Source organism: Mobula hypostoma, chromosome 6 (assembly GCF_963921235.1).
Source record: "Mobula hypostoma chromosome 6, sMobHyp1.1, whole genome shotgun sequence".
In the NCBI taxonomy this organism is placed as follows: Eukaryota; Metazoa; Chordata; class Chondrichthyes; order Myliobatiformes; family Myliobatidae; genus Mobula; species Mobula hypostoma.
Genome location: NC_086102.1, coordinates 159,994,013 through 160,282,370, shown reverse-complemented (window position 1 = coordinate 160,282,370; position 288,358 = coordinate 159,994,013). Strand labels below are relative to the sequence as shown.

Sequence of the window (288,358 nt, the reverse complement as noted above, 5' to 3'; positions counted from 1 at the left end):
ATGCTGTGAATGTGTCCTTTTACAAGATATGGTTGCCTGTTTGATTAGGAAGTTAAAACTTTTTTCAAAATTGGCTTTTGCTCTTGATGGTTTCATAGAGTCATACAGCATGGAAATGGGCCATATGACCCACCATATCTATGCCAATGTTATTTGATGATTTGAGACAAGAGAAAGCACCAGCTCCTGTCCCTTGAGGAACTCAGGCTTGAGACTTGTTAATGTCTAACCATTACAGTCCCAAGAAGGTGGAGCCTGAGCACAACTGTGGCTGATTCTTCTGTGATATAATGCATGGACATTCTTTTTTAATTACCAATTTTCAACCTCAATTTGAAATTGTGTTGTCATAGTAAGACTCCATTAGTAATCCCTGGTACAAACATAGTCCTAAGATTTTAGTTCACTCATCTCAGTCTAGGCAAGTCAGACAATCAACCTCAATAAACCTTAACTCGGAAAGGTTACCAAATAAATCAGTCAGAATTTCTGCAACACACATCAAATTTGCTGGTGAACGCAGCAGGCCAGGCAGCATCTCTAGGAAGAGGAAGAGTTGACGTTTCAGGCCGAGACCCTTTGTCAGGACTAACTGAAGGCAGAGTTGGTAAGAGATTTGAAAGTGGGAGGGGGAGGGGGAGATCCAAAATGATAGGAGAAGACAGGAGGGGGAGGGATGGAGCCAAGAGCTGGACAGGTGATTGGCAAAGGGGATATGAGAGGATCATGGGACAGGAGGCATAGGGAGAAAGACGGGGGGCGGGGAACCCAGAGGATGGGCAAGGGGTATAGTCAGAGGGACAGGGGGAGAAAAAGGAGAGAGAGAAAAAGAATGAATGTGTGTATATAAATAAATAACGGATGGGGTACGAGGGGGAGGTGGGGCATTAGCGGAAGTTAGAGCAGTCAATGTTCATGCCATCAGGTTGGAGGCTACCCAGACGGATTATAAGGTGTTGTTCCTCCAACCTGAGTGTGGCTTCATCTTTACAGTAGAGGAGGCCGTGGATAGCCATGTCAGAATGGGAATGGGACGTGGAATTAAAATGTGTGGCCACTGGGAGATCCTGCTTTCTCTGGCGGACAGAGCGTAGGTGTTCAGCAAAGCGGTCTACCAGTCTGTGTTGGGGCTCGCCAATATATAGAAGGCCACATCGGGAGCACCGGATGCAGTATATCACCCCAGAATTTCTGCTTGTGATCGGTATCCAATGCTGTACAGCTTGTCAGAGTTCATTATCTTTATTGACATATGAAACATGGCCATGACAGAAATATGTCAGAGTGCATAATGAATAAAATATTTGATTTACATATGTATTTCACTTCTTGACAAATTTAATTCAACAGTTTATGTTATCCAACAGTGATTCCTAATGTTAATGTTAGCTATGAGGTTATATAGAACAATAGTCAACAATCTTCACTGAATTTTCAAATGATGTCTTCCAGTTTTCCATCAAGTGCAGGTTGGCAGAGAGAAATACGTTGAAACTCTGATAATCTGCCGCACAATTATTCAAAAACCGCTGTGGTTTGACATCTGGCTTATTAGGTGATATCTGCTATGCTTTCCAACCACACAACAGGGTCCTTGTTCCCATGCTGCCTATCCACACTCTGGGTCCACAGTTCCAAGTTCCCTTTCTACTCACCAGGTCCCAGTTACTGCATTCCCCTAAACTCACCGGCACCTGATTCCCACACACTTTTAAACTGGCTGCACTCCTTTAAAACTTTTCTGCTTCTGTTTCCCAAACTTACTTTGAGTTCACTAGAAAAATAATCATTCTACTGTGTAATGTATCTTAAAAGTGAATTAAGTGTGTGTTGGAGCATTAATAGCATAATATCTATTAGTCCAGAAAATGTCCTAGTCCAGTATCATTAAAGCTTCGAGTGTGCTGGATTCATAATTTTTTTTTACATCTAATTACGTTGGAGCGTTGGCAGGGGTGAAATGGAAGAGCAAATTGTAACCCAAGGTTCCCCTGATGTGAAGTAACTTGCAAATGGCACAAGACAACTTGTAAATGTTGCTGTATCTAACAGAAGCAAAGCACTTTGTCGAAATGGGGTTATTGCTTCCCTGCCTCAGCAAAGTGCTTTCTTGGGGATGGAAATGCCGAAGAGCAGGGGGAGGAGAGGTCAGCAATGCCTGGTCTTGGTTGGGTCAGTGATCAGGAGTTCTGATTGCGGGGATGTTTCGGGAATGTGAGCTGTTACTTGGGCTGACTGTTGTTGGGTAGATGGATAGAAGTGGGATTGAGACAAATAGTGGACGGGGGTTGGGCAAGATCAGTGGATGGGAGTCAGTACTGGAAGGAGCAGGAAAAGTGCTAATCATATAAAGGTAGGTATGACGCTTATGGGGATCCCATTCGGGCATTGTACTCAAAAGAACTAACTTCCCAAAGAGAATCCAATGACTGTCACTCTTGGCATAATGTGGCCTAATTTTGCTCTGAAGTGCTCCAAAATGAGCACTGCATAGGGAATCATTACAAATTGACGCTTATCTGAAACAGAAATCAGGTAAACAAGCTGCCGCAACCACATTTTCAGTCAGGTAGTTTTGAAATAAACAATATTATATTGTCCAATTTATAGGTAACTGGGTACATTTGAAGCAGGAACTAGGCCGTTTCCAAGCGTTTATCCAAGTCCAGCACCAGCAATAGAACAATTTTTCAATGTTAGTTTAAGAGCCGTCTGTGACCTACTCCACAAGAAACCTAAAGCTTTTTGAGAGGTCTTTTGAGGGTACATAACAAGAAGAAAATTTTGCCATTGTAGAGATTGTCCACTGACATTATTGAGTAGAGCATTCTGGAAGCCCACAACAATGACTTATTTTAATGACTTTCTCCTCCATGGATGCCGTCCTAACTCTGGCTATCTATTAGCTTGGGGTCATGAACAATTAACGTTACAGTTTGGTAAATTGTTAAACTACATCTTGTGGTCAGTACATGGTGCACCAGTAGTGGAGGGAACACTACATTAACTCCCAACTTTGACCATGAAACGTAGTCAGATCTTTGAAATGTCCTTGGTTCCTTTACTGCTAGCTTCCATCTTGGACTGACCTGATACTTTCCTTCCCACTCGATAATGTTTCATGGAATGAAGGCAAAAGTGCATTGGGCATTCAATGCTTAATGATGCAAGACCTAGCAATGTTTGCATAGCAAACACCCAATGGATATAGGTATGCTATATATCAACTCTCCTGTGCACTTCAACTGGTGCCAATGAATTTCCAGGCCCTTATATTTTCATGACTTCAACATGGAAATGGTAATTCCATTCAAAATGCTTTCCCATTTCACCAGTGTTCCTCTCTCTAATTCATCTCCTGATCCAATGCTACCTCATTCATGAAGACTGAACCTGTCACTTCACTGATGCAGGGCAGGGTTATCTATTGAGAAGGTCTGCTATAGCAAAATAACCCAGAAGTATGAAGCCAAAAGCATCTCAACAAGTAATGTAGGGACCTGAGTGATCCATCTCTGCTGAAGCCACTGAGGATGTACAACGTTGAAGCATCAGGAAGTACGAGTTAAACGAATAAATAAAGAGCAAGCATATTTCATGTTAAGCTTTCTTATTATAATGTCATTTTGGGTGGAATAATGTGCATAGGCTGGGTTGTGCTACTACTGGAAGGAGACAGTAGAATCCATTTGTTATGCTTCACATAAGGAGAATCTTTATTATACTATGGCATTCTTCAGCAATCTATGTGGCTAATTTGGAGTTCGGATTCTCCTCTAAATCTGTTTACTGATCTATTATTCAAATACGAATAATGAGCCTTTGTCCTTTTGCATCAGCAGATCGCACCCCAGGGTACTATCTCTTGGTTCCTCCATTGAACACAGTTACTGCTGTGGTTGACGATGGCCTATCCCTCTTATAGGCGGCGCGGCGCAACTTGCAGCGGCCACTCCAGTTGTGATGTCTGTTATCTGTTAAGTAGGGTGCCGTGCACAATCCTGATTTGATGCAGACAGATGTGAGAGCACGGAGGAACATCTGGTGAAACTTCTGAAATGCCTGCTTTGCTACCACTGCTACTGTGTGATCCAGAATCTCTGGAGGGGAAGGCCCCGAGTCCTCGGCTTTGCTTGTTGTTCGGTGGCCGGGGTGGGGTCGAAGCACTCAGCAAAGGATGGTGCTCGGTGCTCGGTGCTCGGTGTCGGAGGGCTGGTCGGAGGCTTGACGTTTTCGGACGGACTTAGAGTCCGCTGCGGTTGGGTGCTTCCAATGGTGCTGCATCGACAAGTTTGTGGTGCTTGGAGGTTCATGGCTGGGAGAGTTTCTCCTCTCTACCAACTGCGTGAGATGATGAGGCTATCGGAACTTTGAGACTTTTTTTTACCGTGCCCGTGGTCTGCTCTTTATCAAATTACGGTATTGCTTTGCACTGTTGTAACTATATGTTATAATTATGTGGTTTTGTCAGTTTTAGTCTTGGTTTGTCTTGTGTTTCTTGTGATACCATTCTGGAGGAACATTGTATTATTTTTTAATGCATGCATTTCTAAATGACAATAAGCGAGGACTGAGTGTCCTCATAATCTAATCTATATGCTGTAAAATTTCAGAAGAAGATGGTGCTAGTGAACAACACGACCAAGGGTGACATCTTCTAGGCAGTTCACAAAACTACTTCTTTCACATTTTCTTTTCCTTTCAAATGTGGTTCTGCTACTATTGGAGCTTGTGGCGGACATTTTCATGATGCGTTCTTCAGGCTGTTTGAGCAATCTGGTGCTTTGATGTCTCTGAGGGTGTTTTGAGTGAAGCGTGCGGCCTCAAGGCCAAGAGACGGGCTGCAAGCCCATGATCGACTCCATTTCTCGCCGATTTTCCCAGTTGAAATGTCAAAGAAGATTGAAATCATTGAGGCAAGTGTGGAAGGTGCGCGGGTACCAGCCTCATGCTCGCTGCTGCCGGTGGAAGGTGTCTGTGTGTGATGGTCTCTCTCTCTCTCTCTCTCTCTCTCCCTTGATGTTGTCAGAGGATGGTGCTTAATCAGCGTGGTTTGTGGATTGGACTGTCATTCACATTATGATGTTTCTGGTTTCTGGTCACTCTTTTTTGTTAGCATTTTGGGCGATTTTGAGTCAGGGTGGCCTGCAGATAGCAAACACTGGGCTGAACTGAATATGTCTGGACTCTTTCGATTTTGTGCTTTATACTCTGTGTTTTTGCTCGTTTTTTCATTTCCATTTGCATGTTTTTTTTTGCAGGTGGGGCTGATGCTTGTTCTTTGAACAGGTTCCACGGTTTTCTTTGTTTTGTGGCTGTCTATGGGGAAGATGAATCTCAGAGTTGTGCACTGTCTACATACTTTGATAATAAATGTACTTTGAATCTTTGAAATACACCAAAAAACACCCCCAATCCTGATCTCGTCAGGGTGGAAGTCTGCAAGCTGTAAAACTGTAAGCCACACTGAATGTCAAGTATTCGTCAAAGGGAACAGAGACACCAGCTGCAATAAATGAGCCTTTACTGAGATGAGACAATGACAAGTTTAAATAGCCACCTGAACTGGGCTCAACTTGCCTGTTCCCTTGTCATTTTCCAGAGCCACGGGAAACACATGAACTATTCAGAGCCAAGTTAATAAACATTTAAAGATGCTTCATTTATATCTCCTAAGGGTTTTAACTGAGTCAATATATATCTACCTAGTGCTCAATAAGAAATTCCAAAGCTGGAAATTAAAAATCTCCTGGGAACAAAATATTGTATATGGCTTCCTTTATCCCGGAATAGGGGTGTCAAAACTTATAATAATAATGACTTTATTTACGGAACATTTTTCATACAGATGATATAACTCAAAGTGTTTACAATGGGAATAAAGTACAAAAATTAAAATAAAAAAATAAATATAAATATAAAACTCAAGACGAAAAGATTTTAGCTAAAAACAAGGTTAAATAAATAGGTGTTGAGCTGGCATTTAAAAGTGTTAACTGAGTCTGATTCTCTTACATAGCTTTTGGTGTTGAATTCCACAGTTTAGAAGCGTAGTTCACAAAAGCTGACCTGCTGATTATCTTTTGAGGGAGATTGTTTAAAGTTAAGAAATCAGCAGAAGAAAACTTGAGATCTCAAGCAGGATTATAAAATGAAAATGATATTGTGATGTACTTCAATCCCAGACCATTAAGATCTTTAAAAGCAAGAGAACTTTACAATAAATTCTAAAAGATACAGGAAGCTCTTAGATACACCCCTCCCCTCCTGTGTTCTCCTATCATTTCCAATCTCCCCCTCCCCCTCCCACTTTCAAATCTCTTACTATCTCTTCTTTCAGTTAGTCCTGACGAAGGGTCCCGGCCGAAACGTCGACTGTACCTCTTACTAGAGATGCTGCCTGGCCTGCTGCGTTCACCAGCAACTTTGATGTGTGTTGCTTGAATTTCCTGCATCTGCAGAATTCCTGTTGTTTCCCCTTCGAGTATTGCTGTCTCCCATCACCCCTCGATAGAACCGTGTTGTTGCAGGGAAACAAGCCCAGGGCTCCCACTGATTCAGAGATAATTGGTGTGTTGCAATGATTTTATATGTTCATACGAGGAAAATATGCACTGTGTGTTTATTATCCAAATGTTACTTAAAATGTTATGATGCTAATGACTTATAAGTGACTTATAATTCAGTGGTCCCCAACCTCCAGGCCGCGAAGAATACAGCGGTGGCCGGAACGCACCCAGCACATCTTTAAGAAAAAAGCCAAAATAAACAAGCTAATTGATTAGGTGCAGCCCGGCACATAAATGTCGGCTCAGATCAGAGGCGATTGCCGATTGTGTCGTCTCCGACCTGGGCCCACATTTACGTGCCGGGCGGCACCTAATCAATTAGCTTGTTTATTTCGGCTTTTTTCTTAAAGATGTGCTGGGTGCATTCTGGCTACCGCTGTACCGCTGCATTCTCGTGGCCCGAAGGTTTGGGACCACTGCTATAATTGACTTACCACTACATTCATGCAAGGAAAATATGTGTTGTGTGTTTAATATTAAATTTGTTAGATAATTCCCTTTAGAAACAAAATTCAGTGTATTAGCCACTTACAAGTGACTTCTAGTTGACTTATCACCTATATTCCGGTCGCGTTTAACACCCCACTCCCCCACCCCGGGGTCGGCCGGTCCGCAAGAATATTGTCAATATTAAAGCAGTCCGCAGTGCAAAAAGGGTTGGGGACCCCTGATTTAAACTAGTTGGCTAGCTGCCAAGGAGCTACGCTATTGATGTCCTACGTGATGAGGCCAAACTCCCTGTAGACTTGCTTAAAGTTGTAATAGAATAAACATGATCATATAATATAAGTACATATTTTAATGTCACATTTGCTGCATATACCCAACTTGGTTTACAGGTTAGACAAAATCACTAAACAAAGTATTACATACACCCGTGGAGGTCGACCGGGGGGCGGGGGGGGGGGGTTCTACCTCCCTGAAATGAGTTTTTGCAGGGTGGGATGACTGCCATAGATGCTGCTTGGCCTGCTGCGTTCACCAGCAATTTTTGTGTGTGTTGCAGTTAATCTTTGTTAATATTGACAAGCATGCCAAGCAAAGAAGCAGATAAGCAATTTGAGAACAATTTTTGAATATGTGGATGAGGAATACTGATAGTTTGATTGCTTAAGAGGAAGATGAAGCAATTTATTTACCATACACTGCATCTTAATGCATGTACACAGTTGCTCGACTCAGATTCCAAGATTCCTTTAGAAGTTTGGAATGACTCCACAGCATCAAACTTAAAGGCAATTATCACGTTCTTTTTGCTGCAAGAGCAGAGCAATGTTGAATTGCTCCAGAAATCCTGGTTGATCCTGAAACAGCTATAAGACAACTTAATTTGGAAGGCCAAAGTCTATTCCTGCTTGATCAAATAAAGATCAAGGAAATAAATGCTTGCATGAATCAGCTGATATAAATACCAAGAGGTGAGAACTTTCATCGTACTCCTCATTGAAGGTAGCTCTCATTTTGAAAGGCACTGTGAAAAAACATTGTAACAGGAGAAAGAAAAGTGCAGCCCCTCAGTAAAAGCTTGAAACAAAGTACTGCAGACACGAGGAAATCTGCAGATGCTGGAAATTCATGCAACACACACAAAATGCTGGTGAACACAGCAGGCCAGGCAGCATCTATAGGAAGAGGTACAGTCGACGTTTCGGGCCGGGAACCTTTGTCAGGACTAACTGAAAGAAGAGATAGTAAGAGATTTGAAAGTGGGAGAAGGAAGGGGAGATCCAAAATGATAGGAGAAGACAGGAGGGGAGGGGTGGATCTAAGAGCTGGAAAGTTGATTGGCAAAAGGGATACCAGGCTGGAGAAGGGAGAGAATCATGGGACGGGAAGCCTGGGGAGAAAGAAAAAGGGGAGGGGAGCCTGGAGGGTGGAGAGCAGGCAAGGAGCCATAGTGAGAGGCACAGAGGGAATAAAAGGAAAGAGAGAGAGAGAAAAAAAAGGGAAAAAAATAAAAAATATATAAATAAGGGATGGGATGTGAAGGGGAAGAGGGGCATTAACGGAAGTTAGAAAAGTCAATATTCATGCCATCAGGTTGGAGGCTACCGAGACGGAATATAAGGTGTTGTTCCTCCAACCTGGGTGTGGCTTCATCTTGACAATAGAGGAGGCCGTGGATAGACATATCAGAATGGGAATGGGACGTGGAATTAAAATGTGTGGCCACTGGGAGATCCTGCTTTCTCTGGCAGACAGAGCATAGGTGTTCAGCGAAACAGTCTCCCAGCCTATGCCGGGTCTCGCCAATATATAGAAGGCCAAACCGGGCCTGATGGCATGAATATTGACTTCTCTAACTTCCGTTAATGCCCCTCCACCCCTTCACACCCCATCCCTTATTTATTTTATATATTTTTATTTTCCCCCCCTTTTTTTTCCTCTCTCTCTTTCCTTTTACTCTCTCTGTGCCTCTCACTATAACTCCTTGCCTGATCTCCACCCTCCAGGCTCCCCTCCCCCCTTCTCTTTCTCCCCAGGTTTCCCGTTCCATGATCCTCTCCCTTCTCCAGCTCTTAGATTCACCCCTCCCCTCCTGTCTTCTCCTATCATTTCGGATCTCCCTCTCTCTTCCCACTTTCAAATCTCTTACTATCTCTTCTTTGAGTTAGTCCTGATGAAAGGTCCCGGCCCGAAACGTCGACTGTACCTCTTCCCATAGATGCTGCCTGGCCTGCTGCATTCACCAGCATTTTCTGTGTGTGTTGTTTGAATTTCCAGCATCTGCAGATTTCCTCGTGTCTGCGAAAGATTAACTGCACTGTCTTAATGGAGACTCGATGTAGAGGCAAAAAAAGAGTTTCACAGACACGGTACCAGCAAATTTAAATCAGTGGAAAGTTAATTGACATCAAGAAGTTGTTCCAAGAGAGTAATTCATGAACTGTTCATGAACCAATTAATGGAATGGAGGTCAAGTTGAAGTACTGGAGGGAAAAATTTTTGAATCATTTGTCAAACTGCAGGATGTCATGATGGGGTTAGTAGTATTTTTATAAGGATGTGATTAAAAAGGCTGAGTTTAAGAGCTGAGAGGTAATGTTACAGCTATATAGGACCCTGGTCAGACCCCACTTGGAGTACTGTGCTCAGTTCTGGTCAGCTCACTACAGGAAGGACATGGAAACCATAGAAAGGGTGCAGAGGAGATTTACAAGGATGTTGCCTGGATTGGGGAGCATGCATTATGAGAATAGGTTGAGTGAACTCAGCCTTTTCTCCTTGGAGCGACGGAGGATGAGAGGTGACCTGATGGAGGTGTACAAGATAATGAGAGGCATTGGCCGTGTGGACAGTCAGAGGCTTTTCCCCAGGGTTGAACTGGCTAGCACGAGAGGACACAGTTTTAAGGTGCTCGGAAGTAGGTACAGAGGAGATGTCAGGGGTAAGTTTTTACGCAGAGAGTGGTGAGTGCGTGGAATGGGCTGCTGGCGGCGGTGGTGGAGGCGAAAACGATAGGGTCTTTTAATAGACTCCTGGAGCTGAGAAAAACAGAGGGCTATGGGTAAGCCAAGTAGTTGTAAGGTAGGGACATGTTCGGCACAGCTTTGTGGGTCAAAGGGCTTGTATTGTGCTGTAGGTTTTCTCTGCTTCAATGCTTCTAGATCTTAACTGTTCATTGGTGTGGCAATATAAACCAGTAATTATACCATCAATATCAGGATATCTTAACTTAGTACTGGAAAATAAACCAAAGAGATAAGAAGGTCTAATTACTAAACCGATTATATGAAAGAGATTTAAAGTTATTATCTAGGGCTTATTGATTTCTGTTTTCACCCAATGTCTTTGAAGAAGAATTCAACCTGGATACAGTTCTGAATTTGGTCTCTTTTCTTTCTTCTTTAGCTACACCTTTTTGTTGTGAAACAGTTATCACCAGCAGAATTGTTATGAACCAAGTAATATTTGTCTGTCAATATGGGATTCAATATCATATCTTGCATAATCACATTAAAGATAATGTCAAGTTCTAGTCAGGGTGGTTTGTTTCTCTTTGGAATTAACTCTACACATATGTAGATACAAAGGAGCTAGTCTTTGCAGTCCTCTTTACAAGAAAAACACAAACACAGGATTTCAGTTCATTGTAATCAATTGCAAAAGTTTTTTAATCAGTTCTGTATGAACTCACTGACCCTTTGCCACTCCTTGACTAATCCAACTCAGCCCTTGTTCCTCTCTCATTCTACTATTGAGGTCACCCAAACCTCTGCAGTTATTTTCCTACGCTACCCCAGCAACACCTCCCAAACCAGCAACCTCAACCAAAATGGATAAACACTGCAGGACTGCAACATGAGAATGCTGCATCAACAGGCTTCCTATAATTTAGATGGCATCCTGACTGTAGGAAATTATCACCATTCCTTTAACACAGCTGGGCTTAAATGTTTGAAGCCTCAGCCCAACAGCCACAGAAGGATTGCAGGAGCCCAAGAAGGTTGTGCACTGTCATCTTCTCAAGGGCAATCACAGAGACACACTTTCCAGTGATGCCGCATCCAAAAATGAATACAAGTTCTTCTTTGCCCTTTGCCATCACCTGTGTGTTTGCTGATCTATACTGATTAGGAGTTAGGCCATGACAGCACTTTAAAATTCTCATCTTCAGTTTCAAATTCTTCCATGTTTTGTTTAACCATATTCTCCTCCAGTCATATACTTCACATACATTTGTCCTTGCCTGAGATTTTTGTGTTCCACAGATTCTAGCCCGTGGACCATTTCTGACTTTAATTTGACTATCAAAGCTTCAGTTCTCAACACACTAAGCTCCAGAATTTTAAATCCCCTCAATACCTGATCTCTCTTTCCTGATTTAAGATGCATCTTAATATCTACTTTCGAACAACTTTTGATTGATATCCTATTATATGCACCATTGTCAAATATTTGATAATGTTCCTGTCAAATGGCTTGGGCTGTTGTTGGTACACTGAAGGTACTATCAAAATGGAAGTAGTTGTTTCTATACCATTCTTAAGACCAGTAAATTGTCAGATGGCAACGAGAAGGAATGGTGATTTGAAAAGCAAAAACAAACCTAGAAATCCTGATAATCTGAAATGAAAGCAGACTAGAAAAACTCAGCAGATCAGGCAGCTCCTGTGGAGAGGGAAACAGAATTAATGTTTTGATTTATGACTTTAACCAGAATTTGCCAATGTAAGAAATCAAATATGTTTTAAGTTGCAAGGTATAGGACAGAATGGTGGTGGTGCTCTTTTGTTACATTTGGTAAAGACTGTAAAGAGTTAAAAATGCTATTCCCAGACCATTGTCAGTTAAGTCTGATGCCCTATTGTTTTACATGATTTTATGCCCATAATTTATATATAACTCTCTGCCACCCCACTGTCTCTTCATGACCTTATTAGTAGAATTCTGTAGTTGCCATCATATTCTGTCGTTTTCCTCCACTGTTAATACAAACTGATTTCTCAGTAAATTGGCTTTGTTTGTTGCACATCTGCTGTGAATCCAGTCAAATACACCATTTTGCCTCTGTGGGTTGAAACAAACTGTGGTCAGTGGACGTTTTGTTCAACGAAATGGAGCCTCATGTAGCCAATGCTGTTGAAGCGACTATATGATAAACTGAGCACCGTGTAGCTGAAGGTATTAAAATGCCTGAAGATGCCTTTCATGCATGAAGATGGGTTGTGAAACTAAACTCAGTCCCTCGTTCATTTTAAACATTGACTGTTTAGCTTTCAAAGTAACAGCAGAAAATGTTGGACGTGCTCAGCAGGATAGGCAGTATCTGTGGTAAGGGAAAAAGAGAGCATATTTCTGGTCAATTAGCTTTCATCAGAGCTGGGAAGAGTTAGAAATAATTCAAGTTTAAAATCTCAAAGGTAAAGGGCGGACTGTGTGAAATTAAAAGGGAAGATTCATGATAGGAGGAAGACCAGTCGAGCTTTTGTTATTTAATCTTTTCATTGACATTTGGCTGTTGCTGGCAACACTAATATTTGAGGTGCTGCACATGGAAATGAACATGATGATTGAAAATCCAGAAGATGTCGATGCTGAAAATCTGAAATAAAAGCAGAAAATGTAGGAAACACTCAGGAGGTCAGTCAGCATAAAGAGGAACCAGGTCAGAACCCTTTTATCAGACCTGAAACTGAACTGTTTCTCCCTCCATAGATGCTGTTCAACCTGCTGAATGTTAGCAGAATTTTCTGTGTTTTTTAATGAAATATTATGATGCAAATAAGTGGATTAGAAAAAATGTGGGGAAAGAAGAAAAATTAAAACAAAAATAATATTGGGGAGAGATGGAGAAAACTGAATGCAAGGAATGTAAGATAAAATGAATTAATTACTTGCAGTTGTTGAATTCAGTTCTAGTCTAGATGTTGTTTCATCTGTCCCACCATAGACATTTCTGTTAAATTTGTCATTCTGCTTGGTTCTCTGACTGATTTCAACTCTGAGTCACCAGCAAGATGTTTTCCTCCCAGCTAAGTTAATGACTTTAACATTTTTCAAATCATTCCTCAACAAAATTTCAGTTGGTCCTTGTGCAGACGCAACTGTTTCTGGAAATGAATAACAGTCCTGCTGGTCCTTGAGTCAATGAGAAAACACAGATTGTCCGACCCTTTTTACTAATGCTTGAATCTGCCTATACCAATGTTTGGGTGCAACTTTTATCAGATCATTCTTAGGCTATAGCTTATTAAGATTCTGGATAGGATGGTTTCCTCATCTCTACAAATATTATGTAAACTACTCCTGAATTTATTACCCATTTGACAAAATGCACTGTATGTATTCAGAATGTTACCATCTCTGTCAAGGTTTAATTGCTCATATCATAGATCAGATTAATGAAGAAACCATGGATATTTCAGAACAAAGAGATGACATAAATTGTTCAGCCCTGAAAACTTCATTCTAGTCATGGTGGTTTGCCCTCAGGAGCAATTCGAAATGTTAGAAACGTAGTAACCTGAACTCTCTTAGAATTTTAAAATAAATTGAATTTATCATAACTAATCCCAACAGAGTTATGATCTATGTCCTCTACTTCCCATCAGTGCAGGAATCCTTCTTGTTAGCTTTTAGTTCTTATTGTCTCTGTCTTCGCTCTGTTCTTCTCAAATGCAAAGCCATTTTTCTGAAATTCAAATCAGTTAAACTAATTTAAACTCCTGAGCCCAGAATTCTACTTAAACATATCTTAAACTAGCATAGTAGGCAGTTACATTCCTTGCAGTAAAATTTCTCACCAGTGTGTGGGCATGTAGAAAACAACAGCCAAAAGGGGGTTGATGATAAATGTTAAGAGCCAATGAGCACAGGGTCAGATCCCAAGGACCACAGGATTTGAAGCAGACTATTATCAGGATCAGTATCACAAACTGTAGATAATGGCAAGCATAAGTTATACATTATGATGCGAAAAAACACAACTTGGTCCAATAATTTGGAGTTAGAAAGGGCAATCCAAAATCAGATAAAGTTCTTCTCCATTTTTGGTATTGGTGATGCAATAATACAGGCTACCTCCATCTGTGGAAAGCAGTTGCTATACCCTGTTACAAGACTCTTACCAGTGCCCTTGATTTTAAGGCAGCTTTTATTTGTCCTCTCTCTGTAGATGGAATATAGCAAGGACATATAGAAGTACATACATTTTTACCATTTTTAGAACATATTAACATGACACATTTTGAATATTTCAAGAATATCATTAACATGCTTAATGATTATTGGCAGCTCCCAGGAGTTCTGTTGCCCTTCCCAACCAGTATACATTGGGTGGCTCACCTCAGGCAAGTAACACCTGTACACTTAATGTCTGCAATGTTTGTGAAATTGATAGGTTTAATATAAGTTGAAAATCTAGACAACTTTTCTTAAAAATGTAGTTATATTTAGTTTATTTTCAAACAATATTTATTGAAAATTTTAGCCTGGTACAGCTTTCATGTTTGCATTTTTCAGAGTTAATTATTTAGCATAAAAATTGATTTGGGGATCTGGAGTGTGGTTCAAGTACTTTTTCAGATTATAATGTCACCGGAATGCTTGGTCATGATTTTTTGTGGTATTTGCTGTAAATTATTTGGTGAATAAAGAATCAGATGCAAAGTTCACGCATATTCTAGGTTGTTATAAGGGCTTGCTTTTCATCTTTGAATGCACTTTCCATGAACACTACAGCACATGCTGAGTGTGGACATCAGTTCCTGCTTCCGTTTCTGTCACAATGGGGGGGCATTGGGGGCAAGGGTGGACCCAAATGCAAGACACATCTTGTGAGGTTGATTAAATTGAGTTTATTGTTTGATACCAGCAGAGCAAGGCAGGAGCAGGAATAGCAAACTGGACAAGGACTCAGGACTACGACCAGGCTGGGACCAAGGGTCTGGGCTTGGACTCGGAATCGGCTCCCAGAACTAGAGGAGACATGAAGAGGCTACGGTATGGACTCCGGGCCAGACACTGGGCAAGGACCCAGTACCTGGGTCTTGCCTCGGGCTCGGACCCCAGAACCAGGCATGGACATGACATGGGCTAGGGAGAGGAGGAACATGGGAACACAGAGCCTCGGTCTCGGGAGAGCAGGTACATGGAACCATGGACACATACACAAAACACAGAGTCGGGACCCCTCCTTGGGTACAGGACATAGGGCTGGGACTCACACACAGAACAGAGAGCCGGGACCCCTCCTTGGGTACAGGACATAGGGCCGGGATTCATGACCCCACATGGAGCAACGGCAAGACGGCTTGACTTACCCCATGGAGGCGAGGACAAGACAAGATATGACCCCCCGTGGGGCAACGGCAAGATGGCCTGACTTACCCCACAGAGGTGAGGACAAGACAAGACCAACACGAATGAACACCAGACAGTACCTATCTAGCTCCGGCGATAGAACTAGACCAAAGTGCAGGCGAGGCTTGCAGACGAGGGCTAGAGGCAAGAGGGGCAGAGAAGGGATTCAGACAGCGGGGTAGGACAGGAATCACAGACCGCCAGGGCCGGGACTTGACTCAGAACTTGGATGCCGCCAGGGACGGGACTTGACTTGGTACTTGGATGCCCCCGGAGCCAGGACTTGACTCGGAACTTCTGGGTAGTGGCGAGCTCTCGACTCGGCCCGGGAACAGCAGACAGCGGTTCTTGATTCCCTCCGGCGGGTTAACTGACGGACCCACCTTGATGAGGAACCTTTGCAGGCTCGCTTCGGCGAGGTAACTTGACTGGGTTGCTCCGGTGAGGAGATGCGAATTACCGGCACTCGCTTCGGGCGGAGACTAGGCTTGCTCCGGCCAGATGACATTGGCACGCCGTACCTTTGGTGACTTTGCAAACGCTCTCATGCCGAACAGCTGAAAGCCGGAGACTATAAACCACCGGTTCAGCCGAGAGTAAGTTGCCTCCAATCACCAAGGCCGAGGGATACGGGAAAACAGGGAACCAAAGGGAAACAGGGAGTCAACGGTCTGGATCGTAACATAAACAAAGTAAATTTAAAGGGACCCCGATCCGGACCATGACAGTTTTTGTTTCAGGCTTCTAGATATTCCAATATTCCTCTTGCTGACTTCATTGTGAATGTGTGTGAATCATGTAAACAGGAACTTGTCTTTAAACAACAACATAACCACAAGGGGTCTGCAGATGCTGGATATCCAGAGCAACACACAAAATGCTGGAGGAACTCAGTAGGTCTGGTAGCATCCATGGAGAGGAATAAACAGCCGATATTTTGGGCAGAGACCCTTCATCATGTCAACTGTTTATTCACACAATAGATGCTGCCTGTCGGGCTGAGTCCCTCCAGCATTTTGTGTGTTGCTTTATCTTCAAACAAGTTGCATCCTTTTTGATTCAGAGTTTTATAAACCCAAGTCAGTGTTTTAACATTGCAACATTACCCTGGCTGTATACTTCCCATGTCATAACTTCACAAGGTATATTAGTTGTTTAAAAGAGACAAGAGTCTATTAATCAGAAAAGAAAGAACTGCAAGAGGTGGAATTCTAAAAGAAAGGTGAAAGAAGAAGCTACAGGAGTGAGATAGACCAGCCAGTTGAGAGGTGTCGTAGCGACAACCTTGCACTCAATATCAGCAAAACCAAGGAATTGACTGTGGCCTTCAGAAAGGAAAAGTTGGGAAAGTACACACCAGACCTTACTGAGGGATCAGCTATAGGAAGGGTGAACAACTTCAAGTTCTTGAGTGTCAATATCTCGGAGGAACTGTCCTAGGCCCAACACACTGATGTATTCAAGCAGGTGTGTCAGTGGCTCGACTTCTTTCGGTTTCTGAGGTGATTTAGTATGTCACAAAAGGCCTTTGCAAATTTCTATTGCTGTACGGTATGGAGGATTTTGATTTGTTGCATCACAGCATGGCACGGAAGCTCCATTGCACAGGATCACAAGAGGCTACAAAGAGTAGTAAACTTGGCCATCTCCATTGTGGACATAATCTTTCCCACTATTACGGGCATCTTCAAGGGGTGGTGACTCAAGAGAGCAGTATCCATCATTAAGGACCCTCACCATCAGTCTCTGCTTCTCATTACCACAGAAGGCTGAAGACCCCTTACTGAATGACTGAGAAACAGCATTTTTCCTATGCGATCAGATTCTGAACAGTCCATAAACCCATGAACACGTCTACATTATTCCTTTCTTTCGCACCATTTACTTATTTTGTAATTTATAGTCATTTTATGTCGTTGTAATGTACTGCTACTACAAAACAACAAATTTTGTATCATAAAAGAGGGATAATAAAGCTGATTTTTTAAAAATATTAATAAGGTAAATAGCATTTGCAGTGAAGGTTAATGTTCCAGGTTGATCACCTTTCATCAGAACTAGAACAAGTAGGAACTCAAACATGCTTTAAGATGCAGAGAGTGGGAGGAGTGCAGAACAAAGCGAATGTCTGTGACATGCTGGTGGTGGCTGATGCGGGTCATGTTGGTGCTGGCCGAGACAGGATGGTTAAGGTTTGTGAGTTTCAGCCTGTTTGGCAGAGGTTAAAATGAACATACAACAGTACAGCTCAGAAACAGGCCCCAGCTGCCTGTGCTGACCATGCCAATCTAACTAATCCCATCCGCCTGCATACGGTTTACTTCCCACTGTCCCTGACTGTTCATGTGGGAGATGTGCTGGAACTGTGAATAACAGAACATTGCAATTGCTAGACATCGGAAATGAATGAGAATGTTGGAAATACCCAGTAGTTCATATTCATACCGTGGAAAGTGTTTGCAACTAAATCCAGATTATTGACAGTTTTATGGCAGATGGCATACTTGGTTATGTAGAATAATTTTACTGCAGAATTTTTAAAAAGCTGTATTATTTCTACAGCTACGTAAGTGTTGACTTCTAACAAATGCACCTTTTGTCCACCATAGAATGTACCTGCACATCAGCGACAGTGACTTCTCCCTTCCTGATAGGTTGAATATCTTTTACATTGGGGGGGGAGAATTTGTCCACCAGAAGGAGAAATCAAAACTCATCCCATCAGGTTGGAGGCTTGTGGTTGATGGTGCACAGGTGCTCAACAAAGTGGTCCACCAGTTTATGACGGGTCTCACCAATGCATAGGAGGCGGCCTCGGGAGCACCAGACACAGCAGATTTGCAGGCGAAGTGTTGCCTCACCTGGAGGGACTGTTTGGGGCCCTGAATGTCGGTAAGGGAGGCAACATTTGGGTATGTGCAGCACTTAGGCACCCTGAGTGTTAAATGCCTGGAGGGAGATTACAGGGGAGGGACAAATGGACAAGGGAATCGCCGAGGGAGCGACCTCAGTGGAAAGCTGAGGGGATAGGTAAAGATATGTGTAGTGGTAGGATCCCTTTAGAGATGGCGGATGTTGTGGAGGATAATGTGTTGGATGCGGATGCTGATGGGGTGGTATTTAAGATAAATTTGGGGTCTGTTTCGTTGAGCACCTCCGCACAACCAGCCACAAGTGGGACTTCCCGGTGGCCAAACATTTAAATTCTGATTCCCATTCCCGTTCTGATGTGTCAATCCATGGCCTCCTCTTGTGCCAAGATGAGGCCACCCTCAGGGTGGAGGAGCAACAGCTTATATTCCTTCTGGTTAGGTTCCAATTTGATGGCATGAATATAATTTTATCCTTCTGGTGAACAAATTTCACCCCTCCCACCTTCCCCTATTCCCTGCTCTGACCTTTCACTTCCTCTCACCTGTCTATCACTTCCCCCTGGGTCTCTTCCTTCTTCCCTTTCTCCTATTGTCCACTCTCCTCTCCAACAGATTCTTTCTTCTTCAGCCCTTGATCTTTCCCACTCACTTGGCTTTACCTACTACCTTCCAGCAAGCCACTTTTCCTCCCCCCATATTTTCATTCTGGCATCTTCTTCCTTTCTGCTCAGTCCTGAAGATGGGTCTCGGCCCAAAACATCCACTGTTTACTCTTTTCCACAGATGCTGCTCGACATGCAGAGTTCTTCCAGCATTCTGTGTGTGTTGCTTTGGACTTCTAGCATCTGCAAACCTTCTCATGCTTGTGATTGCTAGATCCGGTTCAACCAAATCATCAAGTTTGCGAATGACACAAGAGAGGTTGGCCTCATCAACAACGATGACGAGATGGCATAGAGAAGGGAGTTGGAGCATTTGGGAGAATGGCACAAGCATAACTTGAATCTCAGTATGGACAAGACTAAAGAGATGATTGTGGACTCCAGGAAGGTGCAGGCTGACCACTTCTCACTGCACAAACATGACTCCTCCATGGACAGAGTTAGGAGCACCAAGTTTCTGGGAGTGTCCTGACCAGCTGCACCATTATCTGGTACAGGAATTGCAAGGCATCTCACTGCAAGTCTCTACAAAGGATTGCGAGGACTGTTGAGAGGATCTTCCATTCATTTATCAGGAGCATTGCCTTAGCACTGTCAGTGATCCTTTCATCTGTCCAAAAACCTCTTTTGGGATGTACTGCAGCAATACTTACCTACATACTTATTACCTGTTATGCCACTGGCGTTTAGGGCAACCATGAAGATCCTCCATCTCTGACAGTGTTCTGGGCTTCCATTACTGTGCAAGTAGATTCCTCTCGGTTTTCATTACTGACAGCCATGCAAGTCCTGGGTGGAGACTCAGGAATACCGTCGCACTCAGATGTAGAAGGATTCTTCATTGCTGCTTCATTAGCAGTTTTATTTTACCAGTTAAGATTATTAGCCCTAAGCTAAAACCCCAAACCTGGAGGACTGGTGGACCACTCTTAGTCTGGCCTTTACTCTTTGACCTGACCGGCATGAGTAACCCGACCAACAACAAAAGCATAAGCCCTGACTCCAGCCAATATAGCTCTCTGGATCTTTGAGGCAAGCAAGCCTCCAAATCACAACATACAAGGGGCGATTGATAAGTTTGTGGCCTAAGGTAGGAGGAGTCTATTTTAGAAAACCTAGCACATTTATTTTTCCTACATTTACACACTTAGTCCAGCAGTCATGAAGCATACGGATCCCTTCTTTGTAGAAGTCGGCGTCTTGGACCTCCAGAAAGTGGTCCACAGCAAGGGTGATTGATAAGTTTGTGGCCTAAGGTAGAAGAAAATCAGCTATTAACTTCAAACTTTCTGCACAATCACTCGAAGAGTTGAACTGTGTGTGCATGTAACGAGAGCTGTATCACTCATCTCCTTCTACCCTAGGCCACAAACTTATCAATCACCACTGCTGTGGATCACCTGGAGGTCCAAGATGCTCTCGTTACATGCACATGCAGTTCAACTCTTTGAGTGATAATGCAGAAGGTTTGAAGTTAATAACTCATCTCCTTCTACTTTAGGCCACGAACCTATCAATCACCCCTGCTGTGGACCACTTCTACAAAGAAGGGATCCGTATGCTCCACGACCGCTGGACTAAGTGTGTAAATGTAGGAGGGGACTATGTTGAACAATAAATGTACTAGGTTCTTTAAAATTAACTTCTTCTACCTTAGGCCACAAACTAATCAATCACCACTCGTAGTTGTGGTCCTCTTGTGGACTGTAGCATTAGGCCAAGAACTTTTAGGATATGAAACAACTTCTTCTCCCAGGTTGTAAAACTACTGAACTCCCTGCCACCACCCAGCTCTCACTATGTATATGCATTATACTGTTAGGAAGTTTGTGAACCCTATAGGATTTTCTCTATTTCTGCATAAATACGACATAAAATATGATCAGATCTTCACGTAAGTCCTAAAACTAGATAAAGAGAACCCAATTAAATAAATACACAAAAAACATTATACTCATTTGTTTATTTATTGAGAAGAAAAGTTCCAATATTACATGTATTTGTTGGAAAAAGTATGTGAACCTTTCAGTAACTGGTACAAGTCCCTCGTACAGCAATAACTTTAACCAAACATTTCTGTTAACTGTTGATCAGTCCTGCACATTGACTTGGAGGAATTTTAGGACATTTCTCCTTATTCAACTCTGGGATGTTGGTGGGCTTTCTTTGCATGAACTGCTTGCTTCAAGTTTTTCCACAACATTTCCGTAGGATTAGAGTCAGGACTTTGACTCAGCCATTCCAAAACACAAATTTTCTTCTTTTAAACCATTTTTTTGCTGATTTATTCTTGTCTTTCAGATCATCGTCTTGTTGCATTATCCAACTTCTACTAAGCTTCAGGTGATGGACTGCCATCCTGACACTCTCCTGTAAATTGTCTTGATACAATTTTGAAATCATTGTTCCCTGCATGATTGCAAGCTGTCCAGGCCCTGAGGAAGGAAAGCAGACCCAAACCATGATGCTCCTTCCACCATGCTTCACAGTCGGAATGATGATTTGGTGTTGGTGTGAAGTGCCCTTTTCCCTCCAAACATAGCAGTGTGAATTTCTGCCTAAAGGTTCAACTTCTGCCTCATCTGTCTACAGAATCTCGTTCCAGAAGCATTGTAGAACATCCAGGTGATCTTTTGCAAACTTGAGATGTGCAGCAATGTTTTTTTTTGGAGAGCAATGGTTTCCTCCGTGTTGTCCTTCCATGAATATCATTTTTGTTCAGTGTTTTCCTTATAGTGGACATATAAACAGAGACTTTAACAAGTTCGAGAGATTTCTGCAGGTCTTTTGCAGTTAGGTTCCTTTTCACCTCCTTCAGCATTGCACGTTGTGCTCTTGGTGTGATCTTTGCAGGATGCCCACTCCTAAAGAGAGTAGCAACAGTACTGCACTTAATATAGATAATTTGTCTTATGGTGGACTGATGAACACTCAGGTGTTTAGAAATGCTTTGTGCATCTCTAGAATTCTTTTTAAGGTCCTCTGAAATTTGTTTTCATCGAAGCATGGTGCACATAAACAGATCTTTCTTGAGAAGAGCAGGCTCTGTCAGTAACCTGTCTTTGCATGTCTTTTCTTAATATAGGGCAGGGCACCTCAACAACCCATATCTCCAATCTCATCTCATTGATTGGAACACCTGACTGCAAACAGCTTTTGTGGAAGACATTAGTCTGGAGGTTCATATACTTGTTTCCAACAAATACATATAATATTGGATCATTTTCTCAATAAATAAATGATCAAGTATAATGCTTTTGTGTTATTTATTTAATTGGGTTCTCTTAATCTAGTTTTAGGATATGAAAAGATCTGATCCCATTTTAGGCAATATTTATGCAAAAATAGAGAAAATTCTACATGGGTTCACAAACTTTCTAGCACCACTGTAGAAGAGAAATTCTGAGATGCTGGAAATCCAAGCAACACACACAAATTGCTAGAGGAACGCAGCAGGCCTGCAGCATCTATGAAAAAGAATATAGTCGACATTTCAGGTCGAAATCCTTCATCAGGATGAAGGGTCTTGGCCTGAAAAGTCAACTATATTCTTTTCCATAGATGCTGTCTGGCCTGCTGATTTCCTCCAGCATTTTGTGTACACTTTTTAACTTGTATTGGATATGCATCTTCTTATTCAGGGCAATATTAGTTTATGTGGTATATGTGTGAGTTATATGTACTGTGTTATGCACCTTAGTCCAGAGTAATGTTGTTTCATTTGGTGGTATACATGTGTACGGTTGAAAGAAAATAATTTGAGCTTGAAATTTTCAAACTATATTGATGAGTGGGCACATTGTGCAATCTCTTCCTTAATTTTTCAGCCTCTCTTTAAAAATACATTTTACTAAGAGCAACATATTTGCATCTCAACAAAAAGAGCATTATTCATGAATGAATTTTAACAGTTATTGACAGCAGACTGTACAATTGCGCAGGGAATCACAACTGAGTCTTGCTTTGCTCACTGTATAAATTGCTCAGAATCCACATTCACACTTCCCACCAGTCATTAAAGTCAGGATTGAGAAACAAAATCAGAATCATGTTGAATGTAACTGGCAAATATTGTGAAATTTGTTAACTTACTGGCAGCAGTACAACACAATACATGATAAATATAGAAAAAATAAATGAATTATGATTATTAAATAGTTATATTAAAAATCGTGCAAAAACAGAAATAACAAAAAAAAACTGAGACAGTGTTCATGGGTTCAATGTCCACTTAGATATCGGATGGCAGAGGGGAAGAAGCTGCTCCTGAATGGCTGAGTGCGTGCCCTGAGGCTTCGGCACCTCCTTCCGGATGGTAACAATGCAAAGAGGGCATGTCCTGGGTGACGGGGGTCTTTAATAATGGACACCACCTTTCTGAGGCACCGCTCCTTGAAGATGTCCTGGAATCTACAGAGGCTAGTAACCATGATGGAGCCGACTAATTTCACAGCTTTCTGTAGCTTCTTTCGATTCTGTGCAGTGGCCTCCCCCACACACCTCCCACCCAACCAAATGGTGATACAGCCTGTCAGAATGCTCTCCAAGGTACATCTGTAGAAGTTTTTGAATATTTTAGTTGACAAACAAAATCGTCTCAAACTCCTGATGAAGCAGAGCCGCTGTCTTACCTTCTTTATAGCTGCATCAAAATATTGGGTCCAGGTTAGATCCTCAGAGATATTGATATCCAGCAACTTGAAATTGCTCACTCTCTCCACTTCTGATCCCGCTATGAGGATTGATGTGTGTTCCCTCGTCTTGCTCTTCTTGAAGTGCACAATCATCTCTTTTGTCTTACTGACATTGAATGCAAGGTTGTCGCTGTGAGACCACTCTATTAGCCCTTTTGACTCCGTCTGAGATTCTGCCAACAGCAGCTGTATCATCAGCAAATTTCTAGATGGTATTTGAGCCGTGCCTAGCCACATTGTCATGGATATAGAGAGAGGAGAGCGGTGGGCTAAGCACACATCCTTGAGGTGCACCAGTGTTGGCTGTCAGTGAGGAGGAGATGTTATTACCAATCTGAACAGACTGTGGTCTTCCAGTTAAGAAGTTGAGGATCCATTTGCAGAAGGAAACACAGAGGCTCTGGTTCTGTAGCTTTCAATCAGAACTATAGGAATGATGGTGTTAAATACTGTTATAGTCAATAAGCAGCATCCAGACATGGGTGTTTGTATTGTCAAGGTGATCTAAGGACGCACAAAGAGCCATTGAGATTGCATCTGCAATAGACCTGTTGCAGCGATAGTTTGGGAGCTCATATTTTTTGTTTGCCTTAATGCTAGGAAATTCTGCAGATTTTGAATATCCCTAACGTGTTCATCACAATACACAAGTCAAACCTACCAATGATCTAATGATTTTTTTAAGAGGTTACAATGAAATAGACCATAAGACATAGCAGCAGAATTAGGGCATTCACTACAGCGCGGCTGACTTATTATCCCTCTGAACTCCATTCCTTTGACTTCTCTCTGTGACCTTTGATGCCTTGAGTAATCAAGAACCTATTCACCTCCGCTTTAAATGTAATCATTTGGCCTCCACAGATGTTCAAGGCAATGAATTCCTCAGATTCACCAGCCTCCGGCTACAGAAATTCCTTGTCACCTCTGTTCTAAATGGACATCTCTCTATTCTGAGGGTGTGCCCTCTGATCCTAGACTCTCCTACTAGAGGAAACATCCTTTCCACATCCACTCTATGTAGGCATTTTAATATTTGACAGCCTACAATGAGATCGCCCCCTCATTCTTCTAAACTCCTGTGTGTACAGGCGCAGAACCATCAAAACACTCCTTGTATATTAACACTTTCATTCCTGGGTACCATTCTTGTAAATCTGCTCTGGACTTTCTCCAATGCCGGCTCATCTTATCTTAGATAAGGGGTCCAAAACTCTCTCAAATACTTATGATGTTATTTATATTTCCAGAAAGCACTTGATGAGGTCTGTCATAATAGATTGCTGACAAATATTGAAGGTCACAAAACTGAAATTAAGTTATTGATCTGGTCAGGAAATTAGTTGAGCAGCAGGAGATTAGAGGCCAGTTAATGGCCAATATCTCCAAATGGAAGTTGGATTTAATTGATGCCTAACTGGGATTGGTGCTCGGGCTTCAAGGACTCATATATTTATAAATAACTTGAGTGATAGGATAGAAAGCCACGTTTGCTGACAACACAAAGATGTACTCAATATTGTAAGGAGTGTTGATGGAAGTATAAGATTACAGAAAACCAAATAGTCAAATGAATGTGTGAATCCGCTACGATGAAAGCCATTGTCAGGAAATGTGGGGTCATCCAGTTTGGATCAGAAGAACAGAATACTTACTTTCTTTACAAAAGCTAGAAAAAACTGGAGATCCAAAAAATATTGGAGATTTATGATAAAAAATTATTGACATCTCATGGACTGGAAGAGGGAGTAAACATAAAGGTTAATGAAATGACGATTCTTTTTGTGTACCAAAATATGAGGGTTAGAAACTATGTCATAGCTATACTAAGTTAAGGTTAGGCCTTACCAGGACCACTTTGATTTTTTTCATTGGCAAAAGTGTAATGGAGATTTACTCCAGCAATTAGAGGACCAGGAAAGTGAACTACATTGGAGCATGCTTTCTTTAGTGTTAGGGAGGCTGATTTCATCAAAATTTCTCATGAATAGCATTTGCAGCATTATTCAAAGTCTGCGGCTGCATATGGGAGTTGTATTACACAGTCCTGTGAACACTGGACGTTAGTCTGAAACAAACACTTGGTCATGTCTGCTCTCATGTGATCCTAATTTGGCAATTGGATTTCTAAAGTGAGTCTTGTAAACACACCCAATGTCACACTTGAACTTCTTAAATGACGCTTGGTCTAAACAGCTGGATGCACTTCCCATCCTTAACAACCCAACCTCCTTGCATTTGTTAACAAGGTAATCAATTGCTTGCAAGAAATTTGAGAATCTGTATAAGAAAGGGAAACTTCTTGGGTACAATCGTGTTCATCTCAATCCAGAGATGTGAGTTAGAGATTAATGTGACAATTGCTATTCTCGTGCCACAAAAAATGAGAACTTTTGGATTCTGGAGCATGAATTGCTAGAGCAGGAAAAGTTGGTCCCAAGTAAAAGAATCACAAACGTCGACTGTACTCTTTTCCATAGATGCTGCTTTGCCTGCTGAGTTCCTCCATTATTTTGTGTGTGTTGTGTCCAAAGTAAAAGGTTCCTTTTAGGAAGAGACGAGAGGCAAAAGAGCCTGGTTTAAGCAAGCATGGTTTATCCACAAATAAATGTTCCATATACAACAGTTTTATATCCATCTCACAGAGACAAAATGCACTTGGACAATGATTGTAATACAACAAATTTCACAACATACGGCAGTGATATCATTGATATCAGTGATTTCATTTGGAGTTTGAGGAGATTCACTTTGTCAACTAAAACACTTGAAATCTTCTACGAGTGTATCATGGACAGCTTTATGACTGGCTGCATCACCGTCTGGTATGGGGGGGGGGAGGGCTACTGCAGAAGGTCGAAGAAAGTTGCAGAAAACTTTTACAATTAGTCAGCTCCAGCCTCCATAGTATCCAAGCCATCTTCAAGGAGCGGTACTTTAGAAAGATGGTGTTCATGATTAAGGATCCTCACCACCCAGGACATGCCCGCCTCTCATTGTCACTGTCGGGAAGGAGGTACAGAAGCCTAAAGGCACACACTCGGTTAAGTAAGGAACAGCTTCTTCCCCTCTGCCATCCGATTTCTAAATGGGCATTGAACCGGTGAACACTACCTCACTGCTTTTTTATTTCTGTTTTTTTTGCACTTCTTATTTCAATTTAACTATTTAATAGGTATATATACTTAATGTAATTCAGTTTTTTCCTCGATATTTATTGATCATGTATTTCATCGTACTGCTGCTGTAAAGTTAACTGATTTCACGACATACACTGAAGATATTAAACCTGATTCTGATTCTGAAAGTTGCAGACAGAAATTGTGTAACATTATTATACCTGGACTGTGCTTAGCTCTTGGTTGACGTTGACCTAAATTTATAAACTGCTGATTCCTCAGCTTCTTCAGTCACTTTGTTCCCTGGACAAGAGACGAGGGACGGTGCTTTTGCTGAGATGGAGGACGTCCCTGTAGTTTAGGAATGACACATTATATCATTGTTCCCACATTTTCTGAGCACTTTGACCAACATCCTTTCAAATACGTTTTATGCTTTCGAGGCAAACAAAAGTACACAAGGCAGATCCCAGTGCAAACATGGCTTATTTACACACACGTGGTTAATCATTCAATACTTAATTTAGGCTTAAATTATCTCATAGATTTAGGGCCAGTCACAGACATCTTTGTTGGGCTCCAAGAGTCCAGGCTTCCCTGGTCTTCATGAATGTTAGTCTCCTGCCTTGGGACAGGTTTGTTTGCTGGTGTCACTTTGCTCCCTTTGTAGGTCTTGGACCTTTCTGGCTTTGCTGGCTGCTGTCAAAGTTCTTTACTGCTGACCAATACAGCAGAGTTATTGCAGCGTTAGTATGCTGATGGGGGTAGTTATACCCCTGTTGTGACCTTCAGAAACTTCGCTTGGCTCAACCAGTTAGATGCTGAGATGCAAGGGCCACTACTAGTCACTTCAAAGGATAACAGATATGGGAGTAGCTTTGAATTCAAACCGTCCTAATATGGCAGGAGTAGGTAATCTAGGCCCCACTCAGCCTGCCTCTCTCTGATTTCTCTTTCCCTGGACTAATACTTATGTTCAGTTACTCCAGATCCAATGCAGAATTTAAAAAACACAACACGATAAAGAAAACAATAAAACAAAAAATCCGCAATAAATATAACTACATAAGATTAGATACAATAATTGATAGTATGTCCATAAAAAAAGGCCAAATATTCAATCACTGATCAATTGACCTGCACTGTGGTCACCAGAACTCACTATTACCACGGTACTACACCTGAGCCGAGGTATTTAAATTCCCTTACTACCCTCAGTGTTGTGCCTTCGATGGTGATGGAAGGCAGCACAGCAGCAGATCTGCGAGCAGGCTGATACAAGGCCTCTGTTTTGTCAGGAATGATGGCGAGGGCAAATACACACAAAGCTTCTGCAAACCTGTCAATAACCAGTTGCAGGTCGGACTCTGTGTGGGCCATTAGAGCACAGTCATCGACAAAGAGTGCGTTGAGGGTGACTCTTTTAACTGCCTTAGATTTGGATTTTAGGCAACGCAAATCAAATAATGATCCATCAGATCTGTACTGTAAGTATACCCTGTGTTCAAGGTCCCTGACTGCGTGGTTGATTATGTATGTGAAAAAGAGGTTGAACATCACTAAAACCAGCAAACACCCTTGCTTCATACCATTTGGGATATTGAATGGATCCAAGGCTTCCCCATATGAGAGGACGAGGCCAGTCATATCATCGTTGAAGTGGTGAGAAAGATTGATAAACCTGCATGAGCATCTCCAGTGATGATTCCTAGGATAAAAAATCAATGCCAGGGTTTGCAACTAGTCAGAGCCTGTGCACCGGAGACTACGTGTGCTAACCCAGCACGCTACACAGATGTCCACAAAGATCGACTTGTATAAGGCCTCACTGCCTCCTGTACGGTTGCAAAGTGTGGGCCATATTCAAAAGGCAACTCAACCTGCTGAAGTACTTCAACATGCGAACCCTGAGATCCACTTTGGGCATCCACTGGCAAGACCATATCATAAACCTGGAAGTCCTCAATAGGACAAAGAATATTGAGGCCATGATCCTGAAAGCACAATTTCATTGGACCGGATATGTTGAAGGCACGGAGGACTCCAGATTCCCTAAGCAGCTGCTCTATGGCCAGTTATCACAGGAAAGCAGAAACTGTGGTAGATCTTGCAAGAGGTATAAAGACCGTGTGAAAGCCATCATTGCTTACGGTGGGCTTGCTCCCTGGCATCTGGAACATAGGGCATGAGACAGAACTAGTTGGCTCACCTTGGTTAAACTTGCTCTCAGCGACTTAGAAGATAGGTATCACAGAGGTCTGGAGACCAGCGGAGAGAAGTGGAAGCAGTAGCAGACAGAGTAGGGACAGCTCCCTTGTCCCCACTGTGGATGTTTCTGCCGTTCAGGAATTGGCCTCTACAGTCACCTCCAAACACACATCAGATGAGCTGCACAAACACACTTGTCATCGTCGAAATTGATGGACAATCAACACACCCGCGAGCTCTGACTGAATTCCTGGCCGAGCTGGTTTTGTGCATTTGGATCTTACACTTCGACAAAGTCAGTTTGGCTAATTTTTCCGTGGTTCCAGCTCCCTTTTCTGAAGGGTCGCTTGACTACACTCCAAAGTTCAAAGTAAAATTTATTACTTACATACATATTACCACATACAACCCTGAGATACTCAGCGAATCTATAAAAAAGTGTCTGTAAATGGGATAAATGAAAGAGCAGAGCATATAAGACAACTATCTGTTGAATGCAACTATAAATAAACAGCAATAAATAACAAGAGCATGAAATAAGAAGATAAAGAGTCCTTAATGTGAGATCATTGGTTGAGGAAACATCTCAATAGAATGAGTGTAGTGATCCTCTTTTGTTCAAGAGCCTGATGGTTGAGGGGTAGTAACTGTTCTTGAACCCAGTGGTGTGAGTCGTGAGGCTCTTGTAACTTCTGCCTGATGGCAGCAGCGAGAAACGAGCACTATGCTTATGGTTCTAAAGATTCTAAGTACCTGTCCAAAAACAGAAAGGATAATGACTCCCTGAAGATGCAAATTATCAGCACTACTGCATGAAATATTGTTGGTAGATGCAATGGACCCAGGATGCTCAACAACTTACTTATTTTCTTACAGTCTGCTCACATTTCATGCACCATTCATCACTAACAGCTAACTCTGGGGAGAAGGACTGCCCTGAACTCCACTGTCCATGAGGTAAATTGCATGTCTCCTCCATATTATGGCAGGTTGTGTTCCTAGAAAATGGAATATATTGTGATTGCACATAAACTCTTCTCAGGCTTCCGGTCGGGTACACGTAATGGTTTTAACCATCGTTTCGATGACAAACTCTGCCATCTTCATCAGGGATTATATTGAGATTCTCTGGAATGCAGTATCATGTCAAGAAATGAAAGTTTAAAATGTGTTGAATTACTTACTATATTTTTTGATAAATTTTGTAAGAGCAAACTTTTATTCCATATGGCTGAATTGTTGGTAGTGATTTGTGAATCTTTTAAGGCTGAATTTTAGTTACTTGAAATGCTGTAGAGTGGTAGTCTTGTCATTTGGATTCAGTCTTCTAGCTTGGAAATATACATCACGGAATTTTGGTTGTTGTTTAGTCAAAATCCTGGAACTCAAAAATGGCCATTATTATTTTTTTATATTATGAGGACACACAGTCCTCTTTTATAGTCATTTAGTAATGCATCATTAAGAAATGATGCAATATTCCTCCGGTGTGATGTCACAAAACACAGGACAGACCAAGACTGAAAAAAACTAACAAAACCACGTAATTATAACATATAGTTACAACAGTGCAACAATACCATCACTTGATGAAGAACAGGCCACGGCACAGTAAAAAAGTTCAAAGTCTCTCGAATGTCCCACATCTCACGCAGACGGGAGAAGGAAGAAAACACTCCCTGCCATGCCCAACCACAGTCCGACTCTGAGTCGTCCGAAAATTTCGAGCCTCCGATCAGCCCTCCGACACCGGGTACCGAGCACCATCTTTATCCGAATGATCTGACCTCAGTCTCGGTTGCCAGCAGCAGGCAAAGCCGGGGATTTTGGGGCCTTCCCTCCGGAAGATTCTCGATTGCCCGGTAACAGCGGCAGCGAACCGGTGTTTCAGAAATTTCTCCAGATGTTCCTCTGTGCTTTCACGTCTGTCTCCATCAAATCAGAATTGTCCATGGCCCCTATTTAATGGATACGATATCATTTTCACCGGAGAGCTGCACATGCGCGGTGCGCTGCTACCTTCTCCTCCCGACAGAACATAGAAATATAGAAAACCTACAACACAATACAGGCCCTTCAGCCCATAAAGCTCTGCCGAACATATCCTTACCTTAGAACTACCTGGGCTTACCTGTAGCCCTCTATTTTTCTAAGCTCCATGTAGCCATCCAGGAGTCTCTTAAAAGACCCTATCGTTTCCGCTTCCAGCAGCCGCCGGCAGCCCATTCCACGCACTCACCACTCTCTGCGTAAAAAACTTACCCCTGACATCTCTTCTGTACCTACTTCCAAGCACCTTAAAACTGTGCCCTCTTGTGGCATCCATTTCAGCCCTGGGAAAAAGCCTCTGACTATCCACATGATCAATACCTCTCATTATCTTGTACACCTCTATCAGGTCACCTCTCATCCTCTGTCGCTCCAAGGAGAAAAGGCCAAGTTCACTCAACCTATTCTCATAAGGCATGCTTCCCAATCCAAGCAGCATCCTTGTAAATCTCCTCTGCACCCTTTCTATGGTCTCCACGTCCTTCCTGTAGTGAGGCGACCAGAATTGAGCACAGTACTCCAAGTAGGGTCTGACCAGGGTCCTATATAGCTGTAACATTACCTCTTGGCTCTTAAACTCAATCCCATGATTGATGAAAGCCAATACACCGTATGCCTTCTTAACTACAGAGCCAACCTGCGTAGCAGCTTTGAGTGTCCAGTGGACTCGGACCCTCCACACTGCCAACAGTCCAACCATCAATGCTATATTCTGCCATCATATTTAACCTACCAAAATGAACCACCTCACACTTATCTGGGTTGAACTCCATTTGCCACTTCTCAGCCCAGTTTTGTATTCTATCAATGTCCCGTTGTAACCTCTGACAGCCCTCCACACTGTCCACAACACCCCCAACCTTTGTGTCATTAGCAAATTTATTAATCCATCCCTCCACTTCCTCATCCAGGTCATTTATAAAAATCACAAAGAGTAGGGGTCCTAGAACAGATCCCTGAGACACACCACTGGTCACCGACCTCCATGCAGAATATGAGCTGTCTACAACCATTCTTTGCCTTCTGTGGACAAGCCAGTCTGGATCCACAAAGCAGTGTCCTCTTGGATCCCATGCTTCCTTACTTTCTCAATAAGCCTTGCATGGGGTACCTCCTCAAATACCTTGCTAAAATCCATATACACTACATCTACGGCTCTACCTTCATCCATGTGTTTAGTCACATCCTCAAAAAATTCAATCAGGCTCCTAAGGCATGACCTGCCTTTGACAAAGCCATGCTGGCTATTCCTAATCATATTATGCCTCTCCAAATGTTCATAAATCCTGCCTCTCAGAATCTTCTCCATTAACTTGCCAACCACTGAAGTAAGACTCACTGGTCTATATTTTCCTGGGCTATCCCTACTTCCTTTCTTGAATAAGGGAACAACATCTGCAACCCTCCAATCCTCTGGAACCTCTCCCATCCTCATTGATGATGCAAAGATCATTGCCAGAGGCTCAGCAATCTCCTCCCTCGCTTCCCACAGTAGCCTGGGGTACATCCCATCCGGTCCCAGTGACTTATCCAACTTGATGCTTTCCAAAAGCTCCAGCACATCCTCTTTCTTAATATCTACATGCTGAAACTTTTCAGTCCACTGCAAGTCATCCCTGCAATTGCCAAGATCCTTTTCCGTAGTGAATACTGAGGCAAAGTATTCATTAAGTACCTCTGCTATCTCCTCCGGTTCCATACATACTTTTTCACTGTCACACTTGATTGGTCCTATTCTCTCACGTCTTATCCTCTTGCTCTTCACATACTTGAAGAATGCCCTGGGGTTTTCCTTAATCCAGTCTGCCAAGGCCTTCTCATGACCCCTTCTAGCTCTCCTAGTTTCATTCTTAAGCTCCTTCCTCCTAGCCTTATAACCTTTTGGATCTCTATCATTACCTAGTTTTTTGAACCTTTCATAAGCTCTTTTCTTCTTGACTAGATTTACAACAGCCTTTGTACACCACAGTTCCTGTTCCCTACCATCCTTTCCCTGTCTCATTGGAACGTACCTATGCAGAACCCCACACAAATATCCCCTGAACATTTGTCACATTTCTTCTGCACTTTTCCCTGAAAACATGTTTCCAATTTATGCTTCCAAGTTCCTGCCTGATAGCCTCATATTTCCCCTTACTCCAATTAAACATTTCCCTAACTTGTCTGTTCCTTTCCCTCTCCAATGCTATGGTAAAGGAGATAGAATTGTGATCACTTTCTCCAAAATGCTCTCCCACTGAGAGACCTCTCATTTCCCAATACCAGATCAGGTACAGCCTCTCTTCTTGTAGGTTTATCTACATATTGTGTCAAGAAACCTTCCTGAACACATCTAAAAAACTCCACCCTATCTAAACCCCTCACTCTATGGAGATGCCAGTCAATATTTGGGAAATTAAAATCTCCCACCACAATAACCCTGTTATTATTATTCCTTTTCAGAATCTGTCTCCCTATCTGCTCCTCGATGTCTCTGTTACTATTGAGTGGTCTATAAAAAACACCCAGTAGAGTTGTTGACCCCCTTCTATTCCTAACTTTCACTCACAGAGACTCCATAGACAACCCCTCCATGGCTTCCTCCTTTTCTGCAGCTGTGACACTATCTCTGATCAATAGTGCCGTGGACGATAAGACCATAAGATATAGGAGCAGAGTTAGGCTATTTGGCTCATTGAGTCTCTCCCAAAGGCAAACTGTAAGTAAGTATGATGTATGGAGGCTAAACGCATCAGTTAGAGCTTTATGTATTAAAAAGTGAAGGACTAACACTTTTTAGATATGAATGGTTGAGAGAAATCCAACTAGGCTGGCACCCAATCAAAGCTCTCAGTGTGACATCAACAGGCAACAGCAGCTCAAATGGTAACACTGACCAGAGACTGGCACAGCTGCTTAATGCTAATGAGAAGAGGATTGATAAATTCAAAGGAATGAAGGCCAGAATTGAACTTGATGAAACAGCAACACCAAGATTCCATAAAATGCATCCAGTGCCTTATGCACTATGTCCAAAAGTAGATACTGAACTGCAGAGCTCAGAGGTGTCTGGAATTCTCTCCAAGTTGAGTGGAGTGATTGGGCCATGTCCATTGCCCTGGTGATCAAGAAGGGGAAGGCTGGAGCCATTCACATATGTGGGGATTTCAAGGTGAGCATCAACCCAGAGTTGTGTACTGTGCAGTATCCCCTGCCACGAATAGTAGAGATTTTTGCATCTTTGGTAGGTGGGGAGAGGGTTTCAAAGATTGACCTGTCACATATTGCCTTTCTGCAAATGGAGATTGAGGAGTCAAGCAGGAAGTTCCTCATAAACAACACTCACAAGGAACTGTTCCAATTTAATCGTATCATCTTTGCTGTCACATCAGCTCCAGCAATTTGGCAAAGAGCAATGGACCAGGTGCTCCAAGATATCCCAGGAACACAATGTTACCTTGATGACATCATCGTAACTGGCAAAAATTATGAAGAGCACCTCCAGAACCTGGTAAAGTGCTTACCAGGCTCAGGGAGTGTAGTCTGTGCACAAAGGGAGAGAAAAGTGTGTTTTTCAAGAATGAAATTTCATATTGTGGACATGTCATTGACAAGCATGGCTTACATAACTCACCCCAGAGAAAACTGAAGCAGGGCTACTGGCACCCAAACCGTAAAATGTACCACAACTCAGGTCATACTTGGGCCTTGTAAATCACTATCACTGGTTTCTCCCAAACATCGCTACAGTGCTGCATCCACTGAAAATGCACTGTTACAGGCAGGAGCAAAGTGGGAATGGTGAGAAAGATGTGAAAAAACATTCAAAGAAACAAAGGGATTAATAATGATGAACTGCTCACACATTATGACCCATCCCTGTCCATCAGACTGGCGTGTGATGAATCCCCATATGGCATTGGAGCCGTTTTGTCACACAAACCTGGAATCATTTTCGTGAACCCCCTTTGAACCCTCTCCAGTGTCAGCACATCCTTTTGAAGATAAGGGGCCCAAAACTGCTCACAATACTCCAAGTGAGGCCTCACCAGTGCTTTATAAAGACTCAACATTACATCCTTTCTTTTATATTCTAGTCATCTTGAAATGAATGCTAACTTCGCATTTGTCTTTCTCACCACAGACTCAACCTAAAAAATAACCTTTAGGGAATCCTGTACAAGGACTCTCAAGTCCCTTTGCACCTCATATTAAAAAAAAATTCTCTCTGTTTAGTCAACCCTATCATTTCTTCAACTAAAGTCCATGACTATACACTTCCTGACACAGATTAGAGACAGACTTTGTTGTTGCAAGGAAACACTTCAACACACAATGGCTAATATAAGTTTGAACCCCTCTCCTGAATAAGGAAAATGATGCTGGATCCATATTATCTGCACATTTAATATCTAAATATTTTTATTCCATTATACATAATATGGGGTAAAATCCCTTATTTCAGGAGTTATAATCACAGCTGATCTGTGAAGATTTGAACATATGGCAAAGTTTTATTCCTGTGTTGAATATTTAAAATATTTGGTTCATCTAAATTTGAATTAATTGAACAATACCAACATTATCAAGTTAAAATCTTCGACTCATGGATGAGTGTCATGAAAGGAACCATTTCATAAAGAACACATTGCAGTTTGCAATTTGGTTGACAGTAATTGAGAAGTCTCTGAAGCTGCAAAACTGTTACTTGTTTGTATTTCCACCCTTCCCCCATCTTTATGCGCTGAAAAGAAGTATTACTTTTTCTGGGGCAAATAGCTTACGCTATTGCTTTGGAATGTATCCCTGGTTATTCTCCTGGCCCCGGGCTCGAGGAAATGAGTGGTATGGTTGTAAATGCAACTTGCATATGGCATCATAATTTTTCCCATCTGACAGGAATAAGTGCTTTTGAGATTAATACACAGAAAAATAACACTGCGGTAGAGTTATAGTTTGAATGAGACAGTGAAAAGCACTATCCAAGTGGCTGTTCTGGTTTGACTTTCAATACAGTGTGATTAGTGCACATATATAAACTTCACCCAAGTGAAAATCTTGGCAATAAAATCTTATCTCACAAAGTAAATACAAGTCTAGGTAGAATTCCCCCTTTACAGAATTGATTTGAGAGAGTATTATTGTGGTATCTGTATCTTGCCTGACTTGGCTTGTATGAGGAGGACAGTGAGGGCAATTGACTTCAGGAAGAAAGGCATTGCACATGCTCCTGCTTACATCAATGGTGCTGCGGTGGAGATGATTGCCAGAACAAGCCCCTTGGTAAAAACATTACCAACAGCTTGTCCTAGTGTATACAACCAGATAGATCCACAGCCAAGAAAGCACACCAGCACCTTTACTTCCTCATGAGGCTTAAGAATTTCAGCATGTCTCCATTGATTCTCACCAATTGTTATTGATGCACCATATAAGGCATCCTATTTGAATGCACCACTGCTCGGTATGGCGACTGCTCTGCTCAAGACTGCATGAAACTGCAAAGAATTGTAAACACAGCTCAGAAATTAATGAAAATCAACTTTTTTTTCTCCATTGATTTTGTCTGTACTTCCTTTTGCCAGCATAATTAAAGACCCCTCCCATAACAAACATTCCCTCTTCCTCTCTCTTTCAATTGGGAATAAGATACAAAAACACATGCCACCAGATTAAGAATAGCTTTTAATTTATAAGACTATTATTATACAGTGCAGACGCTGTTATAAGACTATTGAATGGACTTCTTGTATGATAAAGTGGACTCACAAACTCACAATCTATTTTGTTATAGCCTTGCACCTTATTGCCTGCCTGCACTGCACTTTCTCTGTAACTGTAACACCATATTCTGAATTCTGTTATTGCTTTTCTCCTTGAATTACCTCGAAGTACTGATGTGGTGAAATGATCTACATGGATGGCATTCGAAACAAAGATTCCGCTATACATAACGTCAGTACGTGACAATAATTAACCAATTACCAACAAATGGCAAAATAATACAGTCTTTCATCATACATATTGGGATGGTACCACCCTCCTTTACTCAACTACACCGGAGATTCATATTTGGAATAAAAAGGCTGTCATTCTTGAAATATTATTCTTTGATCCAAGCTTGACAGGTCTATATTGCATTAACTCATTTTCAGTACTAGATCTCCACTGACTCTACAAGGTAGATTTAGGAAGTTGCTTCCAACTCTGACATGGCAGAACCACAAATCGCTGCCTTGGTACATTACTTTTAAATAAGCTGAAAAATTAGGAAGTATAAATTATACTATATATGGTAATTTTAAAAAATCTTACCAGTATTTATCGGATTAGATTCAGAGGCAGTGTTATTTTCAGAACCGGCCATAATTGACAGACATGCCAGGGTCAACCACGCCTTATAAAAATCAGTCCTAACATAAAGTACTGTCTGGTCATGATGATAATGTTCACATTTGTCAATTGTGCTGGAAGTTCTAAGTAATTGCTGAAATTGCCTGTGAGCTCACGTACATGCAGGGTTCAGTTCATGCATAAAAGAATAATTAGATGGAAGCTGGCCTCGTTGGGTTGTTTGTGTTTTCCTTCCTGCTGAATAAAGCTGATCACGTAGGTGTTTACTTTCAACTGTTTTGTGCTCCATGACTACAGGCTATGGTTTCCCTGACTTGCTGCAGTGCGTCCAAACGGAACCCTAACAGGGCAACATTATGCCATACTGACAACCACAACTGCAAACACCCGTTCCATCCTTCTCATCCTTCTATGGTACAAATGCAGTACATCACTGAAGTGATTAAAATATGTGATGATGTCAATGTAATTTACGTCTGGTGTCACTTATATGATATTTAATGTGGAGACATGAAAAAGATATGACAAGACATAAGGACCATGGTCATATACACTCAAAAATGACAAAAAGCCAGTGTTAATTAAATATATATTGTCTCAAGCAACATACATCAAAGTTGCTGGTGAACGCAGCAGGCCAAGCAGCATCTATAGGAAGAGGCGCAGTCGACGTTTCAGGCCGAGACCCTTCGTCAGGACGAAGGGTCTCGGCCTGAAACGTCGACTGCACCTCTTCCTATAGATGCTGCTTGGCCTGCTGCGTTCACCAGCAACTTTGATGTATGTTGCTTGAATTTCCAGCATCTGCAGAATTCCTGTTGATATATTGTCTCAAGCTTCTTTTGGTCCTCTCGAGTGACCAAGTTGGCAATGAAAGACACAAATTCACAAATAATTTGGTTAAGTAACTTTATTTAACTCTTAACTAAGCGAACAAAGAAATCAGTAAATCAAGTAATCTTGTTAACTCAACCCCAGCTACAAATCTGGTCGAATTCAACTAAAGAAACAAAACTCAAGACTTCTTTATTTGATTCTTCACGAATAAATCAAGCTCAAGGTTGCAAGCAATTCATCGTAATACTTATCATTAATTAACAATTAGCAATGCTGCTTGTATATTCTTAAACACTCAATCTTTAGCTCCCAGGGAGCCCTAACATTTCACCAAGAAAAGAAAGGTCATCAAGGTCAACAAGCACTGGTCGGGAGTCAGCCCATGGAGAAGATCCAAAAATCTCTTGAAACAATCTTACTTTTATGTTTCTCAGGGTCCCCCTTATCTCCCTTACAAATGAATAACAGCTCCATATAAGGCAAGACCCCTGATATGCAATTTACTGGAAAATACCACATGATTTCCAGTAAATTGCCATAGACGGGCCTAATCTTGTCACCAAAGCCTAAAGCTAAACTTAATCAGCAATGTTCTGGACATATTCAGCTATTTTATAGTTGTTGTTACAGGGAAATAACTAATTCTGTTAATCTACCACATAAGTCAAATTTGTTTCCTTGTTTTCTCTAAGATTATCCACTTTCTTCAAAACCTGCTAAATATCTAGCTGCAGTTAATAAACAAGTCTATGGAATGGGTGAATTGCTGTGTCCAGACTGCACATTGTTGTTGTATTTGAGGCTTGCAGCACTGGTGTCCCAGCAAATTTAGTGATGCATAATAACCTGACATGATAAGAAAAGACACACACAGTATGGAGATGGAAATAAGTGATACACATGGAAAGGTTCATTGGGAATAGAGTCTGTACTCAGCTGAAGTCTGACTACAGAGCTGATTGTGGACTTCAGGAAAGGTAAGACGAAGGAACACATACCAATCTTCATAGAGGGATCAGAAATGGAGAGAGTGAGCAGCTTCGAGTTGCAGGGTGTCAAGATCTCTGAGGATCTAACCTGGTCCCAACATATTGATGTAGTTATAAAGAAGGCAAGACAGTAGCTATACTTTATTAGGAGTTTGAGGTATTTGGCATGTCAACAAATACACTCAAAAACTTCTATAGTTGTACTGTGGAGAGCATTCTGACAGGCTGCATCACTGTCTGGTATGGAGGGACAACTGCACAGGACTGAAAGAAGCTGCAGCAGGTTGTAAATCTAGTCGGCTCCATCTTGGGTACAAGCCTACAAAGTACCCAGGACATCTTCAGGGAGCCGTGTCTCAGAAAGGCAGCGTCCATTATTAAGGACCTCCAGCACACAGGGCATGCCTTTTTCTCACGGTTACCATCAGGTAGGAGGTACAGAAGCCTGAAGGCACACACTCAAAGATTCAGGAACAGCTTCTTCCCTTCTGTCATCTGATTCCTAAATGGACATTGAATCATTGGACACTACCTGACTTTTTTTTAATATACGGTATTTCTGTTTTTCCATGTTCTTAATAATCTATTCAATATATGCAATCGATTTACTTGTTTATTTATTATTATTTATTATATTATATATATTTTCCCCCCTCCACTAGATTATATATTCCATTGAACTGCTGCTGCTAAGTTAACAAATTTCATGTCACATGTTGGTGATAATAAACTTCATTCTCATTCTGGCATTGATTCTGAAGACTTTCAACATACATCTCAGTAAATAGGCAGAATACTGAGCTTTCAAAATGAGACATTCCCATCCTTGCTTGCTACAGTAGTACCTATTTTGCTGGATTTGTGCAGTCAAAACCAAAATTAATATTACTTTTATTAAAAATCAGTAACCCAGTGCATAAAAATAAAAATTTGAAATAAAAGATTAACCTAAAGTGGCAACATTGAATGGAAAAATAGCAGATCTACAAAAGACTTTAATCCAAAGTTCAAGGTAAATTTATTATTCGAGTACATTTATGCCACCATATACAACCCAGAGATTCATTTTCTTGTGGGCATACTCAATAAATCTGTGATAGAATCATGGAAAGACTGCACTACTAGGGCGTTCAACCAGTATGCAAAAGACAGAAAACTGTGCAAATACAAAAGAAAGAAGTAATAATAATAAATAAATAAGCAATAAGTATCAAGAACATGAGATGAAGAGCCTTTGAAAATGAGTCCACAGGTTGTGGGAACATTTCAACGATGGGGCAAGTGAAGTTGAGTGAAGTTATCACCTTTGGTTCAAGAGCCTGATGGTTGAGGGGTAATAACTGTTCCTGAACCTGGTGGTGTGAGCCCTGATGTTCCTGTACCTTCCTGATTGCAGCAGCAAGAAAAGGGGATGTTCTAGGTGGTGGAGTTTCTTGATGATGGATGCTGCTTTCCTGCGACATCTTATGTAGATGTACTCAACAGTGGGGAGGGTTTTGCCTGCGATGGTCTGAGTCTTCGCAAACTCCAAAGGAGTAGAGGCACTGCCATGCCTTCTTCATAATTATACATACATGCCAGGTCCTCCAAAATAATAACACCATGGAATTTAAAGATGTTGAACCTTTCCACCTCTGATCCTCCAATGAGGACTGTCTGATGGACCTCTGGTTTCCTCCTCCGGAAGTTAATAATCACCTCCTTGGTCTTGCTGACATTTTGTAAAAGGTTGTTGTTATGGCACCCCTTCTTCAGATTTTCAATTTCCTATATGTTGATCTGTCACCACCTTTGATTTGGTCTGCGACAGTGGCGTTGTGATCAAACTTGAATACGGCATTGGAGCTGTGCTTAGCCACACATTCATAGGTGGCCGAACTGACTGGCAACTGCGAGTAAGGAAATCAAAGATCCAATTGCACAAGGAGGTATTGAGGCAAAGGTCTTGAAGCTTATCGATTAGTCTTGAGGGGATGATGGTATTGAATGCTGAGCTGTAGTCGATAAAGACCATCCTGATGTATGTACCTTTGGTGTCCAGATGTTCCAGGGTTGAGTTAAAACCAATGAGATGGCATCTACTGTGGCCCTTTTGCTCTGATAGGCAAATTGGAGCAAATCGATGTTGCTTGTCAGGCAAGAGTTGATACGTTTCATCACGAACCTCTCAAAACACTTCATCACTGTGGATTTAAATGCTACTGGACGATTGTCATTGAAGTAGATTACCAGGTTCTTCTTAGATTAGATTAGATTAGATTCAACTTTATTGTCATTGTGCCGAGTACAGATACAAAGCCAATGAAATGCAGTTAGCATCTAACCAGAAATGCAAGGAATAGTGTTATTTACAAAATAACTGCAAATAAAAAGTGTTACAGCACACAATGTAAAGGTACTGAGACAGTAAATTATGGGTGTAATACTACTTAGTGCTGTGATGTGAGGTTCAGCAGGGTTACAGCCTCAGAAAAGAAGCTCTTCCTGTGCCTGCTGGCGCGGGAGCGGAGGCTCCTGTAGCGCCTACCGGATAGGTTGAGAGTAAAAAGTCCATGGTTAGGGTGAGATGCATCTTTGATAATGCTTCTCGCCCTGCCCAGGCAGCGTTTATGGTAGATGTTCTCAATGGTGAGCAATTGGGTGCTGATAATCCGCTGGGCAGTTTCCACCACACATTGGACTGCTTTGTGGTCCGAAACGGGACAATTGCCATACCACACTGAGATGGAGTTGGTGAGTATGCTCTCAATGGTACAGCAGTAAAAGTCCGTCAGTATCCTGGGACAGAGGTGAGCTTCCTTGATGCTCCGCAGGAAATAAATAAATCCTGATAGAAGATTTGCAGAATGATATAAACACATAGTCTGCCAAATGCAAACAGATTACAAAAGAAATGTATTAAAGAAATTTATTTTAAATTAATTTTTGATTAATTAATTTTAAATAATATAAATTAAATCTAGTAATATAATATAATATTAATATAAATAAATTACTAGATTTAATGATGAAACAGCCAGCTGCTACACCCTTGGTATTTTAACAGAAAACCATCTCAGACTCTGAGGTGAAATGAGCAACAGAAACTGACATTCCTACTCCTAGAAAACTTTGGCAAAATGCTGGACCCAGCAGCAGAAAAGATGTCAGCGCAAATAGTATTTCCAGGAGTGAAGACATCAGTTAGGATTAAAGAAACAAATAAAAGTACAGAGGGATGGATGCTTCAGAAAGAGAAAATAATGGGGAACAAAAATATTTTTGTGAAGAAGCAGGTTATATCAATCCAGTTTATTGAAAACAGGTAAATTGTAATAATGTGATTGTAAACATAGCTAAAAGCGAAACATACAAAAAATCAAAAATGCCATCTTGAAAGGAAATGTTTTCAAGATGTTTTTGAAAACCGAAAAGATAAAGGGATTTCAAGAAGTGTATTTTGCAAGCAATTAGGAATGAAACAATGGTACATGGGAGACAAATTGCAGAAGTTGACAAAAAGGCAAACATTTTAACAGACCAAAAGTTATAACATCTGATGACCTGAGTTGAAAGTACGGAGGCAAATGGAAACAGGTTCCCAATAATTAAGAAGGATATGTACTCTCAGTAGCCACTTTATTAGATACTGTAGCTCCTTTAACTAATAGAGTCGCCACTACGTTAGATGTCTTATGCTGCTGTAGCCCATCCACTCTAAGGTTTAACACGTTGTGCATTCAGAGATGCTCTTCTGCACACCATTGCAATGTGTGATTATTTGAATTACTGTCACATTCCAGTCAGCTTGAATTCTTCCAGTCTGCCCATTCTCCTCTGACCTCTCTCATGAACAAGGCTTTTTTTGCCCACAGAACTGCCATTTACTCGATGATCTTTTGTTTCTCGTACCATTCCCCAAAACTCTAGTAACTGTTATGCATGAATATCCCATATCAGAGGTTTCTGAGATACTCAAATCACCCCATCTGGCACGACGTTATAGGCTGAAGGGCCTGTAATGTGCTGTAGCTTTCTATGTATGTTAACAATCATTCCACAGTCAAAGTCGCTTGGATCACATTTCTTCCCCATTCTGATGTTTTGTCTGAACAACAACTGATCCTTTGACCATGTCTGCATGCTTTTGTGCACTACGTTGCTCCTACTTGATTGGCTAATTAGATATTTGCATTGATGAAGTGTACTAATAAAGTGGTCACTGAGTGTATGTTTATATCAAAAACACAGACTCTTTATCATTAATTGGACATTTTGGAGGAACTTAGAAGTAAGAAAGGGATGGTCACCTTGGTAGGGCTATATTATACATGTGAGAATAGTAAGATGTATACTACTCAGATTTCAATTTTCATGGCATTGACCGCTGTCGTCAGCATCGTGGCTATCCCTCGAGGTCGAGGATGATGGTCTTTGTTCTGAAGAAGTGGCCCACAGAGCAAAGACGCCTGTGCGTGTATTTGTTTAACGTGTACTCGATGTTGTACTCCAAGAAGCACACGATACTTTACAGGTCAACCAACTGATTCCAATGGCATGGAAACCATGACGACTGGAGCTGATGGATTTGTTGCAGCCTTCATCCGCCTTCATAGCCGTTGAGTTCGAAGTAACTTCGTCCGCCTGCTCCACCGTTGAGGTCTAGGTTGGATTATTCTTTGTCAAGGACCTCACCCTTGACCTTACCGCCATGGGTGACCCTACCAGGAGCATAGCTCCAGATGGCATTGCTCTCGGGATCACAGGACCACACAAGCTTCTTCACCACGACAAGGTGACAATCTACGGAGAAGCTTGTGTGGTCCTGTGATCCCGAGAACAATGCTGTCTGGAGCTATCCACAGATGGCATTGACCATCCAGAGCACAAATGGCCTGGATGGGGCGGAATATGCACATTACCTTCCAGGTAGTTTCCTCATGCAATATATGGAGGAACCTACTCAGGAAGGAGCAAAACTGGACCACTTTTTAAAGAAGGAGGCAGTCCAGGTGGTAACAGAAATGCCAATAGGGAGCAGTTTGAGTCCAGTGATCACAATTCAATTTATTTTAAAGTAGATATGGAAAAAGATAGAAGAGTCTATGAGTTAAAGTCCTGAACTGGAGCAGGGCCAATTTTGAGGGCACTTGGTAGGATCTAGCTGAGGTCAACCAGGCGACTCTACTTTAATATAAAGAAACATTTAGAAAGCTTTTAAAAGATCATATCAATAGTCCAGAAGCATCATGTTCCTGTTCAGGTGAAGAGTATACATACCAAGTTCAGTGAACCCTTGCTGACATGAGACATCGAGGCTCTGGTCAGGAAAAATGAAACACATCACTTTTAGGCAGCAGGGTACAAGTGGATCCCTCGACAAATATAAAAAGTTTAAGAGCAGGCCAAAGATGTAAATCAGGAGGGCACAAGGAGGTGGATTTAGCAGACAATATTAAAGATAATCCCAAGGGATTCTTCAGTTATACTAACAGTGAAAGGGTGATGAGGGAAAGACCAGGTTCTCAAAGACCAACAGGGTCACCTATTTGTGGAGCCAGAGGAGATGGCTGAGAGTTTTTAATATCTAGTTCTTCTTGGTGCTTACTAAGGAGAAAATCATGGATGCCAAAGAATTTAGGGTAAGGGTAAGTAATGGGGTCTTAGGACATATGTATATTACAAGGTTGGAGGTGTTTGCAGCCTTGAAACACATGAAGCACCTCCAGACCTTATGGGCAGAAGAGTAGAAATCTCTGAGGCCTTTATAGAGATACTTACATTAAGTTTTAAAGGACTAGACGGTAGCTAATGATGTTCCATTGTTCAAGAAAGGTAGCGAAGACAGGTCAGGGAATTATAGGTTGGTGAGCCTGACTTCAGTTCTCGGGAAGTTACAGGAGGGAATTCTGAGGGACAAGATCCACCGTCATTTGAATAGTCAAGGCTTGATCAGGAAGAGTCACCATGATTTTGTGCTAGGGAGGTCACGTCTGACAAATGTTTCAGAGTTCTTCAAAGAAGTAACTAAAGGGATAGATGACGGTACGGCAGTGGATGTTGTCTTTATGGATTGTAATAAGGCATTTGGTAAGCTCCTACATAGCAGGCTGAGCTAGCAAGCTGGATTCAGAATTAGTTGGATAGGAAGAAGTGACTGATGGTTGAAGTTTGATTCTCTAACTGGAAGAGAATGATGAGCAGGGTGCACAAGGTGTCAGTGTTGGGACCTCTGTTATTTATTATATATGTAAATGTTTTGGATGTGAATGTGCATAGCAAGTTTGTAAATTAGCGTTGGTAGTGAAGCAGGTTACAATGTATTGTGGAAATCTTGATCAGTTCGGAAGATGGGCTGAGGATCGGCAAATGAATTCAACTTAGGTAAGTGTGTGAGGTGATGCATTTTAGACAGTCAGACCAGGGTAGGGTTTATACAGTGAATGTTGTGGAACAGACTGACCCAGGAGTATAAATGCTCAGCTTGGTGACAGTGGCTGCACAAATAATCAAATGGTGAACAAGGCAGGAAGCATCAAGTTTAGGAGTAGGGACATTATATTACAGTTATAGAAGTCATTGATGAGACCACACTTGAAGTATTGTGTACAGTTTTGGCCACGCTGTTATAGGAAAAATGTTATCAAGCCAGACAGGATGTTAAAGAGATTTGAGGATGTTTCTTGAACTGGAGAGCCTGAATTAGAAGGTGAAGTTTGCCACACTGAATCTTTATTCCTTGGAGCATAAGAGAGTGAGAGGTGATGTTATGAGTTTATAAAATTAAGAACAGAATGGACAAGGTGGATGCTCAGTCTTTCTTTCAGGGTTGGGGATTCCAAAACTAGAGGACACAGATACAGGACAAGAGATAAGAAAGGACCAGAGAGGTAACTTCTTTTCATGAAGCGTGTGGAATGAGCTACCAGAGGAAGTAGTCAAGGCAGGTATAACTACAACATTTAAGAGTATTTTGGATAGATACATGGAGTGGAGAGGATTTGAGGGTTATGGGATGAATGTGGGCAGCTGGGACTGGGAGGAAGGATGGTGTGGTCGGCAAAAGGCCAGTTGGGCCAAAGGACCTGTTTCCATGTTGTGTTACTCTCTAACTCTAGGTATTACGTCTGAAAACTCACCATCTACATATTACATCTGCATATTACCCATTAATACAGTAAAATATATTAAAAGCACAAAATATTATTAATAAGAGAGCTGATACCAAGCATAGAAGATACAGAAGATTCTGGTTAATCGGGCCATCAGTTAATTGAGGTAGCCACTTAATTGGGACAACTCTTAAAGAACAACAACTAATTGAGAAAACTGCCAGGATTCGCTTTGTTTATTTGGGACACCGTGCTGTTTAACAGGAAACTTGCCAACAGGTTCTAAGTAGCCTCAGTTGTCCGCACTTGTGTGGCCGTTAGATGCTACACTGTCCTTAGATAGAAGAGTTTTTAAATAGTGTCAGTTGCATGTGTTTGTGTTAAAAAAAAAACAATGATGTTTGTCACTGATAGTTGGCGAGAAATGAGCAGTAAGACAATTCCGAAATATTTTGCTCATTGCGGTTTCAACCATTTAGGCTTGGAGATGCCAGAAATTACTGGGAGTGAACATGAAACGATTTCACAACTTCAACAAATTGGGAACTATGAAGAATTTGAAGGTTTCAACAATCATCTTGATTGTTACAATAAAAATTAAGATTTTGAGGATGCAATCATTGACAGTCAGATGAAGGCAGTCCAATATCTATAGCGGGTGTCTGCACTGATTTCGTTCATTGTGTACATTAGATGAAATCCTCCTTCGATAACTACCAGGAACTAATACACAGTTTTATAGTACTGTAGTCTTATTAGTAGTGGTGTAATTTGTACTGTATTTAATTTAAAATCATAATTTGTTACTCAGTTTGTCTTTTTTTTTATACCTTTTTAACTATTTCCATGAAACTTCAGCTAATCAGGACAGCTGCATACTTGGGCCAAAATGTACTGGTCCTCATGTGTCCCAATTAATTGCAATCTACTGTACGAGAAAAGATTATCCAAAGCATTAGTGAAATAATTGCAAATAAAAATTTATCAATAAATAGAGGAATTCTCATTTAAGGCAGATGAAATAAAAATATTTCTCTCAAATGAACATGAATCTTTGGAACTTTATTTCTCAAAGGGTTGTAGAAATAGAGACTTGGAAATTGAAGAGCAGAGGAGAGAGATTCTTGATAATCAAGGGTTGGGAATAAAGTGCTAAACTGGTTTGCAGATGAGCCATTATCTTATTAAATGGCAGCAGGTTTCCTTCTGTTTCTAATTTGTATATGGGAGAGAGACTGGGAAGAGAGGGGAAGGGAAGGGAGAAAGAGGGGGAGGGGGAGAGAGAGGATGAGTGGGGGAAAAGAGGGGAAAGAGAGGGGGAGAGAATGGGAGGGGGAGAGGAAGTGGGATAGAGAGTGTTGGGAGGGGGAAGGGAGTGGGGAGAGGAAGAGAGGGGGACAGGAGGGGGAGAGGGGAGAGGAGGTGGAGGAGGAGGGGGAGGGGAAAAGAGGGGAGGGAGAGGGGGAAAGAGGTAAGGGAGGGGTATGAGAGAGGAGGGGGAGAGGGGCAGAGAGAGGGGAGCAAGTGGGTGGAGAGAGTGGGAGATTGGGGTAATAATGGAGGGGAGAGGAAGGGAAGGGGGAGTGGGGGGATGGGGAGAGAGGGGAGAAAGAGGGGATAGAAGGGGTTTGAGGGGAGAAAGGAAGGGAGGGAGGGAGGGGAGAGAAAGGGGTGAGATCGAGTGGGAAAGGGGAGGACAAGGGGAAGGGTGAGTGGGATGGGAGAGAGGGAGACTGGGAGCGAGTGTGATAGTGAGAGTGAATATTATAATTGAGAAGGTAATTGATTCAGAACAACAGTAAAGGAGGAGCCTAGTCTGCAATGGCTGGCCGTCAACAATACATTTACAAACGTTTGACAGCAACCACTGAAACTTTCGCTTTGTTACTTGGGCTCCTTTTCCCTCTGGCATTCATCTTGCATTCATGTCCAAATCACTAGTGTGATAAGATCTAGAGCTGAGCAGTTTTGGCAGAAAACAAACTGAGCATTAATCTTCTCTTCTTTGATTGTTTCCTTTTACTTAATGATGTTTTATGCTAAGATCACAAATGGATAAGCTTCTGGGTTATTCTTGATTTCATATAAATACTGTATGCACAACTGACAACTCTCTCCAGTCTTAGCATAATTTTTACTCTCATTGATTCTCTAAAACCTCTCATGATGCGACTCATTAATTTACCAGTTTGTTCAACTTGCTCTAGGGAAGTCTGGTAATGTTGAAGGTGAGATGCTTTGCTTATTATTCATGCCTTTATTCTAACTATGATTTTCTTTATGGGCAACTTTGATATTAATTTTCTTTAATTTCACCATTACATAAATGTGGTTTACATTTTGATATTGAGTTTTCAGGCCGATTGAGCAATCTGGTGCTTTGTTATCTCCAAGGGAGTTTGGTGAGGTTTCCAGTGGAGTGTGCATCCTGGATGCCAAGAAACCTGGAGATGGGAGGCGAGCCCAGGATTGACTCCATTTCTTACCAATTAAAGCATCGGGCAAGATTGAAATCATCGAGGACAAAGAGTGGAAGGCATGCAGGTGTTCAGAGCTGTCTGCCTGCACTTGATCAATCTCTCTCTCTTCCCCTCTCACTCGATGCTACCGGAGAAAGATGCCAGTATGTTGGACTTTGGGGAAGCTTTGATCAAAGCGGTTTGTGGATTGTACTCTGTAGTTCATGTTATGATGTCTTTCTGATTACTCCTTTTTTTATTGCTATTATGTGCGATTTTGATTGGGTTGGACTAGCTCTGTAGCCTGCAGTCGACAAACAGCACAGTGCTAAATTGAACTGAACTAAGCATTCCTATACTGTTTCAATGACTTTGTGGTTTGAGCATTTATATTCTGTATTTTTCACTTGTATTTTTTTGCTGTTTGCACAATTTGTTCTTTTTGCGCACTGGGTGTTTGATGTTTTCCTTAAAGGGGTTCCTTGGTGTTTCTTTCTTTTGTGGCTTTCTGGGAAGATGAATCTCAGGGTTGTATACTGCATACATACTTTGCTAATACATATATTTTGAATCTTTGAGGTATCCAATAGAGTGCTGACTACATTAACTAATACCAGGGATTCTTTTGATTAAAAAAAACATTTATGTTCTTCTAATAACTTCTGTAACAGATGTTTTACATATTATAGAAGTTGGGATCAATCATAGCAGTTTTAAACGTTTAAGGATTGTATCACTTAATTGAAACTCTGAAATTTAGGTGCAAGACCTGAATCAGAAAACACAATGCTAGGTGTGAGCTCTATCTATTAATATGTGGAAGGCTGCTAAGGGATAGCAGGTTGTGCTATTCATTTGAGGTTGCATACTGGGGTGCAAACAAAGCTGTCCAGTCTCTTGATTTCCAAGTCATTTGCCTAAAGAGTAGAGACAGTGGAGAGAAAATCCATACTGCATATTTAGCACAAGATGACATAGCACAGTGTAGACAAAAGTTTTATTATTATCTTATCTTATTACAGAGACAGACAAAATTTGCACCATAAATTAAAGTTCTCAGATGGAATGCAATGCAAGCCACCTTGAAACAGTGGACCATCATTACTCTTTACTCAGCCAAGAGCAAGGAGAAACATTTGATGCATAATAGAGCTGGAATTGTTTGCTGATAATTACAATTTTGGTGATTTGAAGTATAGCTCATTAGAGATAGAATTGTGTTGGCCACGAAGGAATTAAAATATGGAAGAAAACATTGAACTCGAATGAGGGCAGTGGAAGTAGAGAAACCAATTGTCTTTGTTCTTGCCATGTAGTTGAAGAAATGGAGGCTGCCATTTTGTGAAGCTGTTCTGTAACTTCCATTTTGTGAGTTGATTTTGCTCAGGAATAGTGTTTTAAAGTGGACACAATGATGCTCCTGATAATCCGCTGAACTTGCGATCATTTCCAAATAAGTTATTTGTGAGGTGTTCTTTAGTACAATGAAACATGCAGGTTTATGAATAGTGGAGTCTGTGTCTGACCTGAGTAATTCAAGCTTAGTAGCTGGCTGATTCAGAACAAAGATTCAGAGATTCAAAGTACATTTATTTTCAAAGAATGTATAAATTATACAACCTTAAGATTCATCTGCTTACAGGCCACCACAAAGCAAGAAACTCGAAAGAACCGAATTAAAAATAGAGAAAGAGGAAAAAAACACAAATCATGCAAACAGCATTCCAAACCAAAATGAGTCCATGGATCCAGAGACGGGAGCAGCCAGAGTATGCCCATAGTCTTAGTTTGTCACTCAGCAGGGCAAATCGCCACGAAGCTTACAGACATGAAGCATGTAGCAGCTGGAGAAGCTTCAGTGCCATGGAAAGAGGAGAAAAACAGACATTAATTACAAGTTGTCACTCATAGAAGGGCAATAAACTGGTGCTGGCTTGGAGCAGAGTCAATAGGAAGCTGACAAAACATCAGCCAGATAGGCCAAAGACAACAAGATTGGAACGTTTGAACTGGTGAGGAGAGTATAAAAGTGAGAGGCTTTGAATGCAAAGCAACAAGAACTTTGGAGACTAATGATCACAAGGAAGACTACCTATGCCAGGGGCTGGGAGAAGGATCAATCATTGGCCAATGGGAGATCCCTTATTTCAGTAGGAGAAGTGGTGTGAGTGAATATTGGTAACAAAGGAACAGTAGAATTCATGTTTTAAGTTGTTGGCCCGGGGTCAACAGAGTGAAATTGATGTTTGTGCAGAGACAATAAAGTGCAAGCTTTGATTAATTAAGAGATGTGTAGTGAATTGCCTCGCCTCGATCAGTTGATCATAGTGAATAATTGCTTGTGAAATTCTGGAGTCCAGCCTGACGAAATGGCTACTACGTAAATCAGAATTAGGATTGTTTCTTGGCATTGGCATAACTCGTGAAATTTGTTGTTTTGTGCCAGCATGCAGTGCAAGCATAACAAATTACTATGTTATAATAAAAAAATAAATAAGTAGTGCAACAGAGGAATTGCAAGGCAGTCTTCATGTGTCAATCAAGTTTACCATTGTACCTGACTGCACTTGTGCAGATGACAAAAAAGAAACAAATCGCTGCTTGACAATAGACCCTGTGAGAACAAGCATTTTTTTAATAACAGATTTGGAATGACAAGTTGTTGGCCCAAGAATCTGGAAACCTTAGTGACAGAACATGTACAGACTAAATGGTCAATTTGGATATTTGTTTATTTTTACTTTTTTTAAAAGTTTAAAACAAATGTAACATGTATGAAATACCGATTCAAAACAAATTATGGACTGTATCATAATTACAAGAGATTATGCAAGTGCTGGAAATACAGGGCAACACATACAAAATGGCAGAGAAACTCAGCAGGTCAGGCAGTATCTGTGAAAATGAATAAACAGTCAATTTTTCAGGCTGTGACCCTTCATCAGGACTGGAAAGGGGGAAGAAGCCAGAATATGAAAGTGGGGAAGTGGAAGAAGTACAAGTTGGGTGACAAGCAGGGCCAGGTGGGTGGGAGATGGGGATGAAGTAAGAAGCTGAGAGGTGATAGATGGAAAAAGTAAAGGCCTGGAGAAGAGGAGAGTGGATTATGGGAGAAAGGAAAGAGGTACCGGGGAAGGAGATGAGTAAATGAAGAGAACAAGAAGGGAGCCTGAGTGATGAATGGAAGAAAAGGGGAGGGAACTGGGAACAGATACTGGAAGTTAGAGAAATCATATTCATGTCATCAGGTTGAAGTCTACCTAGCTGGAATATGAGGTGGTGCTCCTCCAACCTGAGAGTGGCCTCATCATGGCAGTGGAGCAGGTCATGGACCAACATTTCAGAATGGGAATATGGTTTGGAATTAGAACAGTTAGCCACCGGGAAATCCTGCTTTTTTGGATGGAGCACTCAACAAAGCAGTCCCCCCAATCAACGTCAGTCTCACCAGTGTAGAGGAGGCCACATTGGGAGCACCAGACAACCCCATCAAATTTGCAGGTGAAGTGTTGCCACACCTGGAAGGACAAAACACTCAATGCCAATGCTGATTTATTTGTTCTTCAAGTGGCTGTGAAACACGAACAAGACCCCCAAGCAGTACTTCAGGGTGTTTATTCTCAGCCTGCACAAATGAGACAATCTGAACCAAGGACATATGCAACAGCTCAAAGTGCTCATGGGGACATTAACTTACAACATGGAAGCACACTTGTTTTTGATGATAGAAGTCAAAATAGTACCATTGATATTATGAGGAAACAAAATGAAATAACATTATTGGTACTACAGCAACAGATTTCATGTTTGCCTAAAAGAAAGATTCATATCTTCAATGACTATTCATTGCTGCATTATGCATCCATGAGGGCTTTTGAAAACTGTGTGGAAGGCAAGACTGACAACTATAGTGACTGCGTCTATTTTCTTGAACAGTACAATAGAAGTTGTCAGCATGTTAACCCTAAGAAAGGATATCTAAAAGCTAAGGCTTCACTTCAGGAATATTTTAGTTATGAACAGAAAATTGCATCTGCCTACACGCAAATGACTCTTTCTTGGGTATCTATCAAATCTGAAGATATGAAAGCTCTTCAAGACTACAGTCTTTTTCTTAAAGGCTGTTGCAATGCCATAGAAGTGCAGTACAGGTGTGAGGTGGATACACTTGCTAATATGTCATTAAGGAGGAGGTTTCTCACAGATCAGCTGCACTCATTTGGAAGGAGAGCTTCGTGGGTGTTCGATGTCACTCTGTCAGCCCGATCAGCTGCGGTAGCAGTGCACAGCGATGAGCTTTCTCACAGGTTGGCAGCGCTCATTTAAAATCATTCTTTGTCATTCCAGTGGCCTAATCAGCGGTGGGAGCAGTGCACAGTGAGGAGGTGTCTTGCGTTAGCTCTGGGTAAGTTTCTGTTAAGTTTCCCTTTTTTCTTATTGTGTCAGGGGTACTTAGTGTAGTTTAAATGGCTATTGTGTGTTCTTCATGCCAGATGTTGGAGTCCTGGGAGACCCAGAGGCTCCCAGGGAACTACATCTGTGTGAAGTGCATCCAGCTGCAGCTCCTTGAAGACCATGTTAGGCATCTGGAGCAGTAGCTGGATGACCTTCGGCTTATACAGGAGAGTGAAGAGATCATTGATTAGAGTTACAGCGAAGTAGTCATTCCTAATTTTCAGGAGGCAGGTGGCTGGGTGACTGTCAAGAGAAGCAGTGGGATGGTGAATAGGCAATCAGCGCAGAGCACTCCTGTGGTTATTCCCCTCAATAATAATTATACCATTATGGATATTGTTGTGGGGGGGGGGGATGACCACCCAAGGAAATGCCACGGAAACCAGGTTACTGCCACTGAGCATGGGTCTGTGGTGCAGAAGGGAAAAGAGAGAAGAGGAGAGCAGTAGTGATAAGAGACTCAATAGTCAGAGGAATAGACAGAAGATTTTGTGGACGTGAACAGTATAACCAGATGGCACGTTGCCTCTCAGGTGCCAGGGATGTCTTGGATTGTGCCCACAGCATTTTGGAAGCAGCTAAATATCTTGGTACATAATTGGTACCAATGACATAAGAAGGAAAACTAAAGAGGTCTTGAAAAGAGAATTTCAAAAGCTAGGCAGAAAGCTGAGAAGTAGGTCCTCCAAGGTAGTAATTTCTGGATTGCTGCCTGTGCCACATACCAGTGATGGTAGAAACAGGATGATTTGGTAGATTAATGCATAGCTGAGAGGTTGGTGCAAGGGGTAAGGTTTCAGGTCCTTGGATCATTGGGATCTCTTCTGGGGTGGTACGATCTGTACAAAAGAGACAGGTTGTACCTGATCTCAAGGGGGACCAATATTTTCACAGGCTGTTGGGGAGAGTTTAAACTAATTTGCAAAGGGATGGGAACCAGGGTGAAGGGACTCAGGATAGGACAAATAGTAAAAAGCAAAGAGAGCGTGCAGTCTGACTGTTAGGAAGGGCAGGCAGATGATAGGATAGAATTGCAGGCAGCAGTTTGCGTATCAGCGCCTAAGGGATGCAGAATCAAAAAGGGTAGCAAATACAGTACACAGTGTTATATCTCAATGCACAGAGTTTAAGAAATAAGATGGATGATCTTGTTGCACTTTTACAGATTGTCGGATATGATGTTGTGGCTATCATTGAACCGTGGCTGAAGGATGGTTATAGTTGGGAGCTGTGTGTCCAAGCTTACACTTTGCATTAGAGGGATAAGAAGGTGGGGGGGGGGCGGTTAGTGCGATTCTGTTGGTAAAGAATGGCATTAAATCATTAGAAAGATGTGGCATTGGATCAGAAGATACTGAATCCTTGTGGGTTGAGTTAAAAAACTGCAAAGGTAAAAAGACCCTGATGGCAGTTGTATACAGGCCTTCAAACAGTAGCTGGGATATGGATGACAGAATAAAACAGGAAATAGAACAGGTGTGTCAAAAGGGCAATGTTATGATAGTCATGGGAGATTTTAACTTGCAGGTAGATTGGGAAAATCAGGCTGGTAATGGATCTCAAGAGAGTGAGTTTGTTGAATGCCTATAAGATGGCTTTTTAGAGCAGTTTGTCATTGAGCCTACTAGGGGATCAGCTATACTGGATTGGGTGTTCTTGCAATGAACTGGAGAAGATTTGGAAGCTTAAGGAACCCTTAGGAGAAAGTGATCACAATATGATTGAGTTCAACTTGAAATTTCATAGGGAGAAAGTAAAGTCTCATATAGCAGTATTTCAGTGGTATGGGAGAGGAGTTGGCCAAAGTAAATTGGAAGGAAATGCTGGCAGGGATAACAGCAGAGTAACAATGGCTTGAGTTTCTGGGAAAAATGAGGAAGGTGCAGGATAGATGCACTCCAAAAACAAAGAAATACTCAAATGGCAAAATAGTAGAACCATGGCTGACAAGGAAAGTCAAGCTAATGTAAAAGCAAGGGAGAGGGCATACAACAAAGCAAAAAATAGTGGGAAGATAGAGGACTGAATAGGCTTTAAAAACCTACAGAAAGCAAATAAAACAATCACTTGGAGGGAAAAGATGAAATATGAAAGCAAGCTAGCAAACAATATCAAAGTGGATAGTAAAAGCTTTTTCAAGTATGCAAAAAAGAGTGAGGGGAGTGGATATAGGATCACTAGAAAATGAGGCCAGAGAAGTAATAATGGGGAACAAGGAGATGGCAGATGAACCAAATGAGTATTTTGCATCAGTCTTCACTGTAGAAGACACTGGCCGTGTGCCAGATGTTGAAGGATGTGATGGAAGAGAAGTGACTGCAGTTACTATTTATTACAAGGGAGAAGGTGCTCAAAAAACTGAAAGACCGAAAGGCGCATAAATCACCCGGATTAGATTAACTGCACCCTAGTGTTCTGAAAGGGGTAGCAATAGAGATTGTGGAGGCATTTGTAATGATCTTTCAAGAATCGTTATACTCTGGCATGGTGCCAGAGGACTGGAAAATTGCAAATGTTACTCCACTCTTTAAGAAAGGAGGAAGGCAGCAGAAAGGAAATTATAGACCTGTTAGCCTGACCTCAGTGTTTGGGAAGATGTTGGAGTCAATTGTTAAGGATGAGGTTAAGGAGTACTTGGTGACACAGGACAAGATTGGACAAAGCCAGCATAGTTTCCGTAAGGGAAAATCTTGACTGACGAACCTGTTGGAATTCTTTGAGGAGATTTCAAGTAGGATAGATAAAGGGGATGCAGTGGAAGTTGTATATTTGGATTTTTAGAAGGCCTTTGACAAGGTGCTACACATGAAGCTGCTTACCAAATTAAGGGCCCATGGTATTACAGGAAGATTACTAGCACGATTAAAGGATCGGCAGATTGGTAGGAGTCAACAAGTGGGAATAAGAGGGTCATTTTCCGGTTGGCTGTCAGTGACTAGTGGTGTTCCGCAGGGGTTGGTGTTGGAACCACTTCTTTTTGTGCTGTAGATGATTTAGATGACGGAATAGGTGGCTTTGTTGCTAAGTTTGCAGATGATATGAAGATTGGTGGAGGGGCAGGTAGTGTTGAGGAAACAGGTAGGCTGAGACAGATTAGGAGAATGGGCGAAAGAGTGGCAAATGAAATACAATGTTGCAAAATGCATAGTCCTGCACTTTGGTAGAACAAATAAATATGCAGTCTATTTTCTAAACGGGGAGAAAATATAAAAATCTGAGATGCAAAGGGACTTGGGATTCCTTGTGAAGAACAACCTAAAGGTTAACTTGCAGGTTGAGTCAGTGGTGAGGAAGGCAAATGCAATGTTAGCATTCATTTCAAGAAGTCTAGAATACAAGAGCAGGGATGTGATGCTGGGGCTTTATAAGACACTGATGAGGCCTCATCTTGTGTATTGTGAACAGTTTGAGCTCCTCATCTGAGAAAAGATGTGCTGGCATTGGAGAGGGTTCAGAGGAGGTTCACAGGGATGATTCAGGGAATGAAAGGGTTATCATATAAGGAACATTTGATGGCTCTGGGCCTTTTCTCACTGGTATTTAGAAGGATGGGGGGGGGCTCTTCATTGAAACATTTCAAATGTTGAAAGACCTAGAAAGAGTAGGTGTGGAAAAGGATGTTTCCCATGGTGGGGGAGTCTAGGACAAGATGGTACAGCCTTAGGATAGAGGGGCGTCTATTTAAAACAGAGATGTGGAGAAATCTCTTTAGCTGAAGAGCTGTAGAGGCCAGGTCGCTGTGTGTATTTAAGGTGGAGATTGATAGGTTCTTGATTGGTCACAGCATCAAAGGTTACAGGGAGAATGCTGGGGAGTGGGGCACAGGAGTAGGGAAAAAAGGATCAACCACGATTGAATGGCAGAGTAGACTCAATGGGACAAATAGCCTAATACTGCTCCAATGTGTTATGGTCTACAAAATTGTTCTATATGTTTAGGGATAAATAGAAAATGGTGGTCTGTAAACTGCAAGAAAGGCACAACCATAAGATTACCTTCATTGACATTGCTGATTTTATTAAAAGGCAAGTAAAGATTTCTACAGACTTGGTGTTTGGGAATACACAGGATGCTACATCACTGGCAATAAGCAAAGGTGTAAACAAAACTAAGCCACACTTTCATTCTAATGCTGAAGGAAGCTGCTTTGCCACCACTTTGGCCAGTGTGAGAAGTAAAGCTAAAACTGAATGTGAAACTAATGAAAGGGAAATGGCCTCGTCAGCCAAAAGGGTTTGTCAGTTCTGCGAAAATACATTGAATTCATGTCCTCAGCTGGAGAAAAGGGCTCATAGGAAGGCAATCTTTTCACTAAAAGAAAATGGTGCCAGCTTTGTCTGTTTGTGGACAGAATACATCAGCAAATATTGCTGGAACTGTCTTTCATGCAAGGTATGCAGTGGCAAGCACCCCAGCATACTTCATATTCATCTTAATGAAAAGGGTGCAGAATCAAACAAGCCATGAAAAAATTCAGACACAGCAGTAAGTAGTGCCCTGATATCTAATGGCCCGTTTGGGGCTAGCGATCATGATTGTAAATTTCCCAGAATTCCAGTACAAGTGAAGTCTAAGACAGTGTGTAATAAGACAGTGGTTACTCGTGCTTTCCAAGCTCAAGGAAGTACATTAGTGTTTTGCACAGTAAGACTCATAAACAAGCTCAACCTCACAGGAAAAAGGACATGCATTCTCAAAAGCACCACGGGTCAAGAGAAGATTGTGAGTAGCTACATTGTTTCAGGATTGGAAGTGGCTGGCTAAGATGGAGAAAACTATCGTGAACTACCTAACATCTATACGCAGGAAAGCGTGTCTGTCCACAAATGGAACTTTCCAGAACAGAGGGATTTCCAGGAATGGTCTCACCTGAAACATGTCCATTTGCCAGAGATTCATTCAGAAATCGAGCTGCTGATAGGGACAAATGTGCCTAAAGCACTGGGGCTGTTGCAAGTGATTTGCAAAGTTAATGGTGAACCCTATGCAATTCCAACAATGTTGGGTTGGACTGTGATTGGACAACTGAAAGGAGCCATGGTGATGGAAGAGACTGTGCATAGCCAGAGGGGACAGTTAACAGGATCTCATATTTCAATTTGGATGAGCTTTGGCAGTGGCAGTTCAAGGCAGACTTCCCTGCATGCAGTCAGGGTGAACAACCTGGTTTATCAAGAGGAGATATAAATCCATGGAGCTGATTAGGAATTTTGCAAAACTGGTGGATAGCCACAACCAGCTTAGTTTACCTTTGAGAAAGAAAGATGTTAACATGCCAAATAACAGGAAGATTGCTGAACAGTGTGCTCAATCTCAGGAAGAGATTTAAGGAGGATTTATCATTTCTCACTGACTACACAGCTTTCAAGAAGCATTTCATCTCCAGAGGTTTTGCCAAAAGAGTGTCAGCAGAAGATCGGGAATGTTGCGATTGGAAAGTTTAGTATATTCCACATCATGCTGTTTATCACCCCCAAAAAAGAGAAATTTTGTGTTGTGTTTGACTATGGAGCGACTTTTCAGGGAATATTATTTAACGCTCAGCTTTTACAGGGAGCAGATCCTACTAGCTCATTCATTGGAGTCATAACCAGTTTTCGAAAAGAACTAGTGGTGATCATAGTAGATACTTAGTCAATGTTTCATCAGGTTAAAGTACCAGTGAAAGATGCAGATCTGCTGAGGTTTCTCTGGTAGCCTGATGGTGACCTCAGCCAAGATATGGTGGGCAACGCACACAAAATGCTGGAGGAACTCAGCAAGCCAGAAAAAAGCAGAGTTGACATTTTGGCCAAAACCCTTTGGCATGACTAGTGAAAAAAGCTGAGGAGTAGATTTGAAAGGTGGGGGGAGGAGAGAGAGAAACACCAGGCGATAGGTGAAACTTGGAGGGGAAGGGGTGAAGCAAAGAGCTAGGAAGTTGACTTGGTGAAATAGACAGAAGGCCATGGAAGAAAGAAAAAAAAAGGTGGGGGGGTGGGGGTTGGAGCACCAGAGGGAGGCGATGGGTAGGCAAGGAGATAACATAAGAGAGGGAAAAGAGGATGGGGGGAGGGAGAGGCATTAGTGGAAGTTTGAGAAATCGATGTTCATGCCATCAGATTGGAGGCTACACAAACGGAATACAAAGTGTTGTTCCTCCAACCCCAGCGTGGCCTTATCACAACAGTGGAGGAGCCCATGGATGAACATATCAGAATGGGAATGGGAAGTGGAATTAAAATGAGTGACCACTGGGAGATCCTGCTGGTTCTGGTAGAAAGAGCGTAGATGTGGTTTGTCTCTTTCACAGATCAATTTCCTCGCTCTTTACTTCATTCCTCCCCCTTCAAGTTTCACCTATCATCTGGTGTTTCTCTCTCCCCTTCCGCCCCCCCACCCCCACCATTCAAATCTACTCCTCAGATTTTTTTCTCCAGTCTTGCCGAAGGGTTTCGGCCTGAGACGTCGACTATGCTTTTTTCCATAGATGCTGCACAGCCTGCTGAGTTCCTCCAGTATTTTGTGTGTATGTTGCTTGGATTTCCAGTATCTGTGGATTTTCTCTTGTTCAAGATATGGTGGGCTTTAGATTGGTGGTACATCTCTTCAGAGCAACTTTATCACTAAGCTGTGCCACTTCTGACCTCAGGAAATGCGCAGAAGACAATGAAGAACAGCTCAGCTGCGAGGCAGTGGATAAGGTTCTGAATTGCTTTTATGCTGATTACTGCCTTCTGTCAGTGTCCTCGGAGGAAGAGGAGTTGTCTTTCTACCATGACCTTGTATCCATCTGTGCTAAAGGCAGTTACTGACTCTCAGAGTGGACAAGCAACAGACATAGTGTGCTAGCTGTGATACCAGAAGAACAAAGAGTGAAAGACTTGAAGGATTTGGATTTGAATCAAGATATTGAATTGACTTTATTTTTACGTACATGAGGAGTAAAAGTCTTTCCGTAATGTCTCTGTCTAAATGTGCAACCAAAATAATTTATAATAAATAGAACAGTCAATGTAACATAGAAATACACTCAAATCAGCATGAGTTAATCATGGGTATACAGGGAGTAAAGGAGGGGACTTAGTACACAGTCCTAAGGGGCTCCTGTATTGAGTTCTTCAGTGGAGAGAGTACTGGGTGTGCAATGGTGCACTCAGTCTGATCATAATCCAAGATTGATTACTCACCAGAAGGGGGATCCTCTCCACAGTTAGTTCTATCTGTGATCCTTTAGGAATCTTAAGTCTGGTGGTGCTATCTGCTAAGAAGAGCCAACAAAATCTATGGAAGAAAGAGCTTGGGTGGGATGACACTACACTAACATCAGTTGCTCATAAGTGGACAAGCTGGCTGGAAGAACTCTGCCAAGTGGAAGACTTCAAGGTTGTTAGATGTTTGAAACACTGTGATTTAGGAGAAATAACTGCTGCACAGTTACAACACGTTACAGATGCAAGCAAAGATGGCTACGGAGCAGTGACCTACCTATTGTTGCACAACACAAACTCTCAAGGAGGAAATATTTAGGGTAGCTCCGTCGAAGTCAGCTTCCATCCCTTGTATGGTGCTTACTGCTGCTATGATGGCAAGCCGTATGGACTCATTGTAGGGGAAGGAGATGCAGATACAGCTTCCGGACTCAGTGTTTTGGACTTATGGTACTTCTGTACTGAAGAATGAATCTTCCAGGTTCAGAACCTTCGTTGCAAAGAGAATTTCAGAAATTCTTAAGGTCTCACAAGCACCTCAATGGAGGTACATAAACTCTGCAAGTAACCCAGATGTGGCCTCTGGAGGGTTGAAGGCAAAAGCATTCTTAAAGAATGAGACATGGGTGTTAAGGCCTCACTATCTTTTTCAGTCTGAAAGGAAATGGTCTGTGAATATGGACTGTTCCGGTGAACTTCTGCTGTATGATCTGGAAGTCAAGAGGAGTATTACGATGAATGCCATGCAATTTGAAGAGGAGGTGGACATGTTAACACATATAATCCATCACTCGTCTTGAACCCATTTGAGGAAGACAGTGGCCTAGATTCTTAGATCTAGGAACCTGCTCTTGTTTCTTGGTCGCAAGAGGAAGCAAGTGAACATCACTCTTGCTGAGTCTGACTTGGATGAAGAACAACAAAGATATGTTTTGGAGAGAGAGATTGAAAGGCCAAAGGTCAGATCATCTGATATTGTCTCAGTGGAGGAGCTCAGAAAGGCCGAAATGGAAATCATTGGGTTTGCCAAAGAAAAAGATTTCCAGATGAATTCTGAAGTTTGCAAAGTATGAAAGAAAAAGCCATATTTTCAAGCTCAATCCAGTACTTGAAGATAGTGTCTTGACAGTTTGTGGACAGCTTAGTAGGGCAGAAATGCCTGAAGAGTCTTAACATCCCGTTATACTGGCAAAGGATTTTTAGATCTCAGACCTCATTCTGAGGAATGCACATCGAGAGGTGGGACATGGTGGTCGTAACCACTTTATCCAGGTTGTGCCAAAAATTCTGGATTCCTGGTGCTTATAAGGAGGTAAGGAGGAATTTTTTTTAGCCAGAGAGCACTGAATCTGTGGAATATTCTTCCACAGACTGCGGTGGAGGCCAAGTCTGTGGGTATATTTAAGGTGAAAGTCATCAGAGCATCAAAGGATATGGTGTGAAGGCAGATGTATGAGGTTAAGTATGGTCTTATAAGAAGCATCCTAAGTGTGTTGTCAATGGTTGCACACAGCTCCAGGATGCCACCACCTCTGGACAGGGTCTCGCCAGATGAATCTCCATTTATACGTGTAGGAGTGGACTACTTTGGACCTTCTGAAGTGAAGAGCCCAGAAGGAGTACAGTGAAGAGAAATGGGGTCATATTTACTTGTTTAGCTATATGAGCTGTTTACAGTGAAGTGGGATCTTCTTTAGACAGAGAATCCTTTGTTAATGCGCTTCGACGCTTAATAGCAAGACAAGGACAGGCTCGTGAACTGTGCTCTGAATGCAATAAACTTTCCTGGAGCTGAGCGCAAGTTGCGAGAAGCCATTGAGAAGTGGCCTCATTCACGGATCAGCCACATCCTTCTTCAAAAAGGGATTAAGTGAACCTGGCTGGTTCACATCATGGTGGAACTTGGAAGAGATTGATCAGCTCTGTGTGAAAGATCCTCAGTTCCACCATGAAGGTACAGAATCTTGACAAACAGGGTTTTCACAGAGTCCTTTGTGAAGTGGAGGGTATTATCAATGGTCGTCCAATTACTAAAGCATCCTCTGGTCTCATTGATTTGGAAGCACTAGCACCCAACCACCTGTTGCTTCCGAAGACTTCAGAATTCCAAAAGGAAAACATTTATGCTCATTGTAGATGGAAGCAGGTCCAATGCATGTCAAATTTGTTTTGGAAACAGTGGGTCAAGGAGTATTTACTACAGTTACAGGAACGTCAGAAATGGTCAGGTACAAAACGCAATTTCCTCCCAGGAGACATTGTGTTATAGTTGGTGACAGTGCCTCGAAACTCATAGATTGTGGCAAGAGTCATTCGTGTCTTTCCAGACAGAGGAGACCAGCTGTGTTGACGGGCATATAACCAATACCTATCTTCTATAGAAGTGAGAGGTTTGAGGAAAACAGGTAGAGGATGGATGGAAGAATGGCTGGAGGCAGTGAATGGGAATAAAAGGGGCCTTTTTTGGTTGGCTGCCAGTGACTAGTGGTGTTCCTCAGTGGACAGTATTGGGACCGCTACTTTTTACATTGTTTGTCAATGATTTGGATAATAGAATTAATGGCTTTGTGGCAAAGTTTGTGAACGATACAAAGATATGTTGTCAGGTAGGTTGTGCTGAGGAAGCAATGTGATTGCAGCAGGACTTGGACAAATTGGAAGAATGGGCAAAACAAAAATGGCAGATAGAATACAGTGTTGAGAAATGTATGGCAATGCATTTTTTATAAAAGGAACAATAGTGCGGACTATTATCTAAATGGGAAGAAGGTTCACACATCAGAGGTGCAGGGGGACTTAGGAGTCCTCATGTAAGACTCCCAGAAGGTTAATTTATAGGTTGGGTCTGTGGTAAAGAAAGCAAATACAATGTTGGCATTTATTTCGAGGGAAATAGAATATAAAAGCAAAGAGATAATGCTGAGTCTTTATATGACACTAGTCAGGCCACACTTGAGTATCATCAACAGATTTGGGCCCCTTATCTCAGAAAGGATATGTTGTCATTGGAGAGTCGTGATTCTGGGAATGAAAGGGTTAACATATGAGCAGCATTTTGCAGCTTTGGGCCTGTGCTCACTGGAGTTTTGAAGAATGTGTGGAGATCTCATTGAAACCTACCGAATATTGAAAGGACTAGATAGGGTGGATGTGGAGAGAATCCAAAACTAGAGGGCACAGCCTCAAAATTGAGGAGAGACCTTTTAGAACATAGGTAAGAATGAATTTTTTTTAGCCAGAGTGTCATGAATCTGTGGAATGCTCTGCCACAGACTGCTGTGGAGGCCAAGTCCATGGGTATATTTGAGACAGAAGTTGATTGTTTCCTGATCAGTCAGGGCATCAAGAGATACGGCGTGAAGGCAGGTGTATGGGGTTAAGAAGGATCTGGAATCAGCCATGATGAAATATTGGATGAGACTCGATCGCTGATGGGACTAATTCTGCTTCCATGTCTTATGGACTTGAGTTATTGACTTAACAGAGACTGGTAAAGATCACGCTGTACTGATAAACTCTTGCCTAGATTTGACTGGAAGAAAGAAGACATCTGTACGAATGTTAAGATATTTGATCTTGAAAATTTCATGTCTATTTTTGTAGTATGTAGTTTTAGTTATTTCAGTGTAATAATTAAGGGGTTGGGACATTGGAGCCATGTGTCATATTTTGTAGTGTATTTATTATAACCTGTCACAAGGGTTGGGGGGTGTAGCAGAAGCAAATTAGTATAGTTACATTTTTATGTTTGTGGTTAATTAGTTGTTCAGTTTAGTCTCATGGAGAGAAGCTAAGCAATGGAGAATGATTTTTTTTTTGTTGATCTCTAATCGGGATGGTATTGGAATGCCAATTGGAACACTTAAATACATATAGAACGATAATTCTGATATTGCTACACTGATTTGCTGAGATTGCTATATTGTAAATTTAGTTTCATTAGTTAAAAAAAAAGTTGCTGCAAGATTGTCTTTACTGGTTTCCTTAATAAAGAATGGAAAGTACTGTTTCCATCACACAGTATTGATCCCCTGGCTTAGTACTGCAGCAGTTTTGGTTTGTTTTAAAGTAATTGCTACATTTTCAAACATAAGCAAGATTAATAAACTCTTTGGGCTTCCAGCTGGGTACAGAGAATGATTTTAAACTGGCATTTCAATGAGAAACTCTACAATCTTTATCAGCGATAATGCCTGATGAAAATGACAGAGTTTGTCATCAAAACATTGGTTAAAATTGATACCTGTACTTTGATGGAAGCCAGAGAAGAGTTTATTCTTCATACATGCTGGGAAAGCATCAGATCATTTTTCATAAGCATGGTTAATTTTAATGAATTCAACATTGAAAATGATCCAAGTGATACAAAAATAGTGGTAGAAAGGGGCAAAAAATTAAAATTAAATCCTTTTCAAAACAGAACTACTCAACAAAATATTCAAATAAGATGAAGGAAATACAGAAGAATTGTTTTGTATTTTGGGATAATTGCTAAAGAATCTCATAGCATTGGAGGTTATTTGGTTTGTCATATTCTCCAGCCTCTAAAAGAGCTTTCCAATTTAGACCACACCCAAGATTTAAATTCTAGTTATCCACTTGCCAAATATTTTTATTTTTACTGTCATATGTACCAAGATACAGTGAAAAGCTTTTGTTTTGTGTAGCACTAAACAGATTATGCTATGCAAAATTATACCAAATTAGTCTCGAGTCTGATGGTTTGAGTTTACAGGTTTTTGTGGTTTCTACCTGACAGAAGGAAGAGAAAATAACTATGGTGGAAGGGGTCTTATGTCTGCTGCTTTTCTGAGCAGCAGCAGCAACTGTAGACAGAATCAGTGGAGAGTAGATTGGTTTGAGTAAAGGACTTGGCTGCATTCAGATAACTTCTTGCATTCTTGAGAAAAGCAGCTGCCATACCAAGCTACGATGCATCTTGGTAGGATGCTTTCTACTGTGCAGCTATAAAAATTGCTCAGAGTTACAGAATGAGTACTGAATTCCCTTAGCCTTCTGAGGAAACAGGGGCATTAGTGCACTTTTTTTGGCTCATGTCCACATAGCTGGACGAGGAGAAGTTGTTAGTGATACTTACACGAAGGAACTTCAAGCTCTCAACCATTTCTATCTCACCACCACTGATACAAATAAAGGCATTTCCTTCACCCTGGTTCCTGAAGTCAAAGGCAGTTCCTTTCTTCTGCTGACATTGAGGAAAAGCTTGTTGTCTTGACACTACGCTACTGGACTCCCCATCTCCTTCCTGTACTGTTGAGATCTGCCAATTTATGGGAGTCAGAGCAGAATTTGGTCACACAGTTTTAAGTGCATGTTGTGCACACAACCTCATCCTCTTACTCCTGTTACAGTGCCCACTGCCAATATTTTAAGCCTATAACTCCTGTTCAGTCCCTTCTGTCAAGCATTCCTCAATGCAGCCAGTTAATTTTCCTCATTGTTTCTGTTTAGCTCTTCCATTCCTATTTGCAGGTATTCTCCAAACTTTAGGGAACAGCTTGTTTTAATTTGTTATCTTTTGCACCCCAATTCAGAACCCATTTCCAAGAGTCAAGGATTTCAACGCACAGAATTACAGAAATTATGGAAGTATTATTTCAACGAGAGATTAAAAAGAAATGTTTATGAATTTTAAGGAAGAAGAACATGACAAGCTAATTGTATTGCACTTCTACATTTTTATTTGCACCAATCAATCCACAGTATGATGATTATCGCATTCTAACAATATGCCATTCCTGTTGCACATCTGGTAACAATTCACCAAACAGGGTAATTGGGGTAGGGCTGAATATTCACCAGAGTCCTTCAGTAACTAGAGGGAGTGAGTGGGAGAAATATCATCTTTAGGAATTTTATTGAGCTGGCTCCTCTGGCTTCCTCCACGAGCTTTAAAAAAGTGCATAATTTTCTCAACCACATAATCATTCAGATGACCAAAAGTGAAACCATGAACAACTTTGGAGTCATATTGTATATAGCAAAATCCCCCAAAAATGTTTTGTTTCTCAGAAGTTCTTCATTCAGTATGAAGTAACTATTGCACTTGAGTGCATTCTCTCAAGAATTAGATTTTTCTGTCATTACATTCGGCTCAACAGCAGAATTTGACTCCCTTCGAGACAATACATTTGAAATTTGAAAAGATAAAGATCATAACAAGTTTTGCAGTGACTGCAGCTGCAGACTTCATGTGTAGTTTTCCCTACTTCCCCATTGCTGTCACTAAGCATGAGAAACTTAACCCTTTTCATAATGATAAAATACTTCTAGATCTTATTAATATCCATAACTCTGCCAAATGACTCATCCTCAGACTTGAGTTCATTTATTCCAACCTACATGTCTTCTTTCAATGATTTTGAGCATCTCTTTCTCCTTAAGAATACATGGTACAAAGGATAACTTCTCCAGTAAGTGATTTCCCATAGTTGAAGTGGCCTTTCTTTGCCTGTAAGTAGTTCAATAAAACAAATTAAAAAAAGTTTATACTTAAAATAACCCTATAAAATATATTCCCCACATGGAAATTCCCATGCTTTTATGCAGTTTATGCTGGTCATATTCATATGTACATGCACGAGAAGGAAGGATTCATTTGAGTTGTTGATCTTAATGTATGAATGAATAAGTTTCTGCCTGGAATTTTTCATGTTGATAACTTACCCAACATCATGGGTATTTACAGTGCAATTTGAATATTTTGAGGTGGAAGAGGAAGAGAAAAATTGTTTTTACACAGAAAGCTTCCCTTCCTTCAAAAGAACTTCTATGACTGATTTTCAGAACAGTGCTGACCTTACTTTCAGTAGAGATAGTTTTGACACAGAACATCTTTGCTGTATTCTATATTTTTTCAAAGTCTTCCCCTCCCCAAAGTTAATGAAACTCAACAGTTTCAGCAACTGATTACCCATCTACAAAATGTTAACAGTAAGATGGTTACTCTGGAAAACAGAATGCTCCTCGTACATGAAAGAGCAAAGATGCATGATGTTTTCACACAACTTCAGAACAGTATTTCAATAAAAGTCCCTTCTTCCCTTGAAGTTATCAAAGATAATAAATTTTGAGATCTGTTGAATTTTACTACTCCTCTGGATCACTCTCCTGCTTTGATTTTCCGTGATGTCATCTCCCTCAGTACTCTGATCATCCTTGCAGTATTTTTATTTCCTACCTCGAGTTTTGTCTTTTTGGTGCAAATGATCAGTCCATAGCAGAGGCACCCCTTTCCCATTGCAGTTAACTCTCAGCCTGCCATGATGATGAGCTCTTCTTTCAGCTTTGTTCTCATTTCTTTGGCTTAAAATTTTCATCCCAGTGGGCCATTTTTCCCATTGCCAGAAGTACTGATTCATTTGGGCCCTTTCTTCTGGACTTCTACCCTCTTTAAGTTGAATCATCACTAACGACCAAAGTAATAGGAACCATCTCAATTTTTCATCTTTTTTCCCCCCCTCTCAAACCTATCCTTTCTCTGAATTTGTAACATTCCACTCACTAAAAACCCAAACTGTGTCATAAAGTCTGCTAATAAGTGTGGGACTGCTGAGAGTTGGCAAACTTATTGTACCTTACAGAGGCAGAACATCAACGTCCTCCTCACATTGGACTATACCATCAAACATCAAGCCATTGTCTCTCTGACAAATACTGACTTCATTTCCTGGATCTTGAAGTCTCGATGCACCACTCAAAACCTCCTTCAAAACCTCATCAAGATCCACAAACAGCACTGTCCTTGTAGATTGTTTTAGTTTCTTCTTCACTCACTAAACTTACTTTTTCCTGGCTTGATTCCATTCCCTCCCCTTCCCAACCTACACAAATAACACTTCTAATGACTCCCATGATGTTGACAGTTTCCTGTTTCTTGGTTCACAGCATCTTATTTTCTCATCATGATTTTCACCTCCACTTTCCACAAGGACGAACGGTTCTTCCTCTGTGAACTGAGGCCCAATTAGTCATCCTCCAATACTGAACTCTCACACTGGCAAACCATTCCTTTTGCTTGACTTCACTCTCCCAGTCGTATGTGTAATTAAGGGAATACATATGAATCCCAAATATTTGCCCATCTCTTTGTGGGATACATGGAGCAATGCTTATTTCAGTTTTACACAGATCCCCCAATCTCATTTCTTTAACCTTGACTTAATGTTGCTTCCTGTTTTAACTTGAACATTTTATTAACCTTGCTGCCAATTTCTCTGCTCTCACTTTCCCATGGTCCATCAGTGATGTTTCTATCCTCTTCTTGGACTCTGCATTTCCATTCCAGAAAACAGATAAATATCCATCACATTAACAGATTCCTGATATCACCACCTTCTCCTCTTGCTCCCTTGTGAAGGCTCCATTTTATGTTTATGTATCTGTTCTGTTGATCAAACTTTCCATAGTAGTGCCGCAGAGATATTTCTCTCTTTTTCTTTAATTTTGGTTTGCCCTTGACTGTGGGACTCTAAACGCATTTCCCTCATTTCTTACAATTTTGCTCTTACCACTCTCCTCCCAGCCACAGCAAGGATAGTTTGGCTTGCCCTAGAGTCAGACAGCTTTACAGTACAGAAACAGGCCCTTTGGCCCATCTAGTCTGTGTTGAATTGTTATTCTGCCTTGTCCAATCGTCTCACACCTGGACCAAAGCCCTCCATACCCCTCCCATCCATGTACTTACTCAAAATCCTCTTAAAAATTCCAAATAACCCGCATCCATCACTTCCGCTGACAGCTTGATCGACACTCAAACCACCCTGAATGGAATGATCCCCCTTTGGTTTCCCTTAAGTATTTCATCTTTCAGCCTGCACCTACGATCACTAGTTCTCATCTCACTCAACCTCAGTGGAAAAAACCTGCCTGCATTTATCCCATCTATACCCTTTATAATTCTGCATACCTCTATCAGATCTCTCCTCATTCTCCTCCAGTTCAGGGAATAAAGTGTTAACTTCCATGCCCATTCAATACTTTAACTTAACAATTAATACATTTCTTTTTATCTGACTGAAGTGGACAACTTCACATTATTTTATGTTATCCTGTCCAATGCTCAATGTGTCTTGGTCATCATGAAACCCCTTTTGCAACTCTTTTCCCTTTCACAATTTGTATTTCACACCCAGTCAGTGTCTTCAGCAAAATTCAAAATTTCCTTATTGAAATCAGACATACATGACGGATACTGTGACTCCAGCACTGATATGCGGGGTACCCCACCGATTACTGTTTGCCATCGCGAAAAAGGCCCCTCAGTTTGACTTCAAATTTCCAGCAACTTCTGATACTTTTTCACTCTCTGCCCTCCTTCCCCACATTCATCTTCCATTTCTGACTGCTTCAGAAAAAACAGCCATGATAGTCAATTCCCTTTCAAATTTCACCAAACGCAATTATGTCACCTGGACAGAGTAATCACACATACTATACACACATGCATACTATATATTCCCTTTATTCTCTGCACCTTTCCCCCACTGCAAGTGAAAATAATTTCTCAGCTTACCACTTTTGATGAAGATTGATCTGAAATGTCCCTGTCACCACTTTGGCTACCTGACCTATCCTAAACATTTTTTGATTTTCTCATTTGACAAAATTTGATCAGAAGTCAAGATGAATATCTGAAGTTAATTGAATTTAAGCCAAGTGTACCATGTATAGAATTAATGTACAAATCAGCATACTTATTGTAGTATGAGATATTATTTGAGTTGGCATGGGAAAGGTAATCATCAAGATCTCCCATTGGAATTCCACTAGATTGAAAATTGTGTTGATATCAGTTCAAAATCCTGTTTCATGATAATTGTGTGTGCACTTGGCAGGCTGCTACATTATTTTAGAATATAATTAATAAAGACACGCTTTGTATTTATTTCTTAATACTGAAACAGAATCTTGCATGAAGTATTTTAAGAGAAAGAAAGAAATTAAAAGGTCAACTAATTATACAGCAGAAAAAAATTCCAGCTCCTTACTCCCCTGAAAATGCATGCAATAAATCTCCGCCATTGACACAGGAATTAAGACATGGTCTTAATAATTTACATTTGAGTGGATTTTTAGCATTTCCCTTAAAAATATTGGTTCACTTATGAGATACCAACAAGAGGCAAAGATAGGGTAAACAGAGTGGGATGCATTGATTTTCCCAGGGTGGAATGTCAAATACTAGATGATATAGTTTTAAGGTAAAAGAGGGGCAGTTAAATGTGGAGACTGGCAGTTGTTTGGAATATCTCATGTTGAAGAGCCACTCAGACAGGCACATGAACAGACAGTTGAATGGAGAGATATGGGTCACAGAGGCAGATGGGATAAATTTGACATCATGGCCATCACAGATGTTGTGGCCCAAAGGACCTGTTCTTGTGCTGCACTCTTCTATGATCTATGTAACTCTAGTAGACATACTCAAAGAGTTCCTTTCTACATGGCTGTTAATTGCTTTTTCAATAATCTCCACATAAACCTTTGCAGGTAAGTCCAACTTTCTAGATTTCATTAGTTCACGTGACAGGAGCAAAGATCAAGACTGAGGCTTGTCGGATACCACTTTCAAAGAACCAATGCAGGCCACAATGGTCTGAATGCCCTCTTCCAATATCAATCAAGACAAATGAATCTATTCATTTATTTTGAGATATAGCATGCAACAGGCTTTCTGGCACAACGAACTGCATCGCCCAACAACCCACCTATTTAGCACTTGCCTAATCAGAGGACAAGTGACAAGTACAGTGACCAATTAACCTATTAAGCGGTATGCTTCTGGACTGTGGGAGGAAACTGGAGCAGCCAGAGGAAAACCACGCACTCATAGGGAGAACATACAAACTCCTTACAGAGAGCACCAGAATTGAACTCTGTAACGCCCTGAGCTGTATTAGCATCACACTAATCACTACGCTACCGTGGCACCATAATGAATGATAGATAAATAATCTGAAAATTAAATGATGCTATTAAACCAAGATCAACAGCTAACAGTAAAGAAATAATTTAATACAAGTAGTTATTTAAAAAAGCCAACAGAAAGACAGAGTCCTGAATCTCAAATATCAACCTTTTTTTAAATACTTAATTGAAAATAAAATCTTCAAGATTCAATTAACAGGCACATGAACAATATGAATTAATATAAATCAGAGCGGACAAATCTTGCACATAAATTATTTAGCAAATCCACTTAAATTGTGAAAAAATATTTCAGAAGGAATCTAATAAATTTGAAATTGGAAACAAGCTATACGGAGGACAAATTATTTGAAGACAGATGACTGACTGCTTTAATAAAATGGAAATAAAATTTGGAAAACTTGGTGATAAAAGAAACTTCAAAAATAGTAGCAGGTCATTTGGCCCTTTGTGCTTGTTCTGACATTAAACATGATCATGGCTCATCACCTATAATACATAATATAATATATAACACATCTTGCTGAAACAATGTCAAGAAAAAAGTGATCTTTAATTTAAAGGTGAGATCATAAAACAGGTACAAATAAATCCGCTGTTTTGTTTAAAAAAAAATCACTGCTTGTAAGCACATCAGCATTTATTTTAAAAAATTATTTTGAGACTTATACCCAAATAAAACCAAATTTATGAGGACCACAAAATCTCTCTCAAGTTTAATGTTTGAACAAAATCTGGAACCTTTTGTTTTTCCTGACCTAAAATTTCCTCAAAGGGGCTTGTTACCCATGGACACCATTCACCTATCTGCTATTTCCTTAAATAGGTGTCCTGGTTAAGGCAGCTCTGATTTGGGTCGTCAGTCTCTGAGCAGTGCAAAATGAAAATACTAATATTTAAACATACTATTGTAAATAAAAACACAGATAACAGATTAAAAAACACAAGTGAACTCAGTAAAACAAACTACATGCCTTCCTCCTCTAGCAGCCATTCCACTATCACAGAAAGAGCTCAGAAAATGGTCCTTCAGTCCATCACATCCCCACAAACAATCCAGCCCCTATGTACAGTAATCCTGTCTCTCTTCTTACATCCTGATACCACCCTCTACTCCTTCACCTCTAATTCACTTCCCATTCACCCACACTATGGGGAGTTTCACTAACCAATTAACCAGCCAGCACACCTTTGGGAAATGGAGTTTCTGAATGGGTAAAATGTCTTATCTAATGCAGGCTCTGCATGTAGATTTCCCAATGTATCTGACAGGAAAATATGAAAATTTGTGCTCCACCACAATATCCTATGGAGAGTATAACAGCTGCATGGAAGTTGAAGCAGTCACTTTTAAAAGCAGCTAGCAGCTTTTTTTTGGGATGGTCCGGGCCAAAATTACCCATGGTGCTAATCTGCAAACTATAATATTTCATATTCTTGGCAAGATTATGAATCAAAATACAGAAACAGTATTCCAGAATTATAAAAGCATCACTATCATGTCAAACTTGGAGATTCAAATATTTATTTTAACTACATTTCTGAGGAGAGGTGAGTAATGTTTTCACAATAAAGCTAATAGGAGCAGGAGGAGGACGTGGACATTGACCCCTCAAGTCTGTACTAACATTCAATATCATCAAAGCTGATTTGATAACATCTCAATTTCTCAATCACCATGTTACAGAGAATTATGGAATCTTCTTTAAGGAAAAACAAAGAGGATAGAAAAATAAAACAATGTTACGATATTATTGCTTGAATGTTGCTTGAATTTCCAGCATCTGCAGAATTCCTGTTGTTTACGATATTATTGTTGGGGTCCTTTCTTACTATAGCTCTTAATTTATATGTTCCAGAGACAACATAGTCCAAAGTCTTAATGGGCAAATTATTGGAGAAGATTTTAAGAAACAGGATTTATGAGCATTTGAAGAAGCATAGTCTGATTAGGGATAATCAGCGTGACTTTGAGAGTGGCAGGTCATGCCTCCAGAGCTGACTGAATCCTTTGAGGATGTGACAAAGCACATTGATGAAACTAGAGCACTGGATTTAGCAGGATGCTGCCTGGATTAGACAGCATGTCTTATGGGGATAGATTGATCGAGCTAGGGCTTTTCTCTTTGGAGCAAAGGAAGAAGAGAGGAGACTTGATAGAGGTATATAAGATGATAAGAGGGTGGACAGCCAGATACCTTTTCCCAGGATGGAAATGGCTTATACAAGGGGGCATGATTTTAAGGTGACTGTATAGGTGGGGGGGGGGGTGGAGAAATGCTAGTGTAGGCTTCCCCCCCACTAAACACAAAGTAATGAGTGTACATTGAATGCCCTGCCAGGGGTGGTGGTAGAAATGAAGTGCAACATAGAAAGGAAGGGTTAAGCTGATCTTAGAGTAGGTTAAAAGGTCAGCACAACATCGTGAGCTAAAGGGCCTGGACTATGCTGAAATGTTCTATGCAGATGTTATCTTTTGTTTTCTATGACAGAGACTGTTTCTTTCCATGTATTACTTTTCTGAAAAGGATGGTTAAATTTTAATAGCAAACAAGGCATTTTACGTTAAACAGGAAGAACAGAATAATATGACAATTAAACACTGTCTCACTGCTTTCACTGGGGATGGAACCAGTGTGTGAGACTAAATGAGATAAAAGGAAGGAGGAAATAAAAAAATAATAGACTTTTCGGTATTGTGATGAAGTGGAACTGCGTAGGTGTAGTTGGAGGTTTTAAGATTAGGTTTGTGACAGAGTAAAGGAATGGGAGACCAAAGGATGTTAGTGGGCAATCAAAGGGGAAAGTGGTTGGACACATTTAGGGCATCATGGAAGAAAGAGCTAGTCTAGTGAAGTACATTTCACTTAACTGCTGACTGAGAAGAGAAACAAGAAAGCACCTTTAGTCTCTTTTTCCAGCAGTCTTTTCAACTTCAAAGATTTAAGTATTCAGAAGTAAATTAATTTCTGCCATACTATGCATTACAATCATCGCCCATCTGAGGGAGAAAAGAAAAAATGGGTACAAAAAAAAAGCAAGGAAACAGCTCTGATGACAGAAGAGAGGAGTCAGCAACACAAGACAATTAAGTGAACGATCGTATGCAGCAAAAGATGAGATAAACTAAGTTATATAATAAACCTGGCAAATGGATTCATTACATATTCCTAACTAACTGAAATAATAGTCAGTGCTGAAAACTTTTAGAAGGTCAACTAACATCTGCAGAGAGACAAAAAAAAAGAATATTTCAGGGCAACTGATTTCTCCATCGGAACATGTTTTTATGTCAGGATCCCAGAAACTGCAAAGTTTTTTTGATTTTCCTTAAAAACACGTGTGCAATTGTTACTCCTGGAGCAGGCAATCTAGTTTACCACCCACCAATCATTCCCAACCCCAGTTCTCTGGGTAAAAATTTATAATCAAATTACACTTCATTGATCCAAGAAGTTTCATTAAAGTATTCTCCAAAATATTTGAAATTAAACCAAAGGAAAATACATCAGGGCCAAGATTAGGGGCATTGTAGAGCTAAGTGAGTGCAGCAAAAGATATTTGGAAATAAATTAAAAATAAAAATGGATATATGAGAGATGAATTCACTAAAGGTCAGTGAGTGCAGCAGGTACCCTAATGTGGACAAACAACAGTGTGTTATTTATCATTTGACATTAACTAGGAAACAAAAACCTGGCCTGGAGTTTCCTCGTAATTTGTTTGCTCTCTTCACCAAACATGACTGGAAACCTAGCAGAAATGACTTATGGCAAAGTTACAACATCCAACAGGGATTAGTTACAAGGACCTTTTTAGCCTTAATAATAGCTTTGACATCCAAACTGCTGTATACAACAATTAAACATAAAAAAGACTGAATTTTTTATTTTCACCAAAAATAAAATTGAAAGTAATTAACTGCTTGAATGGAAATTACTTTGCTACCTGTTAGGTTAAAAATAAGGTTGTAGGAAAAAATGTCTAAACCGCTCATCAGTTGACCAAATTTCTAATTATGCTGTGGAATACACAATAAGTTAGAGATTACATAGGCTTGGAAGACAGCACTATCTCTAAATAATTGACCATGTGAACACAACTTGACCTTCACAGTCTTGGCAAAGGCAGCTAGTACAGGTTGAGTACCCCTTATTTGAAAACCTTAGATTTTTATGACAACATAAATGGAAAATTCCACAAGGTGCTGGGAACATTTACAGGTGATGTGCAGGTCTCTGCACCACAGACAGCTTTGAGAAGTGACCTCACAAATGTAATGAGCAGAAATTAATGAAAAATAGAAAAACACTGCATAAAGCAAATAATAAAGATCTTGATTCGGAATCGAAAAAATAAATATATCAGCAGAGCGAACATATGCCACTTAACAGTATGCTGATCGTGAATAAGCAAAGATTTACCACGATGAACTGAAAATTGAAGGTAATTCTGGCTGGTTCCAGAAATTTAAGGGACGGCATTAAAATTTTTAAGATTTTAATTTTTTTTAAGAATAAAGTGTCTGCTGATCACAAAGCAGCAAAGAAATTCATTGATAAGTTTGCAATGATTGCTGCTGAAGAAAATCTAACATCAGAACAAGTCTATGATGCTGTTTTTATACCATACATAAAACCTAAAAAATAGTAAAATACAAATATAATGTACTGTAACCTGTTGATCAAAACATGGCATTGTAGGTGGAGGCTGAAAGCCTACCGTTGTGTTGTTGTTGTTGTTCAACAGCTAATTCAGGCAATCTCCTGATGCTGCTGTGGTGCTGGTGTTATATTTATGGTATGTAATATTTACTGTTAAGTACAGATTATATACCATACTGACCTGCTGAACTGCATAAGGCACTCAGCAAGGAATCACTTGAGGCTTTCCACAGCACCCTGACTAGCATTTGGGAAGAAGAGGAGATGCCTCCTGACCTCAGAGACGCAACGATAATCGCCCTCTACAAAAATAAAGGTTCAAGGACCGACTGCGGGAACTACAGGGGCATCTCACTACTTCCCATTGCCGGAAAAATCCTAGCCCGCATCATCCTCAACAGACTGATTCTAACAGTGTCAGAAAAGAATCTTCCTGAGTCGCAATGCGGCTTTCATCTCGAACGTAGCACTGTTAACATGATCTTCGCAGTGAGACAGATACAGGAGAAGTGCCTGGAACAGAACATGACATTATACTCTGTCTTCATTGATCTGACGAAGGCATTTGACACGGTCAACAGAAATGCGCTGTGGATCCTCAGAAAGCTTGGCTGCCCGCAGAAATTCACTACGCTCATCTGCCTGCTCCACAATAGCATGACAGGAGAAGTGTTCTCAGATGGTTCCCCATCTGAGACATTCAACATCTCAAATGGTGTGAAGCAAAGGTGCGTTCTAGCACCAGTGCTCTTCAACCTCTTCTTCACCCAAATGCTGAAGCATGCTGTTAAGGACCTAAACCTGGGTATTTACATAAGATATCGCCTAGACAGATCAATTTTTGACCTGAGACACCTTGCTGCAAAGACCAAAAAGTTGAGGAGGCTCATCACTGAAGTCCTGTTTGCTGATGACTGTGCCCTTATGGCCCACCAGGAGAACCACCTGCAGACGATTGTCGACAAGTTCTCCGCAGCCTCAAAGCTGTTCGGCCTGACAAACAGCCTCGGTAAGATAGAAGTTCTCCTACAACCTGCACCAAACAGTCACCCTCCTCAGCCATGCATCACCATCGACGGTACTATCCTGATGAATGTGGAGAGCTTCAAGTATCTAGGAAGCACCATCTCCAGTGACGGATCCCTTGACAAAGAGATCATAGCAAGGATCCAGAAAGCCAGCCAGGCACTTGGGAAACTCCGTGCCAAAGTTCTGGAGCCCAAGGACATTCAGCTTTCAACCAAGCTCAAGGTGTACAAGGCTGTGGTCCTCACCTCTCTCCTGTACGGCTGTGAAACCTGGACCCTGTACCGCAGACACATCAAACAGCTGGAGCAGTTTCACATGCGCTCTCTGCGGTCGATCATGAGGATTCAATGGCAGGACTGAATCACCAACCAGGAAGTCCTTGACAGAGCCAACAGCACAAGCATTGAGGCAAGGATCCTCCAGGCCCAGCTACACTGGACTGACCATGTAATCCGCATGGGTGAAACAAGAATCCCCAGGCAGCTGCTCTACGGTGAGCTTGAGCATGGCAGTCGCAACCAGGGCCACCCCAAAAAAAATTCAAAGACAATCTGAAATCGTACATCAAATGGGCAGACTTCCAGCCTTGACAACTTGAGGTGTCCACAGCCGACAGGGCTGCATGACGCGCCGATGAGAAAAGCTGCATCTGACTTTGAGGATGACCAAAATCAGCGCCTTGCAGCAGCATGAGACCGACACCACAAAACTGTGTATGCACCTGTTCTAACAACCGTCATTCCATGTCCAACCTGCCACTGCATGTGCGCTTCAGCCTTCTAAGCCACATGCATATCCACAGATGACTGCATAATGTTTAGTCTTCCTCAGACCCCGAGAGACAAGCACTGAACATTTTTAGGATGAACAAGTGTAAGACAAAGACTGCTTACCAGCCGCAAACAAATTCAGAGTCGGGAATGATATTGATCCCAAGTTATCACATTATATATTCCAAATCCAAAACACTTCCAGCCCCAAGCATTTTGGATAAGGGGCACTCAACCTGTATCCGCTCAAGAGCTCATGATCCAAATGTGCCCAGTTTTGTTTCACTGCTTCCAGTCAGGCTTTAGAAGTGCTGGATGTCAAACTTCAATTCATTCATCCTTCAAAAAAGTAATTTTCACAACAGCCAGATTGCTACAAGAGTTAATACAAATCCTTTCCAGAGTCCAATAAATAAAAACTCTAAAAATAGCTTTTCAACTGAGCTTTAAGCTTTTATCACATAGTATATGAGTACAGCTTTAAATGAAATACATTTTACATTTTATAATTGAGTCAACCATTTCTTTGCTAAATGCAAAATTCTTTTTTGGAAATGCATTTTTCAATGTGCTTCATTTAAATAGAGTATATTTCTCAGAGCTATGGGTAGGAATGAATACATATTGACAATTGAAAAGCCAAACTGTATCAGTATTGAGTAAAAGAGAATTACGATTTCAACCTTGTCTCTAAACCAAAAAAAGCTAGTGACACAATTTTTACAATGCTAACAAAAAAGAGTTTGGAAAGGGCAAAGGGAGGAAATGTAAACAGGAAAATCATTATCCCCTTTCTATTGGTTTTCAATGACATAAACAGCTTGGCAGATAAACTCTGAAATGCCAACAGCAGCTGGTAATTTTTTCAATCCTACTACCCTCTAGTCCCTTACGGAAGCTTCCCAGGATTTACTATCAGACACATGCAAAGAAAAATATACACGGAGTGCTGTCACAGGAATGCAGCACCCATCATTACGGACCCACACCACCTAGGTCATGTGCTCTTCTCGCTTCTGCCATCAGGAAGCTGGTACAAGAGCCTCAGGATTCACATCACCAGGGAAGAAACAGTTATTTACCCCTCATCCACCAGGCCCTTGAACCAGAGGGGATAACTTTACTTGCCCCATCACTGATCTGTTCCCACATCCTATGGACTTACTTTCAAGGACTCTTCATCTCATGTTCTTGACATTTATTGTTTATTTATTTCTGTTTGTACTTGCACAGTTTATTGTCTTTTTGAACAATTGGTTGTCTGCCCCCTTGATGCAGTCTTTCATTGATTCTATTATGGTTGTTAGATTTATACATGGCTCTTCTGCAGAGACAGTTAAGTAAAACAAGTCGCCGGGAGTTCACATCATGGCTAACATCACCTGGTCCCTCAACATCACCGCCCTGAATAAGGCGGCACAGAAGTGCCTTCACTTCCTAAGGAGATTGAAGTGAGGCTCCCCCCCATCTTAACTGAATTTTACTGGAGCATCACTGAGAGAACCCAAACAAGCTGCATCTCCATCTGGTATGGAAACAACTGAGCATCAGACCAGATTAGCAATCACCTTCAAAAATTAAGAATTTTACAAATGAAGATGGTTGTACATTTGTCTATACACCATAACATTGTAACCTTGCACAAAATTATCCTTTTTCCCTCCTCCCACCCCCTCATGACTATCTTTGTTCTCAACTTAAGTGTCAAATTCTAAAAAACTTTGCCTTGTGTGTTAGCACACAATAAGCAGTGTATGCAACTGAAATTTATCTCCTTTGACAACAATGCAGTTTCATGTCAAGTTTTATGTGTAACTGTCAGCTGATCAAATACCACACACTGTGCAGCACTGTTTCAAATAGATTCTTGTCCTAAACATTTATTGAGTGATTACCCATTTCTTTTGCTGTCCCTCTCAATAAGATCGGGCCCATTGGCACTCCAACATGGATCAAATGTTTGACAGTTCTTGCCTCACCAGAAATCTTGAACACAATTCGGCAAACGGACCTTAAAACAGAAAACAATGGAAATACTGTTTTAAAAAAAGTTAAGTCTTGAATCAACCCCATAAACAGAGAGAAATGAAATAAAGCAATGGAAATGCAACAGCTTGAAGTTCACGTCTAAATCCTTTCAAACAGAATTCACTCTTAAAAATCTATTCATTCAACTTATCAAAATTCATGCATGTATATTATTATTACAAGGTAGGTAGGAAAACGCATTTCATATGTTAGTTTCTGTTCCCCAATAAATTGCAAATGCAGACCACTGAAGGTTTGTCTATTTTTTTGAAAGATAATGAACATATTGTAATTGCAGTCTTAATAAAATTAAGGAACTTTAAAACATTTTTTTAAACTTGTATTTTCAATGGTTTCTCAAATTAGAATGAGAAAACACCAAAAAGGAAGCAGCACTCAAAATACAAGTTGTGAGAGATGGTGATTTTTCCACTCAATTCAGAACCTAGTATCCAAAAGTACAGCAGTATTAAAACTCAGAATCCATTAATTTCAGATATACAACAACACCTTTCATGAGATTTATTTTCTATTACAATGAATTATGAAATAGATAAAAGATCTTTATATAATTTCCAAATCTTCATCAAAGGACATGGACCTATCTTACTTAAGTTACTGGAATAATAATCAAGGCACAAATTCAAATATCATTGCACATTTGAAGTCAAGGTAATTAATTTGGCAAATATTGTTTAAAATGACAACCTGGTTCATTTCTTTCCTTGAAAGAAAGAAATGTGCCATTTTAAACAGATTTGTCTATACATGAAATTCTCAGCTGCCCTCTTGACATGGAGTGAATTAAATACCATTAAATGAAGTGAACGAAACAGAAAAGAACACGAATAAAAATGGACAGTATAGTTTAAGATACAACAAAAAAAAATTCTACCTTGCAATGTTCTTCTCAAACGACCTAAGCAAAAGCACAATGCAAGTTTTACAGCTAAAATTCAAATCCAAGAACACATGCTACTCAGTTGGCAGGTCAGATCCACCCAAGGTGATAATACAGTATTGTCCTCCAAATTCCTGCAGTTCACCAGGACTCACAGGATTAGTTTAAATAAAGGTCAGCAAAAGTACTGCAGTCATTCTCCCCCCATTCTCAGCTGATAAAACAGTGCTCCTGCACTTTTAAAAAGAATTGTGGGGAGTTACAATAAACTCTAGTGGATCCTAGTCCTGATGAAGGGTTCCAGTCCGAAACATCGACTGATCGTTTCCACAGATGCTGCCCGACCTGTTGAGCTCCTCCAGCGTGTTGTGAGTGTTGCTTTGACCCCAGCATCTGCAAATTATTTTGTGTTTACGAAACTCCAGTGGATATTTCAGTGTTCATCACCAAATGTCTTGGTAGTACCACCACCAAGCTATGCAAATAAATCTGTCCATGATAGCAGGATTTTAACGAATTAGTAGAGGACATGATCATACATTCCATTTTGTTTACATCTTACTGAATGGCATACTACCTTTACAAATTCTGAGTTCCCACCATGGTGATTTTGAAACTATCAAATTATTCAAAAATATCCATTAGGTTTTTCACAGGAAATCTGTTCCCTTTCATTACTCTTTTACATATGATTGCTGCCTGAAGTAAACTAAATGGGATAAGCACAGAAAAGATCAAGTACTCAAAAATAAACACCCTCAAGGCAGTGTGAATGATCAACAGCACTGTATTTCACCACAATCACTTTTACTATAATTAAGATTGGGGAAAGAGCTGCTTCAAATCAGAGTACAGGACTCACCAAGAATTGCTCAATCTGCACTTAAATGTGAGCTGTCAATTTTGTAAAACCATGCAGGACAATGTGTTTTCTAAATAGCATAGATGCAGCTAAATGTGCAACTGATCTGATCAAAGATCTGTAATCCACATTCATCCATGAATTGTAGTGGTTTTAAGTAGCTAACAGGAGGATTAAAGAACATCTCCAGACCTAAAAATGCTTGTCCAGTTTGCATCCACCTTCGACCAGCCATGCCCAGTGAAACCTCTCACCTTCCTCTTGACCCCTGCCATCTCTTAAGCCAGTCTTCAACTAACTTGATTCACTCCATGTGAAATTAAGAGAACTGGTTACTCTTCATGCAATAGACTGAGACCAAGTACACTTCGTACCAACAAATACAGGCGGCAGAGATAGCTGTGCCCCACAAAAAGCGGGACATGTTCATTCTGGCTATTGCCCCATGAGAGAAATTCCAATGGTTAAAGTGACAGAGGATGTCATCAATAATGCTATCCAATAGAAATTACTGTTAACTTCATCATACCAATGCTCACATTGGGTTTTGCCAAGATCCCATGGCTCCAGAGTTTTCGTTCAAACATGAGCTAAGCAATCAAATTCCAAAAGGTGTTGTGTGCAACTGGCTAAACTTCCCTATTGCATTTCGTGGATATGACATCAGGAAGCATGGTAAAATTGAAATCAATTTTTGGTATAGATGTTCAACAATTTCTACTACCATATGTGCAGCAACCTCACAATTCTCCTACCCTGCTTCCTTTCAGAACTCCATTCCATTTCTGCAGTATGTCATTTATGTTATTTACATATTACCTACGATACAAATGGAGGCCATTATTCATCTATACCAGCAATCCCACTCCCCAGAAAGTTTCACTGAAATTTATTTCCCCTATATTCCTATCAATTCTCCCCCACACTAAAGGCAATTTACAGTGTCAATATGTACAATTTTTGGGACACAAAAGGAAACCATAGTATTCTGTACAAAACTACATGGTTACAGGGAAATGGGAAATCTTCCTATAGACAGCAATGGGTGCCAGTATTGAACCTGAGTTGTTGGAATTGAGAGGCAACAGCTGTGCCACTGTGCCACCCAATGACAATTTTGGCCGTGCTGCAGAAAACCAAACTTCTGCTTTCATATCCTCCCTCAGCAAGCACAAATAGAATACTTGTATAATTATCTCCACCTAGGCAGCCTCCACATTTATCACCATTTCCTGCATCTCTAAGTATATCACTTTCAAATGTTTAACCTTATTCTCTGCTTTCAGTATTCTTAATATTACTACTGTCCTGTCATGCCATCCTTAAGTCATCACCAATGTCCTTTCCCTTCCACAACAGCTTCCCCATATCACAGATGAAACAATACCTGATCTCCTTATCAGCATCTAGGGACCAATTTTTCAAGGGAATTCTATATTTATTCCACATTCTCTACAATAGGGAAAGGAAACACAGATTGCCAGTAGTTAATGGGGCCATCTCCATTTAGTGCACACACAACCTGGACCTTCTATTTGTTTATCAGTCTTCCTCAATTGTTCCATATGCATTTGTGGAACAATCTCAAAATTATTCTGCTTTTAACATTTATATCTCCACTGGCCCCCATCATATTTCTACATCCCATTCACTACTAACACCTTTTGCAATTTAATATTTTCTGCCTTTAATAGACTTTCACACTAATTTGTCTTATATTCATCTAGTCCCCTCATTCCAATGAAAGGTAGACAAAAAAACGATACATTAACTTTCTCAAGTTTTTAAACATTCCTAAAATTTGCAGGGTTTTAAACATACTTTATTTCTAACATTTGCAAATGTATATCACTCTTCACAATACAGGAAACAAAAATCAATTTGCCTTCATATTTTTGCAGTTATTGTCAAGAGGAGATCAATTTTTCATTTACATACATTCCATGAGTGAAAGTCCAGGGTTCTGGTCCCTCGTTGTACAGCAGCTACAAAACCTTTTCCGATGAAGCCACTGTGCTTCTCCGCGTCCCTCAATCTTGTAAGGTATTAGCCTGCAGCATTTGGCTGTGGACAGATCCTTAAACTACAAGAAAAGCAAGTTTTATATAGACCACATTTCACTGAGTTGATAGCATCTCAGCTGCAAGTAATACTTACTTCTTGCGTGGCTGGGAGCACCCTTAAGCACACACTGTCCCGTATTCTCTTGACATTTCAGCATGAAACTCCACAAGTACAAAATACACCTTTTCCAGATCTTATTAAGAGCACGTTCCAAATGGAGCCCTCACCCTCACTACAGCCGCCTCCGAGACGGTTGCGGTGATGAAATCTAGTTGTGCGTGATCGATCTGACAGAAAGGCCTTCTCATCAATCACTCTCTCCATAAAAACTGTCTGGCAGCGTGAACTTTAGCACTTTTTGTTCTCCTTCTGTTAGTGTCTGACACTTGGAATTAGTGCATTCCACTCTGCAAACCAAAAGCTTGGAAGAAAATGTAATAAAAATGCCCTCAATGTCTGCAAGAGACATCGAACTCACTTGCCCAAGGTTGTTTAATTGCGGGGTTTCCTTATGTTGAAGATTTATTTGGACGTGGGCCAGGGTAAAGGTGTTAACTCCGTTTATGCTTCGCCCAACAAGTTAGATTAAGAAAAACTTTCGTATAACTTTTCTTTACATACATGCATTTCAAACTCGTGGGTCAAAGTCAGTGACCACAGGCGTCGGAGAATTTTAACCCAGAAACCAGGTACTGCATTTATTACACACAATTAAAGGCTAAGAAAAGGCTCACCTCCGTTCTTTAATATCTCATATCTCCACCGAGTTAACTTAGGGAGAACAAGATTTGCTTGTAAAGGGACTGCAAAAGAGATCAATAATAATATTCTGGCATCGACCCCCTTCTGAATCATACTAAAGTCCACGACATGTTATAGCCCTGGCTGGTTCAGGAACGTCGCCCTTCTGTCTTGGAGGAAGATGGTCTCATTTTTTAAAAACAATATTTAAAATCGCAGGATGAGGCAGTAGACCAGATGAGTCTTCAAGTTGGTACGAATGCAGGCGTCACCTCCCGCTCCAGACCAGCTCACGTGCTCTCTCGGCCGTTACCGGTCGCCGCGCGCTCCCTTCTCTCCCGTGCCCGGGGCGCGCGCGGCACATCTCCCGCTACTGCTCAGCCCGCGCGTGCGCGGCAGCGTGCACTTAGTGCTGCTGACTCGGCGCGATCCTTGCGCCGGCGGCGGGAGGCGAATTAAACAGCCGAGCGTGTCTGAGGAGAAATTGAGCTCGGTTTCGGAATCAAATGATTCAGACCGTGGGCTCCTGACACTTTTTCTAAATTTCCTTTCTCCCTGTTTCCCTCCACTTGGATTATTCCCCCTCCCCTATACACAGATTTTTTTTTCGCTAAAGGAAGCCGTATTTGTTTTAAAAGCCCTCTCTTGAACATCGGCTGCCCACCCGTCATTTCGGCCACAGGCCTCGGGCTCGGATCACTCTCATAAAAGGTAAGGAGGAAGTTGGCCGTCAGTTTTTTGTTTCCCCCTCCTTCCAAAAGGTAGAGCATTCGGTCGGGAAACTTGATAAATTCCTCCTCATTGTTCCAGCGGTTGTTGAGTGAGCCGAGTTCATGCATCAGTGGCTGAGACCACGCTGATTGGAGCGCCCCTCGTTATTTTAAAATACATCCTTAAAGAAAAATAGTCACCCAAACCGGACGCACATCTCCCAACCTGACCTGCTTTAGACATTCCGCCCTTAACTGCTCCATTCTTAGTCCTGACTTCTCACCCCCGCCCCCTCCCCCTCCCCCTCCCTCTCCCTTTAAATGACCGTCAAGATCTTTGTAATGTTAAAATCCCGAGCAGTGCCACCTTACACAACAAAACCTCGTTATACAGCAGAGAGATTTCTCTCTCCACTTCTTCCCCATCCAAAAACAAAGACAACTTGATCTTTTTTTGCTGAGGATATACTTTATATTCCTTAAATTATGCTTCTAATTTCAGTCGATGGTATGTAAATTCAATGCAAAGTGTGTTTTTATATCCTTTGGTGGGAAGGGGGGCGGGGAGCGAAAGAGAGAAAAAGCCAACGTTGCTGTCTGGTTGTCCGATCTGTGACCACAAGCATTGCTTGTTGATGTCCATGCGACTAGATACTTCTAAATAGTATTTGGGCGACTTATTCCTTCTCTTTGGCAGGTGTGCTAATATCTGTGGGTTCTTTTGACGCTAAAGGTAAAATGTCCAGCGACAGACAGAGGTCTGATGACGAGAGTCCGAGTACGAGCAGTGGGAGCTCGGATGCCGACCAGCGTGACAACCCGCAGGAGGAGAGGAAAGAGCCATCCTCACAGCAACAGCCGAAAAAGAAAGACCCCAAGGTATCCAGCAAAACAACGGCAAAACTCTCCACCAGCGCTAAAAGGTAAGTACGGCCCTTTCTTCATTTTTTTAAAACTATTTTTCCGCTTGAGTACCGGCATCTTGCCAATTCTGGTTGCACTCCCATAAAGTCCTTATCGAATAGGTCAATATAAACACTTCTCTCATCATTTGCATATAAGCTCGAAAAGAGAATAATATGGGGTATTCCGGTCTTTACTGGTTTAGAACAGCCTTATTTGAATCGCTTATGTACTCTTCTACCTTTTTTAGTCAAAATTACATACATAGTCAAGCGACAAATAGTGGAAATTTATGAAAACTTGTCCTGTTATGGGATTTGAGTATAACGTTGCTGAGAACAAAGAGGAAGCAGCCATGTTTTCCACTTTGGTTGGGTGAGCTGCTGAGAAAAGGATGGTGATAGAGGGCACTGTAATCGTTCTTTTACATCTGAATGCAACACAGTATTTTGTACTGAATATCTCCATCAATTTTCAGAATTCAAAAGGAACTGGCTGAAATCACACTAGATCCGCCCCCGAACTGCAGGTAAGTGAGGCTGATCAGTTAGCAGGTTGCAATATGTGATTTTGGTTATATTACAGAGATACAATTAAAGTGAATGTCATGTGAGTGGATACATGTAGATTGTAGCTTTCTGGACAAACGCAGGCAATTGTATGCAATTTGTACTTTAAGGGTATGTGATAAAATGTAAACTGAGCAATTGTTATTGGCATTTGTCACAGTAAATGATGGATTTATTTGAAAACTTGAAAGCATGCCAACATTTCACACAAGATTTATTAAGTTTTTTGATAGGTACTTTGGTGTTGCTGTGTTAATGTTAGTTTTCTATCATTTGGAAAATAGTGTGAGAATAAGTTGCATTTGGGGCGAGTTGATAGCAAAGAATTAGCTGAGTATGATTTGTGATGTTGGAGTTTAGCATTTTTGATTCCTGTGGAACAGCACTTTTAATATTCTTAACATAAAGCTTGCTTTTAAATTGAAATGGTAAATCTTCAAGTTTTACTTGTTCAGTAACCAGGTTTTATTGATTAAATGCTGTCAGTAGTCAAATTAGTAATGTTTTACCAGAAAGCTTATTTCTTTGTGGAAGAGAAGATAACCATACTGGGATTCTAAAAGGAATTGAGATCTGTGCACATAAATTGAAATGTGTAAAAATAATACTTTACGCTTTATTGAAAATCTTATTTTTTAGAAGTTAGATTTTTTTATTTAATGATACACTGTGGTGTAGGTTCTTCTGGCCCTTCAAGCCACACCACCCCAGCAATCCCAAAACCCTGATTAAACCTAACCTTATCATGGGCAAATTTACAATGATGAATTTACACCTTCGGACTGTGGGAGGAAACTGGAGCACCTGGGAAAAACCCATGCATTCTACGGGGAGGACATACAGAGACTCCTTTTAGAATGGTGCCAGAATTGAACTCTGGAACACCCTGAGCTGTAAGATTATTGCGCTAACCACTACGCTACTGATTTTCTGAAAGTAGTATGCTTAAAACCCCATTTCTGTGCTGTATTACCCTGTAACTTAATCAATGTGTCTGGACAAGTAGTATGTATTTTATTTTAAAAGATGGTAAATCAGTCAGGAGTATGGAAATCAAGTTTACATGGAGTCTTTATCAAAGGAAATGGCTTTGATTTAAAAATTGAGTTGAAATATAACTTCTAGTCACAGTAAACTTTAAAGTTTGTAATTTGAAATTTGGTGACATTCGTATAAACAGACAACTCTACAGTATAATACATTTCATACTTTTAAGATGGAGAATTTTACTAAAGGTCTTGAGCATTTTGTTAATTGGCTTTTTATTCAGTTTACTTAATTTTAACTTGGAGTCTTTCAAGTCTTAAAATATAACTATAAATTTAAGGTGTTCTCATGTTTGTCAAATCTCATAGTTGAAATTGTACCTTTTGCGAAACTTGGGTTTTTGTATTACTTTAACAAAATCCAAGCAAATGGTACTCTTGTTCATTAATTATTGTCATGTTTGTTTCTTGATTTGGGCTGGTAAATGGCCATTGAAAAATGCATTACTTCTAATGATCACAACTATAATACACTCCAAAGCGTAAAAACTTAAAATGGAATTAAAATGTAAATGATATTAAATGACAAATGAGATGATAAGTTCTTTATATATTTTTCTAAAAACTTTAAAGTTTCCTCTGGCGTATAGTACATGATCTTTTCTGCATTTGTCTTGGAAAATTAGTTATTGATTTTGTGGTAAATTAAGTCTATTGTTAGCAGTGTGTTTCAAGGTGCCAGTTTTTAGTTGCTTAAATCAGGTTTGTTGTTATTTGTTGTTGTAATTTGGGATTATGTATCACTTCAATGTATAAAAATAACTTTAGTCACTGCTCAGGAGTGCATTTGGATAGATTGCCTAAACAAAACAACCAGAGAGGTGACCAAAAGCCAAGTTAGTATTTTAGAGGACAGTGACACAGAGCAAATTTGTGAGTGAATTCCAGTGCATGCAGCCAATTTTAGTTGAATCCAATATCACCAATGGGGTAGTAGAAGTAGATGATCGTGCAAAATGTGAATATTGGAATTGTTTGAGTAACCTGGGAAGAGACAAAACCATTTAGGAATTTGAATACATTGATAAGAATGTTGCAGGAGTTGGTGAAATAGAATGTAAGCGCAGTGGTTTTAGGGAATTCGAGCTGGGGGGTGGAGTAGGATTTGGGCAGCAAAAGCTATATTGGAGAGGTATAAATGTTATATATTTTGGAGTTGACAACTTGTTCAAAGAATTGAGAGAAGAATGAAATGTTGGCTGGAACAAGTGACTAGGTTACTTTCTGGAAGTAATACTGAGATCAACTGGTTTTATATTTAAAAAGAAGAAAAATACATAATTGTGGCAGCCTTTTTCAAGTAGGTCCCTTGCAAGTGTACTGAAGAAATGTATTTAATGAGGAAGAAAGCTCTATGGAAACAGTCATTTTTGTTTCAAGAATTTCTTTTGTGGGGAGAAAGGGTTTTATTGGGCTGCTAACATTCCTGGGCCATTCTAACTTTTCACCAAAATTTTCTATTGGAATGAAGTTGGTGTAAGCAAGTAGGGCAGTTTTGCATTTCACTCCAAGGTTAGTGCACATTTTCTATGTTTTCTGATACTTTGATCTGAGTACATAAAGAATATCTGCTTCACGGTATAATAAAAAGGTTTATAGCAATAATTTTCATGTCATGGTGTCATCATGTAGACTCCTGAAAAGTCTGTAATAACAGTCAAATATTGCTGACAGTATTCTTTGTAAAGTGTCACTCTTTTAAGGTTTATATGAAATCGAAAGGAACATGGTTGATCTGCATTTTCCCAATCCTGGTTAGCCTTATAAAAATTATAGAAATGCTATTCCTATATTGTGCACCATGCTTGCACCACTTTTCGAATAAATTCATATTAGTAGTCAAGGAACTACTTGCAAGTATCTGAGGTTTTCTTTTGTTGAAAAATGTATGATTTGATAAAATTAAGTAGTTTTAGTTTGCATTTGGGAAATTATTTCATGTAAATATTAAGAACATTGCAAACAGACTTTGTATTACAATATACAATTGCAAAAAGGATCTCTTGTTTAACCTGCAATTTTGTAATATGACTTTTATATTCATTCAAGGGATGTGGGCTTTGAAAGTCAAGCCAGCATTTAATTGTCCATTTCTAGTTGTCATTGAGAAGGTGGTTGTGGGTTGCCACCTTGAAATTGTGTAATCTTCTGTGTGTATTCCATAATGCTGTTAGGGAGATAGTTCCAGGATTTTGACCCAGTGATGGTGAAGGAATGGTGAAATATTTCCAAGAGAATGGTGTGTGGTTTGGAGGTTACCTCCCAGTTGGTGGTGTTCTGATGCTTTTGCTGCCCTTGCTCTTCATGGGTTGGGAACGTGCTTCTAAGGAGTCATGGTGAGTTGCTGCAGTGCAGTGGTAGTACAAAGTGATGCTACTGTGCATAAGTGGTGGAGTGAGTGGTTGTGAATGAGGTATCCCTCAAGCGACTGCGATGTCCTTAATGGTGTCGAGCTTTTTGAATGTTATTGAAGCTGTTATCCAGGCAATTGTTATTGAATGTTATCTAGGCAAGTGGATGTGCATGTGGCTATTCCATTTCAGTTTCTGATCAATAGTAATCACCAGAACATTGATAGTGTGAGATTCAACAATGGTAATGCCATTGAATGTCAGAAGCTGATGGATCTTATCTTGTTTATTGTCATACATCTTTTCCTCAACTATGTGAAAGGCCAGTGCAAATATGTTGTAGTTATGGTGGAGAGTTCTTTTTAAAGAAAATTGCTATGCATATGTCTCAATGGAACTGGTAATATTTGTAAACACTTGATATTACTAGAACTGGGTTGCAATACTGGTAATGCAATAGGCCGGTGTTAATGAATTGGTGAATTTTGGGGGTTTAGCATTTTGGATATGTTGTCAAAGACAGATAATTTTTAAGTCGTAGAACATTACAACTTACAATATAACTTTAAAATCTGGTATATAATTACATGCCAAACTATTTAAGATTTGAGAACTGCAGTCTCAAGGATCCCCCTGTACCTGTGCTTTATCAGCAGTAAGACATGTTCTCTAATCCAGGTAGCATATTAATAAATCTTCTCTGCACCCTCTATGGAGCTTCTGCATCCTCCGTGAGGCAACCAGAACTGAACATAATACTCCAGGTGTGGTGTTGCCAGAGTTTTGTAGAGCTGCAACATAACCTTGCAGGACCTGAATCAATTCCCCAGCTAATGAAGGCCAACAGCCATACTCCTCCTCAAACACCCTATCAACTTGCATGTCAACCTTGAGGGATCTATGGACTAGGCCCCCAAGGTTCCTCTGTTTCTCCACACTGCAAAGAATCCTGTCATTATCTTTGTTCTCTGCCTTCAGGTTCAGTCTTCCAAAGTGTATCACTTCACACTTAACCTGGTTTGAGCTCCATCTGTCACTTCTCAGCCCAGCTCGGCACCCTATCAATATTCATTGTAACCTACAACAACCTCCTACATTATCCACTTAACCACCAACCTCTGTGTCGTTTGCAAACTTAATAACCAATCTTTCCATTTGCTTATCTAAGCCATTTATGAAAATTACAAAGAGTAGAGGTCGGAGAACACTGCAAGTTCTGGACCTCCAGGCAGAATTGGCTCCATCTAATACCATCCTGTGCCATTTGTTGGCAAGCCAATTCCGAATCCACACAGCCAAGTTCCCTTGATCCCATGCCTCCTAACTTCCTCATGTAAAATTACCGTTGCTATTTGGTCAAGGGGTCCTTGCTAATGCAAATTCCTTTCAGATAAATATTCTTCACATTTTAATTGTTCAGTGAAACCCCATTATAATGCAATCGTTTGGGTCCATAAAATGTCATTGTGAAAAAAGCTAGGTTGCGCTAAATCAGGGTGGTTGTTACTGTAGATATCAAAACAAAATTTTAGTAAAGCTTTTTAATACACAAAACAACAAATAAAAAATTCAAGAATATTAGCAATCATTATTTACAGTTTATTTCTCAGCGAGTTCCGTGTTCGCCACGATGCGGAACTTTTCTTCCGCCGTCTCCGTCTCCGAGCCTACTTCTTCGGCAAGGACTCTTCCACCCCCACCGATGACCCCTTCTCCCGTCTTCAACCCTCCTCTTCTTCATGGACACCCCGCTCTGGTCTTCTGCCTGCTCTGGATCTCTTTATTGCCAACTGCCGACGGGACATCAACCGTCTCGACTTCACCGCACCTTGTCCCCATTCCAACCTCACTCCTTCGGAACGCTCTGCTCTCTACTCCCTCCGCACTAATCCTAACATTATTATTAAACCTGCTGATAAAGGGGGTGCTGTTGTCGTCTGGCGTACTAACCTCTACCTTGCCGAGGCACAGCGACAACTCGCGGATACCTCCTCTTATTTACCCCTCGATCGTGACCCCACTAAGGAGCACCAGGCCATTGTCTCCCACACTATCAACGACTTTATCCGTTCAGGGGATCTCCCATCCACTGCTACCAACCTTATAGTTCCCACACCCCGCACTTCCCGTTTCTACCTCCTACCCAAGATCCACAAACCTGCCTGTCCTGGCCGACCTATTGTCTCAGCTTGCTCCTGCCCCACCGAACTCGTTTCTGCATACCTCGACACTGTTTTATCACCCCTTGTTCAATCCCTTCCGACCTATGTTCGTGACACTTCTCACGCTCTTAAACTTTTTGATGATTTTAAGTTCCCTGGCCCCCACCGCTTTATTTTCACCATGGATGTCCAGTCCCTATATACTTCCATCCCCCATCAGGAAGGTCTCAAAGCTCTACGCTTCTTTTTGGATTCCAGACCTAATCAGTTCCCCTCTACCACCACTCTGCTCCGTCTAGCAGAATTAGTCCTTACTCTTAATAATTTCTCCTTTTGCTCCTCCCATTTCCTCCAAACTAAAGGTGTAGCTATGGGCACCCGTATGGGTCCTAGCTATGCCTGCCTTTTTGTTGGGTTTGTGGAACAATCTATGTTCCGTGCCTATTCTGGTATCTGTCCCCCACTTTTCCTTCGCTACATCGATGACTGCATTGGCGCTGCTTCCTGCACACATGCAGAACTCGTTGACTTTATTAACTTTGCCTCCAACTTTCACCCTGCCCTCAAGTTTACCTGGTCCATTTCCGACACCTCCCTCCCCTTTCTAGATCTTTCTGTCTCTGTCTCTGGAGACAGCTTATCCACTGATGTCTACTATAAGCCTACTGACTCTCACAGCTATCTGGACTATTCCTCTTCTCACCCTGTCTCTTGCAAAAACGCCATCCCCTTCTCGCAATTCCTCCGTCTCCGCCGCATCTGCTCTCAGGATGAGGCTTTTCATTCTAGGACGAGGGAGATGTCTTCATTTTTTAAAGAAAGGAGCTTCCCTTCCTCCACTATCAACTCTGCTCTTAAACGCATCTCCCCCATTTCACGTACATCTGCTCTCACTCCATCCTCCCACCACCCCACTAGGAATAGGGTTCCCCTGGTCCTCACCTACCACCCCACCAGCCTCCGGGTCCAACATATTATTCTCCGTAACTTTCGCCACCTCCAACGGGATCCCACCACTAAGCATATCTTTCCCTCCCCCCCCCTCTGCATTACACAGGGATCGCTCCCTACACAACTCCCTTGTCCATTCGTCCCCCCCATCCCTCCCCACTGATCTCCCTCCTTGCACTTATCCGTGTAAGCGGAACAAGTGCTACACATGCCCTTACACTTCCTCCCTTACCACCATTCAGGGCCCCAAACAGTCCTTCCAGGTGAGGCATCACTTCACCTGTGAGTCGACTGGGGTGATATACTGCGTCCGGTGCTCCCGATGTGGCCTTTTATATATTGGTGAGACCCGACGCAGACTGGGAGACGGCTTCGCTGAACATCTATGCTCTGTCCGCCATAGAAAGCAGGATCTCCCAGTGGCCACACATTTTAATTCCACATCCCATTTCCATTCTGACATGTCTATCCATGGCCTCCTCTACTGTAAAGATGAAGCCACACTCAGGTTGGAGGAACAACACCTTATATTCCGTATGGGTAGCCTCCAACCTGATGGCATGAACATTGACTTCTCTAACTTCCGCTAGGCCCCACCTCCCCCTCGTACCCCATCTGTTACTCTTTTTTATGCACACATTCTTTCTCTCACTCTCCTTTTTCTCCCTCTGTCCCTCTGAATATACCTCTTGCCCATCCTCTGGGTCACCCCCCCCCCCCGTCTTTCTTCCCGGACCTCCTGTCCCATGATCCTCTCGTATCCCCTTCTGCCTATCACCTGTCCAGCTCTCGGCTCCATCCCTCCCCCTCCTGTCTTCTCCTATCATTTTGCATCTCCCCCTCCCCCTCCAGCTTTCAAATCCCTTACTCACTCTTCCTTCAGTTAGTCCTGACGAAGGGTCTCGGCCTGAAACGTCGACTGCGCCTCTTCCTATAGATGCTGCCTGGCCTGCTGCGTTCACCAGCAACTTTGATGTGTGTTGATTGAGTGTTCCTTACTTGAACGTAGCATGTTGCTGGCTGCAAGCGAAATCTAGAATGCTTCTCAGTTAACAACAAATGTGGTCCACCTCCTGGGTCTCCAGCCAGTGGAGGCTAGCCTTGAGGTGTTCAATGACTTCAGACACTTTTGGGGGTGGGGGTGGAAGCTCTTCATTATCATCGTGTGGCTCGAGAACCGGTACACCTGCCTCCACCGGTGCTATAGTTAGGTTAAGGATGATTTCGGCGTCCGTCAGGTGATCATATGTTGGGCATTCGTCATCGGCAGAGTACCACTGGTGTAGCTCTTCTTTATTCCATTCAGACAGCTTCTCTGCCTCATGCACATCTTCCTCTGTGAAGCCGTACAAATCTGGCTCGTCGTCATCATCTTCCGTGGTGGATTGACGTGATGAAAAGGCTGGCCCCAGACTCTTCTCCCAGCATTTCTCTACACATGACGAGCTGACTGCTGCTCAGGCCTTCCCACCTAAGTGGCAAACTTTCTTCACGTTCAGGCTTTCCAGCTAGGCTTCTAGCGTTGTTGAGTTGTCTACAATTCTATGAATTAATTCCTGCCTGTAATTCTGCTTGAACATGGAGATGATTCCCTGATCTAGGGGCTGGATCTGGATGTAGTGTTCTTCGGGAGGTAAGAAACTCGGATCTTTCCGTCACGGCTTACTAGGTTGGCAGCTGGCAGATGAGCGGGACAGTTGTCAAGCAAAGGAAGAGCTATCGGTTCTAGCTTTTGCTTACGCAAATGAGCGTGGACGGCAGGGACAAAAGTTTCTCCTTTGATCTGTTTGTCAAACTTCTTAGCTTGAGCTTTGAGAATAGGACCGGAAATTGGAAGGCCTTCTGAGCGAGCTTGAGCGAACCACTCGTACAGGGAGTCATCGAGGCTGATATCTTTGCCTGTCTTCAGCGTTTGGCTTTTAGTCCTGCTTCTTCAACTTTGCGAAGCAATGCGCATAACTTTTCTTCGTGAGATTTCCATCCACGAAGTGTTGATTCCGGTGTCCCGAGGTCTCGTGCAACTTGAGTTTGACTTTCAGCCTTGATTCTGTCAAGTGTGTGAAGCTTATCTATCACAGAAAAAGATTTTCTTTTTCTCGCAGTTGGTTCCATTTTGAGCAAAAAATGGTCCAATGACTCTCACAAAATGCTGGTGGAATGCAGCAGGCCAGGCAGCATCTGGTCCAGACCCTTCCTCAGGACTAATGCAAAAAAAGAGATAGTAAGAAATTTGAAAGTGAGAGGGGGAGGGAGAGACCCGAAATGATAGGAGAAGACAGGAGGGGGAGGGATGAAGCCAAGAGCTGGGAAGTTGATTGGCAAAAGGGATACAAGGCTGGAGTAGGGGGAGTATGGATTGACATGGACATGGAGTCCTGAGTGGTGATAATTGGAGTTGAATATTGTGCATTCATCTGGGTTTCTATTAAGTTATGGAATGTTAGTGTTCATTTTTAAGTAAGTTTAATTTAGTTTGTGTTGTTGTATGTGGATAACTGGGGTACTGCTCAGTACAAAGATTGTTGTTTAGATCTACGAATTTGTCCAGAAATTGTATTGAAATTGGAGTAAATCATATTTGCGACCGTTCCTGATGTTAACCATTCTATTTGGGAATTTTGACTGTGCTGTCGTGGTTGGAAATCACCATGGACACCATAGTGCAAATTTGGCATCAGGGATATGTGTCATGGCTTGTTCGTTTGTATTATGAGGCTTTTGCAGGGGAATTTGAATCATGTTTTCCAGAGGGTGTCTGTTGTGAGTTGCTCTCAGGAAAACACAGTGGCAAATTACTGGTAAGTAAATGAGTTGGCTAAATTCTGGGTAGTGGCATACATTACAACATATTTGACCTCATGTTTTTGCTTTTGTCTTATTCTTTCCTCCTCTTCTCACCTCCACCCGCCACTTCTGATCATTCTTTTGCTGCTGCTGATTCTAGTCCCCTTCTCTGTTTACCCACACTGACAAACCATGCAATTAATGTTGGCCTCTCGAATCTTCCTTCCACCCCCTTGCCACAGTTGATGACAGTCTTCAGTGTTTTTCTCAACCATTTGTTTGCAATTAATGACCCACTGACAAAGCTGCTCCAGAAGAACCAAAGCTTGTTATCAGTGTGATCCAAAATGGCACTTGCTGCAAATTCTTGCTGATATCTCTACCACTGCCAACGAAGGATTTGAACAAAGCCAACTTGGAGAAGATGTTGAATATGAAAGCATACAACGTCAATGTTGTTTGCAGTTTTTTTTGCATTTAGGGTGCTTTGGATTTCTAAGCAATTATATCTTCCCCTTTCTTTACTGCTTTCCTTTTTGCCTGTGTTTTGCCAGCTTGCGTGCATAATTTTTATGTACAATTTTTTATCTATTCCTCTCCTCTTGGTCAGCCGTGAGTTTTCTCTTAGTTTCACTTGCAATCACTTAGTTTTCCCATTCTCATTTTTGATGGATTTGCTCTCTGCTTGCTTTTCTTCTGTGTAATCTCGTTGTGAATACTGAAAGATCCAAGTCATTGAACTAGGTCAGGCCATATTTAATTTGGCTACCTGAAGGAATCATTACCTTCTGAGCAATGAAATCTATTATCTCTACAGTGAATGAATATTCCTAGTTTAAGACAATGAAATGTGCTATTAGATATTACTATCGGAGGAAAATCTACTCCACATCTATGTTGTCAGACACCTTAAACTTCATACATCTCACTGTTTCAGCTCACATTAGAGTTTAACCATGTCCCCTCAAATGACACTAATGAAGTTCCAGCAACAAATCAGCTGAACAACTTGCTTCTTTGTCCCTCACAGCTATATCCTTGGGTAAAGAGACCAGACCATAGCAATGTATTTTGTATCTGGTTTCTTGTAGTTGGAGCAAGCTATTGTACTCAAATAATCTTTCAATAAAAGTCAAGTACAATTTGCCTTCCTAAACTCTTGTTGAACTATGAAACAATAATTTGTTTATAAGCAACATAAAGTAAATCTAACCAATGACTCTTGCAATCACTGTATATATTTTAAAATTCTCTGCCTTACTATTTTTACTTCAAAGTGTTTCCTACTTTGTATTCATTCTGCCTACTTTGTGTTCATGTCCTTTCACTTTACCTGTAGCCTTTTCAGAGAAGACTCAGAAAGGGTTACAATTCAAATGAATGAAGGCATGAATGCTTAAAGCAAAGCTGCTGGAATTGCAGAATCGAACATTTAGGTTAAAGGAGAACTGACGGGATATTTATAGGACTGAAATGGTGGAGTTGACCCCCACCCACGGAGAAATTTAAACACATGGGTGATAATTTTAAATTGAAGGACTGCGCAATTGTAGACTTGCAAGGTCAGAATGTTGAATGAATGGGTCAGAATAACATGGGTGCAATAAATTTTTCGGTAATTATTTGTCAACAGCAATAGAAGCAAACAGAATTGCTAACTAAAAGAATATTGGAAGAATCATTTCTGGAGATAAAGTGTGTGCCTAGAAATTTGAGCAGCAGATGAATTGAGCGAAGGTTGGGGGCAGTTAAAACCATATTTATATAAAGGAGGGTGGAGTTAGGTAACTCAGTAAGTGATGTAATTGGGTACGGATTGCCAGTGGTCTGATTTAGACTGACCTGCAGATAGGTGGTTGGATGACATTGTGGTTTGTTAACAAGATATTAGATAAGTGCCTTCAGTGGCCCAGACTTGAGGGAAGGGTCAAGAGAGTTAGAGCTATTATGTCATGTTGAACAAAAATAAATTCACCTTATTAATTCTTGGTGTAACATGCGTTCTTATTTGAAGATCATTTCACTTCATTTAAACCTTCATTATAGACATTGTAAATCTGTATCTGATGAACATTTTATTGGGAGTATACAAAAGCATTTGGAGTAATTTATGAGAATCAAGGCAGTCAGTGCAGTGAACTTGCTGTAAAATGGTTTATGGTAAATCACATTTAACAATGAAAAGTCTTAGTACAGTGCATCTATATGATTACAGTAGATCGGGTGCTTTCACAGAATTGTCTACCTAGTAAATAATAGAGCCATTTGTATAGTGCTGCATATTTTCCCAGATTCTGCATCAAGACTTCGGAATTTTCTTCAGTGTCAAATCTTAAATTGTAATTAATTATGACAGCATTGTGGTTTTAATTTTTACTGTTGAATAATGTTGAAAAATATGGGTGTTTTCTTAATGTATCAGAGAAAGCGTTTGGGGTGCATTAGAGGATAAAAAAGCAGTGGGTGATGGAGTGGTGGGTATGTTGAGGAGGGAAGTGGCTTGACTGAATTAACAAAACAAACTGAGACCCAGCCTCATCAAATTGTTTAAGTCTGGAATAAGCTGGTTTGTTTTTTTCACCAGTGTCTCTTTTGGAGGCAGAGGAAGGCAGGAAAAGAGAGGGGAGGGTGATGCAACCTGCTGTCTTCTTTCTTCCTTGTTTTTCACTCTTTTGGTCCCTTGATCCTTTCGACTTTTTTCCTTTCCTTGCCCTACACATACTTGCATGGGAACAAGAGAAATAGGAGCAGGAGGAGGATATCTGGGCCGTCCAGCCTACTCCACTATTCAATTATAAGTGACCATTCTGGCTGTGGATTCAGTTCCATCTACCTGCCTTTTGTCTTTAACCCTTAATTCTACTATGAAAAATTCTATCTAACTGTCTTAAATATGTGTATGAGGTACCCTCTACTGCTTCCCTGGAGAGAGAATTCTACAAAGTCATTATTGTCTGGGAAAAGCAGTGTGTCCTAAACATACTTCCCCAAATCTTGAAGCTAAATCTCCTAGTTCCTACCAGTGGAAACAGCTTTCCTGACCCCTTGTCATTCATCCCATTTATAATCCTGTGTGTTTCTATGAGATTCCTTCCTCATTTCCATGTGTTCCAGAGAGTATTGTCCATGACGACTCAATCTCTCTCCATCTGTCGAATCAACCTAGTGACCCTCATCTGTATCACCTCTAAAGCCAGTATATCCTTTCTCCTGTAAGGAGATCAGAACTGCACATTGTATTCTGTGTGTAGCCTCATCAGTACTCTGTACAGTTGCAACATAAACATCCTGCTCTTAAATTCGTCCCCTTAACAATGAAAGCAATTTACTTTCTTGATAACCTGTCACACCTGCAAAGCAGTATTTTGCAATTCATGCACAAGCACTCTCGTCCCTCTGCATAACAGCGTGTTGTAATCTTTCACCATTTAAGTAATAACATGCTCTTCTATTTTTACTTTCAAAGTGGATGACCTTGCATTTACCAACTTGTGGTTGTACGCCATCTGTAAGACCCTTTTCCACTCGCTATACCTATCCATATCTCTCTGCACTCCCCACATCCTCCGCAGAATTTGCTTTTCTATTCAATTTAGTGTCATTAACCTGCTTAGATACACTACACTTGGTCCCATTTTCCAAGTCATTAATATATGTTGTGAACTATTATGGGTCCAGTTCCAACCCCTGTGGCATTGCACTCACCGTTGGTTGCCAACCAGAGAAACACATTTATCCAACTCTCTGCCTTCTGTTGGTTAAGCAAATCCCTGTCTATCTGAAGTTCAAAGTAAATTTATTTTTATAAGTATGTCTATGTCATCATATACTACTGAGATTAATTTTCTTGCGGGCATTCACGGTTAACAGAAAATAGTACTGAGTCAAGACAACAGCCAGTGTGGTGAAGTCTGACAAGATGCGAAATGTGTGGATCAGGGAATATGAAGAATTGTACAAAATCATGGTGCAAGCTGTGATTATGTTCTTCACTGTGGAAGAACATTGCAGATTATTTTTAATAGATGCCTGTGCTAAGGATGGTGATGCAGGAAACATACTTGACATTTCAGCCACCTAGTTCCTGTGTAGTACTCTCGTATTGAGCATGGCTTTTACAGAGAGATGTGCAAATTTGGTGATTGGATGTGTAGCATGCTTTTATTCCATATCATCCATAATCATACTGTGAGTCTGATTGACCTGGCTAGTTAATGTATTATAGTACTTTTTTTTTGAATACAGATATCTACAAGACTTCGTAGTGTTATTAGAGAAAAAAGACAACCATTCCAAAAGTCTAGAATGGATTTTAACAAATACTGAAAGGCAATAATTAAGCCTTCCTTAACATTCAGTTAACTGTAATGTTTTTGGTATCATAAGAATGTATTTAATAATTTGATATGGGGTTTAATTGAATTGGTATGCCCGAGGAGTGATCAAGAAATTGCTTTATCTTAAAGATTTTTGTACTCTATTTGTTAAAATAAAATTAAATGTTTCAGTTAGCTTTAAACTCTTTCTCTTGGTGAATTTCTAAGCATTCGGGAAATTTTAAAAAAAGCAATTCACTGAATTTTAAATTTCATTAAATATTTTCTATTTTTCACATTACTGAGAATTGAAAACTTAATGGTTACTTCAGTGATACCTTGCTCAGTGCTCATGATGCATTCCCGGGATTGACTGTTCTGAAGGAATTGGAACTAAATGGGTTTATAAGCTAAAATGTATATTACATTTGTATGTGAGTCATTGACTCCATTCTTTGTGTTATGTATCCAGTGTACGAACTATTGACAGCACTGCTATGCTGGGATAAAACAGGAAATGATGGAAATACTTCGGAAGTCTGCCAGCCTCTATAGAAAAAGAAGTCTGGTTAACATTTCAAGTGCCAGATTCTTAGTTAGAAGTCAGAAAAAAAGTGGTTTTACAGGACCGGAGAAGGCAGGGGTAGGATGAGGGAATATCTCTAATCAGGTAAAACCAAATTAGTTAAAGTTGCAGCTAAAATGAGACCTTACTTCTTTTTGTTATATGCTGCTAATAACCTGACTGTGGAACATGCTCAGCAAGCCTGACCATCCTAAAGCCCTACAATTAGCAATACAGAACACAGAGCAGTATAATTCAGTTATTGCAGCCACAGGGGAGAGATGGACAGGCAAATAAGAGGAAAGTGGCTCTCTTTCTTTGAAGTCAATTATTTGGTGTTTATCCTGCCCTCTATCACTAGCCCATGCAGCTATCCTCTCCATACTGACTGACCCGATTTGTTGCTAGGGGAATACTTGTGGAGAGTAGTGATACACATAAGTTGTTGGTACAGCAGTGCGGAAAGCGTGAGTTCTCACCGTATCCCTGGCTGGCAGTACACAACGTGAAGCTTGATCATGTAAGTACAGTACTGTACAAAAGTCTTAGCCACATGTTAAAAAGAATCTGTAAAGTGACAATGCTTTAAAAATAATATTAAAAGTTTTTAAATATCAAAAAACTACTATAAAGAACAGCAAATAGTAAAAAAAAAACTAAATCAAATCAAGGTGACAACCCTTTGCCTTTAAAACTACATCAGTTCTCTTGGGTACACTGTCATGCAGTTTTGTAAGAAAGTTGGCTGGTAGATTGTTCCAAGCATCTTGCAGAAGTTACCACAGTTCTTCTGCAGACTCTGCCTGTCTTGCTTGCTCTGTCTGTCCAGGTAATTCCAGACAGCTGCTTTTTTTTTGTTGCGTGTGCTTACGTGCATGCGAGTCTGTGCGTCTGCGTGTCCGTGATGATGTATTTTTCATGGCTTTTACAAGGTGCGGAGCGAGAGAGAGACTGTGTGGCGCGCCACTTCTCACACAGACATTTTCTCAGTATTTTCCCTTTATTTTACGTGGTCGAGTTGCATTCTTGACACTCGACCCGGCATGGAAGGAAAGTGTACTCGGGGGCGGACCCGACTAGTTTCGAACCCGGGAACCTCTGCTCCCAGGTCTGGCGCCGATGTCGTCGCGCCACCAGCTGGCCCATCCCAGACAGCTTCAATGTAGAGGAGTGTACTTGGGTCCCAGTGGTTTCTGTGAATTCAGAGCTGACAGCATTGTTGGACTTTTTCTGATTTAGAAGGGATATCAATTTGACTTATCTCTCGTCTGCTTCATTCAGTTTCTGTGGCTGACCACTGTGTTTCTTGTCTTCAATGTTGCCCGTTTCTTTGTGCTTCTTCATAAGGTCTTGGACAGCACATGTTGAAACTCCTGTCTGCCATACTATTTCTGCTTGGGTGAGAAATTGCTGATGCAGGATGACCACCTTATGTCTTGTTACTATGCTCACTCTTACCATGATGTAAGAATTGAAGATTTGAAGGTTAAACTGTCAAATCTGCCACACCCTCATATTTAGTTTAGTTGTTCTTTGCCCAGTTTGATTCCTCCTACACTGGTTACCATTTCAGTTAATCAACTTTGTTCATTCAACTCATTATGTCATGATCATAAGCACCTGTTTGTTAACTTTGTTTAATCATGCAGTGGGCTACATATCTACAAATCAAGTTTCTAGTGAAAAGTGGTCTGTTAAGATGTTAGTTTCTTTAATGAAATACTAAAATTTCCCTAACATTAGATTTTCTGGAAATTTAGATTTAAATTTTCTCTTTTCTACTGACAAGCTAATGCAGATGAAAAAATATAAACACCTAAAGCAAAAATTGTACTGAAAAAAAAAACTAGGGTGCCTAAGACTTTTGCACCACACTGTATATTAAATATCAAATATATGGTGCCCTATATCAGAGTTCATATTGTCAGACCATGAGTGCTATAACAAATCACTATTCTGTGGAGGACAAGTGCAGTATTGTTTATTTGGGATATCGTCAAAATCTGTTGGGTCATTCAGGGAAAGAATTCTGGCATTTTTACCTGATCTGACTGCTGTGTGATGACTGAAAATCATTAACTCACTTGATTTTTTTAATTGTCCTCCAGGAAAATTGCACCCTGCAGTGGTTAGGGATTGAATTCTTAGCTGATAATATCCTCTTTATTTTTTTTGGTTACATTGGAGAGCAGTGTATCAGTTACAATGATTTGACTGAATTGCACTCAATTTGCATTTTTGCTTCTATTCCTATATTCTTGATTTGTTAAGAGGATGATAGTGAGGCTTAGTTCTCATGAGTATAATGAAGAAAATGTGAGAGCAACTTCTGGAGTATGCAGATCTGCAGATGCTGCAAATCCGAGCAACACACATGCTTGAGGAATTCGATAGGCTAGGCAGCATCAATAGAAAAAAGTGCAGTTGACGTTTCAGCCCGAAGCGTCGACAATACTTTCTTCCGTAGGTGCTGCCTGGCCTGCTGCATTTTGTCTGGAGTGTGCATGTGTGTTCAAATTCTGAATTTGTTTTTCTTTATTCAATAGGGAATAACTTTCGTTTTTCTTTTTGGAAGTGTTAGTGAATTGATGAACTTATAAGCTATCCTTTCTATATAAAAACAAGCCCTGAGGATGCTGCAGTGTGAATGAGATTTATTTGAATTTTGTGGCATGCCAAGCCATAAACACCTGCTTCACATTTTCCTTGGTTGAAGTAAAATAATTTTTTTGTTTGGTATTAAATTCTACATTAAGTTATTTCATGTCTCTTGGAGTTGTGTTTTGGGTTTTAAATCTTGTATATATTTAAATATTTTCTGTAATATCTTTGAAATGTTTGTTTAAAATTGTTCAGATGAGCTATTTTGAGAATATATCTGTGATTTGATAGTTTCATCTATTTGATGCTAGCTTTGCTGTTGGGTTATTAACATAAGAATATAAGAAAATTGGAGCAGTAGTAGGCTACTGAATTCATACAACCTGCCTGACTGTTCAGTATGATCATGGCTGAGCTACATCATTTTCTGTTTTGTGATTGTGGCCCTGGTTTCCCTGATCTTTCAAAGATGTATCTATTTCTTCTTTAAAAATGCCTTTTAAACCAAACCTCACAACTTCTGGAGCAGAAATTTCTCGAGATTCATCACCTTCTGCGAGAAATTCCAAAGTACCTCACTTTTAAATGACCTGCAGTTGGAAACTTCCAGACATTTACTTCCCTATGCCCATCTATGATCTAGTATGTTTTGATCACCCCTCAGTCTTTTAATATCTGAAGTGTGTAGTCTAATTTCTTCAGCCAGTCATGATGAGAAAACCCTCCCTTACCAGGACTTAGCCAGGTGAATATCTTGGACTGCACCTAATGCCATTATATTCTTTTTCAAAAATTGTGCGCAGTACTCTGATAGTTGCCTTACTAATCCGTATCCCCCACATAATTGTAACTTCCCTTTTTCTAAATTCCATATGCCATTTGCCTTCCAAACCACTTGGTGCATCTGCCTGATAACTGCTTATGATATGTGCATAAGCACACCCATATTCTGAAACATTTCACTAATCTGCCTTTGGATTCCTTTCAGCAGTGCATGATTTCACACTTTCCCCATGAAACTCCATTTGCCAAATTTTCATCCCCTTGATCAACTTGCCATCTATACAGCATAATTTTCCATCCATTTTATCATCAAAGGCAAACTGTCAAACTACCTTATTGTTGACAAATGCTCAGTGACACAATTAAAGGGGAAATCCATGCCAAGGTGATCACTCTGTGTTTTCCTGGGCAGTTTCTTTGCATTTCTAGCAGCGTGCAGTTATCTGTATCTTGGGAGGGATTGTTTTTTCACTTGAGCTTTGTAATGGTGATGAAACAAATATCTGGTAATTTTGACCCATGAAGAAGCTATGCCAGTTGGGCATAAGCTCTGATTTTCACCATGTAAGCGTTCATTATGTATCCACCCAGTTGTGGAGAATAGTCTGTCAGCAATTTACTCTTGTGTATGCTGTTTTATAGAGAATGGGTTCTTTGCCGATTCAGTTTAAAATAAATTACTGACTTGCTGCAAGGAGGTTGACCAGCTGAAGATGTGAAAAATCATTGTGCGCAGTATTCGTTGTATGATTCCTTGCATCAAACATTAAGCAGGTAAAGTGAATTTGGTTACAACTCAAACCTTAGGATGATATTGAAGTGGAAACAGGGTGACAGCTTTGGATCAAGAGCAATGCCGGGTCACTTTAGTATATTCACTGTAGCACAGTGGTTAGCACCCTGCTATTACGGCTTGGGAAATTTTGAAATTCAGTTCCAGCGCTGCCTGTAAGGGGTTTATACATTCTCATCGTTACTTTGGGGTTTCCTCCGGGTGCTTCGGTTTCCTTCCACAGTCCAAAGATATACTGGTTAATTTTCATTGTAAATTGTCCTGTGATTAGGGTAGTATTTTTTTTTAAAAATGTGGGTTGCTGGGCAGTGCAGCTCATTGGGCTGGAAGGGCGAGTTGCGCACTGTACCTCTATAAACTATTCATTTAAAACAAAATTTAAGCTTTGTTTTGCCTGAGCATCATTATGCACATAGGAACTTACATATATAAGACTTGAGAGAAAAATGCTTACATTTTTAATTTGACATGCCAAAAGTCTCAATAATATTAAAAAAAATACAGAACATAATAGAACATAATACAACATAGAAAAAAAAGAAAAATGAAACAGCTGTTGAAAATCAAAAAGTGGTCCTTCTTTATGTTCTCAGATCTTGTTATAATAACGAGAAAGATGACAATTGGATGATAACCTTTGTGTTTTAAGTACACCAGTAGAAGTCTGCTGGGCTGAGATTTGTTCAGAAGCACTATGAGCAGAGATCAATAATCAAGAAATCTTGGTGACATTGTATTTATTTGTCTACTTGTGTTTGCAAAAATAAATTATCTTTAAGCTGTGGAATTTGTACTGAAGTAACTGGTATTTGTCTGTGCAGACGAGTCAACTGGGCTCAGCAGTCATTTAGAATGTCAAGATGATGTACTTAATTTAACTTTATCCAATTTTATTGTGCCATTATTATTTATAGCATTTTTCAAAGGTATATTAATCTGCTGAGAATGACATCCAGCAGTTGCCACTTAAATGGGCTTGCGCTTTGAGTTAGCATTCTGCATTTTTCCAGTATGTGATAGCTTTGCCAGCGGGAGGGAAAAATTTGGACATATTTACTTATTTCTAAGCAAGCTGAATGCATCTCCTTTAATAGTTAACAAATAATTAAATGTTGGGTAACACTGTTGTATTACCAGAACAAAAGAGCAGCTGATTGTATCTGGTCACTAGTGACCTTTTCGTTTCTTCTACTGTTTTGATTAATGAAATGGTCAAATACAGTGATTTTGGTGCCCTGTCTGAATGACAATTTTATTTACGAAGTATTGTAGAAATTTTTTCATGGTCAACTTTTTATTAGTATACACTAGGAATTACTTGTCTTATTGGCACTTGCTGCATTTTAAAGAGTCGGGTTTAATATCACTGGCATATGTTGTGAAATTTGTTTTGTGGTCTTGGGTCTTAAACATAGGTTATCAGAACAACACTTAACAATGATTAAATTGCTGCAGGAAGTTGTACACTTTTTAATGTAGAAATTGGTGTCTGAATTGTAATAAGCAAAATACTTTGGTTCATGGAACAAGGTAAGATATCAGGATCTGGAAAAATTGTACACTGCAAATACCATTTAAATTGTGGTAGGGCATTTGTTCAGGATATGGCTTTGAGGTGAGATTTTCTTGATACTTTCTTGTACATGTGTTCATTGATCACACTGCCATATCAGTAATAATTCACCTAATGCTGTGAAAGGGGATAGGTTGTCACTGAGTAGTTTAATTAAAGGCTCTTTGTCACACTTAGCTAATTCTGTAAGCATTGAAAGTAAGAGGCTAAAATTGAAGTTCTCAAACTTGGGCAAGTGTGATAAAGTGAAAGGAAATAAACAGTGGCATTGCAGGAGAATAGGCAACACCAGGATATGCAGTAAAAATCAATGATAAGCAGCCAATTTTTATCTGACAAAAGGGTGGGCAGTGTTTCCTTTTGGCATTAATAAAATAAGGACCAACACTTGCTACAAATGAAAATCCATGCTGATTCTGCAAATGGGATGAAGTAGGATAGGTTATCTTTTTAAGAAGCTGATAGGATATTTCCAAAATTAGTGTAACCCTGGTTTTTTTACACAGACCGTGTGCTGCTCTTGGCTGAGCTTCGAAGTTTCAGTGGGCTCTATGATGTGGGTTTCCTGATAATCTTTTGGCATTGAGCACCTTCTGAAGGATTTACCATTGGTGTGTTGTTATTGTTAGACCATCATGTGAACAGTAAATTTTGACAGGAGTTGAAGATGTTTTAGTTTATGATCTTAACAATATTTAATATATTTACAGAAATTTAATTCAAGCCTGGGGCTTAACACATGGGGTTAAAGTAGAAGCCAAAATGGTGCAAGTTTGAAAATTTTTTTTATTGTAAATAGCTGGAATTTTTTTCATGACTTGCAGGAAATGATGGTTTTTGGGGTCAGAGATGTTCTGCAGTTGCTGTCTTTTTAAAAAAAAACCATTAAGCGTTATTCAGTTGGCCTTTTCTGTCCTTTGTGACATGAGTTGGGGTTGACCATTGATGTTGCGTCTCACCTGTCTACGTGATATACAAGGCAGTACTATATGGAGGACAAGCCTGTGCCCATGTGTCAAGCTGCCTCTCTCCATGATGCAGCTGATGAACCCAAAGGAACAGCAGAGACTGATACAGTTTGGTACCCCTGGTGTTGCAGGAGTTGCCTGTCAGTGTTGAACTCAATGCAAGACTACCTTAGGGACTCATCTCTAGGTTTTTTCCTCTGGTTTTAATCCCGAAGACTATTTTTCATGAGTGGGTATAACAGCAAGACAGTGGAGGTTTGAAATCAAGAGTTTTCCTTCTAGATGAGCTGCTGACCTTCGCTCATGAGCCCCATCTGTCGATACGACTGGATTTAAGGCACCAGTAACCTGCGTTCACCCCTTCTCCTGTCAGTGGAAATGGTTCCACTGGGCTTAATAGTTAAGCGACAAGCGAAGCCAGGAGATGGACTTGGTTGTCAGAGGCAACTTAAAACGCTCACCATTGGGAAGCAGATAATAGTGTGAGCTTATCCCAGTTATCACGTGGCTATAACTAAGGTTGTTATAAGCAAAGAGGTCCTGAAAAGAGAATTGAGAGAGCTAGGCTGAGAAGCTGGTGTAGGGGGCAGGGCTTCAGATTCTTCGATCATTGCGGTCTCGTCTGGGAGAGGTATGACCAGTTCAAAAGTGACGGGTTGCACCTAAACCTGAGCATGACCAATATTCTCACAGGCAGGTTTGTTTGAGCTGTTGGGGAAAGGTTTAAACTAATTTGGCGGGGTGGGGGGTGGTGGGAACCAAAGTGAAGGGACTCAGGATAGGACGGATGGTTTAAAAAAAAGCAAAGATATTGTGCAGTCAGACTGTCAGGAAGGGCAAGCAGATGATAGGACAAAATTGCAGCCAGCAGTGAATTAGAGATGCAGAATCGAAAAGGACAACAAATACAGTATTTAAAGTGTTATATCTCAGTGCATGGAGTATAAGAAATAAAGTGAATGATCTTGTTGCACTATTATAGATTGTCAGTTATGATGTTGTGACCATCACTGAATCGTGGCTGAAGGATGGTTGTAGTTGGGAGCTGAATGTCCAAGGTTACACTTTGCATTGGAGGAATAGGAAGGTAGACAGAGGGGGTGGCGTGGCTCTGCTGGTAAAGAATGGCATCAAATCAGTAGAAAGATGTGACATAGGATTGGAAAATTTGGAATCCTTATGGATTGAGTTTAAAAAAACTGTAAGGGTAAAAAAAACCCTTACAGTTGTATACAAGGCCTCCCAACAGTAGCTGGGATGTGGACCACAGATTATAATGGAAAATAGAAAAGGTGTATCAAAAGGGCAATGCTGTGATGGTTATGGGAGATTTCAACATAGTCATAGTCATACTTTATTGATCCTGGGGGAAATTGGTTTTCGTTACAGTTGCACCATAAATAATAAATAGTAATAGAACCATAAATAGTTAAATAGTAATATGTAAATTATGCCAGTAAATTATGAAATGTCCAGGACCAGCCTATTGGCTCAGGGTGTCTGACCCTCCAAGGGAGGAGTTGTAAAGTTTGATGGCCACAGGCAGGAATGACTTCCTATAACGCTCTGTGCTGCATCTCGGTGGAATGAGTCTTTGGCTGAATGTACTTCTGTGCCCACCCAGTACATTATGTAGTGGATGGGAGACATTGACCAAGATGGCATGCAAGTTAGACAGCATCCTCTTTTCAGACACCACCGTCAGAGAGTCCATTTCCATCCCTACAACATCACTGGCCTTACGAATGAGTTTGTTGATTCTGTTGGTGTCTGCTACCCTCAGCCTGCTGCCCCAGCACACAACAGCAAACATGATCGCACTGGCCACCACAGGCTCGTAGAACATCCTCAGCATCAGGTCAATTGGGGAAATTAGGTTGGTAATAGATCACAAGAGAGTGAATTTGAATGCCAATAAGCCTTGTTGAATGGCTTTTCAGAGCAGTTTGTCATTGATCCTACTTGGGGATCAGCTATACTGGATTGAGTGTTATGTGATTAGTGAGCTTAGGGTAAAAGAGCTCTCAGGAGATAGTGATCACAATGTGATTGACTTCAACTTGAAATTTGATGGGGAGAAAGTAAAGTCTGATATAGCAGTATTTCAGTGGAGTAAAGGAAATTACAGTTGAGGCTAGGTCATTGGGTGTATTGAAGGCAGAGCTCGATAGATTCTTGATTGGACGCAGCATCAAAGGTTAATGAGAGAAGGCCAGGGAGTGGGGGTGCGGAGGGGAAAAAAGGATCAGCCATAACTGAGTGGCGGAGCAGACTCGATGAACCAAATGGTCTTGTGGTCTTAAGGAAGTTGCAGCATTAATAGTTTATAAAATTGATGTTCATGTAAATTCATTGTTTTTCTGAATCACATTATTGAAAACTGTAACAGGGTACCTAATGGAAAAGCCTCGATTAACGGACAACAATTTAATCAGTGTGCAATGATTTTTGCACACTGTTGTCTTCGACAAACTTCTATAGATATGTGGTGGAGAGTATATTAACTAGGTGCATCACAGCCTATTATGGAAATACCAATGCCTTTGAACAGAAAAATTCTACAAAAGGTAGTGGATTAGCACATCTATATGAAGTGTTGCAGGAAAGCAGAATCCGTCATCAGGGACCCCCATCACCCACATCATGCTCTCTACTTGGCTGCTGCTATTGGGAAGAAGGTACAAGAGCTCAGCGTTTGCACCTCCAGGTTCATGAACAGTTATTATCCCTCAATCATCAGGCTCTTGAACCAAAGGGGATAACTTCATTCAACTTCACTTGCCCCACCATTGACATGTTCATGCAACCTGTGGATTTACTTACAAGGACTTTTCATCTTGTGTTGGTCAGAGTGCTGGCACATGACAGAGAATGACCTTGCTATGGTATCATCATTCCATAAGATTCTGGAAGATTCTCCATATTTTCTGGAGAAGAAAGTTCGCCAACCACTCCCTACTCCTTCAGTGTCACCAAGAGTCACAGTCATCATGAGGAAATCTTGGAGGTGGATTGGGCATGCGATGAAGAGAGAGGCCAACTCCGTCATCAAGACAGTGCTTCATTGGATCCCTGAAGGGTGGAGGAAATGCGGGAGACCAAAGACAACGTGACGCTGTACCATAGAGGCAGAAATGAGGACCCTGAACTATACCAGTGGCACAATAGAGAAGATGGCCACGAAGAGATAAAGAAGGAGGAGCTTCATTGCTGGCCTAAGCTCGACTGACGTAACAGGCAGTAACTATCTCATCTCATGTTCTTGATATTTATTAATTATTATTTAATTTTTTTGCTTTTGTGCAGTTTTGCCTTTTTCACAATTGTTGAATGCCAAGTTGATGCAGTCTTTCATTGATTCTATTATGGTTATTATTCTAGGGTTGTAAATGGCGACATATATGTATTTGAATAATAAATTTATTTTGAACTTTATTTGTGGAGTCATTTGTTTTTAAAGTTTATTGGTGAACGCAGACCTTTTCTGCTATGTTTACAGATAAAAATTGTGTGTGTTTGTGCTCTTTATACTAATCTGCTGAGCCTTACAGAATTTAGATTTTGTGAAAGGCTAGTGGGGCCAAAAATGTTTTGATGTTGAGCTATGTTTGTTTCTTACCAAATGTTTCATTTTTCAAGAGTGGCTCTTTTATAATTTTGAATGATAAGCATAAACAATTTCTGGCCACCTCAGGCAAGAATAGTGTTCTAAAAACATATTTCTTGCTGCTTGCTAGACTTTGTCATCTCATGTTGTTAAAATAGGTGAGAGTTTATTGATAGTGGGGTAATCATTGTATTTTTTGAGATGACTGGTATGGTCAGTCTTCAGTAGTTAAATAATTGGTTATTATTTTGCACATGAGCATGCTTCATGATGTGACATTGTGGCAGCAAAGTCGTCTGAATTGCATTGACTTTATTTCTCACATCATTCACATACATAAGGAATAAAAATCTTTCTGTTACATCTCCATTTAAATGTGCAATCCAAGTAATTTATAATAAATAGAAAAGTCAGTGTAACATAGAAATACACTCAAATCAGCGTGAGTTAATCAGTCTGATGGCCTGATGGAAGGAGCTGTCCCGGAGCCTGTTGGTCCTGGCTTTTATGCTGTGGTACCGTTTCCCAGATAGAAGCAGCTGGAGTAGATTGTGGTTGGGGTGATTCGGATCCCCGATGATCCTTTGGGCCCTTTTTTCACACCTGTCTTTGGAAATATCCTGAATCATGGGAAGTTCACAATTACAGATGTGCTGGGCTGTCCGCACTACCCTCTGCAGAATCCTGTGATTAAGGGAGGTACAGTTCCCATACCAGGTAATGATGCAGCCAGTTAGGATGCTCTCAATTGTGCCCCTGTATAAAGGTCTTAGGATTTGGGGGCCCTTACCAAACTTCCTCAGTTGTCTGAGGTGAAAGAGGTGGTGTTGTGCCTTTTTCACCACATAGCTAGGGGGTGTGTACAGACCATGTAAGGTCCTCGGTGATGTGGATGCCGGGGAACTTAAAGCTGTTTACCCTTTCAACCTCAGATCCATTGATGTCAATAGGGGGTTAGCCTGTCTCCATTCCTCCTTTAACCCACAAGCAGCTCCTTTGTTTTTGCGACTTTGAGGGAGAGGTTGTTTTCTTGACACCACTGTGTCAGAGAGATTACTTCTTCCCTGTAGGCCATCTCGTTATTGTTTGAGATGAGGCCAATCAATGCAGTCTCATTGGCAAATTTAATGAGCAGGTTGGAGTTGGGGGTGGTGACACAGTCATGAGTATACAGGGAGTTAAGGAGGGGACTTAGTACATAGCCCTGAGGGGCTGCTGTGTTGAGAGTCAGATGGGTGGAGGTGAGGGGGGCCCACTCAAGGTCTCTGAGCCTCCTGTCAAGCCTGGAGGAAATTATGGTGTTGAATGCTGAACTGTAGTCCAAGAACAGCATTCTCACATAAGCATCCTCCTTCTCCAGATGTGTAAAGACGCTATGTAGAGCAGTGGTTATTGTGTCATCTGTCAATTGGTTGTGTTGGTAGGCGAATTATAGGGGATCCAGTTTGGGTGGTAGCCTGCTGCAGATGTTAGGCAGATTTTGGGTGGTAGTTACTTGACAAGGATTACATATGGCAGTATATGCATTTGGCCTGAATTTTCTTTCCTATCTTTATAATAAATGTTTGCAGCACTATGTCCAGGTGGAGGTATCCAAGATCGCTGTTAAAACATTTCTTAATTTTATGCCACAACACTCAAAATGCTGGATGAGTACCTAAACATGACAGATAAAGTTTGAAAAAAGAATTGCAAAGTGGCACAATTTTGGAAGAGGAAAAGGAGGAAACAAACAGGACATTATTAGAGCTTAAATCTAGATGGAAGAATCTATTTGTGTATTATAATAGATCTAATGTAGATGCATACATTACGGTTTTAAAGCAGATGAAGAAACACAGAAATTATGTAGTAAAGTCGCTTGAAGGTGCTACACAAGTTAAGATGACTATTAAAACAAACGGGTATAATCCATAGCTTTACTTGTAACAGAATAGAGCACATCAATATACAAACATTTTGAAAGCTTGTCTTACAGCAACTGCCATAATGTGGCCATTTTTGGAAACTATACCTCAGGAAGGATGTGAGGAACTCAGCAGGTCGGGCAGCATCCGTGGAAAGGAAGGATGTCAGGACGCCAGTGGTGGAGGAGAGTAACTAGGATGTTAGGAGTAAGTGATATAGATTATGGTGTAGAGATTGGAAAACATAACTTTGCTGCTCAGAATGGGAAGCACATATTACAGAGCTTCATAATTTCTTTTGATGAATACAGTAGTCACTTTTTTACACTGGTCAGCTGCCAAAGGATACAGATTTAAATTGATGAGCTGATGAAACATTTCCTGATTCAATCAACACACATCAAAGTTGCTGGTGAACGCAGCAAGCCAGGCAGCATCTCTAGGAGCGTTTCGGGCCGAGACCCTTTGTCAGGACTAACTGAAGGAAGAGCTAGTAAGAGATTTGAAAGTGGGAGGGGGAGGAGATCCAAAATGATAGGAGAAGACAGGAGGGGGAGGGATGGAGCCAAGAGCTGGACAGGTGATTGGCAAAAGGGATATGAGAGGATCATGGGACAGGAGGCCCAGGGAGAAGGAAAAGTGGGGGGGGGGAACCCAGAGGATGGGCAAGGGGTATAGTCAGAGGGAGAAAAAGGAGGGAGAGAGAGAAAGAATGTGTGTGTGTATATAAATACATAATGGATGGGGTACGAGGAGGAGGTGGGGCATTAGCGGAAGTTAGAGAAGTCATTGTTCATGCCATCAGGTTGGAGGCTACCCACACGGAATATAAGGTGTTGTTCCTCCAACCTCAGTGTGGCTTCATCTTTATAGTAGAGGAGGCTGTGGATAGACATATCAGAATGGGAATGGGATGTGGAATTAAAATGTGTGGCCACTGGGAGATCCTGCTTTCTCTGGCGGACAGAGCATAGGTGTTCAGCAAGATGATCTCTCAGTCTGCGTCGGGTCTTGCCAATATATAGAAGGCTACATCGGGAGCACCAGACACAGTATATCACCCCAGCCGACTCACAGGTGAAGTGTCGCCTCACCTGGAAGGACTGTCTGGGGCCCTGAATGGTGGTAAGGGAGGAAGTGTAAGGGCATGTGTCGCACTTATTCTGCTTACAAGGATAAGTGCCAGGAGGGAGATCAGTAGGGAGGGATGGGGGGGGACGAATGGACAAAGGATTCGCGTAGGGAGCGATCCCTGCAGAAAGCGGGGGTGGGGGGGGGAGGGAAAGATGTGCTTAGTGGTGGGATCCCGTTGGAGGTGGCGGAAGTTACGGAGAATAATATGTTGGACCCGGAGGCTGGTGGGCTGGTAGGTTAGAACCAGGGGAACCGTATTCCTAGTGGGGTGGTGGGAGGATGGAGTGAGAGCAGATGTCCGTGAAATGGGGGAGTTGCGTTTGAGAGCAGAGTTGATAGTGGAGGAAGGGAAGCCCCTTTCTTTAAAAAAGGGGGACATCTCCCTTGTCCTGGAATGAAAAGCCTCATCCTGAGAGCAGATGTGGCGGAGATGGAGGAATTATGAGAAGGGGATGGCATTTTTGCAAGAGACAGGGTGAGAAGAGGAATAGTCCAGATAGCTATGAGAGTCAGTAGGCTTATAGTAGACATCAGTAGATAAGCTGTCTCCAGAGACAGAGACAGAAAGATCTAGAAAGGGGAAGGAGGTGTTGGAAATGGACCAGGTAAACTTGAGGGCAGGGTGAAAGTTGGAGGCAAAGGTAATAAAGTCAACAAGCTCAGCATGCGTGCAGGAAGCAGCGCCAATGCAATCGTCGATATAGCGAAGGAAAAGTGGGGGACAGATACCAGAATAGGTTTGGAACTTGGATTGTTCCACAAAGCCAATAAAAAGGCAGGCATAGCTAGGATCCATACGGGTGTCCACAGCTACACCTTTAGTTTGGAGGGAGTGGGAGGATCCAAAGGAGAAATTATTAAGAGTGGAGGAAGTAGGAGGAGCCTTAGTCGATCAGTTGTTTTGATCTGAAGTACACAGCCTGATGAAAATTCAGTTCAGGAGATAATTGAATAAATGTGAGAAGAGGATTTATTTGTAGGATAGTGAGTATGTGGGATTAATACGCTTCACGGTGGCAAGAATGGTTTCCTCTTCTGTTATTCTGCGCTGATTCTGTCCTTCAGTGCTCATTCTTAATTAATCTTATTTCACATTTTTAATATTATTACTTTGCAGTTGCCTTAAGCTTTTGCTGATATTTCAGATTATACTTTTCTTTGCATCTGGCTCTCTCGGTCTCTGTTGGAGGAACTCAGCACGCCAGGTAGCTTCTAGAGAAATGAATAAACAGTCTATGTTTCAGGCTGAGACCCTTCATCAGGACTGGAAAGGATTGCTACCAGTGAAACCAGAAGTAGGAAGATCATACAGGCGGGGTGTGGGAGGGGAGTGTGGCGTATGTGGCTAAGGAGTTGGTACAGGAGAGAAGGATTCAAATTTTTGGAACATTGGGCTCTCCTCCAGAGAAGGTGGAATCTGTACAGAAGAGAAAGTATGCACCTGAACTGGAGGTAGGCCAATATCTTAGTGGGAAGGTTTGATAATGCTGTGGGAGGCAGGGAGGTGGATGGGGTTTAAACTAGAGTTGCAGAGAGATGGGAACTGGGACACCAGGACAGATGTTGGAGTGGTTGTAAAGGAAGATGTTGTTAAGTCTCAATAGAAGGTTAGGAATCTGGTGGTTGAGTGTGATCGGACTAATGTTCTGAGTTGCATATATTTCAGTGCTAGGAGTGTTATAGGAAAGGTGGATTACCTTGGGGCATACATAGAATTATAACATTGTTGCTATTAGTGAGACTTGGTGCAGAGTGGGCAAGCCTGGCAGCTCAGTGCTCTGGGGTTCTGGTGTTTTGATGTGCTTGAGCAGGAGGGATTAAAAGGGGAGGGGTGGGATTACTGGTCAGGGAAAATGTCACAGTGTTCAGTCAGGACAGACTGGAGGGCTTGTCTAGTCAGGCTTTATGGGCAGAATTGAGGAATAAGAAAGGTGTGACTATTTTAATGGGATTATGTTATAGACCACCCAATAGTCCACAGGATTTAGAGGAGCAAATTTGTAGAGAGATTGCAGGCTGTTGCAAGAAACGTAAGGCTGTGATGGTAGGTGATTTTTAAACTCCACATATTGACTGGGACTCCCATACTGTAAAAGGGCAGGATGGGAAAGTATTTGTGAAATGTGTTCAAGAAAGTTTTCCTAATCAGTACATAGAAATCCCAACTGGAGCGAGTGTAATACTCTATCTCGTATTTGGGATTGAGACAGGGTGGGTGACAGCATTTTGAGTGGGGTCACTTTGGATCTGGTGATCATAATGCCATTAGTAATTATGGAAGAGGACAGGTCTGGTCCTTGGGTTAAGATTCTATATTGAAGAAAGGCCATTTTTGATGGTATCAGAAAGGATATGGCAGGTGTGGATTGGAAAGGGTAGTTTTCTGGCAAAGGTGTACTTGGTAAATGGGAAGCCTTAACATTGGAAATTTTGAGAGTACAGAACTTGTATGTTCCTGTCAGAAGAAAAGGCAAGCTTAGCAGGTTCGGATAACCTTGGTTTTCAAAAGATATTGAAGCCCTGGTTAAGAAAAAAGGAGGAGGTGCATTGTAGGTATAGTCGGGCAGGAATAAATGAGATACTTGATATATGAAATGCAAGAGACCTCTTATGAAAGAAATCAGGAGGGTGAAAAGAAGGCATGAGGTTGTTCTAGCAGACAAGGTGAAGGAGAATCCTAAGGGCTTCCATAGATATGTTATGAGAGGTGATTGATAAATTGTTGGCCTAAAGTAGAAGGAGTCAATTTTAGAAAACCTAGCACATTTATTTTTCAACGTAGACCCCTCCTACATTTACACACTTAGTCCAGCGGTTGTGGAGCATACGGATCCCTTCTTTGTAGAAGTCGACGTCTTGGGCCTCCAGAAAGTGGTCCACAGGGGTGATTGATAAGTTTTGTGGCTTAAGGTTGAAGAAAATGAGTTATTAACTTCAAACTTTCTGCACAGTCACTCAGAGTTGAACTGCATGTGCATGTAATGAGAGCTGTGTAACTCATCTCCTTCTACCTTAGGCCACAAACTTATTAATCACCCCTGCTGTGGACCACTTTCTGGAAGTCCAAGACACCGACCTCTACAAAGAAGGGATCCGTATGCTCCACAACTGGACTAAGCCTGTAAATGTAGGAAGGGACTATGTTGAAAAATGTGTGAGGTTTTTTAAAAATTGACTCCTTCTACCTTAGGCCATGAATTTATCAATCACCCCTCGTAAGAGCAAAAGGATAGCAAGGGACAAAATTGGTTCTTTAGAGGATGAGAGTTGTAACTATGTGTGGAGCCGGAAGAGGTGTGGGGGATCTTAAATGGATTTTTTTTGCATCTGTATTTACTCAGGAGAGTTTATAAATGTGACGCAATGCAACTGCAACATCATGGACCCTACACAGATTATAAAGGAGGAGGTGCTTGCTCTCTTGAAGCAAATTGGGATGGATAAATCCCCAGAGCCTGACAGGGTGTTCCCTTGGACCCTGTGGAGGCTAGTGCAGAAAATGCAGGTGCCCTGGCAGAGATATTTAAAATCTTCTTAGGCATGGGTGAGGTACTGGAGGATAGCTAATATTGTTCCCTTGCAAAGGAAATGCTCTTAAGAATAAGCCAGAAAGTTTTAGGCCAGTGTGCCTGATATCTGTAGTGGGGAAGTTATTGGAAGTTATTCTGAGGGAGTAGATGTATGAGTATTTGGATAGAAAGGAACTGATTGGGGATAGTCAGCATGGTAGGTCGTGTCCAACCAATCTTAGAGAGTTTTCCAAGGAAGTTACCAGGAAAGTTGATGAAGGCAAGACAGTGGATGTTTTCTACATGGACCTTGGCAAGGCCTTTAACAAGGTGCTGGATGGGAGGTTGCTCACGAAGGTTCAGCCACTTTAGTGTTCAAGTTGAGGTAATAAATTGGATTAGACATTGACTTCGAGGAAAGAGCCGGAGAATAGTTGTCTCTCTGACTGCAGGCCTCTGACTAGTGGTGTGCCGCAGGGATTGGTGCAAGGTCCATTGTTATTTGTCATCCGTACCAAAGATCTGAATGATAATGTCTTAAACTGGATCAGCAGCTTTGTAGATGACAAGATTAGGGGTATAGTGAACAGTGAGGTAGACTATCATAGCTTGCAGTGAAATCTGCACCAGCAAGAAAATGTGGCTGAAACATGGCAGATTGAATTTAATACAGACAAGTGTGAGGTAAGGCACTTTGGAATGGCCAACCAGGATAGGTTTTGTACAGTGAGTGGTAGGGCACTGAGTGCAGTAGAACGAAGGGATCTAGAAATACAGATTCGTAATTCCTTGAATTTGGCGTCACTGGTAGATAGGGTCAAAAGGAGAGCTTTTGGCACATTTATGGCCTCCGTTGGTCGTGGTCGACCATGGGTACTGCGCCTTTGGTAGTCACTGGTTTGTTGAACAGCGTCGACTGTGACTATTGAGGCCGATCCTGGAATGGCAGGCTCTGCCACAGTTGCTGCATGTATAGGGCATTGTGGAATTGTTGGTCGCTGTCCGCTGTGCTCGCCGTTTAGCTCTCCGCTCCTCAAACTGACTCAGGATCACACTTTTGCCTTGCTCTAAGTGTTGCTGAAGAGTAGCTGCTATTTGTTGCAGTCATCTGCTGTATCCTCCCAGCACTCTGTGTTGATTTTTAAGGCTTTAATGCTGCGCTTTGTGTGGGCACGTGGCCAAGTGGTTAAGTCATTTGACTAGCGATCTGAAGGTCATGAGTTCGAGCCCCAGCCAAGGCAATGTGTTGTGTCCTTGAGCAAGGCACTTAATCACACAGTGCTCTGCGACGACACCGGTGCCAAGCTGTATGGGTCCTAATGCCCTTCTCTTGGACAACATTGGTGTCGTGGAGAGGGGAGACTTGCAGCATGGGCAACTGCTGGTCCTCCATACAACCTTGCCCAGGCCTGCGCCTTGGAGAGTGAAGACTTTCCAGGCGCAGATCCATGGTCTCGCAAGACTAACGGATGCCTTTACTTTTTTACTTAATGTCACGCTTGCAGAGGTCCTTGAAGCGAAGCTGGGGTCCACCAGCATTCCTCTTGCCTGTTGCTAGTTCTCCATAGAGGATGTCTTTTCATCGGATGTTCATACGACGGATGTGGCCCAGCCAGAGCAGTCTGCGTTGTCTTAAAAGCGTGAACACTGTGGGAAGTCCAGCGCGGGAGAGGACCTCAGAGTTTGGAACTTTGTCTCTCCAGGTGATGCTGAGGATGCAGCAAATGCTGTGCAAGTAAAAACTATTGAGTTTCCTCTCCTGCTTGGAGTAGATGGTCCAAGACTCGCTACCATACAGGAGGGTGCTGATAATGCATGCATTGTACACAGCAGTCTTGGTCTTTGTTGCGAGTTTCGATTCTCCCAGACTCATAAGGATAGTCGAGCAAGGATCGATGCTGCTTTGCCGATACGCCTATTGATTTCAGGATCAAGGGAGAGAGTGTCGCTAATGGTCGACCCCATCTATGTGAACTCGTGGACCACTTCGAGATCATAATTGTCGATGATAATGACTGGTGCCTCCACTACGTTCTGGGCAAGGACATTTGTTTTCTTTAGGCTGATGGTAAGCCTGAAGTCCTTGCATGTCTTGGAGAAGTGGTCCATGAGAGTCTGTAGTTGCTGTTTGGTATGCCAGGTTATAGCAGCTTCATCAGCAAAGAGCATGTCACGTATTAAAATCTTTCGCACCTTTGTTCTTGCTCTCAGGTGCGCAGGGTTGAACAGCCACCCATCAGACCTGGTGTGCATGCAGATGCCTTCTGTCGACATCCCAAACGCGTGCTTCAATAGCAGCGAGAAGAAGATGCCAAATAATGTTGGGGCCAACACGCATCCTTGTTTGACTCCACTACGAATCGCAAAGGGTTCTGATGAGCTGCCATCGTACTGAACGGTAGCCCTCATGTTGTCATGGAATGACTTGATGATACTTTGGAGTTTCGGGGGACATCTGATCTTGAGGAGAATCTGAAAGAGCCCATTCCTGCTGACAAGGTCGAATGCCTTGGTCAGGTCGATGAAAGCGGCATAGATGGGTTTCTGTTGTTGCCTGCACTTCTGGAGTTGACGGAGTGAGAAAATTATGTCGACAGTTTGCGTGAAAACCACATTGGGACTCAGGGTAGATCTGTTCTGCCAGAGTTTGTAGATGTGCCAGAGTTTCATGAGCAAAGACTTTGCTGAGGGAGATACCCCTGTAGTTGTTGCTGTCGCTCCTATCATCCGTGTTCTTGTACAAAGTGACGATTTTGGAGTCGCACATGTCCTGTGGTACGGCTCCTTCCTTCCAGCACTGACCGAGGACCTCGTGTAAAGGTTGGAGGAGTGAGCTCTTGCAGTGTTTGATCAGGTCTGGAGGAATCCCATCATTGCCAGGAGCTTTCCCTGGGACCAGACTGTCAGTTGCCATGCTGAGGTCCTCAATGGTTGATTCGGAGTCGAGTTCATTCATAACTGGTAGACTATCGATGGCATCAGTGGCTGAGCTAACAACAACATTTTCCCTCGAGTAGAGCTCAGAGTAGTGTTCTACCCAGCGTTACATCTGCTTGCTTTTATTGGTGATTATTTCACCGCTGGATGACTTCGGGGTGTTGTCTTGATCTGCGATGGATCAAGGGCCTTCTTGATACCATTATACATTGACCTGATGTTGCCTGTCACAGCTGCTGTCTGAATGTCCTCACTGAGCTGGAGCCAGTACTCATTTGTGCACTGCCTTGCAGTCTGTTGCACTTTGCTTCTAGCAGCTCAAAGTGCCTGGAGTGTTTGGTCGGATGGTGAGCGCTTGTACTCTGTGAGAGCTGCACGCTTGACTTTGATGACAGGAGTCATGATGTTGGACTTTGCCTCAAACCAGTCACTGCTCTTAGTGGTCTTTCTTCCAAAGATAGAGAGTGCTAATTCGTGGATGGTGTTGTGAAGGTATGACCATTGTTCTTTTGCAGTATCTCCTTGCAAGGAGGTAGTCATAGCACCCTGTACTGACTTGGCAAACTGGCCAACCTTTTCTGATGTCTCATCTCTGTTGTGTTGATGTGGGGTTTTCCAGTTTGTTTGGAGTGGTGGATTTTCTTCGGACGTAGTTCGATCTTTCAGCATACTAAAGCATGATCCGTATCGCAGTCTGCACTATGGTGTGAATGGGTGATTAGTACAGACTTGATGAAAGAGCGCCTGGTGATGATCATGTCTAGTTGGTGCCAGTGTTTAGACCGTGGATGTCGCCATGAGACCTTGTACTGCGACTTCGTCTGAAAGTAAGAGTTAGTTACACACAGGCTGTGATAGGAGCAGAACTTCAGGAGACGTTGTCCATTGTCATTTATTTTGCCAATTCCAAAGTGGCCAAGACCAGACGGCCAGGAATCGTTACCGGCTCCCCCTCTGGCGTTGAAGTCACCAAGGAGAATGAAGTGCTCATCACTGGTAATATTCCTGACAACAGCTTCTAATTTGTTGTAGAACATGTCTTTTGTCTCAGAGGTGGAGTTTAAGGTAGGGGCATACACACTGACGAGAAATACTGGGCCATGACTGGTGTAGGCAGAGAGTCGTAAGTCGTTCTGATCCATTTTCTGGTGGCTCCACCATTTGCAGCAAGGAAGTCCTAATGGCAAAACCCACTCCATGCTTGCGGGGCTCATCTTGGTTCTTTCCCTGCCAGAAAAAAGTGTAGTCCCTTTCCTTCAGTGTACCTGAATCCGCCAAACGTGTTTCTTGTAGGGTAGCCATATCTACCTTGAGCCTTAGTAGCTCATTGTTAATGACCGGTGTTTTTGGTGCATCTTCGATAGCTTTGAGGTTTTGCTCAAGTCCATTCATCATTGTGCGGACATTCCAACATCCCAGCTTGTCTTATTCGATTTGTTTTCTTTCTTGTTTGGTGCAGTAGTTACAGTCAGCCCTTCGTGGTGTAACGCTCAGCTATATTGGCTGGTATTTATCTCGGGGAAACTCTGTCCGCTGCCTACATTGTCTCCCGGTTACGTCGGTTGCTGTACAAATCCCACCTGATTCAGCTTCAAACATCAATCATCAGCCAGCACACAGTGTACGTTTTACCAATTACACTTTATAAATATTACTAGGTCTATGAGATTAATAGAAGTACAATACAAAAAGGAATGGAAAAGGTGCCAAACTTATCAAAGTTCAATTTCTTTGTGCACACGTTGGAGCTCGGGACCTCCTTTCTTCTCTCTGCGACCCACTCGGACCCCTTCGACTTGCAGCTCGGGACCGCCCGAAGTGATCAACCAGAGCATTCCCCATACGTCCGTCGTCCTCATGGTCTCTCCTCCAACTCCCCGCCAAAAGCCCCAGGTTCCCAGCCATATGAGACAGCATATCACCCCAAGAAAGAATACCATGGACACCCATTGGTTCATTTACTCTGTTATCTATATTATAATCCAAGCAAAGTGCTAGCTGGAGACTTTATCAGCATTTAACATAACAAAAAAGCCATTTTAATTAACATATGCAGTAACGTAAAAGAAGAAACCCCTTACACTTTTCCCCCACCAAATAAAAGTCATGCCCTCATGACATTAACAGAGTTCACCATTGCTCCTTGCAAAACACAAAACCCAACCCAGGTGCATAAAGCAGTGACATAACTTCCCAGGGCAGTAGAAATCACACCCTGTTCTCGTGGTGCTGTATAGGTCAACCTCTCCGGGGGGGGGTGCCTACTTCTCTGAGACCTCTGTACCTCCTCTGCTGACTCTTCGAGCTCAGACACCACAGGTGACACCCCAGGCCTGTGAGCCCTCTGCCTCGGGTTCTGGTTCCACCCTCTCTTTCCCCCAATGCCGCCTGTATTTCAGGCGGCTCCTCAACACCCTCCCTCCTCTCACCTAACTCAGTGGGGGAAGGGCCAGGAGCCTCTGCTTCCAGTACCAGGGAATTAGCGAACGGAAAGAGGTGCCACACGTCCGAATCATCGTCTTCCGATGAAGTATCCCTTTCCAAGGTGGGGACCGGCCCCGTCTCTTTCACAGCAGGCTCTTTTCTTGCGAGAGTCCTTGTACTAGGCATAAACTCCCATTTCGGCTCTTGGGCTACCTGCACCTCTCGACCCAGGGGCAACAGGTGGTTCCAATGGAGTACCTTGACAGGCCCCTTCCCATCCTCTGGTCTCACACGGTAAACAGGTAGATTCGGCATCTGGCTCTCTACCACATAGGGGGTGGCTGCCCAGCAATCTGCCAGCTTGTGCTTACCAGGTAGCACTAAATTCCGGATAAGGACCCGGTCTCCCGGCAACAGTTGGGCGAACTTTACTTTCTGATCATACCTCCTCTTATTCCTCTGATTCTGCTTGGTGGCTGCCGCCTCAGCCAACTCGTACACCCTTTTCAACTCTCTCCTCATATCGGACACATACTTCAGATATGGCTTCTCAGGTAATTCACCCACTTCAGTCCCAAAACACAGGTCAGTGGGTAACCTTACTTCCCGCCCGAACATCAGATATTAAGGCGAGTACCCTGTAGCGTCATTGGGAGTACAATTGTAACAGTGAACCAAATGGCCGATGTGCTGACTCCACTTACTCTTCTGACCGATCTCCAGAGTGCCGAGCATGTCCAACAGGGTCCGGTTAAACCTCTCGGGCTAAGGATCACCCTGCGGGTGATAGGGTGTGGTCCTGGATTTCTTGACCCCAAGCATACCCAGTAGTTCATGGATAAGCCTGCTCTCGAAGTCCCGTCCCTGATCACTATGGATCCAATGGGGGAGGCCATAATGAACAAAGTACTTCTCCCATAAAACCTTTGCCACTGTAGTCGCTTTCTGGTTCTTCGTGGGAAATGCCTGCGCATATCTAGTGCAGTGATCCGTGATGACCAAGACATTCGTGGTGTTGCTGGTGTGGCTCAATAGACAGGAAATCCATACACACCAGGTCCAGGGGTCCCACACTCTGCGAGTGGGACAAAGGAGCCGCCTGCTCAGGCAGGGTCTTCCTCCTGATGCAACGACTGCATTTCTTACAGTATTCTTCAAACTCCCCCCTCATCTGGGGCCAGTAAAACTGGTCCTTGAGTAATCCATAGGTCTTTTCTACCCCCAAATGCCCGGAATCATCATGTAGTGCCTGGAGCACGGTCTTCCGATACCTTAGGCATGACCAGCTGCCAGTGCTGGGGGTGGTCTAGGGGCGATGTGACCCGGTACAAGACTTGGTTCTTCAGCTTCAACTGAGGCCACTCCTTCAGTAGTCGGGGCACTGAGGTGTGCTTCACCTTCTCCGCCTGAGCCATATTTCCCTTTCTAACCGTGTACCAGATAGTGCCAATGCTCGGGTCATCCCACTGAGCTGCCCCCACTTCCTTGGGGGTTCAACTCCGGCAACTGCCTGTTCCTCAGAGCAGTCAAATTACAGTACACAGTGGGTAGCGTGTCATCATCTGCCCCCAATTGATCCACTGCCCGATCCGGCCCCACCGGGGCTCCTGCTTCAGCGTCGCTCGCAAATTGACACATGGCCTTCACTCCCAGGGCAGGGACACTATCCCACTCCTTGTCCGTGCCCGACCCCTCATGCGCCTGACGAGATAAAGCATCTGCATCGATGTTCCGACTCCCCGGCCGGTACTTCAGGCTGAATTCATAGGCAGACAAGGCTGCCAACCACCAATGCCCAGTAGCGTCCAGTTTTGCCGAGTTCAGGATATGAGTGAGAGGGTTGTTGTCCGTTCTCACCTCAGACTTGGCCCCGTATAGATAGTCTCTCAACTTGTCCACCACTGCCCATTTCAGCGCCAGGAACTCCAACTTGTGAGTGGGATAGTTTCTCTCAGATGGTGACAAGCTTCGGCTGACAAACGCCACCAGCCTCAATCTGTTGCCCTGTTCCTGGTACAGGACAGCCCTCAGATCCTCTCGACTGGCATCAGTGTGCAACAAATACGGCTTCCAGGGATCGGCAGAAGCCAACACCGGGGCCTGTGTCAGCGCCTTTTCAGAGATTGGAACGCCTTCTCACATTGAGCATCCCACCTCGATCCAAAAGGCTCCGCCAAGTTCAAGTATCCTCCTGCCTCCAGCCCTTGGCCTCCCTTCCTTTTCCCCACAGTTGGATAGCCACACAACAGCTGGTTCTATGGGTGATTCATTTTAGCGTAGGGGTCGCCAACCTGTCGATCGCGATCGACCGGTCGATCTTTGAGACTTTCCCAGTAGATCCCGAAGAAAAATCAAAAATAAGTACACAAATACTGTTGTAATGTGAGCATTATAAAAGTAAGTAATACTAATTAGGTTAATGGTAATATAGCAATATTTTCACTAAAATGGTTGTAAAGAGAGATTGTTTCCGGGTTGCGGGGGTTTAGTTCCATTCTTTTTGCCCAGTGCGCATGTGTGTAGTTCCCCTGCCATGCACCGTGTTTTCAGCGTAGCCTGTGCTGCATCAAAGTGACCAATCAGATTAGGTAAGAGTACAGACTGTCGCAAACATCAATATATGGCAGTGTCCCCAACCTCCGGGCTGCGAAGCATGCAGGGGTGCAGCGGTAGTCAGGATGCACACAGCACATCTTCAAGAAAAAAAGCCGAAGTAAACAAACTAATTAATTATGTGCCGCCCGGCACGTAAATGCCAGCCCAGATCAGAGGCGACGCAATCGGCAATCGCTTGTGATATCCTGATAGCATAGCGGAGGGTCCATGAAAGAAGGCGAAAACACACAAATTCCATTCAGAATGGGAAGAGGAATTTCTGTTTACCTTGGTGAAAGACAAGTGTGTATGTATGTTGTGCCACCAAACACAAGCACTGATTAAAAGAGGGAATCTGGAGTGGCACCACAACACCAACCACCAGGAATTTAAAGACACCTACCCCACAAAGAGCGCAATTCGTGCCTGGAAAGTTGAGCTGAAATCGGGGTTGAAGGCCCAGCAATCGTTTTTCACAAAACATGCTGCTCAAAATAAGGCTGCTATTAAAACATCATTTCGTGTAAGTCACCTTTTGGCTAAACACAAGAAGCCTTTTACAGATGGCGATCTATTCAAGGAAGCAATGGTCATTACCGCAGTGACTGTTTTTAATGATTTTAAAAACAAGAACGGCATCACAACTGCAATAAATAATATACCGCTTGGCCCTGCAACAGTGACAAGGAGGGTAGAGTCACCGTCAGAAGACGTGAATATTTTATTTCACTACAGTTCGATGAATCTCTGGATGTAATGCAAATAGCTCAGCTTGTTATATTTGTCAGAATGGCTTTCCAGGATTTTACAACAAAGGAGGACTTCCTCACTCTTTTGCAATTACAGGAAAGAACGAGAGGTGAGGATATTTACAATGAGTTTAAAAAATATGTACGTGAAAATGACATCCCCATTCATAAATTGCTGGCAATTACTACTGATAGGGCCCCAGCAATGCACAGTGTGCGCGTTGGTTTTATAGCACTAAAAGTCAGTGCCTACTTTGGGTCAATTTATCTATGTGAAATTGCATTTTCACAGATGAAAATTAATAAATCTAAGTACAGGAGCTGGCTTACTGACAGACACCTCACTAGGGTTGCCAACTTTCTCACTCCCAAATAAGGGACAAAAGTAGCAGTCAAATCCCGGGACATTTATGTTTACCCCAAGAAAGACTACCATGACCATGAAGCCTTGCGCGGGCACCTGTGTGATTTTTTTTCACCCCACGAATCAGTTTGGGCTTAATTTTCATTATTTCTACTTTATATAGGCTGTGTATTTATAATATCATTCCTGCTTTTACTATATGTTAGTGTTATTTGAGGTTTTATGTGTTATTTGGTATGATTTGGTAGGTTTTTTTGGGTCTGGGAACGCTCAAAATTTTTTCCATATAAATTAATTGTAATTGCTTCTTCGGCATAAAGCATTTCAGCACGAAAGGTTTCATAGGAATGCTCTACCTTAGCGGGGGGAATACGGGACAGTTGGCAACCCTATACCTCACAGACTGTCTCAGACTGTCTGTCTGTAGACTGAGCCAAATTTCAGGGAACTAGCAGAAAGTATTCAACCCCAATCATCACACCGAGCACAACAGTCAATTTTTATTCATTTATTTTTTGTGTTGAATTAAAATTAAATAACGAAACTTAGAATTAAGGGTGTGAAGTATTGTAATATTCTTAAAGAAAGACAGCTATGGCCTGTTTGATATGCTAGTTACAGTGTTTTCATGTTTGAATTAATTTGAAGGTTTGACAAAAGTATTTTGTGTAATTCAAATACAATTCGCCCAAATAAAAGGCCTCATTGGAAGTACAATCTGAGCTGTTTTTTCTCTAAACGATTTAGTAGGTAGATCTTGCCGTTCACTGAGGTCGAGGTAGGGGATCTTGGGCTTAAAAAGGTTGGTGACCACTATTTTAGCGTATCCTTTCATGAATCAGCAGTAATACCCACAGAACCCCAAAAACAGGCGCAAGGTGCTCACCTTCTGGGGTCTCGACCAGGTGGTCACCGTGTCTACCTTTGCCACATCAGTAGCCACTCCATTTTGCTAAATTATGTGTCCAACATAGCTGACCGACGGCATATAGAAGTGGCATTTATCCAAGGAAAGTTTCAACCCTTCCTCCTTCAGCTGACTCAACACCTTCAGCAGCCGCTCCTCATGTTCCTCCAAAGTAGATCCAAACACTATCAGGTCATCCAGATACACCAACACCTTGAGCAGGTTCATATCCCCCACCGTCCTCTCCATGAACCTCTGGAAGGTGGCTGGGACCCCCGATATGCCTTGGGGCATTTGTTCGAACTGAAAAAATCCCAGGGGGCAGATAAAATCCATCTTCTCTTTATTGGCCTCACTCATCGGAATCTGGTAATACCCACTCCGGAAATCCAAGACACTAAACCACTGCGCATCACTCAGACAGGGCAACGTATCTTCAATCCTCGGGACTGTACACTGGTCGGGGACAGTGCACCGGTTCAGGGTCCTATAGTCCACGCACATGCGTACTTTCCCATTTTTTCTTAAAAAGCCACTACTATGGGGGACGCATAGGGGCTTTGGGACTCCTCGATAATCCCTGCATCCTTCAACTGCCACAAGTGCTGCTGCATGTCTTCCACGTGTGCTGGGGCCAAACGCCGCAACCTTTCTCGAAATGTGGTGTCATTTGTCACCCAGATAGTGTAACAAGTGCTCTTGGAACAGCCCGCATCAAACTCGCCCTGAGAAAAGACATCCCCTAGTTTCAGCATCTTCTCCACCAGCCTTCTCTTATACTCCGGTGGTACAGGTGAGTCTTTAAAATTAAAGGCCTCCTCGGTCAGCCGCCCCCCTTCTCCAATAATTTTCCACCAGTGGGCCTCGTGGGGGTGCTAGACATCACCGTCACCGGGAACAAGTGCGCGAGTGGCATCCTGCGCTTAAAGGTGATCTCCCTCTCCGTTGTGTTCCTTACAATCACCCCCATCTGGCGTGCCTGTACAATTGAGAGCCTCTGCAATTCAGATCTCACCAACACCCCAGCTGGGAACTGGGACTCAAAGTCTTCCGGGGCGTCTACTAACAGGGTCTTGCCTGCTGGTACTCCGGGGAATCTGGGGGTCCCCATCACTAGTGCCACCTCCCCTGGCTGTATCACTTTAGGCTTCAGCTGAATACACCACACCGTCCCTCGTTAGAACTTGGGATCCAGCCACTGGGGGGGGGGGGGGGTCACCCACTTCTTTGAACACCGCTCGAAACACTGGGTGTGCCGAGAGGGTCTCCAGAAAGTTCTCCCCCACCTTCTCCCTACAGGCTCCCAGGAGCCGTCGCACAAGAGGGGAGTTAGTCCCCACCAGAAGGGCAGTGCCACCTGTTTCCACCGGGTCCGGACAAACCAACACCAACGTCTCAAGGGCTTCCGTCACTTCCACATCGCCCTCCGAGAATTCCAATCTCACTGACGGGTACCCATTGTACAGGTAATCACCATCACTTATGCCCCAAATCTCCAGCGCATTAAACGGGGTTACTGGCAAATGCTTTAGATATTTGTTGTAGAGTGACTGGTACAATAAGGTAACCTGCGATCCTGTGTCAAGGATGGCTTTTTCAAAGATTCCCTCTATCTGTAGGGACACGCTGGAACGGGGTTCCACCAGTCCATCCGGAATAAGGGCTTGGGCTTTCGGGGGTCTCATGGCTGATTTCTGGGAACATGTTCCTCCTGAGACTCCAGTCTGTTCCCACACTGAGTCTCTCCAAAGTTTCCCGACACCTCTGCCTTCTTAGTGGCCCGGGGGCTTTCCCTCTGCTGGGCGCCTTGTCTCTCACAATCCCTCCGAAAGTGACCTGCTTCCCCACAGCTGTAGCACACCCCCGGCCACTCACATTCCCGCCAGAAATGCCCCTCTTTCCCACAGTTATAGCACACACTACCCGCCGCCCCTCTCCTCCCAGGACACCCCCCTCTCCTAGCCCACAGTGCAGGCCGTCCCCCGAAGTGGGTACTCTTCCTGTCCATCCCTCCAAGCGGGGGGGGCGGGGGGTTCCCTTCCCTCCTGGGACCCCTTGGATTTCTCGGTTCTCAACCCACACCACTTCCTGAACCGCTGAGGACTGACCCCAGTGGCCCGAGCCCCTTTTCCAGCCCAAAGTGCTCTCCTCCTCTCGCACCTCTCTAATCAGCGGCCCAAATGATGGCGGGGGGGGGGGCTCCTTTTATAGGACTGCCAGAGACTCCAAGCCACCTTGTCCTCCTCCAGGGAACCACTAAATATCTGACTCGTCCTCAACCTCGCCTCTTCGTCTACCTTCACTACCCCTCGGCGCCACAACCCAGTAAGCATTCTCTCCAGCTGAAAATGTATTCTGAGAGCTTTTCCCCCTACTCTACCCCATGTGGTGAAACTCCGCTAAAAGTTCCCAGGGATCTCCTGACATTCCAAATGCTCCCTCCAAAGCTTCCAGATACTCTGCCAGGGAAGCCGAGGGCTGTTCCACCTTCAGCTCCCGGACTACACCGGCCGCCCCTCCCCTCAAACCTTCCACCAATCGCTGTCTCTTTTCCTCATCCGAAGCTGGCCATGCCTCTAACAACTGGGACGTATTCTCAATCCATATTTCGTAGTCGTCCTCCCCTTCCAGGGTAGGCGTGGCTCCTGAGAAAATTCTCAGCTTTGGGCGGGGCCCCTCGGCTCTTCTCACTCGGGAGGTAATGGCAGCTACTAACTCGGAGGTCTCACCTCTAGCTGGGGGACGGGGCCTGGCCAAGCCTTCCCACTCTGACCCTCCACTACTGGCTACTGGCACCTCCCTAGGGCCTCATCTAGCTCCTCCTCCGGTATCTCCTCACTTTCTTCCTCCAGGAGGGTGTGGAGGCCCCACGGCTCCCCCTCTCCCTGGATGCCAACCGTCACTGGCAGTTCCAATGTCATGACGTCAGCACTTGTACGAACCAACACCCAGCTAGATTCCACTTCTTTACTGTACCTTCTAGCTACCAGTTCTACAATCAAACTCAACCCTCGCAGTAATACATCTCCCAAAATGTGGAAATCCACCCCACTTAACACGCAAGCATGATTCACCGGCATGTCCTCTAACTCACACCAGCTTACAATCTTATCTCGATCCATCTTCGCACTACTTAATGTGGCGACTTATACAGCTTTACGAAAAATCCAAACCAGGATGTCTGCCCCCACAATTGTAACGCTCAGTTATTTTGGCTCGAATTTATCTCGGGGAAACTCCGTCCGCTGCCTACATTGTCTCCCGGTTACGTTGGTTGCTGTACAAATGCCACCTGATTCGGCTTCAAACATTAATCATCAACCAGCACACAGTGTATGTTTTACCAATTACACTTTATAGATATTACTAGGTCTATGAGATTAATAGATGTACAATACAAAAAAGGAATGGAAAAAGCGCCAGACTTATCAAAGTTCAATTTCTTCGTGCACACGTTGGAGCTTGGGACCTCCTTTCTTCCCTCTGCAATCCACTCGGACCCCTTCGACTTGCAGCTCGGGACCGCCCGTAGTGATCAATCAGAGCATTCCCCGTACGTCCGTCATCCTCATGGTCTCTCCTCCAACTTCCTGCCAAAAGCCCCGGGTTCCCAGCCATATGAGACAGCATATCATCCCAAGAAAGAGTACCATGGACACCCATTGGTTCATTTACTCTGTTATCTATATTATAACCCAAGCAGAGTGCTAGCTAGAGACTTTATCAGCATTTAACATAACAAAAAAGCCATTTTAATTAACATATGCAGTAATGTAAAAGATTAACATAACAAAGAAGCCATTTTGATTAACATACGCAGTAACATAAAAGGAGAAACCCCTTACAGTGGAACAATCCATTATCCCCATGCACACAATGAGGAAGACTGACTGTACGGGATAGCACCTTATTGGCTGGCGGCTGCCCAGCTTGAGGCGGGCAGTAGCTGTCCAGTTAAACGTGATGGTCTCTCCCTCTGTCGGAAGCAACCCCTGGCGCCAATCAAGCATTATGACTTATAACCGGTACGTGCTGCTTCCCGTGTTTGTCCGATGCTGTAAAGCGAAGCTGGAGTGGCCCCTCCAGGGTGCAAGCCAGGGCAGAGTTGATATGGAGAGCCGTCTGTTGCCCATGCAATGGGACCATCCTCTCCATGCCGATGACAGGTCCAAAGGAGTGACGAAAGTCAATACAGTTTGGTGCCAGCAGCATTGCAGGAGTTGCCATGCCGGTGCTGGGTACAGCAGTCAGCGCCTTCGGGACTCTGACTCCGGATTTTTCCTCGGGGTTTACTCCCAAAGCCTTTCCCGTAAGTGGGTATAGCTGCAAGGCAGTGGAGGTTTGAAATCTGAGTTTTCCCTCTCCTAGGTGAGCTACCATCCATGGTTAACGAGCCCCATCTGCCCGGAGCAACTGGTTATAAGGCACCAGTGGCCCGCCTTTGCCCCTTGTCAGTGAGAACAGCTCCACCGGGCATAAGATCTATGCCACACGTGAAGGCCAGGAGTTGGACTTGGTTGTCAGAGGCTGTTTGAAACGTACGCCATGAAGAGCATTTGTTTAGCAGTGGGAGCTTGTCCCCACTACCACCCTTCGGCTATGACTACATTGGCCTTTGTAAATCAATATATTGAATACAAGAGTTGTGATATTATGTTGAAATTGTATGAGATGTTGATGAGGCCTGGTTTGGAATATGGTGTGCAGTTTTGGTGATCTACCTACAAGGAAGATGTAAATAAGATTGAAAGAATACAAAGAAAATTTACAGGGATGTTGCCGGGGCTTGAGAGCTTGAGTTATAGGGAAAAGGTTGAATAGGTTAAGACTTTATTCCCAAGAATGTAGAAGACTGAGGGGAGATTTGATAGAGATTTTCACAATTATGAGGGGTATAGATAGGGTAACTGCAGGCAGTCTTTTTCCACTGAGGTATGATGAGACTACAACTAGAGGTCATGGGTTAAGGTGAAAAGTGAAATGGTTAAGGGGAGCACGAGGAGGAACTTCTTCACTCAGCTTGGTGAGAGTACAGAACAAGCTGCCAGTGCAAGCGATGGATGTACTTTACACTTTATTGTCGCCAAACAATTGATACTAGAACGTACAATCATCTCAGCGATATTTAATTCTGCGCTTCGAGTTCCCTGGAGTACAAATCGATAGAAAATATTAAAAATTTAAATTGTAAATGATAAATAGAAAATAGAAAAGGGAAAGTAACATAGTGCAAAAAAACCAAGAGGCAGGACCGGATATTTGGAGGGTACGGCCCAGATCCAGGTCAGGATCCGTTCAGCAGTCTTATTACAGTTGGAAAGAAACTGTTCCCAAATCTGGCCATACGAGTCTTCAAGCTCCTGAGCCTTCTCCTGGAGGGAAGAGGGACGAAAAGTGTGTTGGCTGGGTGGGTCGTGTCCTTGATTATCCTGGCAGCACTGCTCCGACAGCATGCAGTGTAAAGTGAGTCCAAGGACGGAAGATTGGTTTGTGTGATGTGCTGGGCCGTGTTAATGATCTTCTGCAGCTTCTTCCGGTCTTGGGCAGGACAACTTCCATACCAGGTTGTGATGCACCTTAGAAGAATGCTTTCTACAGTGCATCTATAAAAATTAGTGAGGGTTTTAGGGGACAGGTCAAATTTCTTTAGCTTTCTCGGGAAGTAAAGGCGCTGATGGGCTTTCTTGGCAGTGGACTCTGCTTGGTTGGACCAAGTCAGGTCATTTGTGATATTGACCCCGGGGAACTTAAAGCTTTTGACCTGTTCCACTTGCGCACCACCGATGTAAATTGGGTCGTGCGGTCTGCTACTCCTGAAGTCAACAACCAATTCCTTCGTCTTGCTGACATTGAAGGATAGGTTATTGTCTTCACACCATGCCACCAGGTTCTTAATTTCCTCTCTGTAGTCAAACTCATTATTACCCGAGATATGGCCTACAATTGTGGTGTCATCAGCAAAGTTATATATTGAGTTCATATGAGCAAACTTATATATTGAGGATGTGGGGTTGATTTCAATATTTAAGCGAAATTGGTGTAGGTACTTAGATGAGAAGGGTATGGAGGGCTATGGTGCGGGTTGCAGGTCAATAGGACGAGGCAAATTAATGGTTCAGCACAGCAGGATGGGCTGAAGGGCCAGTTTCTGTTTTGAAGTGTTTTATGACAATATGACAAGAGGAATTCTATCCCTGTTGAGACGGTGGGAAAATGAGATGAGCACACATCTGGAAATGATGAGGTGCATATGAGGGTGCATCAATGGTAGAGACCCGACGTAGAATGGGGGACTGCTTTGTCAAGCACCTCCGCTTCATCCGCAAAAGACAATATTTTCTGATGGCCAACCATTTTAGTTTCTATTCCCACTTCCATTCTGACATGTTGGTCCATGGTCTTTCTCACTGCAATGAGACCACTCTTAGGTTGGAGGAGCAACATCTCATATTCTGTCTATGTAGCCTCCAATCCAATAGGATCATCGATTTCCTTAACTGCTGGTACTCGCCCCCCACCCCCGCCTCTTTAATTCTCCACTCTGGCTTTTTTAACTTTTCTCATCACCTGTCTGTCACCTTCCCTTGGGTCCCCTCCTTTTCTTTCTCCCATGCAGCGCTGTCCTCTTCTATCAGATTCCTTCATCTCCACCCCTTTGCCTTTTCTTCCTATCACCTCCCAGTTTCTTATTTCATTCCTCCCTCCCTCACCCAACTGGCTTCACCTATCTACCACCTTCCAGCTTATCCTCCTTCCCTTCCCCATTCCTTTTTTGTCCTGATGAAGGGTTGGGGCCTGAAACATCAACTGTTTATTCATTTCCATAGATGCTGCCTGACCTGAGTTCCTCTGGCATTTTGTGTGTGTTGCTCTGGATTTCTAGCATCTATAGAGTCTCTTTGAGTTTATAATATATAGTTTGCTGCACTGGTCCATACCATTTAGCTAGTTTTTAAATATTTAGACCTTCATAGATGCTAATCATCTGTAGTTAATGCTAGTTTAAGTCTACAAGCATCTTGGAATCACAAAGTGCTCAGCCTTGACACTGATTTCATGCTCCTCACAGCCAGTGTTTTTGGTTTGAAGCTATTTACAACGTTGAATTTATGGACTGCATTTGTTTGATCATGAAGACTATTGATGTTGCTTTTCAGGCCTTTACTCCCTAGTTATAGAAGTCCAACTCTGCAAATTCTGCTGCCCATTTTTAAAGTGCTTTTCAAATCAGTGGTAAAAAAATTTAGACTTGCAGAGAAATTGGCTGATGCTTCTCGGTGCAAAACCCTTGTGCAGCTTGGGTACTGCATATGTTATCCATAACTTTGTCTGACCTGCTAAGAGTTTTGCCTTGGACTTTGTCTATCACTCTGTTCTCCTGAATGTCTCTTTACATTCTCCTTAAAACTCTATGCAAATTCTGTATCTTATATCATTTAATGCTCAGTATCTTCTGTTGGCTCCCAATTACACAGCCCTCCTAATTAGAAACTTTTATTGGAGTATTTCAGATTATGTTGTTACTACGTGTTCATTATCTCTACAGATGTGTTTAGGTTTTCACTCCTTAAAAACCTGCAGGTTTCCTCACTCCCTTCTTTCAACTAGCCTTAGGTCTGTAGATCTTAACCATTAAGATGCTGTTTGATCCTCTCAGCCACTGTTGATTCACAACTCATCTTGGAGCAGTTTTGTTTATTTGTACTTAATAAAGCTATCTGGTACATATTTCTACATTATAAGTTGTTCAGTAAATACAAGTTGTTGTGGAGTCAAGCAACACACATCAAAGTTGCTGGTGAACGCAGCAGGCCAGGCAGCATCTATAGGAAGAGGCGCAGTCGACGTTTCAGGCCGAGACCCTTCGTCAGTACTAACTGAAGGAAGAGTGAGTAAGGGATTTGAAAGCTGGAGGGGGAGGGGGAGATGCAAAATGATAGGAGAAGACAAGAGGGGGAGGGATGGAGCCGAGAGCTGGACAGGTGATAGGCAGAAGGGGATACGAGAGGATCATGGGACAGGAGGTCTGGGAAGAAAGATGGGGGGGGGGGTGACCCAGAGGATGGGCAAGAGGTATATTCAGAGGGACAGAGGGAGACAAAGGAGAGTGAGAGAAAGAATGTGTGCATAAAAAAGAGTAACAGATGGGGTACGAGGGGGAGGTGGGGCCTAGCGGAAGTTAGAGAAGTCAATGTTCATGCCATCAGGTTGGAGGCTACCCATACGGAATATAAGGTGTTGTTCCTCCAACCTGAGTGTGGCTTCATCTTTACAGTAGAGGAGGCCGTGGATAGACATGTCAGAATGGGAATGGGATGTGGAATTAAAATGTGTGGCCACTGGGAGATCCTGCTTTCTCTGGCGGACAGAGCGTAGATGTTCAGCAAAGCGGTCTCCCAGTCTGCGTCGGGTCTCACCAATATATAAAAGGCCACATCGGGAGCACCGGACGCAGTATATCACCCCAGTCGACTCACAGGTGAAGTGATGCCTCACCTGGAAGGACTGTTTGGGGCCCTGAATGGTGGTAAGGGAGGAAGTGTAAGGGCATGTGTAGCACTTGTTCCGCTTACACGGATAAATGCCAGGAGGGAGATCAGTGGGGAGGGATGGGGGGGACGAATGGACAAGGGAGTTGTGTAGGGAGCGATCCCTGTGGAATGCAGAGAGAGGGGGGGAGGGAAAGATGTGCTTAGTGGTGGGATCCCGTTGGAGGTGGCGGAAGTTACGGAGAATAATATGTTGGACCCGGAGGCTGGTGGGGTGGTAGGTGAGGACCAGGGGAACCCTATTCCTAGTGGGGTGGTGGGAGGATGGAGTGAGAGCAGATGTACGTGAAATGGGGTAGATGCGTTTAAGAGCAGAGTTGATAGTGGAGGAAGGGAAGCCCCTTTCTTTAAAAAATGAAGACATCTCCCTCGTCCTAGAATGAAAAGCCTCATCCTGAGAGCAGATGCGGCGGAGACGGAGGAATTGTGAGAAGGGGATGGTGTTTTTGCAAGAGACAGGGTGAGAAGAGGAATAGTCCAGATAGCTGTGAGAGTCAGTAGGCTTATAGTAGACATCAGTGGATAAGCTGTCTCCAGAGACAGAGACAGAAAGATCTAGAAAGGGGAGGGAGGTGTTGGAAATGGACCAGGTAAACTTGAGGGCAGGGTGAAAGTTGGAGGCAAAGTTAATAAAGTCAACGAGTTCTGCATGCGTGCAGGAAGCAGCGCCAATGCAGTCGTCGATGCAGCGAAGGAAAAGTGGGGGACAGATACCAGAATAGGCACGGAACATAGATTGTTCCACAAACCCAACAAAAAGGCAGGCATAGCTAGGACCCATACGGGTGCCCATAGCTACACCTTTAGTTTGGAGGAAATGGGAGGAGCAAAAGGAGAAATTATTAAGAGTAAGGACTAATTCTGCTAGACGGAGCAGAGTGGTGGTAGAGGGGAACTGATTAGGTCTGGAATCCAAAAAGAAGCGTAGAGCTTTGAGACCTTCCTGATGAGGGATGGAAGTATATAGGGACTGGACATCCATGGTGAAAATAAAGCGGTGGGGGCCAGGGAACTTAAAATCATCAAAAAGTTTAAGAGCGTGAGAAGTGTCACGAACATAGGTCGGAAGGGATTGAACAAGGGGTGATAAAACAGTGTCGAGGTATGCAGAAACGAGTTCGGTGGGGCAGGAGCAAGCTGAGACAATAGGTCGGCCAGGACAGGCAGGTTTGTGGATCTTGGGTAGGAGGTAGAAATGGGAAGTGCGGGGTGTGGGAACTATAAGGTTGGTAGCAGTGGATGGGAGATCCCCTGAGCGGATAAAGTCGTTGATAGTGTGGGAGACAATGGCCTGGTGCTCCTTAGTGGGGTCACGATCGAGGGGTAAATAAGAGGAGGTATCCGCGAGTTGGCGCTGTGCCTCGGCAAGGTAGAGGTCAGTACGCCAGACTACGACAGCACCCCCTTTATCAGCGGGTTTAATAATAATGTTAGGATTAGTGCGGAGGGAGTGGAGAGCAGAGCGTTCCGAAGGAGTGAGGTTGGAATGGGGACAAGGTGCGGTGAAGTCGAGATGGTTGATGTCCCGTCGGCAGTTGGCAATAAAGAGATCCAGAGCAGGCAGAAGACCAGAGCGGGGTGTCCATGAAGAAGAGGAGGGTTGAAGACGGGAGAAGGGGTCATCGGTGGGGGTGGAAGAGTCCTTGCCGAAGAAGTAGGCTCGGAGACGGAGACGGCGGAAGAAAAGTTCCGCATCATGGCGAACACGGAACTCGCTGAGGTGTGGGCGAAGGGGGACAAACGTGAGGCCCTTACTGAGAACAGAGCGTTCTGCCTCCGACAGTTGAAGGTCGGAGGGGATGGTAAAGACCCGGCACGGATGAGAGCTGGGATCAGAGGGGGGAGGGGGGAGGCTGGGGGTGTCAGTGGAGAGGGGAGGGTTGGGGTGAGAGGAAGATGGAGCCTCTGAGGGCCCAGGAGTTGACGGTGGGATCTGAGGAAGACGGGGCTGCGGAGTGGTGGTGGGGGAAGGGGAGACGGGAGTCACAACAGCAGCACATAAAGACCCGGCCTGGAGTTCAAGGCTGGAGTCGCAGTTGGTGGTTGCGCGATCGCTTTGAATGTCTCCATGGTCGTTGCTGGAGTCTGTGTGAGTCCTTGTGACTTGAAGAATTTCTATTGCCAAAGTGTTACAAAGCAGCAGGCAGAAGATGCAAGTGTGTAGATGGTGATTTAAGTGCAAGTGGAAACATCAGTAGGATTGAAAATGATGGCCTGAGATCAAATAGAACATAGAACAGTATAGCACAGGACAGGCCACTTGGCCCACAATGTGGTGTTAAACCAGCTAAAAGGCAAATCAAAAACACCCAAACACTAATCCCTTCTACCTCCACCATGCACATATCTCTCCATCTTCCTTATATTCATGTGCCTATCCAAATGTCTCTTAAAAACCTCTAATATATTCATCTCTACCACCATCTCGGGCAGTGCACTCCAAGCATCTGCAACTCTCTTGCCCCTTACATTCTCCTTGAACCTACTTCTTCTCACTGAACCTACTCCTTCTCACCTTCGATGCATCCCCTATGGTGTTAGACATTTCAACCCTGGGAAACAGATGCTCTGTGTCCACTCAATTTATGCCTCTCGTAAACTTGTAAACTTCTATTACAGTCCCCTTCAGCCTCCGGCACTCCAGAGAAAACAAACCAAGTTTATCCAGCCTGTCATGTAGCACGTATTCTCTAAACCAGGTAACATCCTTTGCACACTCTCCAAAGCCTCAACATCCTTCCTAAAGTGGTGCGACCAGAGCTGTACACAATACTCCAGATGTGGCCTAACCAGAGTTTTATAAAACTGCATCATAACCTTTGAATTCTGTGCCTCAACTAATAAAAGCAAGCATTCCATAAGCTGCCTTAACCACCTTATCAACCTGTATAGCCACTTTCAAAGAGCTGTGAACTTGGATCCCAAGATTTCTCTGCTCAGCAACACTGTGAAAGATCTTGTCTCCCTGCATTTGCCCTGCCTAGGTGCAACACCTCACATTTATCTGTGTTAAACTCTTTGTCATTTCTCAGCCCGTATCTGAAACTGAACTCTATTGTGCTGTATTCTTTGCCAGACTTCCACAGTATCCACACTCCACCAATCTTAACATCATCAGCAAATTCACTAAATCATCCATCTACATTTTCATCGCAGTTGTTTATATACATCACGTACAGCAGAGGTCCCAGCACAGATCCCTGTGGAACACCACTAATTATAGACCTCCAGTTCAAATAAGTCCCTTCAACCATTGCTTTCTGTCTTTTATGCGCAAGCCAGTTCTAAATCCAAACAGCCAATTTGCCATGTTCCCTGGGCATCTTAATCTTCTGGATTAGCCTCCCATGAGGGACTTTGTCAAACGTATTACTAAAATCTATGTAGACAACATCCACAGGCTTACCCTCATCAATTTCTCTCATCACTTTGTCAAAAATATCAATCAAGTTGGTAAGGCATGACCTGCCATACACAAAGCCGTGCTGGCTCTCCCTAATTAGTCCATGGGTATCCAAATGTTCATGTATCCTACCCCAGGAATTTTCTCCAACAATTTCCCTTGGTCTGATGTGAGACTCACTGGTTTATAGGTCCCAGGATTTTCTCTTGTTCCCTTAAATAAGGATACGTTTCCCACTCGCCTGTAGCTAGAGAGGATGTGAAGATACTGGTGAAGGGTCCAGCATTCTCATCTCTTGCCTCCTTCAATAACCTGTGGTAAACTCCATCAGGACCTGGGAACACCCAACCTTAATACTCAATAGGAGTTCTAACATTTCCTCCTTCTTGACTTATAAATTCGCTAACATATTTATTAACTCAGTACTGGTGTCCTGGTCCTTCATATCCTCTTTCTTCGTCAATACTAAAGCAAAGTACTCATTATGTACCTCACACAAAATGCTGGAGTACAGTCGATGTCTCGAGACATCAACTGTGAATCCTGCTGAAGGGTCTCAGCCTGAAATGTCGATTGTACTCTTTTCCATAGATGCTGCCCAGCCTGCTGAGTTCCGCCAGCATTTTGGGTGTGTTACTTGGATTTCCAGCATGTGCAGATATTCTCTTGTTTGTCACTAAGTACACACATTCTCTGCATCCAAGCAAATGTTTCCCCCATTATTCTTGAGTGGTCCCTAATTATCTTCTTGCTCTTGATGTATGTATAGAATGCCTTGGGATTTGCTTTAACCTGACTTGCCAGGGACTTTTCATGGCCCCTCCTGGCTTTTCTAATTCCCTTCTTTTGTCCTGTTTTTGCTTCTTTAAACTTGTGAGCTTTATCTTGAGGTTTCCATTCTCCGTAAAAAGCCTAATGTAGTATCTGAACTACAATGGGAAGACTGGAGGTAGGGAAGTATTGTGTAAGTTGTATATTTATTTCACATAGGTTTCAAAATTGCATTAATGATTTCCTTACATTGGTTTTGACTTCCCTGTTCCTGGCCATCATGGCTGACTTCAGACTGCTTAGATAATTTGAAAGAATCAGAACTGTTTTCTAGACCAGGTTGGCTTAAAGAAGTGTGAGCTAGTGTTTTCAACTGAACAGAAAGGCTGAAAATATAATGAATAAAGGGCAGAAAGAGCCAAGCTGCTGCTTTGCCTCATGAGAAGGGAAGTATAATATGTTGGTGGGTGGCAGTATCTGAATAAGGAATTAAATGTGTTCGGGGGGGGGGGTTCAAATTGTAGACTTCACTGGATCCGCAGCTTTATGGGCCATCAAAAAGGCTTTTGGGTGCTATGTTATTTAATCAAGCAGGAGGTAGCATTTGGGTTTATGATCACCGTTTTTTGTTGTTGGAGGGAAGCAAATGATGGGAGTGTGCAAGATATTTGAGTAATTGGTGGTTTACAGATAGAGGAGGGGTTGGGTATAAATTAAAATAATTGGAATTGAGATAAAAATGAGCTTAGATGAGAGCAGCAAGAGTATGATGGGATAGATGGTGTGTATTGTGGAGTGAATTATAAGGAATTGAAGAGTGTATTGAACTTTTAATCAACTTTTTAAGATTTAACTATTTTATTTTTAACCACCTTAATGTTGAAACAAATTGAAATTGCTTTGTTGTGAAAAAAGTTGTCAAGGGTCTTGAATACCAACTTTGTAGTTTAATGTTATTTTGGTATCAAAAGTGCTCCTTTTGTATAAGAAATGTCTATCATGTGATAATGTCTTTCGAAGTCCTTGTGATATGGAATTAATCATTTGTCTATGGCAAAATATAGAAAGCAAAAAAAAGTACATTTGCCAGAAATCTGAAATCAAAACAAGTGCTGAAAATGCCCTGAAAGATGTTCTGAGGACCCGTTACTGTTCCATGAACAATGACTTTAACTAGTGCCATTTTAACACACTTGCCACACTAACGTGCTCTTAAACAAACACAAGGGAAGCATAGTATGTTGGTGGATTTTATATGGGCCCAAGCTGAATAATTATTCGTATTGCCCTCTGTAAACATAAAATTTGAATTTTGCTAATTTTGCTGGCAGTTTCTACCCTGTTTCCACATGCACATGGTTGCTTTCTGACTTACCCCATTAATTTCTCCATAAGAGCATTGACTGAAGAGCAATATCCATTAACAGTCTTCCACAGCTGAGTTGACAGCGTTTCTGACTTTCTCTATCTTCATTGTATTTGTTCTGATGATCAGTGATCCTTTTTTTCTGCTTATTGTGGTGTTCCTTCCATCCACGATGTTGACGAGGCTTTCAACAATATTCCTTTTTCCTGCCCTTCAGTTTACACTCGTTCTTCCAAATAGATTGAGAACAGTGTTTTCTTGTCCTCATCTTTCACTACACCAGCCTTCATTTTAACAAGCTTCTGTTGATCATTTCTGTAGCTTTTAACAAGAAGATTCTACCCAAAATAATCTGCAGATGCTGTGATCTAGGCAACACTTACAGTATGCTGGATGAACTCAGCAGGTCGGACCTGATGATTTTACCCATCTCCTTTTCAACATTCTGGAAGGACCAATCTTTTTGTCTTTCCAGTTTGTTCTTCCACCTCCATCAATCACCTATAGAGCAAAAAATGAGCTACTGGAGGATCTCGGCATGTCAAGCAGCATCTGTGAAGGGAATTGGACTGTTGATGGGACAGGACTGTCCTCCTAAACTATCTCGACCTGAAAATTCAACAGTCCATCTCCCTCTGCAATTGCTGCTTGGTCCATTGAGTTCCTCAAGTAGTTCAGTTTTTACTCCAGATTCCAGCATCTGTAGTCTCTTGCTTCCATCAATTTCTTGCCTTGTCACAGAACTACGTTTTGCCCTTAAGTCTCCCAAGTGCTCTCTGCCTTTACCTAACTTGACAACATAAAATGATAATAATACTTTATTGATCCTGAGTGGGAAATTCTTTCATTACAGCAGCAACATTTAAAAGCACACTTAGCTGTGTGTAGACTCAACTAATAAACATTCATTGACCTAAAATCTTAATTTTTTCTTTCCACAGATGCTATCTGATCTATTGAATATTTCTGATACCTTTTTGATTTTAAAATTGGAAGTTGTATAATCTGAAAGTTAGATTGAAGAGTTGAATTACACAATAACAGTTCTCCACTGTTATAGTCTAGATTGTCTGATAATGTCCATTCCACAAGCTTGATATATTTGTGTGACCTATATGTTACAAAGATATATAAAAAGTTTTGTAATTTAGGCTGCAAAAATAAATAGGATTCTTGTGAAATTTTTTTGGAGTTGTCATTGTTGGAGAGACAATCTTTTAAAATTTACTCTGCAATTTATTTAGGTGCTCAACATGATCAAGGTTTTTAATTTAGAACAAACGTAAATATATCCATCAAAGTTGAAACATTTCAAATGGAAAGCCAATGTAAAATCTTTATTAACAGCTGGAAGTTGATCAGACAAACAAACAAACTGAGTAACCACATATCTTGTGTTTATTCTTCATGCTTTTTAAGATAACTGCACAGAAAACTATATTTTTGAACAACAACATTAGCATGTGACATTTCATTTATGTAGTTCTTACTCATGGCATCTCAGATTTTCTGTGCCTTGGAATGCATTGACAATGTGAAGGCATTCTGTGCATTTCTCATCTTCACAGGTTTGGAAGCGTTCCATTAATGCCGAGTTGTAAAAGTTCTTCAGGGGTAACCTGGTATTCCGTGCATTTGTCTATCCCCGATATGGTGAGTTCCTGATTTAGCTTGGCTGTCTGCAAGTGTATTTTCTGGTGAAAGAAAAGTAGGAAGGCAAGTTAGCTAGTGATATTTGTGTGTCTCCTGACTGACAGCTTGAGAAAGTTCTTGGGTGGACGAAGAAAAGGGTGATATCAAGAAATTTGATGCTTGTTGTTTTGGGGTAAAGAGAATATTTAGTAAGTCATTAAATTCAAATCGTCTTTAATTTAGAAATTATTGTGGGTGTGGCCTGATTAAATTTCAATAAACATTAGCCTAATTGCTGTGGATTGAATCAAATATAGAAGTGACGGATATCAATTTTATTTTAAATGCATCCCACACTCCAGGCTCAGAAATCTGGATTCAATTTTGAGAGCATGATGTTGGAATTTAAAATTGCAGATAATGCTGGAAATGGATCTGATGGTTTACTGTAGACTCTATCTTTCTAAAAATGCATAATATGTTTGGTAGGATCTTAACTGGAAGTCAGATTTGATACCAAAATTACGAGATATCCAAAACTAAGTCACTATTTTGCATCTAGAAATCCAGATAGTTACAATTCATAGAATTTGCTTTTTGGGATCAGAAGCAATCTATGATGGTGTCTGAGCAGAGTACAAACATAAAATCAATATCTTGTTCTTAGTTCTTTATAAAATGTGTTAAGCACTTGCAAAGCATCATCAATTTTAATTTTAACCCATTGCTCTCAAAAATATAAATGCAATGACCAAATGTTACAGAAAATCCTCAAGGAATGCATTAAACTTGAGAAAAGGGGTAGGGGCGAAGAGTCAGACAGTGTTGAAAGGAGGGCTAGATTTATACAGAATGTTCTTGGTGATAAAAGATCTTGTTATTGATGGTAGCAATTCTAAAACTGATGTTTTGGTTCTTAATACCAAACTTTGCTTCTCCAATTTATCTAAGAAATTGTAGTGTTATTATGTTGGCCAACATGAGAGACAGAGCAAGGCTATGAAGGATTTAGAAAGTAACAACAGGAGTAAACAATTATGAAGTGGTTGATTAATTGAGAGCCAGTGTACATCAGTGCTGGTGGGTGAATAGGACCCAGTGCCAATTACGATACTGGCAGCGATATTGTTGGTACTGAATGTTCATGGATCGAAGATTACTGATAACAGGAGTGTGTAGATGAAGTTTTAGATGAGGATTTCAAAAGCCTGTGTGCTGTTGGTGGACAGTTGTATGATGCTCTTGAGTTGGTAACTGACTGGTATTGGATTAAATTGACAAAAGGTTGTGTCCCAGGTTTCAAAGATTGAGAGAAGTCAGTAAAGTGTTAATTTTTGGTGCCCTTTGACTTTCCCTTTCCTAATACATTAATTGGTTGTTTTTCGGTACCTTCATTAACTTAAAATTTTTCCTAAGCAAAATATTTGTTATACAGCATCAGCATATTTAAATAATTTTTGAAAAACTCCTAACTAATTTTCTTAAATCTATTCATAATGCATAAATATTTTGCATGCACATTTCCTGCCCATCTTGATGTATGTCAACAGCTCTAGATGTTTTGTGTAGATTCCCACAAGTTATAGAGCATGTTTTTGGAAATATTTTCTTATTCCTTTTTACATTGTTACGTACCCCGTAACTGGGTTGCCAAACCAGCAGAAATGGATCACTCAGTTGGAGTCTGGATTACCAGAACTAAGAAAGTTTTATTAAAGAAACAAGCAACACAGTAATCGAAAGGATAATAAATGCAACAGTTCAGCAATGATAAACACACATGTGCACAGAATTAAGATAACAGGATCAATCAAGCTCTATCGTTGTCCAGGGGTAAATGACCAATTTCAAAGTGACGCAAAGTTCAGTCCGATTTAGTTCAGTTCGCAGTAATCGTTGCCGTGGCGATGGACAATGTGGGGGGAAGGAGAGCGAGAACAAGAACGAATAATCATTCAAAACGGCTTCCACTCACAGACCTGCGATATTGCTCACAAGCAGCTTTCGGGCGAGTCCTTTGTGATGTCACCTGAGGTCACCGACTGTGACCCCTCCTCCAGATGCGGTCGATCCTCTGCAGTGAACCTGGCACCCAAGCAAGGGCGGACACACACCGGGTTCCCGCTGATCGTACCTTTCCACCCTGTGTGTCTACGGCTTGGTTCCGCAACCACCCTTCCAAACGACTCCCGCCGACTTGCCGGGGGGGGGGGGCACCGCTTCCAGGGTCTCGTAACCTCGTGGAGTCGTGTGTCTGTTGCCTTAGCGAACCTGTCCCTTTTTATCCCCCTGCTGGGGTATCGCCTGTCCGTCACACTTCAAGCAGTTCAGGGTTCAAAGGGGGAGCCGATCTTGACAATACCCAGACTGATGGCTCCTTCATTAACATCTCCAAATGCTGCTTCATCGTGTTCCTTATCTCTCCCTCCCCTGAGGTCAGGTGGCAGACCAACTGCTGATGCCACTGGTGCTAGCCCAGGCCAGCAAACATCTTAATTTATGTGTATTCTCGTCACACTTCCCCCCTTTAAGGATTTTTACCGGGGTAAAAATTACAAACATGAGTACATTATTTGATACACACAAATATACATCTTTATCAGCTATTTGGCTAATACAGAGAATTTGAAGTTGTCAACACCTGACAGTCAGCCATCACATTTTCTGTTCCTTTTGTATGTGTTATTAATAATCCCTTAGACCAGGCTCCAACTTAGCAAACTTCATAGTGGCCAAAAACACTGATGAATTGCGATCAATGTAACCTCTCATTTGGTTTTGTCCCGGACCACAATAACAAGGGTCGTCCCATTCCGACTAAGTTTTCTCTCGCAAGGGCTGAGTAGGAGGGGAGGGGTAGTGACCGCAGAGTTATTGCAAAACTTCCTACAGTACCCCACCATCTCCAAGCGCCTTCTGAGGGCCCTCTTGTCTGTTGGGGTTGGGAGGTCAGTGATAGCCTGCACTGTAGCTTGCATCGCTGCCAGCTGCCCCTGTGTCACCACAAGTCCCAGGTAAGTGACCTTCGTGTGGCCGAACTCATTTTTTTTCAAGGTTCACTATCAAACTGGCTTCAGACAGCCATATTAAATTGCCAATACACACCTCTGTGTTCGTCAGCCCTTTAGTCACTGAATTACTTATTGTATATGGATGTTGCTTACTAGGCTAACCTATTGTAACAGACACCACCCAACGTCCCAGTTCTTTGCATCGCCTCGGGACAGTCAAACACACGGGTGCGAGTCGTTTAATTACTTCTAAAGAGTCGCTTTGTTCGGGGATTAAGGGAGAGACCTTATCAGCAGACCTGGCCAAAACAATAGCCTTCTCCCATCTGATCGATACCATACTAATCTTTTCAAAATGGTTTTTTTCTCTTATCAGGGGGGCCCCTAGCTTCATTGATTTCCGCGCTAACCCCGACAAGGTTTGTTAGCATATCAAAAGCCTGTGACCGTCCCAGTTCGCGTCGACCATAATCAATAACATCCTTCCCCCTGGGCAGCCGGTAAATCTCTTTCATGATTCCACCAACTGTTTCCTCCAGCACCACAAAATGTCCACCGGGGGGTACCTTGTGGGCCAGGTTAAAAACCTCATCCCCATAACTCTTTTGCACCACCCCCCATTCCTCATCTGCGGGCACGGCACTTGGTCTCCCTTGCTTCCTTAGCACTTCCTCCTCCACACAATAGCCTACTAGTTCCCTTGTCAAGTCTGTGTCAGAGAGAGCTGTCTCTGCCAAAACCATCAAATCCTTGTCTCGCTCCCGTGCCTGCACAAATTCTTTCCTGGCTAATGCTACATCTGTCCCAGCTCCCTCACTACCTCTTGTCTCACTACACTCCTTCTTTTCATTTTCTACCCCCTTCTCGTACAAGGTTGGCAGAAACGTCTCAGCTAAATTTACTACCGCAGCCCTATGATGAACCTGTGAGTCCATGGGCGGGGCCTCAATGCTGGCAGGCTGACCTGTCAGTCTCACTGCTGGGAACACGATTCCCCCGGCGAGGTCATTACCGAACAAGACTTCCACGCCTTTCATCGGTAATTCGGACCTCACCCCGATCGTGACTAGTCCAGAGACCAGGTTGCTTTGTAAGTGTATCTGGTGCAAAGGGACTGACTCTGTCCCTTCCCCAACACCTTTGACCTTTACCTCCCCAGTCTGGGTCTCTGAGCTAAACTCTAATACACTCTTCAGTATTAGTGACTGACACGCTCCCGTGTCTCTCCAGATCCGCACTGGAACTGGTTTTAACCCCTCCTTCACTGACACCAATCCGGCCGAGATAAACCTCTCGCGCCCTTCCTGAACTTTGGCAGACCTGTCCTTCCCTAGCGGTTCGTTTACCAGCTCGATACAGCCAGTCAAAATCGCTGTCTTCCCTTTTCCCGTCTCCTTCTTTGGGGCAAAGCACCTGGATGCAAAGTGTCCGACTTTCCCGCAATTATAACAGACGACCCCAGGAGACTTCCTACCAGACTGCTCCCGGTCTACCTTATCCTTCTCACTAGTCCCCGGCTTACTTTCTGACTTTTCCGGCGGACTCTCCCCGCCGTCCTGACTACCCTTCTGGTAGTCTTTACTCGGGGCAAACTTCATTTTTTGCGTCAACGCATACTCATCTGCTAACTTAGCAGTTGCGGCTAATGTGGCTGCCTCTTTCTCATCGAGGTAGGGTCTCATACCCTCAGGGACACAACCTTTAAACTGCTCAATCAGGATCAGCTGCAGCAGTGTGTCATAATCCCCCTCTACCCCCTTCGAGGTGCACCAACGCTCACAATATGTCTGCATCTCACGGGCAAACTCCAAATACGTGCGGTCCCACTGCTTCCTCGCATTCCGGAACCTCTGCCGGTATGCCTCCGGGACCAACTCATAAATCCTGAGGATGGCCTCTTTCACCACCTCATACCTCTGGGCATCTTCCGCGGACAAAGCGGAGTAAGCTTGTTGGGCTTTCCCTTTCAGTACACTCTGAAGTAAAACAGCCCACTTATCCCTCGGCCAGTCCGGACTTGTAGCAACTTTTTCGAAATGGAGAAAGTACTGATCCATGTCGGTATCGTCAAATGGGGGAACCAGCCTAACCTCCTGGGTCGCCCGGAACCCTCCACCTTGGTTCGGCACGAGCCCCTGCTCTGCCCTCATCTTTAACTTCTCCAGCTAGAATTCCCTTTCCCTCTGTTTCTCCTCTCGCTCCAGCTGTCTCTCTGTCTCTCTGTCTCTCTGTCTCTCTGTCTCTCTCCCTCTCCCCCTCCCCCTCCCCCTCCCCCTCCCCCCTGCCTTTCTAACTCTCTCTCCTTCTCCCGCCTTTCTAACTCTCTCTCCTTCTCCCGCCTTTCTAACTGCTTCTCTTCGTGTTCTAACTGCCGTACCCGGAACTCGTGCTCGAGTCTCAGTTTTTCAAGCTGTACCTGTACCGCGTCTCCAGCAGGTTTTTAAATAGACACCACCCCCAGCTCGCCTTGGGGAAACACACTTTTAGATGCATAGTGCTCTACGATAGCTCTGTGTATCTCCTCTCTCCTCATTGTCGACTTCCCCTTAGCAAGATTCAACAGTTTGGCCACAGCTACCAATTCCGATTTCCTGGCATTCTCTAATACCTCCAAGGTCGGCGCCTTTATAAATTCCTCAGCCTCCATTTCTGCTGTTTGTCTTTTCTTTCTTTCAGGAATTTTGACCCAATCGATTTACTCCGTCCCAAATTTAGCGTTCAAAATCACGGACGAGAACCCCACCTATGTTACGTACCCCGTAACTGGGTTGCCAAACCAGCAGAAATGGATCACTCAGTTGGAGTCTGGATTACTAGAACTAAGAACGTTTTATTAAAGAAACAAGCAACACAGTAATCGGAAGGATAATAAATGCAACAGTTCAGCAATGATAAACACACATGTGCACAGAATTAAGATAACAGGATCAATCAAGCTCTATCGTTGTCTAAGGGTAAATGACCAATTTCAAAGTGACGCAAAGTTCAGTCCGATTTAGTTCAGTTCGCAGTAATCGTTGCCGTGGCGATGGACAATGTGGGGGGAAGGAGAGAGAGAACAAGAACGAATAATCATTCAAAACGGCTTCCACTCACAGACCTGCGATATTGCTCACAAGCAGCTTTCGGGCGAGTCCTTTGTGATGTCACCTGAGGTCACCGACTGTGACCCCTCCTCCAGATGCGGTCGATCCTCTGCAGTGAACCTGGCACCCAAGCAAGGGCGGACACACACCGGGTTCCCGCTGATCGTACCTTTCCACCCTGTGCGTCTAAGGCTTGGTTCCGCAACCAGCCTTCCAAACGACTCCCGCCGACTTGCGGGGGGGGGGGGGCACCGCTTCCAGGGTCTCGTAACCTCGTGGAGTCGTGTGTCTGTTGCCTTAGCGAACCTGTCCCTTTTTATCCCCCTGCTGGGGTATTGCCTGTCCATCACACTTCAAACAGTTCAGGGTTCAAAGGGGGAGCCAATCTTGACAATACCCAGACTGATGGCTCCTTCATTAACATCTCCAAATGCTGCCTCATTGTGTTCCTTATCTCTCCCTCCCCTGAGGTCAGGTGGCAGACCAACTGCTGATGCCACTGGTGCTAGCCCAGGCCAGCAAACATCTTAATTTATGTGTATTCTCGTCACAACATATAGTTAAATTCATCATGATGTACACAGAATAAATTCGAAAAACCTGCATTTCACTATGTCATGTAAACTTGCAATTATTTTTCTTGGTCAGGGTTATGGAGAGAAGGTGGGTAAATTGTTTTTGGAAAAAAAATTCAGCCACATTTGGATGGTAGAGCAGTCTCGGGCTGGATGCCCTACTTCTGCTCCAACATTGTATGGTCTTGGTGTGGTTTTTTTTGGTGATCTCAAACTCATCCAATGACCAGTGTTTGGAGTTATGTCTTTCCATCAGCAGCAGAAGTCTAAGTTGATTTTTGGAGTGCTGTTTGAAGCTGTGTAATCCATGTGTTTCATGAAGATGCATCATTGCTGTTCAGCCAACTGTGCTACAACTTGGTTTTCCTGAGTTCCCATTGCTTTCATTTTGATTGCTTTTCTGGGAAATTATTTAGAAAACCTAGCTTCTTAAATCCATTTTAGTAAAATGTATGCTTCAAAAATACTGTAATATTTGTAAGAGCCTTGGTTTTATGTTCCTTCACTCCAGAGAATTGAGGCCATGGTGAAGAAATGAGAGAGGAAGACATAGAAAAAGCTGTTGAGGATTTTTTATGTTAGAAAATCAAACATTTAAATTTTAAAAGCAAGCAAAGTTGACCCTATGCTTTGGATTTATTCACACTTGGGGAGCTTGCAAGATGCTTGTAAGTCCAGTGATGTGAAGTTTTCTAGAATCAATGTTTTGGAAATTGGAGAATGGGCAGTTCTTCAAGAAACTCCATGTGTATTTGATAATGTTGGCACGGTACCAATCCTATGGATGTCAATGCTGAAAGGAATGGAAATACAAGAGAAATGGGGATAAAGGTGGGGAGATATTTTGCAGGAGTGAGGATAAATGGACACGATTGGGAAGCATCAATGCAGATAAGACTTTTGGAAAGAAGTGGGAAAATGGATGTTTTGTGGGTAGCTATTTGGATGGGAGTAATCATAGTGTTGGATTCTTTTTAGAAGTAGAAAAGGGATGAGTCATTATTTATAATGAAGAGGCATAGACCTAAGCAACCCAGGTGATGAAGGGAAGCTGATTGGTAAGCAGTTCAGTGGTAATGAAATTGTAGGACCAGCATTTGGTTGTCAGATGAGAATAGCCAAAATAGGGTTTATGGGGTAAGAGACAAGAATAAGTGTTTAAGGATTTTGGTCTTGGAGACAATCTAGTGTGGAAACTGAGCTTGAGGAAAAGTTAGAGAATTCAATAGTGTATGCAGCTGATTTGTCTCAATTTTTGTGACAATAGCTGTAGTTTCTTGGTTTGTTGCAGGAGAGTGGAAAGGAAAGCAGCACAAGGAAATGGCGTGGAGATAAAAAGGTGAGCATTTTATGTTGTTCAGGTTCTTTCTGAAGTGGGTAATTTCAAAAGGAAATTAAATCAGGTCCTGAGATACTGAAGATGATCACAAATGCTGGGGTGAAATAAAGTGGGGCATCAAGAGGCTATGTTTTGTGGAATCATGAGTTTGTGGAAGGCAATAGCTTGGGATTTAATTGATGTCGAAAGAATTTAGTGTTTCTTTTGACGGAATAGGAGGCAATCTAGGTAGAAGTAAGGTTGCAAATTGCTAAAATTTGGAATAGTTTAATCAGGCAGTCATTTCAATTTGTATGTAGAGATGCATTGTATAAAATTTTCTTCTAATATTTTGAAAAAGATGGTGTTACTGAACCTGAGCAATCAATGAATTACTTTCTCAAAAATGTGATTTTATTTGTTTGTAAGCCCCAAGTTGACAGATTAAAAGTTTGAATACTTTCTTGTAGTTTTTCTGCTTATCTTGAGAATTTAAGAGTTAAGAATACAGTTTGTTTTTATCATATTTTGCAAGTGTCTTTATTGGTTTTGTTGCTGATATTGCCAAATGATCTGTGTGGTGCCTCTGTTGCTGGGCTAGACATTCAGAGGCCATGACTGATAGTGTCGAAATAATAATACATCCTGACACAGGGATATTAATTAAATAATCTGAACTAGAATATATTCCTGCCCATTCCATGTTAGTATAAAACTATCTGTCTCATAACTATGTTTGGGAAAGATGCAATCCTATACAATTCTTCCTATGTCTGATTTCAGACAGAGCATTATGACTCATTCTTAACCACCCTCAGAAGTAGCTGAGCAAGCCACACTGCTGAAAGGGCTGTTAAGGATGGACAGTAAATGCTGACCCTACCATTAATGTCTGTGTCTCATGCATGAATAATGTACAGGTGTATTTCTAATGATCAAAAATTGTTTTTGTTTTAACCATAATCAACTGCTTGCTGAAAATTGTGGTCATAAGCTAGACAGCCATACAATAAATTAGATTTTTTTTCATATAAATAGATACACAGATGAAGGCAGTAAATATCTGCAACTGACTGCAGAATTTCCATACCTGAACCACTGAACATAAAAAAGCATTGTTGTAGAAAGACCTTGCATTGTACTCTTGAGTCATGTAGATGTGTCAGTCTGAGGAAACCTTTGATAGGTTGTAAAGTCATAGCCTGCCTTGTCTATCAAAGCCTCTGATGTTTTATGAAAGCAATCAAACAATTACTTTTAATTATATTTTATTAAATCAACCAAAATTTTGAAAAAAAAACTGTTACTACAACGATACTTTTTTGCAGCTGCTCTCATCACACTGCAAGAGTGCTATCTAACTAATGAACCCAGCTTTGTGTTTGACAGGGTTGTTGAAAATCTTCTGTAAATGCTGTGTCATTGATTGACTATTGAAAGATTTAGTAACAGCCCTTAACAATAGATATAGTCTTAAACAGATAATAAGTAACACTTTACTTCCCTGAAACCCATTTGTGTTCTTGTAAGACTCGCTTTTTAAAACAGTTGAATCATTTGGTCATCTGGTAGTGTATGAATGAGTGACAGTTTTTTGAAATGTTGTTTGTTTCTAGCTTCAGGACAGCAACAGTTCTGACAGTGTCATCACTGATAATAGAATAACTAAAATAACTGGATGCAGAACACATACACTTTTACAACTCAGACTTATTTTGTTTGTGCACAAGAAGAACAGCGTGGCCTTTGTCACCCACGCTGTTCTGGACTGAATAGAAAACTGTTATTTTTATACATAATTGGAAGCCAGTTATGGATATTGACAATTTGATAAATTTATATAATATTATTAAATATATAATATATAAGATTATTAAATTTATTAAGTATATATTTAATTTTCTTACTTGCAGGATCAATTGCCATTCATGATAGAAATGTTAAAAGTCAATAGAAACTACAAGATGGTAACCTATGGCACTTTGAAGTTAGTAAAGTATTTGTCCTTAAGTTCGCAAACACAAGGAAATCTGTAGATGCTAGAATTTCATGCAACACTCATAAAAATTGCTGGTGAACGCAACAGGCCAGGCAGCATCTATAGAAGATGTACAGTTGACGTTTCGGGCCAAGACCCTTCGTCAGGATTAACTGAAAGAAGAACTAGTAAGAGATTTGAAGGTGGGAGGGGGAGGGGTGATCCAAAATGATAGGAGAAGACGGAGGGGAGGGATGGAGCCAAGAGCTGGACAGTTGATTGGCAAAAAGGATATGAGAGGATCATGGGACGGGAGACTTGGGGAGAAAGAAAGGAGGAGGGGGGAAGCCAGAGGATGGGCAATAACGGATGGGGTACGAGGGGGAGGTGGGGCATTAATGGAAGTTAGAGAAGTCAATGTTCATGCCATCAGGTTGGAGGCTACTCAGACGGAATATAAGGTGTTGTTCCTCCAACCTGAGTGTGGCTTCATCTTTACAGTAGAGGAGGCCGTGGAATTGAAATGTGTGGCCACTGGGAGATCCTGCTTTCTCTGGCGGACAGTGCGTAGGTGTTCAGCGAAACTGTCTCCCAGTCTGCGTCGGGTCTCGCCAATATATAGAAGGCCGCATCGGGACCACCGGACGCAGTTTCTCACCCCAGCCAACTCACAGGTGAAGTGTCGCCTCACCTGGAAGGACTATCTGGGGCCCTGAATGGTAGTGAGGGAGGAAGTGTAAGGGCATGTGTAGCACTTGTTCTGCTTACAAGGATAAGTGCCGGGAGGGGCGAATGGACAAGGGAGTCGCGTAGGGAGCGATCTCTGCGGAAAGCAGATGGGGGGGAGGGAAAGATGTGCTTAGTGGTGGGATCCCGTTGGAGGTGGTGGAAGTTACGGAGAATTATATGTTGGACCCGGAGACTGGTGGGGCCACCCCACAAGGAATAAGGTTCCCCTTGTCCTCACCTACCACCCCATCAGCCTCCGGGTCCAACATATAATTCTCTGTAACTTCCGCCACCTCCAACGGGATCCCACTACTAAGCACATCTTTCCCTCCCTCCCCCCTCTACTTTCCGCAGGGATCGCTCCCTACGCGACTCCCTTGTCCATTCGTCCCTCCCGGCACTTATCCTTGTAAGCAGAATAAGTGCTACACATGCCCTTACACTTCCTCCCTTACCACCATTCAGGGCCCCAGACAGTCCTTCCAGGTGAGGCGACACTTCACCTGTGAGTCGTCTGGGGTGATATACTGCGTCCGGTGGTCCCAATGCGGCCGCCTATATATTGGCGAGACCCGACGCAGACTGGGAGACAGTTTCGCTGAACACTTACGCTCTGTCCGCCAGAGAAAGCAGGATCTCCCAGTGGCCACACATTTTAATTCCACGGCCTCCTCTACTGTAAAGATGAAGCCACACTCAGGTTGGAGGAACAACACCTTATATTCCGTCTGGGTAGCCTCCAACCTGATAGCATGAACATTGACTTCTCTAACTTCCGCTAATGCCCCACCTCCCCCTCGTACCCCATCCGTTATTGCCCATCCTCTGGCTTCCCCCCTCCTCCTTTCTTTCTCCCAAAGCCTCCCGTCCCATGATCCTCTCATATCCCTTTTGCCAATCAACTGTCCAGTTCTTGGCTCCATCCCTCCCCCCCCCCATCTTCTCCTATCATTTTGGATCTCCCCCTCCCCCTCCCACTTTCAAATCTCTTACTAGCTCTTTCAGTTAATCCTGACGAAGGGTCTCGGCCGGAAACGTTGACTGTACATCTTCCTATAGATGCTGTCTGGCCTACTGCGTTCACCAGCAACTTTTATGTGTGTAGCTTCGTCCTTAAGGTGTTGGGTGCATTTCACATCCTTCTGTTTTGCTTATCTTGCCCTTCTCCAGCACCCACTACTATGTAATGGGAATCTATGTTCTCGGTCGATTATACACTGCTACAGTCATTCTCACCTGTATGTCTGCAGTAACTTGGCTTTGGCAGTGTCACTTCAAAGATCTCCCTTGTCTGGGTTTGACTATGCACGGTTGAAGTCATCTGGCCTTGATGTTGTCTTTATTTTTTGCCTTACCACAACTCAGAGTCACCTTGTGGAATACTTATCAAACCTATTATTAAGCTTAATTGTTTTAGGTGCTGAAACCATCTTGTTTGTCTTTAGAGTTTTAGTGTGCACCTTTACCCCATGTAAAAAGGTGGATCAGTGCTTTTTTTGTGTGGGGTGGGGGGAGGGAGGGTTTGTGATCTCTCTGTATTCTCTTGTATTCCAGTGAAAAATGTCTGTGCCTTTTCAACCTTTCCCTGTAACTCCAGTCAAGTTCTGACAGCATACTGGTAAATTTTCCTTGCCCTCCTTCAAGTTTATTGATATACACTAGATTCTGGTTAATTGGGGCAGCTGCTCATCTGGAACAACAACTCTTAAAGAACAAAAACAAATTGAGAAATTGCTGGGATTGTCTTTATTTATTTGTGACGCTATGCAGCTGAATTGGTGTAGGAGACTGATGCTCAACAGTTTCCCACTAGAGTCAGTTGCATACACATCATGTGGCTATTAGACACTCCACCGTGCTTAGAGTGAACAGTATTTTTTAAATAACATACTTGAGTGTGCTAAGAAAACAGATTTTTGCTCACTGTGGCTTCAAACATTCAGGCTTGGAGATGGCAGAAACGGCTGAGAGTGAAAATGTAACATTTTCACTACTTTAATAGATTAGGAACTATGAAAAATTTGAAGGTACTGACAATCATCTTGAATGTTACAATTTAAATGAAGGTTTGGAGGATGAAACCATCGAAAACACTGCTTAAAGACAGTCCACGATCTGCTCTGGGTGTATGTGCTGATTTTGTTCATTTACAGTCAATCAAAGGAAAATGTCAGTGTACTGTATAAATTCCTCATCAATAGCTATTAGAAAGTAATGCACAGTTTTATAGTGCTGTAGTAGTTTTGGTTGTGTTCTAATTTATTTTGTATTTCATTTAAATACTTCAGTTTGTTCCTCAGTTAAATGGTAGTTAGTCTTTTTTTTAATACCCCAAACTATTTCCACGAAATTTTAATAATTGGGGCAGTTGCTCAATTGGGCCAAAATGCCTGGTTCCAATATGTCCCAATTAACTGGAATCCACTGCATTTCCTGCAAGTAGGTGACCAGAAGTGCACATAATGCAGCCTCACTAAGTTCTTGTACAAGCTCAACATAACATCACAACTCCTGTACTCAGTGCCCTGATTTATGAAAGCCAATGTGCCAAAAGCTCTCCCTATGACCAGTCTACTTGTGATGCCAATTCGATAAATTTTCGATCTGTATTCCAAGGCCCCTTTGTTCTACTGCACACTTCAGAGCCCTGTCATTCACTGTGTCAAGTCTTGCCCAGGTTTGTCTTTCTGGAGTTCAATGCCTCACAGGAGCCTGAGTAAGTTCCATCTATAATTTTTCAGTCTATTTTCCTAACTGGTTGAGATCATGCTGTAAGCTTTGATAGCCTTCCTCATTATTCACTATACCTCCAATCTTGGTGTCATCTATAAATTTCGTCTCCTAAATTAATGTAGGTGATCCATATGCAACACCTGTAGTCACAGGCTTCTAGTAAGAGATGACAGTCTGTGGCTTCTCTAGATTACTGTAATTCAATAGATTACTTCATCCTGAATATAAAGCTGCTGAACCTTTTAGACCAAACTCCCTTTGCTAAACCTGAATGCTTGGTCTAATGATCCTGAGGTGAAAGTTCAAATTCCATCAGGGCAGCATTCCCAGAATAAGGAAAGCTTCCCTTATCAATGATAACTATAAAATTACTGAATTTTCATAAAAATATTGTTTACTTCAGGAAAGAATACTTCTCTTGTCACTGAATTTGATGTAAATGTGACTCCACATCTGGTATTTGTCTCTGAACCATCTTCTGAAATAGTCTAACCAGCATTGAATCCCGAGCCAACAAAGAATAAATAAAAGAGATTCTGCAGATGCTGGAAAGATAGACCAACACATAAACAAAATGCTGGAGGAACTTAGCAGGTCAGGCAGCATCTGTGGAATTGAACAAACAGTTGACATTATGAGCTGAGATGACTTCAGGACTGGAAAGGATGCCAATGCTGGTTTTGTCAACAATATTCACTTTTGACTGAAATATAAATAAGTGTTTGCTTTTAAGATTGATCACATGCCCAGGATGTTTTCGAGGACTAGATGTTGGGATGACTGGTCATTTTGCAATATGTTAATGACCTAGAGTTGAATGCTCCAGATATAATTTCAAATTGTACCGATGTTGTGAAATTTGGAAATGTTGTCACTAATGGTGTCGATAGGATGAGGTATAAACCGTAGGATGAGTGTAATTATAGTGGATAAAATTTGTATTAAGTTTCAGTGATTCCTCCTTTTGGTGCATGAGTATACAGGAACCGGGACCTGGGAATACTGTTTTTTTTTAAAAATAAGATATGGCATTAATTTATAATTAGTCAAAAGAGTATCAAAGCAGGAGAGTTTTCCTAAACTACCCATTATATAAAGAAAACAAGTTGGGCCTTGATTGCAGATTTGGGGTTGATCATGGAACTTTTCTTTCAGGAAGGCCTTAAAAAAAAACAAAAAAAAACGATGCAGTGAAAGTTGTGTGATGGTACCAAAATTATTTGATTTAGTTATCACTTCTGTTCTGAAAATCCTTTCCCTCAATCTTCAACTTAAAACGTGTGACTTTAAAGTAGCGAATTGCTTTATTTATTGTCACATTTACTGAGGTATGGTGAAAAACATGAATTGCATATTGTCCAAATACATCATTTCATTGTAATGGTGCATTGATGTCGTACAAGGTAATACAATAACAGAGTGCAGAATGTAAGACTCTTAGACATAGGAGCAGATTTAGGATATTTAGCCCATCAGGCCTGCAATGTAGTGTTACTCTGCAGGTAGATTGTGAGATGAAGAGTCCACTTACCATCATAGGGGCAGTTTAGCATAGTGGTTGGCACAATCACTTTACAGCATCAGCAATCAATGATTGTGGTTTGATACCCACCACTGTATGTAAGGAGTTTGTATATGCTCTGGTTTCTTCCCATGTTCCAAAGATGTACAGTTAGGGTTTATAAGTTGTGGGTGTACTGTGTTGGTGCCTGAAGTATATTCAGCATTTTGTTTGGGAGGAGAATATTGTTTGTAGTTGAATGGGTTATGCTTTCTGTGCAACAGCATTTAATGAAAGGGTGGTAAAGTATCCTTAAGTTTCTTTGCTATATTCTTGGCATAATTTTTTCTGGAACAGTACAGAATTATATCATTGTTATATAATTATCCTCAAAAGGACAAACTACAGTGTGGTGCAATTTCCCCCAGTAACATTGATTTCTTATTTATAAATATTATTGTCGAGGAAATCAGTGTAGTGCTTGAGAGATTTCCCCAACCAGTGCTGCCTTGAAATGTATTTGTACAACTGGGATCGGATTGATATATTCTTTCCCTTGTCAAAAATGTGGTGATGTTTAAAAATTCAATAGAACATATTTCAATTTATTTAAAGGCGTTAGATAATTTGTGGAACCCTCAGTGCAAAATACAACCTTGACTTAAATATATTATTTTTGAGCAGTAAAGATCGACTTATAAATAAAGAAGAAATAAATATCAAGAACATGAGATCAGTCCTTGAAAGTGAGTCCATAGGATGTGAGAACAGCTCAATGATGAGGCGAGTGAAGTTATCCTCTCTGGTTCAAGAGCCTGATGGTTGAGGGGTAATAAACGGTGGTGTGACTCCTGAGGCTTCTGTACTATTTTCCTGATGGCAGCAGCGAGACAAGAGCATGGCGTCGATGGTGGATGCTGTTTTCCTGCGACAGTGCTTTGTGTAGATGTACTCAATGGTGGGGAGGATTTACCTGTGACGGACTGGGCTGTATCCACTAATTTTTGTAGGTATTTCCATTCAAGGGCATTGGTGTTTCAATGCCAGGCTGTGACGCAGCCAGTTAGTATACTCTACACCACGCATTGATAGAAAATTGTCATGGTTTTAAGTAATGTGCTGAATCTTCACAAACGTCTAAGAAAGCAGAGGCACTGCCATGCTTTCTTCATAATTGCACTTGTGTGTTGGACCCAGGACAGATAATTAGAATCGGGTTTAATAATACTGGCATATGTTGAGATTTTTTTTAACCTAGCAGCAACAGCAACATGATATTGAGAAAACTTAATTACAGTAAATAAATATATATAATAATTAAATAAGTTTTGCAAAAACTGAAATTAAAAGGTAGTGAGGTAGTGTTCGTGGGTTCGATGTCCATTCATAAATTAGATGACAGAAGGGAAGAACATGTTCCTGAATCATTGAGTGTGTGCCTTTAGGCTTCTGTACCTCCTTTCTGATGGTAACAATGAGAAGAGACCTTGTCATGATGGCAGGGGTCCTTAATGATGGATGCCACCTTTGTGAGGCACCTCCTTGAAGACGTCTTGGATACAATGGAGGCTAGTGCTCATGATGCAGCTGACTTATTTTACAACTTTCTGCAGTTTACTTCAATCCTGTGCAGTATCCCTCCCATACCAGATGGTGATGCAGCCAGATAGAATGCTGTCCATGGTACATCTGTAGAATTTGCAAGTGTTTTAAGTGACATACCAAATATCCTCAAACTCCTAATGAAATATAGCAGCTATCTTGCCTTCTGTTTGTTTCATCGATATGTTGGGACCAGGTTAGGTCCTCAGATATTGGCGGTTAGAAGCATGAACTTGTTCACTCTCACCACTTCTGATCCCTCGTTGAGGACTGGTGTGTGTTACCTCGTCTTACTCTTCCTGAAGTCCACAATCAGCTCTTAACTCTTCGTGACTTTAAGTGAAAGTTGTTGCTGTGACACTACTCAACTTGCTGGTGAATCTTTCTCTGTACGCCCGCTTGCCACCATCTAGCATTCTGTCAACAATGGTTGTATCATTAGCGTGTGTGTGTGTGTGTGTGTATGTATATATATATATAATATGGCATTTGATGTATTCTGACCATCTTGGCATTATTTTTCATTTTTCCATAATTGTAGTACAATTATGGAAAAAGGAAAAATAATGCAAAGATGGTCAGAATACATCAAAGACCTATATGATGACAAAGACCGAGAGGACAACTTTGATATTGGCAACACAGCGAGGGCCCAGCAATACTGAAAGAAGAAGTGGAACATGCTATGAAGAAAATGTGAAAGGGGAAATCATCAGGACCAGATAACATTCGCATTGAACTGTATGAAGCGCTAGAAGATTTTGGTGTAGAGAAATTAACAATCTTATTGAATAGAATATGCAACAGTGTCAAAGTACCAGAAGATCTTTTAGAGATGGTATTCATTGCACTGCCAAAGAAACCAGGTGCAACAGAGTGTGGACAACACAGAACAATTAGTTTAATGAGCCAACTCACAAAAATTCTACTTAGAATCATCATGCTCAGAATAAGAAACAAAGTTAAACCGGAGATCAGTGAAGAACAGTGCGGCTTTGTCGAAGGCAAGGGAACATCAAGTGCCACTTATATTCTCAGGAATATTATCGAAAGGTCAGTAGAAGTACAACAAGTTCTGTTTCATTGACTGTACAAAAGCCTTTGACACAGTGAACCACCAAGTCATCATGAAAATGCTTAAAAATATTAATATTGACGGAAAAGATCAAAGAATAATCAAACGTAAACACGAGGAATTCTGTAGATGCTGGAAATTCAAGCAACACACATCAAAGTTGCTGGTGAACGCAGCAGGCCAGGCAGCATCTCTAGGAAGAGGTACAATCGACGTTTCGGGCCGAGAGGGGGAGGGGGAGATCCAAAATGATAGGACAAGACAGGAGGGGGAGGGATGGAGCCAAGAGCTGGACAGGTGATTGGCAAAAGGGATATGAGAGGATCATGGGACAGGAGGCCCAGGGAGAAGGAAAAGGGGGAGGGGGGGAAAACCCCAGAGGATGGGCAAGGGGTATAGTCAGAGGGAGAAAAAGGAGAGAGAGAGAAAGAATGTGTGAATATAAATAAATAACGGATGGGCTACGAGGGGGAGATGGGGCATTAGCGGAAGTTAGAGAAGTCAATGTTTATGCCATCAGGTTGGAGGCTACTCAGACGGAATAGAAGGTGTTGTTCCTCCAACCTGAGTGTGGCTTCATCTTTACAGTAGAGGAGGCCGTGGATAGACATGTCAGAATGGGAATGGGATGTGGAATTAAAATGTGTGGCCACTGGGAAATCCTGTTTTCTCTGGTGGACAGAGCGTAGGTGTTCAGCAAAATGATCTCCCAGTCTGTGTCGGGTCTTGCCAATATTTAGAAGGCCACATCGGGAGCACCGGACGCAGTATATCACCCCAGCTGACTCGCAGGTGATTGCATCGCATCTGATCTGGGCCAACAATTACGTGTGGGGTGGCACCTAATTAATTAGAATGTGTATTTCAGCTTTTATCTTAAAGATGTGCTTTGTGTCTCCCGGCTACCGCTGCATTCTCCGTGAATCGGTATCTATCTGCGGCCTGGGTGTTGGGGTGCTGGGACACTGGGGTGTCTTCTCGTCGTCTGTTTCCATTAGAGCAGGCAGCTCATCTTCTCCTGTGACTGCCCGTCTTGATGTTGAAGGTTGAGGTTTGTCATCTGCTGTGGCTGATGTGGAAGGCTTGCTTGACTGCTGGGCCTCGCGCATTTTTCTATCATACAGTTCTTTGTAAGCACTCAAACCATCTTGCAAATATCCCCTCAACCGACGTACCCTTTCAAAATTAAAGTCGTACTTTATTACTACTCATTCAGTTTCGATTGTTATCCTTTCCTCTTCCAATTGTATCAGCTCTTCATCTATCAGTTCTTGGTCATGGGATGTCAAAACCTCTTCAACATCATCTTCGTCAACCTCCACAAGCCAAACTCACTTAGTCCTTACTTCGTTCACCACGATCAAAATGCTTAATTATGTCAAGTTTTACGCTGTGTAACACCCTTACGAGCTCGTTCAGGCTTTTCCGATACCATAGAAATCATCTTGCAAACAGATGCTGACAGGCACGTGTTAAAGCAATGCCGGCGAGATGCAGTTCCAAATCTGGAGGAGAGCGGCTGCTCGGGGCACGCGCTGCCTTTTATCGCGCGCTGCTTTTTTCGTTACAGTGAAAACACCTTCTGTTAGCGAAAACAGGGAACTAATGTAGGTCTTTCGTAACAGTGAGGTTTCGTAAAGCGAACGTTCGAAAAGCAGGGGACGCCTGTACCTACCATCAACACAGAGAGTGAAAGACTTGGCCTAACCTGAGACAAAAAGAAAACTGAAGTAATGGTAATATCAAAGAAACCTGATATCCCAAACTGTAGGATCGTATTGGGAAATGAAATCCTGAAGCAAGTTCACAACTTCAAGTACCTTGGATCATAGGTAACATCTGATGGCAAATGCGAAACAGACATAAAAGCAAGAATAGCAATGGCAAGAACAGCATTTACAGAAATGAGAAACATCCTAATGAACAAGAAAAGAGCAATTGACGTCCGCCTTAGGACTCTAAGCTACTACATTCTTCCTATATTGATGTATGGCTGCGAGTCATGGACCATCACAATTGCAATGGAAAAAAGAATCAATGCAGCAGAGATGTGGCTCCTCAGAAGAATGCTATGCATATGGTATACGAACAAGATAACTAACGAAGAAGTTCTACAGAGAATGAAAACAAAACGTACATTACTTTAAAAAAATCAGAAAACGTCAAAATTTTTTGGACACATCATGCGAAGAGAGATAGAACATTTAGTTACAACTGGAAAGCTGGAAGATAAAAGAAGCAGAGGCAGACAGAGAATGAAAATGATGGATGGAATAACATCATGGTTAGAAACAGGGGAGGCAACAACTACAATTCAGAGGGTCAGAGATCGTGATGGATGGAGAGACATGATCACCCACGCCGAATGGCAAGGCACCTGAATGTGGCATTTGAGCTGTGCCTCGCCACACAGTCATGAGTGTTGAGAGAGTAGAACAGTGAGCTAAGGACACACCTTTGAGGTATGTTTATGTTGATTGTCAGTGAGGTGGAGAAGTTACTTTCAATCAAAACAGATTATGACCTTCCGGTTAGGAAATAGAGGATCCAGTAGCAGAAGGAAGTGCAGAGACCCAGGATCTATAGTTTTTCGATCAGGACAGTAGGGATGATGGTGTTGAATGCTGAGTGCTGAGCTGCAGTCAATAAACAGAATCCTTACATGGGCATTTGTATTGTCCAGGTGATCCAAGGCCACGTGGAGAGCTAGTGCGATTGTGTACAGCATAGACCTATTGTGGTGATAGACAAATGGGGGCTAAGCATGCAGCTTTGTGGTGCACCTCTGCTGATGGAGAGTGTAGAAGCGATATTGTTGCCAATCCGACTGACTGGGGTCAGCAAGTGAGGAAAGCAAAGATCCAGTTGCACAGGTAGTATTGAGGCCAAGGTCTTAAGGCTTATTGATTAGTCTTGAGGGAATAATGGCAATGAATATTGAGCTGTAGTTGATAAGGTGCATCTTGATGTATGCATCTTTGCTGTCCAGATGTTCCAGGGTTGAGTTATGAGCCAATGACATGGCATCTGCGGTTGACTTGTTGAGAAGGTAGGCAAATTGGAGTGAATCCAAGTAATTTCTCAGGCAGGGTTGATATGTTTCATCACCAATGTAAAGGTGGGTACCTTAAACTCCTGAAGCAAGAGGTTAAAGATCTCGGTGAACACTTCAGCCAATTGATCAATGCAGGTCTTTAATAGTTGGCCGGGTACCTCATCTGGGCTGAATGCTTTCCATGGGTTCACCCTCTTGAAGGATGCTCTCATGTCAGCCTCAGAGACTGAAAACACAGGGTCATTGGGAACTGTTGGAGTTTGGAAAGGTGCCTCTGTGTTTTGATGGTCAAAATGAGCATAAAGGGCATTGAGCTCACCTGCCACAGCTGTCGAGCATCCTTCAGTGATCCATGTTTGGTTCAGTTGCATATGAGAGATGGCTTTCTGGAGATCATACCTGGACCTCTTGTATTTTACTTGATCGCCAGACCTGAACGCCACTGATCTGGCCCTCAGCAGATTGTGGATCTTGTGGTTTATCCAAGTCCTCTGGTTAGGGAAGACTGAATGATTTCTGGGGATATACTTGTCTATGGCTGTTTTTATCAAGTCCAAGACAACTCTTGTGTATTCATTAAGATACTCTGAATCCTTGAGCACAGCCCAGTACACTGACTCGGTCCTGAAGCTTCTGAAACTTTGTTCCTTCGACTTTTCCTGGATGCAGGTAAGAGAATGACAGCTGAGTGAGCAGATTTCCTGAAACACGTACAAAATGCTGAAGGAACTCAGCAGGCCAGGCAGCAACTATGGAAAAAAAGTATAGTTGATATTTTGGGCCGAGTCCCTTCTACAGGACTGGTGAAAAAAAGATGAGGAGATTAAAAGGTGGGGGAGGGGAGAGAGAAAAACACAAGGTGAGAGGTGAAACCAGGAGGGGGAGGGGTGAAGTAAAGAGCTGGGAAGTTGACTGGTGAAAGAGATACAGGGCTGGAGGAGGGGGAGTATGATAGGTGGGAATAGAAGGCCATGGAAGAAAGAAAAGAGGGGAGGAGAATGAGAGGGAGGTGATGGGCAGGCAAGGAGATAAGGTGAGAGAAGGAAAAGGGATTTGGGGACTGGTGAAGGAGAGGATAGAGTGGGGGGAGCATTACCGGAAGTTTGAGAAATTGATGTTCATGCCATCAGGTTGGAGGCTACCCAGACAGAATACAAGATGTTGCTCCTCCAACCTGAGTGTGGCCTCATTGCAACAGTAGAAGAGGTCATGGATTGACATATTGGAATTTGAATGGGAAGTGGAATTAAAATAGATGGCCACTGGGAGATCCCACTTCTTTTGGTGGATGGAGCATAGGTGCTCGGTGAAACGGTCTCCCATTCTACGTTGGGTCTGACCGATATATGAGAGGCCACACCAGGAGCACCGGATACAGCATGTGACCCCCATTAGACTCACAGGTGAAGTGTTGCCTCATCGGGAAGGACTGTTTGGGACCCTGAATGGTAGTGATGGAGGAGGTGTAGGGGTAGGTGTAGAACTTGTTCCGCCCACAAGGATAAGTGCCAGGCGGAATTTCAGTGGGGAGGGATGAATGGACAATGGAGTCGCGTAGGGAACGGTCCCTGTGGAAAGCAAAAAGGGGGGGAGGGGGAGAAAGGTGTGCTTGGTGGGGGGATTGTGTTGGAGATGGTGGAAGTTTTGGAGAATAAAGTGCTGGACACGGAGGCTAATGGGGTGGTAGGTGAGGACAAGAGGAACCCTACCCTGAAATGCATTCAAGGCATGGAATAGTAGGCATTCTTAATCATAGGGATCTCATATTTTTGGATCCCTGGTGTTCAGGATATATGTTGATGATCATTGGACCCTCTGGTCTGATTGCATAATCCAGCTTGTCTGGAGTGAGCCCTGTCTCCATGAAGCACAAAACAGGATAATTTCTCATTTCCCAATGCTACATAAATCTTGCTTTTAAGTCCTCAATTTTGTTCTCCTGCGATTGTGCATTTGCTAACAAGATACTGCGTGGTGTAAGTTTCATACCCCTTTGTTTTAGTCTAGCATGGAGTCTTCCCCTCCTACCACTCTTTTGCCCATGGTGATGTGCTTTCGTCTGTCTTTCGGTGCTTGAGAGTTAAGCCTGTTGAGTTCTTCAAAAGATCATGAAATCGATAGTTTGTTAAGATGGTTCAAAGGTATATTATTTAAAGGGAAATTACAGGCTACAGATTACAGTGAGAGTAGTTCAGAAGAAATATATTTAGAAGTTTTGTAAGCTGCCCGCGACACATCATGTTTCATTCAACAGTGGCATTTTGTCATTTTAGGGTTTAAGGAGTGGGATGTAAAGAAGTGGAGGTCAGGCTGGAGTCTAAGTCTATATATCTGCACTGTGTTCAAAGGCCAGTGCAATGATTGTGGGGCATTCGTGGTTGGATGTTAGATGTTGGGCCACCCTGGTCAGTGAGTTGTCACCAGGTTCTAAAGTTTTGCTTTGTGGGAAGTAATTTTAAAAATGTACTTAAAGAAAGGAAAGTGCAACTGAGCAAAATAACTCACAGGTAATGTAATAATGTTGGAAGTACTGAATGCTCCTTGAGAATGTTTTTAAAAAGAAATTTCAGATAATATGAGTAATAAGTGACAAATTTGGGGGCACGCTGAAGTTGTTTGCATGTGCAAAAAGGGTGATGGAGTAAAATAAGCCAAATGAGTCAATTTCATTTTAGAGGCAAGATTGTAAAATCATTGCAAATACAGTATATCTACTGACAGAATTTATTAAAGCCTTAGGACTTAGTACAAAACTCTGATTAGGGCACATTGAAGAGTGCACACTTTTGATCTCTAAGCTACAAAAAAAAATTGAGGGACTGGGGAAACGATAAATGAACAATTGGAAAAGAATGAATTGAGAATTTTATTTTGGGTCAAGACCTGATGGATAGTCTTAAATGGTGAAGTGTTGGTTTCCATTTATTGGAAGTTGCAAAACCTGGAGATACAGAGGTGTGAATATAAAATACAATAGGGTGGTAAGAAAAATGTGGGTTTAGAATGAGGAACTTGCTATCACTGGAAAATTGAGACAGGTAGCTTTCAGAAAGCAGCTAATTATTTGATGGATCATTTCAATGCAAGGTGACTCGTGGAGTAGAACAACTACACAGCAAAGATTTGTGGTATATAATATCCTTTCTGTACTATACATTAAATGCTGGTTGACTATGGTCATGGAGGTATACAACACAGAAAAGTTTCCTTGTGTCTGCAGGATCCACACTGACAATCATTTATACTAACGCGACACTACTCCCACTTTTCATTCTCCCCAAATTTTGTTCTTTTCCAAAATACCTTCTTTCATTTTGGACTTATTGATGCACACACTTTTATGGCTGAACTGTACAATACTGAATCGTCTGTCAGTTTAATTGGAAAATACTATTCAAATCATATTGTTGCCGTGTTCCTAACCAAGTGTAGTGGGAAAACAGAAGAAAGTTAAACCCCACCCCACAAATATTGTTTTTTTTTTCGAGACATATAACAGCATGGAATTCCTCAAAAATGTTAAAGAGCATAAAATAATCGGTCCACACTGGTAAAGATTCTAAATAGTCAAAGATGCACAGGTAAAACTAGAGGTGAGAATGTTAATATCTCTCTCAACAAATTTAAGATGTGTAAATAGCTTTCTTATCCATAGAAGGAGGCTGAGATTTTTTTTACATCTTAAGATACTTCATGAAACAACTCATTTGTTGCATGGTATATCAATATGTTTTGTTAATGAATTAAAATTGTGAACAACACAAGGTAAGAAATAACATTTAAGTACTTCATCTTGCTTGATAAAAATCTGATCAAACTTCTTAGTTTTACCTGCTTTATGAAGTGAACTTAAGTAAAACTTAAGGTGAATGTGATTTTCTTATACATTCTGAAATCCATTGCTTGACTGTAAGTTTAAAAAAACTTTTAGTATAATGGCAAAGATGTATAGATATATATAGGTGAGCTGGAGTTCCAGGTTAATGTCTTGAGTTCTTGCGTTCATTTTTGTATAATGGTATTTTATATTTGTTTCTATGCACTGTGCAAAATGTATTAAGAACTGGGAATCTTTCTGTGTTGCAGACATCCCACCCTGCAAGAACTCATTTCAGGGAGGTCTCAACCGGAAGTCCCAACCTCATAGCAGTCTGTGTCAATGAATTTGTTAATTTTGTAAGACATCAGATTCACAAGTGTTTTGTGAGACAGCTGACTTCTGAATTTTGTCTTAACGTGCCATGTTCACAATAGCTGCTGTCTTGGTTGATGAGCAGGCATAGTTTTTTGCTATTTCTGAATCAGGAAACATTTTCCTGAATAGCTTGCCTATGTGCTTACACACCTGGAATGGCAGTTTATGCTCAACGATGAAAGATGTAAAGTACACCTCGGCTCTAGTGACCTTCTCTTGTCAGACTTTGGTTTTCTGCTGAAAAGAGCTGTGAAGTACTTGAGCAGCCTTCCCTGCGCTTAGCCTCCCTAATATGTTGTGGTCCCTAAAATAAATAAAAGTGTAAGGTGTATCCTTATTACAGGTGTGCGCTGCTTAACGTCCATTCGTCAATGTCTGTCTCTCTCTCTGTCTCTCACACACACACACACACACACACACACACACACACACACACACACACACACACACACACACACACACACCCTGCAATAGTCGGGATCAGAACTTACTATTTTACATCGAAATGGGGGATTTTAAATGAGCGATTTAGAAGTTCTGTATCTTCAAGTTCAAGTTTATTGTCATCTGGCTGATTGTCCACAAATGAAACAACCTCTGTCCGGACCACGGTGTAGCCACAATACATATATCACTCATACCACATAAAACAATATATTACTATATTATTTAATAAAGTGTAATTCAAAATGCATATAAAGTGCACAGCCCAGGTAAACAATTCGCTGTTCTAATGACAAGACTTGGTGGGGGCCGGGTATTTATTAAAATCGTTTTTTCTTCAGAAAACGGCTGCGCTTTAACCTAGCCCATCGCGGGCTTTGATGTACCTGCAAGTGAAAGTGTTTCAGGGAAAAACCCCGAAGAATTTGCTTGCTGCGAACGCGTTTTTAAAGATGTCTTAGCGGATGATTTTGGAATTTCACTCCAATTTAAACCCCACTCTAATCGCCTTTAAGACGCCACCGCGCTCTGCCCGTATAGGACAGCCTCGCGTAGTCAGGTTGTCACTGCCAGCCTTGGGAATTTCTTTGCCAGGCTTTTGTACTTCATCACCAACAGTTGTCCGGAACATTTCAGTGTCATTACAGACGGCAGTAACTGAACTGATGGACTATGGAAGAGAGAGAGAGGTCGACTGTAAAGCCCGCCCACAGAGAAAACTGATAGGTCTACTTAGCGCAAAGAGAGATCAAGCAGGATTCATTCATTTTCTTTCATTTTTTCCCCTCTCCCTCTCCTTCTCTAAAAAATCGATTTCTGGGATGTTGTGTATAACTTGCGGTCATCAGGGAGCCGTTATCGATATGCGGGAGACTCCTGGAACTCCCGGGAGAGGTGGGATGTCTGGTGTTGTTACTAATAAAACCTAGAAAATTATTTTTTTTAATGGTTACATCATTGTCAGTGCACTACCACAGTCTTGGTTGTGGAGTTAGTCTACCACTGCCCACAAAGCCCAGGTCCAAACTGACAGTGTTAATTGCTAGTATTTAATATGCTCTCGGTTGATGTGTTGACAAAACTGAGGCTTTCATGTGACAGTTCCTCTGCAGCACTATCTTATGTAACAATAGAAGTGTTTCCAGAATTGGCCTAAACTGCTAAAAAGATTAGCTGGTTTGTTTCTAGTTTACAAGATCTACATTAGCAAAATGTTAGGAAGATTTGTGAAGAATTTTGAGGGCTTCTTGAAATATTAAAGCTATTTCAAATTTCTTAACTAAACTCCATTGCTTTTACCTACCATTTAAAATCTGTTCAGAAGTACACCTTAGCCTTTCGACACACCTGAGTCTTTGAGCAAAATCTTGGAGTTTTTGTGAAGTGATAAACAGCTTTAAGAAATTCATTTTTTTTTATCTTTGTGCAAATGTGATTTCTATCCATGAATTAAAATTGAAAAATCAAAGTTGCTGTCAGTTTTATGGAGTATCAGTGCTGTGCAGTGGTAGTTTGCTGGTACTATTTAACCAGATTCAGGTTGTGGTGATCTCCTGGCTTTCCTGACAACTAGTGCTGACGAGTGGTTTATTTGGTAATTATGGTACCTTGCATGCAATTCAGGAGATATGTTAACCTTTATGTTCCTGTGTTGAAAAGTAATGCATAGTCTGTTAAATACTTCAAAACTTGCCCTGGATTTGTTGATACTTTGTGTAAATTATCCCATGCAGATTTGCCAGAATACACAAGTATTTGTGTTTCACTATTTTCAGTTCATTAAAAACATGTAAAATGACTAGCAACACACATCAAAGTTGCTGGTGAACGCAGCAAGCCAGGCAGCATCTCTAGGAAGAGGTGCAGTCGATGTTTCAGGCCGAGTCCCTTCGTCAGGACTAACTGAAGGAAGAGTGAGTAAGGGATTTGAAAGTTGGAGGGGGAGATCCAAAATGATAGGAGAAGACAGGAGGGGGAGGGATAGAGCCAAGAGCTGGACAGGTGATAAGCAAAAGGGGGTACGAGAGGATCATGGGACAGGAGGTCCGGGAAGAAAGACAAGGGGGGGGGACCCAGAGGATGGGCAAGAGGTATATTCAGAGGGACAGAGGGAGAAAAAGGAGAGTGAGAGAAAGAATGTGTGCATAAAAATAAGTAACAGATGGGGTATGAGGGAGAGGTGGGGCCTTAGCGGAAGTTAGAGAAGTCGATGTTCATGCCATCAGGTTGGAGGCTACCCAGACGGAATATAAGGTGTTGTTCCTCCAACCTGAGTGTGGCTTCATCTTTACAGTAGAGGAGGCCGTGGATAGACATGTCAGAATGGGAATGGGATGTGAAATTAAAATGTGTGGCCACTGGGAGATCCTGCTTTCTCTGGCGGACAGAGCGCAGATGTTCAGCAAAGTGGTCTCCCAGTCTGCGTCGGGTCTCGCCAGTATATAAAAGGCCACATCGGGAGCACCGGACGCAGTATGTCACCCCAGTCGACTCACAGGTGAAGTGTTGCCTCACCTGGAAGGACTGTTTGGGGCCCTGAATGGTGGTAAGGGAGGAAGTGTAAGGGCATGTGTAGCACTTGTTCCGCTTACACGGATGAGTGCCAGGAGGGAGATCAGTGGGGAGGGATGGGGGGGATGAATGTTCAGCAAAGCGGTCTCCCAGTCTGCGTCGGGTCTCGCCAATATGTAAAATGACTGTTGGTGTTGGAAATGTGAAATAAGAAAATCTGCTGGAAATACTTGGCCAAGCAGGCGACATCGTTTTTGGGGAGAGCTGGGAGAGAGAGTTACTATTTCAAGACAATGATCTTTCATCAGAACTGTTTTAATGATAATTGCATCTCATTTCTGATACAGAGGATACTGGTTAATTGGTACCACTACATTTTGGCCCAATTAAGCGCTGTCCCAATTTGCTGAAATTTCGTAGTTTAAAAAAAAATCATATACAGGTTTCCCCTGCCATCCGAAGGTAGAGCATTCCTATGAAATGGTTCGTAAGCCGAAATGTCGTAAAACGAAGAAGCAATTACCATTTATTTATATGGGAAAATTTTGTGAGCGTTCGCAGACCCAGAAGTAACCTACCAAGTCATGCCAAATAACACATAAAACCTAAAATAACAGTAACATATAGTAAAAGCGGGAATGATATGATAAATACACAGCCTATATAAAGTATAAATACTTTTCCACAATCATTACTGAACTGTTCTCCGTAGCGAAAATCTCACGCAAGCGCTGTTGGCAAAAACACGGCGCAAGTGCTCTCCAGTAACCTTTAAGCTATGAAGCTGCCAAATCATACCAAATAACAGGTAAAAATACACAGCCGATATAAAGTAGAAATAATGTATGTATAGTGTAGTATCACTTACCGGAATCGGGAAGACAGCGCTGAGCACACTGATAATGGTGTGTTAGGCTTAGTCGTTGCAGGTTGGATGGTGCAGTGGCCCCCACCCTCCGGGCTGCCGAGAGATACATTGCCGCGAGGCACGCAGGGATCCAGCGGTAGCCGGGAGGCATCCAGCACATCTTTAAGAAAAAACCCGAAATAAACATGCTAATTAATTACGTGTCGGTGGCATCTAATTAATTAGCATGTTTATTTCGGCTTTTTTCTTAAAGAGGTGCTGTGTGCCTCCCGGCTACCGTTGCATTCTCCGTGAATCGGTATCTGTCCGTGGCTTGGACACTGGGGTGTCATCTCGTCATCTGTTTCCATTAGAGCAGGCAGCTCATCTTCTCCTATGACTGCTCGCCTCGATGTCGAAGGTTGAGGTTCGTCGTCTGCTGTGGCTGACGTGGAAGGCTTGCTTGACTGCTCAGCCGTATGCATTTTTCTATCACACAGTTCTTTGTAAGGACTCAAACCATCCTGCAAATATCCCCTAAACCGACGTCCCTTTCAAAATTGAAGTCGTACTTTATCATTACTCATTCGGTTTCGATTGTTATCCTTTTTTCTTCCAATTGCATCAGCTCTTTATCTGTCAGTTCTTGGTCATGGGATGCCAAAACCTCTTCAACATCATGTTCGTCAGCTTCCACATGCCAAACTCACTTTGTCCTTACTTTGTTCACCACGATCGAAACGCTTAATTATGTCTAGTTTTACCGTAAGTGTAACACCCTTATGAGCTCTTTTAGGCTTTTCCGACACTATAGAACCCATCTTGCAAATGGCTGCTCACAGGCACGTGTTAAAGCAGTGCCGTTCCGAATCCGGGGAGAGCGGCTGCTCGGGGTGCGCGCTACCTTTTATCGCGCGCTGATTTTTTATCGTGCGCTGCTCTTTTCTGGTAATATTGAAAACACCTTCTGAAAGCAAAAACAGGGTACTAATGTAGGCCTTTCGTAACAGTGGGGTTTCGTAAAGCGAATGTTCAAAAAGCGGGGAACACCAGTATTAAAAAAGACGAACGGAGTAACGGTCCTGCCAAAGGGTTTCGGCCTGAAATGTTGACTGTACTTTTGTCCATAGATGTTGCTTGGCTGGCTAAGTTCCTCCAGCATTTTGTGTGTGTTGCTCCGGTTTTCTCTCATTTGGGTAACAAATGATGTATTTAATTGAAATACAGAACAAGTTTAGGAAAACTACCAGCGCTACTACAGTACTATAAATCTGTATTAGTTCCTAATACTTATCAATGGAGGAATTCATCCACATCGTTTTTGACAATAAATGAAAGAAATCAGTGCAGATAATGGTTTGCCTTCATACAGTGCAGTTGGTGATTGCATTCTCCACACCTTCATTTCATTGTAATATTCAAGATGATTGCTGATATCTTCAAATTCATCATAGTTCCAAATTTGAAGTAGTGAAATCGTTTAATTTTCACTCCTGGCCTTTTCTGGCATTTTCCAAGCCAGTATGCTTTGAAACCGTAGTGAGCTAAACAGTTCTGAGTTAGCTTACTATTTATTTCTTGTCAATTATCAGTGACTAAAATTGCTGCTTTTGAACATAAAAGTGCAGCTGATGCTATTTTAAAAACTGTTTGCTCTAAAAATGGTGTAATAATTAATGGTGATGCAAGTGCATGGGCTGATGCTAGCCTCCTGCCCTAATTCAGAGGCACAGTGCCCCAAATAAACAGAGTCCCAGCTATTTCTCAATTAATATTTAGTTCTTTAAGGAATTGACCCAAATAAGTGGCTGCCCTGATTAACCGATGGCCTAATTAACCGGAATCCACTGTATTTGTTGTTGATCACTGACACCTACTTAAAGTCGCGTAGGCTTGGTGTCATGTTTACATTTTCACACTGTTATTTTATATATGGATGCTTGCAGAGGTTTTAATTGTTTCTGCATATGAATTTGGCTCAGCTTATTGGTAAGATCACAAGTCTGATTACTGGGAAGCATGCCTGGTTAAGTTTTAAATTCCAGAGCAAAAAGAGCATTGCTTCCAGTTTAATGTAACTGCTGAGGCAGATATTTAGTGTCCAGGTGACTCATGAACTTTTAGTTTTAGCTGCAAAACTCATGATGGCAGTTTTGTTGTCCTTGTAGAAAGTTTACAATGCAAATTACGTTATTAACTGAAATAAAATTAAAAATGTCACTCATTCCAAAAGTTGTATACATTAAATCAGAGATTTTAGTTACATCTTTAAGCTTGCATATATTTAATTTGCATATATATTTAACTTGCATAAATTTAATTTTAATTGTAGACTCAAGAACCAGATAAGCCTGATCATGTACAGGTTTCCCCCGCCATCCGAAGGTAGAGCGTTTCTATGAAACGGTTTGTAAGCTGAAATGTCGTAAAGCGAAGAAGCAATTACCATTTATTTATATGGGAAAAATTTGTGAGCATTAGCAGACCCAAAAATAACCTGCCAAATCATGCCAAATAACACATAAAACCTAAAATAACAGTAACATATAGTAAAAGCAGGAATGATATGATAAATACACAGCCTATATAAAGTATAAATACTTTTCCACAATCATTACTGCACTGTTCTCCGTAGCGAAAATCTCACGCAAGTGCTGTTGGCAAAAACATGGCGCAAGCGCTCTCCAGTAACCTTTAAGCTATGAAGCTGCTAAATCATACCAAATAACAGGTAAAAATACACAGCCTATATAAAGTAGAAATAATGTATGTACAGTGTAGTATCACTTACCGGAATTGGGAAGACAGCGCCGAGCACACTGATGATGGTGTGTTAGGCTGAGTGGGAGTTTGGGTGGTGCAGTAGTCCCCACCCTCCAGGCCACCAAGCGATATATTGCTGCGAAGCATGCAGGGGTGCAGCGGTAGCCGGGAGGCACACAGCACATCTTTAAGAAAAAAGCCAAAATAAACATGCTAATTATTTAGGTGCCGCCTGGCGCGTAATTGTCGGCCCAGATCAGTACCGATTTCCGATTGCGTCGTCTCTGATCTGGGCCAACTGCTGAGCCTCGCGCATTTTTCTATCACACAGTTTTTTGTAAGGACTCAAACCATCCTGCAAATATCCCCTAAACTGATGTACCCTTTCAGAATTAAAGTCGTACTTTATCATTACTCATTCGGTTTCGATTGTTATCCTTTTTTCTTCCAATTGCATCAGCTCGACATCTATCAGATCTTGGTCATGGGATGCCAAAACTTTTTCAACATCATGTTCGTCAGCTTCCACAAGCCAAACTCACTTTGTCCTTCCTTTGTTGACCACGATTAAAACGCTTAATTATGTCTAGTTTTACGCTAAGTGTAACACCCTTACGAGCTCTTTTAGGCTTTTCTGATACCTTAGAACTCATCTTGCGAACGACTGCTCACAGGCATGTGTTTAGGCAATGTCGGCGAGAATGCAGTTCCGAATCCGGGGGAGAGCGGCTGCTCGGGGTGCACGCTGCTTTTTTTTTTGTAATAGTGAAAACACCTTCTGAAAGCGAAAACAGGGTACTAATGTAGGTCTTTCGTAACAGTGAGGTTTCGTAAAGTGAACGTTTGAGAAGCGGGGGACTCCTGTATAGTGATATCCTGAGGTTAAGAACACTTGACTTCTGGACATCCTGACAGGCGAGTGAGCTCTCATAATATTATTACATACAAAAGTCCACCATATGTGCATGTTTGGACCTTTGAGCAATAGAACTACCTTCCTTTTACTTTCTACTTTTAGTAATTGTTCTAAAGTGTTGAGAGCTTTTGATGCCATTCATCAGTTTTTAATATTTTCAAGTTTTTTTTGTGGGTGGGAAATTAGAGGCATTTTCAGCCATCTGATAAATGCAGAATAAAATTATCATATGTTGTTGATATTTTGAGAATTGATGGAGCTAAACGTTTAGAAATGTAATTCTGTGCCTTGATTCCGAGATTCCAAACAACCTGTTGTAACAGCAATTTCAACAATTAACATTGAAACTTTTTGTTTCTCAGCATAATTTTCTGATTTGTGATCTGCATTGACATCAACAGATCGCACACACTCCCAAAATGATACAGGTGTCCCCCGCTTTTCAAATGTTCGCTTTATGAAACCTCACTGTTACGAAAGACCTACATTAGTACCCTGTTTTCACTTTCAGAAGGTGTTTTCACTGTTACAAAAAAAAATACAGCTCGCGAAAAAATCAGCGCGTGATAAAAGGCACTGTGCACCCCGAGCTGCCGCTCTCCCCTGGATTCGGAACTGCTATGCTTTAACACGTGCCTGTGAGCAGCCGTTTGCAAGATGAGTTCTATGGTATTGGGAAAGCCTGAAAGAGCTCATAAGGGTGTTACACTTACGGTAAAACTAGACATAATTAAGTGTTTTGATCGTGGTGAACGAAATAAGGACAATGTGAGTTTGGCTTGTGGAAGCTGACGAACATGATGTTGAAGAGGTTTTGGCATCCCATGACCAAGAACTGACAGATGAAGAGCTGATGCAATTGGAAGAAAAAAAGATAACAATTGAAACCGAATGAGTAATGATAAAGTACGACTTTAATTTTGAAAGGGTACTTCCGTTTAGGAGATATTTGCAGGATGGTTTGAGTCCTTATTAAAGAACTGTGTGATAGAAAAATGCGTAAGGCTGAGCAGTCAAGCAAGCCTTCCACGTCAGCCACAACAGACGACGAACCTTGACCTTCAACATCGAGGCGGGCAGAGATAGAAGAAGATGAGCTGCCTGCTCCAATGGAAACGGACGACGAGGTGACACCCCAGTATCCCACCACTCCAACCCCCAGGCCACGGACAGATACCGATTCGCGGAGAATGCAACGGTAGCCGGGAGGCACACTGCACCTCTTTAAGAAAAAAGCCGAAATAAACATGCTAATTGATTAGGTGCTGCCCAACACGTAATTGTCGGCCCAGATCAGAGACGACGCAATCGGAAATCGGCACTGATCCGGGCCAACAATTACATGTCGGGCAGCACCTAATTAATTAGCTTGTTTATTTCAGCTTTTTTCTTAAAGATGTGCTGTGTATCTCCCGGCTACCGCTGCATTCCTGCGTGCCTCGTGGCAATGTATCGCTCGGCAGCCTGGAGGGTGGGGGCCACTACACCACCCAACCTGCGACGACTCAATCTAACACACCATCATTAGTGTGCCCGGCAAGCTATCTTCCCAATTCCTGTAAGTGATACTACACTGTACATACATTATTTCTACTTTATATAGGCTGTGTATTTTTACGTGTTATTTGGTATGATTTGGCAGCTTCATAGCTTAAAGGTTACTGGAAAGCGCTTGCGCCGTGTTTTTGCCAACAGCGCTTGTGTGAGATTTTCTGCCAACGGCGCTTGCATGAGATTTTCGCTACGGAGAACAGTTCAGTAATGATTGTGGCAAAGTATTTCTACTTTCTATAGGCTGTGTATTTATCATATCATTCCTGCTTTTACTATATGTTACTGTTATCTTCGGCTTTGTGTTATTTGGCATGATTTGGTAGGTTACTTTTGGGTCTGCGAATGCTCACAAAATTTTCCCATATAAATAAATGGTAATTGCTTCTTCGCTTTACGACATTTCGGCTTACGAACCGTTTCATAGGAATGCTCTACCTTCGGATGGCGGGGGAAACCTGTATTTCAATTTCAAGATGTGCTTCCTGTAAAAGATTACCATAACAGGCTGTAAATGATATTGTGCAAGATGCTTTTCTACTTAAAATTTCAATCTACAATAATGAAAGTTGATAATATATTTTGACATTGCTTTTCTTCTTGTTCTAGTGTGAACACTGTTGCATTATGACTGAGGCTGTTGTAAATATTGGAATTATTTTCAAAATTGCATCTCACAGAAAAGTAACAATTTTATTTGTTGTAGTGATGCGCAAAATTCAAGTAGGTGTATTTATTCCTGGGAATGGTGGAATTTTTGATTTGTCCAATTTTGGATCATCCAACCCATTCTTGATTGTCTACTCTCCTGAACTGCACTCGAAATGCATGAGAAACTGTTGGCTGTGCCATTGCTTTGCATTATCTTCTGTTCGTATGTCAAATCCATTTCAGGGTTATTTGATTGATGAATGAAAACAGAACACATCTCCAAACGCAGGATGTCTGTTCTCAATTATTTGGCATTGAGGGCAATGAGCTCTGACAAGTGGTGGATTTGTGACATTTAATAGTAAGATCAGTTTGTTGAGTGTTAGGTAAGCTCTCCAGTGAAATCATGGTATTCATTGACATGGTCAGCAATGATAGAGTTGCTTCAGTTTATAAATGCTGTATTATTGCTGCTGGTTCAAAGGTACATTTAATGTCAGGGAAATGTATACAATATACATCCTGAAATTCTTTTTCTTTGCAACCATCCACAAAAACAGAGGAGTGCTTCAAAGAATGAATGACAGTTAAATGTTAGAACCCCAAAGCTGCCCCACTCATGCATAAGCAGCAGCAAAGCAACAATGCTCTTTCCTCCACCAGAAAAAAAAAGCATCGACACCCCCCCCACGAGCACTCAAGCATGCAGCAAAGTATCAATAAAGGCACAGACTTGCAGTACCGCAAAGACTACTTGTTCACTGTTAATTTGACATACCACAGGCTCTCTCTCTCCCTAATAAGGGAAGAAGAGATGCCCCGTTTTACAGCGAGAGGGGAGACTTAACAAACAACTCAATGATTTTTGATGTTAGAAATCTGTTGCATTGCTGGGTTAGGTACAGAGCTACTTAAACAGGTTCAATCCTTCATTTCTTTGCAAAGAGAACTTTACAACAGGCTTGCCAATTAAACATTGATTTTTTTTCTTTAATTGCAGCAGTGAATTTGTCAACTTCAGAGAATTTAGTACAGTGTGTGGTATTGTCAGTCACCATCCAGGGCATTGCCAATTCTATTTCAAAGTCTGTAAGACATTTAAAGACGGTTTGTGACAGGGTTGACTAACTCTTAACATCAAGAACAGCATTACCCAAAAGAAGTGATTGTAGCTTTTCTGAACTACACATTTGAAGAACAAGACTATATGTAGTATCCAGTTTTATGTTTTTCTCCTCAGACACAAAACTTACACAATCCATGTTTTTTTTAAAATTTATTTTGTCATTTTTTTATGTATCTGAAACACCTCGGTTAAATGATCTTGACAGTGTTCCTTGATTGAAGGAAGAGTGACATGCTTTGAGGAATCAGTTTCTGTACATATTCTCTCAATGCTGTTATCTGGCTTCTCCCTAAGTTTGTACATGAGGAAACTTTGAAAAGTTCAAGATATGCCACATGTTGCATGTTGCAACATTGCTGTAATGAAACATGGGTGCATTCAAAAGTCATTGGATATTTTTGATGTGATTCAGCTTAAAGTAAAGGCATTTGTTAGTCTTGCGAGAACACGGATCTGTGCCTGGAAAGTCTTCACTCTCCAGGGTGCAGGCCTGGGCAAGGTTGTATGAAAGACCAGCAGTTGCCCATGCTGCAAGTCTCCCCTCTCCACGACACCAATGTTGTCCAAAGGAAGGGCATTAGGACCCATACAGCTTGGCACCAGTGTCGTCGCAGAGCAATGTGTGATTAAGTGCCTTGCTCAAGGATACAACACGTTGCCTCAGCTGGGGCTCGAACTCACGACCTTCAGGTCGCTAGTCCAATGCCTTTAACCACTTGGCCACGTGCCCATTGATTCAGCTTAAGTGTGCCGTTTTCATGGTGATCTGTTCTGAACATTGTGGTACCATGTAAGAGAATGGTCTAATGTTACATTATAGTTATATAACACAACTCTACCATGTCTGCATACTTTTTCTTGTGACGTATCTTTTTCTTTCAAGTTGCTAAGGTTCCATTATTCATGAAGGGAAATATGGATAATCCGGGAAACTATAGACTGCTGAGTCTCGGGGTAAGAAGTTACTGGAGAGGATTCTCAGTGATAGGATTTATGATCAGTGGAGAAACCAAAACTTAATTAGGGACAGGTGGCGGGACTTTGTGGCAAGTCGTATTTTACTAATGTGAATGAGTTACTCAAGGAGGTGACAACATTGATTGTTGAATGTAAGACCATAAGACATAAGAGCAGAATTAGACCATTTGGCCCATTGAGTTTGCTTTGCCATTTGATCATGGCTGATTCATTATTCCTCTCGACGCCATTCTCCTGCCTTCTTCCAGAGACCTCTGATGGCATTACTAATCAAGAACCTATCAATATCCACTTTAAATATACCCAAAAATATACCCAGGGCCACTGAAGGCAGAAAAGTGCAATCTGTCTTGAGGTTAGAAGACTGTATGGGTGAGGATGGGAGGGAGGAACAGGGGGTTTGTTTTACTGTTGTTTTGTTGTTTGTTGTGTTTTGTTTTGTTTTGTTGTGCCAAGAATTATGGGCATGCTACATTGGTGCCGAAAAATATGGCGATATTTGTGGGCTGCTTCCAGGGCAAATGGATTTCAGTCAGGTGTTGGACAAGATCCCTCATGGGATATAAAGAATATTAACGTGCATGGGATCCACAGTGAATTGACCATATGGCTTGCTTGTAGAAGACAGGGCAGTAGCCCCTGGAACTTATTTCTGGTTGGAGATATGCAGGGATCTGTACTGGGACCTCTGCTGTTTATTATATGTGTGTGTGTGTGTGTGTGTGTGTGTGTGTGTGTGTATTAATGACCTGAATGAAAATGTGGGTGGGTTTGATAGTTTGCAGATGATACTAAGATTGGTGTTGTGGATAGTGTAGCAGACTGATATAGCATATAGGCCAATTGCAGATACAGGTGGAGAAATGGCAGATGTTTAACTCAGCCAAGTGTGACGTGTTGCACTTTAGTAGATCAAATATAAAGAGATGGTACACTGTTAATTGCAAGACCCTTAACAATGTTGATGTGCAGAGGGATCTTGGGGTCCATGTACATTGCTCCCTGGAGGTGGCTACACATGTTGATTGGGTGGTCACCAAAGCAAATATATGGAACACTTGCCCTTGTTATTTGAGGAATTGAGTTCAAGAGTCAGCAAGTTATGTTGCAGCTTTATAAACCTCAGGTTTGGTTGCATCTGGAGTGTTACATTAAGTTCTGGTTGTCCTCATTATAACAATGATGTCAAGTCCTTTGAGAGGCTGGAGAGATGTTTATTAGGATGTTGCTTGGATTAGAAAGCATGTGTTATATGGGCAAATTTGGGCTGTTTTTTCTGAAGGGAGATCTGATAGAGGTTTATAATATTATGACAGGCATGGATAGATGGCCAGTATTGTTTTTCCCCAGTATTGAAATACCTATCTTAAAGCAGAGGCATTGAAAGTGATAGAGAGCAAGCACAGAATATGTGTGAAGCTAATCTTTTACGCAGAGTGATGGATGCCTGGAATGCACTGACTGGAGTGGTGGTAGAGGCAAATATGATAGTGGTGTTCAAAAGATTCTTACTATTCAGTTCAGTTCCATCTGTTATCTAAAATGGTTAATGTACAACAGAATTATAGATGTAGGACTGGAAAGCTGTTTTCCTTATGGAGCCAAGCTGCCCTCATATATCTTTGACACTAGAAAGGACCAATTCATCCCAGCAATTTATCTTCTAAGCAGAAATGCTTAACAAGTTACAGCTATACAGTCATAGTGGACTTATTATTAATAACTATTTTTTCAGCCAATAAAGATTTTAATCAGTTTTCATTATGGAAACCTGAAGCTTTCCCAAATTTGCATTACTGGATACCAAAGCAACATTCATTATACAGTACCTTAAAATGTTGAAGGGACTCTATGTTGTGCAAATGGAAGCAGGAGCTTGAACAGGTTCATAGAGGTTAAGTGTTTGCAGAAATATGACAGATTGGGTTTTAACTTAGTGTGAATTCATGTCCATTGAAACAAGGGAATTAGAAGTTTGTTTTCTTCTTAATGCACTTCAGTGAACTGCAGAGGTCAAAGTTTGTTGTCGAAGAACACAACCACTTAAAAATGTGGAGCTAATAAATGAAATCAATAAATTAAATGGAATTTCAACCTTAAACTTAGATTGCAAAGTTTACTGCAATGCATCCAATTTTGAGTTAAATTAGCCTTAAGCCTACAAAACAAACTCAGCAGAGTATTGGAAGTTTGAGTTATGGGGAAATTACTTGAATTTAGTAATGGTACCTTGAGTATTCAAGTTTAGGGGGTCACTTCATTCTACTGATATTCAAAGTTAAAATGAATGGGATAGCTCTTTTCTTTTTGGACAGTCCCTTGGGATCAAGGGTGACTTGATTTTCCTGGGGGTTCTAAAATGGGTAGTGTGGCTAGTGTGGGCACTTCAGATTGTTCCACAGGTGAAGCAGAAGTGTGGATATTTTGTGAAGTGCCTTAGTCAATTTCTGCAGAGCTCTACGAGCTCTCAGTGTATGCCCTTGAGGCTCTCAATGCCATTTTCTGTACGCCTTTTTACTTTGGTCAGTCATTAGCAAGAGTTTTTCCACAAATCTATGGGGATGTTGCATTTCTTCAGGTGTCTTTGAGCATATTTTTGAATCTTTTTCTCTTTCCACCTGTTTTTTTTACAACCTGTGACAGAATTTGCAATGGCGTATGGAGACCTTAATTAGATCATGTGTGAATTGGCATATTTTTAAGAGACCTGGGGTCAATGGGGATAATGTAGAAAACACACCACTTCAGAAAAAAAAACTAAAGGAAGTTGTAGCGGCCATCGTCGGAGTGGACTGAGTCAGAGTGGGGCGGCTTTGGCTCAAACAGGCTTCGGCGAGAACAGGTAGAGGCCAGGGTAGGTTCTGGTAAGTTTTTTGTTCAGATTGTTTAGCGTAGAGAGAATGCCAGGCAGGATGTTGGAATGCTCCTCTTATAGGATGTGGGAAGTCAGGGAGCCCTCCGGTGTCCCTGACAACGACACCTGCAGGAAGTGCATCCAGCTGCAGCTCCTAACAAACCGCATTAGGGAACTGGAGCAGGAGCTGGATGACCTATGGATCATTCGGGAGAATGAGGAGATTATAAATCATAGCTACAGGGAGGTAGTTACGCCAAAGGAGCAGAGGACAGGAAATTGGGTCCCTGTCAGGCAAGGGAAGGGGAAAGGGCAGGTAGAGCAGGGTTCCCCTGTGGCCATTCCCCTCAACAAGTATACCGCATTGGATACTGTTGGGGGGGATGACTTACCTGGAACTAGCTGCAGTAGCCGGATCTCTGGCACTGGGTCTGGCTCTGCAGTGCAGAAGGGAGGGGGGAAAAGAGGAGAGCGGTAGTGATAGGGGACTCGATAGTTAGAGGTGCAGATAGGAGGTTCTGTGGTTGTGACAGAGAATACAGGATGGTTTGTTGCCTCCCAGGTGCCAGGGTAAAGGATGTCTCTGATCGATTGCATAACATTCTGAAGTGGGAGGATGATCAGCCAGATGTCGTGGTACACATCGGTACCAATGACATAGCAAGGAAGAGTGAGGAGGTCCTGGAGAGTGAGTATAGAGAGCTTGGTAGGAAGTTGAAAAGCAGGACCTCAAGGGTGGTAATCTCAGGATTGCTACCTGTACTACGTGCCAGTGAGGGTAGGAATAGGATGCTCTGGAGGATGAACAAGTGGCTGAGGAGCTGGTGTAGGGAGCAGGGTTTCAGATTTCAGGATAATTGGGACCTCTTCTGGGGCAGGTGCGACCAGTACAGGAGAGACGGGTTACACTTGAACTACAGGGGGACCAATATCCTTTCAGGGAGGTTTGTAAATGCTGTTGGGGGGGGCTTTAAACTAGATTTGCAGGGGGATGGGAACCACAGTACCAGAGCTGACAGTGTGGCTGGGGTGAAAATAAATGATGTTAAAAGTTCAAGCAAATCCACGAATAGAAAGGTTGTGAGTGGTGGTAAAAATCTTCTGAGGTGTATATATTTCAATGCTAAGAGTATTGCGGGGAAGGCAGATGAGTTGAGGGTGTGGATTGACACGTGGAATTATGACGCTGTAGCAATTAGTGAAACTTGGCTACAGGAGGGGCAAGACTGGCAGCTTAATATTTAAGGGTTCCGATGTTTCAGATGTGATCGAGGCAGAGGAATGAAAGGTGGGGGAGTGGCATTGCTTGTTAGGGAAAATATTACAGCAGTGCTCAGGCGGGACAGATTAGAGGGCTTGTCTACTGAGTCCTTGTGGGTGGAGCTGAGAAACAGGAAAGGTATGGCCACATTAGTGGGATTGTATTACAGACCACCCAATATCAAAGAGAATTGGAAGTGCAAATCTGCAGAGAGATAGCAGGCAACTGCAGGAAACATAAAGTTGTGGTGGTAGGGGATTTTAATTTTCCATATATTGATTGGGTCTCCCATACTGTTAGGGGTCTAGATGGTTTAGAGTTTGCAAAATGTGTTCAGGAAAGTTTTCTAAATCAATATATAGAGGGACCAACTACAGGGAATGCAGTATTGGATCTCCTGTTAAGAAACGAGTTAGGACAAGTGACAGAAGTCTGTGCAGGGGAGCACTTTGGTTCCAGTGATCATAACACCATTAGTTTCAACTTGATCATGGACAAGGATAGATCTGGTCCTAGGGTTGAGGTTCTTAAATGGAAGAAGGCCAAATTTGAAGAAATGAGAAAAGATCTAAAAAGTGTGGATTGGGACAGGTTGTTCTCTGGCATGGATGTGATTGGTAGGTGGGAAGCCTTCAAAGCAGAAATTTTGAGAGTGCAGAATTTGTATGTTCCTGTCAGGATTAAAGGCAAGGTGAATAGGAATAAGGTTGGTTTCTCAAGGGATATTGCAACTCTGATAAAGAAGAAGAGGGAGTTGTATGACATGTATAGGAAGCAGGGAGTAAATAAGGTGCTTGAGGAGTATAAGAAGTGCAAGAAAATACTTAAGAAAGAAATCAGGAGGGCTAAAAGAAGACATGAGGTTGCCTTGGCAGTCAAAGTGAAGGAAAATCCAAAGAGCTTTTACCAGTATATTAAGAGCAAAAGGATTGTAAGGGATAAAATTGGTCCTCTTGAAGATCAGAGTGGTCGGCTATGTGCGGAACCAAAGGAAATGGGGGAGATCTTAAATAGGGTTTTTGCGTCTGTGTTTACTAAGGAAACTGGCATGAAGTCTATGGAATTAAGGGAATCAAGTAGTGAGATCATGGAAACTGTACAGATCAAAAAGGAGGAGGTGCTTGCTGTCTTGAGGAAAATTAAAGTGGATAAATCCCCGGGACCTGACAGGGTGTTCCCTCGGACCTTGAAGGAGACTAGTGTTGCAATTGCAGGGGCCCTGGCTGAAATATTTAAAATGTCGCTGTCTACAGGTGAGGTGCCGGAGGATTGGAGAGTGGCTCATGTTGTTCCGTTGTTTAAAAAAGGATCGAAAAGTAATCCGGGAAATTATAGGCCAGTAAGTTTAACGTCGGTAGTAGGTAAGTTATTGGAGGGAGTACTGAGAGACAGAATCTACAAGCATTTGGATAGACTGGGACTTATTAGGGAGAGTCAACGTGGCTTTGTGCGTGGTAGGTCGTGTTTGACCAATCTATTGGAGTTTTTCGAGGAGGTTACCAGGGAAGTGGATGAAGGGAAGGCAGTGGATATTGTTAACATGGACTTCAGTAAGGCCTTTGACAAGGTCCCGTATGGGAGGTTAGTTAGGAAAATTCAGTCGCTAGGTATACATGGAGAGGTGGTAAATTGGATTAGACATTGGCTCAATGGAAGAAGCCAAAGAGTGGTAGTAGAGAATTGCTTCTCTGAGTGGAGGCCTGTGACTAGTGGTGTGCCACAGGGATCAGTGCTGGGTCCATTGTTATTTGTCATTTATATCAATGATCTGGATGATAATGTGGTAAATTGGATCAGCAAGTTTGCTGATGATACAAAGATTGCAGGTGTAGTAGACAGTGAGGAAGGTTTTCAGAGCCTGCAGAGGGACTTGGACCAGCTGGAAAAATGGGCTAAAAAATGGCAGATGGAGGTTAATACAGACAAGTGTGAGGTATTGCACGTTGGAAGGACAAACCAAAGTAGAACATACAGGGTTAATGGTAAGGCACTGAGGAGTGCAGTGGAACAGAGGGATCTGGGAATACAGATACAAAATTCCCTGAAAGTGGCGTCACAGGTAGATAGGGTCGTAAAGAGAGCTTTTGGTACATTGGCCTTTATTAATCAAAGTATTGAGTATAAGAGCTGGAATGTTATGATGAGGTTGTATAAGGCATTGGTGAGGCCGAATCTGGAGTATTGTGTTCAGTTTTGGTCACCAAATTACAGAAAGGATATAAATAAGGTGGAAAGAGTGCAGAGAAGGTTTACAAGGATGTTGCTGGGACTTGAGAAACTCAGTTACAGAGAAAGGTTGAATAGGTTGGGACTTTATTCCCTGGAGCGTAGAAGAATGAGGGGAGATTTGATAGAGGTATATAAAATTATGATGGGTATAGATAGAGTGAATGCAAGCAGGCTTTTTCCACTGAGGCAAGGGGAGAAAAAAACCAGTGGACATGGGTTTAGGGTGAGGGGGGAAAAGTTTAAAGGGAACATTAGGTGGGGCTTCTTCACACAGAGAGTGGTGGGAGTATGGAATGAGCTGCCAGATGAGGTGGTAAATGGGGGTTCTTTTTTAACATTTAAGAATAAATTGGACAGATACATGGATGGGAGGTGTATGGAGGCATATGGTCCGTGTGCAGGTCAGTGGGACTAGGCAGAAAATGGTTCGGCATAGCCAAGAAGGACCAAAAGGCCTGTTTCTGTGCTGTAGTTTCTATGGTTTCTATGGAAGGTAAATAATTGGAATTAAACACCCTCAAAATCATTCTTTCAAATCTTAGATCCAGAAACTTGGTTGGAAAAAGTATCAGATACTTTATACTTCGTTGTTGCCAAACAATTGATACTAGAGTGTACAATCATCACAGCGATATTTGATTCTCTGCTTTCCGCTCCTTGGATTACAAATCGATAGTAAAGATTAAAAATTTAAATTATAAATCATAAATAGAAAATAGAAAAATGGAAAGTAAAGTAGTGCAAAAAAAAAACTGAAAGGCAGGTCTGGATATTTGGAGGGTACGGCCCAGATCTGGGTCAGGATCCGTTCAGCAGTCTTATCACAGTTGGAAAGAAGCTGTTACCAAATCTGGCCGTATGAGTCTTCAAGCTCCTGAGCCTTCTCCCGGAGGGAAGAGGGACGAAAAGTGTGTTGGCTGGGTGGGTCGTGTCCTTGATTATCCTGGCAGCACTGCTCCGACAGCGTGCGGTGTGAAGTGAGTCCAAGGACCGAACATTGGTTTTTGTAATGTGCTGCGCCGTGTTCATGATCTTCTGCAGCTTCTTCTGGTCTTGGACAGGACAACTTCCATACCAGGTTGTGATGCTTTCTATGGTGCATCTATAAAAATTAGTGAGGGTTTTAGGGAACAGGCCAAATTTCTTTAGTTTTCTCAGGAAGTAAAGGCGCTGGTGGGCCTTCTTGGCAGTGGACTCTGCTTGGTTGGACAAAGTCAGGTCATTTGTGATATTGACCCTGAGGAACTTAAAGCTTCTGACCTGTTCCACTTGCGCACCACCGATGTAAATTGGGTTATGCGGTCCGCTACTCCTTCTGAAGTCAACAACCAATTCCTTTGTCTTGCTGACATTGAGGGATAGGTTATTGTCTTTGCACCATGCCACCAGGTTCCTAATTTCCTCTCTGTACTCAAACTGATCATTACCCGAGATACGGCCTACAATTATTGTGTCATCAGTAAACTTGTATATTGAGTTTGATGGAAACTTGGCTACACAATCATGGGTGTACAGTGAGTACAGCAGGGGGCTGAGTACACAGCCTTGTGGGGCACCGGTGCTCAGAGTAATTGTAGAGGAGAGCTTGTTCCCTATTTTTACAGCCTGGGTCCTGTCTGTGAGGAAGTTGAAGATCCAGCTGCAGATCTGAGTGCTAAGGCCCAGGTTCCAAAGCTTAGGAATCAGTTTATTTGGAATGATGGTATTAAAGGCAGAGCTATAGTCAATGTAAAGGAGCCTTACATATGCGTCTTTATTCTCCAGGTGTTCTAAAGAGGAATGTAGGGCCAGAGAGGGGGCATCTGCCGTTGACCTGTTGCTCCGGTAGGCAAATTGCAAAGAGTCGAGGTTGACCGGTAGGCTGTGGTTGATGTGTGCCGTAACCAATCGCTCAAAGAACTTCATAGCAATTGAATGTCAGAGCCACAGGTCGATAGTCATTCAGGCATGCCACTTTGCTCTTCTTCAGCACCGGGATTATCGTTGCCTTCTTAAAACACGAGGGGATCTTAGACTGAAACGAGGAGTAGTTGAGGATGTCAGCAAACACTCCAGCTAGCTCGCTTGCACAGGCCCAGAGAACCTGTCCTGGGACGCCATCTGAACCCGTCCCAGGACGCCATCTGGGCCCGTTGCCTTCCTTGGATTTATCTTCAGGAAGGCCCTTCTAACGTCCTCCTCAGTGACAATGAATCTCAATGCCACCAGGTCCGGTTCATCCGGAGGGAGCGGGACGCTCCTGTTCTGTTCGAATGTTGCGTAGAATACGTTAAGTTCGTCAGGAAGAAAAGTGCCACAGTTATTGATATTCCCAGCCTTTTCTTTGCACCCAGTGATCTCACTTAGATCCTGCCATAGTCTACTGGCATCCCTCTGGTTAGCCTGGGGTTCCAACTTGGCTTGATATTGTAAACACAAAATAATCTGCAGACGCTGGGGTCAAAGCAACACTCACAACACACTGGAGGAACTCAGCAGGTCGGGCAGCATCCGTGGAAAAGATCGGTTGATGTTTCGGGCCGGAACCCTTCGTTCTGAGTTCCTCCAGCGTGTTGTGAGTGTGGCTCGATATTGCCTCTTGGCACCCTTAATGGCTTTCCGGAGTTCATGCCTGGATTCCGTGTAGTGACTGGTATCCCTGGACCTAAAAGCCGCAGCTCTGACCTTCAAAAGGGACTTGACCTCATAATTCATCCAAGGTTTCCGGTTAGGGAATACCCAGATCGTCTTGCGAGACACACAGTCCTCCGTGCATTTCCAAATGAGGTCCGTGACAGCTGAGGCATACTCATCGAGGTTAGCTGCCGAGTCCTTGAATACTAACCAGTCCACCGATTCAAAGCAGTCACGGAGGACCTCAACCTAAAGTTTATCCAGGAGGACCACACGTGCAGCAAGCAAACAAAGAGAAGGTGCAGATAATGAAAGCTGATTTGAAATAAATTGTTGTGGCGCCATTTTATTTACAATCTATGGTCATGCTTACTCAATGGTCAGGATGTTAAGATGCTTAAAGAAAATGATACTTGATTCTTTAAGAGTTTATCAGGATTAAAAGGCCTATTTTCAGAACGTGACTGAAACAGGCATTTTTAATTTGAATAAAAAAATTGAGAGCAAATTCAACAGTCATTCAATATAGCTTGATTTTGTACTGGTAATTGACGTAACACTACTTCCACTGGAAGTGATTCCATAATGCTACTGAATCAATTTAAGATCCAGATTAAGGGAAAAAAGAAGCTTTCATTTCAGGCTGATGATGGACAGGACTTGAAGGAGACAATACCAGAAATTGTAAAGTTCGGACACTTGTTAGCTTTAAAGGACCAGTATAAAACAGGAAAATGAAAAGAGAAAATGATATTTTGGTTGGGTACCCTCTGGCACTGGCAGTTCTTTTGAGTGTAACAGTAATGCTGACTTAAATTTGCAGTAATTTCCAAATGAATGTAGTTATTGTTATGTGTCAGACTGTGGGAATGTTGCTACTTGCTGTGTTGGTTGAGGTGAATTCTGATGCATTTTAGAGTGATGTATTTTATTTAACTATTAAAGATTAAAACTACACCTGTATGGCTTCTGCATGAATAATTTAGCTTCAGATTTTTCGTTTTGAAATTGTTTGCATACAAGGAGAAAACTAGCAGAACAGTTTGCCAGGTAGATAGCCAGCTTTTGTCATTTGTTTGTTATGTTCAAAGCCACGTTTATTTTTGGAAGAGCTGACCAAAAAAATTGACAAGGCAGGGCAGTAGAGGGTATCTCTTTGGAATTTAGCAGGGCATTTGATACAATCCCTTATGAAGTAAGATGGTCCGGAAGTCCTGCATCAGCACTGAGAGTGTACAGTACATTCAACTGTTGTTAATAAGTTGAAAATTATTTCAGGTTGAGAGCCAAGGTAAAGTAACTAATTGAGTGCAAATTAATGTTATAATGAAGAAAATAGACCAAAAATTGTGCATTATTTATTAACAGTCAACCTGAATCAGAATCCGGTTTAATATCATGGCATATGTAGTGAAATTTGTTGTATTGCATATATTACAACTGCTACTGCAAAGACATTATAACAGACAGAAAATTAAGAATTATGATAAGAGAGAGAGTGTGTGTGTGTGTGTGTGTGTGTTTATTTATTTATTTAAATCCATAGTGAGGTAGTGTTCATGGGTTCATTGTCCATTCAGATGTAGTTCAGTTACTTAAAGTGACAATTTTTCACTTTGGTTAAGTTGATGTAATTATTGATTCTGTTAAACTTTCAAATCAGTGAATGCCAAGTTGCTAAAATACTTAAAGTATACAAAAAAAGAGCTGATCATTGATTTTAGGCAAGGGGGTGGCACACATGCTTCTGTTTACGTCAGTGATGCTGAGTTTGAGAGGGTTCAGGGTTTTGAGTTCCAGGATGGGAAAATCACCAAGAGCATGGCCTGGTCCAACCATACTGATGGTCACAGCCAAGAAAGTTCACCCACACCTCTACTTTCTCAGGAGGCTAAAGGAATTTGGCATTCTTCAGTTGACCCTTAAAATTTTTATTGATGCACCATAGAAAACGTTCCATCTGGATGCATAATGGCTTGGTATAGCCACTTCTCTGCGTATCACTGCAAGAAACGACAGGTTTGTGGGCACAATTTTGCACATCACAGAAACCTGCCTCCCCTCTGTGGACTCTGTCTATACTTCTCAATAAATCAGACTCCACCTACCCTGGATTTTCTTTTTTTCCTGGTCCCATCAGGTAGAAGCTAAAAAAACCTGAAAGTGAAGACTGTTAGGCTCAAGAATGGCTTCTACCCACTGTTATCATATTCTTGAATGGACCTCTTCTACAATAAGATGGACTCCTGACCTCACAATCTAGCTTGCTATGATATTGCACTTTATTATTTACCTGCTCTGCACTTTTCTGGTGGCTTTTGTACTTTATTCTGTTATTGTGCACTGATTTGATCTGTATGAACACTATGCAAGATAGGCTTTTCACTGTATCTTGCTACATGGACAGTAATAAACCAACACCAAAATTACAACATTTTGTTTAAATGTCAACTTAGCATAAGGGGCAGGAAGGAGTAAGAGAAAATGCCAGATTTTGTAATTTAAAATGTTCAATGACTTAAAAACTTATAGTTGTTAGAATGCAGTTCTTATAAAAACAGATTTTCATCTCATTGCTGCAACAAACTCTGTTTTAGAAAGTTGATTTAAGCTGCAGGTCTAACACTGCTTCAATTTTAACTTCTGTTTGCATAATTCACACCCCAACCAAGCATAGCTTATTTTTAGTGGCAAGCAAAGTGATTTTTGTTTTAAAAGCTTGTATGAATGAGATGTATAACTCATTTATGTAATAGCAACTATTTGTATACAACTTCATAAATAAAATGTGAACATTAATTTGATTTGTGTATGTTTCATCCACTTCATGTAAAGAGGTCATTGATTAACTTCAGAAATGAAAAAGTAATTTGAAGTGCTTGTAGGTGTGCTTGTTCTGATTGGGAATTGTGCTACTGTCTTACTGTCGTTTATCAAGTTACCACGTTCTATAATTGTACGTGGCAAAGGGATTGTTTACTTTTGTCTTCACTCCACTAAAAATTTTTTTTTGTGTTTTTTTCCTCTGGAAATCTGGGTAGGAGCCACCTATGTTAATCTTAAATATTGACTGACTTGTTCTGTCCATTCTCCTTGCTCATTTTAGTAAAAATGTTTGCACCCTAAGTAACATTGAACATAGTACAGCACGTTATGGGCTCATCACACTCAGAATCAGGTTTATTATCACTGACATGTGTCACGAAATTTGCTGCTTCGTGGCAGCAATACAGTACAATACATTTTAAGAAGTTTTAAGTTACAATGAGAAATATATAAGAAGAATATAAATAAGTAATGCAAAAAGAGATCAAGATTGGGTGGTAGTATTCATGGACCAGTAAGAAATCTGATGGCAGAAGGGAAGAAGTTCTATGTGCCTGCCTTCAGGCTCCTATACCACCATCTTGATTATAGTAATGCGAAGAGGGCATGTCCTGGATAGTGGTGTTCTTTAATGATTGTTGCTGTATTTTTGATACATCAACTTTTAATGATTTCTACAGTGGTAGGGAGACTAGTGACTGTGTTACGTAACCGGCAACAATGAATATCAGTCGAGTCAGGTTATATAAAAACAACCAAACATTTATTAAACTTGGATAAACAATAAAAGAAAATGATAACCTTAACCAGAAGTTAACCGCTATGCAGCCATTCAACAAATCGCCACTCGGTACTGGTTCTTAAAGCGATAAATGCGAAAACAGTTCTTAAAGCGGTAAAGTCAAATACAGTTCTTAAAATGGTAAATTCGAAAGTCCAACAGATTTATACATTCAATTGGGAGAGACTAATCTGGAAAAGGATTTCTTCATAGATGCGACTTTCCTGCTGGTTCTGTCCAAAGGATTCACGATGAAGGAAATACACGGCTTAAAAACAACTGACCTTTCTTCTGGTGAGCAAATCTTGCATGAACTACTTTGCTCTCTTGGCAGGAGTTATCTTTGATGCAGGTCGCTACTTCTTCAACGAAGACTCAATAAGGTCGATCCTTTGTTAAACTGCCGAATGATACCAACTTCTCTTAATCCTTCAGGTCCTGTACTTAGATAAAGTCTTCACTCTCCAATACTACTGAAAAGGTACATCCACAAATCTGGCAGAAATGGGTAAACTGCCAGTCCAGCACTATTGTACCTTAGAATAGAACGTAAAACTCCATTTTAAAAATGAAACTGCATCATAAAAAAAAACACGTAACGGAGCGGAGCCTCAGGCTAACGTTCTAGCTGGAAAACTAACTGCGTCACCAGGGGTCTTCCCTTTTATACCCGTGGTGAACATGTCATCACGTGACTTCATACCGGCGGGAAAATTACATTAGGTGACCTCCAAAAGACCATTACATTATTCTCACAAGAAAGTCACAAGATCTCCTTGAGGTATGTAACAACTGTGATGGAAACGCCAGAGTTCACAACCTTCTGCAACTATTTTTTGATTAGTGTAGAGTCCATACCAGTGTTCTCCCCGCCCCCCCCCCATACTTCACAGTGATGCAACCAGTTGGAATGGTCTCACAGTACATTTTTAGAATTTTGCTACAAAATTTACAAACCAAAACTTCTCAAACACAGTTTTTTCTATAATGACCATACTTCATTTTATAAAGAAGAATACGGGAGAGAACAAGTTTGGGCAAAGTAGCATGTGGGAGGTGTGGAGATCATCACTGGCTTCAATTAGCCCAGCTGCAGAGCCTCGGAATGCGGCTGTGAATGGGGTGAGTTAAGCCAATTAATCAATATTTTTGAAAATTGCCTTCAGGCTCACACCCCCTCAGCAAACCAGTCCAGATGCTGAGGCACCTAATTTTCCCTGAGCACCAGCGCCGCTCTTCCTCCCTCCTCCCCTTCCAGTTCAACATGATGAACATGGGCTAGTCATAGTCATACTTTATTGATCCCGGGCGAAATTGGTTTTTGTTACAGTTGCACCATAAATAATTAAATAGTAATAAAACCATAAATAATTAAATAATAATATGTGAATTATGCCAGGAAATAAGCCCAGGACCAGCCCATTAGCTCAGGTGTCTGACCCTCCAAGGGAGGAGTTGTAAAGTTTGATGGCCACAGGCAGGAATGATCTCCTATGACGCTCTGTGTTGCATCTCGGTGGAATGAGTCTCTGGCTGAATGTACTCCTGTGCCCAACCGGTACATTATGTAGTGGATGGGAGACATTGTCCAAATTGGCGTGCAACTTGGACAGCATCCTCTTTTCAGACACTACCGTCAGAGAGTCCAGGTCCATCCCCACAACATCACTGGCCTTACGAATGAGTTTGTTGATCCCCTCCTGTCTACATCCCCTCCTTGCCCTGCACCTACCATCCACACCTCCACATATCAACTGCCATTGTCCCAATCTTTACCATCCCCAGTCTCCACCTTCCACCAACTCCCCAGTCACGATGGACTCGCCTTCACTCCTGAGCAGGTGAGAAGGCTCTAGGGAAACTCAGACATGGCAAAGTATTAGGGACCAGATGGTGTAAACCCAAGGATCCTGAATGAGTCTGCTACACATCTGTGTGTTCTCCAGCACATTTTCAATCTAAGTCTTAGACTGGAAAGGATCCTGACGGTGTGGAAAACATCATGTGTGATCCCAGTATCCAAGAAGGGCCAACTGAAAGTCTTGAATGACTACTGTCCAGTGGCCCTGACCTCACATGTCATGAAGACCCTGGAGAAGCTGGTCCTAGCTCACCTCCGACACCTGGTCAGATCAGTCCTCGATCCCCTGCCGTTTGCCTACCAGGAGCGCAGTAGGGTCAACGATGCTATCATCTATATGCTGAACAGAGCCTACTCCCATTTGGATAAGTGGGGCAGAACTGTAAGGGTCATATTTTTTAATTTCTCAAGTGCCTTCAATGTCATTGCTGGGAGGAAAAGTTGAATGCAGTTTGGCAGTTTCATTTTATCCTGGACTACCTGACTGGTAGACCACAATTTGTGTAGCTTCAGATCTGTGTGTCAGACATGGCGATGAACAGCACTGGGGCTCCACATAGGACTGTATTGACTGCCTTCCTGTTTACCCTGTATACCTTGGACTTTAGGTGCAACACTGAGTCATATCATCTGCAGAAATTCTCTGGTGACTCAGCAATAGTCGGGTGTATAATGGGAGAATGAATTTAGAGACCTAGTGGAGGACTTTGTCAAGTGGTACAAATTATCTGCAGGAGATGATGATGGACTTTAAGAAGACTTAAGCCTGTTTCTATTGATGGTGATGATGTGGATGTGTGAGGACCTACAAGTACCTGGGGTTGCACCTGGATGATGGACTTGAGTGGAGCACCAACACAGAGGCTATGTACAAGAAGGGCCGGAGTCACCTTTACTTCCTGAGGAGACTGAAATCCTTTGGAGTATGCAGGCCTCTCCTTCACATGTTGTACCAGTCTGTTGTTGCCAATACAGTCTATGTGTTGGTGTGCTGGGGCAATGACATCAACAGGCTCAATAAACTGATTAAAAAGTCTGGTTCTGTTATAGGAGTCAATCTGGACATACTGGAAGCTGTGGTAGAACAAAAGACCCTAAAGAAAATCCTGGCAATTCTGGACTATGTTTCTCACCCTCTGCATGCCACCCTGGCTGGACAGAGGAGCACTTTAAGTCATAGATTAAAACAACTGCGCTACTCGAAAGAGCGCGATATAAGGTCATTCTTGCCCTCAGCCATTAGATTCTATAATGAATCAACCTATAGCCAGGAAGGTGATGACCACCTCCTGTTAGACTGTTGGAGGTAACTTACTTTTTTATTCTTTCTTTCTTCTAATAATTGAATATTTGTATATCTGTGCACTTGTAATGCTACTGTGACACTGTAATTTCCTTTGTGATCAATAAAGTATCTATCGATCTACATAGTCATAGTCTGCCATGGCATGGCACTGGTGTGCCTTCTTTGTAATTGCAACAATATGTTATGTCCACAATAGATCTTCAACAACGTTGACGCCCAGAAACTTGAAAATGCACACCCTTTAGACTCAATGAGGACTGGTGTGTGTTCTCCCAACTTCTCTTCTTGAAGTCCACAATTTCACAATCTTGCTGATGGTGATGACAGTTATTGTTGTGATGCCACTCAGCCAGCTGATATATTGCACTACAGTAATCCCCATCATCATCTGAGATTCTGCTGGCAACACGTGTCATCGGCAAATTTATAGATAGTATTTGAGCTGTGCCTAGCCACATAGTCACGGGTGCAGAAAGAAAGAGCAGAACAGTGCTCTTGAACCAACCATTCAAAGCACTTCAAAGACTCCGATGTAAACTTATTCCATGATCAATCTGTAGTATCCCTTCCATTCTACATCGCCATAGACTTTGGTTTTTTACATCCGTATGTCTATCCAAGTGTGTTTTAAATGTGCTTCTCTACCACTCCTGGCATTTCATTCCGAGCATTTATCAATCTTGGTTTAAAAAACACCTACCTGACATCTGTCCAAAACTTTCCTCCACTCACCTTGGATGGGTGTCCTCTGATGTTGGCCATTGTTGCTATGGGAAAAAGATGCTGGCTGTCCACCCTATACCTCTTGTAATATGTACCTTTTATCTCTCATCTTTGTTCTCTCCAAACACACAACAGCAAATACAAAATTTGTTTTGTTAAAACAATATGATTTATTAAGCCATCCATTCGTTTCCTGGATACATTACAATTTATAATTCAGCATTTGAACTACTTTGGGTATGAATTGTGCTATTCCATGAATCAGAATTTTTATTTTTCTCCTCATTGCTACTCTGTTATCTTAATAACAGTTGGATCAGGGTAAGAGAAAATTTAACCTGTTTATTGCAACCAGACTTCAATAAAAATAAGAAAGTATTTCTTGTTGGTGTTTAGAACACACTTAACATTTATTTATTTTGCTTTACCGACCCTTCTGATCCTTGAGTCATGCGACCCCAGCAACCCCACAATCCCAATTAACCCTAACCTAATTATGTGATGATATACAATGACCAATTAATCCAATTAGTATATCTTTAGACTTTGGGATGAAGTAGAGGACCCGGAGAAAACACACACATTCCATAGGGAGGACATATAGACTCCTTATAGAATGCTGCTGGAATTGAACTCCAAACTCTGGAATGCCCCAAGCTGTAATATCATTGTGCGCACTGCTACCCTACTGTGGTGCCATAAGGAAAAATGGCCTGCTATTCCAACTGATGGCATGGTATCCATATTACCACAAAAATGTGGAATAAGTTTATATATATCTTTTTTAAAAAAAAATGAAGAATATCGGCAATTCCAAGTTTTCAAGCAATAAAAATCTTATCTATTTTAAATGTATACACATCAAATCCTTTCACAATAAGCACCTTCTAAAGGAGTTTGATTTGGCTGTCGCTATAGATTTATTTTGCTATTTCTTTGGTTGAAATGTTGAATTTATAACTGATCAGCTATTTAATGTGTACTTAATTAAAATAATAGGTCATTATAATGTAGTCTATGAAGAAATATTTGTTTCTCATAATATGTTGAACATAATATGTCTCGAGGCAAACGTAAATAGAAACATTATTGATATGGGTATGTTTTGATGATCAAGACTTTGACACTTAAATATTTGGAATTTTATTTATAACCTGAATTATCAAGTAAGCTATAAGTCATCATTTGTTTTTTTTAGAATATTGGTTGATTTAACTGTGTGGTTCAGTTTACTACAATCCTGCTTGAATCATTATGGTTGGAGTTCTAAATTCCACTTTAAAGGTTTAACCTTAGACACTCCAGTTTGATGTACTAAGGTGGAATAATAAGAGTCCTGCCTTGTTGGAGATGCTTTTGTAATTAAGATGTTAAACCAAGACTTCATCAGACACTGTGTGGTAATATGGATCCCATGCCATTGGTTAGATAATAGGCAATTTATCCTTGTAGCAAATAGTTACCTTTAAATCAGGATTACTGAAAAACTGGAGAAGAATCTGCAGATGCTGGAAATCCAAGCAACAAACACAAAGTGCTGGAGGAACTAAGCAGGCTAGGCTGAGTTCATCCAGAACTTAGAATAGAGTATCGTCAATGTTCTGGGCCGAGGCCCTTCATCAGGATTTGATGAATGTCCCATTGCTGTTTTGAAGTTTGCTGAATGCCAATTGGCTGCCTTGTTTGCTACATCAAAAGAATGACTTCACCTCATATTCTTGTCAAGTATTTTTGGCTATGTTAAACATATGAAAGACACAATTCTTCTAAATTGTAATCATGGAGGGGTTTCACTATCATATACTTATGACAGTGTGGCTGCAGACTGTTTGCCTTGTGCAGGCAACATTAATCTTTGGCAGTTTGCTTTTTCTATTTTTCTTATTTTCCGGAATGGTTTCTATTTAGAAATTTATTTTTTCATTTATAATTTTCTGAAAGTTTATCTAGAGCAAATGTTGAAACTATTTAAAAGTGATATCAAAATGGCATTTCTATCAGTGCTGTGAGGGGAAAAAAGGTTATCTTTAAAATCAAGTGAAGTGAGGAGACATGATTGAGATGTGTAAAATTACAGGATATAGTTGGGTAGATTGTAGGAAACATTTGCCCTTATCAGAGGTGAGTAAGACTAGAGGACATAGATTTAGGTTATCTGATGGGTATTTTCTTCAGCCAGACAATAGTGAGTACTATGAATGCACTGCTGAAGAGAGTAGTGGAACCAGAGTAGCTGAAATCATTTAGGAAGTGTCCATGTGAATGTTTCAATCACTTAGGCATAAAAGGACATGAGCTATAGCTGGAAGATAGAATTAAATAAGAATGAGTATCCACTGACTGATATAGAAATGATGTGTTGATTGTTGACTGACTCCTTGTTGATTGGTTGCATTGACATTGTATTGCAAAATATGAAGTTGCAAAAACGAATGTTATTCAACTATGCCTTTATTAGATTAGCTAAAAAATGCTTTTAATGTTAAGGTGACACTTAATGTGATGTTTTATTTTGTATTTCTAGAAACTGGAGAGTTTTGTATTCTGCACTTACAGTATTGACTGTCTACAATCCCCTCCTTCCATCATTGTTGATTTCTTTCACTTACATTTTCAGTCAGATCAGCTTGGATTTAACAAACTTCCATCAACCTCTCAGCAACCCTCATCATGTGGCATTTTTCTCTTGGTCTCTGCCCCATTGCAGAAATTACCTTTTATCTTCACTCCTCCTTCACTCTCTAAAACTTAAAATGTGTTTGATCTTACACATTTTCCAGTTTCTAGTTATAAGACCATAAGACATAGGAGCAACATTAGGCCATTTGGCCCTTTGAGCTTGCTCCGCCATTCCATCATGGCTGATTTATTGAATTGAATTGAATTGACTTTACTTCTTACATCCTTTACATACATGAGGAGTAAAAATCTTCACGTTGCTTCTCTGACTAAATGTGCAATCATAGTAATTTATAATAAATAGACCAGTCAATGTAACATAGAAATCAGCATGAGTTAATCCTGGAGCCGGATGGTAGCAGGTGGAATAGATTGTGGTTGGGTTACTCGGGTCCCCAATGATCCTTCGGGCCCTTTTTTCACACCTGTCTTTGTAAATTTCCTGAATCATGGGAAGTTCATAACTACCGATGCGCAGGGCTATCCGCACCACTCTTTGCAGAATCCTGCGATTAAGGGAGGTACAGTTCTCATACCAGGCAGTGATGCAGCCAGTTAGGATGCTCTGAATTAGAAACATAGAAAACCTTCAGCACAATACAGGCCCTTTGGCCCACAAAGCTGTGCCGGGTATGTCCTTACCTTAGAAATTACCTAGGGTTATCCATAACCCTCTATTTTTCTAAGCTCCATGTACCTGCCCAGGAGCCTCTTAAAAGACCCAATGGTATCTGCCTCCACCACCGTCGCTGGCAGCCCATTCCACGCACTTACCACTCTCTGCGTTAAAAAAAATAACAAAAAAAACTTACCCCTGACACCTCCTCTGTACCTACTTCCAAACACCTTAAAACTGTGCCCTCCTGTGCTAGCTGTTCCAGCCCTGGGAAAAAGCCTCTGACTGATTAATGCCTCTCATTATCTTGTACACCTCTATCAGGTCACCTCTCATCCTCTGTCGCTCCAAGGGAAAAAGGCTGAGTTCACTCAACCTATTCTCATAAGGCAAGCTCCCCAATCCAGGCAACATCCTTGTTAATCTCCTCTGCATTCTTTCTATGGTTTCCACACCCTTCCTCTCGTGAGGCGACCAGAACTGAGCACAGTACTCCAAGTGCCCCTGTCTAAAGTTATTAGGATTTGGGGGCCCATATCAAACTTCCTCAATCGTCTGAGGTTAAAGAGGCACTGTTGTGCCTTTTTCACCACGTAGCTGGTGTGTACAGACCACGTGAGGTCCTCGGTGATGTGGATGCCGAGGAACTTAAAGCTGTTTATCCCCTCAACCCAGATCAATTGATGTCAAATGGGGTTAGCTCCTGTAATCCACAACCAGCTCCTTTTGTTTTTGTGACATTGAGGGAGAGGTTGTTTTCTTGACACCACTGTATCAGAGAGATGACTTCTTCCCTGTAGGCCACCTTGTTATTTTTCAAAATTAGTGTTGTCGGTAAATTTTATTAGCAGATTAGAGCTGTAGGTGGTGACAAAGTCATGGATATGGAGAGAGTAAAGGAGGGGACTTAGTACATAGCCCTGAGGGGCTCCTGTGTTGATAGTCAGAAGGGTGGAGGTGAGGGAGCCCACTCTTACCACTTGCTGGCAATCTGACAGGAAGTCCAGGATTCAGCTGCACAAGGCGGGGTCAAGGCTGAGTTCTCTGAGCTTCCTGTAGAGCCTGGATGGAATTATATTGTTGAATTCTGAACTTTAGTCCAAGAACAGCATTCTCACATAAGCATCCTTCAGATGTATAAGGATGGTATGTAGAGCAGTGGCTATTGTCTGTCGATCGGTTGTATCCCTCGCAATCCCATTCTCATGTCTTCTCAACATAACCTTCGTTGGACACCCTTACTACTGAACAACCTATCAGCCTCAACCTTAAATATACCCAATGATTTAGCCTCCTCAAACTTCTGTGGCAATGAATTCCACAGATTCACCACCCTCTGGCTAAAGAAATTCCTCCGCATTCGGAAGCTATGTTCTCTGATCCTAGAAGGATCTTCCACTATAGGAAACACGCTCTCCATACCTACTGTATCTAGGCCTTTCACTATTCAATGAGTTTCAATGAGGCCCCTTCCATTCTCCTAAACTCGAGAGTACAGGCCCAGAGCCATTAAATGCTCCTCAAACCTTAACCCTTTCATTTGCAGGATACTTATCATGAACGTCTCCAATAGACTTCTCCTGATCCATTGACTTTATCTTTCTCTATGTACAGTCGGCCCTCCTTATCCGTGAGGGATTGGTTCCGGGACCCCTTGCGGATACCAAAAAACGTGGATGCTCAGGTCCCTTATTCAACGTGTCTCAATGTGGTGGACCTTAGGACCCAGCAGAACCCCGGACCTTATTTAACCTGTCTCAGTGCGGTGGGCATTAGGACCCGGCAGCGGAGCTCTGAATCCGGAGTGTTTCTGTTCACGAAAATAATCACTATCACGATTGAAAATAAAGTGGAAATAATAAAGTGATCCGAAAGAGGTGAAACGCCATTGGTCATTGGAAAAGCGTTAGGCTACAGTCGGTCAACGATCAGAACAATTTTAAAGGATAAAATGAGAAAGGCCCTGCCCGATTAAAGCTACAATTATTACTAAGCAATGCAGTGGTTTAATTATTGGGTTTTGGGGTTTTGGGTTTTTGCACCCGGCACGGATGGAGAGTGCGCTCGGGAGCGATCTGTCACTGGATCGTCTAGTGCTGGAACATATGTTTAAGTATTTTATATGCATAGAAAGGTAAAATATATACTATATACTAAGACAAACGTTTGACTAACTGACGCTAAATAATACCAGATGTACCTGTTCCGACTTAATTAGTAAGAGAACTTTGTTTTTTTTTCCCGATCCCGATCCACAATAACCTACACACATACTCCCGTATACTTTAAATCATCTCTAGATTGCTTATAATACCTAATACAATGTAAATGCTATGTAAAATAGTTGTTATATTGCATTGTTTAGGGAATAATGACAAGAAAAAAAAGTCTGTACATGCTCGAACAGCAAGTGCTGGAAGAGCACTTCCGGGTTTTCTTGATTCGCGGTTGGTTGAATTTGCGCATGCGGAACTCGTGGATAAGGAGGGCCGACTGTATTCTGTCTAATCCTCCACAGATGCTACGTGATCTGAGTTTTTTCCAACATATTCTTCTTTTATTCTGGGTGAATAACCATTTCCTTTATTAAATATTGTGAAAACTGATCCTCAATCCCTTTCACAAACCTAATTCAAGATTCATTGACTTTTACTGATGAACTTTCACTGATAAACTGCGATTGCAGGCATATGTAGACTCCCTGTCAAGCAGCATCTCAATTCTTGTCCTTATTTGAAGATGTCTCTGTAGCCTTGTCCTTCCTATATGTAATTTCATAAAGTCATCTGAGACAAGAGCAAATTCAAAATTCCCAATGTTAACTGTACCTTTGATTTACTGTTGAAATCTAGCGTGAAATTCCCTTCCTCTGCTTTGCCATCTCTGTTTGCTTATTCTTTTAAAAATCTTCTTTCAAACTTGGAATTTTGATCAAACTTATTGATCATTGACATTAGGAGTGTACCAATGAGGCACTTGGAGTATTTTGCTACACTACACCATTGGTCTAATATAAATGGAGTAATCATTGCTGTAGATTTCCACAGATCCATTCCTAATACTTCTCACTATTGTATGCTTCAGATTACTTTTGAATGTTGTCAAACATTTTAAAATTGGGTATTAAATTCATATATAGAATAAGAATTTAATCCAACTTATTGCAAGAGAGTCATAACAAAAAGCTGAAGATCTGTCTTAACTTTCAGTGGTGTCAAAAACATTGGTAAGATATTTCCGTTAAGTGCAAACAATTATATCACATCACAATTTTGCTGATCTTTAAGGTTCAGCCAGCTGTTTGTAATCAACAAACATTGGGTCTGGCTGAGTGGTTACCCCATTATAGAATTGGTTTCTTTCCATTTCTCTTGCAAAGGTTATTTGATGTTGGCAGCCTCAAATTAATTTTCACAGATTTCTTCTTGAGACTTGAGAATAATATCATACACCTTCGGTTGTCACAAACCTTCAATAGCTTTAAATATTTAATTCTTCTTTGCCTATTCTAGGAACCTATTTATAGAATTGAAGCTCAAATCATTTTGGTGCAAGTCAGTTCCTTGCTCAGTGGGACTACCTTTATTTAACATTTTCTTTTCAATCATACTCCTTTTTTGAACTTAATTGATTTTAACTTTCCTCTGTTGAGATCATTAAATGTTAATGGAATCATTGAGGTAAGTAAATAGTTACTTTAATATTTAGAAAATGTGTTTGTCTATATTTGTTCTTACCATGCTATTTTGGCAGAAGTGTTTAGAATATTCCCACCAGTGATTTAGCTTTGCTTTATTCAGCTTTGGCACTGACATCCACTGTAATGAAGTGTTTTGAGAGGTTGGTCACGGAACTCATCAACCCAATCTCTCAGGCAACCTTAGCTCACTGCAATTTACCTACCACTGAACTAGTTCCACGGTGGATGCTATCTTCCTAGTTCTGCGTTCATCTCTGGTGTACCTGGATGACAAAGATACCTACATCAGACTCCCATGAAAGCTATTCAGCTTTCAATAGCTAAATATTGAAATCTCCAAACTCCTAGACTTGACTCGGCACCTCACTTTGCAAAAGCATCTTCGATTTCTTAACCAAAAGACCGCAATCAGTAAGGATAAGCAGCAGCATCTCCGCCACAATTATTTTCAACACTAGTGCCTCACAAGGCTGCGTCCTCATCTTTCTACTTGTATTCAGTATTGTGTGGCTAGATCTTGTTCTAACATCATCCACAAATTTACAGATGATACTATTTTACTAGATGAGATCTCAAATCATGCCTATATGGAGTACAGGAAGGAGAAAGAAAGCTTTGTAGCATAATGTCATGACAATAATCTCTTGTTCAAAACTTTGAGAGCAAAACAAGAACTGATGGTGACTTCAGGAAGTAGAGTGGTTCACATGTCCCTGTGTGCATCAGTGTTGCTGAGGTAGACAGAGCTAAGAGCTTCAAGTTCCTTTGAATGAACATCAGCAATAGACTGTCTTTGTGCAACCACATAGCCACTATGGCCAAGAAAGTGCATAACTACATCTATTTTCTCACAAGGAAATTTGGCTTGTCCCCCTTGACCCTCACTAATTTTTATAGATGCACCACAGAGAGCATCCTACCTGGATGCATCACAGCTTGGTATGGCATCTTTGCCCAAGGCTGCAAAAAACTTCATAACTCTGTGAACCTAGCTCAGCCATCATGTAAACGGGTCTCCCAGCCTCCTATTCATGGAGTCTGCTTCGGGAAAACAGTCAACATAATCAAAGAACCCTCCCCCTTCAAATCTGGCAGGCAGAAGGTACAAAAGTTGAAAATGTGTGCCACCAGGCTCAAAAGCAGCTTCTGTTCTGTTGTTGTAATGTTATTGAATGGACTTGTATTATAAAGATGTACTCTTAATCTCAATCAACTTTGTCATGGCCAATGCACTTACACTTTCTCCGGTAATTATTACTATATTCTGCATTCTGCTGTTGCTTTTTCCTTGTACTAATATACTTATGTTTTGAAATTATCTACATTGATGGTAATAATAAACTTATTACCAATTAAATACCTCAAATCCAAATAACACACATCAAAGTTGCTGGTGAACGCAGCAGGCCAAGCAGCATCTATAGGAAGAGGCGCAGTCGACGTTTCAGGCCGAGACCCTTCGTCAGGACTAACTGAAGGAAGAGTGAGTAAGGGATTTGAAAGCTGGAGGGGGAGGGGGAGATGCAAAATGATAGGAGAAGACAGGAGGGGGAGGGATAGAGCCGAGAGCTGGACAGGTGATAGGCAGAAGGGGATACGAGAGGATCATGGGACAGGAGGTCCGGGAAGAAAGACGGGGGGGGGTGACCCAGAGGATGGGCAAGAGGTATATTCAGAGGGACAGAGGGAGAAAAAGGAGAGTGAGAGAAAGAATGTGTGCATAAAAAAGAGTAACAGATGGGGTACGAGGGGGAGGTGGGGCCTAGCGGAAGTTAGAGAAGTCAATGTTCATGCCATCAGGTTGGAGGCTACCCAGACGGAATATAAGGTGTTGTTCCTCCAACCTGAGTGTGGCTTCATCTTTACAGTAGAGGAGGCCGTGGATAGACATGTCAGAATGGGAATGGGATGTGGAATTAAAATGTGTGGCCACTGGGAGATCCTGCTTTCTCTGGCGGACAGAGCGTAGATGTTCAGCAATGCGGTCTCCCAGTCTGCGTCGGGTCTCACCAATATACAAAAGCCCACATCGGGAGCACCGGACGCAGTATATCACCTCAAATCCAAATGATCTTTTTCCTCTTATCTTGAGACACTTGTTGAACCCACAATTTTGACTAAGCTCACTTCTCTTCTGTCGTAATATCCAATTCTGTTGTTGATAACACTCTTCTGAAGCATTTTGAACTGTTTTGCAATTTTAAAGATGCTATTTTCATGGCAGTTATTCTGACTCTATTCTGGATTAAGTGCACATGATATTTTGTTGGCTCTAATCCAAAAGCTGATTTTATTTTATTGTTTAGAACTCAATGCCTTCTTAATTTTGCGATGTTTTGTGGTCAGAATCAGCTAACATTTATTTCTTTATCAGGTTTAAATTACATCGGTTTCCTTGGTAAATATAAATATTGGGGTTCCTAGCGTGATACTGCAGTCATTTGTGAAATCTTGGCGTTGAAGTGTATTTACCTACGTAGATAGTAAGTAAAATAATTGGATGCTGAGGCATTCTTAATATTCACAAATTTTGGTTAGTTTCTACTTACCTCCTAAAGGGGAAATTGATGTCAAATAACTGAGTTCAAAGTAAACTTATTGGGAATATGTTAGCATATACTACCATGAGGTTCATTTTCTTGCAGATATTTACAGGAAAAAATGACAGTACTATGCAAAAGTCTTGGGCGCATATAAAAAAATTCTGTAAAATGAAGATGCTTCCAAAAATAATGACAAAAGTTTCTAAGTATCAAAACATTTGGTATAAAGGGCGGTAAATAGTAAATAACTGGATTAAATCAATATCTGGTGTCACTACCCTTTACCTTTAAAAATGCATCAATTCTCTTGGGTGCACCGTTGTGCAGTCTTATGCAGTTGCAACTTTGACTGTCTTCTTTGCTTCTGTCTCTAGACAACCTCGATGGTGTTGAGATTATGGCTCTATGGAGGCCATACCATTTGCTGCAGAACTCCTTCATCTTTTTGCTGAAGATGGTTCTTTCTGACCTTGTCTGTGTGTTTGGGGCACTGAAACACACAGCTGGAACCGATCAAACATCTTCCTTATGGTATTGCATGATGGTTGAGAATCTGCTTGTACTCCACAGCATTGAGGATTCCATTAATTCTCAGCGGATCATCAACTCCATTTGCAGAAATGCAGCTCTGAACCTGCAGGGAACTTCCACCCTGCTTCACTGTTGGCTGAAGACACTCATCTATGAGTGCTCTCCAGCTCTTTGACGGACAAACTGCATTCTGTTTGAGCCAAAAATGTCAAATTTTGATTCACCAGTCCAGAGAATTTGCTGCCATTGTTCAGCACCCCAGTCTCTGTGTTTTAGTGCATAGGGGAGTCTCTTGGCTTTGTTTACACTTTGGAGGCTTTTTGTCAGCAACTTTTCCATGAAGACCACTTCTGACAAGACTCTCTGGACTGTAGAGGGGTGTACTTGGGTTCCAGTGGTCTCTGTGACTTCAGAGCCAAAAATGTGTTGGACAACTTCTGATTTAGAAGGGATGTCAGTTTGATGTATCTCTTGTCTGCTGCACTCAGTTGCCATGGCAGATCATTGTGTTTCTAGTGCTCAACCTTGTCCACTTCTCTGTGCTTCAGAAGAGCTTGGGCAGTGCATCTTGAAACTCCTGTGCTGCAAAATTTCTGCTTGGGAGAGACCTTGCTGATGCAGGATGACCACTTTGTGTCTGATTGCAATACTCACTCTTGCCATGGTGCCATGGTGTAAGAATTGATGATTTATAGATGAAACTGTCACATCTACCACACCTTCATTTTTTAGTTTGGTTGTCCTTCCCCCAGTTTGATGCTTCTACACCTGTTTCAGTTAATCAGTTTAGTTCATTCAACTCATTATGTCATTGATCATTAGCACCTGTTTGTTACCTTTGTTTCATCATACACTGGACTATGTACCTACAAAATAATCAAGTTTTTGTTTGCAAAGTGGTCTATTACTTAATATGTTACTTCCTTTAACAAAATACAAAGACATTTTCTGACATTAATTTTTTTGGAAAATTTATGTTTGGAAAGCTCAAATTTGCTCTTTTCTTTTGACTCACTAATGCAGAAGACAAATCTGGGGTCCTTGAAACTTTTGCCTCATGCTGTATCTAATAGAATTTTAAGAAAAAATATAACATAAACACAGAGTGACAAAAATTCAGGTACAATGTGCAAAAAGACAAACTGTACAAATAAAAATAATACTGAGAACATGAGTTGTTAAGTGTCCTTGAAAGTAAATCTATAAATCGCAGAATCAGTTCAGAGTATTGGTGAATGATGTTATCAATGCCTGTTCAGGAATTTGATGGTTATAGAGTAATAACTGTTCCTACCCGAGGGCAGTAGTGAAAAGATAGCATGTCCTAGATGGTACAGTATATGTTGTCATGGTGGTGTTTGTACTTGTGACCCTCTCAGTTTAAAAAAGATTGTCAGGTCTCTGCTTGGTCAATATGTTGTCAGCAGATTATTTGCTCAAATGTGTCAAATTTTCTGTAAAAGATGACTTGTAAAATTACGTGCTGTAAATGGATTCAGAGATGGTTTTACTTTGCTATTCTGATGAATATTTATGCTTTCTGTATCAAATTTATATCAACCTAAAATTGTGTACTTTCTTCCATTTTGTTGAATAATGGATGCATCTGAACTAGTATCCAGGATAAAATTTTTAAGTTGCTGTGTTTAGTAGCCGAGCTGACCGAGTACATAAAGGTGAGCAACACACATCAAAGTTGCTGGTGAATGCAGCAGGCCAGGCAGCATCTCTAGGAAGAGGTACAGTTCATGGCATGAACATTGACTTCTCTGACTTCCGCTAATGCCCCACCTCCCCCTCGTACCCCATCCGTTATTTATTTATATACACACATGCTTTCTCTCTCTCTCCTTTTTCTCCCTCTGACTATACCCCTTGCCCATCCTCTGGGTTTTCCCCCCTCCCCCTTTTCCTTCTCCCTGGGCCTCCTGTCCCATGATCCTCTCATATCCCTTTTGCCAATCACCTGTCCAGCTTTTGGCTCCATCCCTCCCCCTCCTGTCTTCTCCTATCATTTCGGATCTCCCCCTCCCCCTCCCACTTTCAAATCTCTAACTAGCTCTTCCTTCAGTTAGTCCTGACGAAGGGTCTCGGCCCAAAACGTCGACTGTACCTCTTCCTAGAGATGCTGCCTGGCCTGCTGCATTCACCACCAACTTTGATGTGTGTTGCTTGAATTTCCAGCATCTGCAGAATTCCTCATGTTTACGTACATAAAGGTGAGATTTGCTCTTGAAAAGCATCTATCTTTTTTGCTGGGTCTGCTTAAGGTCAATTACAAAAAAAAATACTGATGAAATGCATTTTTGCAGGCCCTATGTTGCTAAAATTGATTTGATTTTTGTTTTGATGTGAATATCTGTACATTTTTTGTGTTCTTCAGTTTATATTTTTAACCACTTCCCCAAACGCTTTAATTAATGTTCTGTGCCTCCATGTTTATGTCTGTTTTCAGTTTATCATCCTTTTGAACTGGATTAATTTGCTTTATTTTGATTCTCTAAATCTTCAATTACCATAATACGGAATCGCATTTTACTCACATTGGAATTTTTGAAAGTTGCTCAAGGTGTTAGAAAACCACTGTCTTCCAATTGTAGACTTACTGCATCATAAAGAAGTATTAGAATTTGCCACCTAAATGAAACAAAATGTATCAGAAGAACTTCACACTGTATCAAGCCACACCGATATTTGATGAGAAGTGACAATAAGCTGCAGATGCTGGAAATATGAAACCAAAAAATGTAGCAAACAATCAACAAACAGGTGGTTAGTATTTATGGGAAACAAAACAGAGTTGACACAAGGTTGGAGTGCTTCATCAGAATTGAGAAAGAGGTGATTTTTAAATTGAAATGAAGGTGACAGGAAGGGTAAATAGAACATTGATGGTATTTGTGATAGGGTTATACTAGGTCACATGGGCTCCTTGGGTAGATTGAGGTTGATTATGCTCCTTTGTGTTGTTTATTGCTAATAGTTTGTCAAGTGTACCACGAGGTGGGGGGAGGAGAGAGGGAGGAAAAAAAATACTGCGCCATTGTTGATATCATGCCCTTTTCTCACTGTTACCATCAGGTAGGAAGGTACAGAAACCTGAAGGCACACACTTAGCAGTTCAGGAACAGCTTCCTCTGCCATCTGATTCCTAAACGGACATTGAACTTGTGAACACTACCTCATTTTTTAATGTTTTTTTCCTGTTTTTTTGCATGATTTTTAATCTATTCAATGTACATATACTGTAATTGATTTACTTATTATTTTTTTCTTCTACATTATGTATTGCATGGAACTGCTGCTGCTAAATTAACAAATTTCACGACACATGCTGGTGATAATAAACCTGATTCTGAGACGACTTGTAGACAAAATAGTCAATTCTGACATGGAAAATGAATTATGTAAAGTTAGTGAACTGAGAGTCTGGAAAGCTGTGTTATGCTCAATTGGAAGTCAAAGTATCAATTTTTGTACATGCATTGGGTATCGTTGGAATAATGCAGCACTTGCTGGAATGGGACGGCAAAATAAAATGTTAGAAAATAGGAAGTTTAGGCTTATTGGCCTGAATGTGGGCACTCCTTGAAGCAATGACCCAAAAAGTCATTTGCTTTCTGCAGTGTTGAAAAGACGATCTTGTGAATACTGAATACAGTACATTAGATTGGAAGAATAAGTAAATTGCTGCTTCATCTGGAAAGACTTATTTGGATCTCTGGATGCTGAGAAAGGAAGAGATGAAAGGACCGGTCTTGCAGCTCCGTGGTAGCATAGAAAAGTACATAAGATGGAAAGTGCTCAGTGGGGACTAGAGAGTTGATGAAGGTGACATAAAGGGAATCTGGCTCTTCATTGCTGAAGAGGAATACATGTCTGGAATGGAGCTTTGTTGGAGCTGGTGAAAATGACAAAGGATGATCTGTTGAATGTGGAGGCTGATGGGGTAAAAGGTAAGGGGCATGGGAATGTCCTTCAACATACATAAAAGTTGCTGGTGAACGCAGCAGGCCAGGCAGCATCTCTAAGAAGAGGTACAGTCGAAGTTTTGGGCAGAGACCCTTCGTCAGGACTAACTGAAAGAAGAGCTGGTAAGAGATTTGAAAGTGGGAGGGGGAGGGGGAGATCCGAAATGATAGGAGAAGACAGGAGGGGGAGGGATGGAGCCAAAAGCTGGACAGTTGATTGGCAAAAGGGATATGAGAGGATCATGGGACAGGAGGCCTAGGGAGAAAGAAAAGGGGGAGGGGGTAAAAATACCCAGAGGATGGGCAAGGGTTATAGTGAGAGGGACAGAGGGAGAAAAAGGAGAGAGAGAAAAAAATAATGTGTGTATATAAATAAATAACGGATGGGGTACGAGGGGGAGGTGACACCTCCCTCCCCTTTCTAGTTCTTTCTGTCTCTATCTCTGGAGACAGCTTATCTACTGATGTCTACTATAAGCCTACTGACTCTCACAGCTATCTGGACTATTCCTCTTCTCACCCTGTCTCTTGCAAAAATGCCATCCCCTTCTCGCAATTCCTCCATCTCCGCCACATCTGCTTTCAGGATGAGGCTTTTCATTCCGGGACGAGGGAGATGTCCTCCTTTTTTAAAGAAAGGGACTTCCCTTCCTCCACCATCAAATCTGCTCTCAAATGCATCTCCCCCATTTCTCGCACATCTGCTCTCACTCCATCCTCCCACCGCCCCACTAGCAATAGGGTTCCCCTTGTCCTCAGCTACCACCCCACCAGCCTTCGGGTCCAACATATAATTCTCCGTAACTTCCGCCACCTCCAACAGGATCCCACCACTAAGCACATCTTTCCCTCCCCCCCCCCCCACTTTCCGCAGGGATCGCTCCCTATGCTACTCCCTTGTCCATTCGTCCCCCCCATCCCTCCACACCGATCTCCCTCCTGGCACTTATCCTTGTAAGCGGAACAAGTGCTACACATGCCCTTACACTTACTCCCTCACTACCATTTAGGGCCCCAGACAGTCCTTCCAGGTGAGGCTACACTTCACCTGTGAGTCGGCTGGGCTGATATACTGCATCCGGTGCTCCTGATGTGGCCTCCTGTACATTGGCGACACCCGACGCAGAGTGGGAGATGGTTTCGCTGAACACCTATGCTCTGTCCGCCAGAGAAAGCAGGATCTCCCAGTGGCTACACATTTTAATTCCACGTCCCATTCCCATTCTGATATGTCTATCCACGGCCTCCTCTACTGTAAAAATGAAGCCATACTGGGGTTGGAGGAAGGGTAGCCTCCAACCTGATGGCATGAACATTGACTTCTCAAACTTCCGCTTATGCCCCACCTCTCCCTCATTATTTATTTATATACACTTTTTTTTTCTCTCTTCTTTTTCTCCCTCTGTCCCTCTCACTGTACCCCTTGCCCATCCTCTGGGCTTTCTCCCCCCCCCCCCACTTTTCTTTCTCCCTAGGCCTCCTGTCCCATGATCCTCTCATATCCCTTTTGCCAATCAACTGTCCAGCTTTTGGCTCCATCCCTCCCCCTCCTGTCTTCTCTTATCATTTTGGATCTTCCCCTCCCCCTCCCACTATCAATTCTCTTACTAGCTCTTCTTTCAGTTAGTCCTGACGAAGGGTCTCGGCCCAAAACATCGACTGTACTTCTTCTTAGAGATGCTGCCTGGCCTGCTGCGTTCACCAGCAACTTTTATGTATGTTGCTTGAAATTCCAGCATCTGCAGATTTCCTCGTGTATGGGGATATATCTTTCTTTGTCCGGGAGGAGTGGTGCTAGCAAAGGTACTGGAAATAAATGATCTATGGTTCGGAGCTGTGTCTACTTTGGTAGTGGGGATGTCTTGATTTAGGAAGGAGGAGAGACATCTGTGTGGAACAATCACCTTTGCAGCAAAAATGATGAAAACAGTGGAAGCAGGAGAATGAAAAGGACTTCTTCACACTGGGTGGGAGAAAGTACTATAAAGATAGCTGAGAAAGTCTGCTACCTTGTAATGATTCCTTGTTCTTGGTCTCTCACCCCTCAAATTTTAAGATACTTGAAAGAAGAAAGAGCAGAATTAAGTGAGGAAGTGCTTAAGAAAGGAATCCCAAGGCTTGTGGCTTTAGCAGCTGAAGAAACCTACAAAGAAATGTTGGTTGTGAGCTTGAACCTATATATTGTCGAGACCTGACGTAGGCGGGGAGACAGTTTCGCTGAACACCTACGCTCTGTCCGCCAGAGAAAGTAAGATCTCCCAGTGGCCACACATCTTAATTCCACGTCCCATTCCCATTCTGATATGTTTATCCACGGCCTCCTCTACTGTCAAGATGAAGCCACACTCAGGTTGGAGGAACAACACTTTATATTCCGTCTGGGTAACCTCCAACCTGATGGCATGAATATTGACCTCTTTAACTTCCGTTAATGCCCCTCTTGCCCTTCACACCCTATCCCTTATTTATTTATTTTATATATTTCCTCCCCCTTTTTTTCTCTCCTTTTCTTCCTCTGTCCCTCTCACTATAACTCCTTGCCTGCTCTCCATCCTCCTGGCTCCCCTCCCCCCTTCTCTTTCTCCCCAGGCTTCCCGTTCCCTGAGCCTTTCCCTTCTCCAGCTCTTAGATCCACCTCTCCCCTCCTGTCTTCTCCTATTAATTTGGATCTCCCCCTCCCACTTTCAGATCTCTTATTGTCTCTTCTTTCAGTTAGTCCTGATGAAGGGTCCCAGCCCGAAATGTCGACTGTACCTCTTCCTATACAGGTGTCCCCCATTTTTCGAACGTTCGCTTTATGGCACCTCACTATTACGAAAGACCTACATTAGTTACCTGTTATTTGCTAACGGACGGTGTTTTCACTGTTACGATAAAAAGGCAGTGTGCGCCCTGAGCAGCCATGCTTCTTCCCTGGAACTGCATTGTAGCCGGCATTGCTTAAACACGTGCCTGTGAACATTTGTGCTTTATGTCGATTTATTTTGATCATCTGTTTGCAAGATGAGTTCTAAGGTATCGGAAAAGCCTAAAAGAACTCATAAGGGTGTTACACAGTGTAAAACTAGACATAATTAAGCATTTTGATCGTGGTGAATGAAGTAAGGACAAAGTGAGTTTGGCTTATGGAAGTTAACGAAGATGATGTTGAAGAGGTTTTAGCATCCCATGACCAAGAACTGATAGATGGAGAGCTGATGAAATTGGAAGAGGAAAGGATAACAATCGAAACCGAATGCAGTAGCGAACGGACCAAAAGTGAAGTCGTCCAGGAACTGAACGTGAAGCAACTACATGAGATTTTCACTGCAGTGATAAAGTACGACTTTAATTTTGAAAGGGTATGTAGGTTTAGGGCATAATTGCAGGATGGTTTGAGTGCTTACAAAGAACTGTATGATAGAAAAATGCACGAGGCTAAGCAGTCAAGCATACTGTCGTTTTTCAAGCCTTCCACATCAGTCACAGCAGACGACGAACCTCGACCTTTGACATCGAGGCAGGCAGACATAGAACAAGATGACCTGCCTGTCCTGATGGAAACAGACGACGATGAGACGACACCCCAGAGTCCCACCCCCAGCCTCTAACGACTCAGCCTAACACACCATCATCAGTGTGCTCGCTGTCTTCCCGATTCCGGTAAGTGATACTACACTGTACATACATTATTTCTACTTTATATAGGCTGTGTATTTTTATGTGTTATTTGATATGATTTGACAGCTTCATAGCTTAAAGGTTACTGGAAAGAGTCTTTCAACCAAGAGCACTTCTGCCGAGAGCGCTTGTATGAGATTTTCACTGTGCTGGACAGTGCTTCAATGATTGCAGAACAGTATTTCTACTTTATATAGGCTATGTATTTATCATCTTATTCCTGCTTTTACTATATATTACTGTTATTTTAGGTTTTATGTGTTATTTGGCGTGATTTTGTAGGTTATTTTTTGGGTCTGGGAACATTCAAAAATTTTTCCCATATTAGTAAATGGTAATTGCTTATTCACTTTACGACATTCCAGCTTACGAACCGTTTCATAGGAACACTGTACCTTTGGATAGCTGGGGAAACCTGTAGATGCTGCCTGACCTGCTGCGTTCACCAGCATTTTTTGTGTGTATTGCTGGTACCTTCTTGAGTGAGCTTTCAGTTGGAAGGATGTATTGGACAGTCTTCTACTCTCCCTAGCTTCTTGCGTTTCTGTGTATTGAAATTGCTGTACTCGACTATAATACAGCCAGGTGGGATACCTTCAACAATTCATCTGCAGGGCTTTGCCAATGGCAAGATTAACCTCCTTAATCTCATAACACATCTCATAACAGAGTAAGAACCCTACTGTGCTTTCCTTGTGATTGCATCTATGTGCTGGACCCAAGAAACCAGTATGGTAATGCTAAGGAATTTAAAGCTGCTAACTCTCCACCACTGATTGCATAATGTAAACTGGCAGATGTTTGTCCTCTCCCCTCCTGAAATCAGCAATCAGCTAACATTGAAGAAGACATTGTTATTGTGGCACCACTTAACCAGGTGTCTTATCTCGCTCTGGGACTCTGCCATCTGTGATTCATCCAACAATAGTAGTGTTGTCGACGAATTTGAACATGGCATTGGAGTTGTGCTTAGCCGTACAGTTGTCTGTAGAGAGTACAGCAGGGGGCCAAACATGCAGCCTTAAAGTGTACCTGTGTTAATGCTCAGCAAGGAGGAGATCTCACCGATTGAGGTCTGTCGATAAGGAACTCGAATATCCATTTGCAGTAGGAAGGAGGTACAGATTTCTGTTTGGTGACTAGGGATTGATACAAGTTAAGATAACCATAGCATTAACAGTCAAGATAGAGGGATGAGCCAGAATTGCATTGCAATGGATGGGTTGTACTGAGATTAGTATATTTGTATATGCTGTCTTTATGTCAAATATGGCACTAAGGTTATCAACACACATCAAAGTTGCTGCTGAACGCAGCAGGCCAGGCAGCGTCTCTAGGAAGAGGTACAGTCGACGTCTCGGCCCAAAACGTCGACTGTACCTCTTCCGAGAGATGCTGCCTGGCCTGCTGCGTTCACCAGCAACTTTGATGTGTGTGGCTTGAACTTACAGCATCTGCAGATTTCCTCGTGCTAAGGTTATCAACATACTGGTTCATTCTTGGTTGTCAGGATGTGGGAAGAACTTAATTAGGTAATGGTATTTTGTTGGACACTGAAGACAGTAGTTCAGTCTTAGCAATATTTAGCCAGAAAATTTGATTATTTGAGTTACAAAATCTGTAATGAATGCTTGTTTTGACAGATGAGTGAAAGAACCTGGCTTTTGCCTCAGGATTCAATACAATAAAAATTACACAGTTCTGAATTATCTTAGGATGACATATTTCCATTTTCTGTTGTCTTCCCCCCTTTTATTTCAATTGAGTTTTAAAAAATTCATACGTGTATCACTAGTGTCTGATTTTTTTTTCTGTCTAACTTCAGTGGTATTTTACAGATAGCATCAATTTGGATGAATTGCATCTAACTTTAGTATCCAATTGTTGAAATATGTAAGGTACTACCACTATGCTAAAGTTTATAGATTTGTGTGAGATTACAAGAAATGTTGCTGTTAGTATGTAGGTCATTTTCTTTGCCTCTTTGTTGTTCCACAACCCCTAGATTAGAATTTGTAATATCTGGTTACCACAGTGCTTGCATAGTTCCCATATGCCAAGTAGGAATAAATGCACCATCTAGTGGCTGTTGTTGGCTATGACAGCTTTGATTAGTGCAACTCATTTGAGCCCATCCTACATTATATTGGAGGGCCTGAAGGGTTTCAGCCCAAAATGTCAACTGTACTCTTTACAAAGATGCTGGCTGGCCTGGTGAGTTCCTCCAGCAATTTGAGGATGTGTTGCTTGGATTTCCAGCATCTGCAGATTTTTTCTTGTTTGGAATAGGGGTGGTTGTGTCCCTTGAAAATAGGGATTATTGTGATTTTCCGTAAGGCAGAATACGTCATCTATACTTGCGTCAAGAAATTGGAGTTGGAGAAATAATTGATAATTTTGCAACACACTCTGAGAGGGAATTTTATTTATTTATTAATGCTGAGTAGGCCCTTCTGACCCTTCGAACCATGCCACCCCAGCATCCCCACAAGTCAGATTTAACTCTAACCTAATCATAGGACAATTTAAAGTGACCAATTAACCTGTCCAGTATGTGTTGGACTATAGGAGGAGATTAGAGCACCTGGGGAAAACCCATGCATTCCATGAGGAAGATATATAGTGACTCCTTACAAAATTGAACTCCAAACTCTGGAATGTGCTAACTACGCTGCTAACAATTTTTGGGTACATTCGGTCCCCAGGTTTTAAATACCTAACTTTGGGACACCCATACATATAAACAAGTTTTTGTTAAGTCAAAGATCTGACATACAATTGCTGGTAAGACACAAGTTCATTCCTGTAAATGGCAGCACCAGTGTCCTCTTTATCTCCAATTTTAATAATTGTTCATATCAGTCATGTGCTTTTGCCACCTTGCAGTTACAATGTCACTTGATTTTTGTGTGCTTTCTGATTTACAGACAAAATCGAATTATGGATTTCTGTTAAAATGGAATCTGTTCATTACCCAGGGATGACCTGTATTGATTTATGAATTCTGTAAAGATGAATTTCTGTAACCCAAATGGCTATAGCAAGAAGGTTGCATGGAATAAAAATTGAGTCCTATTTTTTTGGACTCTCTGGGTTATGGAAAACATGATTTAAGGAAATATGACTTTATACTTCCCCTATAATTAAAAAAAATCAAGATATTGATAATAATGATAAGTTTCATGGAATTCATTAAACAAATGAATTCAGAGAATCCAGGATGGTTTGTTGCCTCCTGGGTGCCAGGGTCAAGGATGTCTCTGATCGATTGCATGACATTCTGAAGTGGGAGGGTGACCAGCCAGATGTCCTGGTGCACATCGGTACCAATGACATAGCAGGGAAGAGTGAGGAGGTCCTGGAGAGTGGGTATAGAGAGCTTGGTAGGAAGTTGAAAAGCAGGACCTCAAGGGTGGTAATCTCAGGATTACTACCTGTGCTAGGTGCCAGTGAGGGTAGGAATAGGATGCTCTGGAGGATGAACAAGTGGCTGAGGAACTGGTGTAGGGGGCAGGGTTTCAGATTTCAGGATCATTGGGACCTCTTCTGGGGCAGGTGGGACCTGTACAAGAGAGATGGGTTACACTTGAACTACAGGGGGACCAATATCCTTCCAGGGAGGTTTGTTAGTGCTATTGGGGAGGCTTTAAACTAGATTTGCAGGGGGATGGGAACCAGAGTGCCTGAGCTGACAGTGTGGCTGGCGTGAAAATAAATGATGTTAAAAGTTCAAGCAAATCTGCGGATAGAAAGGTTGTGAGTGGTGGTAAAAATCTTCTGAGGTGTATATATTTCAATGCTAAGAGTATTGCGGGGAAGGCAGATGAGGAGGGCGTGGATTGACACGTGGAATTATGATGTTATAGCAATTAGTGAAACTTGGCTACAGGAGAGGCAGGACTGGCAACTTAATATTCCAGGGTTCCAATGTTTCAGATGTGATCGAGGCAGACGAATGAAAGGTGGGGGAGTGGCATTGCTTGTTAGGGAAAATATTACAGCAGTGCTCAGGCAGGACAGATTAGAGGGCTTGTCTACTGAGTCCTTATGGGTGGAGCTGAGAAACAGGAAAGGTATGGCCACATTAGTGGGATTGTATTCCAGACCACCCAATAGTCAACGAGACTTGGAAGAGCAAATCTGCAGAGACATAGCAGGCAACTGCAGGAAACATAAAGTTGTGGTGGTAGGGGATTTTAATTTTCCATACATTGATTGGGACTCCCATACTGTTAGGGGTCTAGATGGTTTAGAGTTTGTAAAATGTGTTCAGGAAAGTTTTCTAAATCAATATATAGAGGGACCAACTAAAGGGGATGCAATATTGGATCTCCTGTTAGGAAACGAGTTAGGACAAGTGATGGAAGTCTGTGTAGGGGAGCACTTTGGTTCCAGTGATCATAACACCATTAGTTTCAACTTGATCATGGACAAGGATAGATCTGGTCCTTGGGTTGAGGTTCTGAACTGGAAGAAGGCCAAATTTGAAGAAATGAGAAAGGATCTAAAAAGTGTGGATTGGGACAGGTTGTTCTCTGGCAAAGATGTGATTGGTAGGTGGGAAGCCTTCAAAGGGGAAATTTTGAGAGTGCAGAGTTTGTATGTTCCTGTCAGGATTAAAGGCAAATTGAATAGGAATAAGGAACCTTGGTTCTCAAGGGATATTACAACTCTGATAAAGAAGTAGAGGGAGTTGTATGAAATGTATAGGAAACAGGGAGTAAATCAGGTGCTTGAGGAGTATAAGAAGTGCAAGAAAATACTTAAGAAAGAAATCAGGAGGGCTAAAAGAAGACATGAGGTTGCCTTGGCAGTCAAAGTGAAGGAAAATCCAAAGAGCTTTTACAGGTATATTAAGAGCAAAAGGATTGCAAGGGATAAAATTGGCCCTCTTGAAGATCAGAGTGGTTGGCTATGTGCGGAACCAAAGGAAATGGGGGAGATCTTAAATAGGTTTTTTGCGTCTGTATTTACTAAGGAAACTGGCATGAAGTCTATGGAATTGAGGGAATCAAGTAGTGAGATCATGGAAACTGTACAGATTGAAAAGGAGGAGGTGCTTGCAGTCTTGAGGAAATTTAAAGTGGATAAATCCCCGGGACCTGACAGAGTGTTCCCTCGGACCTTGAAGGAGACTAGTGTTGAAATTGCAGGGGCCCTGGCAGAAATATTTAAAATGTCGCTGTCTACGAGTGAGGTGCCGGCGGATTGGAGAGTGGCTCATGTTGTTCCGTTGTTTAAAAAAGGATCGAAAAGTAATCCGGGAAATTATAGGCCGGTGAGTTTAACGTCGGTGGTAGGTAAGTTATTGGAGGTACTAAGAGACAGAATCTACAAGCATTTGGATAGACAGGGACTTATGAGGGAGAGTCAACATGGCTTTGTGCGTGGTAGGTCATGTTTGACCAATCTACTGGAGTTTCTCGAGGAGGTTACCAGGAAAGTGGATGAAGGGAAGGCAGTGGATATTGTCTACATGGATTTCAGTAAGGCCTTTGACAAGGTCCTGCATGGGAGGTTAGTTAGGAAAATTCAGTTGCAAGGTATACATGGAGAGGTGGTAAATTGGATTAGACATTGGCTCAATGGAAGAAGCCAAAGAGTGGTGGTAGAGAATTGCTTCTCTGAGTGGAGGCCTGTGAGTAGTGGTGTGCCACAGGGATCAGTGCTGGGTCCATTGTTATTTGTCATCTATATCAATGATCTGGATGATAATGTGGTAAATTGGATCAGCAAATTTGCTGATGATACAAAGATTGGAGGTGTAGTAGACAGTGAGGAAGGTTTTCAGAGCCTGCAGAGGGACTTGGACCAGCTGGAAAAATGGGCTGAAAAATGGCAGATGGAGTTTAATACAGACAAGTGTGAGGTATTGCACGTTGGAAGGACAAACCAAGGTAGAACACACAGGGTTAATGGTAAGGCACTGAGGAGTGCAGTGGAACAGAGGGATCTGGGAATACAGATACAAAATTCCCTAAAAGTGTCGTCACAGGTAGATAGGGTCGTAAAGAGAGCTTTAGGTACATTGGCCTTTATTAATCAAAGTATTGAGTATAAGAGCTAGAATGTTATGATGAGGTTGTATAAGGCATTGGTGAGGCCGAATCTGGAGTATTGTGTTCAGTTTTGGTCACCAAATTACAGGAAGGATATAAATAAGGTTGAAAGAGTGCAGAGAAGGTTTACAAGGATGTTGCCAGGACTTGAGAAACTCAGTTACAGAGAAAGGTTGAATAGATTAGGACTTTATTCCCTGGAGCGTAGAAGAATGAAGGGAGATTTGATAGAGGTATATAAAATTATGATGGGTATAGATAGAGTGAATGCAAGCAGGCTTTTTCCACTGAGGCAAGGGGAGGAAAAAAAACAGAGGACATGGGTTAAGGGTGAGGGGGGAAAAGTTTAAAGGGAACATTAGGGGGGGCTTCTTCACACAGAGAGTGGTGGGAGTATGGAATGAGCTGCCAGATGAGGTGGTAAATGCGGGTTCTTTATTAACATTTAAGAATAAATTGGACAGATACATGGATGGGAGGTGTATGGAGGGATATGGTCCGTATGCAGGTCAGTGGGACTAGGCAGAAAATGGTTTGGCATGGCCAAGAAGGGCCAAAAGGCCTGTTTCTGTGCTGTAGTTTCTGTGGTTTAAATTGGTACAATATATTTTCCATTAGTTTAATTATGGATAGTGTTAGGGTGATCATAAAAGATTTTTGAAATGGAAGAATTTTAGGAAATAACATTTCAGAGTGAAATGATAAGTAAGGGTAGCTATCGAAAGCTGTTTTTTCTGACTTGTGGGGGGTGGGGAATCAACTTACAGGTAGTTTTCAGGAACAGAATCCTTATGTAATTTAGGCAGTGCCTGTAAATTGAAATGCTCCACCTTGATTCTCTTTTGATATTTTTTTTCTTCAAGAAGTAGTGCAGGAACTTTGGAATTCAAAATGTCAGTTGATTTAATTATCCATTTAATCCTTAATCAATTTTGAGATGTAGACTTTTATAGCTAAGAACAGTGAATCCTTTTCCAATTTTGTTAGCACTATGAACAGCTGATGTAAGAGTTTTATTAGATGTCATAGCTGAGGTTATTTTAGATTCCTGTTGTGCAGTTTGAAACCGGGAACATTAAGTGGGCTTTAGATATTCTCACTAGGATCGGAAAGTACAAATTATAGCACAGTACATTGACTCTGTGCAGCGTTAGTCTGAATCCCAACATTTGAATATCAGTTCTCTATGGAGGATTATCAGCAAAATGTCACAATTCTAAGCCTAAAGTTATCAGAATCAACTTGAATAATTGGTCATACATTGCAAGGAAACAGTTGACGTAGAAATTATTAAAATAAAAAGGAGTGAATTTTTTGAATGTGCACAGTAGAATTATAGGTTGGATCTGTTAGACTTGTTGATTTAAATATTACAAGTCTTTTTTTAAGGCATCGTTGTTCTTTGGAAAGGGCTCAAAATTTGTGTTGCATCTCTGTGAATGGAAAATTGAGACATGATTAAGGAAGGGATATTTCCATTTATGGATGAAACATCCAGTTACTCGGAAGTATCCTTGACACAGCTGTTTTATTAATTTTTCTTGTTTGATTTTGAGACTATATGGCAATCCATGTTGGACCTGCAAGGAGGAGCAAAAATGAATGCAGTGGATTCTGTTTAATTAGATCATCAGTTAATTGGAGCAACCATTTATTTGGGACAGCTCTTAAAGAACAAAAACTAGTCGAGTATATAGATGGGATTTTCTTTGTTTACTTGGGATGCTATGCTGCTTAATTGGGACAGGAAACCGTTGCTGAACAGTTTATAACTATCAGCAGTCATGTGAATTTGTGTCCCGTTACACAAATCACCATACTTACAGTGAGCAGTTCTTAAATAGCATCAGTTGCATGTGATTGTGTTCAGAAGTAGTGATTTTTATCACTGATAGTTGACAAGAAATAGCATTAAGACAATTCAGAACAGTTTTGCTCACTGCGGTTTCAAATATTCAGGCTTGTTCAGATGTCAGAAACAGCCTGCAGTGAAAATTAAATAATTTTAATTTCCAGGATGGATTCCTGTCACAGTATGTGGACAGGCCGACCTGGGGGAATGCCATACTAGATCTAGTACTAGGTAATGAGCCGGGTCAGGTCACAGATCTCTCAGTGAATGAGCATGTGGGGGACAGTGACCACCGCTCCCTGGCCTTTATAATTATCATGGAAAAGGATAGAATCAAAGAGGACAGGAAAATTTTTAATTGGGGAAAGGCAAATTATGATGCTATAAGGCTAGAACTTGCAGGTGTGAATTGGGATGATGTTTTTGCAGGGAAATGTACTATGGACATGTGGTCGATGTTTAGAGATCTCTCGCGGGATGTAAGGGATAAATTTGTCCCGGTGAGGAAGATAAAGAATGGTAGGGTGAAGGAACCATGGGTGACAAGTGACGTGGAAAATCTAGTCAGGTGGAAGAAGGCAGCGTACATGAGGTTTAGGAAGCAAGGATCAGCTGGGTCTATTGAGGAATATAGGGAAGCAAGAAAGGAGCTTAAGGAGGGGCTGAGAAGAGCAAGAAAGGGGCTTGAGAAGGCCTTGGCAAGTAGGGTAAAGGAAAACCCCAAGGCATTCTTCAATTATGTGAAGAAAAAAAGGATGACAGGAGTGAAGGTAGGACCGATTAGAGATAAAGGTGGGAAGATGTGCCTGGAGGCTGTGGAAGTGAGCGAGGTCCTCAATGAATACTTCTCTTCGGTATTCACCAAGGAGAGGGAACTTGATGATGGTGAGGACAATATGAGTGAGATTGATGTTCTGGAGCATGCTGATATTAAGGGAGAGGAGGTGTTGGAGTTGTTAAAATACATTAGGATAGGTAAGTCCCCAGGGCCTGATGGAATATTCCCCAGGCTGCTCCACGAGGTGAGGGGAGAGATTGCTGAGCCTCTGGCTAGGATCTTTATGTCCTCGTTGTCCACGGGAATGGTACCGGCGGATTGGAGGGAGGCGAATGTTGTCCCCTTGTTCAGAAAAGGTGGTAGGGATAGTCCGGGTAATTATAGACCAGTGAGCCTTACGTCTGTGGTGGGAAAGCTGTTGGAAAAGATTCTTAGAGATAGGATCTATAGGCATTTAGAGAATCATGGTCTGATCAGAGCCAGTCAGCATGGCTTTGTGAAGGGCAGATCGTGTCTAACAAGCCTGATAGAGTTCTTTGAGGAGGTGACCATAGATGAGGGTAGTGCAGTGGATGTGATCTATATGGATTTTAGTAAGGCATTTGACAAGGTTCCACACAGTAGGCTTATTCAGAAAGTTAGAAGGCATGGGATCCAGGGAAGTTTGGCCAGGTGGATTCAGAATTGGCTTGCCTGCAGAAGGCAGAGGGTGGTGGTGGAGGGAGTACATTCAGATTGGAGGATTGTGACTAGTGGTGTCCCACAAGGTTCTTGGACCTCTACTTTTCGTGATTTTTATTAACGACCTGGATGTGGGGGTAGAAGGGTGGATTGGCAAGTTTGCAGACGACACAAAGGTTGGTGGTGTTGTAGATAGTGTAGAGGATTGTCTAAGATTGCAGAGAGACATTGATAGGATGCAGAAATGGGCTGAGAAGTGGCAGATGGAGTTCAACCCGGAGAAGTGTGAGGTGGTACACTTTGGAAGGACAAACTCCAAGGCAGAGTACAAAGTAAATGGCAGGACACTTGGTAGTGTGGAGGAGCAGAGGGATCTGGGGGTACATGTCCACAGATCCCTGAAAGTTGCCTCACAGGTGGATAGGGTAGTTAAGAAAGCTTATGGGGTGTTAGCTTTCACAAGTTGAGGGATAGAGTTTAAGAGTTGCGATGTAATGATGCAGCTCTATAAAACTCTGGTCAAGCCACACTTGGAGTATTGTGTCCAGTTCTGGTCACCTCACTATAGGAAGGATGTGGAAGCATTGGAAAGGGTACAGAGGAGATTTACCAGGATGCTGCCTGGTTTAGAAAGTATGCATTATGATCAGAGATTAAGGGAGCTAGGGCTTTACTCTTTGGAGAGAAGGAGGATGAGAGGAGACATGATAGAGGTGTACAAGATAATAAGAGGAATAGATAGAGTGGATAGCCAGTGCCTCTTCCCCAGGGTACCACTGCTCAATACAAGAGGACATGGCTTTAAGGTAAGGGGTGGGAAGTTCAAGGGGGATATTAGAGGAAGGTTTTTTACTCAGAGTGGTTAGTGCGTGGAATGCACTGCCTGAGTCAGTGGTGGAGGCAGATACACTAGTGAAGTTTAAGAGACTACTAGACAGGTATATGGAGGAATTTAAGGTGGGGGCTTATATGGGAGGCAGGGTTTGAGGGTCAGCACAACATTGTGGACCTAAGGGCCTGTACTGTGCTGTACTATTCTATGTTCTATGTTTTACTACTTAAACAAGTTAGACACTATTAAGAATTTGAAGTAATTGACAAACATCTTGAATGTTACAATGAAAATGAAGACTTGGAGAATGCAGTCGTCAAAAGCATTGTACAAATGCAGTGTATTATCTGCACTGGGTGGCTGCGCTGAAGTTGCTCATTTATAGTCAAAAGAACACGGCAGTGTACACTGAATGAATTCCTCTGTCGATAACTATTAGGAACTAATACAGTTTTTAACTACTGTAGTGGTATTGGAAGTGTTTTAATTTTTTTCTATATTTTAAATACATAAATTGTTACTCAGTTAAATGTTAGTTTGTCTTTTTTATATATCTTTTAACTACTTCCTTGAAACTTCAGCTAATTAGGGCAATTGCTTAATTGGGCCAAAATATACTGCTGCTGATGCGTCCCATTTAACTGGAATTCACTGCAATAGTGATGTTTTGGGCACTTCGATGTGGATTTCGTTTGGTGAACTAGCTTGTGGTCTTGCATTTTAATTGGCTGTTGGCTTATTTTTTCTTTCCTGCATTTCTTTTTTGTTCTGTCACCTCCACCCACCCCTCCCCCCAAGCAATATCTAAGTATTTGATGTATTATATAGTTTGGGATTTGAAGCCATGGCCTTTGTCCATCTGGTCCAATATTGTTCATCTATTTGTAGTATTTATTTATTGTATCAATTAATGACTGCAAGAAATGATGCTAATCTAAAAGAGTCCCACACCAGTCATCACTTGTGGCAGGGCTTGCATGCTATAATGGGCTGCGAAACAAAATCAGGCACCATTGCTGATAATAGCACATCTTTCTCCGATGGACTTATTGCATTCTATGCATGTTTTTACCAGAAGGGATTGGAACGATGCTACTCACCCTGACAGCTTCCAGTGCGCCTGAACCCACAGTTATCATTGTAGATGAACAATCAGTATTCCAGTGAATTAACCCATGGAAAGCATCTGGCCCTGTCAGTGTCTCTGGTTGTGCCCCTGACAGACATCCCACCCTACAAAAGCTCACTTCGGGGAGGTAGCACCGTCAATTTGCAGGAGACTTCCGGGAGAGGTGGGATGTCTGCAATAGAGTAGCTCCTTAGCAGCTTGGCAGCTAGTTTAAATAACGTTAGCTATGCTAATGAACGAATGACACCTGTTAAACTCACCTCAACATGTCTTTTACAGTCTTAACCCACTATGGGCAATAGAAAAATCACTGTTGCAAACAGTGCAGCGAGCAACACTGTCATTATTTTTGACCCCTATTAGGCAGGAGTACACTTTAGGGTAGTCTGGGGTGATGTATGTTTTATATTTTTTTTTTGGAACATTTTGCCATGGAGCACGTGATCTCTCTCTCTCTCCCTCGCTCTCTCGTGGTCACGCTCGCGCTGTCTCTCTCTCGTGCGTGCTCGCTCGCTCTCTCGTCTCTTGCTCTGGCTCTCGTCTCTTGCTCTGGCTCTCGTCTCTTGCGCTCGCTCTCTCTCGCTCGCTTTCTCTCTCAAAAAAATTGATTTCCTGGACATTTTATATAATTTGCAGGCATCAGGGAGCCACTATTAATATGTGGGAGAGTCCCGGAACTTCCGGGAGAGGTGGAATGTCTGCCTTAGACCCCGTGCAGATCATATGGCAGGGGTATTAGCAGATATTTTTAACCTCTCTCTGCTTCAGTCTGAGGTTCCCATGTGCTTTAAGAAAACATTATCATCTTGATACCCAAGAAAAGTAAAGTAATCTGTCTTAATGACTACTGCCTTGTGGCTCTGCCATCTACCTCTCGTGAGACTGCTCATGGCATGCATTAACTCCAACTTGCCAGACAAACTTGACTTATTACAATTTGCCTACTGTCAAAACACCATCTGACTGGCCCTACACTGTTCTTTGGACAATAAAGGCACCTACTGTAGCATATTATTATTGACTACAGCACTTTCTTCAGTAGTATAATTCCAAGCAAACCCATTTCCACTCTGAGACCTGAGATTGAGCACCTCATTTTGCAATTGGGCTCATGGCTTCCTTACTAACAGACACCTCTGCCATGATTATCCTTAATGGGATGCTCCATCCATAATTCTGCATCTTCATCCCCCCCCCCCACCCTGCTCCATTTGCACTTATGACCATGTGGTCAGATTCTGTTCTAACCCCATCTGCAGGTTTGTAGATGATACAGCCATAGTTGATTGTAACAATAACCCTTCTCTCAGTATCAGCAAAGCACAAGAGCAGGTCATTGACCTCAGGAAATTGGGACGAGGACATGATCCTATTAGCATCAACGGTTCTGACCACAAGAGCTTCAAGTTCCCAGGAGTGAACATTATCAATGGCCTATCCTGGTCCAACCATGTTGACGCTATGAATGAGAATGCTCACCAATGCCTCTACTTCCTCAGGATGCTGAAGAAATTTTGCATGACATCTTTGATCCTCATCAGCTTTTAGTAATGCACCATAGAGGCTATCTTCTGTGGATAGTTAACAGGTTGATAGGGCAACTGCTCTGCATGTGGCCATATAAAACTAAAAAGTGTTGTGAACATAGCTCAGCACATCACAGAAATCAACATTCTATTCTTGGATTCTTGCTACACTTCTTGCAATCTTGGGAAAGCAGCCACTATAATCAAAGATCCCACACATCTACCCAGACATTCTCTCTTCTTTTCCACCCCACCCCACACCTCCCAAGATCAGGGAGAGCAGCCTGAAAAATGTACCACCAGATTTCAAGGATGGCTTCTGTCCAGCTATTATTAGACAATTGACTAGTTTTCTCGTAGGATAAAATAGACCCTTAACCTCATATTCTACTTCTGTGGCTCCACTCTCCATAGTTTCTGTTGGTTGCTGAATTTATTTTTGTTCAACTGTACTAATTATTCTAATGTAAGTCAATAGTTATGCTTTAATATGGTATAGATACCATATGTTAAATATAATGCTACAGGTGTATACGAAAAATAAAGCTATTTCAAAGCTCTGAATAGGATATTGTATTTATAACATAGAATATTCTTCCAACCAGCAATGAAAAAGTGAAAAAATATTGTTACTTTGGGTATTTGGTGAGATCCTTGTGACTGATGCAAAACTAACGAGCCTTTGACAGTCTGGTTGCAACTTAGTTAAAGATAGTCAAAGATCACCTCTTTTTACAATATTAAGACAGTTATGAGCTTTTAATACCAGGTGAAGAGCTTGACCAAAACTACATTCTACTAGATATAAGGCAGGAAATCCAATTTCAAACAACTTTACTTTCTCCCAAGGCTGTGGAAACTTATTTTGAATATCACTAGTTATCCAGAATTTTTCCTGCTGCATTTGAATTTTGTTTGAACTGCTATAACTCTGTACAGCTCAGTAAGACATTCTTGCAATGTGGTGTCAACGTCATCCATTTTTCACTACCCTGGACCCCCATCAATTTGCCTATCGCACCAACAGGTTAACAGAGGACGCCATCTCCACGGCACTTCACTCTGCCCGGGCCAACCTGGACAGCCCCCAACTCTTACGTCAGAATGCTGTTCATTGACTTTAGTTCGGCATTCAGTACTGTGATCCCCTTCAAGCTGATCGCCAAACTTCACCAGCTTGGTATCAGCTCATCCCTCTGCAATTGGACTTTGGACTTTCTGACTAACAGACCCCAATCTGTTAAGTTAGACAACCTCTACTCCTCCATCCTCATCCTGAATACCAGCATGCCTCAAGGCTGTGTGCTGAGCCCTCTTCTATACTCCCTTTTCACCTATGACTGCGTTCCTGTACATGGTCTTAACTCCATAATCAAGTTCGCAGACGACACCACGGTGGTGGCCTGATCAGAGGGGACGACAAGACAGCCTACAGGGACGAGGTCCAGCACCGGGCTGCGTGGTATGCTGATAACAACCTGGCTCTTAACACCCAGAAGACCAAGGAGATTATTGTAGACTTCAGACATGCTAGGAGCCACACTCATGTCCCCATCTATATCAACGGAGCTGTAGTGGAGGGTGTATCAAGCTTCAAATTCCTTGGTGTCCACATTTCCAATGATCTCACCAGGTCCCTGAACTCCTCCATCCTGATCAAAAAGACGCAACAGCGCCTTTACTTCCTGCGGACCATTAAGAAAGCTCACCTCTGTCCCAGGATACTGACGGACTTTTACCACTGTACCATTGAGAGCATACTCACCAACTGCATTTCAATGTGGTATGGCAATTGTCCTGTATCGGACCGCAAAGCACTCCAGCAGGTGGTGAAAACTACCCAGCAGATTACCGGCACCTAATTGCCCACCATTGAGAACATCTACCATAAACGCTGCCTGGGCAGGGCGAAAAGCATTATCAAGGATGCATCTCACCCTAACCATAGACTTTTTACTCTCCTCCCATCCGGTAGGCGCTACAGGAGCCTCCGTTCCCGCACCAGCAGGCTCAGGAAGAGCTTCTTCCCTGAGGCTGTGACCCTGCTGAACCTCACATCACAGTGCTAAGCAATATTGCACCCATATTAGACTGTCTCAGTACTTTTATATTTGTGTGCTGTAGCACTTTTTATTTGCAGTTATTGTGTAAATAATACTATTCTTTTGCACCTGGTCAGATACTAATTGCATTTCAACCAACATACATCAAAGTTGCTGGTGAACGCAGCAAGCCAAGCAGAAGGGTCTCGGCCTGAGGCGTCGGCTGCGCCTCTTCCTACGGATGCTGCTTGGCCTGCTGCGTTCACCAGCAACTTTGATGTATGTTGCTTGAATTTCCAGCATCTGCAGAATTCCTGTTGTTTGCGTCTAATTGCATTTCATTGGCTTTGTATCTGTACTTGGCACAATAACAATAGAGTTTAATGTAATCTAATCTAAATCCATATTCACCCCAAATAGATCCACCACCCAATCTGGAATGTGCATCTCCAGCAGGTCTCTGAATCAAAATTCCATATCTGTGTGTGGTTGCTTGAAATGATCAAGATGTACAATCTTGTGATTCTAGTATAAGAGTGACCAATGAAGGAAATTGCATAAATTTGCGACATCCAATATTGCTGCTGGAGAGTTTATTTTCCAAGGAAAACACTGATGTGAGATTGCAGTTATTTTTTCTTGTAATTGTTTGTTTAATAAATTCAGCTTTTCAAATGTAGATTTGCAACATTTGTGACCCCTTTGCAATTACTTGGTTTTCTGCCTTAATTGCTCATAAAATGTGGTCTGATCTTCATCTAAGTCACAGTAATAGACACACAATCTTCCTAAACTAATAACATATAAAAATTGTACTTTCATGTCTTTATTAAACACATTGTTTAATCATTCACAGTCCAGGCTGGAAAAAGTATGTGAATCTTTGTATTTAATAACTGGTGGAACCTCCTTTAGCAGCAATAACCACCATCAAATGTTTCCTGTAGCTGCTAATCAGATTTGCACAACGGTGAGGAGGGATTTTAGACCATTCCCCCATACAAAACTGTTTCAGTTCATCAGTACTTCTGGAATATCTTGCATGAACAGCCCTCCTCAGGTCATACCATAGCATCTCAATTGGGTTAGGGTCTGGACTCTGACTTGGCCATTCCAGTACACAAATTTTCTTCTTTTTAACCATTCTGTTGTTGATTTACTTCTGTTTCAGATCATTGTCTCATTGCGTCATCCAACTTTTATTGAGCTTCTGGTGACGGACTGCTATCCTGACACTCTTCTGTAAAATGTATTGATACAATTTTGAATTCATTGTTCCCTTGATTGCAAGCTGTCCAGGTCCTGACGTAGCAAAGTAGCACCCAACCATGATGTTCCTTCTACCATGCTTCTCGAAAGGAGTTTTTGGTGTTGGTGTGCAGTGCCATATTTTCTCCAAACATAATGTGCATTTCTGGCAAGAAGTTCAACTTTTATTTCATCTGTCCACAGAGCATTGTCCCAGAAGTGTTGTGGAACATCCAAGTGGTCTTTTACAAACTTAAGATGTGCAGCAATGTTTTTATTTGGAGAGCTGTGGTTTTCTCTGTGGGGTCCTTCCATGAACACCATTCTTATTCAGTGTTTTTTATATAGTGGAGACATGAACAGAGACTTCCGTAAGTTCAAGAGATTTCTGCAGGTCTCTTGATGTTGAGTTCTTTTTCACTAACTTTGGCATTGCACATTGTGTTCTTGATGTGATCTTTGCAGGATGCCCACTCTAAAGAGAGTAGCAATTGTACTGGGTTTCCACCATTTGTAGACAATTTCTTTTACTGTGGACTGATGAACAGCCAGATCTTTAAAAATGCTTTTGTAGCCTTTTCCAGCTTCATGCATCTCTACAATTCTTCTAAGGTCCTCTGAAATTCATTTTGATTGAGGTAAGGTGCACATAAACAGATATTTCTTGAAGAGCAGGCTTTGTCAGTAACCTGACTTTGTGTGTCTTTTTTACAGGCAGGGTACCTCTATGACCCACACCTCCCATCTCATCTCATTGATTGAAATACCTGACTCCAAATAGCTTTTGTAGAAGGCATTACCCCAGAGATTCACATACTTTTTTGGACCTAGACTGTAATTGTTTAACTCATGTACTCAGTATTGACGAGAAGTAGAATTGTTTGTGTGCTATTAGTTTAGGCAGGTTGTGTTATCTATTACCATGACTTAGCTGAAGATCAGACCAAGTAATTGCAAAGAGTTCACTATCTTTTTCTTGCAACTATATCTGACAGGTAAAATGTGTTCAAACTTAGCAGCAACAATTTGTTCTCCAACTGCTTATCACTTAGAAATGCTACAATATCATCCCAAAGTGGAACAAAAGCAATGAAGCTAATTAGCTTTTGATGATCATCACAGCTCTGTATGAATTAGTGACCGTTATAAATCATCTTCCGTATTCCTCACAAAGTTGTTGAAAAAGACTATCTAGAATTGCATTTGATTTGATGAAGTTGACTGCCCTTATGACAGCAGCAAGGGTGTCACGTAAACATCCTCCCAATTGTTTTTGCAACCGAACGCTGATGCTGGGTGACACAATGTATGCACAAAACAGCAGGCGCATCATTTTCTTAAATGACTACTCTGTATCTTTCTATCATTGAAGTAGCACCATCATGTTGCATAAGCCATTATATTTTCCAGTGAAATATTGTTTTCCAAGAAATAGCTCTTCTTCAAAATGATGTGCTCTGATTCATAAGAGTAGAAATTACAACAATAACTGCAGGCAGAATCAATGATTCGCCTATATATGTGGTTTGCTATCTTTTGCAATTAAGTTTGAAATTCCACAGGATGCAAGTAAAACCTTTGTCTATCTTAGCTTTTTTTTACTAAACATTTGCTTTACTGACAGCCTTGTTTGAAAATTATCATGTAGTTTTTTTAAAGTAATCCAGTGTCTTGTCTTGTCTTGTCCTTGTATGCTGTTTGCGGGTGCTTCCTCAGTTTATATGGCCATATACTTTAATTTGGAAGTGTAGTCATACAAATTAGATACAGTGGCATTGTTTTGCCCTGTGAGGATGGAATAAAACCATGGGCAAGATGCTCAATGGAATATTGCCAACTTATTTTCTTTGCTGTGGCAACCATGGGTAATCTGATATATTTTTTTTAAAAAGCTTTATTAATATATGGATGTATGTCTGTGTGTGTATATATAATTATGCATGTGTGTGTATTTGTGTATAAATAAATAGTAACGATAACACAATTCTGTGAGTAAGCGCTATAGAAAATTAGTTAAAAAAGAATTATAATAAATATAATCACACATGAAGAAATATCAGTACTGAATATACCTGTAAAAATAAAACTAGATTTTTAGGCAGTAATTTTTTTTAAATTAATTTTTAGGTAAGTTTTAAACAGAATTATACAGAATTGTCTGTATTTGGTTGCCATAATTGTGAATGAGCAGAATTGTGAGAAATTTTCATACTGAAGCAATTAAATTTTATTGGTTGCAGCATTATTTTTATATTACTTTTCAATTATTGCAAGCACATACATTACTAACAGTCACAAACATCCATGTGATGTGTTTCTTTTTGAATTCCGAATGCTCAATGTGTTTTTCTGAACATCCGGTGGAATTTACAATTGTTTAGTTACTATGTGTCATGAATAAACTTAAAAGCACAGCCATTTTGCAGTATTCATTCATTATAACGATCAATATCTGTGATAAAATCACTGTGTGACGATAAACATTTGCAGAACCAAACAAAAATTTGACTCCAGAGATTGATCTCTGTACCACCCTCTGCCATTGAATCCTTGACTTCCTCATCAGGAGACCACTGTCAGTGCGGATTGGAAATAGCATTTCCTCACTGATGATCAACACCACGCACCTCAAGGATGTGTGCTTAGCCCAGTGCTCTGCTCTCTACACCCATGACTGTGGGTAGGCACAGCTCAAACACCATCTATAATTTTGCCAGATTCTTCTGTTGGCAGAAACTTCAATGATGACGAGGCATATAGGAGTGAGATACATTGTACCAATTGTCATTAAGACTGAGAAATTGATTGTGGACTTCAGGAAAGAGAAGTTGAGGGAACATGCACCAGTCCTCATTGATGGATCATGAGTGGAAAGGCTGAACAGTTTCAAGTTCCTGGGTGTCAACATCTCTGAACATCTTTGCTGGGCCCAATATATTTTACATTTACAAAGAAAGCATATCTGCAGCTATATTTCATTAGGAGTTTGAGGAGATTTAGTATGTCACCAAAGACTAACAAATTTCTACATATGTACTGTGGAGAGTATTCTAACAGTTTACATCACTGGTATGGAGGGGCCACTGCACAGGATTGGAAAAGGCTGTGGAGAGTTGAAAACTAGGTAAGCTCCATCATGGACACTGGCCTCTCCAGCATTGAGGCCATCTTCAAAAGACAATGCCTCAGAAGGGAAGTATCCAGCATTAATGACTCACATCACACAGGACATGCTTTCTTCATGTTGCTATCATCAAGGAAGAGATGCAGGAATCTGAAGGCACACATTCAACATTTTAGGAACAACTTCTTCCTCTCCACCATTGGAATATTTCTGTAAATGTATTTCTGAATATATATGAAATTTCCCAAATAAGCAATGAACAATTATTTATGTAAATGTAATTTATAGTTTTTTAAATGTATTGCACTGTACTGCCACAAAACAACAAATTTTACAATGTCAGTAGTAATAAATCTAATTCTGATTTTTGAGAGCTTTTTAAGGATGTTTCAAGATGTAGCAAGGTAGGCATGCAAATAGGAATTGTCTTTTGGATGTAATGTTTTACAACTACCAGGGTTGGATAAAATAGGGATATTTTCTTAATTTCTTTTTAACACAACAATTAATTAGGTGCCACCCGGCAAGTAAATGTCGGCCCAGATCAGAGGCGATTGCTGATTGCGTCGCTTCTGATCTGGGCCGACATTTACAAGCTGGGCAGCACCTAATCAATTAGCTTGTTTATTTCAAATTTTTTCCTGAAGAGGTGCTGGGTGCATTCCGGCCACTGCTGTACCGCTGCATTCTTCACGGCAATGTATCAGTCCATGGCCCGGAGGTTTGGGACCACTGTTATAATTGACTTATCACTACATTCATGCGAGGAAAATATGTGCTGTGTGTTTAATATTAAATTTGTTAGATAAACCCCTTTAGAAACGAAATCAAGTGTATTAGCCACTGATAAGTGACTTACAGTTGATTTATCACCGTGATTAACCACCCCCCCCGTCGGCTGGTCCGCAAGAATATTGTCATTGTTAAACTGGTCCGTGGAGCAAAAAAGGTTGACTCTGCATAACTGATAAGAGATATAAAAATGCTTCCAAGAAATTTACACTTGGTCATATGCTTATTAATAATTCAACTATAAGAGAAAGACCGTTCTTGGTGTATTAATGCTTGTTAGTACAATGTAACATTGATGTAAAATTTCTTATTATGTCACTTTTTCGAACTTTTTTGTTAGAGTAACAACAGCTGATTTTATAAATGTTTCACATGCGATCCTCAGCAGGTTTATCGGGTTCTCCCTGCCAGACCTGTGCATCACCTTTCAAAATCTATCAGCTCCCATTTTAGCATAACCATGAGCATATCATCACCAGGACTGTAGCTGTTCAAGAGGGCAGTTCCCCACCATCTTTCCTCGTGCATTGGGAATAAGGAATAAACATTTGTTTAGTCATGGACATTCATAATGTACGGATGTAGAGGAAGCAATGCAATATTTTGAGTTGATTGAAAAGGATTAAAACATGAGTGTATTGCATGACCAGAGGCTTGCAAAATTGGTCAGCAAGGCCATAGAATTTAAGAGACTGGTGCAGGGGTTGAATAGGATTCAGTAAAATTTGGAATTCATGAAAATGTTGGGTGTATGGGACATTAAGGTATTGGGATATGAAGCTGAAAAGAGGATGAAAAGCATTTTTGTAGGAAGAGACTTGAGCAGTCGCATCAAGGTGGATGATACTGTTTCGTAACTAAAACATTTAAAACTCGTATTCAAATGTTAAATGTGCTTGGGACCTGATAACTACAAATTAGGTGATTAAATGTTGCAAATGATATGTTTTAACATATTTTTAATGAATTTATTTCAGTGCTGGTCCAAAAGGTGATAATATATACGAGTGGCGATCCACCATTTTAGGCCCCCCTGGTTCAGTTTATGAGGGAGGAGTTTTTTTTCTGGACATCACTTTCTCATCTGATTATCCATTCAAACCACCAAAGGTAAGCTGTAGTACCTCGTGAACTGTATCCACTTACAAATGATGAGCAGGTTGCCCTACACTGATCTAATGAAATTCTGCCTGAATTTTTAAAATATAATATGAAATTGTTTTGAGCCTGTGCCAAGTACTTAGATATCGCAGGCAGTATGTTTGCAATCATTCAAAAATTCATACATCTGAAATTTTAATTTTAATTAATAAATTTGGCACAGATCAATGTATTTTTTGGTAACAACATATCTCTGAGGTTCAGGGAACTTCAGACTGTTCCATCTGTTGCAAACCTAGACTCATTTTTTAAAGTTTATAATTCTGAAATGGATTAACACTTTCCAAAGTATGGTTGACATCTTACTCAGTTTCTGCAGTTTGGATACAAATTGCGGAAAATAAAATTATGATGCTTGGAAATACTCAGCTTAAGTGGATGTCTTTTCTCATGTTTCGTAATTGGATTTAATGGAATCCATTAAATCACTGAAACTTATATTTACAATTTCATAAATTTGAAGAGCAAATTTAAAAATAAGCCACTATCCAAACATAAGCAGGCAGTGAAAGAAATAAAAAGCTAGAATTTGTGCTAATTGCTTGAACCAAATTTACCATTATATCACTAAGGTTTTATTTGTCCATATTTCTTCCTGTTTTTAATAGGCAAAAACAATTTTGGAGTTAATTGTAGTTTTTTTTGTGAGTGAGAAGTTTCTTGAGTCTTCAAAATTATTTTGAGATTGATGCTACTTCAGTGAAAAAGAACCTTCTAAAGGATAATTGCTTGCAATCTTGTGTTGATTTTCTTTGCAAATTCTATACAGTTTTCCACTTTTTCCCCTTTACTCATCTCCTTTTTGGGGCTACAAGCTTCTATTGTGACAATATAGGTGATCTGAGCATAGCTAAAAGCTTCATTGCAGTGGGAATTACTATAGATGAATAGAGCTGAGAGTTTTTGCAATGGTTGAAGAAATATCACTTTTTTGTTCAAAAAGATACAAGTAATCCATCAGTAATTCACAGTGTATTCTGTTTAATCTCAATGGGGAAGTTCCTGAAATGAAGAAATAATTAGTGGTTACTTGAATAAGTATGGATTGATGAGAGAAAACCACCAAAAATTTGTTTATTGATGAATTAAGAGAGTCAGTTGAGGAAATGAGGTTGATGTGATGTCATGGACTTGGCATTTGAGGAGCAGATACATAATAATCTTGAAATCAAGAATGCATCCCTTGAATTTAGGGGCTGAAACAGCAGGGATAAATAAAATTTCCAAGTTACAGGCAGTAGGAGTAGGAGTGACAAGATTTCTGGATCTGAGAGAAATTCAGTGGAATTTCCCAGGGATTGGTGCTTGGGTGGCCTGACAAGAGATGTTTACAAATAATGAGGTGTTCTGAGAATCAGAATCAGATTTTGCATCACCGACATATGTCGTGCAGAGAAATATATTTGTTGGCAGATGGGTCAAGAGTTTGGGTGCACAGGAGTATAACTGACAAGAGAATCAGAAGTACCATGAGGAAGAACTTTTTACACAACAGTTAGAATTTGGAAAACACTGCCATAGGTAGTAGTGGAAGCAGTTTCAATTGTAACATTCAAAAGTGAATTGGATTGGATCAATATCTAAAAAGGAAGCATTTATAGAATTGTGGGAGTTTAGGACCTCTTTCATAGAGTCGGTATACATTCATTGGGCCAATTATTCCTTCTCTGCTGTACCTTTTCTGTGGTTTCCCAAATATGAGCTTTAAATAGGATTAAGTGGACATTTGTTGAGCTTATGGAGTGATTGTTTTAGATGTTTATATTGTGATCGCCTGACGCTGTTGGACATTGGTAATGTAGAGCACTGTAAGTCTGTTTCACTGGTTCATTGGCAAGACCAATGGTGGGTAAGCTGCCTTGCTTCATTTGTTGCATGGACACGGCCCTCATGCTTCGGAATCACCTATTATGGTCACCGATGAAGGAGATGCTGGAGCTGATTGTGTGCTGGATTTTGTACCAGGTTGGGGAATAGCCCCTTCTTTCAGTGCTGCCCCCTAGCATTGGCTCGGCGTTTCCCCCGGTATTGGAGTGGTGAAAGAACAACCTGAACCTGGCCAACTCAAGGACAGGTTACATATTTTTTCACTTTGTGACTGTATGTTTTTTTTCTGAAATCATAATCATATGTGCCCCAGAGGAACACTGATTCATTTGGCTGTATTCATGTATGGTTGAATGATAATTAAACTTGAACCTCTGCCCTAACAATAGTCTGCTCACTAGAAATGCTGATCTACTGGCCTGGTATACACAAAGCACTGTAACCTGTCTGGATTCTTCACAAATACTCTGTTTCCATTAGTTTCTATTTTCATTTCCGTGGGATGGTGGTCATGCTACAGTCCATTTTGCATGTTGAAATTACATTCCTAATCAAATAAGTATACCCTATCCTCATTATATGCGAGGGATATATGAAATCCAATAATGTGAATAATTATTTAAATGGAGAAAATAGGGATGCGTTCCAGAGGGCTTCCTAAATATGTTTTGTCTGTAACTTATTCACATTTTCATACCAATACGACACAAAAGCAGTACCACCAGACAATATTTATATTATATTTCATCAATTTAAGGTAATATTCAATGTAATAAATCATAGAAAGTTAACATCCTAGGGTGTACTTACCAACAGTGGCAGGTGTGTTCACTCCGGGCGATGAGTGGTTGTTGTGTTGTTGGGTAGCTTTACACAGATAAGGTGCATGGTTGTGGTCGTCGGGATCATATCAAGCACAGCAAGGGGTGAAGGAAGACTCACAGAACTCTTAGAACTGCCAGCAGCAGGAGATGACACCGATTTGAAGAAAGTGGTGAGGGTTTTTTGCTTGGCAGCATTTTGTTTTTCAGCATAAATTTACTTGTAAGGAAGAGGGCTTGATGGCAGGGAACGACTGAAATGCCGTCTCCGTTCTAAACTTGGGTCCATGTCCATCGCCATTTGTGCCAAGTGTTTTGACTTCCACCATTCCCTTACCATTGATAAACTCCCAGGATTTTCAAAATCGTCTGTTGTTTGCAGCATCTGAGAGATAGTTCGCCGTAAAAAAAAATACGTACGCCTTGAATGTGGATCACACCGTGGTCGAGTGGTTGAATCAGCGATGTTGTGTTAGGCGGCAGGAAATGCACTGTTATGTTAGGATGAATGCTGTCCAAATGTTTAGGATGGGCTAGCGCATTGTCAAGCAACAAAAGAACTTTAAAGGCAAGATTCTGTTCCCGGCAGTAGCATCCCAGAGCTGTGTTACCTTCAGCTGATGCCGCGCTTATGATTTCCAACATTTTTTCAAGTGTTGAAAAGTGGTTCTCTGCTGCGGGGCTGATAGCCCAGGACATGACATCGGACGCTTAGGAGGCATAGTTAAATATTTCAAGCACAAAATCACTGCACCATAGGTAAAACCAACAAAAGTTTAAGAGCGCAAGTTCGCGCATCCACACATTGCCAAAACCAATGCGAGACTGACGGGAGTGAGACTGTGAGGTGTGCGTACGTGACTTGTATTGGCGGGAAAGCAGTGTTCCTCGTGTAACTGAGTTTTGGATGCATACAAGGAGATGTTGGTAGAAATAGGTACCTCGCATAACTGTGAATCCACATTGTCTGAAGACGCATGTAATGAGGATAGGGTGTATAGAATTTGTTATATTATCTCAATTGGCATTGTGAGATTTAAATATTCTTGAATTTAAGAGTACTGCCACTGTATTTTATCTTTTTTTTTTAATTTCCTTTTTCAACAAGCTCTCCTTTCTGTTACTTCTGTTGCTTATTTTACCATTCCTTTTGATTTGGACTAGTTTATGGCATTACTTGCATATAATCTTTGTTGCTGTTGATGAAAATATTGAATTATGTGATGCTAAAAACAACTGTTCTTGCCTGCTTCCTTTAGGTAACATTCCGGACCCGAATCTATCACTGCAATATCAACAGTCAGGGAGTAATCTGTCTGGATATTCTGAAAGACAACTGGAGTCCAGCTCTGACCATTTCAAAGGTTCTACTTTCTATTTGCTCACTTCTGACAGACTGTAACCCAGGTAAGTAAATGATGTCCCAAAGAATCTGAGGGATGACTCTTCACACCTAAATCATTTGAGATTCTGTACATCTTGTGCATTATTTATTTCTAAATTAAATGTTAAAACTTGTGTTGGCTGTTGACTGGATTATTAAACTTGAACCTTAATCATTTGCCTTTATCTGTTGAGCTTGGCAACATGCTTTCAGAAACTTTAGTATACACTGTTATGCTTAGTTGTCTACTGACATTGGAGTCAATTTAAAAAAGATATCCAAATGTAATTTTTATTACTGTCTTTTTCAAAAGCTTTAAACCAATTGCTTCCTCATTTGTATAAATTGCAAATACTAATTGCTTAATATGCTTTCAGCCAGCTATCTGGGAGTGGTTGTCCATTGGCAAAGGTGGTACAGCTATAATATAAAAGTAAAATGGTTGCAATGGTATTGAAAACATGATGTGAAATGATGCCACTGTTTGAAGTTTTGCTACACATTAAATTCCTGCCCCTCAGTTTGTCCTTCTTTCACTTGCTTACTTGTTTCATCAATTTTCTTCTTTTCTGATAATCTCATCATCATCTTGCATAGTTCTGCTTGGTCACTGTTTGTTATTCACCATATAGAATAATTTTTTAAAAACACTATGATGGTATAGGCTTGGATCTAGTCAGTGGTGTTAATGAGTACTCAGTTAGAATTGCAATCCCTGCACTGTTTTTAGTGAAGAAATTTAAATGTCAATGTCTGCTTCATAAGCATTCCCAAACTATTAAGTGATCACAAGTGTGTACTACAATCCTGTAGACATGGGCATACCTAAGTGTGGAATGCAACTCTATTCTTTCATTTAAAAAATTGAGGTGCTTGGGGTACAGAGATTACAGAGTTTTGAAGGAGTTGCAGTTGGCTGATCTAATTGTTGCCATAGGCAATCTAGATAGTAGTATTACAGTTTTCGCATTTATGTGATAGTTTGCATCAGACTTGGATCCAAACGTTTGAGTCCATGAAAGTCAGAATTTCCTAGAGTTTTGGTCTAAGATACTGCACAGTAGTACATTCTGTGAAAAATAATACATTCTGTGGTTAATTCCCAAATAGGTGAGTATGTTTTACAATGAATGTACCTTTTGAATTGGATAGGTAATAGAAGTTCTTTTGCAAACTTTGTAATGTGCAGTACTAAGAGTAATGAATATTACAGACTTTGTCTAGAATGTTGTCATTGCAGCAAAATATGTAAAAACTCACAACAAAGTAAAACCTTTTATTAGGAAATGCAAGGCAAATCTGAAATGTGTATCAACGTGTGATGTTGCATGGCGCAAAATAAATTATTTTGTTGGTCTTATAGAAAAGTAAAATCAGTAATTTGGACTTCTGTTAACTGCTTCATGAAGAATATTTGGAATCTTATTGCAATAAGTTTATGTTGATAAATTCAACTATTTTTCTTAACGTATGAGTATAGATTGGATTCGCATTGCATATGACCAAATGAAAAAATGTCATTGGTTACTTAAAGGAAAAACTCTTGGAACCTCTTCTAATTGGCATCTTTTGGTTTAAGATTTAAAGTGAAATCATATTTTTTGATGTATTGTTATATGTAAATTGAAGATATTTTCTCCAAGCTTCTGAGGCTGAATTCTTGGATTTTATCCACATATTTTATTGATGATGAAGTGGTGTTGATCTTTATAGCGATGTGAAAGACTTTATAGTTACAGACTTGCAAAGTCAGCACTTTGTGTGCTTTCCCCCATGGTATAGACATAAAGAATCTTGTACTTAATTTTGTAATAATTTCTTTGATTTGGGAGGGTTTAAACTAATTTACAAGGGGGATGGGACCCGGAGCGATAGAGCAGTGGAAGAAGTGCATGGAGTAAAGCCAGATCTAACATATAAAGAGGCTTTGAGGAAAGAAAGCAGAATAAAAGGTGTAAGGGTAGTAAGGTAGAAGGGCTAAAGTACGTGTACTTCAATGCAAGAAGCATCAAGAACAAAGGTGATGTACTGGGAGTTTAGATACATACATGGAATTATGATGTAGTGGCCATTACAGAGACTTGTCTGGCACTAGGGCAGGAATGGATTCTCAATATTCCTGGATTTCAGTGCTTTAAAAGGGGTAGAGAGGTGGGGAAAAGGGAGGAGGGGTGGCATTACTGGTCAGGGATACTATTACACCTATAGAAAGGGTGGGTAATGTAGCAGGATCCTCTTTTGAGTCAGTATGGGTGGAAGTCAGGAACAGGAGGGGAACAGTTACTCTATTTGGGAAGATTCTATAGGCCCCCTGGTAGCAGCAGAGATACTGAGGAGCAGATTGGGAGGCAGATTTTAGAAAGGTGCGAAAATAACAGGGTTGTTATCATGGGTGACTTTAACTTCCCTAATGTTGATTGGCACCTGATTAGTTCCAATGGTTTAGACGGGGCAGAGTTTGTTAAGTGTGTCCAGGACGGATTCCTGTCACAGTATGTTGACAGGCTGACTGGGGGAAATGCCATACTAGATCTACTCTTAGGTAACAAACTGGGTCAGGTCACAGATCTCTCAGTGGGTAAGCATCTGGGGGACAGTGGTCACCGCTCCCTGGCCTTCAGCATTATCATGGAAAAGGATAGAATCAGAGAGGACAGGGAAGTTTTTAATTGGGGAAGGGCAAATTATGAGACTATAAGGCTAGAACTTGCGGGTGTGAATTGGGATGATGTTCTTGCAGGGAAATGTACTATGGACATGTTGTTGATGTTTAGGGATCTTTTGCAGGATGTTAGGGATAAATTTGTCCCGGTGAGGAAGATAAAGAATGGTAAGGTGAAGGAACCATGGGTGACAAGTGAGGTGGAAAATCTAGTTAGATAGAAGGAGGCAGCATACATGAGGTTTAGGAAGCAAGGATCAGATGGGTCTATTGAGGAATATAGGGTAGCAAGAAAGGAGCTTAAGAAGGGGCTGAGGAAAGCAAGAAGGGGGCATGAGAAGGCCTTGGCGAGTAGGGTAAAGGAAAACCCCAAGGCATTCTTCAATTATGTGAAGAGAAAAAGGATGACAGGAGTGAAGGTAGGACCGATTAGAGATAAAGGTGGGAAGATGTGCCTGGAGGCTGTGGAAGTGAGTGAGGTCCTCAGTGAGTACTTCTCTTCAGTATTCACCAATGAGAGGGAACTTGATGATGGTGAGGACAATATGAGTGAGGTTGATGTTCTGGAGTATGTTGATATTAAGGGAGAGGAGGTGTTGGAGTTGTTAAAATACATTAGGACAGATAAGTCCCCGGGGCCTGACGGAATATTCCCAGGCTTTTCCATGAGGCAAGGGAAGAGATTGCTGAGCCTCTGGCTAGGATCTTTATGTCCTTGTTGTCCACGGGAATGTTACCGGAGGACTGGAGGGAGGCGAATGTTGTCCCCTTGTTCAAAAAAAGTAGTAGGGATAGTCTGAGTTATAGACCAGAGAGCCTTACATCTGTGGTGGGAAAGCTGTTGGAAAAGATTCTTAGAGATAGGATCTATGGGCATTTAGAGAATCATGGTCTGATCGTGTGAAGGGCAGATCGTGTCTAACAGCCTGCTAGAGCAGCGGTGCCCAACCACCGGGCCGCAGAGCATGTGCTACCGGGCCGCGAGGAAACAATATGATTTGGCGATATGAGTCAGCTGCACCTTTCCTCATTCCTTGTCATGCCCACTGTTGAGCCTGAACGCACGCAAGGTCATTACGCACGCGTCATCCATGTCAGCGCAGGAAGGAGATTAACTCCTCGAGCTTGCAAATGACGACGGGCTGAAAAGTATGTTTGACATAACATCTCTGCCGGTATTCTGGATCAAAGTCAAGGCTAAATATCCTGAGATGGCCACGAAAGCACTGAAAACGTTGCTTCGATTTCCAACATATCTCTGCAATGAATGCAGAAAACTAAATTGCGGAATAGACTGGACATAAGGAACCCCCTTCGAGTATCGCTGTCTCCCATTACCCCTCGATAGGACCGTCTCGTTGCAGGGAAACAAGCCCAGGGCTCCCACTGATTCAGCAATATTGGTGTGTTGCAATGATTTTATATGTTCATACAGGGAAAATATGTGCTGCGTGTTTAATATCCAAACGTTACTTAAAATGTTATGCTATTGACTTATATAACCATATAACAATTACAGCACGGAAACGGGCCACCTCTGCCCTTCTAGTTCGTGCCGAACGCTACTCTCACCTAGTCCCACCGACCTGCACTCAGCCCATAACCCTCCAGTCCTTTCCTGTCCATATACCTATCCAATTTTTCTTTAAATAATAACATCGAACCTGCTTCTACCACTTCTACTGAAGGTTCATTCAACACTTACTTCAAGCTCCCCTGATAATTTTCTTTCACTATATTCATGCGAGGAAAATATGCGCTGTGTGTTTAGTATTAAATTCGTTAGATAAACCCTTTTAGAAACGAAATTGAGTGTATTAGCCTCTTATCACCGATATTTCGGTCGTGAATAACACCCCCCCCCGAACAGAATCACCAAAAAGGATTTGTAGAAAAAAATTGGGAGGTACACGCATGCGCAAATTACGCATGCGCACTGGTGCCCGCGCAAGGCGTCATGGTCATTGTTAGTCTTTCTCGGGGTAAACACAACGTATTTGACTGCTACTCTTGTCCATTGGCAACCCTACCCCTGCCCCACCCCCCGGCCCCGGGTCGGCCGGTCCGCAAGAATATTGTCAATATTAAACCGGTCGGCAATGCAAAAAAGGTTGGGGACCCCTGTGCTAGAATTCTTTGAAGAGGTGACCAGGCATGTAGATCATATAGATGAGGAGTACAGTGGATATGATCTACATGGATTTTAGTAAGGCATTTGACAAGGTTCCAAGTGGTAGGCTTATTCAGAAAGTCAGAAGGCATGGGATCCAGGGAAGTTTGGTCAGATGGATTCAGAATTGGCTTGCCTGCAGAAAGCAGAGGGTAGTGGTGGAGTGGCAGTACATTCGGATTGGAGGGTTGTGACTAGTGGTGTCCCACAAGGATCGGTTCTGGGACCCCTACTTTTCGTGATTTTTATTAACAACTTGGATGTGGGGGTAGAAGGGTGGGTTGGCAAGTTTGCAGACAACACAAAGGTTGGTGGTGTTGTGAATAGTGTAGAGGATTGTCAAAGATTGCAGAGAGACATTGATAGGATGCAGAAGTGGACTGAGAAGTGGCAGATGGAGTTCAACCCAGAGAAGTGTGAGGTGGTACACTTTGGAAGGACAAACTCCAAGGCAGAGTACAAAGTAAATGACAAGATACTTGGTAGTGTGGAGGAGCAGAGGGATCTGGGGGTACATGTCCACAGATCCCTGAAAGTTGCCTCACAGGTAGATAGAGTAGTTAAGAAAGCTTATGGGGTGTTAGCTTTCATAAGTCGAGGGATAGAGTTTAAGAGTCGCGATGTAATGATGCAGCTCGGATGTGGAAGCATTGGAAAGGGTACAGAGGAGATTTAACAGGATGCTGCCTGGTTTAGAGAGTATGCATTATGATCAGAGATCGAGGGAGCTAGGGCTTTACTCTTTGGATAGAAGGAGGATGAGAGGAGACGTGATAGAGGTATACAAGCTATTAGGAATAGATAGAATGGATAACCGGCAACTCTTCCCCAGGGCACCACTGCTCAATACAAGAGCACATGGCTTTAAGCTAAGGGGTGGGAAGTTCAAGGGGGATACCAGAGGAAGGTTTTTTTTACTCAGAGAGTGGTTTGTGTGTGGAATGCACTGCTTGAATCAGTGGTGGAGGAAGATACACTAGTGAAATTTACGAGACTACTAGACAGGAATATGGAGAAATTTAAGGTGGGGGCTTATATGGGAGGCAGGGTTTAAAGGTTGGCATGACATTGTGGGCCGAAGGACCTGTACTGTGCTGTACTATGTTCTTTGTCTTGCTTATATGCATTTGTGTTATGGTTTTGAAGTTACAAGTCTTGTGAAGTTTTATAAGAAAACTACATCAATATTTACCGTGGAATATGCTATGCCAGCATTTTCTTATTAGCAACAATTGGTGAGCTCTTTCCATTTGTTGTGGTTTTGTCATTTGTTTAGCCTGTCATTTTGATTTTCAAATTTCTTCTTTCCTCCTTTTAATTTGGTTTTGCTTTTAACTTGTTTTTTAGTGAATTCTATTTGTAACTCTTGTTTACAAGCTATGAATAATCCTTGTTTATTAAGTTTAATTAAGGTTTGATACTTGGGTAAAGGCTTTCCTGTTTTCAGCATGCCACGACTCCTTTACTGATTGGTACCAAGCTCAAGGCAATGTCACAATGCTTGATTCAGGCTGTTGCATTTGAGGCCACCTTTTTCCAATCCATAATTGTATTGTCATTTTTATTGGATCTGCATTGAGATGTATAAACATAGGTTTGTATCCAATGTGATGTCTATATTCGATTACCTACATGGGACCTTTTCAACTTCAAGGTGTCCCAAAGCAACAAACTTAATGTTTTGCTAATTTTCCCTTTTTCCACAATCCTAATATAGCGCCATCTCTAAAATTTAAACTGTCGCTTTCAGAACTGTGTTTGAATCACATTTTGGCCCAACAATTAAATCATCCCTTCCCATCCTCTGTACCTGTTACAGCCTTCAGAATGGTTATTGGACCTTCATCCTCCAGTGCTTCCATTGTCCAGCCAGTTGGGATTATGCTAACCTTGTTTGGTTTTTATCTGTCTAGGTGTAAATTGAAATGCCTGCAGTGCCTTCTTCCACATCAGTACAGCCAGCTCTGTTTTGCTCAGACATTGTTATTTAATTGGTGTCCTTTTTAAGACATTTTCTTACAGTTAGTTTACACATTGGTGCTGTTGTTATCCTAATCAATGACAACATCACATCATTTGTTCCATTTGCTTTTTAAATTATTGGACCACTTGTCCAATGTCCAAATACTAGATCATTAGTTTTCCCCCCAGTAAATATCTTTGCTTTGTACTACAAATTCCTAACCTATTTATTTCCTCCTTTTGGCAACATAGAATGTAATTATTGTTTGAAACCCATGGTTGCCACATTCAAGAAGAGTAAAGGCACTTGTCAAATAAGAACCAGACAAATAAGAACAAATTATCACTTGCAGCTTCACCACCAAATCTAAATTAGATTTGTATTGATATTTCTCCTTTGTCACTGGTTTGTAAATCCTGGAGTCCCCTTCCAAAGCACTTGAAAGCACCTTCACCAGACAGACTATTTGCTATCATCGTATCAAGGACAATTGTTGCTGGCAATAAATATTGGCCTTGCCAGTATTGCAGAGGTTTCAAAAAAATGACTAAAGAAATTTATTTTTCTATACTAGGTCTGCCTCTGTTTTAAGTAATTTCTTGCTGAAAACCTCACCCGTTCTTTTGTTTGTGATACATTAACTGCCAATCACTTCTAGCTTTCAGTCCCGATCCATAGGATTCATGCTGTGAATCTTTGTTTATACCAAGTTCTATTTGTGTTGCACCTTGATGTTCATTGACTTGCATTCTTTCTTTTCTATGATACTCTTCCATCTTGACATTAGAAGAGAAGGAATAAAAGCAAAAGTCATTAGCATATTTGTCTTGTTTTTTCTATTTTATCAAATCCAGTGTTCTGATGCTGCACGCACACAGTTTGCTTCAGTGTCTGTATCATAAGAACTTGAGAAGTAGGAGCAGGAGTAAACGATTTGACCTTTTGTATCTGTTCTACCATTCGTTCAGATAAAGAATGATCTGTCTCAGTACCATCTTCCTACACTGTCATGTCCAGAAAACTGTTCCATCTATTTTGAATGAACTCAGCAACTGAGCCTTGAAGCTCTCTGGAGCAGAGAATTCTAAATATTCATCATCCTTAAAGTGAAAGAATTTCTCCTCGTCTCATCCTGTCCCCTTAATTTGAGACTGACATTTGGTTCAATACTCTTCAGCCAGGGGAAACATCCTTCCATTATTCAAACAGTCCGAGACTGTTAGAATTTTTAAAGTTTCATTGAGGTCTTCTCACATTCTTCTAAACTCTGGTGAATATCATCCCTTCCTGGGAACATTCTAGTGAATCTTTGCTCTAATTTCTCTAAGGCAAGTGCATAGATAGTTATTTGAGGGGAACCAAAACTCTGCGCAGTAATCAAGGTGCACACTTGCAACTGCGATAAGAATTTTAGTTGTACATTCGCATGTTGTCAAAATAAAGTCTGCCCAACTAATTGCTTTTCTAATTGCCTGCTTCATCTGCATTTTGGTTTCAGAAATTTGTATGCAAACAGACATTGAACATCAATGTCACTCATCATATCTCACCATTTAAATTACATAGTGCTTTTCTAGTTAGTGCACCAAATCCATAATCACCAACAGTTTTAACAGTATGAAAATAAATAAAACTCTCTAAACTGAATTCTCTAATTAAAAAAGCCTAAGTAGTTCTAAGGTAGGGACATGTTTGGCACAGCTTTGTGGGCCGAAGGGCCTGTATTGTGCTGTATGTTTTCTATGTTTCTAAATTCACTTTCTCATGTTCCATCTATACTCTGACTCTGAGTCCTGTTTAACACGCTCTTTTTATACTCTGGGTTTCTGGTAATGGCTTTTTTAAAAAAAAGTGGAGGCTGAGGGAAAATGGGTCAGCCATGAAGAAATGGCGGAGCAAACTCAATAGGCCAAATGGTCTAATTCTGCTCATATATCTTGTGGTCTTAGAGAAATAAAATTGTCTTGGAGTGTTAATAATAAGAGTATTAGTATAGAAAATCATCCAGTCCATCAATGCAAATTAGTTTTATTGTTTTAAGTTCTATTTTTGTTTATTAGTAGCCACTTAAAGAGCTTTTTCATACAGACGTTTGGCAAATTAGGTACTTATTCTAACAGGGTGGAGAATGAGATGTCTATTTTCAGAGTCCCTGATTTCAAGGTATTTGGACATTCAGAAATGCTATTGTCAGGATAACATGGGGAAATCATGATTCACATGGTCAAGATGACCAAAGATACAGTGATCCAAAAAAAAAATTTTTTTTATATGAAGATTTTTAAAAAAATGAAGATTTTAAAAAAACCTGCAGGTCTAAAATAAAAATGGAAATTGCTAGAAATACTCAGCAGGTTAATTTGCATCTGTGGGAGAGAAACAGGGCCAATATTTAAGTCAAAGAGCATTTTTAGCATTTTCTGTCTTTATTTTAGCCTCCCAAGGATTCTGCAACAACGTTTCTTGATACAAATCTTTTTGAATTTTACCAGTTTTTCTTCTGGCCAGATCTATAACATAGTGATGTTAGCATTTTTGTTGTTGCTCTGGATGCATTTGGCTATGTTGTAAGCAATATCCTATTGAACTGTACTAGTAGCTGTTCCATGCAGTTTGCCACCCCAGGGTTTGTACTTACTGAGTATACACATTTTGATTAAGTTAATTAATTATCTTCCAGATTAGAAACATTTAATTCAATATGATTATAAACTCACTATTCACCATTAGTGGCTGAAGGTCTTTTACAAATTTCCCTTTTACTTTGGCTTCACCATCATTAGTTACATTTTTAAGTTGTTTAGACATTTTTGGCCTGTTTATTCATGCCGATCGATAGAAGAAGACATTTGAAGTAAGATTTCGATTCTGAACAATCTTAAACTCTGCTAATATGTAGTATTAAGCCATTGATCTGTATTTGTAAGAAATAGCTGCTTGGCCTGCTGTTGAGTTCAAAGCCATGTATGACCTGAGTAAATCAAAATGTCAAAATAGAATGAGATTTATATTGCACCTTTGTCAGTTACTTGGTTCTGTTTTTCAATGTGAATACTGATCTGTCTCTGTTGTCAGATGAGAACTCTTTGGAAGAACTAGATAGGCCATTGATTGCTGGAAGCTTGCCATTGTGTTTTTCTGTCATCCCTTAAAACTGGAGATCAGGGGTCTGATGTAAATTAACAATTAGAGAAGAGAAAGGGTCAAGTAAAGAATTTTAGGAACTGATTTGACGCAATCAACAATCTTTGTTTTTGTAGTTTTGAAGTGGCAGGAGCCATTTTATAGGAATTGAAACTATATGATGGCTCATCTGATGCAAGTACTGGCAACTCCTGCATTATGGAGGGGTTGTGTTCCTAGAAAATAATCTATATCATAATTTTTCATAACATGAACCCCCCTCCCCCATTTCCCATGGAATGCCCTCTTACTACTGGAGATGCATGAGATCTATTCTGATGTGATGTTTTTCTCTTATTAACCCATTTAATTTGTGATGACAAAGTGACCTAATGCTATTATTTAACCAATGAGGTCAAAATTAGACTCAGGATAATAGGGGGAGGGAGGCAGGATGGGTGTGTGGTGGAGGCGGAGAACAAGGCTCGCAGACTAGATAAGGGTTAAGAGGAATCAGCTTTGAGGATCTGGATTCATGTGAGAAAGCCTGTGAAGAGAGAGTTTGGGGAGTTACTGGGCTGAAGGGCAGCGACTGTGGACTGTGAAAGGCTAAGAGGTTACTGTAAGCAGCTGGTTATGGCTACCTGGGCTCCCCGTAATGCAGCATAGCAGAGAAAATTCCTTGCAAATGAAGAGCAGGGCAGAGTTGCACTCTGAGACATCTGTTTACTTGTCCTTTGACAGAAGAGGTTGTGGTAAAGAAAGAATTTGGCTGTGTCTGCCAACCCTATAAACATGGTGATGACTTACTCAAATCTTATTGCCCACAGTATAAACTGACCAAAAGTAAAAATTGACAAAATGTATTGTTTCTTTTACTTTTTGATTTGTTTATTTTGCACTGTTATTCAATATGGGAGTTACCTGTATATCAAAAATTGCAATGTTATGTTTTATATTTACTCCCTGTGGAAGAAAAAAAATCATGATAGAATTCATGGTGCTGTCTATAATGTAAAGAAAGAAGACAAGACACTCTTTGTAGGAATGCATCTTTAGAAATAATGTCATGACGAGAACTGGCAAAATTATAATGCTTTTATAGCATTATTCCTTTAGGAAGTTTGATAACATGAAATTCTCATTGCTTTTTAAAATAATACTAATGATCATTATAATACAATGCTAAATTGATTGGAATTCATTTTATGAATATGTTTCATGGGAAGAAACAATAAATGGAGAATGAGGGGATTGGTAGAGATGTGCATAGAACATTATCGATTTTTTTCCTTTGGCTCATTCAATCATTTTTTTTGTTTGACAGCGGATCCTCTAGTTGGGAGCATAGCAACCCAATATTTGACCAACAGAGCAGAACATGACAGGATAGCCAGACAGTGGACCAAGAGATACGCAACATAAGTTACATCACTTCCTGTGCTGTGAAAAAGGAGCAGGAGGCATTATTTACAATGTGCAACAATTCTTTATAGCCTTTACAATATGGACTTCTGTGTATATGTTATACTGATTCTAATCTCTGCTTTTATCTTTTGAAGATTGGGACAAGACCCTGTAAAAGGTAAATGCTATTGAAGTAGATCTTTGTAGCAGTAGATTAGTTATGTTTAAATGCCTACTTGCAAGTCTGCTTCTTTGAGATATGAAAATGTATTTTGTGATGTAATAAGGAAAATGTTCCTCAAGTCAACCAAATATAATGGTGCATTTTAGCCTAATCCATTATCTGTATGAAATCTATGATAGCTGTAGATTATTAGAATTTTGGCATTCGTATTAGACTCAGTTCCATTTCTGATCATGTGGTACATGCTGTTGTGAATCCGTTTTACCTTTTGTCAATTTGTAATGAAGAGATTTCATTTAAAACTTTGTAGCTCTAAATAATGAGCACCTGATGTATCATCTCAAAACACAATAAACTTGTTTCTGAGGTTATTTATTTATTTTATATTTGGTGTGTTATTTGGTGGGTATGGCAATACAGCTTGAACGAGATATTTCGATGAATTGATAGTGATGGATATTTCCACTGAGGTGGCAATACCTTTGATAATGAATATGGGTGATGTAGAAGTGGCTGCCTTGAAAATAACCAGTATATATTGGGAAGGGAAAAACATGCATTGATAGGTACTAAGTAACAAAATTAAGTTATGAAGTTGACAATGTAAACTATGGTAGACAAACATAAGCATAACTATTTTAGCACTGCTGAAGAAGAGCAGACTCTGATAAACACTGATTTTCAATGACAGCATAATTCACTGATCAGATCCCGATCTACTTCTGTTGTAAGTTGATAGGATTTTAATATTAAGAAATAGATGTTTCTACCCACTTACTGAATTGAGCAACAAGATGCACATCGTGCCTGGTTCTTCTGGTTTATGATGACAACACAAGTGATTTGACTTAAATAATATTTTTTGTATTGTAATACTTTAATTATTAGAGATTTTTAATTAGGATTATTATTATTATTTTTAAAACACCTTCCAACTGTTACTAAGCCAGTGCTTCTCTGAGAGTAGTGTAACGGTAGTTTCAAAAATCCTTTGCTCCTATTTCTTTGGAGGTTCTAGATGTATAAAGATGAGTTGGGAAAGGAGCATGTCAAAAAAATAAAGTCAGTTAATATTATTGCATGTAAATGGATAAAATGTATAAAGGGACTTAAGTGTGCTTGCCTTCTGCCAGTGGTTTGGAAGATCACTACACCAACAGTTTTTCTTGTGGATCAGCGTGCTTTACGTTTATGGCCACATGTTATAGTGGGGGAAAAGCTGGAGGTTAGATGCCACTTTATGCACTCAGGATCTGTGGTCAGTTAGCTGAGCAACTGGATTTATTTCATGCTTTATTCCTTTGGCTTGTACCTGTCTCACAAGTGATTTAATTTAAATGCTTTGCTTTTTATCCCTCCTGTATTTAAATTTTTAAAATTGTATGATTAATTTATATTAACTTTTTAACATTCATAATTTTAAAAATTTGTTCAGTTGTTTTTATGTGATTCTGATCATTGACATTCAGAAATACTTTTTTTTTTAAAGAGTTCAACAATCAAAAAAAGTCATGAGGACTGACCAAGTCACAGCCTCAGGTCTAGCTCATGAATCACCTCTTTTGGTCCAGTTTTTTACCCAGAATGTCCGTGACAACCAAACCTCAAGAGCATGGATGAGGAGCACTTTAGGTGCAGATGAGCTCAAACATGATCTAGCTAAATGATCACTTCAAAATATCCTGGGCAATCGCTTCAGATTGTCTTGGGCTGACCCTCATTACCCAGGACATGCCCACTTTTTATTGCTGCCCTCAAGGAGGAGGTACAGGAGCCCGAAATCACACACTCAATGTTTCAGGAACAGCTTCTTCCCCTCTGCCATCAGATTTCTGAATGGATGATGAACCCATGAACACTACCTCACTACTTTTTCCTCTCTTTTTATGCTACTTAATTTAATTTTTATAAATGTATTTCTTAGTGTAATTTATAGATTTTTTTATTATTATGTATTGCAATGTGCTGTTGCTGCAAAACAACAAATTTCATAACGTATGCCGGTGATGTTATACCTGATTCTGATTCTGGTCACATTCATCCATATAGGGTCTTGTTTAATTATTTTGCACAAATAATTTCTTATAAACTGATTGACAAATGAATTTGTTGTGTAAGGCAACCAAGCTGGGAGAGAAAACTTGAGATTTGAGCTGGAACTACATATGGCATTGCTGTGATAGATCATCTTGAATTTCATCTATCAAGATTGAATCTATAATCTGTTTGACTGATGGTACAGTGCTACTTGGCAGTGGCAGTATTTCGGTCCATTCGGTTTAAACTGAGGTAAAATAGAAAATTAGCAACATCTTCTGTATGACTATCAATTTGCCATTCTGTGTTGATACATACAACACACGAGCACTTGCATCTTAAAAAAACTCATTTGAATAAAAGAGTTCATGTTTGGCAGATAGTTTATTTAAACTTTAGTGAGTTAAGGAAAGACCTTTTTAATTTTGTGAAAATGATTGCACTGGAAGGAAAACCATTGGTTTCATTGATAAATTTGGAGCCAAACAAAATGAGCTTCTCAGTCAATAAGAGAGAATTTGGATGTCGGTGTTGAATGTCAAATGCTACAATGATTGAGAAGCATAAGACAATTGTGGCTAACAGTAAATGTTAGACATGAACCTCATTTGAGCATGAAAAAGATCTGAATTGACTGACAGAAGGTACGCTCGGAACTCTAGCTCTGTGGTGCTAAGGTGTTTTGTGAGGACTATTTAGGATCCAGAGCTTTCTGCCACAGTTGAAAAAAGTAATTGTGTAATAGAAGTGATGTATCCCTCCACCATTGTTGCTGGACTTTTCCTTGTTTGCAATGAAGAGACGAGGTGCTTGATCCCTTCCCAGATACTGTTCCTGCATTTTTTTGGGGGGAGGGGAGGTGCTTCTGCATACTGTGCTAATATTGTGGTGAATTTCTTCATCCATGTCTGCCTTTGCTGAAGAATAGAAGGTGATCAAGGATCTTGTTATAAATTGTGATTTTCAGGCACTGATGTTGTCAACAGGAAGGTTGGTAGAGAACCTTTATTTATTGAAGATTTAATGTAAGGCACATTCTCAGAGGCTCAAAGTCAATAAGTCACTATTGATTTGGAAGTTGGCCTCTGTAAATGCATTAAGTGTGGTCTACATTCTGCAGCTCTGAGTAAGGTTGGAGTAAGATGTAGGCAGGAAATGCTGGAAATATTCAGCAGGTCAAGCAGCATCTGTAAAGAGGGAAAGAGTTAATGTCTTCAAAATGGGAAAAGTGGGAAAACAAATGTATTAAATTTTAGAAAAGGGTGAGAGGTTGAGAGAGCAACAGGGTTGGAGCCACCAACAAGAAAGATTGGCACAGTCCCAGGGAGAGAGAACGTCGTGAGTTGTTAATTCTAATTATTATGGAAGATCTTAAATTAGGAAGTGAAAAAATGCTGAAGCTAGTTGCAATAAAGCATTACAATATCTGGAGGTCTGAATTAAGAAATTATACTGAAAATACACAATAGGTCAGACAGCATCTGTGAGGAGAGAAGCAAACTTAAGCTAATTGACCCTAGTTCTGGAGTGGAGATGGTTAAATTATACAGTTCTTCATGTGTGATGACTGAATTTGGGGTGACCTTGATTATGGAGTACGGAGTAGTTTCCCATTTTCTCTTAGAGTTGGGAAATTTGTTAGATGCAGGATACAGAGTGACAGCATTAGAAATTGTGAGAATCATGTAGGTGATGATACAGCTTTGCTTAACACCAGTTTCCATTCTGATTGATTAGGTTGTTGACCTGTTTATTGAGATGGTGGTTTGCATGACATCATTTAGTAGACACAATCGGAAGATGAATTTTTGTGGGCAGCCAGTTGGAATTGGTGGAGGCACAAGGTCAAAAAGTATTGTGTATTGTCCTTTCATGCACTTGACCACTGGACTGAAGTATATGAGGAAGTGCCTGGATATTGACTTGTGACTGACAGTAGTCCAACCATTGCATCACAAGGAGAGCACAAATTATATCGTGTAACTCAGACTAGTTGGGTTATGGCAGCAAATGTTATTAGCAAAATGTCCTTTCTTAAAAGCAATTACAAATTTTTTTGAAGATTCATTGTTATTGGGTTTTTAGTTTGTACCAATTAGCTTTTTCTTGGATATTGAACAGCAAATATGAAATGATTTATACCCTTGTAGAAGTTACAGTATTCTTTATGCTTTTGGGCCTGTATTTAAAATCTTAAAATGACCTCCAATTTAATGAGAGAGTGAACATTTTTATCTTATAAATCAATTTAGCTTAAATTTTTGCCTCCACTTTTTGTTGAAATATGCCTTAGGTCAGTGTATTTTGAATGTACAATGCTTACTGCATTTTTGAAGCACAACTTTCAGAATAAATAACCATTCTGGTCTTGGGAGTTCAGTTTGGTTGAATATCATTCACAACATGCTGGAGGAACTCAGCAGGTCAGGCAGCATCCGTGCAAACGATCAAGTCAACGTTTCCACGAATGCTGCCCTACCTGCTGAGTTCCTCCAGCGTGTTGTGAGTGTTGCTTTGACCCCAGCATCTGCAGATTATTTTGTGTTTTTGGTTGAATATCATGTGTTGATCAAACGGAACTGGCTTTCCTTCCTCTATATTTATCTACTTTCTATTTCTGGGATGTGCCTACATGGAACAATTATGTCCTTTTTTATTCTTTGAATCGCCTTTGAGAGTTTCAACACATGTTCTGCAACACAGTAGTGATTTTGATCAAAGCTGGAAATTAGCAAAGTGGTGCATAGTTAATGCAACTCTTTCATGTTTTCATTGACCCCAGTTTATTGTTAACCTCCAGTATGTCTGTATGGAATTTGTGTCTTCACCCTGTGACTCCTTGTGTTTCCCCCAAATTCTTCAGTTTTCTTTGCAAATCCCAAAGATAATAGGTTAATAGATGAGTGTAGGTTGTGTCTGGTGTAGGTGGCATGTGTGAGAAATTAGGTTACAGGGAAGGAAGTGTCAGAATGCTATTTGCTTGTTGGTTGGGTGATAGGAAACAGTGATAGGTTAGAGTATTTAGTGTTAAGGTAGATGCAATATGTAGATGGACTGAGGAAGGATAGGCAGTAGATAGGACATACTTGGAGTCAGTTGGATGTATTGAATGCATCTACTTTAGTGAGAGAAGTATTTGGAACTTGGAGCATGGATCAGTATATGGAACCATGACACAGTCATTACATTACAGAGACTTGGCTGTACAAGGGCAGGAATATATGTTCCAGGGTTTCGCTGTTTTCAAAAGGACAGAGACAGGGAGATAAAAGAGGGGGAGTGGCATTGCAAATCAGGCATAGTATCATAGTTGCAGAAAGGGAGAACATGGGGTCCACTGAGTCAGTGTGAGTGGAAGTCAGAAACAGGAAGGGAGCAATCACTATTGAGAGTATCATATAGCTGCCCCCCCCCCCCCCAAACAGCAACAGAGACTGTGAGGGACAGATTAAGAGGCAGATTTTGGAAAGATGCAAAAATAACAGGGTTCAGTCATTGGTGACTTCATCTTCCCTACTACTGATTGACATCACCTAAGTGCAAAAGTTTAGATGGGGCAGAACTTGTTAGGTGTGTCCAGGAAGTGTTCCTGACACAATGTGGAAAGGCCAACTAAAGGAGAGCCCATACCGAATATGGTTCTCAGCAATGGTCAGGTGACAGATCGTAGTGGGTGAGCATTTTGAAGACTCCCTGACCTTTACCATAACCTTGGACAGGGATAGGAGCAGACAGTATGGGGAAGTATTTAACTGGGGAAGGGTGAATTATGCTATTGGACAGGAACTTGGGAACATAAATTGGAAACTTCTCATGGAACTACATAATGAAATGTGGTTGTTTAGGGAATATTTGCATGGAATTCTGGATAGGCTTGTCTCATTGAGGCCAGGAAAGGATGGTAGGCTGAAGGAACCATGATTGACAGGAGATGCGGAACATCTGGTCAAGAGGAAGAAAGAACGTACTTAAGGTGTGGGAAGCAAGGATTAGACAGGGCTCTTGAGAGTTATAAAATAGCTTAGGAAAGCGAGAAGGGGGGACATAAGAAGGACTTGACAATCAGGTGCTTGGTGTCTCAGAGTGGCTGCAGAAGTTCTCAAGAGGGGGAGGGTGTGAGCAGCCGGTGGTTATGGTGCACATTGGCACCAGTGATTACAGGCAAAAGACTCAAGCACATATCATGTCATTGCTTGTCATCAGGTACCCCCCATCATCCATGTCATGCTTTCTTCTCGCTGCCGCCATCAGGAAGAAGATACAGAAGCCTCGAGACTCACCACTAGGTTCAGGACCAGTTATTACCTGTTAACCATCAGGCTCTTGAACCAGAGGGGATAACTTCACTCAATTTCACTTGCCCCATCATTGAAATGTTCCTACAACATATGGATTCACTTTCAAGGACCCCTTATCTCAATATTTATTGTTTGCTTGCTTATTTCTTTTTGTATTTGCACTGTTTGTTGTCTTTTGCAGACTGGTTGAAGAGTTTGTAAGTCTGGCAGGAATAAAAGAAGTTGGAAATGGTGAAAGTGAAGTACCATGGGAGGGGTGTGGGACAGGTGGTAGAGAAAGAGTGCTGGGGCAGGGTTTGGCCCAGGTGCAGACACACCAGCCCTGAGGCACCAGGCAAAGTCACTTGATTCCAAACAATTGGTTTATTAGATCATTACAGAAGATCTATGATGCTTCCAACTCCCTCCCCTCTCCCTGCCCTCTTTTTACTCTCAGTCCATAATTGACACCCATATCAGAATCAGGTTTGTTATCATTCATGTATGTCATGATTTTATTTTGTGACAGCAGTACAGTGCAATACATAAAATTTCTACAGTACTGTGCAAAAATATTAGGTACCCTAGCTGTATATATGTGCCTAAGACTTTTACATAGTATTGTAGGTAGAAAATGGTATTAGGTCCTGCACAAAGAGTACTGGGAGTTAGGGAAGAGGTTGAAGAGCAGGACCTCCAAGGTAGTAATCTCTGGGTAACTCCTAGTACCATTTGCTAGTTAGGGTAGGAATAGGATTATAGTGCAGATGAATATGTGGCTGAGGAAGTGTACATGGGACATTTCAGATTTCAGGATTATTGGGATCTCTTCTGGGGAAGCTATGACCTGTACAAAAAGAATGGGTTACACCTGAATCCGAGGGGGACCATTATCATTTTAGGCAAGTTTGCTGGAGCTGTTGAGGAGGGTGAAAAGTAATTTGGCAGGAAGTTGGGAACCAGAGTTATAGGGCTGAGGATGGAGCAGTTGATTTACAAGCCAATGCAGTGTGTAGTGAGACTGTGAAGGGCAGACAGATGATAGGGCAAAATTGCAGTTGGTGGAATGTTAAAGTGTAACGTGGGAGGAAAATCAAAAAGGCTGATGAATATAGGACTGAAGGTGTTATATTTGAATACACAATGTATATGAAATAAGGTAGATGGTCTTGTGCATTTAGAGATTGACAGATATACTGTTATGGATATCACTGAGATGTAGCTGGAAGATCATAGTCGGGAGCTTAATATCCAAGGAGAGAGTGGTGTGGCTCTGTTGGTAAAAATGAAATCAAATCCTTAGAGGTAACATAGAATCGAAAGATGTACGATCCATATGTGTAGAGTTAACAATTTGCAAGGGTAAAAAGATCCTGATGGGAGTTGTATGTTCAGGCCTCCAAACAGTTGCCAACATGTGGGATATAAATTTCAGCTGGAAATAGAAAAGGCATGTGATAAGGGTGATGTTATAATGGTCTTGGTGGATTTCAATATGTAGGTAGATTGGGAAAATCAGGTTAGTGCTGGATCCCAGGAGAGGGGTTTTGTAGAATGCCTACAAGATTTTTTTTTTGGAGCAGCTTGTGGTAGAGCCCTCTAGGGAAAAGACAATTCTGGATTAGGTGCTGTGTGGTGAACCACAGATTTGATTTAGGAAGCTTAAGGTAAGGGAACCCTTGGGGAGTAGTGATCATAATATGATAGAATTAACCCTGCCTTTTGAAAGGGAGAAGATAAAATCAGATTTAATCAGTGTTACAGTGGAGTAAAGGGAATTAGTGAAGCATCAGAGAGGAGCTGGCCAAAGTTGCTTGGAAAGGAACGCTAACAGAACAACAATGGCTAGAGTTTCTGGGAGCAATTCAGAAGGCACAGGACAGGTACAAACCAAAGATGAAGAAGTGTTCTCAAGGAAGGATGAGGGAACTGCTGACAACGGAAGTCAAAGACAACTTAAAAGCAAAAGAGAGAGCATATAATATACCAAAAATTAGTGGGGATTGGGAAGCTTTTAAAATCCAACAGAAGGCAACTAAGAATGCTATAAGGAGAGTAAAGATGAAATATGAAGGTAAGCTAGCCAATAATATCAGAGAATATCAGGTTTTTTTTGATATACAAAGTAAAAGAGAGGCAAGAATGGAAAATAACTGGGAGAAATGGCATACAGACTTGAGTATTTTGTGTCACTCTTCACTGTAGAAGACACTAGCAATATGCTGGAAATTTGAGACTATTGGATTGAGGGAGCTGAAAGCTGAAGAGGGAGGCTGTAGAATGGAAGGTATAGGCCAGTTAGCCTGGTCAGTAATTGGGAAGATGTTCTTCTGGTCGAGATGGCATCTGTGTACAATGCTGCAGTGGATGACATCTTCTGGATTGACCATGAAACCATTTACTTCACTTCTTTTATGTCTTTTACATCTGTTTTTGTGATACTGGAACTGTTAGTCTATGATATGCAGTTTGGTGATCTTTTGATTGTTTCAGCACTCTGCAGTCTCTGAGAAGATTCTGGGAGGCAGTATGCACCAACCTGGTAGTGAGGAGACTGCAGGATGCGGCGTGAGACAATTTTTGACTCCATTTTGTCAATTAAAGCTTCCGTTCGCCGATTGAAGTGTTGAGGAAAATTGAAATATCGAGGTGAATGGAGAAGGTGAGCACCAGCTACCTGCCTTTTGAACGCTGGTGGGATCACTCTGCTGCCAGGGAAGGGAGACTGCCTTTTGATCGGTTGTGGGATCGCTCTGCTGCTGGAGAGAGGAGAGGCTGCCACTGTGCCTGGAGAATGTTACTAGGTTTTCCGCGTTTTGGATACGGATATGAATTATGGACTTGGACTATGGACTTATTTTCAGATTTTTAAATTCTGTATATTTCACCCAATCCTTTTCATTTTTTTGTGTGGGGGGGGTCAATGTGCCTGTTCTGTTTTTGTTTGTTTTGTGTGGGGAGGGGTGCCATTCTTTTCTTAATTGGCTTTTGCGGTTATCTGGAGAAGAAGAATTTCAGAGTTGTATACTTTGATAATAAATGAACTTTTGAATCTTTATTGGAGTCAATTTTTAAGGATGAGACACGTAATAAAGTAGGCCAAAGTCAGCATTGTTTCCTTAAGGGTAAATTTTGCCTGACGAATCTGTTGGAATTCCTTGAGGAAATAACAGTCACAATACAAAGAGTCAGTGGATGTTGATTACTTGAATTTTCAGAATGCATTTGACAAGGTGCCGCACATGAGGCTGCATAATAAGATGAGAGCTCATGGTGTTACAGGAATGTTACGAGCATAGACAGAAGATTGGTTGACAGGCAGGAGGCACAGAGCAGGAATAAAGGGGCCAGTGCTGGTTGGCTGCAGCTGACAAGTGGTGTTCCATAGCGGTTAGTATTGGGACCACTTTCATTCATGTTATATGTTAGCAATTTAAATGGCAGAATTAATGTCTTTGTGGCCAAGTTTGCAGATGATAGTGTAGGGAAGTGTATTGTCATGCATTTTGGTAGAAGGAATAAAGGCAGAGTAAACTCAGAGTAAATTCAAAAATCAGTAGTGTGAAGGGACATGAGAGTCCTTGTGCAGTACTCACTAAAGGTTAATTTACAGGTTAATTTGGTGATAAGGAAGTCAAATGCAATGTTAGCATTCATCCATGACGAAAGGACTAGAATATAAGAATGAGGATTGATACGAAGGCTTTATAAAGCATTGGTCAGACTGCACTTCAAGTATTCTGAGCAGTTTTGGGCCCCTTATCTAAGAAAAGATGTGTTGACATTGGAGAGGCTCCAGAACAGTTTCACAAGAATGATTTTGGGAATGAAAGGGTTAATGTATGAGGCATGCTTGGTGGCTCTGGGCCTGCACTCCCTGGGGTTTACAAAAATGGGGGGAGGTCTCATTGTAACCTATCAAATATCGAATGATCTAGACTGTGGATGTAGGGAGGATGTTTCCAATGGGCAAATCTTGGTTCAGAGGGAACAGCCCTGTCTGAAAAGAGGGACATCCATTTAGAACAGAGATGAGAAGGAATTTTTTTAGTCAGAGGGTGGTGAATCTATGAAATTCATTGCCACAGGCAGCTGTGGAGGCCAAGTCATTGCATGTATTTAAAGCAGATTCTTTATCTCTTTGCCTGCCCATCGCCTCCCTCTGGTGCTCCTCCCCACTCTCCTTTCTTCCATGGCCTTCTACCTCTCCTATCAGAACCCCCCCCCACCTTCTCCAGTCCCGTATCTCTTTCATTAATCAATTTCCCAGCTCTTTACTTCATCCCCACCCCCCAACCCTGGTTTTACCTATCGCCTTGTGTTTTTCTCTCCCCTCCCTCCATCTTTTAATCTTCTCACCTTTTTTTCTGCAGTCCTGCCGAAGGATCTCGGCCCGAAATGTCAACTATACTTTTTTCCATACATGCTGCCTGGACTACTGAGTTCCTCCAGCATTTTGTGTGTGTTGTTTTTTCAATCCCCCAGTTTCTTTGGAAGTCAAGAATGAGGCATAAAACTGGTTGCTTACAATCAGTTTTATTAAGTGTTACAAAAAGAAAGGAATGAGGGCAAAGGAAAGATAGTGGAGGGAAAAACAAAGCCCAGTGACAAGGAGGAGACAAAAGAGCACAGACAAAATAAAGTGGAGACTGAAAAATATGGTTTGGTTTTGTCATACCAGATTGCTTGATATCACACATTCCATTCAAATTCCATTGCTTAAATGGACAATTAAATCAGCCCCTATTCAAGTAATGTGGTACCCGCCACTGAAACTATGAAGTTCCCCTGAAGATACAAAGGGAACTGCAACCACAAAAAAACACACTTGAGCATGTACATAGATAATTATATAAAAACATAAGCAAACTTACAAGGTAAATAACAATTATATGGTCCAATTCAACAACCTGCTTCAGTGCAGGTGTTCTGATGAGAGGTGAGAACTGAAAGAAATAAAAGCATTGCATTTATATCACCATGAGTCAAACAATTTTATTTTCTTGTGGTTGGAATTGAGTGCCTTTCATATGGGAGGATTATTACATCCAGTACATTATTTGGAACATCTTTAAGCTCTCCTTGTCTTTCTAGACAGCAGATCCAAACTGTTTCCCTCCACCACCACCCTGCTCTATCTGGCAGAACTGGTCCTCACTCTCAATAATTCCTCCTACGATTCTTCCTACTTCCTTCAAACCAAAGATGCAGCTATAGGTATTCACGTGGGACCCAGCTATGCCTGCCTTTTTGACAGCTACATCAATCAGTCTACGCTCCAAGCGTACACCAATATCACTCCCCAACTTTTCTTGCCCTTTATTGATGACTGCATTGGTGCTTCCTTCCTTGTCAACTTTGCCTCTAACTTCCACCCTTCTCTCAAATTTACCTAGTCCATTTCTGACACCACCCTCCCCCTTCTCGATCTCTCTATCCCTGGAGACAGTCTATCTACTGATACCTTTCATAAACCCACTAATTCTCACAGCTACCTGGATTATAGCTCTTCCGACCCTGTCACTTCATAAAAGTACCACCCCTTCTCTCAGTTCCTCTGTCTCTGTTGCGTCTGCTCTCAGGATGAGGCTTTTCATTCCAGAACTAATGAGATGTCCTCCTCCTTCAAATAAAGGGGATTGCCTTCCTCCACCATCAACACTGCCCTCACCGGCATCTCTTCCATTTCGCGCATGTGTGCCTTCACCCCATCCTCCTGCCACCCCACCAAGGATAGGGTTCCTCTTGTACTCACCTACCATCGTACTAGCCTCCATGTGCAGCGCACAATTCTCCGTAACTTCCACCATTTCCAAATGGGATCCTACCACCAAGCCTATCAGCACATCTTTTACATCTTTCACTCCTCCTCCACCCTTGGATTGCTCTGTATGTGACTTCCTTGTCCACTCATCCCTCCCCACTCATCTCCCATCTGGCAAGTGCCACACCTGCCCCTCTTCTTCGGTTGTCCATCGAAATCCGATGACGATGTCCACTCCTTTAACGGTGAGATCTTTGGTGACTATACAGTCCTATCCTGGATCCACAAGCTCTATTGCAGATGGGACAGGTATATGTGGTAGTGGTGGCAATCTTGACTGCATTTCTCCTGGCTCTTCTGTCTGCTGGTTGATCTTTCCATCTCCAGAGTATGAACCCCATCCCTACACAGCTGTTGCCAAGTTGTACGGTCAGTAGCAATATCCTCCAGGTCCTTGGGTCTAATTTTGCACTTCCTTAAAGCATTCTTCATCTGATCCTTATAGCGCTTCTTTGGCCCTCCAGTTGAGCGTCAACCATGATGTAGCTGGCCGTATAACACTCTGCAGGGTATCCAACATGGGGGCATCCTTATCACGTGCCCCAGTCACTGCAGCTGACGTTGAGTGATCATGGTCTCAATACTCCTGCAGTTGGTCTTTACAAGTATTTCAGTGTGAGGCATCCGCTCACGCCAGGTAATTCCCAGGATGTGCTGGAGGCAGCTTATGTGGAAACTCTCCAAGGATTTGATGTGACGGCTGTAGGTTACCCAATCTTCACAGCTATAAAGGAGGGTGGTGACACAGACCGCTTAGTATACGGCGACCTTTGTGGAGGGACGAAGGCTCCTGTTCTGAAAGACTCTACGCTAAGTCTCCCAAAGGCAGCTGACCTGTTTAATGCGGCTTTGGATGTCGTTGTCAATGCCGCTATCCTCAGAGAGAATGCTCCCCAGATATTTGAAAGATGGCACTACTGTCAGCTTTTCATCACCAACAGTGAAGGCAGGTAGAGTGGATGGGACACTGGTACTCCATTGGCAACCCACTTCTGTCTTGGTGGTATTGACAGTAAACCCCATTCTGCTGTACGCTCTCACTGCCACAGCAAGGACAGTTTGAAGATCCTCCGGAGTATGGGCCACAAGAGCACAGTTGTCTGCATACTGCAGCTCCAGGACCTGCTCTCTACGGAGTTTGGTGGTTGCGTGGAGCCTCCTGATGTCAAAGCGGTTGCCATCTAATCTGACGTCCACTGCCACACCGCTGCTGTCTTCAATCTCGTTGTGGGGAAGCTTGGTAACACACAAGAGGAAGATGTTAAAGAGCACTGTCACTAGCACACACCCCTGCCTCACCCCTGTGCTTACAAGGAGGGGCTCGGACTCTTGTCCTCCTATGGTCACCCGAGCAGTTATCTCATTGTGGAACTGGCGGAGGATGTTAACAAATTGATTGGGACAGCCAAACCTGAGGAGGACATCCCATAAGAGCTCTATTTGCACAGTGTCGAATGCTTTGTGGGGGTCGACAAAGGCCATAAACAGGTCCTGATGTTGCTCCCAGCACTTTTCCTGAAGCTGCCGGGCTGTGAAGATCATGTCGATCGTGCTCCTGTTCTTCCTAAATCCACACTGCGATTCAGGCAGCATTGACTCAGTGATGTTGCTGATGAGTCTCTGAAGCATCACCTTAGCCAGGACCTTTCCAGCAACAGAAAGGAGTGATATGCCCCTACTATTGCTGCAGATGGCCTTGTCATCCTTGTACTTATAAATGACAATGATGTTTGCATTTCTCTATTGCTGTGGGATGTTCTCATCAGTCCAGGCCTTGGTGATGGACTGGTAGAGGGTGCGCATACACATGTACCCTCCGTTCTTCAGTAACTCAGCAGGGATATTGTCAGTGCCAGGGGACTTGTTGTTCTTAAGGGAATGGACAGCTGATAGAACCTCCTGGAAGGTTGGTGGTAGACTGAGGTTGTGAATAGAAGGAAGTTCAGACAGTTCGTCCAGGGTGGTGGGGTCTGCGTCAGAGTCCTGATTAAGCAGGGTGTTAAAATGCTCAGCCCACCTCAGCAGAATGGTATTCTGATTCTTCAGAAGTATTAGACCATCTGCTGTTTTCATGGGAGTAACGCATCGATTTATTGGGCTGTAGATGGTTTTGACAGCATTGTAAAAATTATACATGCCATAATTATCGGCAAACGAGTGGATTTCATGTGCCTTTTCAGTCCACCACTCATTTTGCCTGTATTGCCTTTTGCACTTTCCTCCGAGCTGCCTGCCAATGCTGCCTGATGCTGGTGGATGAAGGGTTGTCTAAAGTTGTCTGGTGTGCTTTGTGCATGTCCTTAAGCAAGTTGTGGATGGTGTCTGAGTTATCGTCAAACCAGTCTTGGTGGTGGAGTGGCTCTGTACTGGCAGAAGGAGGCTTACACACTCGGCTCCTCTTTTCACCCTCTATTAAGAAGGCCAACCAGCGACAGTAGCTGTAAGCTGAGAGTAGCAAGCAGAGAGCACTGTGCGGCATGCAGCATGCACGAACTACAAGCACTACTTCACTACTGCACTAGATGCTTCACACGCACCCTGTGAGCAAATACTCCCACACACACACACACCTGCCCCTACACCTCCTCCCTCACTACCATTCAGAGCCCCAAATGGTCCTACCAGGTGAGGTGACACTTCACCAGTGAGTCTGTTGGGTCAATTACTGTATCCAGTACTTCCACTGTGGCCTCCTGTATATCAGTGAGACCCAACTTAGATTGGGAGACCGCTTCACTGAACACCAGCACTCCACCTGCCAGAAAAAGCAAGGTCCAGTGGCCAAACATTTCAATTCTACTTCCCATTTTCATTCAGATATTTTAAAATTTCAAAATATACCTTATTCAAAAATAAAATTATATATGTTTGTACAATAAACCATTCAATGACTCTCAATCCTTCAGATACATTTCCCTCATGGTCTCTAGATATCCGTACTTTTGGCCACCCACGTGGCACTCCGTTGTTTCACTTTTCCACATCATTGTTGAGGGGTATACTCCCCACCACCCGACCCCTCCCACTCCCGCGGGAGAAGAACCCTAAACTGTGGTCCTTCTCCACCGGGCCCTTGCAGTGGCTGCAACGAGTTTCAGTGTGTCCCTCAGCATGTACTCCTGCAGCCGAGAATGTGCCAGTCGACAGCATTCTCCCACGGACATCTCCATGTGCTGGTAGATCATCAAGTTTTGGGCTGACCAAAGAGTGCCTTTCACCGAGTTGATGATCTGCCAGCAGCACTGGATGTTGGTCTCCATGTGCGTCCCAGGGAACAGCCCGTAGATCAGAGAGTCCTCTGTTACGCAGCTGCTGGGGATGAAACGTGACACTAGCCTGTCCATCCTCCTCCACACCTTCTCTGCGAACTGACAGTATGCAAAGAGGTGGGTCACAAACTCCTCCTCATTGCAGTCCCACCAGCCTGTATGACGAAAAGGCTGCAGAATCCACAGCCTCCTGCAACTTCCTGTCGTCTACCACGCAGGTCTTAGACGACGACAAGCGGGAGAGTCTGGATCAGCCACGGACTCTGGACGAGCTGAAAGCTCCACCCGGTCCTTTGAGTTGAGTAAGACTCCCGGAAACGATAGCTTACCAGCTGAGTTGTATTCGGCGCTGTGGAACTGGATGGGCCCTGACCTGCTGGAAGTGTACAATGCTATGCTTCTGGTCGGCAGCATGTCAGAATCCATGAGGAAGGGCAACATCACCCTCATCTACAAGCAGAAGGGGGAAAGGGAGGACATTAGGAATTGGAGACTCATCTCTCTCCTGAATGTGGAGTTGAAGATCCTGTCCAAGGCCATTGCCAACAGGGTCAAGTCTGCTCTAGGACAGGTGATTCACCCGGAGCAAACCTGTGCTGTACCAGGCCGGAAGATCTTGGACAGCTTCGCGCTGCTGAGGGACACCATTGCAGGACAGTGGGGTGAATGCCTGCCTGGTCAGCTTGGACCAGGAGAAAGCCTTCAACAGGATATCACAAACGTACATGGCAGATGTGCTCTCCAAAATCGGATCAGACTGCTCTACACAGCCATCTGTAGTGCAGTCCAGGTCAACGGGTGGGAAACAGACAGCTTCCCCATCAGGTCTGGAGTCAGGCAGGACTGTCCCCTCTCCCCTGTCTTGTTTGTGTGCTGCATTGAACCCTTTGCTGAAGCCATCAGGAGGGATGAGGGCATAAGAGGGGTGATGCTGCCAGGCAGTGGAGGGACCCAAGTGAAAACCTCCCTGTACATGGATGATGTCACCATCTTCTGCTCTGATCTGAGGTCAGCTCACAGGCTGATCAGTGTCGGGGGCCAGGGTCAACCGCACGAAGAGCGAAGCCATGCTCTTTGGCAACTGGCCTGACCGATCCAGTGTCCCCTTCACCATCAGGTCTGATCACATGAGGGTGTTGGGGATCTGGTTCGAAGGGGCCGAGGCGTGCAACAAGAACTGGCAGGACTGGTCTGCCAAGGTGAAAAAGAAACTGGAACTGTGGGGAGGGCGCTCCCTATCAATAATGGGCAAGAACCTGGTCATCAGGTGTGAGGTGCTCTCAGGGCTGCTGTACTTGGCACAGGTGTGGCCCGTCCCCTGCTCCTACAGCTCGGAAATCAACTGAGCTGTCTTCGGATTTGTCTGGAGATCCAAGATGGAGCGAGTCAGATGGACTGTCATGCACAAGTCCCATTTTCATTCAGATATATCAGTCTATGGCCTCCTCTACTGCTGTGATGAGGCCACACTCAGAGTGGAGGAGCAGCACCTTATATTCTGTTTGGGTAGCCAATAAACTGATGGCATGAACATCAATTTCTCAAACTTTGGGTGATTCCCCCCTCCCCGACCATTCCCCATTCCTGTTTCCCTCTCTCACCTTATCTCTTTACCTGTCCATTACCTCCCTCTGGTGTTCCTCCCCTTCCCTTTCTTCCATGGTCTTCTATTCTCTCCTATCAGATTCCCCCTTCTCCAACCCTTTATTTCTTTCACCAATCAACTTCCCAGCTCTTTACTTCACCCATTCCCCTCTCCCGGTTCCACCTATCACTTATCACCTTGTACTTCTTCCTCCACCCCCCAACTTCTTACTCTGACTTCTCATAGTTTTTTTCCAGTCCTGATGAAGGGTCTCAGACAGAAATGTTGACTATTTACTCTTTTCCATTATTGCTGCCAGGATTGCTGAGTTCCTCCAGGATTTTATGTGTATCGCTTTGATTTCTAGCATCTGCAGATTTTGTTGTGTTTATGACCTTATTCTGAAACTATTTTACGTTTGTACTTTGTAAAATACAAAGTTCTTGTAATTGTGTTTCTTGATATTTAGCCCAAAATACATATTGAAAGATAAGTTTTACTGAGCCTTATTTACTATGGAAAAAATTCTGCTGAACTAATGGTGAAATGGCGGTGTAGTGGCATCAGCATTGGACTTTGAGACAGATAGTCCTGAGTTCGAATCCGGCTGGGTCCCAACCTGGGCAACAGCAGTATCTGTGCAGAAGAAAGAGCTTCTATATCTTGTTCATAGACTCACCATGAGTCGACAATGACTCAACAACAACAGCAATGATGAAATTCAGGACTTCTGAAGTGTACATATGGATATATAGTGAATGGGAAATGAAGTTGAAGGTTGACGAGGACAAGCTGTAGGTTACAGAGATGGGACTGGTTAAGTTTAAGTTTAAGTGTGCCAGCCCAGATTTAGTGTGAAGTGAAAAAAGTAATAGAATCAGCTGAAAAAAAATCCAGCCTCATGTTATCAAAGCAATTGATGATAAGGTTTCACCAGCTGTAGACATAGAGGGTAATGTTTCCCAGTGGAAATAAGAGGTATTGATAATTTGTGAGGCTCCATAATTAAAGAAAGGATGCAGTATTTAACAAAATAACAATATGCATTTGCTTAATTTTATTTGCTTAACATTTTGCTATACAGTTTTGCTATACAGTTTTGAGCTGCAGAATGCAAGGGTATTTATCCCATTTCATTGAGATATTTGGTTGGAATAATTTTGCCGTCCACTAGTGTCTTCCAAGGCAATGTTCAACAGAATCTCAATTTCATTTTCTTGATCATTTTGGAATGTTGATGAAAATTAGACTTTTTCAAGCTATTATGCTAGATGCCATGTTTTGTTTCAAAGTTAGAGCTCCAAACAAGCAAGTTAGGTTTGTTTACTTGTCTGTCTATTTGGGGGTTTTCCTCATTTTGGGATTGCATTTAAATTAAGTAGCATTGCTGAAAAGTCCCAAAGCTCATGGTATATAATGAATTACTTTTTAAATGTTAGCACTGTTAAATAGGCAAATGCATAAGCTACCTTGTGCACACAAAGGCCCCAAAGCAACGATAAAGTGAATGGCCTAATTAATTTTCTGTCTGTTGATTAGGAATGTTGGTTTGTGGTCTGGGGAGATGCCTTATTCTTTATGTGGCAAGTGTTGTCAACCTTCATTACAGTGGGACTATATTTTTGCCAGTAGAATAAATATTAAATGGGTACAATACAAGGAGCAGCGCCGTTGTACATGGGCTTTTTGACCTCAGTAAAGTTTTTGACACCATTAATCAGTAGAGACTATGAAACACCCTCATATTCATTTGCCCATTGAAATTCAGTTGAATCTTGCTGTGCTCTACGATTGTTCACAAAGGATCTAGAATGGAGCCATTCTTTGTAAAGAGTAGTGACAGTCAAGGCTGAATCACTACCCAACTATTTTACTAATCTTCTTTTACTGCAATGTCTCACTTTACTTCCAATAAACTTGCTGTCGAGTGGAGCTAATCTTCAGAACTGATAGGAAACTATACTCCAGAACCAAGGTCACGGAACCACTGTAGCGGAGCTGTGGCATGCGGACAATTGCTTTTGCGTTCACTTAAAAAACATATTCAAAGGCATCATTGATATCACTGAATATTTCAAGAGAATGGGCTGTACACTGAACATTTGCATAATTAAATTCCGCTACTAACTTGTCCCCTTTCTAAAACAATATTGTCCCCTCTAACAATAAAGGTTTACAATGAGACCCCGAAAAATGTGGATGACTTCCCAAATTTCAGGAGCCATTTCTTGACAAAAGGCAGATGTCAATCATGAAATTCACTGCCACTTTCAATGTAACAACACAGTCTTTAGCCAGTTGAGGAAAATTGTATTGAAGATCAAAACATCTGATATAATGCCAAAACTTTGGTGTATACTGTAGCAGTGATCTCTACCCTCCTCTATGCTTCTGGTAGACTGGATTACCCAGTGCAAAGGCATATCAATGCACAGGGTGTGGTGGGGTTGAGCACCAAGAAGATGTTATTAACTTCAAACTTTCTGCACAATCACTCAAAGAGTTGAACTGCATGTGCATGTAAAGAGAGCTGTATAACTCATCTCCTTCTACCTTAGGCCATGAGGTTATCGATCACCCCTGCTGTGGACCACTTTCTGGAGGCCCAAGACGCTGACTTCTACAAATAGTGATCTGTATGCTCCACGACCGCTGGACTAAGTGTGTAAATGTAGGAGGGGACTATGTTGAAAAATAAATGTGCTAGGTTTTCTAAAAATGACTCCTTCTACCTCAGGCCACAAACTTATCAATCACCCCTCGTACAAAGGAGGATGCCAGGGTTAGTGCTAGAAGCAGATGCAATTGTGGTGTTTAAAAGGCTTTTAAATGAATAGGGAGCAAATGGAGGGAGATGAATTCTGCAGGCAGAGCAGATTTTGTTTAATTCAGCATCATGTTTAGATATCGTGTGCTGAATGGCCTGTTCCTGTGCTGTATTGTTTTATGTTCTGCATGTTTGGATATGTACATTAAGGTGATTGGTCCTCCCACCAGAAAAGAACCAGTTCTGCAGCAGTTGAATGTAAATTCCTGATGAAATGATGAGTGATGAACAGATCTTAACTGTAAACGACTGTACATGTGCAACTTCTTACTTTTCATCTTTACTCTGTGGAAATTAAATTTTACTTTCAGTGTTTTAACCTTAGTTGTCCAAACTGGACCTGCAATGTCCCTTTTGGTCATAGTTTCTGCACATAATTGTCAGGTTTTAAAAACAAATTTTATTTAAATGATCTTTCTGGCATGCAAATAAATAATGTTTGCAGTGATGCCTTTCCTACCGATTTCACTCATAAAAGTGCTGTCAAATGTGGTTTATTTGTGTGTTAACCTTATGAAAATAAACCTGTACACACAAAGAAGGAGGTAACTTTACTGATAGTCTGTTTCTTAAGTTATCAACTGTTTTTGTTTTTTATACAGAAAGTGTTCATTGTTAGAAGCTTTATTAGGATCCTGATAAAAATTAGCCACGTGGTTTTATGTTAGTACTGATTCTTGTCTGGCTTCTAAGTACAAAACTGGCATAAAAGTAGCTTTAATGGTAATCCCCATCAACATCTGTTGCATAAAGTTTCTTTGCATTTTTATGGATGAGGCAAATACTGTATCTGAGTATGAGTTACCTATAATCTATCTCTTTTTCAAAATTCAGTGCAAGGATGAAACATGTTTTTTTCTAGGACTACTTATATGATAATGAAAATTATCTTTAATTAAATATGATTTCTTAGAAAATCTTGATGAATCAAATCATATGCTTTAAAAATAGTCACAAATTTCTTAGCTAAAGTCAACTTTTTGCATAGGATCACTGCAGAAATAGATGAATGTTGCAGGGGTATTCCATGAAATGCATCATTGAAACACTCTTCCACTGTTTGAGTGAGAAGGTTTAAAAAAACTGCGGAAGCTGGAAATCAAAAACAAATACAGAAAATGCTGTAAATAATACAACAGGTCAAGGTATATCTGTGGAAAGAGAAACAACAGAGTTAATATTTCATGTCAGTCTTTCTTGCCGTCAAACATAAAGTCTCTGGTGAATAAAATCGATGATCTCAGAGCTAGGGAGCTGAATCAGAGGGACATTAGGACCGCGTATGTCCTTTGTTTCACGGAATCCTGGTTAACCCCTTCCATACCAGATGCAGTGATTCAGATTGATGGGTTTACTATATAGGATAGATCTATAGAGTCTCTCAAAAGTAGAGTTGGAGGAGTATGCCTCATGATCAACTCTTCTTTGTGAACAAATATATCAGTGATGTCCCAATTCTGCTCACCAGACCTGGAATATTTAGCAGTTAAGTGCCATCCTTTTTACCTACTACGGGAGTTCTCTGTGGTCATTTTGGTAGCAGTTTACATTCCACCTCAGGCCAATGTCAAGCAGGCTTTAGATGATCTGAGCAATGAGATCAACATGCACGGAACAGCACACCCTAACACCTTCACCATCGTTTTGAGAGTTTTTAACCAGGCCAGTCTGAAAAAATCACTGAACAACTACCATCAACAGATCACTTGCAATATCAGAGGAAATAACACATTGGACCATTGCTACACCACCATCAAGAATGCCTACCGTGCTATTCCACACTCTCACTTCGGGAAGTCTGATCACCTGGCTGTACTTCTACTCCCTGAGTAGAGGCAGAGACTGAAGACTGCAGCACCAGCAGTGAGGGCCAAGAAGGTGTGGACAAGGGAAGCACAGGAGTGCCTACAGGACTGGTTTGAATCGGTGGACTGGACTGAATTCAGGGATTTGTCTTCGAACCTGGATGAGTATGTTGCAGTTGTTACCGACTTCATTAAAACCTGTGTGGATGAGTGTGTGCCTACAAAGACTTACTGTACATTCCCAAACCAAAAGCCATGGATGAACCAGGAGGTACATAGTCTGCTGAAGGCTAAATCTATGGCATTCAAGTCTGGTGACCCAGGAGGGCTATTTCAAGGGCGAAGAGACAATTTTAAACGAGGTTGGAGGCGACATCAGTTGCACGGCAACTCTGGTGGAGTCTGCAAGACATTTCTTCCTACGAAACGAAACCTAATCGCATGAATGGCAGTGATGCTTCACTACCAGATGAACTCAATGCCTCTATGCACGCTTTGAAAGGGAGAACACGACTACAGCTGTGAAGATCCCTGCTGCACCTGATGACCCTGTGATGTCCACTTCAGAGGCCGATGTTAGGCTGTCTTTAGAGAGAGTGAACCCTTGCAAGGCGGAAAGTGCCGATGGAGTATCTGGTAAGGGCTCTGAAAATCTGTGCCAACCAACTAGTGGGAGTATTCAAGGACATTTTCAACTTCTCACTGCTACGGGTGGAAGTTCCCACTTGCTTCAAAAAGGCAACAATTATACCAGTGCCTAAGAGGAATAATGTTTGCTGTCTTAATGACTATTGCCTGGCAGCACTCACATCGACAGTAATGAAATGCTTTGAGAGGTTAGTCATAACTAGACTGAACTCCTGCCTCCATTTGCCTATCGCCACAATAGGTCAACAACAGATGCAATCTCAATGGCTCTCCACACGGCTTTCGACCACCTGGAAAACACAAACACCTACGTCAGGATGCTGTTCATTGACTATAGCTCAGCATTTAATACCATCATTCCCATAATCCTGATTAAGAAGTTGCAGAATTGCAGAACCTGGGTCTCTGTACCTCCCTCTGCATTTGGATCCTTGACTTCCTAACCGAAAGACCACAATCTGTGCAGATTGGTGATAACATATCCATCTCACTGATGACCATCACTGGCGCACCTCAGGGGTGTGTACTTATCCCACTGCTCTACTCTCTGTATACACATGACTGCGTGGCTAAGCATAGCTCAAATACCCTCTATAAATTTGCTGACAATACAACCATTGTCGGTAGAATCTCAGGTGGTGACGACAGGGCGCATAGGAGTGAGATATGCCAACTAGTGGAGTGGTGCCGCAGTAACAACCTGGCACGCAATGTTGGTAAGATGAAAGAGCTGATTGTGGACTTCAGGAAGTGTAAGATGAAGGAACACATACCAATCCTCATAGAGGGATCAGAAGTGGAGAGAGTGAGCAGTTTCAAGTTCCCGGGTGTCTAGATCTCTGAAGATCTAACCTGGTCCCAACATATCGATGTACAGTAGTTATAAAGAAGGCAAGACAGTGGCTATATTTCATTAGAAGTTTGAAGAGAATTTGGCATATGAACAAACACATTCAAAATCTTCTATAGTTGTACTGTGGAGAGCATTCTGACAGGCTGCATCACTGTCTGGTATGGAGGGGCTACTGCACAGGACCAAAAGAAGCTGCAGAAGGTTGTAAATCTAGTCAGCTCCGTCTTGGGTACTAGCCTACAAAGTACGCAGGACACCTTCAGGGAGCGGTGTCTCAGAAAGGCAGTGTCCATTATTAAGGACCTCCAGCACCCAGCACCTTTTCTCACTGTTACCATCAGGTAGGAGATACAGATGCCTGAAGGCACACACTCAGCAATTCAGGAACAGCTTCTTCCCCTCTGCCATCTGATTCCTAAATGGACATTGGACACTACCACACTTTTTTTTAATGTACAGTATTCCTGTTTTTTGCATGTTTTTTTAATCTATTCAATATACGTATACTGTAATTGGTTTACTTGTTTATTTATTATTCTTATTATTTTTATTTTATTTATTATTATTTCTTTTCTCTCTTCTACATTATGTATTGCATGGAAGTGCTGCTGCTAAGTTAACAAATTTCATGTCACATGCCGGTGATAATAAACCTGATTCTGATTCTGATATCTCATTAAACTCTACCGAGTCCACGTAATAGAATATGTTGAGTTTAATGTTTCAGACTGTAGGAAAATAATAACTGAAACATTAACTCTGTTTCTCTTCCCACAGATTCTTCTCTCGATAGCAGCAGGAAGTGCATAAAATGGCAGGATCAGTTATGTAATCCTCCTGTTTACACTGGGCTTTGTGGGTTTGACACTCACTTACACACAGAATGTCCCTTATCTGCTTCAATTCGTTATAGGCAAAAGATTCCCAGGTGTCTCTGGGGATAATGCACTTCTTTCAAGGAAAGTTTGAACACATCCTTGAAGCACAAACTAGGAACTTCCTCAATATTAATGTCTACAATGCCCTGAGTTGAATTGCCTTCCTGTTAGTGACAGCTAAGTTCAATTGTTCGTACGGTTATATTTAAATATTTCACCAATTGCAATGTGCAATCCTTGGCAAAATATCATACAGCTTTAAAATTTCCTGAGGGGAAAAATTAATAACTCAGCATAATAAATGACCATATAGTTCAAGGCATTCTACAGAGTTACATCATGGACTCTTAAGTTTAATGATATATTTCTGCTTTTGTAAGGAAATGCAATTTTCTGCTTCTCATTGATAAGAAGGTCCAGTTTCTGCAAATTGGATTTTAATTTTTACAGAAAGTTTAAATGTCTTAACTTTTAAAATGCAATTTAAAAATTCTCTTCAGAACGTTTCATCCCATGAAGAAATGAGGTGACTTAGTTGCCCAGTTCTAGCAAAAAAAGTTTGAATGGCAGTGCATGTTGTCCAATAGTGTCTTTAACTGTTTATTGCTAGGTTTAACCTTCTTGGTAGGTTTAATGCATATTAATGTACAAAGTGAGTAATACATTCAAAAACACTGGTGAGTTCAATGGAATTGGCAGAACCTTGTAAACCTTGAGTTTCCAAACCTTCTCCTAATTTTCTGAACTCACTGATTAATTTGCATGCTTGTAGTGGACATACACTGATCTAGAATTTCCACTCAGCACTGAGCCATTAAAGTATGCCTCAAAATCCAGTCATTTTTCAGCAAGGCAAATCCCTTCTCCTAGAAAGTTCATTTTATTAAAGTTGTAGTTCAAACATACTGCCATCTTGTGGCCAACTCGTCAGACTTTCAAAATTCAATGATAAAAATTGAAAACAACAGGAATTCTGCAGATGCTGGAAATTCAAGCAACACACATAAAAATTGCTGGTGAACGCAGCAGGCCAGGCAGCATCTCTAGGAAGAGGTGCAGTCGACGTTTCAGACTGAGACCCTTCGTTAGTCCTGATGAAGGGTCTCGGCCTGAAACATCGACTGCACCTCTTCCTAGAGATGCTGCCTGGCCTGCTGCGTTCACCAGCAACTTTTATGTGTGTTGATAAAAATTGAGCTTGTTTTCATTACTTAATATGATAAGTGCCTCAGCCAATCTTCTTTCCCCTTCCTGAATCATTTGGTACCTTTAAAAATGTGGAATCCCTGATTGGCACATTATATTCAAAATGTTTTTCCATTCATTGAATGAGCTACAAGGATAGAATAGTAAGTCTCAATTTAAATTGCAATGAAGTACCATATGAGCATTTTATAAAATGTTTTGTTTTTGGACATCGCTGATCAATTGTTGCATGAATAATGAACTATTGTTTGTTTAAAGTTTGGCTTGTTTCCTAACTCAAAGTTACTATAATCAGCACCTCCTAATTTATCTCCTTTGTTTCTAAAGCACGCTTTCAAAGATCCCCTCATATCCCCTTTGCCAATCACCTGTCCAGCTCTTGGCTCCATCCCTCCCCCTCCTGTCTTCTCCTATCATTTTGGATATCCCCCCCTCCCCCTCCCACTTTCAAATCTCTTACTAGCTCTTCCTTCAGTTAGTCCTGACGAAGGGTCTCGGCCTGAAACGTCAACTGTACCTCTTCCTAGAGATGCTGCCTGTCCTGCTGCGTTCACCAGCAGCTTTGATGTATGTTATTCAAATACTTCTGCTGCTTTTCCACCTCTCTTTCTCTGCACTAAAGTTTATCTATTGATTTTCTCACTTTTTCAGTATTTGTGTCGTTCTCTCATTTTGTGTCTTTATCTCATTTCTCTTTATTTGTGTTCTCTTCTCATTAGAGTATTTGGCAGTTAGTTACATGGTTTGCATACTTCACTCTTTAGGATTTGCACTTGTAACCTTAAGTAGATATTTTAGGCATAATCTATCCTGATGAGCTCGTATCAATTAACCTATTATTTTTTATGTTAGTTAATGAAACTTAACTATAAAGTCTACTTGTGGAACTCTGTTAGTATTGGGTATATTTGTACATCGTTGCAGTATATCCTCTACCAAATGTAGAGTTATACAGCATGGACATAGGCCATTGGGCTGAGCTCATCCAAGGCAAACAAGATGCCCGTCTAGGTTAATCTTATTTATTTGTATTTGGCCCATTTTCCTTGAAACCTTTCCTATCTGTTTATCCAAATGATTTAAAAAATTAAATACAGTGTATATAAATATAGCCAATCTAAGTTAAGTAGGAAATATGAACTGATATTAACTGGAAAAACAAACGATATAGTGCTTTCCCGGTGATTATGACAAATAAACTCATTTCTGGCTTCCAGCTAGGTACAGATATCAATTTTATCTGATGCTTTGATGACAAACTCTGCCTTCATCAGGGATGATGCCTGGGCATGTCTAGTTTGGTGGTCTGTATACCCCTGTCATCCATCCCTCCTAATTAGTTAGTCCTCATCCAATCAGGTTTCTGCTGTCCCACCTTGTTTGCAATTGAATTCCAGTCCTTACTTCGAATGAGACCTTCATCTTTGTTAAAATCCTTTTTCTCTAGTTTTATTTCAATGTCTTCCTTCAGCAGGCAGTTCCAAAAGCCATTTCTCCAGGTAACCCAAATGGATACACCTCCTGCGCTTCTTGATGTGGGTTTATGCAGCATGTCCCATGTGATGATATACACTGCGTTTGAGTTACCTGGAGAAATTGGCAGTATAGAACATTGCAATCGCAATGGCCATAGGATTGACTTCAACGGCACAAAACTACTGTGGCTAACCAATCAGGAGGGATGGACGATGGGGGTATAAATACCACCAGACTAGACATGTCCAAGCATCATCTCTGATGAAGATGGCAGAGTTTGTCATCAAAACTTGAGTTAAAATCAATACCTGTACCCAGCTGGAAGCCTGTGAAGAGTTCATTCATGGTATTAACTAAGGGAGCCCAGGTTGTGAAGGAACCAAAAGCCATCAGTGGTGGGAAGCATAGAACAAAATAACATAAAAGGAGCCCACTTGTTCTATTGTACCATTATCAACTCTCTGAAGGATGTGCCACTTAGCTCTCTTTTCCCATGAACCCTTATATAATTATTTGAAGGGGGAAGTTTTCCTGCTTCAAATAATTACACAACTCCCTTCAAAAATTGCTATTGAATTCTGCTTGAAACATACTTTTATGCATTTTATCCCAAGTCATGGTATTTTACATGAAACAAAAATAATGTCTCTTGTTCTTTTGGTAATTACTTGAAAACCCATATTAAGGTTTTTCAGACCTTTATGAGATTAACATGGGAAAGATTCGATTTCTATTTGATTATTAATTTGCTTCAGATGTTTATTTTTGTCATTTGTCATTCAAGCTATCCTTGCAAGGGAATTGGGTAGAAAGCTTAAGTACTTGGAAGATTAGCATTGATTATTGGATTTACTTCATGATGGATCAAATCAAATTGTTTTTAAGCTTCAATAAATTGTCTTTCAAAGCAATAAAGAAATAAACACCCAGGCTGATGGCACAAAGGGTATGTATGATGTTATCAATGTAGATGAAACAAAGGAACACTTGAAAAAATCTAGATAAATCATTGATCATTTTTTCAATAGTGACACAACATACTGCATGTCAGTGATAGTAAACCTCATTCTGATTGGTGTAACCTGTGGGTTCAAGTCCTGTTCCTGAGACTTCAGCACAAGTACAGTATCTAGTGTGACACTCAAGTGTAAAACTGAGAGTCATAGGTGCATTACGCCAAGGCTTGTCAACCCCTCACATCCGGAGGTATTATACATCCCACAGCACCATTTTGAAGAACTACAAGAAGGTTATTCCTGGTTACCTGACCAATATTAAACCATCTATCAATATTAGTTGCATTGTTTCGGTTATCACAACAGTGGATTTTCTTCAAAATACATCATTGGCTATAATGTGAAGGGCACAAAATAAATATTACCCTTCACTATTGCACTTGAGACAATTTTAGTGATACTGATGAAGATAATGTTCTTAATTTCCAGTCTATTTTTGCAGTTACAGCAAGGCAGGGTAAAAAGAGGTGGCATTACCAGTAAATATAAAATGTATTCATGAGAATCTTTGAATAGCAAAAATAGAATCTCATTACTGACATATTTATGCCACAACTTGTGACCAGATGACCTAATCGGAATGTTTATTTGATCAGTAAGAAGAATGCTGATACCTCATTTGCAAGGTGTGGAGTATCATCAATTACAGAATTTTTTTGCAATTGCCATTTTCTTTTTTAAGAGTTTGAATTTGTGTGTTTGGAATTCTGCAGGAAACAACTCACAAGAGATATGCAAATATACATTACAAAATTTCAAATGCCATTTTGTCAACATTTGCCTATATTTACAGGAATTGGATGGACAAGTTTTTTTCTACAAGGAAAAAGAATGGACTGGATTATCTTGAACTTGGCTCACGACTCACGGTCCCTGCCCATCTGTGCTTATTTTTTTCAATTGCAGGGAGCTAAATAAGTTGACCTTTGCATCTAACAAGAGCTCAACAAGATAAAGCAGGTACTGAGTGATGAAAAGTCTGGGGCCTAACAGAGACATCTAAAAGCAATTGAAATATATTTAAATAATAGAAAACAAAATATTTTAATAACAACACATTAAAACACAAGCAAAAATATTAAAATGAAGTAAAAGAATTAAAGAACTTCCTTGTACTTACTGTATATTTTTTCTACACAATCCCATGAACATAAGTGCTCCAGAAACAGAGTATACGGAGAGAAATGCTGGTGTTTGATCTTCAGCTCCAGTAAGACTCCCATCTTTCGCTGTGTATGCTCACAAGTTCTGGATGTGTTGAAGCTCAAACAACACATAGCCAGTGGCTCCATTCAGTCCTGTCAGATTAGTCGGCAACATATGATTCCAACGACTTCCCTCATCCTTCCGAGAAAGAAGGAGCTGAAACTTTTGCTTGGCTGTTTCAGTTATTGGAAGTACCATACTGACAGGTGTTGTACATCTGTATATAAATACAACATATGTTCTTATTTACTAGAACTTATTCCTACCTTTACTACCATTACTTCAGTTTCTGCAGATTTTGGGTGCATCCAATTATCGTAACATGCAGATTTGCTGTCTTAAAAAGATTAAAAGGCCGTATTAGAAAGAAAACTGCGGCTGTGATGTGGAGGAATATTTCAGTAGGCTCCCATGATGACATTTTGAAAAGTGCTTGAGGAATATGCTGTATATTGATCAGTAAACTTGTGACAACTGGCATGCTGGTTTCTAAATACTTGCTTTAGAGTATTGCGCATCCATCTTGAAGGACAGATGTATGTTTTTTTTGTCATTTATTTTGTACACTAAATTTACTAAATTACATTTCTGAGAGATAACGCTTGGATTACATTGCAAACTGTTTTCTTAAAAAAGTTATTCAGTTATTTTTGTTTGTACTAACACCAAACATGGAAAATAATTGAGGAAAACTAAAGGCCAAAACTTAAACACCATTGGCCTGTTTGAGAGAGTAGGCTCATATTGAGGCAGAGGATTATCATACAACAATGTGCAACAGCCTGGGTGACAGAAACAGAATAAATGAATGGAATTTTTCCTGTATCTAGAACCTGGTATCATGTGAGATCAAAACTTTGCCAGATTAAACCACATGTCCACATGCCAGTGCATTTTATGATAATGTCCATGTTTTGGGGGAAATATTTTGCACCTTTCTAAACAGATAGGTTTATGTTCCTCCATTGTGCTGAATTTCAACAAAGAAATGTAGTTTTATGAATAGAAATGATTTTATCATCTGAACTGAATTTGAATAAGTTACTGTTAAAATAGTTGTTGATTCTTTACCTCTGAAGCTACGAAGGACAAAAACTCATGAGTGAACAAAATGAAATTCCATGGCTACTAACTTCTGGAAGTACAACCAATTCAGGGACATCCTAAGACCAAGAAGTAGGTCAGCATTTAATGCCAGATGAAGTTAGTAGTGTATATCTAAAGTTCAACGCTGAACCTGGAATCTCCTGATTCAAGTGAGAGCTACCAACGGAGACACAATTGACACTGCAAATATTTTTTGTTTTTAACAGCTCCCAGGATTTTATGAACTTCTGTTGGCTATTTAATCAATAGTAACACTGGTAGATTAATCTGCCACCACAGATGTGAAAAAACATCTCTGTCTTTGAAAGGCATCAGGACACCAGATGCCTGACATTTTCTCATCTCCTTTTCCGCAGGCTGTTGTGACTTATTTTGTGTTTCAGTTTGTAAGGAACTCATTCTCATCTCAGTGCCAGGCCTGGTAGCAATTGTACAGTTGCCTCCATTCTTTACAGATGCTGATTATTAGCCAGTGGTATTTTATCAATATCTTCTACTTTCTTTCAGATATCCAGCTTGCTTCCAGTTTCATGATACGGTAGTGTTAACCAGTGTTATGCTATGCACACATTCAGTGTGGTGCTTCCAGCACCACAATGTCAAAATGCGTCTGCAGATTCACTGTTGTAAAATGCAACTCTGCAACAAATATGATAATATCTAACCATGCATGAATGGTGTTCTCTCTTATGGAGAACACAAAACTTTTATTTTGGTGTAGGATTGATCCTAACCTAGAATGAAGGTGTGAAGCATGGTCACAGATCATACTGCCAATTGCACAGTGGCCTGGAATTGCATAACTTAAAAGGTACATACAAGGTAAGAAGTAAATGTCACTCTGAAGTGCAAGATTTTGATATGTGCTACGTTACTTTAAGGGATGATTGATATCAGTAATGCTACGTAATTGCAGTAAATGTTTGTGCTCTGGGAAGAGTGACATTTTTCAAGAGAAAGTATAAAGTATTCCGTTTTTGGGTAAGTTTTCTTGGGGTTGCACAAAAGAAGACAGAAGCCATTCAGGTAATTCTCTGGCTATGCAGTCCTTCTTCGGCTGGACAATGGAAGGGAGACTTGTGACACTGGATTGTGAAGAAATATTATCAATAACTCACAGCATTTAATTTTCTCCTGTAGAGTGTGAAGATTTAATATCAAGCTGTTGGCAATCTTGAAGGATGAAATACATTTACATCACTGAAAATTTCAACGGCCTTACTATGACTAAACCATTTCTTTTAAAGTGGTACTTTATTTTAATCTATGCTTGTAAGCTATCAATAATACTTAACACTCAAATACGGTTATGATTGGAAAAAAATGTAACAATAGAAGTTCTTTTACTCCTTCAGTGAAATTACTGAAATATTGCCATTTCCAGGAATGGTAATGAATCAGAGTTTCATAAATAGTGCAGATTACACAAGGTCTTGGTTGCGGCTTGATTGTGGGAAGGAAGAAACCACAAATTGCTGTCACTCTGCTGAGACCTTAACAAAGCTAATATTTCAAAAACATATGTTGCAAATGTGATAAATATTTAATTTGCTGAAATTCATTGCTATACTGTGTAATTGTGAAATCATATTCATTTCTTTGGTATATTCTGCTGCCCTCACATGGTGCATCTTTAACAGTAAAGTCAGTGCATGGTGCTGACAAGACAAGCTGGCATCTGATTGCATGGTGTAAAACCTCCAACCTACAGATAAAGTGTCAGGGTTTCAATTCTAATCATTAAAACAGTGAACAATATTTGTTTCATCAGGTTATTGTAAAAGGATCTCTCAAAAGTATTTTAGAAGTATACTTTTAAGAATAAAATCAGATTTATTTAGATTGACAATGTGATAGATAATGTTAAAAAAAGTTATATTTTATTCACTATATCAAGATACTTGGAAGATGGATACAACCTTCATTATTTAAATATTACATAATTTCCTGTTGAACCTCCATTTCTAATTTTAACCATATCCTTTTGTTGTTTTACCTCTTTCCTTGATTCTTTCTTCCATGGACACCACTTATGATTGAAATTAATAATCACATTTCAACGAGATTCACATTTGAAGGGAATGTAGTTGTGGATTGGATGTCTATATTGTAATTTGCATTCAGTAAGCCAGCCTTTATACTTGAGTTCCATCTCAGTACCGTTTGGGGGTCACTGACTTATTAACCTTATAAACACTAGCTTTATGTAGCAACTGTCAGCAGGGTGTTAAAACAAGAACCTGTTCTGAAGAGAATATATTGCATCTGCACCTTTAAGCAATCTTTTAACGTTACACTGATGATTGATGATTCTCTCTACCCCAAGAACATTTAGGAAGAAGTTAGTGAGGAAATGCTGACTTTCATATTTGGCTCCCCCCCACCCCCCGCCAACAGCCGAAGATGAGGAGTTGCACTTCCTTACTATGCGCTAAAAGTAGAACCAAATGATTCTGGCTTCAAGTTGTGGCCTGCTCTGACTGCAGTGATGCCTGGCTTTGTCACTTCCATAAACTTCAGTTCTGAATGCCGTTTGTTTACTCGTATTGTCTGTACAATTTGCTTTTTTTCCTCTCTACACATAGGGTGTTCGAGGGTCTTTTTTAAAATGGGTTTTTTTTGGGTTTCTTTGTTTTGTGGCTGCCTGTAAGGAGACAAATCTCAAGGTTGAATAATGTGTACATACTTTGATATAAATGTACTTTGAACTTTGAGGTTGTATGTGTGTAAGATATCAAGTATTACAACTGTAACAGCAGCTGATCTTTATTCCCCTCCTTTATCACAATGAGACACTGTGTTTTATTAGGTAAGATCTAACGGCAAGCCCAATAGAAACATTGATCAAAAAGGGTTTCTTCAGAAGCGTTAAGATATGTATGAACAAAAGTATTCAAGAGTTTAGATCTGAAACTGAAAGGACAGATGCCAATGGTAGAGAAATTAAATTCTAGGATGAGCAGGAATCCAGATTTATAAAATGCATACATCTTGGATCAGACCCTGAAAGAATTATGAAAATAAAGATGAGATTCCTAACTGCAGAGTATATGGCCAGTAGAGCTGAAACTTCCAGGTTTGATCCTGTTCTCCTATACTGACTGTGTCTACATGGTTTTCATCCAGTTGCTCTGAGTTCTTTCCATCTCCCAAAGATATGCAGATTAGGAGTTTATTTAGCCGTAGTAAATTGTGTGTAACTGAGTGGTAGAATCTGGTGAGAGTTGATGGGAATGTGGAGAGAACACAAAAGCTTAGAATAGCTTAGTGTAAATAAAGTGTGAAGATAGTTGGTTGGCTTGGACTCGATGGATTGAAAGGCATGTTTCTGTGCTATATCCCCCTATGACTCTATAACATTATTGCTAAATTGAATACAATGAAGATTGGAGAGCACAGGATGATGAATAAGTAGAAAGTTAGGATGTGACCAGTAGGATATTGAATGACTTTTATCACAACCTGCAATTTCTACAGTTTCAGCTGGCTCTGCTGTGTGCGAGTGACAACTTACTGGCGGTTCCCAAAAAAGAGAAATACAACTAAATATTTTATCAATGACACTTAATCTGTTAAAAAAATTATGGTGAATGATCACTACAATTGATGAAGTGGCAAGGCTGAGTCGAGGGTCGAAGCATGTGAGTGCGAGGTGAAGTCGAGGCATGTTCAAGGAGAAGTTGAGGCAAGGTTGAGGCATTTTCGATCTAAGTGCTATTTACTTACTTTTATTGTCTGCATGATTTGTTTTTTCTCTCTTTGCACATTGGGTGTGTGACGGTCCATTTTTTTCAATGGGTTCTTTTGTGTTTCTTGTTTTACGACTGCCTGTTAGGAGATGAATCTCAAGATTGTATAATACATACATACTTTGATAATAAATGTACTTTGAACTTTGAACAATAGTTAGTATTTTCACAATTAAGGGTGTGTCTATTTGTCATTATATATAATGTATGCCTTGAATATATAAATTTTGATGGTGACATAATAACTCCTTAAAAACTGCCTTTAAATAACTTAATTATTTGTGTCTTAACATGTGTAACATAATTCACCCAAAATAAGTATCACAATTTCTGAATTATGCACCCAACTTAAAAACAATTTGTGGCTCTTAGAGAAAATAATTTTCTGGTCAAGGTGTTTCAATTGATTGTAGTAAAAATACACCTGTATCTGGAAGTTGCAACTGTTGGCAAGTCAGTGTCCTGGCAAAATCTACACCATGAAGACAAAAGAACACTTCAAACAATTCCAATGAAATTTCAAAGTCACTGAATATCCCTTGGAGTACAGTTAAGTTAATCATCAAGAAATGGAAACAATATTTCACAGCTCTAAATTTGCCGAGAGCAGGCTGTCCTCAAAAACTGAGTGACCGTGCAGGGAGAGGACTAGTGTATGAAGGCCACCAAGAGACCTATGACAACTCTGGAGGAGTTGAGTCGCTGAGATGGGAAAGACTGTGCATACAACAACTGTTGCCCAGTGGCTTCACCAGTCGTAGCTTTATGGGAGGGTGGCAAAGAGAAAACCACTGTTAAAGAAAACTCACATAAAATCTTGGCTAGACTTTGCCAGAAGGCATGTGGGAGACTCTGAAGTCAGCTGGAAGAAGGTTTTATGGTCTGATGAAACCAAAATTGAGCTTTCTGGCCATCAGACTAAACGCTATGTTTGGTGTAAGCCTAACACCGCACATCATCAAAAAACACACCATCCCTACCATCAAGCATGGTGGTGGCTGCATCGTACTGTGGGGATACTTCACTGCCGCAGGCCCTGGAAAGGTAGAGGGATAAATGAATGCAGCAATATACAGGGAAATCTTGGAGGAAATTTTGATACAGTTTGCAAGAGAACTGCAACTTGGGAGATGATTTGTTTACCAGAAAGACAACGACCCCAAGCATAAAGCCAAATCTACACAGGAACAGCTTAAAAACAACAAAGATAATGTTCTGGAGTGGCCAAGTCAGAGTCCAGATCTCAGTTCAATTGAGAATTTGTGGCTGGACTTGAAAAGGGTTGTTCATTCACAATCCCCATGCAATCTGATGGAGCTTGAGCAGTTCTATAAAGAAGAATGGGGGAAAATAGCAGTATCCAGATGTGCAAAGCTGATCGAGACCTATCCATACAGACTCAAGGCTGTAATCGCTGCCAACATTGCATCTACTAAATATTGACTTGAAGGGGGTGAATACTTACGCAATCAATTATTTTGTGTGCTTATATTTGTAGAATAGATCTATTTTCTCTTTGACAAGGAAGTCTTTTAATCAGTGTCAAAAAAGCCAAATTAAATCTGCTGTGATTCAATGCTGGTAAACCATAAAAAATGAAAACTTCCAAGGAGCGTGAATACTTTTTATAGGCACTGTAAATTGTCAATTCTTTTGATACACATACTGTAAAATTTTGGTGGTATGCAAATTTTGGGAGGGGGCAAAGCTGCCACAGTGACAGTGTTGTACAAGTAACAAGAATAGAGCAATGTCACCAATCACACTCTTTTTCACGGCTATTCATCTTACAATTCCACAAGGGGCTGCTACTACCGTGGCCTAATCAGGACTGTATGAAAGCATGTTACAGAAGATTCTGTTCGAGTGCATTGAGTATCTTACTAAATCAATTATCCTTTGAAGAGCAATTTATTTCTAATCCTTGTATTCAAAGGCTGCAGGTAATTAGGCTATAAATTCCACAGTGACAGATCTTTGTAATAGCAATCTTGTAATTTAATATCCATGTTACTTGAGTGTGAAATTCATGCTGGGTTATTTAAAATTAAGGATTAATGTGTAAGCAAAGCTTAAGGTAATGCAAAAGACACTGATTGCTTTCTTTTCAAGAAATACCATAATTATTTTTAAGAGATAAGTGTAAATGCTGTTTTCTGAATTTTACGCATATCGATAGGATGCAAGTGTGTATATTTTTCCTTCGTCCTCTACTTCAAATTCAGAAATGCTTCATATTAGCAGAATTTCAAATGTGCTTTTTTTTAGTTTCCATTATTAAATGTAATTTTAGAGGCTTGCTGAACAGAAATAGCCAAACTACTAGCTAAGTTGTTCCAGTATTGTTACAACCCAGACTTCAATGTGACAATATGGATAATTGCCCAGCTTCATCCTATCCACAAAAAGGACAAATCCAATCTGGCTAATCATCACCCAGATAATCAACACTAAATTAGCTGTAAGTAGATGGAAAGAGCAACACACGCAAAATGCTGGAGGAACTCAGCAGTTCAGGCAGCATCTCTGGAAAAGAGTAAACAGCTGATGTTTTGGGCCGAGACCCTCCTTCAGGACTGAGCAAGAGTGCTGTCAATTAGCTCTTGATCAATCAACTCAGTGGTAACATTCGTCAATGCTCAGTTGGGGTTTTGCTCGGACGGAACAGTTCCTGGCTTCATCAAAGCCTTTGTACAGTAATAGAACTAACAATCTCAAATGGATGAGGTGAAAGTAACTACCCTTAATATCAAGGGAATTTTTGATTGAACCTGTCGTCAAGAAGCCCTGATAAACCAAGATCAATAGGAAGGAAAAGCTCCTTTAATTTAGCGATATCTCACACTGACGAAGAACATGTTTATTGGAGGGCAGTCATCCCAAGCTCAGGACATCACACCTAAATCAAACTTGCTGTTGTATTGATAGAGGTCGGGGTTGTTTGCTGCTGATAGTGTAATGTTAAATTCCATTTGCAAATGAAGTAGCCCATGCCTGTATTTACCAAGAGATAGACAAGGGTAATTATGGAAGTACAATAAAAACGGGCCATGCAGAAGGCATCAAGTTCCTGAAAAAAATGAATGTATTGATTAATTTTAATGATAAATGCATCTTAAATTATATGAATGAATCTACAAGGGGTTGCAAGGGGGTTGTAGATGTCCATCAGAGCTAACCTCCAAGAACTAAATCTGTAAACCAGTGTCATTTTGTTTAGTCTTCTTTCTGGATATCAAAGACAGTATGGAATCAAAGAAGTCCATTAGTATATGACTTGAACCCTGATATTTGTTCCATTAGTTCACAAGACCTCTGTTTAATTACATATAATAATTTCTGATTAGACCGTAAGACCATAAGATATAGGAGCAGAATTAGGACATTTGGCAAATCGAATCTGCTCCACCATTTCATCATGGCTGATCCAATTTTCCTCTCAGCTCCAGTCTCTTGCCTTCTCCCCATATCCCTTCATGCCCTGACCAGGCAAGAATCTACCAACCTCTGCCTTAAATATACATACAGACTTGACCTCCACAGCTGCCTGTGGCAAAAAATTCCACAGAGTCACCACTCCCTAGCTAAAGAAATTCCTCCTTATCTGCACTCTAAAAGGATGCCCCTCTATTTTAAGTCTGTCTTCTGGTCTTAGACTTCCCCACCATAGGAAACATCCTCTCCACATCCACTCTATCAAGGCCTTTCAGCATTTGATAGGTTTCAACGAGGTTTCTTCATTCTCCCTCATTCTTCTGAA

At 41.5% G+C, this 288,358-nt stretch overlaps 1 protein-coding gene and 1 long non-coding RNA gene across 3 annotated transcripts; one reads left to right on the top strand and one right to left on the bottom strand.

Moving 5' to 3' along the window:
- Positions 1-66,025: 66,025 nt before the first annotated feature.
- LOC134348532 (uncharacterized) lies at positions 66,026-84,591 on the bottom strand. The gene is made up of 4 exons (XR_010018442.1): positions 84,336-84,591; positions 83,476-83,620; positions 79,642-79,757; positions 66,026-66,805 (listed from the first exon to the last, which is right to left on the bottom strand). It is a non-coding gene; the product is annotated as an uncharacterized LOC134348532 (long non-coding RNA).
- Positions 84,592-84,790: 199 nt separating this feature from the next.
- On the top strand, positions 84,791-251,197 carry ube2e3 (ubiquitin-conjugating enzyme E2E 3 (UBC4/5 homolog, yeast)). 2 transcript variants are annotated; one of them, XM_063052062.1, is made up of 6 exons: positions 84,791-85,053; positions 85,786-85,975; positions 86,434-86,484; positions 235,111-235,243; positions 239,202-239,349; positions 250,572-251,197. In XM_063052062.1, exons 2-6 carry the CDS (start codon positions 85,791-85,793, stop codon positions 250,667-250,669), a joined length of 615 nt encoding a protein of 204 aa, XP_062908132.1. In that variant the 5' UTR covers positions 84,791-85,053; positions 85,786-85,790; the 3' UTR covers positions 250,670-251,197. The 2 variants fall into 2 exon arrangements, with proteins under 2 accessions (XP_062908132.1, XP_062908131.1); XM_063052061.1 differs by lacking the exon at positions 84,791-85,053 and adding an exon at positions 85,360-85,560.
- Positions 251,198-288,358: the final 37,161 nt, after the last annotated feature.

Excerpts from the sequence above, each read along its gene's own strand:
- ube2e3 (XM_063052061.1), top strand. The coding sequence starts at position 85,539 with ATGCTTCTAATTTCAGTCGATG. Across the intron at positions 85,561-85,785 it reads GCTTCTAATTTCAGTCGATG|GTAAAATGTCCAGCGACAGA; the intron begins GTATGTAAATTC and ends TTGACGCTAAAG. Across the intron at positions 85,976-86,433 it reads CTCTCCACCAGCGCTAAAAG|AATTCAAAAGGAACTGGCTG; the intron begins GTAAGTACGGCC and ends ATCAATTTTCAG.